This window comes from Oncorhynchus mykiss, chromosome 9, assembly GCF_013265735.2.
Source record: "Oncorhynchus mykiss isolate Arlee chromosome 9, USDA_OmykA_1.1, whole genome shotgun sequence".
NCBI classification, from domain to species: Eukaryota; Metazoa; Chordata; class Actinopteri; order Salmoniformes; family Salmonidae; genus Oncorhynchus; species Oncorhynchus mykiss.
The window spans coordinates 15063890-15352247 of NC_048573.1; the positions used below are offsets into that span (position 1 = coordinate 15063890).

The following is a 288358-nucleotide window of genomic DNA, read 5'->3' on the forward strand; positions in this document are numbered from 1 at the left end:
GGAGTAGAGAACAGAGAAGACTCGGCCTCTGACTCCGACTCGCTGCTTAATGGGGAAAACCGGTTGAAAGTTTCTGTCGGCTGAATGAGCGACACCGTTGAGTCTTCCAACAGCATTTCCTTCCAGAAACCGTGAGAAAGTTGTCCGGCTGCGGAGACTGTGCCAGGGGATTTATACTACTATCTGTACTTACTGGTGGCACAGACGCTGTTTCATCCTTTCCTACACTGAAATTACCCTTGCCTAACGATTGCGTCTGAAGCTGGGCTTGTAGCACAGCTATCCACGCCGAAAGGCGAGTACAGCGACTGCAATTAGAAGGCATCATGTTAATGTTAGTACTTAGCTTCGGCTGTTGGAGGTCCTGACGAATCGTGTCCAGATAAAGCGTCCGGAGTGAAAAAGTTGAGGAGAAAAAAAAAAATATATATATATATATATATATATAAACAGTAATTAAAAAATGAGGAGATCAAAAGCCCTGGGGTATATCTCAATTGTAGTTCCTTGATTCCTCACATCCTCCCTCCTCAAAGCACATGGTGCGGAAGATCTGAAGTTCCTCCCCTCTCTCTTCTCCCATGCGTTTTGTGAAGGAGGCAGGGAGAGAGGACACAAGGAGTCAAGATCAGTTTGTTTCCTCAGATAGTGAATTTTAAACCCTATACATTTTCAAAGATTTCATTTAAAAAAAAGTTACTTTGTCATTGAACATCTAGTCAAGAGAATAGCAATGCTGTTTGTTGTTTGGTAAACAGCGCCATCAGATGGACAGGTTAATGATGGTTGAAAGATTAAATCATTGTGAACAATAAATGTATAGAGTAAAAGTGTAGAGAAAATCATCACGTACAGTACCAGTCAAAAGTTTGGACACCTACTCATTCCAGGGTCTTTCTTCATTTTTACTCTTTTCTACATTGTAGAATAATCATCATGTCCAATCAATTGAATTTACCACAGGTGGACTCCAATCAAGATGTAGAAACATCTCAAGGATGATCAATGGAAACAACAGGCTAATTTCGAGTCTCATAGCGAAGGGTCTGAATACTAATGTAAATAAGGAATTTCTGGTTTTTAAATGTTTAATACATTTGCAAATATTTCAAAAAATCATTCTGGGGTATTGTGAAAGATGTACGGAGCAAAAGACAGAGATATCCTTGATGAAATCCTTCTCCAGAGCACTTAGAACCTCAGACAGGGGAGAAGGTTCATCTTCCAAAAGCACAACGACCCTTAGCACACAGCCAAGACAACTCAAGAGAAGCTTCGAGACAAGTCTCTGAATGTCCTTAAGTGCGCCAACCAGAGCCCGGACTTGAATCTGATTGAACATCTCTGGAGAGATGCTTCAACAAAGTACTAAGTAAAGCGTTTGAATACTTATGTAAATGTTATATATACGTATATGTACAGTACTAGTGAAAAGTTTGGACACATCTACACATTCCAGGGTTTTTCCTCATTTTTACTCTTTTCTACATTGTAGAATAATAGTGAAGACATCAAAAGTATGACATAAATATCATGTACATCATGAATCATGTAGAAAGCAAAAAAGTGTTAAACAAATCTATCTTTATTTTATATTTGAGATTCTTCAATGTAACCACTATTTGCCTTGATGACAGCTTTGCACACTCTTTGCACACTCTAGAAAAAGCTCAAACCAAGTTTATTCACTCACTGGGTTATAAAACTGCAAAGACAACAAAAGAATGTAACAAGCACATACAGTATATTTATACCCTCCTACTCGGAGGAGTCAACTACTTGCACATCTAGACAGCCAATACGTCTCTGTTGCTAAGTCAGGAAAATAATTGGTTCCTCTCATTGGTGTAGTCATGGCCCTGTCTGATGCTAGAACCTTTGTGCGCGTGGAAGTATATGTGTGTGAAATAGGCCTGCAACTTGTCACTTAATCTGACCTGACCTCGGGCCGAATTCCTCACTCCTCTCTATCCACAGCTGTCCTACCTTCTCAGTGACTGAACCCAGACTGTTGCCCTTTGCCTCCCTCCTTAGGAGGGATAGTATTTAACGAAAAAATGGTTGACAAAATGTAAACTTTCTGCTCTCTCTTGTCTCAGTCAGTAACTGTCCATACACCTAGTTCTTAACCACTCTTCATTGACCTCAACATATACATTTTTTTTGTACATGTACAGTAATCACTAAGTTATAGTCTGGTAACATGAATAAGTATATTTCAAGCTAGAATCCAAAACTATGTACTTTCAATATTATTAAATGTTTTGCAGCGTATATCAACATTTTGCTATTAAAATGTTGTTATAAGGAAACATATTGTAATTACAATGTTTCTACACAGTAACTTGTGTAGAAGGGAACTTAATATGAAGGGAAACACATTGTTACTTACTCAAGTAATTAATATGCAGTTACTATGTTACAGCGTGTTTTTGACTGTAGTAGGTGACATTTGGTAATACACTTTCTTGAGGGTTGGTGTATGGCCTGTTGATCGGATAGTGATAAGTTTGGATGCAATGGACTCCAGAGTCAATCTAGGACAACATTGTTACATCACTTTATAAAGAAAAGCATTGTAATTACAATGTTTCTACACAGGAACAAGCAACTTAATATAAAATAATGCATTATATTTACTTACGTAATTAATATGTAGTTAATATGTTACAACTTGTTTTTGACTGTAGTAGGTGAAGTTTGGTAAAACACTTTCTTGAGGGTTGGTGTATAACCTGTTGTTCGGACAGTGATATGTTTGGATGCAATGGAATCCAGAGTCTCCTGTTTCATGTGATATCAATTTTTTTTACGTGGAGTGACCCAAAAAACACTGATAGCAGCAAAACATGTTTATAACCCTGTTAAAAGAATGAAACAAATTAATTTGCTGTAAGATCATAGTGCCAAAGATATCGTATTGGTTAAAGGGACGACAACATCCGGTGAAATTGGAGGGCGCGGAATTCAAATAAAAAATTGTGTCTTACATCAATTGTGTCTTACATCATTCAAAAGCTTAGAATCTTGTTAATCGAACTGCGTTGTCCAATTTACAATAGGCTTTACAGCGAAAGCATAGCATGCGATTGTCTGAGGACAGCCACGCCACATCAACATGTTTTTCAACCAGCATAGGTGTCACAAAATCACAAATCGCGAAAAATAAATAACTTACTTTTAAAGATCTTCATCTGTTTCAGATCCCAATGGACCCAGCTACAAGATGAAGGGTTGTTTTGTTCGATAAAGTCCTTCTTTATATCCCAAAAAGTCTGTTTAGTTGACGCCAGTGATTTCAGTAATCCACTCGTTCAACATGCAGCCAAAGGAATCCAAAAAGCTACTGGTAAACTTCATCCAAACAAGGATAAATCCTTGGGTTTTCTAATATCTAAATAAACGATCATATTTAATATGGAAAGTAGTATGTTCAATAGGAAAGGAAAATAACGAAGAGAGCGCCCTCATTCACGCTCACCAAAACACTACTTTTCTTATGGAGCTCTCTTCAGAAAAAATACAATTACTTGTTCGTTTTTCAAAAAACAAGCCTGAAACCTTGTATAAAGACTGTTGACATCTAGTGTCAACTAGATTTAGCAATAGTTTTGCATTTGAAGTGCCTGGGAGCTCAAAAAAACTAAATTAGGTTGGATTTTCTTTGGATTTCCACCATGCTATATCAATTTTGTTATACTCACAAACATTATGTTAACAGTTTTAGAAACGTCAAAGTGTTTTATATCCAATGCTACCAATTATATGCATATCCTAGCTTCTGGGCCTGAGTAACAGGCAGTTTACTTTGGGCACGTCAGACAGGCAGAAATTCTGAAAAAGGGACCCTATCCCAGACATGTTTTAATATAAATGAAAAGTTGAGATTCTGTTGTTTTCGGCAAATTAGAGCTTGCAGTGGTAGCATGCATTTAAAGGGACGATATTGACCGCTATTTAAATTGAGGTGGCAAAGTACCCGGTACCGGGTGCTCCCGGCACCATTTCCTCTACGGGGTGCATGCTAAGAGTGAAAATATTACAGCTGATATATTAATCGGATGTCTTTGAAAAGTTGAGAGAGTACTTCATTCTTATTTTATTTACCCAACCAGTACATCCACTCAATAAAATGGAGGTACTTCTTTAAACTTTTTTCGGGTCCGATTGCCCCTTAGCCTCCAGACCTGCTCCTTTATTGTCTGCCACCCTTTTTCAATGTGTTGTGTGTGACATCCTGTGTGAGGAGTTGTTTGTGTGGTTGACTGTCTGGTGATTGTAGCCCAACCTATTCAGAGACCGCTCTTCATGAGTCACTCAGAATGGTGGAACCTGTTCACCCATGTCATCTGATGATAGGGATTAAGGTTACCTGTGAACTGTTTTCATTTTAAGAACTGCTCGCCATCTGTTGTGTTTGACTTCCATCATCCCAAACACCAAACCCTGTCTTCTCCACGTTGACCTCATCCTTCCACAATTGTACTGAAAGATAGGAACAAGTGCATATCGTTATTTTGTGATAGGGAGTTGGCCAGTGGTTAGTCAAGCCTTGAAATGGCAGGGCGATCAGGAAATCCATTGCTAATATTGATTTGCACCCCCTTTTGCCTTCAGAACTGCCTCTACAAAGTGATTAATGTATTCCACAGGGATGCTGTTATGGGATTTTTTATGAATAATGACTAAATGAGGTATATGGCACTATAACTGTCAAGAAGTCTACCCTGTCTTTCTTGTAGTGTTAAATAATGTTTGTTATATGGCATGTAGCTAGGAAGTGGGGGTAGAATGTGGGGGTAGAAATAGAACGGAGAGGAGCATTAACCTATGTTGGAACCGACCTGGATGTACATCTGTGGAGATAAGAGAGAGCCCCTCCAGAGCTCTAGTATCTGGGGGAGCCTGGAACAGTCAGCTGAGTGGTTATAAACTGTAGTGAGACTCATGAGAAAATCACTATGTTGGTGTGTATGTATGCGCGTATGTTAAGATGGTATAAAAGGAATGTATTTGTGTAAACTGCAGAGCTCTCACAAATAAATCAGGATCTGATCAATTGTGAGCTGGGAATTCTGTCTGTTTTATTTAAGACCAGAACTTTACAACCTCTGGGTATCAGACAGATAAAGATAATTGGAATTTATGAACATTGATTACACAATTACTTAACAATTTGGTCCTTCGAGCGGATTTCCAAAATCTGTCCCTGTCGTCCGAAGATAGCACGCCGAAAACCGTGCACGGGCGGGAAGTAGACCCGTAAATGAAAGACCTGGCTGCTGAAAATGGGGTTCAAAGAACAGACCGGTATAGATCTAAGGGCGACAGAGACGGTGACGGAATCTCACAAACATTGCTTTTCCCAGCCTACAAACAAGGTCAGTAAAACTTTATTTGCGGATTTGGGGAATTGACGTTCGGGCAACTCTTGGAGAAAAATGGTTAATGACTCTTGTGGGGTTTAGACGTTGGTTTTTAAAATCCATTGGGCATTCTGATCTGGTGACCTGTCTTTAGAATTTTGTGTAGAGAACCATGATATAGGTACTATTCTATGCAATTGGAAGACAGGAATTGGATTTAGGAATGGAAAAGTCCTCAGCGACTTAGGTCCGAAACGACTTAGGGTATCTGCACTACCAATGTAAACTAATTAATATTGAGATCTAAGGTGGAACCTGATCAAGACTATATTAGTGGGTCTGTAATAGGGGGCTATTACAAATGAATGTAAACTATTTGTGAACCTAGGGAAACTAACAGGAAGGAGGTATATACATAGATTGTGAGAATATACCGTACAAAACTCTAGTCATTGGATAACGGTGAAAAGCACACACATAAATAATAGAAGCACATACACCTAGATAGGGAGAATAAGCGTAGTGACTACAAAGTTAACTAGCAATGGGCATTAAATCCTCAAAGGAGATTCCGGAATTAACGGGAGATGAGTGCTAAATGAAGGGGAAGAAAGAGGAATGTCTATTTTTGTCTAAAGTGGAGAAAGAAGTATGAATTTGATGGAAGGTTGGACGTAGAGAAGTTGGGACTAATGATAAGACAAATACAAAAGGCGTGTAAGGACAAAGTAGATAAGCAGCAAGCAGAGGGGTTAGACATGGCAAGGGTGTGGTTAGCCGAATCGAGGAAGAGATCAGAGGGAGAAAAGAGGGGTAGAGAACAGCCTTTATCCCTCAGAAGGCTGAAGTCACATAATCAAAGCCCAAGGAGAAGGGGGGTCGAGTCAGAGTGGGTAGAGGCTGAGAAAGGAGAGAAGGTCAGTCAATATCCCCGAATTGCCTTACTGAACCCACAGGCGGGGGAAGAAGGACAGGAACCCATGTTAGAAGTATATAGGGTCAGTCAAAAGAAAGGGAGAGATAGATGCTTTAACTGTAACGATCCGGGTCATTTTTGCTAGAGATCGTGAGACTCTGGGTAAACACCGCAATAAAGGTGGCCATGATCACTGAGACTGTAAACAGAGAGAAGAGGTTGAGTCAGAGCATATGTCCGTAACTACTGGAGTAATTGTAGACAAACATAAAGGAGTTAAGGAGAAGGGACCTAAGAGAGAAGGGAAAATATGGACATGATCAGACAATATAAAACATTTAAATTGCAATGAAACAGGCCCGGGAGTGTAAGGCTCCCTGTAAACATTGTGACAGAGCAGGAGACAACCACCGAAATTACTGAGTACGGAAAGAGTGAGAGTAAGTTTAAAGAAGGATATCAGCAAGGGATAAATGATGTGTGTGTGAGATAGGTTCATTAACAAGTCAAGAGTCATAAGAAACGATAATTCGCTCATGTGTGAGACCTAATAACTTTTCAAGAGTCACAATAGTAACTATTCCTAAATTCTGATAGAAGAGAGAGAGAGTAAGGAGACTCATCGGCAGAGAGATGCCTTGACATTTAAGTTAGGGCTATTTTTTGGGAATTGTCTCGGTGCCGGAGTTTGCGACTACAGACAATTATAATAATAGGGTTGTTGGCGGGGAGGTTCCGTCATTCCGATAGTTATAGTGGTTCAGTGTTTAAATAGCTGCCTTCCAAGCTGGACACCTGAGTTCGGTTCCCTGTAAATGATCTGACTAAAATCTGAGTTTTTGATTGGAAACTATTAAACTATTTGTATGTTTTGCCTAGAAAGATACGGTGGCTAGTGTTTGTATAAGATATAAATTGAACGTTTTTAATAGATTGTTGAGGTTAAATTGAGAGACTATTCATTCAAAATAATTGCGAAGTGAATTTCGATGCAAGACGGTGTCTGTTGTCTAAATGATCTGCTTGAATAACGTATTGGGAATGGAGTCGTATTTAAAATGCTGAATCATAGAAGAGACAGTTACCTAAATCTAATGAATTCTAAATAATAACGAAGAGACAATTACGATAGAGTTGTGCCCATCGAAATGTTCTTATAAATTTAGCGAAGTACATGGTACGTTTAAATTTTGGAGTAGGGAAAGTTTGATTTTATTTTTACGATAGAATTAAAGCCAAACTCAATCCAAATAGGGGATATATCTTTGCCTAGAGGTAGGTTGAATTGTTTCGTGATTACGTAAAACAGCGTCATTACGTTGAATACACAATAACGTTACTCAAATGGATATGACCATTGTTCAGGTATACTCTTTTCTATACTTCTGGCAGTACAATTTTGATTGAGAGATGTTAATTGATGTTGTAAGTTCTATTCAAGATCCAAGATTTGTGATAAATTGGGTTTGGTTTATCGAACCCGTACTACTGCTGCTGCAGTTAGCCAAAAATGATTTGCAATTCGTTGAAAGTGGCTGCGGCCTGGGCGCCTGTTGTTGACATCCCTCAAAATGCACTTTTGTAGCCAGGCAATGAGGTTGTGACTGGGGGTGACAGAGAAAATTGTTTGTGTCATTTAGAGGGAAAATGCGTGCATTATAGCTTTGAGTCACTTTTCAAAAGTTGCTAAAAGTTCCTAATACATTTTTAAAAGGTAGCTGAATATCGTCAGGGTAGTCTGGAAAGATGCTAAAACTAGCAACAAAATTGCTAGGTGGCCATCACGGATTGGAGGCGTTCACTGGGCTATATTTAGCTATAAGAGAGGGAGGTCTGAATAGTTGTATCGTAAAAGTTTTGTAATAGTTCCCAGTTATGGATTTTGGTTTGATTGTTCAGGTAACACCAGTGAAATTTAACAGGAAGTTAAGGTATACTAACATTATAATCTGTTTTCATTACGAGGAACAAGGAAAGGTCCACAAAGTGGATTGCAGGTTAGTTCATTTTAAAAGGGACAGTGCACGCTAATCACAGTTGTGGGTATCTAATGGCAGGGTATTCCTATCAAGCATTTTGGGGATACTATTTGGAGAAAGACTGAATGAGTTACATGAAACATTGAGGAAATTTAAAACAAATTATTTGAGGGATTACAATAGTATTAACATAATTATTAGGTTTTGTTTGTAGTAAAAGTTTGGGTTTCAGGGGATTTCCACGTTTCCCAGAGACAAGATATCTTAAAGGGGTACACTCACATATGGAATATTATGAGTTTTAATTGAACACGTGAATTCTTTTGATAAGGGAATGTTCCGGGAATATATAAATTGCATAAAACGACTGTAAAAGGGTGGTATAACCTTTGACCTCTATCATGGCTTTCCCTTGTGGTCTGATCAGCCTCAGGGGAGGGCCATTTGGATAATTTGTGGTCATTTGTGATACTGATTTCAAGGTAAATTAATCATGATGGAGTTTATAGCTCTTGGACATAATTATAGTTTGAACCACAGAGGAGAAAGTGGAATTTAGGCAGGACAAGATATGGGGAGCGGGGGAAGAAACTCTAGTGAGGAAGAGGAAGAGGTTCAGGATTCTGTTTTTAAACATTGGCTATGAAGGTTTCGAATTGGCTATTATTGATTTGGTATTACAACCGAGAAAAAAAAATCCTATTCATCATCGATAATAAATAGGGGTATGGTACATTGAGGTTTGGACAGGAAATATTTTAAGCCAATAGGGCAGGAAAATATATGATAGAAAAAGTGATTTTATAAGCATTAAAATGATTAATGAAAATAAATATGTTGCAGTTCTTAAGGATGGTAAATTACTGTAGATAAGTTATCCCACACTATGCAACATATATTAAATTACTTTGGCCACACCAATGGCCAAAGTGAAATGGAGACAGTAGATACAGCTGGTTTGTTGTAATATAATAAAGACAGTAGGTCTAGCTGGTCTGTCATAATATAATAGAGACAGTAGATATAGCTGAAATGTCATAATATAAAATAGACATTAGATCTAGCTGGTCTGTCATAATATAAATGAGACAGTAGACCTAGCAGGTCTATAATAATATATTTAACCTTATGTTCCCTCTATATCTGTTTATTATACCTGTTGATGCAGGGCTCATATGTGAAACTATTCTAACTGAACATTTTCTTTCACAGTGACACTGACTCCGAATGGGAGCCCCCAGTGCCACGGTGTCCATCCCACACTGCAGCTGGTTCATCCAGCCGGACACCTGTTGTCTCAGCACTACTGGGGTATGGACCGCAAAAAAATGTCCCCATTCCAACTGCAATAAAGGACTACAACAAGAGCATGGGAGGTGTGGACCTGTCAGATGCACTGATAGGCTATTACAATGTTCTCCATAAGACAATGAAATGGTACAAGACTTTCTTCTATCATTTCATCGACATTGCTGTGGTGAATGCATTTATCCTACACAAGGAAATGGCTAAGAGTTGTGGAAAGCCCCCCATCTCACAGCTAGCCTTCAGAGAGCTGCTCATCAAGGAGCTTGCTGGCTACAGCACCACAGCACCACGTTCTGGCCCCTCTACCTCTGTCCCTTCTGCTCCTGCCACAAGTGATGTTCATCTGCCCAAATTTATTTCTGCAGGCATGGATGTGCCTCAGGGCCAAAAGGGCACAGCATGGAGGCGTCGCTGTGTTCTTTGCAAAATGAAGTCCCCCATCCCACCCCACATGCTTGGTGACCCTCTGCTTTACAGCAGAAAGAGACTGCTATGGCACCTGGCATCAGCAGCACAATATTGTGTTGAGGACTGAGGGTCTTCCAAATATTGAAAGTGTTATTTTGTAAATGTTTATAATTTTTTTTAATGTTTTTTTCTCCATTTTTTGGGGGATGGTGTGTTAGAATACCATTTTGGTATTTTGTATATAGTTCCATTCAAAATGTATAACTTCACCAATTTGGCCACTTGGGTACATTTGGGCTACTTGTGTGCGACACCTGGGTGACTTCATGATAAATGTCATGTAGCCCACTCATTTTGGAAGTTATCATTCTGAAAGTTTGCACAAGTACTGTTGCCCTCTTATGTTTTTCACTGAAATTGTCCCCATCATCTTATCTGAATGTTTGTTTTGTCTTGTTCATTTTAAAGATGATACAACAATAAAAATGAAAAAACGTATGTTTTTTTCATCGTATTATCTAAACCAGATATATTGTGTTATATTCTCCTACATTCAATTCACATTTACACAAACTTCAGAATGTTTTCTTTCAAATGAAACTAAGAATATGCATATCCTTGGTTCTGGGCCTGAGCTACAGGCAGTTATATTTGGGTATGTCTTCAGGTGGAAATTGAAAAAAGTAGGGGGGTAGCTGTAAGAGGTTGGAAGTGATTGAGGTGGAAACGGGTTATGGGGATTCTAACCTATGGTTAGAATGGATTCAGTATAAAGCCAGATCAGTAGCGAAAGAAGAATGTTAGGCCTGCACCACAGCAAAACCTCAGTTGATAACCATTCCCCTTCCATTTGATGGAATTGATTTACCCAGGGGAATGGCCTGTATGGTAAAGCTGTTCATGAAGGCAGGGAAACCAGACAATGACAGTTGCATTATCTGTATCCCCATGTGCTCATCACATTCAGATTTCCTCCTTTCACAGTTACAGGAGGACATTATTATTGCATGGCTCGCTACACCACACACGGATGGGACATAGGGGAAGTAAGAACATAGAACTTGCCATAGGAAAGAGAATGTTACAACCGACAAGACAATGAGGGACTCGACCTGGAGTGGATGGAGTGGATGTCTGGTGATTTGTGGGGGTGTGAGACTGTGCCCTAAACCGCCTACCAATTGGACCGATAGTTGTGCACTAGTGCAGCTAGGCATGCTCTTTAACCTTACCCAGAGCCAGGTAGAAGAGTCAGGATCAGTCAGGATCTTTTGACAATAGAGTTTACATTGACAGCATTGGTGTTCCAGGGGGGGTGCCAGACGAATTCAAAGCAAGAAATCAGATCATAGCAGGATTAGAGTCTAGTATTTTCTGGTGGTCCACTCTCAATAAGAATGTGGACTGGATCAATTATATTTATTATAATCAACAGCGCTTCATCAATTATACCAGAGATGCAATAAAAGGATTGGCAGAGCAGACTGAAGCGACCAGCCTGATGGCTTGGCATAATAGAATAGCCTTGGATATGTTACTGGCTGAAAAGGGTGGGGGGTGTACGAGGTTCAGAGCAGAATGTTGTAATTTCATCCCCGATGACACAGCTCCAGACGGATCAGTGACCAAGGCCCTGGCAGAGAACTGGAGTAGATAATGCTCTAACAAATTGGTTTGATAGTGTGTTTGGGAAAGGAAAAAATGTGGGCAACTTTCACCTGTGTGACTGTGTTAGTTTTGTGCAGATGTGGTTTGATTCCGTGTGTGAAAGTTTTCATTTCCAGGACTCTGTAGAAATTGATGACTCAACAGATGGTGAGATACGGAACAATTCAAAGCTCTGACCAGTGGGATGAAGAATACAGACTTCCAGGCCTAGGAGAGGGCTCTGTGTCTTTAAATTACGAGGAGCCTATGTTTGATGAGACAATTTTTGATGTTTAGGTTTCCTTGTTTTGATGTTTAGACTTTCTTTGATGAAGATTATAACGAAAACCCTGATAAGAAGAGTTATGATTCTGATGTAGGCCTAGAACAGTCAATGTAAATACATATATTGGTATTTGTTAGGTTGATTTTGGAGAACAATAGATGTGTGATCCTTACTATTTAGTCAAAGTGTAGAGTGTTATCTAATAAAAATAGATGTGTGCTCGTGAGTATAATATTTAGTCAAAGGGTGGATTGTTATGGGATTTTTTATGAATAATGACTAAATGAGGTATACGGCACTATAACTGGCAAAGATTCTACCCTGTCTTTCTTGTAGTGTTAAATCAGTTTGTTCATTAGGAAGGTGTTATATGGCAGGTACCTAGGAAGAAAGGAATGTATGTGGGGGTAGAAAGAGAATGGAGAGGAGCATTAACCTATGTTGAAACCGACCTGGATGTAAATCTGTGGATATAAGAGGACAGGGAGAGCCCCTCCAGAGCTCTAGTATCTGGGAGAGCCTGGAACTGTCAGCTGAGTGGTTATAGACTGTGGTGAGACTCATGAGAAAATCCCTATGTTGGTGTGTATGTATGTGCGTAGGTTAGGATGGTATAAAAGGAATGTATTTGTGTAAACTGCAGAGCTCTCACAAATAAATCAGGATCTGATCAATTGTGAGCTGGGAATTCTGTCTGTTTTATTTAAGACCAGAACTTTACAACCTCTGGGTATCAGACAGATAAAGATAATTGGAATTTATGAACATTGATTACATAATTACTTAACAGATGCCTTCCCATGTTGACTCCAAAACTTTGAACAGTTGTGTCAAGTTGGCTGAATGTCCTTTGGGTGGTGGAACATTATTGATACACAAGGGAAACTTTTGAGGGTGAAAAACACAGCAGTGATACAGTTCTTGACACAAAAAGGTGTGCCTGGCACCTACTACCATACCCTGTTCAAAAGCACTTAAATATTTTGTTTTGTCCATTCACCCTCTGAATGGCACACATACAAAATCCATGTCTCAATTCTCTCAAGGTTTAAAATACTTATTTAACCTGTCTCCTCTCCTTCATCTACACTGATTGAAGTGGATTTTACATACATTTATTTAACTAGGCAAGTCAGTTAAGAACAAATTCTAATTTACAATGAAAGCCTAGGAACCGTGGGTTAACTGCCTTGTTCCGGGGCGTAATGACAGATGTTTACCTTGTCAGCACGGGGATTTAATCCAGCAGCCTTTCAGTTACTGGCCCAACACTCTAACCGTTATGGTATGGGCAGGCATAAGCTATGGACAACTAACACAATTGCATTTTTTTATTAGCAATTTGAGATCCTGAGACCCATTGTAATGCCATTAATCCGCCCCCTTCACCTCATGTTTCAGCATGATAATGCATGGCCCTATGTCTCAAGGATCTCTACACATTTCCTGGAAGCTGAACATGTCCCAGTTCTTCCATGGCCTGCATACTCACCAGACATGTCAGCCATTGAGCTTTCTTTGGGATATTCTGGAACGACATCTACAACAGTGTGTTCCAGTTCCCGGCAACATCCAGCAACTTCGCACAGCCATTGAAGAGGAGTGGGACAACATTCCACAGGCCACAATCAACAGCCTGATCAACACTGCCGCGGTGTATGAGGCAAATTGTGGTCCCACCCGATACTGACTGCTTTTCTGATCCATGTCCCTACATTTTTAAAACTTATCTGTGACCAACAGATGCATATCTGCATTCCCAGTCATAGGAAATCCAGAGATTAGGGACTAATTAATTAATTTAATTTGACTAATATCTAATATAATAATAATAATACTTTGACTAATTAACATGAACTGTAACTCAGTAAATTCAGTGTATTAGTATATACATTTCACAGAATATTAGAGTTAAGACTACTTTTACAATATATTTGCTTTTGTATTTCACTTTTTTATCAATCATCCACAAGAGGGCATGAATGCACAAGTAAACGGTTATAGTCAACTCATCCATACAACCTTCTTTCAGCCTTCCTTTCAGCCTAAAATAGTTTTTGAGCTCCCCAATGTGTGAGTTCGAGGGACAATCTGTGATTAGTACATACATTTTGGGAATCTTAAAGAATATAACTTGCAAATGCCTCGTGAGCTTAGTTGCCAATTGAGATTTTCATCAATCATTTTTAAATAAAGGTGTTGAAATGGACATTTCCTCTCTGTTTTATGAAGTATTTCTGAAAACACCTAGACAAAATAGAATGTTTCAGTGCTCAGTGTCCACTTTCACAGTGTGTGAGAAACACCTCAAAACAAAGAGATCATGAAAGGGATCAATAGGGTACATTCACTACAGTATATTAATTGTCATGAATTAACCCCAAAAAAGATAAAATCATTTTACAGTACAATTTCCAGTTTTACTCTTCCCATCCAGTAATAAATATGTTTGTCATACATTCGAACACAATGAAATGTCAGTGACAAAAACATATTTGATCATGACTAAATGCATGGGATGTAAGGCTATGTGGTATTTACAGGCCCAGCTCTGAGGGGGTTGCTAAAAGACCAGGAACAATTCAGCTTCATGGCTTATCCTCGAAAACCAGTTACTGGTTATAGTTTTTGATTGAATACTGTCTTCCTCATTGGGTCTCTGGTCTGTGGGAGTGACCTCACAACAGCTCTGCCTCTGATGTATACTGTAGGTAGGATTCTAGCTCGCTGTAGTTACAGTGTGTATTAATTTCATAACAGCACCTGTCAATTTGACTCGATTTGTGGGTGATACTGACAGTTGTGGAAATCTGTTTTCATTGAATCTATTTATATAACTGGTAACAGTGACTCTATTCTCATATTTACATACTGTCTCTGCAGTCTGTTGTCCAAGGCAGGTAAATGATGTGGTGAGGTGTAGTAATATAAGGAATTAGTCTTTTGATCCTCTTTCATGGTTTTAAAATGACAAAATATCAACCAGTGTGTATGAACAATGCAACTACTAATACCTCTACAACTACTACTACTACTACTGTATCACCATGTCCTACAATACATTTTACAAATATTACTGTTTCTCACCGTTATTCTAGCATGACTCAACAAAAAGAGAGATGTGTGTCAGTGCATCAATGTCATGGTGTTGTTGTCAGATAGTGTAACAGATCTCAGTAATGTGTTGCATGGAGAAGACATGTTGAGCTCTAGAACCTTCTTACTGAATAGTGTTTATTCCTCCTACTTCCATCAGTACACTCGTAACAACCTCATCATTACGAAACTTCTATTTGATCAAACAAGCAGCAAGTAAGCCGTTCAATTATTCTTTTTCTTTTTTCTTATTGCCCTCCATACAAAAACAGTGAAAACACCACATGATGGAGAAGACAGATTTTTGGGACATGTATCTGTCTCGTTTCAACTCTTCCTCTCTGGTTTCTCTCAGTCTTGCCCTCTTCATGTAGAGAGGATAGGTTAAGCCTGATACAGAGGCTATTCCTTTTGGGCTGTTGCCTGTGTATATTTTGTAAATCTAGGCTACTAACTTGATATTTTGTACTTTATGGTGTCTTCACCTACTCTCTCACAGAGAGAGAGCTCCTAAACCTACTCTCTCACAGAGAGAGAACTCCTAAACCTACTCTCTCACAGAGAGAGAGCTCCTAAACCTAGCTCCTAAACCTACTCTCTCACAGAGAGAGAGCTCCTAAACCTAGCTCCTAAACCTACTCTCTCACAGACAGTATGTCCCTATTCCACACACGTTTGTCACCTTTTTGACCATACAAAACAAAGGTTGGACCAGGTCAGTTGTTTGTGTGTGTGGGGCTTTTTGTGTTTTACAGAGAGATGAATGGCAATGCTCTTTTAGCATACTGTATACTGTAGTTCACGTGTCATGTTAATTTCTCCTTTACATTTAATCTATCTCTCTGATCACTACTTTCCTGGGTTATTTCTTTGAACAGTTGACAGACCTACCTTGTTTGTGCTGTAACGCAAGAACATTCACACACAGTTGACCTCCAAATAGCTCCTAAACCAAATGATAAATGTCACATGTGCCATGATGTCAAACCTTTGACACCTTTCCACCTTTCCTAGTGAAACTACAGATTCTACTGAAAATGTAAACATGACCGGGTATTGTAAATGCAATATTGACTTTTATCCAAAAACTCCTTCCTCAGATCTTGTCCACCCACAGAAAGACCACAGTGTTGCTGTGTCCACTCCTTTTACAGAAAGAGGAAGTTGACTTGAGATAAACAGGACATGCTAATTTATTCTGTAAATCTTTAAAGCATCTGTAGCTTTCTTATTCTGACTAAAAAACATTTGTGTCACAGCCACAGGAACTGTAGGGAACACAGGACACTAACTTTGGAACGTACTGTTCCAACTGCAACTCTCAACTTAATATAGAGTGTTATGTAGTAGGTAGTTTAGTGTTAACACACGGTTAGGCAATACACTCAGGCACAGGCTGAGGGCATGAGACGTGAAAAAACTACCTCAGCTCGCAGTCGGCTCAGTAGGAAAATAGTCTAGAGACGCTGCTGACACTGTTTGTGAGATGCTGGACAAAAGGCATTTTTTTTAACCGTCCATCGACTCCTGCCGTGTCACCCAAACAAACAAAAACAGTCCCTCAGAGAATGATCGAGTGCACAACTGATAAATAGTCGCTTATAGATATGTCAGTTATGTGGCTAGCTGCCGGCTGAGACTGAGCTTCAACTGTCTAATGAACAAGTCAACCACCAAACCCCTGGGAGGAGTTAGTTACTTAGCATGCTGACTGTGGTTTTGACATATTCTCCTAAGCAGCAGTGTGACAGTGAGAGGTGAGAAGAGCTGCGTGTGTATGAAGGGAGGGGGTGGCTGAAGATGTCCATTTCCTTTGTGGGCAGTGGCACAAATTAGGTTAGCTAGCTAGGCCTGCACATATATATATCTCAGTATACAGAGAAAGCGTTTTGACCATTTTTTGACCATTTGACCATTCAGCATGAAAAACCCAGCAGCGTTAGAGTTCTTGAAACAAACTGGTGTGTCTGGCACATACTACCAGACCCCGTTCAAAGGTACTTAAATATTTAGTCTTGCCAGTTCACCTTCTGCGTGGCACACATACACAACCCACGTCTCAATTGTCTCAAGGCTTAAAAATCCTTCTTTAACCTGTCTTCTCCCCTTCATCTACACTGATTGAAGTGGATTTCACCTGATTTAACCCGTTCAGTCTATGTCACGGAAAGAGCAGGTGTCCTTAATGTTTTGTACACTCAGTGTATGTCTTCCTGTCTGTCTGTCTGTCTTTCCGTATCCATCTATCTGTTCATAGTGCAACATGAAACAAACATCTGCACATTCTGATGTCAAACCACAAGATCTGATCTCAGATCTCTATTCTGGTTCCATTCCATCCTCCAATAAAGAGGTTGTAACTAATGTTACGGGAAACGTTCCCGCTGTTCTTAATGCCGGTCTGCACGTTGAAACTAAAACAATGTAACTAATAATGGCATCTTTATGTTTTCATTAATAAAATAATGATACAAATACTCTTTCAAAATGCCATTGTTTATTTGGTTATGGATCGATGATGAATTTGTCACGTTCTTTCAAAATCGAACCCAGAAGCAGAGCAGGACAAGGAGAGTAGGAAGAAGGTGAGTATTTATTTACAAGTGAATGTGAATGTGAATGGGTAGATATATCCAGGTGGCGTAGCGGGCAGCGGTGGTGAGTTGATGGGAGTAAATAGGTGGATCCAATGGGGTAGCGGAATCCTCCGACGACCAGGCGGGAATGGGGTAATTGATCCGGGTGAGTTACTGAAGACAGAACAAACGGAGGTAAGTTTAAGGCAAGCAATACGTAAAAAACAACAAAACAAATTCTATCCAACTTGAGGCTGATACTATGGCACAACATACTGTTCATGGCTAACGATCCGGCAGAGAATGGATGTCAGGTCAGAGCTCTTGAAGGGGAGAGGTGATGATCAGGACAGGTGTGCAGATTACTGATGGGATACAGGTGCGGGTGAACATCGATCTCCCAACAAGCTAATTCGCCCGGCAACCAGACAGGGTGCGTTCCAGGACACCGGAAACACACTCCAGGACAGAAACACAGGCAAACACAGACTCAGGAAGCGGGATTCGTGACAGCATTACTATGGGAATAAATATCACTGAATTACAGAAATATTTAAACAGAGTTAATGAAGGTAAACAAATTGTTGCTTACTGGAGAATACTCTTTCAAACACACGGTCACGTTGCACAGCGTCATTATGGCTATTAGCAGGTAGCTGGACAATAAACTTTCCTAGACGGAGGGTAGGGGGAGAATTCTATCGTCAAATGTATTTCTTAGTTCGGTTGGCTGTATAACAACCGGCTGTGATTGCTGCCTCCCATCCAGGACCTCTACACCAGGCGGTGTCAGAGGAAGGCCCTAAAAATTGTCAAAGACCCCAGCCACCCCAGTCATAGACTGTTCTCTCTACTACCGCATGGCAAGCGGTACCGGAGTGCCAAGTCTAGGACAACAAAAAAAACAGTCATTTTACTGTTGTTTTCATTTCCTTACTTACCTATTGTTCACCTAATACCTTTTTTTGTACTATTGGTTAGAGCCTGTAAGTAAGCATTTCACTGTGACAAATAAACATTGATTTGATTTGATTTGTTGCAATTTCACTTTAATCCACCAGAAAAGACAAAACAAATACAACAAAAAGTATTATTGTTATTATTACGTATCACATCCGACCGTGATTGGGAGTCCTATAGGGTGGCGCACAATTGGCCCAGCGTTTCTCTCCCTCTAAAAACAGCAATTCATGGTTTGGCCTTTACAAATACTATTTTGGCATTTATTCAGATTACAATCGCTCATTTTTGTTTTTTTGAAAATGAAATAACCTCCAAAATATTGTTATATATTATCAAGTTGATGGCACAGTCATATACTGTAGCGGCACCTACATAAAGCTGAGAGACTCACTCATTCATGGCTTCGGATGAAAATAAATAAGCACCTGCATTCTTTCTGATAGTCTTTAATAAAGAAATGTTTTGGTTATCCTGACCTGGACACCATGTACAGTATTATAATAGCCCATTATGGCTGTTTGCAGGACAATATACCTTTACCAACACCTCTCTGTATTTTGATACTTTGTGGATGGGGCCTCCCCAGTGGCGCAGCTGTCTAATCAAATGTTATTCGTCACAAACACATGGTTAGCAGATGTGAATGTAGCGAAATGCTTGTGCTTCTAGTTCCGACAATGCAGTAATAACCAACGAGTAATCTAACCTAACAATTCCAAAACTTCTACCTTATACACACAAGTGTAAAGGGATAAAGAATATGTTCATAAAGATATATGAATGAGTGATGGTACAGAACGGCACAGGCAAGATGCAGTAGATGGTATCGAGTACAGTATATACATATGAGATGAGTAATGTAGGTTATGTAAACAAAGTGGCATAGTTTAAAGTGGCTAGTGATACATGTATTACATAAAGATGCAGTAGATTATATAGAGTACAGTATATACATATGAGTACTGTAAACATATTAAGTAGCATTGTTTGAAGTGGTTAGTGATATATTTTTACATCAATTTCTATCAATTTCCATTATTAAAGTGGCTGGAGTTGAGTCAGTGTGTTGGCAGCAGCCACTCAATGTTAGTGGTGGCTGTTTAACAGTCTGATGGCCTTGAGATAGAAGCTGTTTTTCAGTCTCTCGGTCCCAGCTTTGATGCACCTGTACTGACCTCGCCTTCTGGACGATAGCGGGGTGAACAGGCAGTGGCTCGGGTGGTGTAGGTGTCCTGGAGGGCAGGTAGTTTGCCCCCAGTGATGCGCTGTGCAGACCTCACTACCCTCTGGAGAGCCATACGGTTGTGGGAGGAGCAGTTGCCGTACCAGGCTGTGATATAGCCTGGCAGGATGCTCTCGATTGTGCATCTGAGTGCCATTATAGGCCGAATTTCTTCAGCCTACTCCTTACTACCCTCTCCACCGCATCGCAATGCAAAATGCGTTGCTACAGATACCCGTGCCGGTCTCCACCGGGAGACCCATGAGGCAGGTTTTGGTTTTAATTTAGAATCCTCCAATCCTCTATATGTAATTATTGGCGGAGAGTCACGTAGTATTTTTCGATATACTGTAGGCCTTCCGTAGGCAACATGAGTCTACTAGTGTTGAGTAATGTGCTGTTAGAAGTGTGTATTATTTATTTAAATTGATTCCCAATAGGATTTCAAGCAATAGCAATAACTATTTTAGCATCGTTTCGCCATTCTCTGATAGAGGCATGGGGACTGTTCTTGATAAAGCAATGAGATTTTTATGTTGACTGAAAGGACCAGACATACACATGAAAAAGACATTATCCTGATACATCGTCCCACTTCTCACGAACCGGCTCAAAGCCCGTAACAAAGGGAGACAACGTGGAGATAAGGAGTAACAAAATATATATTTATTAACTAAAGCAACTAAGGAAAATATACAATGGTGTGTGTAATCAGTAATCAGTAGTGTAAGTGAGTGTTTTGCATGCATGAATGTGATAATGCAGGGTGTAAAGGTGCCAAAGCAAACAAACAAACGGCCACCAAGAAGCACAACACAATCTACAAAGGTGTCTGCATGGAGAGAGTCTCCTCCATGAATGTGGAAGAGGTCTATTTATCCTGTGAGACACCGGGCCCAGGTGTTTCCCATGAAGCTGACGACCCTCTCAACTCCGCCCACCGGCATCCTAATAAGGAAACAAGAACAAAGACAGAATACGGCAGACAGAGTGGGAGGGTCGTCACATTCCCCCCCATAAAACCGGGGACCGACAAGGACCCCGGAACAACATATCACCCTCTGCGTCCCAAATTGACACAGCCTCTGCGTCCCAAATTGATGAGGGGTTATGTGTTCACACCTCCACCTGCACCAACCAACCTCCACCTCCACCTCAGACCTCAGCAACCTTTGCGCATAGGAAGCAATATTTAAGAGGTGTGACGACCCTCCCACTCCCGCCGTATTCTGTCTTTTTTCTTGTTTCCTTATTAGGATGCCGGTGGGCGGAGTTGGGAGGGTCGTCAGCTACATGGGAAACACCTGGGTCAGGTGTCTCCCAGGATAAATAGACCTCTTCCACATTCATGGAGGAGACTCTCTCCATGCAGACACCTTTGTAGATTGTGTTGTGCTTCTTGGTGGCCTTTTGTTTGTTTACTTTGGCACCTTTCAACACCCTGCATTATCACATTCATGCATGCAAAACACTCACTTACACTACTGATTACACACACCATTGTATATTTTCCTTAGTTGCTTTAGTTAATAAATATATATTTTGTTAATCCTTATCTCCACGTTGTCTCCCTTTGTTACGGGCTTTGAGCCGGTTTGTGACACATCTCATAAACAACACACTAACAAATACATATCGGACAGTTTTTTTTAACTAAATGTGTCCCTCAAAACCATCTGAGTAATGAATGAGTTAGCTAGCTGACTGTGGTTTTGACACAGGCTATTACTGAGCAGTAGTGTGTGTGAAGACAGGGAGTGAGGAAGGAGGTGGGGGTGAAGATGTCTATTTGGGCTAAGTGGAACAACTGAGGTTAGCACCCTAGGCTTGAAGGGAGGCCTATAGTCAGTATCTATCTAGCTATCTATCTGCACATTCTGATATCAAATTACAAGCTCTGATCTCATCTCAAGTATCTATTCTCATTTCACCCTCCTTTTATCCAATAAAGAGGAAGAAACCAGTGTGAGTCAATGTAGCGAATCACAAGATGTTGGTCAGAAAATAAACTCGCAAGCAACCGTTACTCTTTTTTTCTCTCAGTCTTTGTACATTTCTGTAGAAAGCTTCTCTCTCTATTTCTCTGTGTGACGGTAAAGAGACGTGAACTAATCCGTCTGTCATCATATAGGAAGTAGAGGGATTCGTCAGAAGAACTGTAGTTCAGAGTTCCAGCAGGACAGAATGGAGTCCACCTTGATCTGTGTGTTACTCTGTAAGTACTGAGTGAATGTGTTTGTGTATGAACACTAATTACCTGATTTACTAAACCTTTGATGGAAAAAAGGAATAAGACAATCATGTAAATTAAGACAGTTTCATGTTTTAGCTTTTTAGTGTATTTTGTACCTATTGATAAAACAGTGCAAATACTTATTAGTAAATTAGACTAAAGTTGGATAGCAGCAAATATGGTATAGCTCCACAGATGAAGGATCTTAATTTGGTCGGTCTTTTGTTGCTAAGAATTGTCATTCACCACAGGAAATGCAGATGAGCTTTTTGATTTACATACATTAACTGAAAACCAACACATTATTAACAGTATTGCACTTTTCAAGTAGCCTACTTTTGGCCAGCTAATAGCCAAACCACCAATCAAGGAACATTATGGACTAAACATTCAAATCCGGTTGCTGCAGGATTATTTTGCTGTGACAATATAGTTTAAATTAATATCATATATCTGTATATGAGGTGGGGTGAATGACCATCCTATATTGAAGTAGCATCTCTGTGAGAACCTGAGCTTGTATAGCAGATGGTGTGGTGGTGTGGTGAGCATTTAACCAAGTCACCACTCAGGAACTAAAGAGTAGCTCTAACTCAGTGGTTGCTAAATGTGCTGTCAATGACAATGAATGCAAAATGCTATATTTGTTGGATGTGTTCTAGTATCAAGTTGTGATTGTTGTAAATGGTTGAGAGTTTCGTCACTACAGTTATAGTAAAGTGTACTAAGAGATTAAATGGTGTTTTGGCGTTTTTGGTCTCCATACTTTCTCTGTACCCAGAACGGCAGGTTGACGTTTATTGGGATTAATCTTTTGCTGGAGGCAGAGTTGAGCGATATCCACTAGACGGGCAAGCTGCAAAGTCTAAATTGTCTAAACATTAAAAAAAAGACATGAAAAAAACAAAAAATATTTATCCTAATTTAAGGTGTGGCATAAAGTTAGCATTGTGGTGAAAGTTAGGGTTACGGTCAGGGTTAGGTTTAAAATCAGATTTGATGACTTTGTGGCTGTGCCTGATAGTGACGACACTGCAGAGCTGCCTCCAGTGCATGAGTCATCCTAATACATGCAATGCTGCTGCAGAACATGTCAATGGCCATTTCAAGCTGCAGTCTGTAATTCACCGTGCCACTTGTTGTGGTATACGGCTGAGGAATGGTGCTAGAGTAATTCATTCATGTACTTTGTTTGTTTACACTGACATTGTTAACAAACATTGTCATAAAATAGCAGTTTATTTTGCGTTATCATGGGATAAGACAGTGGCACTATCCGTATGGAAAAAACACATGAATTTCACATGTGATCTCATGTTATCACGTGATCTTATGAGAAGTTACTGTGACAACAAAATTAAAAGTTGATTGGATTTATATAGAGCTTTTCTACCAACTGAGGTACTCAAAAAGCTTTACATAGTAGGGGGAAACTCACCACATCCACAAGCAATGTGTTGCATCCACCTGGGTGATGCAAGACAACCATTTCTGTGTCAGAACGCTCGCATATTAGTCTGTTTTAATGTTACTCCTGAATCACTATGATAAATATAATCATTTTTAATGTTACTCCTGAATTACTATGATTCATATAATAGGTTTTAATGTTACTCCTGAATTACTATGATTAATATAACAGATTTTAATGTTACTCCTGAATTACTATGATTAATATAATAGATTTTAATGTTACTCCTGAATTACTATGATTAATATAATAGATTTTAATGTTACTCCTGAATTACTATGATTAATATAATAGGTTTTAATGTTACTCCTGAATTACTATGATTAATATAATAGATTTTAATGTTACTCCTGAATTACTATGATTAATATAATAGATTTTAATGTTACTCCTGAATTACTATGATTAATATAATAGATTTTAATGTTACTCCTTTTTTATTTATTTATTTTTATTTATCCGTTATTATATCAGGTAAGTTGACTGAGAACACGTTCTCATTTGCAGCAACGACCTGGGGAATAGTTACAGGGGAGAGGAGGTGGATGAATGAGCCAATTGTAAACTGAATAACTATGATACATACAGTATAATAGGCTTTATTGAGTGTATTTTAAACAACGCTGAGATTTACTTTGAAGTCCTAAGTGTAGGAACACAGGTGAAATCAATCATTATTTGTGGCATCGCAGGATGATCAGAATGCTGTGAACCAAAAGGTTGGTTCAAAATCCCAGGTGAGGACATGTTAAATGAATGCAGCCCAACAGTATGCTCTTGATGGTGCTCCTGTATAATACTGTGAGGGCCCTCGGGGAAAGGCCACATTTCGTCAGCCTCCTGAGGGTAAAGAGTCACTGTTGTGCAGAGATATGTACCCAGAGGAGCTTTAAGTTTTTTACCGTCTCCATGTCATCCCCATTGATGAGGATGGGGGCGTGCCCAGCCTCGGTCCTCCTGAGGTTAGCAATCGTACACTTTGTTTTGCTGAAGGTGAGGGAGAGGTTGTTTACCTGGCACCACACCGTCAGAGTGCCTACCTCCTCCCTGTAGGCCATCTCGTCATTGTTGGTAATCAATCATACTATTGTCAAGTTGTCAGTTGATGATGATGATGGAGTTAGAACTGTGTGAGGCCATGCAGCCGGGGGAATACAGAGAGTACAGGAGGGGACTGAGGACGTACCCTTGTGGGGCCCCCATGTTGAAAATCCGTGATGAGGAGGTAATGTTGCCTACCTTCACCACCTGGGGGCAGCAGGTCAGGAAGTCCAGGACCCAGTTGCATAGGGAGGAGTTCAGTCCCAGGGCTGTGAGTTTTCTGGTGAGCTTAGAGAGCACTATGGTATTGAAGGCTGAGCTGTAGTCGATAAACAGCATCCTCACATATGCATTCCTCTTGTCCAGGTGGGTGTGGGCAGTGTGCAATGAAATGGCGATTACGTCATCCGTGGATCTGTAGGGGCGGTAGGCGAATTGAAGACGGTCTAGTGTGTCGGAGAGGGAGGAGGTGATATAGTCTTTGACAAGCCTCTCTAAGCACTTCATAATGATGGAAGTGAGTGCTATAGGTCGGTAGTCATTCAGATCAGTTACTTTCCCTTTCTTGGTCAAGGGGATAATAATAGACATCTTGAATAATAAATTCAGTAAAAATAAACAAACATATTGTAATCATGTTTGTCAAATTGTTCCAAATATGAAAGTTGGAAACATTGCAACTGCGTGAGGTTCCGGGGACATCCTAATGACTCATTTCTGTTTGCAGGGCATCACCTGTGAAATGTCATCTGAAATAAATCCACATGAGAAACTTCATATGAAGGGTGCGTTCGTAAATTCACTCTGGCTATCTACTCTGATTTCAGAGCACTCAACGTCTGAGTGTGCCAGAGCGCAGAATAACTGATGAATTTACGAATGCTCAATATCCGTTGAATATGGCAAAACATGAAAACACTCTGCTAGGGCAAGTAAAATGGTCAGTGTGAGGTGTTCTCTCATTTATATCTGGAAGTAGATAGCAAGCTAGCTATCTTTAGCCAGTTAGCTTGGGTGCTTGACTGCCATTGTGAAGTCAGAACTCTTGGATCAACCCTACTCCTCGGCCAGAGCTTCCAGTGTGCGCTCTAAACGCTCCGAGAAATAAACACTCTGAATTTATGAATGGACAATCTGACACTGCACTGAATTTAAGGCCACCAGAGCGCACTCTGAGCACTCTCTGGCACTCCAGAGTGAATTTACAAACGCACCCGAAATATCATCACATGTGAAGTGTTCCAAAACGACATGTTTTTACATGATTTCACACGTGAAAGGTTATATGATCACATGTGAAAGGTTATATGATCACACGTGAAAGGTTATGTGGTCACATGTGAAAGGTTATATGATCACATGTGAAAGGTTATATGATCACATGTGAAAGGTTATATGATCACACGTGAAAGGTTATGTGGTCACATGTGAAAGGTTATATGATCACATGTGAAAGGTTATATGATCACATGTGAAAGGTTATGTGGTCACATGTGAAAATCCATATGTGAAATATCATCACATGTGAAGTGTTCCAAAACATTTAATTTCCCACTTGTGGAATCATTCGTTTTTTCCATAATGGGGCGATTAAAAGTTATACACTTCAATGGATATGATTAATTGAAATGTGCAAACATTTAATTAGAAATCTCAGATTGCACCTTTAAAAGCACAAGACAGATGTGGTAACCAGTACCATGAATATGGCAAGTTGTTATTTATTTCAAGCTAATATTGGTGCAATGTGACTTCCTTTGTTGTAGTGCTGAATACACTCATCAACTCTGGACACTCTGAAGATGATGATGGTAGATATTTGTTCACTTCATCAAGCCTCCATGTCTTAATGCTTCATTCTATTTCTTTATTTGTGATTTTTAAAGTTGATTTTGGCTGGACATATTTTGAGTTTTTGTGTCTCGAAATAACATATATAAGGCAATTGTACCATGCTGGTTTGATTTTGTGCAGGAGTGTCGAAGGCTGTTCTGACCATACACCCCAACAGCTCCCAGATATTCAGTGGAGAGTCTGTCACTCTCAGATGTGTCATACAGGGGGGAGGAGTCACTGACTGGGAGTACAGATGGTTAACACCCAGTCCAGATCAATGTCCACAGAAAGAACATGTATGTATTATCAGTGCAGCTGAGTTTTCCCACAGTGGTGACTACAGATGTCTGGGTTCACATCAGCAGCAGGATTCTAAATGGAGTGATGCAGTCAGACTGACAGTGACACGTACGTCATCTTATCTCTCATTCACATCTGTGCTTCTGTTCTTATAACCACTTGAATATGGGCCCCATTTTAAGGATGCTGTTTAGTTGTTTTAAAAATGTCTGTTGTGTGTTTCCGCAGCTCTGCCCAAAGCTACACTGACTGTAGAGCCAAATCCTGTGTTTCCTGGAGAGACAGTTACTCTGACGTGTTCAGTAAGGTCTGACAGTATCTGGAGCTATCAGTGGTACAAAGAGAGGAATGATAATGTAGTATCCCAGTCTGTCGGACACACTAGAACAGGAGACACCCTCACCATCAGTAATGTTGCTGAGTCTGACCATGGTCTCTACTGGTGTCAGGGAGAGATCCAGTCCAGATCCATATCATCAATCATCAGTGATCTTGTCACTATCACCCTGAATGGTGAGTTACTTTGTTGTGTGTTTTGTTGTCATAAAGACGGACACTATTCATTTTGAGTCAATCATTGTCTTTTTGTCAGTATTCTTAGTTATAATAGCAACAATACAGGTAAGTGCCAAAATAAAAGGAAGCAACTATATAAAGTGTCTTAATAGGGTTTTGGACCTCTAGCCAGAACAGCTTCAATGGCATAGATTCTAAGTGTCTGTCGTGTTTTGTTGATGGTGGTGGAAAACGCTGTCTCAGGCGTCACTCCAGAATGTCCCCTAAGTGGTCAATTGGGTTGTGTTCTGGTGACTGAGATGGCCATGGCATATCGTTTACGTAATTTTCATGCTCACCAAACCATTCAGGCAGTACTCGTTCCCTGTGGATGGGGGTATTGTCATTCCATGGGGGCATAGACATGAAAGCCAAAACAATGGGCAAGTGGACCTGCCCGGTACTGTTATACATGATCCTAAGCATGTTAGGTTGTTAATTGCTTAATTAACTCAGGAACCACTCTTGTTTGGAAGCACCTGCTTCAATACACTTTGTATCCCTCATTGACTCATGAGGTTCATATATTTTGCCAGTTACCTATAAATTCATTTTTTTCTCATTTTATATAATTAAATACATGTGGTTATTGTTGCACTAACTGCATTTCATCATGATAGGACAGATTCTATGTATGAATCAACTAACTACATTTAATCATGATAGATCAGATTCTATGTATGAAACAACTACATTTAATCATGATAGATCAGATTCTATGTATGAATCAACTAACTACATTTAATCATGATAGATCAGATTCTATGTATGAATCAACTAACTACATTTAATCATGATAGAGCAGATTCTATGTATGACTCAACTAACTACATTTAATCATGATAGAGCAGATTCTATGTATGAATCAACTAACTACATTTAATCATGATAGATCAGATTCTATGTATGAATCAACTACATTTAATCATGATAGATCAGATTCTATGTATGAATCAACTAACTACATTTAATCATGATAGATCAGATTCTATGTATGAATCAACTAACTACATTTAATCATGATAGAGCAGATTCTATGTATGACTCAACTAACTACATTTAATCATGATAGAGCAGATTCTATATGAATCAACTAACTTCATGTGTCTTTCTACAGCTCTGCCTGTGGCCTCAGTGAGTGTCTCTCCTCAGGGTCTCCTCTACTCTGGAGAGACAGTCAGTCTGCAGTGTGTTATACCAGGCTACACAGACTGGAGGTACCTCTGGTTCAGAGACAACCAACAGCTTCCCAGTCAGACCAGTAAAGCCATAGATATCACCATCCCCATCACCCAGACTGGTCAGGCTGGTCAGTACAGATGTGAGGGGCTGAGGACAGATCAGCCCCAGAGGTCACAACCTAGTGATGACATCATTATCAGTGTCACTGGTGAGTTCACTTTTGATGCTCCGTCACTAACTGGACGTTCCTAATTCTGAGTAAAACTTTTCTTTGCCTTTGAAGATATATTCTTAATAGCTACTCATGTACCCAGTTTAGGAAATGTGTTCACTTCATCTGTTCCACCACTAAATGGGCTCTTCTAATTCTGAATGTGATCTTTTTTCACGTCTTTAGGATAGGTAATATCTAATTTGTGATGTGTTTTCACAGCTCTGCCCAAAGCTACACTGACTGTAGAGCCAAACCCTGTGTTTCCTGGAGAGACAGTTACTCTGACATGTTCAGTAGAGTCTGACAGTATCTGGAGCTATCAGTGGTACAAAGACAGGAATTATAGTGTAGTTACCCAGTCTGTCAGACACACTATAACAGGAGACACCCTCACCATCAGTAGAGCTGCTGAGTCTGACCAGGGTCTCTACTGGTGTCAGGGAGAGATCCAGTCCAGATCCATATCATCAATCATCAGTGATCCTGTCACTATCACCCTGAATGGTGATTAACTTTATTGTGTGTTTTGTTGTCATAAAGATGGACACTATTCATTTTGAGTCAATCATTGTCTTTTTGTCAGTATTCTTAGTTATAATAGCAACAATACAGGTAAGTGCCAAAATAAAAGGAAGCAACTATATAAAGTGTCTTAATAGGGTTTTGGACCTCTAGCCAGAACAGCTTCAATGGCATAGATTCTAAGTGTCTGTCGTGTTTTGTTGATGGTGGTGGAAAACGCTGTCTCAGGCGTCACTCCAGAATGTCCCCTAAGTGGTCAATTGGGTTGTGTTCTGGTGACTGAGATGGCCATGGCATATCGTTTACGTAATTTTCATGCTCACCAAACCATTCAGGCAGTACTCGTTCCCTGTGGATGGGGGTATTGTCATTCCATGGGGGCATAGACATGAAAGCCAAAACAATGGGCAAGTGGACCTGCCCGGTACTGTTATACATGATCCTAAGCATGTTAGGTTGTTAATTGCTTAATTAACTCAGGAACCACTCTTGTTTGGAAGCACCTGCTTCAATACACTTTGTATCCCTCATTGACTCATGAGGTTCATATATTTTGCCAGTTACCTATAAATTCCTTTTTTTCTCATTTTATATAATTAAATACATGTGGTGATTGTTGCACTAACTGCATTTCATCATGATAGGACAGATTCTATGTATGAATCAACTAACTACATTTAATCATGATAGAGCAGATTCTATGTATGAATCAACTAACTACATTTAATCATGATAGATCAGATTCTATGTATGAAACAACTACATTTAATCATGATAGATCAGATTCTATGTATGAATCAACTAACTACATTTAATCATGATGGAGCAGATTCTATGTATGAATCAACTAACTACATTTAATCATGATAGAGCAGATTCTATGTATGACTCAACTAACTACATTTAATCATGATAGAGCAGATTCTATATGAATCAACTAACTTCATGTGTCTTTCTACAGCTCTGCCTGTGGCCTCAGTGAGTGTCTCTCCTCGGGGTCTCCTCTACTCTGGAGAGACAGTCAGTCTGCAGTGTGTCATACCAGGATACACAGACTGGACATATCGCTGGTTCAGATACAACCATCACCTTCCCAGTCAGACCAGTAAAGCCATAGATATCACCATCCCCATCACTCTTACTGTTCAGCTTGGTCAGTACAGATGTGAGGGGCTGAGGACAGATCGGCCCCAGAGGTCACAACCCAGTAATGTCGTCACCATCAGTGTCACTGGTAAGTTCACTATAGTCAGTATCACTATAACAGTGTAATTTGAAACAGCTACTCGTGTATCCAGTTTAGGTAATATGTCTAATCTGTGATTGTTTATCAGCTCTGCCCAAAGCTACACTGACTGTGAAGCTGAACCCTGTATTCCCTGGAGAGACAGTTACTCTGACATGTTCAGTAGAGTCTGACAGTAGCTGGATCTATAAGTGGTACAAAGACAGGAATGATAATGTAGTATCCCAGTCTGGTTACAGTAACATTGGAGTCTCTCACATCAGTAGAGCTGCTGAGTCTGACCAGGGTCAGTACTGGTGTGAAGGGAACAGAGTGTCTAGACCCACATCTTCACAACCAAGTAATGCTATTACTCTCACTGTAAAATATTATTTACTTTGTGTTTTTGTCATACAGATGGACACTATTTATATTGTGTCAGAATTCTTAGTTAAAGTATTGGGACAGTATTGTTCTGTGAAGTCTCCAAACTCCAAAGCAATAACAAACACGTTGTTAAATTGGTTTAGTAAAAAGTATTTGTTGATACACAGACTGTATTTCTATTGAGAGGAGTCTGTCCCAAACACTGACTCCTAAACTTCATGTTTGAACATAAAGGAAAGCATTTGTATAGAGGTTTCATCTTTGTAGCTGTGCATTTATGATGTCTGTTACAACACGGGCAGCACCATTGAGGATATCTATGTGTTAATGTTGCATGTGTCATGCTCTACCAACTGAGTTACAGAGGACCACCATGTGGGGAGCGGACAAGTACAGACTTCAGGAAAAAGTGTAGAGTATTGAGATGTATAGCCTACGGGGGGGCTCCAGCCATCCAGGACCCCAAACATTGACATATATTTGAGCAAAACACTACTACTACCATATAGTACTGTGCCCTACTGTACCTTACTCTATTGTACTCTACTGAACTGTACCCTACTCTACTGTACTATACTGTACTCTACTGTACTGTACCCTACTGAACTGTACCCTACTCTATTGTACCTGTGCTCTACTGAACTGTACCCTACTCTACTGTACTCTACCCTACTGAACTTTACCCCTCTATTGTACTGTGCTCTACCGAACTGTACCCTACTACATTGTACTGTGCTCTACTGAACTGTACCCTACTCTGTTGTACTGTGCTCTACTGAAACGTTGCCCTACCCTATTGTACTGTAATTTACTGAACTGTACCCTACTCTGCTGTACTGTGCTCTACTGAACTGTACCCTACTCTATTGTACTGTGCTGTAAACTAATCTACTGTGCTGTGTTCTACTGAACGGTACCCTGCTCTATTGTATTGGTTATATTATGCTTGTGTGCGGCTTCTCGGCCATGGAAACCCATATCATGAAGCTCCCGACTAACATTTATTGTGCCGAGTTTGCTTCTAGAGGCAGTTTGGAACGCAGTAGTTAGTGTTTCAACCGAGGACAGACAATTTTTACACGCTCTGCACTTCAGCACTCGGCGGTCCCTTTCTGTGCGCTTGTGTGGCCTACCATATTAAAGCTGAGCCATTGTTGCTCCTAGACATTTCCACGTCACAATAACAACATTTACAGTTGACCAGGTTATCTCTAGCGTGGCAGATATTTGACAAACTGACTTTTTAGACAGGTGGCATCCTATGACGGTGTCACTTTGAAAGTCACTTAACTCTTCAGTAAGGCCATTCTACTGCCAATGTTTGTCTATGGAGATTGCATGGCTGTGTGCTTGATTTTATACATGTCAGCAACGGGTGTTGCTGAAAAAGCCGAATCCACTCATTTGAAAGCGTGTCCACATACTTTTGCATATATAGTTTATATGTCTAAAATAATAGTTACTGTACTACTTACTGAAGTCAGATCATTCTTTGGAAAGATTGTTGCTCTGACTGCATTTGTCTTCATATAACTGTTTCCACAGCTCTGCCCACGGCCTCAGTGAAGATAGTCACTCCACAGGGTCTCCTCTACCCTGGAGAGACAGTCACTCTGCAGTGTGACATATCAGACTACACAGACTGGACATATCGCTGGTTCAGATACAATAAAAAGCTTCTCATTCACTCCAGAAAAACCATCACCATCTCTCTCCCTGACCAGGCTGGTCAGTACCAGTGTGTTGGGATGAGGAAAGGTCGGCCCCAGAAGTCATATCACAGCTCAGCTCTCCCCATCATCATCACTGGTGAGGTCACTGTTTGTCTTCAATCTGGGCTTTCTAAATGTAGAGCCAATGAGGGTTCATCTAAATACAGATAAATACACTGTAAATTCTAACTGAATGGAGTCAACATATGTCAAATATACTTTTATCACAATGTTACAGCATCTGCTGAATTACCAGGCAGGTATCCAGATGTTTTGTGCATTATTTTCACAGCTCTTCCCAAAACTACTCTGACTGTAAAGCTAAACCCTGTGTTCCCTGGTGAGACAGTTACTCTGACGTGTTCAGTAGGGTCTGACAGTAGCTGGATCTATCAGTGGTACAAAGGCAGGAATGATAATGTAGTATCTCAGTCTGGTTACAATTACATTGGAGTCTCTCACATCAGTAGATCTGGTGTGTCTGACCAGGGTCAGTACTGGTGTGAGGGAACAGAGTGTCTAGACCCACATCTTCACAACCAAGTGATCATGTCACTCTCACTGTAAAAGGTGAGTTACTTTGTGTTTTTGTCATAAAGATGGACACTTTTTCTATTGTGTCAGAATTCTTAGTTAAAGTATTGGGACAGTGATGGGACAGTGTTGTTCTGTGAAGTGTCCAAACTCCAAAGCAATAACAAACACATTGTCAAATTATTTTAGGACAAAGTATTTGTTGATACACAGACTGTATTTCTATTGAGAGGAGTCTGTCCTGTACACTGACTCCTAAACTTCATATTTTAACATAAAGGAAAGCATTTGTATAGAGGTTTCATCTTTGTAGCTGTGCATTTATGATGTTTGTTACAACACGGGCAGCACCATTGAGGATATCAAATCAAATCAAATGTATTGATATAGCCCTTCGTACATCAGCTGAAATCTCAAAGTGCTGTACAGAAACCCAGCCTAAAACCCTAAACAGCAAGCAATGCAGGTGTTGAAGCACGTTCGCTAGGAAAAACTCCCTAGAAAGGCCAAAATATATGATGAAACCTAGAGAGGAACCAGGCTATGAGGGGTGGCCAGTCCTCTTCTGGCTGTGCCGGGTGGAGATCATAACAGAACATGGCCAAGATGTTCAAATGTTCATAAATTTCCAGCATGGTCAAATAATAGGTCTGGGACAGGTAGCACGTCCGGTGAACAGGTCAGGATTCCATAGCCGCAGGCAGAACAGTTGAAGCTGGAGCAGCAGCACGGCCAGGTGGACTGGGGACAGCAAGGAGTCATCATGCCAGGTAGTCCTGAGGCATGGTCCTAGGGCTCAGGTCCTCCGAGAGAGAGAAAGAAAGAGAGTTTGAGTTTTTATAAAACCTTTATTTTTTACTCAAGTGTTAACATAAATAATGACACACTGCCTTTTCAGAAATGAAACAACAAATGTAATTCCTAAACAAAAATAAATACAGAACATATACATTCAACTTATTTCATCAGCAAAAAATAATTTCCCCTCCTCTACAAAACAAAGCGCTCCTTTGTAGGCCCACTTCTCCTCAAATAATAGGAGATATTTTACAGCTGAAAAGAACTCAAAATCTACTTTTATTCTTGCTTTCACTAATCCTTTAAAAACACATCTTACATCCTGCCCATATCCCGTTTCTATCTTGTGTTTCCTACTCAGAAAAATTGACATCTTACCTTGTCCCAAAATAAAATTTAACATTTGACATTTTCTTTTCTGTTGTTTACTATATTGAAACCCCAAAATAAACACAGTGTTATTGAAAAACTCCCCTACAGCTTTAAACAAAGATTCCAGCATTTCCAATAGAGGTTTTATCCTCTCACACTCCATAAAACAGTGAAAAATGGTTTCTCTTATATTACAAAAAGGACATCCATCTCTAACATCTGAGTTAATAACAGATACAAAAGCATTAACTGCAATGATGCCATGTAAAAACCCTCCATTGCATATCACCAGTACCCTTTTGTAACGGTGGCTTGTACAGTGCTCTCCATGCTGGCTTTACCTTGTCATCAATGCCCAATTTTACCCTCCATGGAGTGTCTTTTCTATTTTTCAATTTATCTTTATTCAACACCTTGACACACATACAATTCCTTCCCATTCACGTCATCCAAACCCACCTCCTCCAACCCTCTCAAATCCAGCAATAACGCCTTTCTTTCTGACTCTGGGATATTTGGTGTAATCCCTAGTATTGGAAATGAGACGTCTTCATCTTGCACCTTCTTCTTGTGGCTACTAAGCATACCCCATTCTTCCGCTGACAGAGCCTTCCTACAGCTCCCCAGCATTTGTCCGACAATCCTTTCCGACCTCATCCCCAAATGTTCTGCCACCCGTCTTCCATCCATTAAGGCGGGCACAGCCATGGCCATTAACTGTCTTAAAGTGATGATTTTCCTCTTCACCAGAATCTTGGAGAAATGTGGAACAGCTGCAGTTGTACAATCCAGTCTTGCCCCATACACCAGAGGTTCCTCCAACAGCCAATCCACTGACTCCGCTGAAGTTCGTCTGGACACCTTCATTATGCTCCACACTCTGAGAAGGCCTCTGTAAAACGGAGGTACTCCCTCCCTAGAAATCTGACTACTATCAACCAGAAATAAAGCCTTCTTTAAACCTAATCCTCCAACCCGCTGTAATATAAGACCTGCCACCCCTCTCCACACCACATTTTCCGGTCCATAAAGCAACCTTTGAATAAACTGAAACCGGAAAGCAGCAGCCCTACTAGCAAGATGTACAAGACCTTGTCCCCCCTCCTCTTTTGACAAATACAAAACACTTTGTGGAACCCAGTGATATTTATCCCAAAAGAAATCCACAATAATTGCCTGTATCTTAGCCAGAAGGCCAGATGGTGGTTCTAAAACTGACAACAGATGCCACAGTGCAGAGGCAATCACATTGTTAACTATAATAGTGCGCCCCCTATATGACATACAAGATAATAACCAACGCCATCTCCTCATCCTCCCTTCCACCATTTCAACCACCCCACTCCAATTGTTTTCCATAGTCCCCTCATTTCCTAGGTACACTCCAAGATACTTAAAACCTCCCTTACACCATCTAGCCCCCCTGGCAAAGGCATGATCCCTCCAGACCATTCTCCAATCTGTAAAGCACAACTTTTTTCCCAATTTACCTTTGCAGAGGATATTCCCCTAAAACGATCAACCATTAGACTCAAGCTATCCACCTCCGCTTGATTTTTCACTAGCACAACTACATCATCAGCATAGGCTGAAAGACGAATAGGAGGAATATCCTCTGAAAGGCACACCCCTGCAATGCGACTTCTAATGCTATTTAGTAGTGGTTCTATAGCAATGGCATATAACATCCCTGACATAGAACATCCCTGCCTAATACCTCTACACACTTTAAAAGGAGCACTCAAACCACTGTTAACTTTCAATACACTTTCAATGTCACCATATATCACCTTTATCATGGCAATAAAACCAGAGCTGAACCCAAACGCCTCAAACGTGTGCCATAAATATTGATGTTCAACTCGGTCAAATGCCTTTTCCTGATCAATTGAAATTAGACCAGCATCCAACCCAATAGCCCTAGGGACGTCCAAAAAATCACGAATCAGAGAAATGTTATCCCCTATCTGCCTGCCAGGAACACAGTAGGACTGATCCGTATGTATGATTTGCCCCATCACCTCCCTCAGCCTGTTGGACAAAGCCTTTGACAATATCTTATAATCAGTGCACAATAAAGCCACCGGCCTCCAGTTCTTCACCTCCCTCGGGTCACCCTTTTTGGGCAGTAGGGTGAGGACAGCCCTTCTGCAGCTCATTGGTAGTAACCCTCCGGTTAAACTATCATTAGCTACTTCTAACCAATCCTCTCCCAGCATAGCCCAAAAAGACTTAAAAAGTCAACGGGAAGCCCATCAATGCCTGGTGCCCTTCCATTTTCCATGCCTTTTAATGCAGTGTATAAATCCTGCAAAGACAATGGTTGCTCAAGCTCAACCTGAGCTTCTGCAGCCACCTTTGGGAGCCCATCAAAGAACAGCTGTGTCACTGTTTTGTCCTCTTTGTACTCACATTTGTAGAGCTCAGCATAGAACTCTACTGCCCTCTTTCTAATTTCACTAGGGCTAGTGAGCTCTTGTCCAACAGCTGATTTGAGACAATGAATAATTTGTCTTTGTCCATTCTTTTTCTCTAAACCAAAGAAAAATTTGGATGAGGCATCCATTTCAGATATTCCCTGAAACTTAGTGCCTTGCGAAAGTATTCGGCCCCCTTGAACTTTGCGACCTTTTGCCACATTTCAGGCTTCAAACATGAAGATATAAAACTGTATTTTTTTGTGAAGAATCAACAACAAGTGGGACACAATCATGAAGTGGAACGACATTTATTGGATATTTCAAACTTTTTTAACAAATCAAAAACTGAAAAATTGGGCGTGCAAAATTATTCAGCCCCTTTACTTTCAGTGCAGCAAACTCTCTCCAGAAGTTCAGTGAGGATCTCTGAATGATCCAATGTTGACCTAAATGACTAATGATGATAAATACAATCCACCTGTGTGTAATCAAGTCTCCGTATAAATGCACCTGCACTGTGATAGTCTCAGAGGTCCGTTAAAAGCGCAGAGAGCATCATGAAGAACAAGGAACACACCAGGCAGGTCCGAGATACTGTTGTGAAGAAGTTTAAAGCCGGATTTGGATACAAAAAGATTTCCCAAGCTTTAAACATCCCAAGGAGCACTGTGCAAGCGATAATATTGAAATGGAAGGAGTATCAGACCGCTGCAAATCTACCAAGACCTGGCCGTCCCTCTAAACTTTCAGTTCATACAAGGAGAAGACTGATCAGAGATGCAGCCAAGAGGCCCATGATCACTCTGGATGAACTGCAGAGATCTACAGCTGAGGTGGGAGACTCTGTCCATAGGACAACAATCAGTCGTATATTGCACAAATCTGGCCTTTATGGAAGAGTGGCAAGAAGAAAGCCATTTCTTAAAGATATCCATAAAAAGTGTTGGTTAAAGTTTGCCACAAGCCACCTGGGAGACACACCAAACATGTGGAAGAAGGTGCTCTGGTCAGATGAAACCAAAATTGAACTTTTTGGCAACAATGCAAAACGTTATGTTTGGCGTAAAAGCAACACAGCTGAACACACCATCCCCACTGTCAAACATGGTGGTGGCAGCATCATGGTTTGGGCCTGCTTTTCTTCAGCAGGGACAGGGAAGATGGTTAAAATTGATGGGAAGATGGATGGAGCCAAATACAGGACCATTCTGGAAGAACCTGATGGAGTCTGCAAAAGACCTGGGACTGGGACGGAGACTTGTCTTCCAACAAGACAATGATCCAAAACATAAAGCAAAATCTACAATGAAATGGTTCAAAAATAAACATATCCAGGTGTTAGAATGGCCAAGTCAAAGTCCAGACCTGAATCCAATCGAGAATCTGTGGAAAGAACTGAAAACTGCTGTTCACAAATGCTCTCCATCCAACCCCACTGAGCTCGAGCTGTTTTGCAAGGAGGAATGGGAAAAATGTTCAGTCTCTCGATGTGCAAAACTGATAGAGACATACCCCAAGCGACTTACAGCTGTAATCGCAGCAAAAGGTGGCGCTACAAAGTATTAACTTAAGGGGGCTGAATCATTTTGCACGCCCAATTTTGCAGTTTTTGATTTGTTAAAAAAGTTTGAAATATCCAATAAATGTCGTTCCACTTCATGATTGTGTCCCACTTGTTGTTGATTCTTCACAAAAAAAATACAGTTTTATATCTTTATGTTTGAAGCCTGAAATGTGGCAAAAGGTCGCAATGTTCAAGGGGGCCGAATACTTTCGCAAGGCACTGTACTTCTCACCAGTGCCCCCTGTGCTCTGATACCCAGCAGGTCTGCCAATGCAGCTTTTCTCCTCTTGAGGGCCTGAGTATGGCCTCGATCTCCTGTGGTCTCAACCAACGTCATGAGTTCCACTATTTCAATCTCTAGGGCTTTCATTGATCTGGTGATATCCTTCGTGACATTCCTCGTGTATTGATTACAAAATTGTTGAATCTGGATTTTCCCTATATCCCACCATTGTTGAAGGGATACAAAACTGGCCTTTTGAGACCTCCACCTCTCACAAAAAAAACTGAAACAGTTCCTGAAGTGAGCATCACTCAATAAAGTTATATTAAAATGCCAGTATGCGCTTTTAGGTTTTACATCGTTAATGAACACCACCTCTGTTATTAAACAATGATCTGGGGTTATCACACTTGATTTACAGACCTGAGATTGACGCTCAAAAACATAAAACCTATCTAACCTGGCCATAGAGATGATGTTCTCTCTCACATGCGCCCAGGTGTACTGCCTTGTTCCTCCATGTTGACTCCGCCAAATATCACACAGTTCATTTGTTACAATAAGGCGTTTTAAAAACGTCCTTGAGGCTATATGAGGTTCTTGGTGATTTCTATCTAAATCGCTAATTGTGCAGTTAAAATCCCCAGCAATAAACAAATAATCTTCTTTGTTACATTTCTCAATGGTATTTGATAATGTCTCTAAAAAACATACCCTCTCAACTGTCACCACTGGGGCATATACATTTATCAGACACATATTGATGTTTTCATACCTTGCTCTAACTTTTAATAACCTCCCCTCAACTACCTCTTCAACCTCATATGACAAAGGCAAAAACCCTTTTGAGAACAAGATAACCACACCCCCACTTTTTGAGTTTTTATGACTACACACCACTGTCCCCCCCCCACTCCTGTTGCCACATAACTTCATTTTCCAAATTACTATGCGTTTCTTGTAGAAAAATTATGTCACTTCCCTTTCCCCTCATTAACTCATACACCATGGCTCTTTTTTTAACATCTCTTGCCCCATTTACGTTTATAGAAGAGATCTTAAAACTGCTCATGGATTTTAAAAAAATACAGAGGAAGATACAGCCACCACATCTCTTTACAGAGTTAAAACTGCAACTGAACTCTTTCATTTACATCACTTATCACTCTCGTGACCACTTTCTTGAGTCTAGAAATTTCAGGGCTTTTCAAACCTCCCCCTGTAATTTTTGACATCAGAAACTTTGCTGATTCAATAAACAATTCACGTTCAGGGAAAATTCAGTTACATTGTAATCCTGCATATATTTCTTCCCTTTTGTCAACATCAGAAATTGACGTATCTTCTCGATCCCATACCTCCCTTCCACCCCATCTATCTCACTATATTGTTGTGACGCGTCAGATGACTCACTCTCGCTATCCTCCCCAGAAGAAAACCCCATCTCTACAACCTGTTCATCTTCAACTGATTTATCCATCTCTACCTTTCTCTTAGAATTAGACCCTTCACCACCCCTTAAATTCTTCCTTTTACTCCTCGGTATTTTGAAAACATCCGCTTCCTTTTCCGTTATTTCAATCTCCTCTTGACCTCCAATTTCATTTTCCAGCACCACCTGAGCGACGGCAGTCGCAATCTCACCTACAGTTTCCTCTCCCTCTTTGTTCTGATCTACCACAATTGCCCTCGTATCCACAATGCCTTCCTCTTGTTGATAATGGGATATGTAGGAGGGTGAGCCGGTCAAGGATCGATTCAGACAAGGTGGTCTATTGTATGACAAGTGACAGTTTAATTATGAGTAAAGATATCTGGTACAACGTATACGGGCCCATTTCATTCGGTTCTTAAGGAACCAGCAGAAAAGAAGCCCCGCTAACAGTTTGCACATGTCTCATATACAGAACAGAAAGTAGGTTGATTCTAGAAGATCGGGTCTTCGGGTTGGTTCAGGCTGAGGTGTAGTCTTCTTGGATTGGCCCTGTTGGGCCGTCCGTCATCCCTCTGAGTCTAGTCGTCCCGTTCCTTGTCACACAATGTTCAGCTAAGAAGGAGATTAGGTGTGTGCGCTGTCCTCAGTCACACAATGTTCGGCTAGAAAGGAGATTAGGTGTGTGCGCTGGTTTCTGCAAGTCAAGGCTGTCTCTTCCTCCCAATGTGTGGGTGTATGTCTTATCTGTGTGTCCTCGGCAGTTAGTGTGTGTAATGTGTGTGTGCTGTGTGTGTGGGTGTGGGAGCTATCCTGTATGGGACCTAACATGTTTTACTGTGAAAATACGTTGTCTCAGTTATAGCAATGTAATAGCAGTAGGCTGGTCACCTGCATAAGAAATAGCACTTCCTTACAAATCCCTCTCTTCACGTCTCCCCAGAGACGTGACACAACCTAACTAGATCCAGACACAAAAAGAAAACTTTTCCCAGAAGGAAAAGTTTTGTGATTCCCTCTCTTCACATCTCCTAAGAGATGTGACATAAACTAGGCTAACAATTACAAAGTTTAAAATACCTTCATGTTCTCCATTCGATCCCACTATGTACTAGATTGGCTACCAGCCACCTAGGAACTTGCAACCCTCATGTCAAAAGAGAACAACAGCTCATTGAAAAACAGAACAAAAGAAAATGGTGTGAAATTTAAGCCCCCCTTTTTGACACCCACTAGGGTGTCACTCATTATCCCTTATTTCAGCAGTCATAGCATTTCATGAAAAGAAAAACAAAACCTAGTAGGCACTCTCAACCTCATCCTCAAATTCGGGCAGGTCATTAGCAAGCAGAGGAAACATCTGGGAAAGGGGGGAAGGGTCAATAGCTCTAGAGATAACCCTAGTGGTAAGGGAACGGATACATGGAATGCAACAGCATCCACAGAGAACCAAAATGGCCGCGAACACCGAAATGGAGACCAAAATGGAGGAGACCAGGGTTTTATATTTATCAAAGGCACTCATCCAGGAGTCCCACATTGAGGTATCAATCCCAGAATGAGATTTCATTTTACCATTAAGAGTCCTCAAACCTTCTAGGGCTACGGTCAAGCTACCATCGGAGGCTGTGTTATTAGGGATGAAAGTACAACACTGTTCACCAAACATAGTGCAAGCTCCACCTTTCTCTGCCGGTAGCATATCCACTGCAATGCGATTCTGGAATGTATTCTATCCACATTTTTATTAACAGTGCATCACCAACAAATGGAGGACTCAAACCCAGCTGCCACCTGATCCACCAATTTGTACTCGTCAGGAACTCCCCTTGGGGCTCCAATGGCGTCTATGTACGTCGGATCACCACTAGATGGGGTGGTGGCACGCCTGGAACGTCCCCTCCAATATTCAGGGTTCACCCTCTGGACCCTAAGGATGAGGTCTCCAGCCTCTGTAGGGTAGATAGAAACAGGCAAAAGGAGAGTAACAAGTGCACAGCTTCCAGTAGTATTGGAGGGTAATTTATCAAACAGGACAGTGTTGCCACACCACCACCCCACATCTGCTCTGGATATTGGCCTGAAACTCCCAACAATGTTGATTGTATCCAGACACCAATTCCCAGGAACCTGTCCCACATTAGTACCGCCTCCCGTCATTTTGACACAGGTGAAATGTGCCCTGGCAACCTTGTTGGAAAACAATGGTTTCCTAGCAGTAGATTTAGTCATGGGATAGACAGCATCCCAGGCAGAGCAATTACAACTGGGGTTATCCGTAGTCATTAATGGGATTAAACATGTTAGAGTCACATCTGTAACAGACTTCTTAAAACACGTTATGATGCAAGCAGCACAACACATCAATAATAAAAATACAAGAATTAGGGTCAGAAATCCAGTAACCACCATACCAGTGTACTTACCAAACCAGGCTCCCAACCAAAAGAACAGTCCAGACTCCTCCACCCCCGCCATGGTCCTCATCTCAGCAGATAGTGCACCAAGCCCATTAAAGGCCTTAGCTATACCACCATCTGGAGTGGTGTTATTAGGAATATACGTGCAACATTGTTCACCGAACATCTTGCAGACTGTCTGGCAACCCTAGATGTGGCCTCAAGCTGTTCAGACAGACCAGTGAGTGCATCACGGGGGTAATTCACAAAACGCTGTTGATTATAGTAGATATAACTGATCCATGCAGTCTGGCTAGCATCCACTATGGCTGGACCTATAATAGGTAGTAAGTGCCAGAGTCCATCATTCCTACCCAAGGCCTGAAACTCATGAGGAACCCCCACTGGCACTCCCAACAGGTTAGTGTGTATGTCAACTACATCCTCTGTCCATGGAGCACTACATCTATGTCTCCCATGGGATGGAATGTTTTCAGGTCCCCTGGATACAGAACCCAACAGCTGTTCAGAAGTAACATCAACAATGGTCAGTGGAATTATCAAGCTGGTCAGAGCACACGTACCTTGCCAGTCTCCTCTAAGAATGGGTCTCAGTACTCTTTTGGGTCCACATATACACCACACATCAGCCAGACCACTAGTTTGGTTTAGGCCTGTAACTGGACAAGTGGCATAAATGGTTATGTTACTGCTGCAATCAGCTTCAGGCAATCTCCCATAGTCCATGCCACTACCTGTACCCGTGATGCAACTGTAATTGCCCCCATATGCCTTAACACCCCAAGGGGCCCGATGAGGAGGTACTGTAGGAAACACAAGGCTCAAAGAGGAACAGAGGGTTGAATTGGGCTGAACCTGGTAAAAACCTCTCAGAATACACAACCACCCCTCTCCTTCTCCTATAGCAAATGGGTGTGTAGCCAGAACAAGTCTAGCATGACTACAAATAGTGCAGTCCTTTCTTCTCATGGTTTTAGCTGTGTACCTCATATAAGACAGCCACAAATTGTCCCTACCATCAAAACCAGTCTCAGTGCCTAATTGATCAATAGCTGTGTAGTCTCTAACATGAATTACCTGAATGGGATTTTTTAACACAGTGGTGGTAGGTGGCAGGTTCGGTCCAGGGGTGGTAGAGGAGTGTGTCTGGCCCTGGTTCGTCTGGGACCTCTGGTTTTGGCAGCTCCCTAATAGAAAACACACCCATCGTGTCTGTCCCGGTCCTTTGTAGTCCGAGGGTGTAAGTGCCTGCATCAGAGAGCTTAATAGTTTTGATGGTTAGTAGGATTTCATCACCTTTACAAAGTTCAACAGTGCTACCAGGTTTTCCCCATATGATGGAAAACCTATCCACCTTTGTGGGATCCCCTATGCTATAAGAATACCCTCTTCTCCAATCCTAGAATTGTCCCAAGTTGGTTATCATGTAATCCCCATATGGACACCCTCCCCCATTACACAGGTACACTGACACTCCTGTAAAGCCCCACCCTCTCCCAGAGAACACATCACTAGCAAGAGCCAGACACATCTTCACTTCTATGAACAAAAACAGGGGTGACAGGACAGGGAGGGTTACTTCATTCGAGAGATGGCCCCCGGAATCCTGTTAATTCCAGTTCTCCTCTCGAACACTGTTTATTGTTCGACAGTGGCAATGTGTGTGCTACCCTCCCCCGTGCGATATGAATCCGGGTAGCTCTTTCAGCTAGCTGTCACCAGGAGTCCTTGTATGGTCCCCCCAACAAGCCTCTGGGACTGGATTGAGTGACTTCACCTGTAGTTCACCTGTAATGCATAAAATCCTGGACATACAGGCTTGGTTAACAAACAGTTTCTCATATGTTTTATCTGATTATATCTTTAGTTTCTTATCCAATAGGCCCCATCCTATCCTAGACCACAATTTACCCATCCCCCTTTTGATACCTGGCTCTGCCCAGGTAACAACCTTACCTACTCTAAATAATGACTTAGGTAAGATTAGTATATTATCCCTCTGTTCTGACATTATCATGTAGGAGCGCCCCTTTCATTTTCCACATGTCCAATTCTCCCTTTTGTCTCCACTCAGTAACTGTTATCTACACATTCTGTTATCTTTGCTCGTCCTGGCTCCCTTTTAAAACTTCTCCTCTCTGCTCTCCAACCTTCAAGGTCTCTGCAGTGCAGGGGAGGGCTCTTCTGTCTGCCTTTTCCCCTTATTTGTCTGTAGCTCGTTTTCTCATGTTTCCAAATTTGAACTAAATGTCTCACTGTTTGGCTTTATCTAAACTCATGGATTTTTTTTAGAAAAACATGTCTATGGTGGCACTTTCTAAAGTCCTTATATAGGTTAATTAAACACCACTATAATTAATTTACCTTAAAAAATAAAATACAACATTTAAAAAAAAAAAAAAACGTATTACCCATGACCACAAATTAAATATTCAAATGGCACCCCCTATACACAGGTGTTAAAACCAAACACAAATATCTCAATTTCTTCCCTGCCCTGTTGGCTCAAAATATGTCCCAAATACTTAACATGAGTCTACCATAAATAAAACTTATCCTAGCTAAATTTTCACACCACGTTCATCGGAGAAAATATATTGACACTATAATGTAAATTTCACTGCATTTTTGTATTAAATTACCTTAATATCAGTATTACAAATTACCCTAGATTCTCCATCCAAATGGCTTTCCAATGAGGCTGATCAGACCACAAAGGAAAGTTACAATGGAGGTCATAAGTCATACCACCCCTTCAAAGAAGTGTTTCTTACTATATTAAACAACATTCCTCTATCAAAAGATTTCACCTATTTAATTAAGACTCAGAAAATAAAAACGTATAATATTTCATATGTGAGTGTACCCCTTTAAGATATCTTGTCTTTGGGAACATTGAAATCCCCTTAAACCCAAAACGTTTGCTACAAACAAAACCTAATAATTATAATAATACCTTCAAATAATTTGTTTTAAATTTCCTCAATGTTTCATGTAACTCATTCAGTCTTTAAAGGATTGTCTCCCCAAAATGCTTTATACCCTGCCAATAAACTCACACAATTGTGATAAACGTGCACTGTCCCTTTAACATAAAATAATATCAGCCTGCAATCCACTCTGCGGGTCTTTCATTGTTCCCCATAATGAAAACAGATTCTAATGTTAGTATACCTTAACCTCCTGTTTAATTTCAGTGGTGTTATCTGAACAATCAAACCAAAATCAATAACCGGGAAGTACTTGTGTAAATTAATTAAAAGAACAAAATAAATCTACCTTATTTCTCAGCACTTGGTTAGAACATCACTCCCGTTTTACATCGACCACACCCTTCGCCCCGTCCCTAGTGTATATCTTATCTATTATTCAGTGGCTCAATTAATGTTTAACGTAAGTATGTTCAGATGTTGATTATGTAATTCTACAATATTAGTATAGTTCAAACCTCATATAATATATATATTTTTTTTTTTAGAATTTAGGAAATACTTTTTCCACAATAATTTTAAATATTGGTAATGATATCAGGGACTTGTGAAACGCCGTTTACATTTAGTCTATAGTCGACACACAAATATTCTTACATGTACATAGCTTAGACAAAATTGATCAATTACAACATCTTATTCTATGACATCACACATTCGTACATTTATCACATTAATTCAGGCCACAACACAAAGCGGACTTTTCAGTCCAACATACATTAATCTATTGTAGACACCTCACCGGACACAGCCGGCTATTGGATTTTAACCTCACCGGACACAGCCTGACTATTGGTTATCACTACGCCTAATTGGAGTTTCTATATACTACTTTTGCAGACGCACGACCGGTCACTAGCCGGACTATCAGTAGCAACTCTGGTCACGCCCTTTTTCAGACGCCCGACCGGTCACTAGCCGGACAATCGGTAGCAACTCTGGTCACGTCTATGTTCAATTATAGATCACCTTACCGGACTCAAGCCGGACCGGTCACTAGCCGGACTATCGGTAGCACTCTATAATGACTATTTTATCCCTTACCGGTGTCTGCCACCGGACCGTTCGCAAGCCGGACTATCAGAATATTCTACGTTGTAAGTTAATTTAGGTCTACTTCTACATATCCCTTACCGGTGTCTGCCACCGGACCGTTCTCAAGCCGGACTATCGGAATATTCTAACTACTACTCATCCCTTACCGGTGTCTGTCACCGGACCGTTCTCATGCCGGACTATCGGGATATTCTAATTACCACATATGTTTACTTCACTGTCAATTTCAAGTCCATTATTTATGTAAAATTTACACAAAAATTCTTACCCACACTCGGTACTACTGATCGTAATTTGGTATGACTATTCGACAATATGCAAAGTTTGATAAAACAGGTTTTGCTTACCTTATTTTGTGGTCGACCAGAGATCAGTTTCCCGAGTTGAGCAGAATTGTTGTCCACCCCCGAATGGTTTTCACCTGTCCTCCGGGAACCGTCCTTTCACCAACTCGCCCCCTCACACCCACATCAACCACTCTGGACTGGGTCGTTAGTAAACCATCCTCTGCTACCAAGTTTCTGTTGATAATGGGATATGTAGGAGGGTGAGCCGGTCAAGGATCGATTCAGACAAGGTGGTCTATTGTATGACAAGTGACAGTTTAATTATGAGTAAAGATATCTGGTACAACGTATACGGGCCCATTTCATTCGGTTCTTAAGGAACCAGCAGAAAAGAAGCCCCGCTAACAGTTTGCACATGTCTCATATACAGAACAGAAAGTAGGTTGATTCTAGAAGATCGGGTCTTCGGGTTGGTTCAGGCTGAGGTGTAGTCTTCTTGGATTGGCCCTGTTGGGCCGTCCGTCATCCCTCTGAGTCTTGTCGTCCCGTTCCTTGTCACACAATGTTCAGCTAAGAAGGAGATTAGGTGTGTGCGCTGTCCTCAGTCACACAATGTTCGGCTAGAAAGGAGATTAGGTGTGTGCGCTGGTTTCTGCAAGTCAAGGCTGTCTCTTCCTCCCAATGTGTGGGTGTATGTCTTATCTGTGTGTCCTCGGCAGTTAGTGTGTGTAATGTGTGTGTGCTGTGTGTGTGGGTGTGGGAGCTATCCTGTATGGGACCTAACATGTTTTACTGTGAAAATACGTTGTCTCAGTTATAGCAATGTAATAGCAGTAGGCTGGTCACCTGCATAAGAAATAGCACTTCCTTACACTCTCCTACTTTTCCAACCACATCTGCCCACCTTCTCTCTTCCCCTGCACCCTGTAGTATTTTCATCCCTTCGCGGTGGTGCGTTAATTGCACCCGCACTAAAGCTACTACCAGGCTCAGCGCGCTCATTCTCTGGACAACTACGCACCAAATGCCCCTCTCTTCATTGATTCATTAGATGCATAGAAGACATAATCAAATCCATCAATCTTAAAACTAAATGCTAAATTCAGTTCATCTCCTTCCTTTTTTTATCATATCAAATCATATGCACTTGTCTCCTATGAGACACGACATGTTTCAACAACGGAGATTTGCATCCAAAAAGAACCTTCTTTATTGTAGATACGATTTGACCATGGCGAGATAACTCTCGCTCTAACACTTCATCTCTAACAAATGGTGGCACGTTAGAAAGCATAACTTTCTTCACCGGATTCATAAGCGGAAATACCGGCGTCTGTGTCTCCCGCAACACAACACCTCTCTCAACTATCTTATTCACCTTTTCAATTGAATCTAAGAATATCACTACAGCGCTATTCATCCTTGAGGCTGATTTGATGCTATCATACCCAATGATAGCACCCACAGCCAAGCTACATTCTTCCACTGAACACCCGGCCGCAGCAGGAATCTTTACTCCATACCTCCGACTCAGTTTTTCAAACTCTACACTTCGGCGAGTGGCCATTGCAACCAGCCCCACCCGCTGAAAAACCAACCTCAAAGATCCCACCACCCCTATATGTGCTTAATGATAGTTAAACAAGATACCCTTAAAACAACTAAACTAATCAATAGATATATATATATATATATATACCAAAACCCGATAGAGTGAAAGTAAATTCCATTCGCTCTCACAATCACTCCTGCTTAACGACTCACTCCCAGCATGCACTCCGACGAGAGAGAGAGAATTAGAGACAGCATACTTAAATTCACACAGGACACCGGTAAGACAGGAGAAGTACTCCAGATATAACAAACTGACTCTAGCCCCCGACACATAAACTACTGCAGCATAAATACTGGAGGCTGGGACAGGAGGGTCAGGAGACACTGTGGGCCCATCCGATGATACCCCCGGACAGGGCCAAACAGGAAGGATATAACCCCACCCACTTTGCCAAAGCACAGCCCCCACACCACTAGAGAGATATCTTCAACCCCCAACTTACCATCCTGAGACAAGGCCCGAGTATAGCCCACAAAGATCTCCGCCACGGCACAACCCCAGGGGGGGCGCCAACCCAGACAGGAAGATCACATCAGTGACTCAACCCACTCAAGTGACGCTCCCCTCCTAGGGACGGCATGAAAGAGCACCATTAAGCCAGTGACTCAGCCCCTGTAATAGGGTTAGAGGCAGAGAATCCCAGTGGAAAGAGGGGAACCGGCCAGGCAGAGACAGCAAGGGCGGTTCCTTGCTCCAGAGCCTTTCCGTTCACCTTCACACTCCTGGGCCAGACTACACTCAATCATATGACCCACTGAAGAGATGAGTCTTCAGTAAAGACTTAAAGGTTGAGACCGAGGTTGCGTCTCTCACATGGGTAGGCAGACCATTCCATAAAAATGGAACTCTATAGGAGAAAGCCCTGCCTCCAGCTGTTTGCTTAGAAATTCTAGGGACAATTAGGTGGCCTGCGTCTTGTGACCGTAGCGTACTTGTAGGTATGTACGACAGGACCAAATCAGAGAGATAGGTAGGAGCAAGCCCATGTTATGCTTTGTAGGTTAGCAGTAAAACCTTGAAATCAGCCCTTGCCGTGACAGGTAGCCAGTGTAGGGAGGCTAGCACTGGAGTAATATGATCACATTTTTGGGTTCTAGTCAGGATTCTATTTAGTGCTTTATCCGGGTAACCAGAAAGTAGAGCATTGCAGTAGTTTAACCTAGAAGTAACAAAAGCATGGATACATTTTTCTGCATCGTTTTTGGACACAAAGTTTCTGATTTTTGCAATGTTACCTAGATGGAAAAAAAGCTGTCCTTGAAACAGTCTTGAAATGTTCGTCAAAAGAGAGATCATGGTCCAGAGTAACGCCGAGGTCCTTCACAGTTTTATTTGAGACGACTGTACAACCATTAAAATTAATTGTCAGATTCAACAGAAGATCTCTTTGTTTCTTGGGACCTAGAACAAGCATCTCTGTTTTGTTCGAGTTCAAAAGTAGAACGTTTGCAGCCATCCACTTCCTTATGTCTGAAACACAGGCTTCTAGCGAGGGCAATTATTCGATGCCGACACATCTTTCTAGCTGATTTACAAGCTGAAGCTATGTTGCACTTGGTGACCTCTGACTGTTTCATACAAACATCGTTGGTGCCGACGTGGATAACAATATCTCTATACTCTCTACACTCGCCAGTTTTAGCTTTAGCCAGCACCATCTTCAGATTAGCCTTTACGTCGGTAGCCCTGCCCGCTGGTAAACAATGTATGATCGCTGGATGATTCGTTTTAAGTCTAAAATATATTTTATTTTTTCTCTGTTCCTAGGCCGTCATTAAAAATAAGAATTTGTTCTTAACTGACTTGCCTAGTTAAATAAAGAAAAAATAAAATAAATTATGGGCAGCTTCATTGAGGCCATCTCCATTTCGAAATCGTCAATTGTCTTCTTCTACTATTTCTATGAGTTGGTAAACAAACAAACAGCCACCATGTTGTTTGAAATGGTGAAAAGTCAAGGTTGGCAATTTACCTGCAGTTATGGAATGTTTACTCACAATTATAATTAATTGTCTGTCCACTTGATGACCAGAATGGAAGTATGTGATCCTTTCTTAACCCATATTAAGTCCAACCCAGTTGAATACTTAAAAATTGTGAAAGTCCTCAATAGTGCTGCCCATGCAGAAACATGCTTTTGGGCACTAGAGTCCTCTATCTTTCTCTATGAGGCAACCCAATTGGAGGAAGACAATATTCTTTGATCATTGGCTGATCACTCCCAAACCATAGGAATCCCCACCCAGTTGACTACTTTTTAATGGTGGAAGACGTCAATGGCAATGTTTAAAGTAAAATGAGTTTTTTTCCATCTAGCGTTCTCTATTTATCTCTATTTTTAAAAACTTACACGAAAACACCTGCTATTTTGCCAAAATAATGAAAGGAAAAGTGATAACTAAACATTTAACAACATAATGAATTAGATGCATAAGTAATTAAATCAATCAACATGTTCCACATTCATACAATCAACATTGAACATTTTACAGAGAACAATAGAGATTATATTTCTGTAAATTCAATTTAAAGGTTTTGAAAATTGGTTAAACATCATGTTTTTACTATTTAGTTCATTTGTTATGCAAATACATTTTCTCATATGAATCTGTAATAGGTTAATCAGAATGATCACTACTGTGCATGGTGCTCCCTTTACTGCTTATATTTCACTATGTTTCTGTAGTGACCCGTTTAGTGTGGTGGTAAGGAATTCAGGTATACAATAGAAACAAAGTGTGTGAGAAGTATCTTTGTCTATCTGACAGATGCTGGAAGACGTGTGTTGAACGTTGGGAAAAATAGGATACAACTTAGAAAAAAAATATAAACCCCCAAAAGTGCACCACTTCTGTAGAACAACCCATAAATGAATTATAGTTTTAACAATGTTTTGAGGCTTTACATTGTCTGTTTACATTTACATTGTTTACAAACATTGGAGTAAAACCAGATTATTTTCTTCAATAATCAATGGGTATGAATGAGTATACATTATATCATTCATTTATAAGTACAAAATGGATGTAGCAACTAAGTATTCTAGCTTTAAATTCAACATACACCTATAATGAACTTTCCAAAACAGCTACATTTATGGACATTTCTAAGGTTTCTGTATGTTTTGATATTCAGTGCTCTTTTCTCTCAGCTCTGCCTGCAACTACAGTGAAACCCTGTGTTCACTGGAGAAACAGTCACTCTGACGTGTTCAGCTGGGTCTTACAGTGACTGGAGCTATAAATGGTACAAAGACAACAGTGAGATTAGCTTGTCCCAGTATAAATACCTTAATACCAGATCCACCATCAGTAGAGTTACTGAGTCTGACCAGGGTCTCTACTGGTGTCAGGGAGAGAGAAGATTCAGACCCACATCTTCATCCATCAGTAGAGTTACTGAGTCTGACCAGGGTCTCTACTGGTGTCAGGGAGAGAGAAGATCCAGACCCACATCTTCATCCCATCAGTAGAGTTACTGAATCTGACCAGGGTCTCTACTGGTGTCAGGGAGAGAGAAGATCCAGACCCACATCTTCATCCATCAGTAGAGTTACTGAGTCTGACCAGGGTCTCTACTGGTGTCAGGGAGAGAGAAGATCCAGACCCACATCTTCATCCATCAGTAGAGTTACTGAATCTGACCAGGGTCTCTACTGGTGTCAGGGAGAGAGAAGATCCAGACCCACATCTTCATCCATCAGTAGAGTTACTGAGTCTGACCAGGGTCTCTACTGGTGTCAGGGAGAGAGAAGATCCAGACCCACATCTTCATCCATCAGTAGAGTTACTGAGTCTGACCAGGGTCTCTACTGGTGTCAGGGAGAGAGAAGATCCAGACCCACATCTTCATCCATCAGTAGAGTTACTGAGTCTGACCAGGGTCTCTACTGGTGTCAGGGAGAGAGAATATCCAGACCCACATCTTCATCCATCAGTGATGTTGTCTCTATTACTGTGAATAGTGAGTCTTTTAGTTGTTGTTGTTGTTGTTGTTATCTTACCATTCAAACCTATTGAAATACCCACAGACTATCAGCCGTCGACTACACTGACTTCAGACAAAGAAGACGTATTCACAGGAGACAGAGTGACACTGAACTGTACTGTAGAGTCTCCTGGATGGAAGTTTTACTGGTACAGACACACACCAGACTCTACACCAGTAACCACAACCTATGGAAACTCCTACACACTCAGCTGGGTCAGTGTCTCTGATGGAGGACAGTACTGGTGCAGAGCTGGGAGAGGAGACCCAGTCTACTACACCCTGTACAGTGACCCAGTCCAGATAAACATTACTGGTGAGTCTAAAACAGTTTTATGATAAATGGATGGTATTTTATATGGATAGAAAGTCATCTAGGGTATAATATTGTGTCTGTTTACTGTATCACAACAACGACAGCTAACTTGAAGCTATAGTGCAACAGTTTATTCAGTTAGTTGTCTGTGTTGTGTGTGTGCAGAGAGGCCTGTTGCTGTTCTGACCCTCCAACCCAACTGGACCCAGATATTCATTGGAGAGACTGTCACTATGAGATGTGACATACAGGGAGGAGGAGACTCTGACTGGAACTACAGATGGTATAAGAATAGTCCGGTAGTGATCCCCTTTAACATAAAGCCTGAGTACAGAATCAGTCCTGTCTACATGTCTAACAGTGGTTCATATACCTGTGAGGGTGTAAAGGGAAACAAGTTCTGCAAGACCAGTGAGGCTGTAAAACTGACCGTGTCTGGTAAGTCTATCTAATCATGTATAAAATAAATTCACTAGAATACTTTCTAAGACTGAAAGGTTGAAACCTGTCCTCTATCAAATCACAGATCAACCTCAACCTGTCCTGAGAATCTCTCCTCAGTGGCTGAACCCTGGAGACTCAGTGACTCTGAGCTGTGAGGTTGACAAGACGTCTACAGACTGGAGCTTCTCCTGGTACAGGACTGTTCCCTACAGAGCTGGGTTACCCTCCCTATCAGACAAGTCTTACTCTCTACAGCCCCTATCTGGCAATGTGACTACTGAAGACTCCTACACTCTGATCCCTGCTGGTCCTACTCACACAGGAGGATATGTGTGTAGAGCTGGGAGAGGAGACCCAGTCTATGACACACTCTACAGTGAACCTCAGTTTCTCTGGTCAGGAGGTAACTAACTGCATTGAAACTGTATTGAATCATATTTAAGTCACTCTTATGTGTCTATATAACTATAGGTTTGGCTGTCTCTCTTTGTTACAGATCTGCAGCCTTCAGCGTCTCTTACAGTAAATCCCAACAGAACTCAACACTTTACATCAAAGTCTCTCTCACTTATCTGTGAGCTGAAGGGGAACTCTACTGGATGGAGACTGAAGAGACACACAGAGACAGCATGGTCGTCAGAGTGTCCATCTACCTGGAGATCAATAACAGAATCCACCTGCACCATCACATCATTGGACACATGGTACAGTGGAGTGTTCTGGTGTGAGTCTGGATCAGGAGAGAACAGTAATGCTGTCAACATCACAGTAAATGGTACGTCTATTGTACAACAATCACTAGTGTTTTTACATTTCAATGCATGTTATGTTTCATTCTGTAACTGAATGATTGTCCCATAAAATATAATACAAGCTCATAAGATGTTGATGTATTGTGAGTGATGACTCCAGATTTACAGTATTATTGATATATTATGTTACACAGATGGTGATGTGATCCTGGAAAGTCCTGTCCATCCTGTGACTGAAGGAGACTCTGTGACTCTGACCTGTACATTTAGACATCAGGGAACAAATTCTAAACCCAAGACTGATTTCTACAAAGATGGAACACTCATCAAGAATGAGACCACAGGAGAGATGACCATCCCTGCAGTATCCAAGTCAGATGAAGGATTCTATAAGTGTAAATCTGATGAAGGAGAATCACCAGAGAGCTGGGTGACAATGAGAGGTGAGAAGAGCAGTGTGTGTGTGTGTGTGTGTGTGTGTGTGTGTGTGTGTGTGTGTTCAGGTGTCTTGATGGTAAAACAGGTGTTTTTCTAGTCCCTCCAGGTTCCGTTGTCTCCATCTCTCTGACCAGGCTGCTGTGTGGTCTACTGGTGATGTCTCCCTTTCTACTGGTGTCCATTGTGCTGATGGTGAAATGCTGCAGGGCTCGAGGTGAGAACTTTATTTCAGTGTATTTACAATCAGTTTATCCAGCTGGATAATCTCCTTCTATATGTCACGCTCTCTGATGGGTTACATTTTATCTCCTCAAGACCAGATACCATGTGATGATGTCATCGAACAGAACGAATCATCAGTGTGATCATTACAGCATGAACTGTAAGCTGAACAACCACTTTTATGATTGTAAAGTTTTTACCATTGATATAGGATAGTGTTTACTGAGTTTAATATCACTGAATGGAATTTCACAAATGCTGAATGTTATGATTTTGTAAGTTGACGTTTTCAGCTTTTGGTGGATTGTAAGCTTTCCTTTGTTATTGTTGATTGATGTAGATTTTTTTTATATTACACTTATCTGTCTTTATTTCAGTTTGCTAATTAAACAAGAGTGTAGTGCATTTTTTAAAATTAAAAGTCAAATTTGTTGTAGTTTTTTAAATATGTTGTATTTGAAATACCATCATGCTTTTTACATACAGGTGGATATATACAGTACATGAATCTTTTCTGTTTTTTATTCTAATTTTAAATACTAAAGATGCGTTTATACCTGGTTGGTCGACCTACTATAACAGTTAAGATAGAACACGTAGCTATAGTTTGTTATTAAAAATGTATATTTACACAATGCAGCTTTTATACTTATTATTATATAAAAGGTAGACTCAGCGAAATTACGTTGCCAAGAGTATCACTGCAGATATTGAGATGAGCGAGATGCAAGACTTCATTCTCACACAGCCACAGACAGTATCTGCACATATGCACGGGTTCACTTCACGTTCACAGTCTGGAAGTCACAGGACCAAAACAGGGAAGTTGAGTCTCATGCTTCAACGTTCTTAGTTGTTGTGGAAATTGAACCACTATGCAGTTTACTTTCTACATCTATGTCAAATCGCTGAATCTACCTTTAAACTCCACAAACTTTTGACTTATATTCGTTTTCAAATACTGTCTAAGTATTTTGTAAAAAAATAAAATAAACTTTTACAGCAGATATACATTTTCAACATGTATTTTGTAAAATGGTTTCAGTAGTTGTTATAGTAGTCAGATGAGTGTTCCACTATGGAAGTGATGATTCACCTCATCATTGTATTGCTTTGAAATATAACTTGATTTAAGTACATATTCATTTTACTTTCTGTATTTCTGAGTTGAAACAATGCTTGAATGTTTCTACACATTTCTTATTATGTAACACTTTCTAACAAAATCTCCATAGGGCTGACAGTCTTCTGTAAACCACATTCAGATTGACTTCTACTGATATGAACCCATACAGAAGTGTTCCATGTCTGTACTATTATGATGAGATAGAGAGAGGAAGGAATAAGAGGGCAGACCCAGTACACTGTGGGCTTATGCTGTTGCTATGTGACCAACGACCATATTAGTTTCTATATTGTGATCCACTAGAATGTGGAGTAGTTACAAGCCTGTCCCTGAAGGGGGCGATAACCCCAGATGTTTACCAGGCTGTACCCACTAAAGGTGAAGTCTGACTGCTTTTCCCCTTTAACCTTTCTCTCTCTATTTATGTTTGCTCCTTTACATGTTGTACAAGTGTCGCACACTCTACACTCTACAAAAATACACATTCAGATATTTAGAGGTAAATTATTGGAATAAATTGGGAAACGCTAAAATGTTTTGATTCATGTACCCAGTTTCCCAGCTTTGAATCTCCTCCCATCTCTGTTTTTTGGTAATGCATGTGTATGCTTCTGACGTACACACACACATACAAACTAAACAACACACACACATGCACATGCAAAATACATGAACAATTACCCTGATACACATCACATAAACAACACAATAACAAAGACATATATATATGTGGTCAGTCTTTAACTAAAAGTATCCCTCAGATCCATCTGAATAATGAAGGAGTTAGCTAGCGGACTGTGGTTTTGACTCATGCTACTACATATCAGTAATGTGTGTGAAGAGAGGGGGTGAGGAGGAGGAAGAAGGTGGGGGTGAAGATGTCTATTTGTGGGCAGAGGAACAACTGAGGTTCAAATCAAAATCAAATCAAACTTGATGTATTTAGCCCTTTGTACATCAGCTGATATCTCAAAGTGCTGTACAGAAACCCAGCCTAAAACCACAAACAGCAAGCAATGCAGGTGTTGAAGCTCGTTGGCTAGGAAAAACTCCCTAGAAAGGCCAAAACCTAGAGAGGAACCAGGCTATGAGGGGTGGCCAGTCCTCTTCTGGCTGTGCCGGGTGGAGATTATAACAGAACATGGCCAAGATGTTCAAATGTTCAATAATGACCAGCATGGTCAAATAATAGGTGTGGGACCGGTAGCACGTCCGGTGAACAGGTCAGGATTCCATAGTCGCAGGCAATACAGTTGAAACTGGAGCAGCAGCACGGCCAGGTGGACTGGGGACAGCAAGGAGTCATCATGCCAGGTAGTCCTGAGGCATTGTCCTAGGCCTCAGGTCCTCTGAGAGAGAGAAAGAGAGAATTAGAGAGGGCATACTTAAATTCACACAGGACACCGGATAAGACAGGATAAGTACTCCAGATATAACAAACTGACCCTAGCCCCCCGACACATAAACTACTGCAGCATAAATACTGGAGGCTGAGACAGGAGGGGTCAGGAGACACTGTGGCCCCAACCGATGATACCCCCGGACAGGGCCAAACAGGAAGGATATAACCCCACCCACTTTGCCAAAGCACAGCCCCCACACCACTAGGGGGATATCTTCAACCACCAACTTACCATCCTGAGACAAGGCCGAGTATAGCCCACAAAGATCTCCGCCACGGCACAACCCAAGGAGGGGCGCCAACCCAGGTTAGCACCCTAGGCTTGAAGGGAGGCCTACACTCAGTAAGGCATATCTATCTATCTATCTATCTATCTTTCTGTGCATTGTGGGTGCAAAAATTAAACAACCATCTGCACATTCTGATATCCAACTGCAAGCTCTGATGGCATCTCCGGTATCTATTCTCATTTCACCCTCCTTTTCTCCAATACGGAAGTAACCAGTGTGAGTTCATGTAGCTAATCATAAGAAGTCAGTCAGAAAACATACAGGCCAGCAACGGTTACTCTTTTTTTCTCACAGTCTTCATACATTTCTGTAGAATGCTTCTCTCTATTCTATTCTATTCTCTGTGCAGCAGCTGACATTAGTGGCTGTGTTGTGCTCACAACAGAAAATGGAGGACACACACTTTTTTTTCCCCCTGAATGCCCACCTCCCTCAAGCTCTCCCCCCGGCACTTTCTCATGTTTTCAGCCAGGGGTGGATTCAGCATGTCAGCCCTCCCTCCAGTCTCACCAACACACAGAGCAGGAGGGCAATATGTCTTCCACCCTTCACCATGGCCCTTTTTGCCTCTAACTGTTGGCGCAAACAATCACAGTCAAGGGGCTTCTTTGTCATTTGCAGAACTGAACACATTCAACTGAAATGTGGCTTCCGCATTGAACCCAAACCCTCTGAATCAGAGTGGTGAGGGGGGCTGCCTTAATTGACATCCATGTCTTTTGCACCTGGGGAACAGTTGTTGTGGGGGTTTAACTGCCTTGCTCAAGGGCAGAACGGCAGATTTATCCACTTTGACGGCTCAGGGATTCAAACAACCAACCTTTCAGTTACTGCCCCAACACTGGCCACCCTCTGTTTTTGTATCAAAGGGCGCTGCTACTCTATACAACAAGACAGGTGAAACCATATTGGCTTCCCTGTTCTACGGGAGACCAGGTTTCCGGCGCTCACTGTTAAAGCCCCTCAGCCCTTTTAAGGATTCTAAGAGATTATTTTGGCAAATGCGACTTGACGCTGTTATGGATAACACTCTCCTTTGAGCTAGAGATCAGTCAGTATAGTAATTTCTTACTTTACTTCTGGGTCTTAGGGAAGAACGGGGGGGGGGTTTACTTCACCCTCATTGGGCGGCAGAGCCACAGACAGCTATCTGGTACTGCCCTAGAGAAAGAAGCCAGTTCAGATTTGTCAGCATCATGGTGGGACCATTAACGCAGCAAAAGCAGGCTAGCTTCTACCCCAAACAGTTCAAAAGACCCATATTACCAAAATCTCCCAATAGTGAATCGCCGGAACCACATTTTATATTCATATACCATATCGTGAGCCGGTCTAAAACTACTCTCCCGTCATTAACCATTTGTTTACACTTCAGTCACCTGACGTTTTAAAGAGACAGTGTACAATTTTAATTGTAATGCATCTCAATAGGAAAATAGTGCATTTACACAATTTAGAATCCTAATATCCACAAATTACTGTAATTCCAATGACAGGTATTTGTATACACATTTTAGCTTTTATAATAAACAAATGTCTTTACAGTGTTACATATTAGTTTCTGGGGCACAACATGTGCTTCAAAAGTAGCTAGAATTCATATTGGCCCAATATAGGCTGTATCTCAATCAATATAAAAATGTGGTGCTCCTAACTTAAAACATTTGGGAGCACTATTGTTACAAATTTGTATTTTTATTTTAGAGCCCTGCAATAGGTCCTGGCAGCTATCGTCATGCAGGGTTTATAACCTAGCGAACAAAGCAATTCTCTATGGTGCGTGCATGTGTGTGTATGTGCGGGTTCGTGCATAGGTGTGTGTGCACGTGTGTGTTTGTTATTAAAAACATCTTTATTTAACCAGGCAAGTCAGTTAAGAACAAATTCTTATTTACAATGACGGCCTACCCCAGCCAAACCCTAACGACGCTGGGCCAATTGTGTGGCACCCTATGGGACGCCCAATCATGGCCGGTTGTGATACAGCCTGAAATCAAACCAGGGTCTGTAGTGACGCCTCTCGCAGTGCCTTAGACCGCTGTGCCACTCAGGAGCCCTGTTAAGTTAGGGTTTGTCTGAAGTTGTTATATTTCCTGTGTGGGCAGTGGAACAACTGAGGTTAGCTGGCTAGCTGGCTAAAGAGGAAGTAACCAGTGTGACATCATGCAGTATGGGGCCCTACAGAGAAGTTGGTCAGAAAAGAAACACGCCTTTAACCGATACTCTTTTTTCAGTCTTTGTTCATTTCTGTTGAAAGCTTTTCTCTCTAGTCCTCTGTGTGATGGTAAAGAGGCGTGAACTAATCCGTCTGTCATCGTATAGGAAGTAGAGGGGTTTGTCAGAAGAACTGTAGTTCAGAGTTCCAGCAGGACACAATGGAGTCCACCTTGATCTGTGTGTTACTCGGTAAGTACTGAGTGAGTGTGTTTGTGTATGAACACTAATTACCTGATTTACTAAACCTTTGATGGAAAAAAGACTACTCATGTATATTAAGAAAATGTTATACTTTAGCTTTTTTGTGTTTTATTCCTTATTGATAAAACAGTGGAAATGCTTATTAGTAAATTGTACTAAAATGATATTGCAGGACATGGTAAGTCTCTGGCCATTTTAAAGCTGCAGTCCGTACTTGAAACTACCACAAAACGGCCACCCTGCCACTTGTTGTGGTATACAGCTGAGGAATGTTGCTAGGGGAATTCATTCATGTACAGTGTTTGTTTACACTGATATTGTTAGCAAACATTGTCATTAAATAACAGTATATTCTGTGTTATATTTTATATTTATATAGCGCTTTTTAACCAATTGAGGTACTCAAAGTGCTTTACATAGTACTGGGAAACCCACCTCATCCACCAGCAATGTGTTGCACCCACCTGGGTGATCAGTTGTGTGTCAGAGCTCTCACCACACATCAGCTATTAGATGGAGAGGTGACGAGAGAGTGCCTTCAGAAAGTATTCATACCCCTTGACTCATTTCACATTTTGTTGTGTTACAGCCTGAATTCAAAATGTATTAAATGGTTTCTTTTTCTCACCCATCTACACACAATACCCATAATGACAAAGTGAAACATGTTTTTAGAAATGTTTGAAAATCTATTGAAAATGAAATACAGAAATATCTTAACTACATAATTATTCACACCCCTGAGTCATTACTTTATAGAATCATCTTTGACAGTGGTTCCAGCTGTGAGTTTTTCTTGGTTTTCCTTGGCTTTCAACACCTGGACTGTGCAATATTTGCCCATTATTATTTTTTAAATGATTCAAGCTCTGTCAAATTGGCTGTTGATCATTGCTAGACAACCATTTTCAGGTCTTGCCATAGATTTTCAAGTAAAGTCAAAACTGTATCTCAGCCACTCAAGAACATTGACTTTCTTCGTGGTAATCAACTCCATTGTAGATTTGGCATTGTGTTTTAGGTTATTGTCCTGCTGGAAGGTGAATTCATCTCCAGGGTCTGGTGGAAAGCAGACAACCAAATTTTCTCTAGGATTTTGCCTGTGCTTAACTCTGTTTATTTTTTATCCTGAAAAATTCCCCAGTCCTCGATTGCAAGCAAACCCATAACATGATGCAGTCACCACTTGAAAATATGAGGAGTGGAACTCATGATGAATGTATTGTATTGTATTTGCTCCAACCATAACACTCTGTATTCAGCACAAAAAAACAGTATTGCTTTGCCACATTTTTTGCAGAATTACTTTAGTATGTTGTTGCAAACAGGATGCATGTTGTGGAATATTTGTATTCTGTACAAGCTTCCTTCTTTTCACTCTGTCAATTAGGTTAGTATTGTGGAGTAACTACAATGTTGTTGATCGATCCTCAGTTTTCTCCTATCACAGCCATTTAACTCTAAATGTTTTAAAAAGTCACCATTGGCCTCATGGTGAAATCCCTGAGTAGTTTCCTTCCTCTCTGGCAAGTAAGTGAGGAAGGACACCTGTATCGTTGTAGTGACTGGGTGTATTGATACACCATCCAAAGTGTAATTACCAACTTCACCATGTTCAGATGGTTATTCAAGTCTGCTTTTTTACATTTTGTCCATCTACCAATAGGTGCCCATCTTCAAGAGATTTTGGAAAACCTGGTCTTGTGGTTAAATCTGTGTTCGAAATTCACTTCTCAACTGAGGGGCCTTATAACTAATAGTCTGTGTGGGGTACAGAGATGAGGTTGTCATTCAAAAATCATTTTAAACACTATCATTGCACACATAGTGAGTCCATGAAACTTATTATGTGACTTGTTAATAAAATTCACTTCTGAACTTGTCTGCTTGTCTGAAATGTCTGCTTTTAATTTGTAAATATCTATGGGGTATTGTGTGTAGGCCAGTGACAAAGTGACAAAGCATTTCAATCTAATACATTTGAAATTCAGGCTGTAACACAACAACATGTGTAAAAAGTCAAGGGGTGTGAATACTTTCTGAAGACACTATATTATGCCAACTAGTAATGAGGGGGATGATTAGGTGGTTATGATGGAAGGGGGCCAGGTTGGGAATGTTGCCATGACACCAGGATTAACATCCCTAGTCTTACAATAAGTGACATGGGATTTTTTATAACCACAGAGAGTCAGGACAACCATTTAACTTCCTATCAAAAAGACAGCACCCTAAGTAGGGAAATGTCACCTAGACTGCTCTGGTATCTCCTTAGACCAGAGGGAAGAGTGGCCCCTACTGACCCTCCAACACCACTTCCAGCAGTCTCCTATCCAGAGACAGACAAGGCCCGACCCTGCTTAGCTTCAGAAGCAAGCCAGCAGTGGGATGAAGGGTGGTATACTGCTGGTACTGTAGGTGGCAACATGTAAAGTGACATGTGATAACATTACTTACTTACTGACTGTATTGTTCCCATGGGGAAATGTTGTTGCAGTGTCATGTACACATTTAAAGTGGCATTTAAATACAAAACAAAATTGACAATACAACTTTCATAACTGTTACGCACCAATAAAAAACAATAATAGTAAGAAATTAAACATGAAATAAAAAAGAAGAAAAAGACTAGCCTGCTGGACTTACGGAGTCAATGTAAACTACACGTCATTAAACTACAAATATTGTAGCACTGGGAAACATGATCTCGTGAAATAAATGAGACAACATGGGGATACAAATATTCAATGTGATGCCAAGAAACTTAACGTGATAACATTTTCACAACTAAAACAGCAAATATAAAAAAAATTCAAATGTGAAAATGCAATTCTACAGAGTTAGATTTTCTCAGGTGAAAGTTTTTCACACGTGAAATTGTTGCAATTCACATGTGAGGTGGAAACGTATTTTTTCTCTCGTGAAAAGGTGGTGATAATATTAATTTAATACATGTGAACATATGGTTTCAAGATTTACCTCACGTCTCTTGTTTTCACATGTGAAAATGTCAGCTCAACATGTGAAAACATCTATTTCACATGTGAAAATGTCAGCTCAACATGTGAAAACAGCTATTTCATATGTGAAAATGTCAGCTCAACATGTGAAAACATCTATTTCACATGTGAAAATGTCAGCTCAACATGTGAAAACAGCTATTTCACATGTGAAAATGTCAGCTCAACATGTGAAAACATCTATTTCACATGTGAAAATGTCAGCTCAACATGTGAAAACAGCTATTTCACATGTGAAAATGTCAGCTCAACATGTGAAAACAGCTATTTCACATGTGAAAATGTCAGCTCAACATGTGAAAACAGCTATTTCACATGTGAAAATGTCAGCTCAACATGTGAAAACAGCTATTTCACATGTGAAAATGTCAGCTCAACATGTGAAAACAGCTATTTCACATGTGAAAATGTCAGCTCAACATGTGAAAACATCTATTTCACATGTGAAAATGTCAGCTCAACATGTGAAAACATCTATTTCACATGTGAAAATGTCAGCTCAACATGTGAAAACATCTTTTTCACATGTGAAAATGTCTGCTCAACATGTGAAAACAGCTATTTCACATGTGAAAATGTCAGCTCAACATGTGAAAACATCTATTTCACATGTGAAAATGTCAGCTCAACATGTGAAAACAGCTATTTCACATGTGAAAATGTCAGCTCAACATGTGAAAACAGCTATTTCACATGTGAAAATGTCAGCTCAACATGTGAAAACATCTATTTCACATGTGAAAATGTCAGCTCAACATGTGAAAACATCTATTTCACATGTGAAAATGTCATCTCAACATGTGAAAACATCTATTTCACATGTGAAAATGTCAGCTCAACATGTGAAAACACCTATTTCACATGTGAAAATGTCAGCTCAACATGTGAAAATGTAATTTTAATGTGAAAGCGCACATTTCTTTTTTGAGTCTTTTTTGCAAGGGATGTAATTAAATGGTGTAGGAGTTTTAAGGTGAGTGACATGCTGTACATTTGACATGATCGCTTCAATATGACCCCACCTGGGATTTGAAACTCAGAACCTCTAAATTTGGGGTATGCTGATCTTTCTGCTGCGCTAAAGAGTCTGTACTTCTGCATTCTCAGAAGTCCCCTACAGATGAATTACCTATTCCTATATCTATACCTAAATCTATATCACCGCACTTTGCAAAATAATGCCATCTGCACTTCTATTTTAGTTATCAGTTAATCTGACATCATTTATTTTATTTAATTACTTCAGTAACTTGTGTTTTTTCTGTATATTTGTATCATGTTGGTGGGGCATATTATTCTGTTTTAAGGTTACTCCTGAATCACTATGATAAATATAATAGGTTTTATTGAGTGTATTTTAAACAAAGCTGAGATTTACAGTAAAGTTCAACGTTTAGGAATACAGGTGAAATCAGTTATTGACACACAAACGGTGCCGTGGAAGATTGGAATGCCATGAACCAAGAGATTGTGAGTTTCAATCAAATCACATTTTATTGGTCACATCCATATATTTAGCAGATATAATTGCGGGTTTTGCGAAATGCTTGTGAGGACATGTTGCATTTAGATTAGTTGTTTATTTAGTCACATGCATAAGGTCACAGATGTAATAGCAGTGTACAGTGAAATACTTAAACTCTGAGATCCAACAGTTCAGGTTTAAATTAAACAATAATAATAACATAAAAAATAATACATACATATTTACAACTTTGACAATGAAAAATACAAATGTCCATTAGGTTGTGGGCAGGGTAATTGTCGGTATCAGGCTGTGATGCAGTTGACATACTAGGCTGTAATGCAGCCCGACAGTGTGCTCTTGATGGTGCTCCTGTAGAAAACTGTGGTGCCCCTTGGGAAAAGGCTGAATTTCATCAGCCTCCTGAGGTTAAAGAGTTGCTGTCGAGCCCTCCTCACCACGGTGTCTGTGTGGTTTGACCATTTCAGCTCCTCTAACATATGTACACCAAGGAACTTTAAGTTTTTGACCATCTCCACGGCAACCCCATTGATGAGGATGGGGGCGTGTCCAACCTGGTTCCTCCTGAGGTCCGCAATCAGCTTTGTTTTGCTGAAGGTGAGGGAGTGGTTTTTTACCTGGCACGACACCGGCAGAGTGCCTACCTCCTTCATGTATGGTGTCTCGCCGCTCTTGGTAATCAGGCCTACTACTGTTGTGTCGCCAGTGAACTTGATGATGGAGTTGGAACTGGTTGAGGCCATGCAGTCGTGGGTATACAGGGAGTACAGCAGATGACTAAGGATGCACCCTTGTGGGGCCCCTGTGTTGAGAATCCGTGTTGATGAGGTAATGTTGCCTATCTTCATCACCTGAGGGCTGCCCGTCAGGAAGTCTAGGACCCAGTTGCATAAGGAAGAGTTCAGTCCCAGGGCTGTGAGTTTTCTGGTGAGCTTAGAGGGCACAATGGTATTGATGGCCGAGCTGTAGTCAATAAACAGCATCCGCAGATATGCAATCCTCTTGTTCGGGTGTGTGAGGGCTGCTTGCAGTGAAATGGCGATTGTGTTGTCCATGGATCTGTTGGGGCAGTAGGGGAAATGGAGAGGGTTGTGTGTGTCGGGGAGGGAGCATGTTATGTAGTCTTTGACAAGCCCCTCAAAGTATTTCATAATGATGGAATTGAGTGCAATGGGTCGGTAGTCATTTAGTTAAGTTACTATCTCTTTCTTGGTCAAGTGGATATCTTGAATAATAATTACAGTATAAATAAACAATCACAATGTAATCATTTCAAAATGAGTCACATGAAAGTTGAAAACACTGACTGTGTGACGTTCCGGGGACATCCTAACGACAAATTTTAGGGCATCACCTGTGAAATGTAATGTTAAAAATATCCACCTCTGAAACTTCATATGAAATATCATCACATGTGAAGTGTTCCAAAACCAAATGGTTTTCATTGATTCCACATGTGAAAGGTTATGTGATCACATGTGAAGATCCATCCACCTGGAAAAGAGGAATGCATATGTGAGGATTGGCAGGACAGAGAAGCTATGTCTGGTAAGACGAGAGGCGGGTGTGTGTGTCTGTTTGTAAATAACAGCTGGTGCACGATTTCTAATATTAAAGAAGTCTTGAGGTTTTGCTCGCCTGAGGTAGAGTACCTCATGATAATCTGTAGACCACACTATCTACCAAGAGAGTTCTCATCTATATCATTCGTAGCCATCTATTTACCACCACAAACCGATGTTGGCACTAAGACCATACTCAACAAGCTGTATAAGGGAAAATTTGGGAAAATCTGGCAATAATTCTATCCTCCTGACTCCTGCTTACAAGCAAAAACTAAAGCAGGAAGTACCAGTGACTCGCTCAATACGAACGTGGTCAGAAGACCAATGACACTGAGGAGTATACCACCTCAGTCATCATCTTCATCAATAAGTGCATCGATGACGTCGTCCCCACAGTGACCGTACGTACATATCTCAACCTGAAGACATGGATTACAGGGAACATCCACACTGAGCTAAAGGCTAGAGCTGCCGCTTTCATGGAGCGGTACACTAATCCGGACACACACTAAGAAATCTCGCTATGCCCTTATGCAGGAGTGGCTAAGGCTGTTCTGACCATACACCCCAACAGCTCCCAGATATTCAGTGGAGAGTCTGTCACTCTCAGATGTGACATACAGGGGGGAGGAGTCACTGACAGGGAGTACAGATGGTTAACACCCAGTCCAGATCAATGTCCACAGAAAGAACATGAATGTATTATCAGTTCAACTGAGTTTTCCCACTGTGGTGACGACAGATGTCTGGGTTCACATCAGCAGCAGGATTCTAAATTGAGTAATCAGTGACACGTACGTCATCTTATCTCTCATTCACATCTGTGCCTCCGTTCTTATAACCAGATTGCTAGAGAATTTAATGTTTATTTTTCCACCATAAGCCACCTCCAACGTTGTTTCAGAGAACCGTCTACACAACTACGTGTAACCACGTCAGCCCAGGACTTCCACATCCGGCTTCTTCACCTGTGGGATGGTCTGAGACAAGCCACCCGGACACCTGATGAAACTCTGGGTTTCCACCAAAAAATGTGTCAGAAGCTGTCTCAGGGAAACGTATCTGTTTGCTCATCGTCTTCACCAGGGTCTTGAACTGACTGCTACTTGGTGTTGTAACGGACTTCAGAGAGCAATGCTCACCTTCGATGGCACGCTGGAGAAGTTCACAGATTAATAACGGTTAAAACTGTATTGGGTATGGCATCCTGTTTGTGAGCGGTTCGCTTTTGTCAACGTTGTGAACAGAGTGCCCCATGGTGGCAGTGTTTTTAATTGTATATTAATTATTGTTTTTTACATACATTTATTTAACTAGCAAGTCAGTTAAGAACAAATTCTAATTTATAATGAAAGCCTAGGAACCGTGGGTTAACTGCCTTGTTCCAGGGTGTAATGACAGGTTTTTACCTTGTCAGCACGGGGATTTAATCCAGCAGCCTTTCGGTTACTGGCCCAACAATCTAAAAGTTATGGTATGGGCAGGCATAAGCTATGGACAACTAACAAATATTGGCAATTTGAGATCCTGAGACCCATTGTAATGCCATTAATCCGCCCCCTTCACCTCATGTTTCAGCATGATAATGCATGGCCCTATGTCTCAAGGATCTGTACACATTTCCTGGAAGCTGAAAATGTCCCAGTTCTTCCATGGCCTGCATACTCACCAGACATGTCAGCCATTGAGCTTTCTTTGGGATATTCTGGAACGACATCTACAACAGTGTGTTCCAGTTCCCGCCAATATCCAGCAACTTCGCACAGCCATTGAAGAGGAGTGGGACAACATTCCACAGGCCACAATCAACAGCCTGCTCAACACTGCCGCGCTGTATGAGGCAAATTGTGGTCCCACCCGATACTGACTGCTTTTCTGATCCATGCCCCTACATTTTTAAAAAGTATCTGTGACCAACAGATGCATATCCGCATTCCCAGTCATAGGAAATCCATAGATTAGGGCTCAATGAATTTATATAATTTGACTAATATCTAATATACATATACTTTGACTAATTTATATGACCTGTAACTCAGTAAAATCTGAAATTGTTGCATGTTGAGTTTATATTTTAATTCAGTGTATTAGTATATACATTTCACAGAATATTAGAATTATACACTTTTTTTTAAAGACTACTTTTACAATATATTTGCTCTTGTATTTCACTTTTTTTTTACCATCCACAAGAGGGTGTGAATGCACAAGTAAACAGTTATAGTCAACTCATCCATACAACCGTCTTTCAGCCTTTCTTTCAGCCTAAAATAGTTTTGGGGCTCCCAATGTGTGAGTTCGAGGGACAATCTGTGATTAGTACATACATTTTGGGAATCTTAAAGAATATAACTTGCAAATGCCTCGTGAGCTTAGTTGCCAATTGAGATTTTCATAATTCATTTTAAAATAAAGGTGTTGAAATGGACATTTCTTCTCTGTTTTATGAAGTATTTCTGAAAACATCTAGACAAAATAGAATGTTTCAGTGTTCAGTGTCCACTTTCACAGTGTGTGAGAAACACCTCAAAACAAAAAGATCATGAAAGGGATCAATAGAGGACATTCACTACAGTATATTAATTGTCATGAATTAACCCCCAAAAAGATAAAATCATTTTACAGTACAATTTCCAGTTTTACTCTTCCCATCCAGTAATAAATATGTTTGTCATACATTCGAACACAATGAAATGTCAGTGACAAAAACATATTTGATCATGACTAAATGCATGGGAAGTAAGGCTATGTGGTATTTACAGGCCCAGCTCTGAGGGGGTTGCTAAAAGACCAGGAACAATTCAGCTTCATGGCTTATCCTCGAAAACCAGTTACTGGTTATAGTTTTTGATTGAATGCTGTCTTCCTCATTGAGTCTCTGGTCTGTGGGATGATGTGTATACACACACACACACACACACACACACACACACACACACACACACACACACACACACACACAGGAGGATGCTGAGTGAGAACAGTGTGGTGGTGAGGTACATAACACAACTCATATTGGGTTCCTATTTTCCCCTGGGCTTTATTAGAATATTGTAGTAATATCAATGTACTGCAGTCATACTGATACCATCTCTAAAGGCAGTACCAAGACAGTTGGCTTGTCATGTTCATTAGAATGTACAGCAGGCAGGATTCTAGCTCGCTGTAGTTACAGTGTGTATTCATTTCATAATTACAACACTTATTAATTTGACTCTATTTGTGGAAACGACTGACGACGGATTGGATTTTTCTCAGGCTTTCACTTGCAACATCAGTTCTGTTACACTCACAGACAATATCTTTACAGTTTCGGAAACGTTAGAGTGTTTTCTATCGAAAGCTGTCAATTATATGCATATTCTAGCATCTTTTCCTGACAAAATATTCCGTTTAAAACGGGAACGTTTTTTTTTTCCAAAAATGAAAATACTGCCCCTAGAGTTCCAAGAGGGCCATTAAATTATTTATTTGACCAAATTCGCCACTCTCTTATTGACCTCTGTACATAAACTCCTTGCTTGGTAAGCGAAAAATACTGAAAACACCACATGATGGGGAAGACAGATTTTTGGGACATTTGTCTCGTTTCAACTCTTCCTCTCTGGTTTGTCTCAGTCTTGCCCTCTACCTGTAGTTAGGACAGGTTAAGCCTGTGTACATTTTGTAAATCTAGGTTACTTACTTGATATTTTGTACTTCATGGCGTCGTCACCTACTCCTTCCCACAGTTTTGCTGTGTCCACTCCTTTTACAGAAAGAGGAAGTTGACTTGAGATAAACAGGACATGCTAATTTACTCTGTTTCTCTTTAAAGCATCTGTAGCTTTTTAATTCTGACAAAAAGCCCTATTTGTTTCAAAGCCACAGGAACTGTAGGGGACACTGGACACTAACTTTGGAACGCAATGTTCCAACTGCAACTCTCAACTTGATATAGAATGTTATGTAGTAGGTAGTTTAGTGTTAACACACAGTTAGGCAATACACTCATGCAAAGGCTGAGGGCACGAGATGTGAAAAAAAACTACCCCAGCTCCTCGTCAGCTCAGTAGGCAAATAGTCTAGAGACGCTGCTGACACTGTTTGCGAGATGCTGGAAAAAAGGCATTTTTTTAAACCGTCCATCGAGTCCTGCCATGTCTACAGACATCACCCAAACAAACAAGAACAGTCCCTCAGAGAATGATCGAGTGCAGAGCTGGTAAATAGTTGCTTATAGATATGTCAGTTGTGTAGCTAGCTGCCGGCTGACACTGAGCTTCAGCTGTCTAATGAACAAGTCATCCACCAAACCCCTGAGAGGAGTTAGTTACTTAGCTTGCTGACTGTGGTTTTGACATGCTCTCCTAAGCAGCAGTGTGACAGTGAGAGGTGAGAAGAGCTGCGTGTGTATGAAGGGAGGGGGTGGCTGAAGATGTCCATTTCCTTTGTGGGCAGTGGCACAAATTAGGTTAGCTAGCTAGGCATGCATATATATATATATATATATATATATCTCAGTATACAGAGAAAGCGTTTTTGACCATTCTTGATACACAAGGGAAACTGTTCAACGTGAAAAACCCAGCAGCGTTAGAGTTCTTGAAACAAACCAGTGTGTCTGGCACTTGATACCAGACCCCGTTCAAAGGTTCTTAAATCGCTAGTCTTGCCAGTTCACCCTCTGCGTAGCACACATACACAACCCACGTCTCAATTGTCTCAAGGCTTAAAAATCCTTATTTAACCTGTCTTCTCCCCTTCATCTACACTGATTGAAGTGGATTTCACCTCGATTAACCTGTTCAGTAGGGTCTATGTCAATTCCTGACATGTAATCCTTGTAAAAAAAAATCCCTGTTTTAGGTCAGTTAGGATCACCACTTTATTTTAAGAATGTGAAATGTCAGAATAATGGTAGAGAGAATGATTTATTTCAGCTTTTATTTATTTTATCACATTCCCAGCATGTCAGAAGTTTACATTCACTCAATTAGTATTTGGTAGGATTGCTTTTAAATTGTTTAACTTGGGTCAAACGTTTCGGGTAGCCTTCCACAAGCTTCCCCTAATGAGTTGGGTGAATTTTGGCCCATTACTCCTGACAGAGCTGGTTTGTAAGGCCTCCTTGCTCACACACGCTTTTTCAGTTCTGCGCACAAATCTTCGATAGGATTGAGGTCAGGGCTTTGTGATGGCCACTCCAATACCTTGACTTTGTTATCCTTAAGCCATTTTGCCACTACTTTGGAAGTATGCTTTGGAAGACCCATTTGCGACCAAGCTTTAACTTCCTGACTGATGTCTTTAGATGTTGCTTCAATATATCCACATAATTTTCCTCCCTCATGGTGCAATCTATTTTGTGAAGCGCGCCAGTCCCTCCTGCAGCAAAGCACCTTCACAACATTACGCTGCCATCCCCGTCCTTCACAGTTGGGATGGTGTTCTTCGGCTTGCAAGCATTCCCCTTTTCCTCCAAACATAACGATGGTCATTATGGACAAACAGTTCTATTTGTTTCATCAGACCAGAGGACATTTCTTCATGTGCAGTTGCAAACCGTAGTCTGGTTTTTTTATGGCTGTTTTGGGGCAGTGGCTTCTTACTTTCTGAGCGGCCTTTCAGGTTATGTCGATATAGGACTCGTTTTTACTGTGGATATAGATACTTTTGTACCTGTTTTCTTCCAGCATCTTCACAAGGTCCTTTGCTGTTGTTTTGGGATTGATTTGCACTTTTCGCACCAAAGTACGTTCATCTCTAGGAGACAGAACGCGTCTCCTTCCTGAGCAGTATGATGGCTGCATGGTCCCATGGTGTTTATACTTGCGTACTATTATTTGTACAGATGAAGGTGGTACCTTCAAGCATTTGAAAATTACTCAGAAGGATGAACCAGACTTGTGGAGGTCTACAATTTTCTTCTGAGGTCTTGGCTGATTTCCTTTGATTTCCCATGATGTCAAGCAAAGGGGCACTGAGTTCGAAGGTAGGCCTTGAAATACATCCACAGGTACACCTCCAATTGATTCAAATTATGTAATTTAGCCTATCAAAAGCTTCTAAAGCCAAGACATAAGTTTCTGGAATTTTCCAAGCTGTTTAAAGGCACAGTCAAGTTAGTGTATGTAAACTTCTGACCCACTGGAATTGTGATATATGTGAAATAATCTGTCTGTAAACAATTGTTGGAAACATTACTTGTGTCATGCACAAAGTAGAGTGGTTGAAAAACAAGTTTTAATGACTCCAACCTAAGTGTATGTAAACTTTCGACTTCAACTGTATATTGGTCATATTGGTCAATGCTCCCAAGTGGCGCACAATGGGATTGCCTTGCAGTTCTCCAGCTGTATCCACAGAAAGCGCACAAGGTTCAATGCATGAGGGCAAGCGGCATGGGATGGGCCATAGAGCCACGCACAGAAGACGGACATAGCCCATCTGATACCCCGCCACACTGGGTCGCACTGAGCAACATTTTAAGGGGCATTGCACTAATAACGGCACTGACAAAGGAAACGTTCCCGCTGTTCTTAATGCCGGTCTGCACGTTCAAACTAAAACAATGTAACTAATAATGGCATCTTTATGTTTTCGTTAATAAAATAATGATACAAATACTCTTTCAAAATGCTATTGTTTATTTGGTTATGTATCGATAATGAATTACTATGGGAATAAATATCACTGAATTACAGAAATATTTAAACAAAGTTAATTAAGGTAAACAAATGGTTGCTTACTGGAGAATACTCTTTCAAACACACACGGTCACGTTGCACAGCGTCATTATGGCTATTAGCAGGTAGCTGGACAATAAACTTTCCTAGAAGGAGGGTAGGGGGAGAATTCTATTGCCAAATGTATTTCTTAGTTCGGTTGGCTGTATAACAACCGGCCGTGATTGCTGCCTGCCATCCAGGACCTCTACACCAGGCGGTGTCAGAGGAAGGCCCTAAAAATTGTCAAAGACCCCAGCCACCCCAGTCATAGACTGTTCTCTCTACTACCGCATGGCAAGCGGTACCAGAGTCCTAAGTCTAGGACCAGAAGGCTTCTCAACAGTTTTTACCCCCAAGCCATAAGACTCCTGAACAGGTAATCAAATGGCTACCCGGACTATTTGCATTGTGTGCCCCCCAACCCCTCTTTTACGCTGCTGGTACTCTCTGTTTATCATATATGCATAGTCACTTCAACTATATCTACATGTACATACTACCTCAATCAGCCTGACTAACCGTTTTCTGTACATAGCCTCGCTACTGTTATTTTCAACTGTCATTTTACTGTTGTTTTCATTTCCTTACTTACCTATTGTTCACCTAATACCTTTTTTTTGTACTATTGGTTAGAGCCTGTAAGTAAGCATTTCACTGTGACAAATAAACGTTGATTTGATTTGATTTGTTGCAATTTCACTTTAATCCACCAGAAAAGACAAAACAAATAATACAACAAAAAGTATCATTGTTATTATTACGTATCACATCCGACTGTGATTGGGAGTCCTTCAGGGTGGCGCACAATTGGCCCAGCGTTTCTCTCCCTCTAAAAACAGCAATTCATGGTTTGGCCTTTACAAATGCTATTTTGGCATTTATTCAGATTACAATCGCTCATTTTTTTTTTTTTTAAACGAAATAACCTCCAAAATATTGTTATATATTATCAAGTTGATGGCACAGTCATATACTGTAGCGGCACCTACATAAAGCTGAGAGACTCACTCATTCATGGCTTTGGATGAAAATAAATACATTCTTTCTGATAGTCTTTAATAATGAAATGTTTTGGTTATCCTGACCTGGACACCATGTAAAGTATTATAATAGCCCATTGTGGCTGTTTGCAGGACAATATACCTTTACCAACACCTCTCTGTATTTTCATACTTTGTGGATGGGGCCTCCCCAGTGGCGCAGCTGTCTAATCAAATCAAATCAAATGTTATTTGTCACATACACATGGTTAGCAGATGTGAATGTAGCGAAATGCTTGTGCTTCTAGTTCCGACAATGCAGTAATAACCAACGAGTAATCTAACCTAACAATTCCAAAACTACTACCTTATACACACAAGTGTAAAGAATATGTACATAAAAGAATATGTACATAAAGATATATGAATGAGTGATGGTACAGAACGGCATAGGCAAGATGCAGTAGATGGTATCGAGGACAGTATATACATATGAGATGAGTAATGTAGGGTATGTAAACATTATATTAAGTAGCATTGTTTGAAGTGGCTAGTGATACATTTTTAGATCAATTTCTATCAATTTCCATTATTAAATTGGCTGGAGTTGAGTCAGTATGTTGGAAGCAGCCACTCAATGTTAGTGGTGGCTGTTTAACAGTCTGATGGCCTTGAGATAGAAGCTGTTTTTCAGTCTCTCAGTCCCAGCATTGATGCACCTGTACTGACCTCGCCTTCTGGATGATAGCGGGGTGAACAGGCAGTGGCTCGGGTGGTTGTTGTCCTTGATGACCTTTATGGCCTTCCTGTGACATCGGGTGGTGAAGGTGTCCTGGAGGGCAGGTAATTTGCACCCGGTGATGCGTTGTGCAGACCTCACTACCCTCTGGAGAGCCTTACGGTTGTGGGAGGAGCAGTTGACGTACCAGGCGGTGATACAGCACGACAGGATGCTCTCAATTGTGTATCTGAAGAAGTTTGTGAGTGCTTTTGGTGACAAGCCAAATTTCTTCAGCCTCCTGAGGTTGAAGGGGCGCTGCTGCGCCTTCTTCACCACTCTGTCTGTGTGGGTGGACCAATTCAGTTTGTCCGTGATGTGTACGCCGAGGAACTTAAAACTTACCACACTCTCCACCGCATCGCAATGCAAAATGCGTTGCTACAGATACCCGTGCCGGTCTCCACCGGGAGACCCATGAGGCAGCTTTTGGTTTTAATTTAGAATCCTCCAATCCTCTATATGTAATTATTGGCGGAGAGTCACGTCATATTTTTCGATACACTGTAGGCCTTCCGTAGGCTACATGAGTCTCACTAGTGTTGAGTAATGTGCTGTTAAAAGTGGTCTGTATTATTTATTTAAATTGATTCCCAATAGGATTTGAAGCAATAGCAAAAACTATTTTAGCATCGTTTCGCCATTCTCTGATACAAGCAAGGGGACTGTTCTTGATAAATCAATGAGATTTTTATGTTGACTGAAAGGACCAGATACACACACACATGAAAAATACATTGTCCTGATACACATCTCATAAACAACACACTAACAAATACATATCTATGTAGACAGTTTTTAACTAAATGTGTCCCTCAGAACCATCTGAGTAATGAATAAGTTAGCTAGCTGACTGTGGTTTTGACACATGCTATTACTGAGCAGTAGTGTGTGTGTGATGAGAGAGGGTGAGGAGAGGGAAAGAGGTGGGGGTGAAGATGTCTATTTGGGCTAAGTGGAACAACTGAGGTTAGCACCCTAGGCTTGAAGGGAGGCCTATAGTCAGTATCTATCTAGCTATCTATCTGTGCATTGTGGGTGGAGAGATGAAACAACCATCTGCACATTCTGATATCAAACTACAAGCTCTGATCTCATCTCAGGTATCTATTCTCATTTCACCCTCCTTTTATCCAATAAAGAGGAAGGAACCAGTGTGAGTCCATGTAGCGAATCACAAGACGTTTGTCAGAAAATAAACTCGCAAGCAACTGTTACTCTTTTTTTTCACAGTCTTTGTACATTTCTGTAGAATGTTTCTCTCTATTTCTCTGTGTGACGGTAAAGAGGCGTGAACTAATAGATCTGTCATCATATAGGAAGTAGAGGGGTTTGTCAGAAGTACTGTAGTTCAGAGTTCCAGCAGGACAGAATGGAGTCCACCTTGATCTGTGTGTTACTCTGTAAGTACTGAGTGAGTGTGTTTGTGTATGAACAATAATTACCTGATTAATTAACTAAGCCTGTGATGGAAATAAGGATTAAGACAATCATGTAAATTAAGACAGTTTCATGTTTTAGCTTTTTAGTGTGTTTTGTACCTTATTGATAAAACAGTGCAAATACTTATTAGTAAATTACACTAAAGTTGGATAGCAGCAAATATGGTGTAGGTCTACAGATGAAGGATCTTAATTTGGTCACTCTTTGTTGCTAAGAATTGTCATTAACCACAGGAAATGCAGATTTTATCAGTATTGCACTTTTCATGTCGCCTAATTTTGGCCAGCTAATATCCTAACCACCAATCAAGCAACATGTTGGACTAAATGTTTAAATCCGGTTGCTGCAGGATTATTTTGCTGTGAACATATAGTTTAATTTAAGATCATATATCTGTATATGAGGTGGGGGTGGATGACCACCCTACACTGAAGTAGCATCTCTGTGAGAACCTGAGCTTGTATAGCAGATGGTGTGGTGGTGTGGTGAGCATTTAACCAGGTCACCACTCAGGAAATAAAGAGTAGCTCTAACTCAGTGGTTACTAAATGTGCTGTCAATGACGATGAATGCAAAATGCTATATTTGTTGGATGTGTTCTAGTATCAAGTTGTGAATATTGTAAATGGTTGAGAGTTCCGCCTCTACAGATATAGTAAACTGTACTAAGAGATTGATGAGTGTTGACAAGCTATACCTCATGGTGCTATGGACAAAAGAGACTATCAAGACTGAAGACTAACAATGCTATTCATAAGGTTGTCTTCAGCTAACGTGGTACTATCTAGCTAGGCTATTAACCAACTAGGTGAACACTAGCTAGCTAGCACCAAAAGCTCACGGCTAATCATCGAATTGCACACGGTTCAGCAATGCTTTTCCCCCAAAGTTATTATGGGCCCTGTACCCCATGGAAAACAAACATTCTCAGGCAGCTCTCGATCAAGTCCAGTGAGTTTTGTAAGGTTTTACTGAGTAACGGCCTGTGCTGAGTTTAAGCCACACTCCTAGTCCTCACGGCTAATGAAAGCTAGCTAACCGCCGTCTGGGTATAGCCATTTTAGCCGTTGTATTTAGTTCGCCTTGCATTGAGTTGCTTTGTGCCTACTAACTGAACCAGACCCACTTTGTGGGGATTCGGTCCACTTGAGTTATTTTGCTTCAAGTGCTTGTTTGATGTCACCTCTTTGACGCCACTACCTCTGGTGAGCACGAGTCACCTGGCACCTGATGCACACTAATTACTGTCTACTATTACCAGTTGTGATTTAGGCATGTAAATATTGGTGGGGCCCCAAAAAAAGTGGGATGCATGCCAGCAAATCCACTACACAACACAACACTAAACAATACATTAATTTCACTATAACGGTGACAAACGTACCCCACAAACTGTTAGGGCCAAAAATAAAGCTGTCCCAACAGCAGAGTCACAACAGCAGTCACAACACCTTACCACTGCTACACCTGGCTATCAGCGTAGCCTTGTCTGGCAGCGAAATAGTTCATTCAGCCTCATTTACTGCCTTTTAAAAAAACATAGCTGATATGGCTTACTTGCTTAAACAAATGGTGTCTACTGACAATTGAGATTTATGAACTATAGCATAAGGGGACGACAAGTGGATAAGAGGCAATCCGCAATTTCGATTAAGACATTAATGAGTGAGCTAAGATGGACGTAGTCTATATAACTATTTGTTCAGCACTTTTGAAATGTAGTGACAGAATTCAGAACATGAGCCGTACATACAGTGTTCTCCCTGTACACCAAGTCAGAACCGTAGGACAAATAAAGGGGGCATATAAGCAGACAATGAAAGCTCTTACAATATTCGATGATTACATTTCTCAAAAACAGGTTATAGGCTACATGTGCACCACCAAGTCACAACAGTAGATGAAATTAAGAGGTGAAAATGGACCACATTATTAGGGTGATCCACATGTTCTTCAAACAGCTTACTACACAACATACACGTAGTATTACTTTCTTAGCTACAGTATACATATATCCCTGTCATATTACATAATTTATGCAGCAGCATACAATGCATTTTTGGACTCACCTTGTTGTGCTGTGTTCACTTGAACAGGAAGCTGGCGTGGCGGTCCTTCGTGGACAAATTTTGTCATCAATCTTTGTCATCAAAGTCTGGCATTCTCTGGATTTATGGTGCTTTCAAGACAACTGGGAACTCTGGAAAAAAAAGGTTGAATAATGATGACATCAGTGATCTTCGAGTCGTAGCTCTAGAAAGAGGCCAGAGTTGGATGAAAGTTCAAAACGTATAGTCCCAGTCGTAGCTTGATTTTCCAGTGTTCCCAATTGTCTTAAACTCACTATAGTCAGATTTTGCAGTTCTGAGTTAACAGTTGCTTTGATCAAGGCACAAATCATGCTTCATTGACAGCATGGCCACTGTTGATTGTTTATCATTTTAAACTAGGAAAATAGACCCCTAGTCTTAGACTTAGGACCACACAGCCACTCCCCTGAGTAGCAGGCTAATGATTGCTTTGCAATGCTTGCAGATAAATTTGCGATTTTCAACTTGTGTAATGTTTATCTCCAAAGGCCGATGAGCACCGGCACGTTTTATCTATAATTTCTCTTCATTATTTCTCTTCAGATGACAAGGATTAAAAAGGATATGCCAGTAGATTGTCAAGTTGATTCATGATGATGACTGCTACCTAAGATTTTGAAAGGATTAGTCCAATCAAAGCTACTGTACATGATTTGACGTCATTTTATCTGTGTCCAATGACCTTGAGGCTTCTTGGATGGGCAGTTCTAATGTAACTCTATGGCAGCACCCAAGGGCTAGAATTTTAGAGCTCTATCCTTAGACTTGGTGGTGAAGTAGTGTCCCCGTGAGTGACAGAACACTGAGCCAATCACAGTGCAACGCTCCGTATTTTCTGCTTTCTCAACAATGTTGAGAAATGTAGTAAAGTAATGACTTCTCAAATAAGTTACGCTAAACGTTATTTTGGCTGACAATGTGTTGGCTACGCTATGGTTACGAACCACATAGCATATCATAGCACTTCTGTATATTGCGCTGTAACGTACAATTGACCTTATTTTAGTGCCCAAAAAAACGTAATACTTCCAGGTCAAAAGTAATATGAATATCATTGTAAAGTACAATTTCTCCCCTGTCCAGCAAAATCAATGATGAGACCTTCATGCCGCCCGGCTCTGCGTAATTAAAGAAGTCAATGAGCTCTGTCGAGTCTTTTTAAAAATAGCGGCTGGGGAAGTGAAACCTAGTGAAAGGGAAGGGGGAGATAAGCCATGTGGGAAAATAGCTTTTTCACCCGATCTGTCCAACTTATCATCTCTAAAATGTAAATAAAACACTATAAAGAGTTTGTATGTGTCATTGCATACCTATTTGAAGATTTGTGTTGAATTTGAATCTGGCTTTTAGGGCGGCGCTAAAGTTATCTTCAGAAGTAAACAGCTGCTGTCGCGGCTTTTGAGAGTCATGACGGCTTGCAATGATGATGTAAAAATTAATGCATGCAGTTGTACAATTGACTAGATATCCCCCTACCCTGTCCCTTTCTTGTTTTTAATGCACATGTACATTACATAATGACACGTCACAATTTAACAGCGTCTGAGGGCTCAGTCATTTCAACTTTTCTCCAAAACGATCGGGCCATTACCATGTCAATCAACGCTTGGATAGAAACACACCCCAGATGTTGATGCCAACACAGTTGCTACAGTCCCATTAGTTTTCATTGCAGTCTCATTTGAATGTATTCTCGCAAATTTGTTCGGAATGGGGTTAGTCAACAGTAGGTGACAGCATGTTAGCTAGCTAACAAACTTGTCTACATGCTATCTACCTAAATACCCAACATTTATTGACTTGATTATTCACATCATTCTTAGCTAAGTGGTATAGTCTTTGTGCGTTCTCAATGAACATAAATTAGCTCAGGCTATCTACTCTAATTTTAGAGCACTCTGGTCTGAGTGTGCCAGAGTGCAGAATATTTGGTGTATTTGCGAATGCTTAACACCCGTTGAATATGGCCGGTGTCAGAAAACGTTGGCAAAAAAGTCTCATTAAATTGTTGCCAGCAACACAGTTACAGTCACCAATGCTCTGGATAACATGAAAACAGCCTAACCAGCTCTGCTGTGGTGAGTAAAATGGTCAGAGTAAAGTGTTCTCTCATTTGTGCCTGGAAGTAGCTAGCCAGTTAGCTTGTGATGTGGGCTTCACTGCTGTTGTGATGGTCAGAACGCTCAGATCAACCCTAGTCCTCTGCCAGTGTGCGCTCTGAACGCTCTGACTTTCAGCATCAACTTCCTGTAGACAGGCATGGTGCAACGCTAGTATGCTCAACTGAAAGGATACCGTTTGTTTACAGTATACTTACATGGCTAAATAGTCAACTCAGCAAAAACAAGAAACGTCAATTTTTCAGGACCCTGTCTTTCAAAGACAATTCATAAAAATCCAAATACCTTTACAGATCTTCATTGTAAAGGGTTTAAACACTGTTTCTCATGCTTGTTCAATGAACCAAAAACAATTAATGAACATGTACCTGTGGAACGGTCGTTAAGACACTGAGTTTACAGATGGTAGGCAATAAGGAGGCCTTTCTACTGACTCTGAAAAACACCAAAAGAAAGATGCCCAGGGTCCCTGCTCATCTGCGTGAATGTGCCTTAGGCATACTGCAAGAAGGCTTGAGGACTGCAGATATGGCCAGGGCAATAAATTGCAATGTCCGTACTGTGAGACGCTTAAGACAGCGCTACAGGGAGACAGGACGGACAGCTGATCGTCCTCGCAGTGGCAGACCACGTGTAACAACATCTGCACAGGATCTGTACATCCGAACATCATACCTGCGGGACAGGTACATGATGGCAACAACAACTGCCCGAGTTACACCAGGAACGCACAATCCCTCCATCAGTGCTCAAACTGTCCGCAATAGGCTGAGAGAGGCTGGACTGAGGGCTTGTAGGCCTGTTGTAAGGCAGGTCCTCACCAGACATCACCGGCAACAACGTTGCCCATGGGCACAAACCCACCATCGCTGGACCAGACAGGACTGGCAAAAAGTTCTCTTCACTGACAAGTTGCGGTTTTGTCTCACCAGGGGTGATGGTCGGATTCGCGTTTATCGTCGAAGGAATGAGCGTTACACCGAGGCCTGTACTCTGGAGCGGGATCGATTTGGAGGTGGACGGTCAGTCATGGTCTGGTGCGGTGTGTCACAGCATCATCGGACTGAGCTTGTTGTTATTGCAGGCAATCTCAATGCTGTGTATTACAGGGAAGACATCCTCCTCCCTCATGTGGTACCCTTCCTGCAGGCTCATCCTGACATGACCCTCCAGCATGACAATGCCACCAGCCATACTGCTCGTTCTGCGCGTGATTTCCTGCAAGACAGGAATGTCAATGTTCTGCCATGGCCAACTAAGAGCCTGAATCTCAATCCCATTGAGCACGTCTGGGACCTGTTGGATCGGAGTGTGAGGGCTAGGATCATTCCCCCCCTGAAATGTCCGGGAACTTGCAGGTGCCTTGGTGGAAGAGTAGGGTAACATCTCACAGCAAGAACTGGCAAATCTGGTGCAGTCCATGAGGAGATGCACTGCAGTACTTAATGCAGCTATTGGCCACACCAGATACTGACTGTGACTTTGGATTTGGACTCCCCCCCCCCTTTGTTCAGGGACACATTCCATTTCTGTTAGTCACATGTCTGTGGAACTTGTTCAGTTTATGTCTGTTGTTGAATCTTATGTTCATATAAATATTTACACTTTATTAAATAAATGCAGTTGACAGTAAGAGGACGTTTCTTTTTTTTGTTTATATAGCATGTAGTATGTACTCATTAAGTATGTACTATACAGTATGTTAGTATGGGTTTTCGGACACAGCCCACGTTTGTATGCGGCTTTATTAACTGAATTATGTATTTTTTACAATTTTTGCAAACTGATATATGACACATTAATGCCAAAATAACATGCGAAACAAGAAAAAAATGTGAGGCTCATAACAGGTTCTGCCCCACATTGTTAGGCCTGTCCAGTACTTTAAAAATATCCTCTCTTGTTGTCCTGGTTTCCAGTGGTTTGCAGAAGTGGATGTCTTCTTTAATTGACCCCCCATAACCGTAACGGACATAAGACCAGGAGCTGTGCCAGGCCCGCCACATCTGTTGACTCATCCAGCTGTAACGCAACAAATGTAGAATTACTGATGCTAGCATTGGATGTGCTCGTGGAAGCAGAACAATGTGTCGTCGACAGGTGCAGGTGTAGTACTGTTCGTAGATATACTACCAGTATAGCTGCTATGTGTCTCTGGATGTGGGCCTTACTTTAACCATTTATCAATGTCAAACAGAATGAGCAGCAGCTACGTTTGTCTACATACGGACCGTTAGTGGAATGCCCACGAGAGAGTAAATGTTCATGTGGATGTGGATGTTATGTGGACTCGGATGTTAATTATTTGACTAGGCTACCTGTATTTGACATTGTGTTGTTATTTCGCTGAACACTAGATGGTTTCATTTAATTTTTGGCAGTGAAACGAGGCTACACAGGCGAGAAAAACACCTCACCCAAATGTATAGCCCGTTGGACAACATAAATGGACTGTTTGAAAATGTGAGGAAAAATCCCCAAAAAATTGGGCGTACCCCCGACGGCATTGTGCGTATCCCTGTTTGGGAATACCTGGTTAACACTTTGTTCAGTCACCTGATGTTTTAAACAGACAGTGTACAATTTTCAATGTAATGCAACTCAATAGGAAAATAGTGTTTTTACACAATGTAGAATCCTAATATTCCAGAAAGTATTGCAATTTCAATTACAGGTATTCATATACACATTTTAGCTTTTATAATAAACCAATGTCTTTACAGTGTTACATATTAGTTTCCAGGGCACAACATGTGCTTCAAAAGTAGCTGGAATTCATATATGAGCTGTATATCAATCAATATAACACACTATTTTCTGGTGCTCCTAAATTTCATGTGGTGCTCCTAACTTTTTGAGAGCACCAGTGTTACCTGCATGCTATTGTCACGAAGGGTTAATACTGTACCATAGCGAACAAAGAAATTGTCTATCCTCTATCAAGGCACAAGGCGAGACCCAGATGCAGACACAGGAGGCAGATGGTTGGAGTCTTACAATGTTTAATAATACAAGGGGTAGGCAAGAGAATGGTCGTGTACAGGCTAAAGGTCAAAACCAGATCAGAGTCCAGGAGGTACAGAGTGGCAGACAGGCTCGTGGTCAAGGCAGGCAGAATAGTCAGGCAGGCGGGTACAGAGTCCAGAAACAGGCAAGGGTCAAAACCGGGAGGACTAGAAAAAGGAGTGCTGGAAAACCAAGCTGGTTGACTTGACTAAACATACAAGACAAACTGGCACAGAGAGACAGGAAACACAGGGATAAATACACTGGGAAAAATAAGCGACAATCACAGGAACAGGTGAAACAGATCAGGGCGTGACAATCCTCACCTGGATGCTTTATCCCTCGGGGCAGAGCCGGGGAGAAAAGTTGAAGAAAAGAGAAAAGTAAGAAGGGAAAGAGACAAGCTATTGGAGAAGAGTGGCTCTTAAGTACACTCTCTGTTTTATTCTTGTTGACTTTCTCTTGGAGAAGAGTGTCAGCCCCGTATGGACACTCTCTGTTTTACACTTGTTGACTTTCTCTTGGAGAAGAGTGTCAGCCCCGTATGTACACTCTCTGTTTTACACTTGTTGACTTTCTCTTGGAGAAGAGTGTCATCTCCTTAAGTACACTCTCTGTTTTATTCTTGTTGACTCTCTCTTGGAGAAGAGTGTCAGCCCCTTAAGTACACTCTCTGTTTTACACTTGTTGACTTTCTCTTGGAGAAGAGTGTCATCTCCTTATGTACACTCTCTGTTTTAGTGTTGACTTTCTCTTGGAGAAGAGTGTCAGCCCCCTATGTACACTCTCTGTTTTAGTGTTGACTTTCTCTTGGAGAAGAGTGTCATCTCCTTATGTACACTCTCTGTTTTAGTGTTGACTTTCTCTTGGAGAAGAGTGTCATCTCCTTATGTACACTCTCTGTTTTAGTGTTGACTTTCTCTTGGAGAAGTGGTATGACTAAACAGGTTGTTCCTTCCTACTCTCTGTTATCCATGGTCCTATGCTCCTTGCAGAATCTTTTGGACGGAGAGAAAGTTCACTGTTGTTAAGATCCTTTAGTGAAAGACAGTGCAACAGTTTATCCACAGCTGTTGTGTTGTCTCTAAGGACACACGCGTGCAAGCGTACATGCATGTGTGTGTGTGTATGTGCGGGTGGATGCATGTAACTGTGTACACGTGTGTGTTTGTTAAGTGGGGGGAGGCTGAAGTTGTTAAATTTACTTGGTGATCAGTGGAACAACTGAAATTAGTTGGGTAGGCTTGAAACCTGACAACTTAGCAAAGGGCCTATAAGCATCTGTTCTATTCTCGTTCCATCCTCTTTTCCTCCAGTAAAGAGGAAGGAACCAGTGTGACATCATGCAGTGTGGGGCCATACAGAGAAGTTGGTCAGAAAATAAACACGCCTTTAAACACTACTATTTTCTCACAGTCTTTGTTCATTTCTGTAGAATGAGTTAGTGTGTTTGTGTATGAACACTAAAGACCTGATTTACTAAGACTTTGATGGACAAAAGGAATAAAACATGAATGAAAATTAAGACAGTTCTATGCTTTAGCTTTTTGGTTTTATTCCTTGTTGATTTAACAGTGCAAATACTTATCAGTAAATTATACCACAATGGGATTGCTGGACATGGTGAGTCTCTGGCCTTTTAAAGCTGCAGTCCGTAATTGAAACTACCACAAAACGGCCACCCTGCCACTTGTTGTGGTATACAGCTGAGGAATGTTGCTAGGGGAATTCATTCATGTACAATGTTTGTTTACACTGATATTGTGAACAAACAGTCATAAAATAACAGTATATTCTGTGTTATATTTTGAATTTATATATCTCTTTTTAACCAACTGAGGTACTCAAAGCGCTTTACATAGTAGGGGGAAACTCACCTCTTCCACTAGCAATGTGTTGCACCCACCTGGGTGATGCAAGACAACCATTTCTGTGTCAGAACTCTCACCACACATCAGCTATTAGGTGGAGAGGTGACGATAGAGTGCCTTCAGAAAGTATTCATAACCCTTGACTAATTTCACATTTTGTTGTGTTACAGCCTGAATTCAACATGTATTAAATTGTTTCTTTTTCTCACCCATCTACACACAATACCCATAATGACAAAGTGAAACATGTTTTTAGAAATGTTTGCAAGTCTATTGAAAATGAAATACAGAAATATCTTACATAATTATTCACACCCCTGAGTCATTACTTTATAGAATCAACTTTGATAGCGATTACAGCTGTGAGTTTTTCTGGGTAAGTCTCTAAGAGCTTTCCACACCTGGACAGCGCAATATTTGCTGATTACTCTTTTAAAATGATTCAAGCTCTGTCAAATTGGCTGTTGATCATTGCTAGACAACCATTTTTAGATCTTGCCATAGATTTTCAAGTAAAGTCAAAACTGTATCTCAGCCACTCAAGAACATTGACTATATTCGTGGTAAGCAACTTGTAGATTTGGCCGTGTGTTTTAGGTTATTGTCCTGCTGAAAGGTGAATTCATCTCCTAGGTTTGGTCGAAAGCAGACAACTAGGTTCTCTCTAGGATTTTTCCTGTGCTTAACTCAGTTTATTTTTGATTGCAAGCATACCCATAACATAATGCAGTCACCTGTAACGGTTGTCGTCGTCTGATGAGGAAGAATCGGACCAAAGAATAACAAAGTGCAAAACGAAACCGAAACAGTCCTGTCAGGTGCAGAACAGTAAACAGAAAACAACTACCCACAAAACATAGGTGGGGAAAAAGCTACCTAAGTATGGTTCCCAATCAGAGACAACGATAGTCAGCTGTCCCTGACTGAGAACCATACCCGGCCAAAACGAAAAAAGAAATACAAAACATAGAAAAAAGAACAGAATGCCCACCCCAAATCACACCCTGACCAAACCAAAAGAGAGAAATAAAAAGCTCTCTAAGGTCAGGGCGTGACAGTACCCCCCCACCCCCCCACCCCCCCCCCACCCCCCCCCACCCCACCCCAAAGGTGTGGACTCCAGCCGCAAAACCTGAACCTATAGGGGATGGTCTGGGTGGGCATTTCTCCACTGTGGAGGCTCTGGTGCGGAACGTAGACCCACTCAACCTCTGGCTTGGCCCACTTTGGTGGCGCCTCCCGTGCGGGAACCCTCGCTGCCGACCCCGGACCGGGGACCTTCGTAGCGGGCCCCGGACTGGGCACCCTTGTTGAGGGCCCCGGACTGGGCACCCTTGTTGTGGGCCCCGGACTCGGCACCCTTGTTGGGGGCTCCGGACTGGAGGGCGTCGCTGGAGGCTCCGGACTGGAGGGCGACTCTGGAGGCTCCAGACTGGAGGACGTCGCTGGAGGTAGGAGACGCAGAGACAGCCTGGTGCGTGGGGCTGCCACAGGATGAACCGGGCTGTGGGTGAGCACTGGAGCTCTGGTGCGCAGCCTTGGCACCAATCCTCTAGGCTGAATGCCCACTTTAGCCCGGTCCCTCCAGAGTGCAGGCACAGGTTGAACCGGGTGGTGGGGAGCACTGGAGATCTGTTGCTTACCACTCACACCTCTCCACTTGGCTCAATGCCCACTTTAGCCCGTACGGGCGGAGCGTAGGCATAGGACGAACTGAACAGCCCCAGCGCACTGGAGACACAGTGTACAGATCCGGAGCAGGATACCCTGGGCCGAAATGGCGCACCAGAGATCAAGAGTGCTGAGCAGCCATCCTGGCTGGATGCCAACTCTCGCATGGCACTTGCGGAGGGCTGGCATATAGCGCACCGGGCTATGAGCGTGCCCTGGAGACCGTGCGCTTTACCGCATAACACGGTGCCTGACCAGTAACACGCTGCTTCCGGTAAGCATGGGGAGTTGGCTCAGGTCTATAGCCTGACTCCGCCAATCTCCCCGTGTGCCCCCCTCTCGTGCCTGCTTTGCTGACTCACCTCATATTGCTGCCATTCAGCTTAAGCTGCCTCCAGTTCCTTCTTCGGGCGGCGACATTCTGTCTCCAGGGTCCCTTTCCGTCCAGTATCTCCTCCCATGTCCAGGAGTCCTGTACCCTCTGCTCCTCCATACCACGCTGCTTGGTCCGTTTGAGGTGGGTAGTTCTGTAACGGTTGTCGTAGAATCGGACCAAAGCGCAGAGTGGTAAGTGTTCATGACTTCATTTAGCAACTGAACACCAGAACAAAGATAACAAAGTGCAAAACGAAACCGAAACAGTCCTGTCAGGTGCAGAACACTAAACAGAAAACTACCCACAAAACAGGTGGGAAAAACCTACCTAAGTATGGTTCCCAATCAGAGACAACGATAGTCAGCTGTCCCTGATTGAGAACCATACCCGGCCAAAACAAAAGAATTACAAAACGTAGAAAAAAGAACATAGAATGCCCACCCAAATCACACCCTGACCAAACCAAAATAGACATAAAAAGCTCTCTAAGGTCAGGGCGTGACATCACCACTTGAAAATATGAAGAGTGGTACTCATTATTAATGTATTGTATTGTATTTGTTCCAACCATAACACTCTGTTTTCAGCACAAAAAAACAGTATTGCTTTGCCACATTTTTTGCAGAATTACTTTAGTGCGTTGTTGCACACAGGATGCATGTTGTAGAATATTTGTATTCTGTACAGGCTTCCTGCTTTTCACTCTGTCAATTAGGTTAGTATTGTGGAGTAACTACAATGTTGTTGATCAATCCTCAGTTTTCTCTTATCACATCCATTTAACTCGAACTCTTTAAAAAAAAGTCACCATTGACCTCATGGTGAAATCCCTGAGAAGTTTCCTTCCTCTCAATCAAGTTAGTGAGGAAGGACACCTGTATCTTTCTAGTGACAGGGTGTATTGATACACCATCCAAAGTGACGTTCAAATGGATATTCAAGTCTGCTTTTGTTATTTAGCCCATCTACCCATCTGTGAGAAGCGTTGGAATACCTGGTCTTTGTGATTGAATCTGTGTTACAAATTCACTTCTCAACTGAGGGGCCTTAGAGATAATTGTCTGTGTGGGGTACAGAGACGAGGTTGTCATTCAAAAACCATGTTAAACACTATCATTGCACACATAGTGAGTCCATGAAACGTGTTATGCGACTTGTTGTGCACAATTCATTTCTGAACTTATTTAGGCTTGCCATAACAAAGGGGTTGAATACTCATTGACTCAAGAAATGTCTGCTTTTCATTTGTAAACACTTTGAAAACATAATTCCAATTTGATATTATGGGATATTGTGTGTAGGTCAGTGACAAAACATCTCAATGTAATCAAATTGAAATTCAGGCTGTAACCCAACAAAATGTAGAAAAAGTCAAGGGGTGTGAATACTTTCTGAAGACACTGTATTATGCCAATTAGAAATAAGGGGGATGATTAGGTGGCTATGATGGAAGGGGGCCAGGTTGGGAATGTTGCCATGACACCAGGGTTAACATCCCTAGTCTTACAATAAGTGACATGGGATTTTTTATAACCACAGAGAGTCAGGACAACCGTTTAACTTCCTATCAATAAGACAGCACCCTAAGCAGGGAAATGTCACCTAGACTGCTCTGGGATCTCCTTTGACCAGAGAGAAGAGTGGCCCCTACTGACCCTCCAACATCACTTCCAGCAGTTTCCCATCCAGAGACAGAATAAGCCCGTCCCTGCTTAGCTTCAGAGGAAAGCCAGCAGTGGGATGAAGGGTGGTATGCTATTGGTACTGTAGGTGACAACATGTAAAGTGACATGAGATAACATTAAACTACACGTGAAAATATTTTAGCACGTGAAAACATGATCTCGTGAAATAAATGTGACAAATGTACATGCTGTACATGCTGTACATTTGACATGATCGCTTCAATATGACCCCACCTGGGATTTGAAACTCAGAACCACTAAATTTGGGGTACGCTGATCTTTCTGCTGCGCTAAAGAGTCTGTACTTCTGCATTCTCAGAAGTCCCCCACAGATGAATTGTTCGTATACATCTCTGCATATTGCAAAATAATGCCATCTGCACTTCTATTTTAGTTATCAGTTAATCTGACTATTCTGTCATCATTGATTTAATATACTGGATTCAGTAATTTGAGGGTTTTCTGCATAATTGTCTAATGTTGGTGGGGCATATTATTCTGTTTTAATGTTACTCCTGAGTAACTATGATAAATATAATAGGTTTTATTGAGTGTATTTTAAACAAAGCTGAGATTTACAGTGAAGTTCAAAGTTTAGGAATACAGGTGAAATCAGTTATTGACACAGAAACGGTGCCGTGGAAGATTGGAATGCCATGAACCAAGAGATTGTGAGTTTCAATCAAATCGCATTGTATTGGTCACATACACATATTTAGCAGATGTTATTGTGGGTGTGGCGAAATGCTTGTGAGGACATGTTGCATTTAGATTAGTTGTTGATTTAGTCACATGCATAAGGTCAGATGTAATAGCAGTGTACAGTGAAATACTTCAACTCTGAGATCCAACAGTTCAGGTGTAAATGAAACAATAATACAAAATAAAAAAATATATACATATTTACAACTTTGACAATGAAAAGTATAAATGTCCATTAGGTTGTGGGCAGGGTAATTGTCAGTTTCAGGCTGTGATGCAGTTAACATACTAGGCTGTAATGCAGCCCGACAGTGTGCTCTTGATGGTGCTCCTGTAGAATACTGTGAGGCCCCTTGGGAAAAGGCCGAATTTCATCAGCCTCCTGAGGCAAAAGAGTTGCTGTCGAGCCCTCCTCACCTTGGTGTCTGTGTGGTTTGACCATTTCAGCTCCTCTAACATATGTACACCAAGGAACTTTGAGGTTTTGACCATCTCCACGGCAACCCCATTGATGAGGATGGGGGCGTGTCCAATCTGGTTCCTCCTGAGGTCCGCAATCAGCTCCTTTATTTTGCTGAAGGTGAGGGAGTGGGTGTTTACCTGGCACTACACCGGCAGAGTGCCTACCTCCTCCGTGTATGGCGTCTCGCCGCTGTTGGTAATCAGGCCTACTACTGTTGTGTCGCCAGTGAACTTGATGATGGAACTGTGTGAGGCCATGCAGTCGTGGGTATACAAGGAGTACAGCAGATGACTGAGGATGCACCCTTGTGGGGCCCCTGTGTTGAGAATCCGTTTGGATGAGGTAATGTTGCGTATCTTCACCACCTGAGGGCTGCCCGTCAGGAAGTCCTGGACCCAGTTGCATAAGGAAGAGTTCAGTCCCAGGTCTGTGAGTTTTCTGGTGAGCTTAGAGGGCACTATGGTATTGACGGTCGAGCTGTAGTCAATGAACAGCATCCTCAGATATGAAATCCTCTTGTCCGGGTGGGTGAGGGCTGCTTGCAGTGAAATGGCGATTGTGTTGTCCGTGGATCTGTCAGGGGCAGTAGGGGAAATGGAGAGGATCGTGTGTGTCGGGGAGGGAGCATGTGATGTAGTCTTTGACAAGCCCCTCAAAGTATTTCATAATGATGGAATTGAGTGCAATGGGTCGGTAGTCATTTAGTTAAGTTACTTTCTCTTTCTTGGTCAAGTGGATATCTAGAATAATAATTATAGTATAAATAAACAATCACAATGTAATCATGTCAAAGTGAGTCACATGAAAGTTGAAAACACTGTGACTGTGACGTTCCGGGAACATCCTAACAGCAAATTTTAGGGCATCACCTGTGAAATGTAATGTTAAAAATATCCACATCTGAAACGTCATATAAAATATAATCACATGTGAAGTGTTCCAAATGTGAAAGGTTATGTGATCATATGTGAAGATCCATGTGCACAGCTCTCACCCAATTGGAAAAGAGGAATGCATATGTTAGGATTGGCAGGACAGAGAAGCTATGTCTGGTAAGACGAGAGGCGGGGGTGTGTGTCCGTTTGTAAATAACAGCTGGTGCACGATTTCTAATATTAAAGAAGTCTCAAGGTTTTGCTCACCTGAGGTAGAGTACCTCATGATAATCTGCAGACCACATTATCTACCAAGAGAGTTCTCATCTATATCATTCGTAGCCATCTATTTACCACCACAAACCGATGTTGGCACTAAGACCATACTCAACAAGCTGTATAAGGACATAAGCAAACAAGACAATGTGCATCTAGAAGCAGTGCCCCTAGTGGCCTGGGGACTTTAATGCAGGCAAACTTAAATCAGTTTTACCAGATTTCTACCAGCATGTTGAATGTGCAACCAGAGGAAAAAAACTCTAGGCCACCTTTACTCCATACACAGAGATGCATACAAAGCTCTCCCTCGCCCTCCATTTGACAAATCTGACAATAATTCTATCCTCCCGACTCCTGCTTACATGCAAAAACTAAAGCAGGAAGTACCAGTGACTTGCTCCTTACTGAAGTGGTCAGATGACCAATGACATTGAGGAGTATACCACCTCAGTCACCATCTTCATCAATAAGTGCATCGACGACATCGTCCCCACAGTGACCGTACGTACATATCCCAACCTGAAGACATGGATTACAGCGAACATCCACACTGAGCTAAAGGCTAGAGCTGCCGCTTTCATGAAGCGGTACACTAATCCGGACCCTTAAAGAAATCTCACTATGCCCTCAGACGAACCATCAAATAGGCAAAGCGTATAGGGAGGAGGTCAGAGACCTGGCAGTGTGGTGCCTGTTCTTTTAATTTGACTATTTATTACTTTAGTTTATTGACTAAATATTTGTTTAACTCTATCTTGAACTGGATTTTTGGTTAAGGGCTTGTAAGTAAGCATTTCACTGTAAGGTCTACTAAACCTGTTGTATTCGGTGCTCGTGACAAATACAATTTGATTTGGTATGTGTAGTGTTCCAAAACATTTGATTTGATGTGGAATCACATGTTTTTTCCTAATGAGGCAATTAAAAGTTATACTCTTTCAGAATGAATGGCTATTATTCATTTAAAAGGGCTAAAATCTTTGTGGAAATTGCAGATTGCACCTTTAAAATAAAGTACAGTAAGTATAGAGTATGTGGTGATCAGTAACATGAATATGGCATGTTATTTATTTAGAGCTAATATTGGTGCAATGTGACTTTCTTTGTTGTAGTGCTGAATACATACATCAACTCTGGACACTCTGAAGATGATGATGGTAGATATTTGTTCTCTTCATCAAGACTCCATCTCTTAATGCTTCATCCTATTTCTTAATTTGTGATTTTTAAAGTTGATTTTGTCTGGACATATTTTGAGTTTTTAGTGTCTCGAAATAACATGTGTATCATGCTGGTTTGATTTTGTGCAGGAGTGGCAAAGGCTGTTCTGACCATACACCCCAACAGCTCCCAGATATTCAGTGGAGAGTCTGTCACTCTCAGATGTGTCATACAGGGGGGAGGAGTCACTGACCGGGAGTACAGATGGTTAACACCCAGTACAGATCAATGTCCGCAGAAAGAACATGAATGTATTATCAGTGCAGCTGAGTTTTCCCACAGTGGTGACTACAGATGTCTGGGTTCACATCAGCAGCAGGATTCTAAATGGAGTGATGCAGTCAGACTGACAGTGACACGTACATCATCTTATCTCTCATTCACATCTGTGCTTCCATTCTTATAACCACTTGAATTTGGGCACAATTTTAAGGATGCTGTTTAGTTGTTGTAAAAACATCTGTTGTGTGTTTCCTCAGCTCTGCCCAAAGCTGCACTGACTGTGAAGCCAAACCATGTGTTCCCTGGAGAGACAGTTACTCTGATGTGTTCAGTAGGGTCTGACAGTATCTGGAACTATCAGTGGTACAAAGACAGGAATGATAATGTAGTATCACAGTCTGTCAGACACACTATAACAGGAGACACTCTCACCATCAATGGAGCAACAGTGAATGAGGGTCCCTACTGGTGTCAGGGCGAGAGAGAGTCCAGACCCACTTCTTCATCCATCAGTGACCCTGTCACTATCACTGTCAATGGTGAGTAGTGTCATACAGACACTATTTATATTAAGTCAATCATGGTCTGTGTGTCAGTATTCATAGTTATGATAGAAATACAAAGACTTATTTCATTAAAGAAGTATGGTGATCATACTTTGGAAAGATTGGTTCTCAAACTACATTTAATCATGATAGATCAGATTCTATGTATGAATCGACTAACTACATTTAATCATGATAGATCAGATTCTATTTATGAATCAACTAACTACATTTAATCATGATAGAGCAGATTCTATGTATGAATCAACTAACTACATTTAATCATGATAGAGCAGATTCTATGTATGACTCAACTAACTACATTTAATCATGATGGAGCAGATTCTATGTATGAAACAACTAACTTAATGTGTCTTTCTACAGCTCTGCCTGAGGCCTCAGTGAGTGTCTCTCCTCAGGGTCTCCTCTACTCTGGAGAGACAGTCAGTCTGCAGTGTGTCATACCAGACTACACAGACTGGATGTTTCTCTGGTTCAGAGAAAACCAACAGTTTCCCAGTCAGACCAGTAAAAGCATCACATTCCCCATCACTCAGACTGGTCAGTACAGATGTGAAGGGAAGCGGAGAGATCATCCCCGATGGTCACAACCCAGTGAATATGTCACCATAAGTGTCACTGGTAAGTTCCCTACAATTGCTTGTATCACTATATCAGTGTAATATGAAATAGCCAATGTATGTGTCTAATCTCTGTTTCCTCAGCCTTTCCCAAAGCTACACTGACTGTGAAGCCAAACCCGGTGTTCCCTGGAGAGACAGTTACTCTGATGTGTTCAGTTGGGTCTGACAGTATCTGGAGCTATAAGTGGTACAAAGACAGGAATGATAATGTAGTATCCCAGTCTGTCAGACACACTATCACAGGAGACACCCTCACCATCAGTAGAGCTGCTGAGTCTGTCCATGGTCTCTACTGGTGTCAGGGAGAGATCCAGTCCAGATCCATATCATCAATCATCAGTGATCCTGTCACTATCACCCTGAATGGTGAGTAACTACGTTGTGTGTGTTTTTCTTTGTCAAACAGATGGACACTATTTATACTGAGTGCACAAAACATTGAGAACACTGCTCTTTTCATGACATAGACTAAACAGCTGAGACCAATGATCCCTTATTGATGTCACTTGTTAAATCCACTTCAATCTGTGTAGATGAAGGGGAGGAGACCGTTATTAAATAAGGATTTTTAAGCCTTGAGACAATTGAGTCATGGTTTGTGTATGTGTGACATTCAGAAGGTGAATGGGCAAGACAAAAGACTTAAGTGCCTTTGAACGGGGTATGGTAGTAGGTGCCAGGTGCACCGGTTTGTGTCAAGAACTGCAACGTTGCTGGGTTTTTCACACTCAACATTTTCCCATGTATATCTAGAATGTTCCACCACCCAAAAAACATCCAGCCAACTTGACACAACTGTGGGAATTATTGGAGACACCATGGTCCAGTATCCCTGTGGAATGCTTTTGGATCCTTGTAGAGTCCATGCCCCAACAATATGAGGCTGTTCTGGGGGAAAAATGGGTGGGGGGTGCAACTCCATATAAGGAAGGTGTCCTTAATGTTTTGTGCACTCAGGGTATATTGAGTCAATCATGGTCTGTGTGTCAGTATTCTTCGTTATATAACAAAAATATAATCTTTTTTTTTTCTTCTCACAATAAAAGAAATATGGTGATCATATTTTGAAAATATTGGAACATGAACTGCATTTGCCTTAATGTTTGTGTTTTTCTACAGCTCTGCCTGAGGCCTCAGTGAGTGTCTCTCCTCAGGGTCTCCTCTACTCTGGAGAGACAGTCAGTCTGCAGTGTGTCATACCAGGCTACACAGACTGGAGGTACTACTGGTACAAAAACAACCAACACTTTCCTGATGAGACCAGTAAAGTCATAGATATCACCATCCCCATCACCCAGACTGGTCAGGCTGGTCAGTACTGGTGTGAAGGGAACAGAGTGTCTAGACCCACATCTTCACAACCAAGTGATCCTGTCACTCTCACTGTAAAAGGTGAGTTACTTTGTTGTGCTTTATTGATGTTGTTGACTATTTATATTGAGTCAATCATGGTCTGTGTGCCAGAGGTCTGTGTTACAATGAGCTCTAAAATGATTGGGACAGTGAAACATGTTCTGTTGTTCTGTTAAGCAATAACAAACATGTTAATTTAATACAGTACAGAGTCATTGTTAATACACACACTGTATTCTATTGAGAGGAATCTGTCCTGTACACTGACTCATAAACTTCATGTTTGAACATAAAGGAAAACATTTATATAGAGGTTTCATCTTTGTATCTGTGCCATTATGGTGTCTGTTACAACACAAGCAGAACATCTACATGTTAATGTTGCATGTGCCATAATCTACCAACTATGTTACAGAGGACCACCATGTGGGTAGTGGACACTTCAGGAAAAAGAGTAGAGTTTTGAGATGTATAGACAACAGGGAGGTTCCAACCCTCCAAGACCCCAAACATTGACATGTATTTGACCAAAACACTGCTACTACTACTATATACTACTCTACTGTATTGTACCCTGCTCTACTGAACTGTACCCTACTCTATTGTACTGTACCCTACTCTACTGAACTCTACCCTACTCTACTGAACTATACTGAACTGTACCCTACTGAACTGTACCCTACTCTATTGTACCCTACTCTACTGTACTCTACTGTACTCTACTGTACTCTACTGTACTGTACCCTACTCTATTGTACTGTACTCTACTGAACTGTCCCAGAGGACTACCATGTGGGTAGTGGACAAGATCACAATTCAGGAAAAAGTGTAGAGTATTGAGATGTATAGCGAACTGGGAGGTTCCTACCCTCCAAGACCCCAAACATTGCCATCTATTTGATCAAAACATGACTACTATATACTACTGTACTGTACTCTACTCTACTGTACTCTAATGTAATGTACCCTACTCTACTGTACCCTACTCTACTGTACTCTAATGTAATGTACCCTACTCTACTGTACTGTACCCTACTCTACTGTACTCTAATGTAATGTACCCTACTCTACTGTACTCTACTGTACTGTACCCTACTCTACTGTACTCTAATGAAATGTACCCTACTCTACTGTACTCTACTGTACTGTACCCTACTCTACTGTACTGTACTGTACCCTACTCTACTATACTGTACCCTACTCTACTGTCCTCTAATGTAATGTACCCTACTCTATTGTACTGTACCCTACTCTACTGTACTGTACCCTACTCTACTGTACTGTACCCTACTCTACTGTACCCTGCTCTACTGTACTCTACTGTACTCTACCCTACTCTACTCTACTGTACCCTACTCTACTGTACTCTACTGTACTGTACCCTACTCTACTGTACTGTACCCTACTCTACTGTACTCTACTGTACTGTACCCTACTCTACTGTACTGTACCCTACTCTACTGTACTCTAATGTAATATTCCCTACTCTACTGTCCTCTAATGTAATGTACCCTACTCGATTGTACTCTACTGTACTGTACCCTACTCTACTGTACTCTACTATACTGCACCCTACTCTACTGTACTGTACCCTACTCTACTGTACTGTACCCTACTCTATTGTACTGTACTGTACCCTACTCTACTGTACTGTACCCTACTCTACTGTCCTCTAATGTAATGTACCCTACTCTATTGTACTCTACTGTACTGTACCCTACTCTACTGTACTCTACTGTACCCTATTATACTGTACTGTACCCTACTCTACTGTCCTCTAATGTAATGTACCCTACTCTATTGTACTCTACTGTACTGTACCCTACTCTACTGTACTCTTCTGTACTGTACCTGCCTGTAAGATTGGTGCAATAACTACATTTAATCATTATAGATCAGATTCTATGTATGAATCAACTGACTACATTTAATAATGATAGAGCAGATTCTATGTATGCATCAACTAACTACATTTAATCATTATAGAGCAGATTCTATGTATGAATCAACAAACTACATTTAATCATTATAGAGCAGATTCTATGTATGAATCAACTGACTACATACGTCTTTCTACAGCTCTGCCTGAGGCCTCAGTGAGTGTCTCTCCTCAGGGTCTCCTCTACTCTGGAGAGACAGTCAGTCTGCAGTGTGTCATACCAGGCTACACAGACTGGAGGTACAACTGGTACAAAAACAACCAACACCTTCCTGATGAGACCAGCAAAGTCATAGATATCACCATCCCCATCACTCTGACTGGTCAGGCTGGTCAGTACTGGTGTGAAGGGAACAGAGTGTCTAGACCCACATCTTCACAACCAAGTGATCCTGTCACTCTCACTGTAAAAGGTGAGTTACTTTGTTGTGCTTTGTTGATGTTGTTGACTATTTATATTGAGTCAATCATGGTCTGTGTGCCAGAATTCTTAGTTACAATGAGCTCTAAAATGATTGGGACAGTGAAACATGTTCTGTTGTTCTGTTAAGCAATAACAAACATGTTAATTTAATACAGTACAGAGTCATTGTTAATACACACACTGTATTCTATTGAGAGGAATCTGTCCTGTACACTGACTCATACACTTCATGTTTGAACATAAAGGAAAACATTTATATAGAGGTTTCATCTTTGTATCTGTGCCATTATGGTGTCTGTTACAACACAAGCAGAACATCTACATGTTAATGTTGCATGTGCCATAATCTACCAACTATGTTACAGAGGACGACCATGTGGGTAGTGGACACTTCAGGAAAAAGAGTAGAGTATTGAGATGTATGGACAACAGGGAGGTTCCAACCCTCAATGACCCCAAACATTGACATGTATTTGACCAAAACACTAATATACTCTACTGTACTGTACAATACTCTACTGTTCTCTACTGTACTGTACCCTACTCTACTGTAATCTACTGTACTGTACCCTATTCTACTGCAATCTACTGCACTGTACCTTACTGTACTGTACCCTACTCTATTGTACTGTGCTCTCCCGTACTGTACCCTACTCTACTGTACTCTACTGTACTGTACCCTACTCTACTGTACTGTACCCTACTCTACTGTACTGTACCCTACTCTACTGTACTCTACTGTACTGTACCCTACTCTACTGTACTGTACCCTACTCTATTGTACTGTGCTCTCACGTACTCTACCCTACTGTACCCTAAAGTACAGTACGTACCCTACTCTACTGTACTCTACTATACTGTCCCCTGCTCTACTGTACTCGACAGTACTCTACTGTACTGTACCCTACTCTGCTGTACTCTACTTCACTGTCCCCTGCTCTACTGTACTCTAATGTACTCGACTGAACTCTACTGTACTGTACCCTACTCTATTGTACTGTACTCTACTGAACTGTCCCAGAGGACCACCATGTGGGTAGTGCACAAGTGCACAATTCAGGAAAAAGTGTAGAGTATTGAGATGTATAGCGAACTGGGAGGTTCCTACCCTCCAAGACCCCAAACATTGCCATCTATTTGATCAAAACATGACTACTATATACTACTGTACTGTACTCTACTCTACTGTACTCAACTGTACTGTACCCTACTCTACTGTAATCTACTGTACTGTACCCTACTCTACTGTACCCTACTCTACTGTACTCTACCCTACTCTACTGTAATCTACTGTACTGTACCCTACTCTACTGTAGTCAACTGTACTGTACCCTACTCTATTGTACTCTACTGTACTGTACCCTACTCTACTGTACTCTTCTGTACTGTACCTGCCTGTAAGATTGGTGCTCTAACTACATTTAATCATTATAGATCAGATTCTATGTATGAATCAACTAACTACATTTAATCATGATAGAGCAGATTCTATGTATGAATCAACTAACTACATTTAATCATGATAGAGCAGATTCTATGTATGAATCAACTAACTACATGCGTCTTTCTACAGCTCTGCCTGTGGCCTCAGTGAGTGTCTCTCCTCAGGGTCTCCTCTACTCTGGAGAGACAGTCAGTCTGCAGTGTGTCATACCAGGCTACACAGACTGGAGGTACTACTGGTACAAAAACAACCAACACTTTCCTGATGAGACCAGTAAAGTCATAGATATCACCATCCCCATCACCCAGACTGGTCAGGCTGGTCAGTACTGGTGTGAAGGGAACAGAGTGTCTAGACCCACATCTTCACAACCAAGTGATCCTGTCACTCTCACTGTAAAAGGTGAGTTACTTTGTTGTGCTTTATTGATGTTGTTGACTATTTATATTGAGTCAATCATGGTCTGTGTGCCAGAATTCTTAGTTACAATGAGCTCTAAAATGATTGGGACAGTGAAACATGTTCTGTTGTTCTGTTAAGCAATAACAAACATGTTAATTTAATACAGTACAGAGTCATTGTTAATACACACACTGTGTTATATTGAGAGGAGTCTGTCCTGTACACTGACTCATACACTTCATGTTTGAACATAAAGGAAAACATTTATATAGAGGTTTCATCTTTGTATCTGTGCCATTATGGTGTCTGTTACAACACAAGCAGAACATCTACATGTTAATGTTGCATGTGCCATAATCTACCAACTATGTTACAGAGGACCACCATGTGGGTAGTGGACACTTCAGGAAAAAGAGTAGAGTATTGAGATGTATAGACAACAGGGAGGTTCCAACCCTCAAAGACCCCAAACATTGACATGTATTTGACCAAAACACTGCTACTACTACTATATACTACTCTACTGTACTCTACTGTACTGTACCCTACTCTACTGTCCTCTAATGTACTGTATCCTACTCTACTGTACTCTACTGTACTGTACAATACTCTACTGTACTCTACTCTATTGTACTGTGCTCTACTGTATACCCTACTCTGTTGCACTGTGCTCTACTGAACTGTACCCTACTCTATTGTACTGTGCTCTACTGTATACCCTACTCTGTTGCACTTTTCCCTACTGAACTGTACCCTACTCCCCTGCTCTACTGTATAGCGAACTGGGAGGTTCCTACCCTCCAAGACCCCAAACATTGCCATCTATTTGACCAAAACACTACTACTATATACTACTGTACTGTACCCTACTCTACTGTCCTCTAATGTAATGTACCCTACTCTACTGTACTCTACTGTACTCAACTGTACTGTACCCTACTCTAATGTACTCTACTGTACTCAACTGTACTGTACTCTACTCTACTGTACTCTACTGTACTGTACCCTACTCTACTGTACTCTACTCTACTGTACTGTACCCTACTCTACTGTACTCTACTGTACTGTACCCTACTCTTATGTACTCTACTGTACTGTACCCTACTCTACTGTACTCTACTGTACTCAACTGTACTGTACCCTACTCTACTGTACTCAACTGTACTGTACCCTACTCTACTGTACTCAACTGTACTGTACCCTGCTCTACTGTACTCTACTGTACTGTACCCTACTCTATTGTACTCTACAGTACTGTACCCTACTCTACTGTACTCTACTGTACTATACCCTACTCGAATGTACTCTACTGTACTGTACATTACTCTACTGTACTCTACTGTACTGTACCTTACTGTACTGTACTCTACTGTACTATACCCTACTCTAATGTACTTGAATGTACTGTACCCTACTCTACTGTACTCTACTGTACTGTACCCTACTCTATTGTACTGTGCTCTACTGAACTGTACCCTACTCTACTGTACCCTACTCTATTGTACTGTGCTCTACTGATCTGTACACTACTTTGTTGCACTGTACTCTTCTGAAGTGTACCCTACTCTATTGTACTGTGCTCTACTGAATTATACCCTACTCTATTGCACTGTGCTCTACTGTACTGTACCCTACTCTATTGTACTGTGCTCTACTGTATACCCTACTCTGTTGCACTGTGCTCTACTGAACTGTACCCTACTCTATTGTACTGTGCTCTACTGTATACCCTACTCTGTTGCACTTTTCCCTACTGAACTGTACCCTACTCTATTGTACTGTGCTCTACTGTATACCCTACTCTGTTGCACTGTGCTCCACTGAACTATACCCTACTCTATTGTACTGTACTCTGCTGAATTGTACCCTACTCTACTGTACTGTAGTTTATTGAACTATACCCTACTCTATTGTACTGTGCTCTACTGCACTGTAACCTACTCTATTATACTGAACTCTACTGTACTCTACTAAACTGTTCCCTACTCTAACATACTGTGCTCTACTGAACTATACTATTTTGTACTGTACTCTTCTGTGCTCTACTGTACTGTACCCTAGTCTACTGTATTCTACTGTACTGTACCCTACTCTAATGTACTCTACTGTACTGTACCCTACTGTACTCTACTGTACTCTACCTTACTGTACTGTACCCTACTCTATTGTACTGTGCTCTCCCTTACTGTACCCTATTCTACTATTGTACTGTGCTCTACTGAACTGTACCCTACTCTACTGTACTCTACTGTACTGTACTGTACCCTACTCTATTGTACTGTGCTCTCCCTTACTGTACCCTATTCTACTGTACTCAACTGTACTGTACCCTACTCTATTGTACTGTGCTCTACTGAACTGTACCCTACTCTACTGTACTGTGCTCTACTGAACTGTACCCTACTCTATTGTACTGTGCTCTACTGAACTGTACCCTACTCTACTGTACTGTACTCTACTGAACTGTTTTCTGCTGAACTGTACCCTACTCTATTGTACTCTAGTTGACCTTATTGTACTGTTTTCTGCTGAACTCTGCCCTACTCTGTTGTACTGTGTTCTACTGAACTGTACCCTACTCTATTGTACTGTGCTCTACTGTACTGTACCTTAATCTGCTGTGCTCTAATGAACTATACCCTACTCTTTTGTACTGTGCTCTACTGAACTGTACTCTACTCTACTTGAATGTATTGTACTGTGTTCTACTGAACTGTACCCTACTCTGTTGTGCTGTGCTCTACTGAACTCTACCCTACTCTACTGTACTCTACTTGAAGGTATTGTACTGTTCTCTACTGTACTGTACTGTGTTCTACTAAACTGTACCCTACTCAACTGTACTCTACTTGAACGTATTCTACTGTAGTCTACTGTACTGTACCTTACTGTACTGTACCCTACTCTATTGTACTGTGCTCTACTGAACTGTACCCTACTCTGTTGCACTGTACTCTACTGAAGTGTACCCTACTTTATTGTACTGTGCTCTACTGAACTGTACCCTACTCTATTGTACTGTGCTCTACTGAACTGTACCCTACTCTATTGTACTGTGCTCTACTGTATACCCTACTCTGTTGCACTGTGCTCTACTGAACTATACCCTACTCTGTTGCACTGTGCTCTACTGAACTGTACCCTACTCTATTGTACTGTGCTCTACTGTTCACTACTCTATTATACTGTGCTGTACTGAACTGTACCCTACTCTATTGTACTGTGCTCTACTGAACTGTACCTTACTCTGTGCACTGTACTCTACTGAAGTGTACCCTACTCTGTTGCACTGTGCTCTACTGAACTAGACCTTACTCTATTGCACTGTGCTCTACTGAACTGTACCCTACCCTATTGTACTGTGCTCTACTGTACTCTACTGAACTGTATCCTACACTACTGATCTGTACTCTACTGTACTCTAGTTGAATGTATTGCACTGTAGTCTCCTGAACTATACCTTACTCTACTGTTCTGTGCTCTACTAAACTATACCGATCTCTATTGTACTCTGCTCAACTGTACTGTACACTACTCTATTGTACTGTACTCTACTGAACTGTAGTTTATTGAACTGTACCCTACTACATTGTACTGTGCTCTACTGAACTGTACCCTACTCCATTGTACTGTGCTCTACTGTACTGTACCCTACTCTGTTGTACTGTGCTCTACTGAAACGTTACCCACCCTATTGTACTGTAATTTACTGAACTGAACCGTATTCTGCTGTACTGTGCTCTACTGAACTGTACCCTACCCTATTGTACTATAAACTAATCTACTGTGCTGTGTTCTACTGAACTGTACCCTGCTCTATTGTATTGGTTATATTATGCTTGTGTGTGGCTTCTCGGCCATGGAAACCCATATCATGAAGCTCCCGACAAACATTTATTGTGCTGAGTTTGCTTCTAGAGGCAGTTTGGAACGCAGTAGTTAGTGTTTCAACCGAGGACAGAATTTTTTTACACGCTCTGCACCTCAGCACTCGACGGTCCCTTTCTGTGCGCTTGTGTGGCCTACCATATTAAAGCTGAGCCACTGTGGCTCCTAGACATTTCCACGTCACAATAACAACACATACAGTTGACTACAGTTAGCTCTAGCATGGTAGAAATTTGACAAACTGACTTGTTAGACAGGTGGCATCCTATGACGGCGTCACATTGAAAGTCACTTAGCTCTTCAGTAAGGCCATTCTACTGCCAATGTTTGTCTATAGAGAGTGCATGGCTGTGTGCTTGATTTTATACATGTCCGCAACGGGTGTGGCTGAAAAAGCCGAATCCACTAATTTGAAAGCGTGTCCACATACTTTTGCATATATAGTTTATATGTCTAAAATAATAGTTACTGTACTACTTACTGAAGTCAGATCATACTTTGGAAAGATTGGTGCTCTGACTGCATTTGTCTTCATATAACTGTTTCCACAGCTCTGCCCACGGCCTCAGTGAAGATAGTCACTCCACAGGGTCTCCTCTACCCTGGAGAGACAGTCACTCTGCAGTGTGACATGTCAGACTACACAGGCTGGACGTACCGCTGGTTCAGACACAACCATCACCTTCCCAGTCAGACCAGTAAAGCCATAGATATCACCATCCCCATCACCCTGACTGGTCAGGTTGGTCAGTACAGGTGTGTTGGGAGGAGGAGAGATCGGCCCCAGATGTCATATCGCAGCTCAGCTCTCCCCATCATCATCACTGGTGAGGTCACTGTTTGTCTTCAATCTGGGCTTTCTAAATTTAGAGCCAATGAGGGTTCATCTAAATACAGATATATACACTGTAAATTCTAACTGAATGGAGTCAACATATGTAAAATATACTTTTATCACAATGTAACAGCATCAGCTGAATTACCAGGCAGGTATCCAGATGTTTTGTGCATTATTTTCACAGCTCTTCCCAAAACTACTCTGACTCTGAAGCTAAACCCTGTGTTCCCTGGAGAGACAGTTACTCTGACATGTTCAGTAGGGTCTGACAGTAGCTGGATCTATCAGTGGTACAAAGGCAGGAATGATAATGTAGTGTCCCAGTCTGGTTACAGTAACATTGTAGTCTCTCACATCAGTAGATCTGGGGTCAGTACTGGTGTGAAGGCAACAGAGTGTCTAGACCCACATCTTCACAACCAAGTAATGCTATTATTCTCACTGTAAAAGGTGAGTTACTTTGTGTTTTTGTCATAAAGATGGACACTTTTTCTATTGTGTCAGAATTCTTAGTTAAAGTATTGGGACAGTGATGGGACAGTGTTGTTCTGTGAAGTGTCCAAACTCCAAAGCAATAACAAACACATTGTTAAATTATTTTAGGACAAAGTATTTGTTGATACACATACTGTATTTCTATTGAGAGGAGTCTGTCCTGTACACTGACTCCTAAACTTCATATTTTAACATAAAGGAAAGCATTTGTATAGAGGTTTCATCTTTGTAGCTGTGCATTTATGATGTTTGTTACAACACGGGCAGCACCATTGAGGATATCAAATCAAATCAAATGTATTGATATAGCCCTTCGTACATCAGCTGATATCTCAAAGTGCTGTACAGAAACCCAGCCTAAAACCCTAAACAGCAAGCAATGCAGGTGTTGAAGCACGTTCGCTAGGAAAAACTCCCTAGAAAGGCCAAAATATATGATGAAACCTAGAGAGGAACCAGGCTATGAGGGGTGGCCAGTCCTCTTCTGGCTGTGCCGGGTGGAGATTATAACAGAACATGGCCAAGATGTTCAAATGTTCATAAATTACCAGCATGGTCAAATAAGAGGTCTGGGACAGGTAGCACGTCCGGTGAACAGGTCAGGATTCCATAGCCGCAGGCAGAACAGTTGAAGCTGGAGCAGCAGCACGGCCAGGTGGACTGGGGACAGCAAGGAGTCATCATGCCAGGTAGTCCTGAGGCATGGTCCTAGGGCTCAGGTCCTCCGAGAGAGACAAAGAAAGAGAGTTTGAGTTTTTATAAAACCTTTATTTTTTACTCAAGTGTTAACATAAATAATGACACACTGCCTTTTCAGAAATGAAACAACAAATGTAATTCCTAAACAAAAATAAATACATAACATATACATTCAACTTATTTCATCAGCAAAAAATAATTTCCCCTCCTCTACAAAACAAAGCGCTCCTTTGTAGGCCCACTTCTCCTCAAATAATAGGAGATCTTTTACAGCTGAAAAGAACTCAAAATCTACTTTTATTCTTGCTTTCACTAATCCTTTAAAAACACATCTTACATCCTGCCCATATCCCGTTTCTATCTTATGTTTCCTACTCAGAAAAATTGACATCTTAGCTTGTCCCAAAATAAAATTTAACATTTGACATTTTCTTTTCTGTTGTTTACTATATTGAAACCCCAAAATAAACACAGTGTTATTGAAAAACTCCCCTACAGCTTTAAACAAAGATTCCAGCATTTCCAATAGAGGTTTTATCCTCTCACACTCCATAAAACAGTGAAAAATGGTTTCTCTTATATTACAAAAAGGACATCCATCTCTAACATCTGAGTTAATAACAGATACAAAAGCATTAACTGCAATGATGCCATGTAAAACCCTCCATTGCATATCACCAGTACCCTTTTGTAACGGTGGCTTGTACAGTGCTCTCCATGCTGGCTTTACCTTGTCATCAATGCCCAATTTTACCCTCCATGGAGTGTCTTTTCTATTTTTCAATGTATCTTTATTCAACACCTTGACACACCCCCTATACAATTCCTTCCCATTCACCTCATCCAAACCCACCTCCTCCAACCCTCTCAAATCCAGCAATAACGCCTTTCTTTCTGACTCTGGGATATTTGGTGTAATCCCTAGTTTTGGAAATGAGACGTCTTCATCTTGCACCTTCTTCTTGTGGCTACTAAGCATACCCCATTCTTCCGCTGACAGAGCCTTCCTACAGCTCCCCAGCATTTGTCCGACAATCCTTTCCGACCTCATCCCCAAATGTTCTGCCACCCGTCTTCCATCCATTAAGGCGGGCCCAGCCATGGCCATTAACTGTCTTAAGGTGATGATTTTCCCCTTCACCAGAATCTTGGAGAAATGTGGAACAGCTGCAGTTGTACAATCCAGTCTTGCCCCATACACCAGAGGTTCCTCCAACAGCCAATCCACTGACTCCGCTGAAGTTCGTCTGGACACCTTCATTATGCTCCACACTCTGAGAAGGCCTCTGTAAAACGGAGGTACTCCCTCCCTAAAAATCTGACTACTATCAACCAGAAATAAAGCCTTCTTTAAACCTAATCCTCCAACCCTCTGTAATATAAGACCTGCCACCCCTCTCCACACCACATTTTCCGGTCCATAAAGCAACCTTTGAATAAACTGAAACCGGAAAGCAGCAGCCCTACTAGCAAGATGTACAAGACCTTGTCCCCCCTCCTCTTTTGACAAATACAAAACACTTTGTGGAACCCAGTGATATTTATCCCAAAATAAATCCACAATAATTGCCTGTATCTTAGCCAGAAGGCCAGATGGTGGTTCTAGAACTGACAACCGATGCCACAGTGCAGAGGCAATCACATTGTTAACTATAATAGTGTGCCCCCTATATGACATACGAGATAATAACCAACGCCATCTCCTCATCCTCCCTTCCACCATTTCAACCACCCCACTCCAATTTTTTTCCATAGTCCCCTCATTTCCTAGGTACACTCCAAGATACTTAAAACCTCCCTTACACCATTCTAGCCCCCCTGGCAAAGGCATGATCCCTCCAGACCATTCTCCAATCTGTAAAGCACAACTCTTTTCCCAATTTACCTTTGCAGAGGATATTCCCCTAAAACGATCAACCATTAGACTCAAGCTATCCACCTCCGCTTGATTTTTCACTAGCACAACTACATCATCAGCATAGGCTGAAAGACGAATAGGAGGAATATCCTCTGAAAGGCACACCCCTGCAATGCGACTTCTAATGCTATTTAGTAGTGGTTCTATAGCAATGGCATATAACATCCCTGTCATAGAACATCCCTGCCTAATACCTCTACACACTTTAAAAGGAGCACTCAAACCACCGTTAACTTTCAATACACTTTCAATGTCACCATATATCACCTTTATCATGGCAATAAAACCAGAGCTGAACCCAAACGCCTCAAACGTGTGCCATAAATATTGATGTTCAACTCGGTCAAATGCCTTTTCCTGATCAATTGAAATTAGACCAGCATCCAACCCAATAGCCCTAGAGACGTCCAAAAAATCACGAATCAGAGAAATGTTATCCCCTATCTGCCTGCCAGGAACACAGTAGGACTGATCCGTATGTATGATTTGCCCCATCACCTCCCTCAGCCTGTTGGACAAAGCCTTTGACAATATCTTATAATCAGTGCACAATAAAGCCACCGGCCTCCAGTTCTTCACCTCCCTCGGGTCACCCTTTTTGGGCAGTAGGGTGAGGACAGCCCTTCTGCAGCTTATTGGTAATGACCCTCCGGTTAAACTATCATTGGCTACTTCTAACCAATCCTCTCCCAACATAGCCCCAAAAGACTTAAAAAAGTCAACGGGAAGCCCATCAATGCCTGGTGCCCTTCCATTTTCCATGCCTTTTAATGCAGTGTATAAATCCTGCAAAGACAATGGTTGCTCAAGCTCAACCTGAGCTTCTGCAGTCACCTTTGGGAGCCCATCAAAGAACTGCTGTGTCACTGTTTTGTCCTCTTTGTACTCACACTTGTAGAGCTCAGCATAGAACTCTACTGCCCTCTTTCTAATTTCACTAGGGCTAGTGAGCTCTTGTCCAACAGCTGATTTGAGACAATGAATAATTTTTCTTTGTCCATTCTTTTTCTCTAAACCAAAGAAAAATTTGGATGAGGCATCCATTTCAGATATTCCCTGAAACTTACTTCTCACCAGTGCCCCCTGTGCTCTGATACCCTGTGCTCTGATACCCAGCAGGTCTGCCAATGCAGCTTTTCTCCTCTTGAGGGCCTGAGTATCACCTCGATCTCCTGTGGTCTTCCACTATTTCAATCTCTAGGGCTTTCATTGATCTGGTGATATCCTTGGTGACATTCCTCGTGTATTGATTACAAAATTGTTGAATCTAGATTTTCCCTATATCCCACCATTGTTGAAGGGATACAAAACTGGCCTTTTGAGACCTCCACCTCTCCCAAAAAAACCTGAAACAGTTCCTGAAGTGAGCATCACTCAATAAAGTTATATTAAAATGCCAGTATGCGCTTTTAGGTTTTACATCGTTAATGAACACCACCTCTGTTATTAAACAATGATCAGAAAATCCCACTGGGGTTATCACACTTGATTTACAGACCTGAGATTGATGCTCAAAAACATAAAACCTATCTAACCTGGCCATAGAGATGATGTTCTCTCTCACATGCGCCCAGGTATACTGCCTTGTTCCTCCATGTTGACTCCGCCAAATATCACACAGTTCATTTGTTACAATAAGGCGTTTTAAAAACGTCCTTGAGGCTATATGAGGTTCTTGGTGATTTCTATCTAAATCGCTAACTGTGCAGTTAAAATCCCCAGCATTAAACAAATAATCTTCTTTGTTACATTTCCCAATGGTATTTGATAATGTCTCTAAAAAACATACTCTCTCAACTGTCACCACTGGGGCATATACATTTATCAGACACATATTGATGTTTTCATACCTTGCTCTAACTTTTAATAACCTCCCCTCAACTACCTCTTCAACCTCATATGACAAAGGCAAAAACCCTTTTGAGAACAAGATAACCACACCCCCACTTTTTGAGTTTTTATGACTACACACCACTGAACCCCCCCCCCCCCCCACTCCTGTTGCCACATAACTTCATTTTCCAAATTACTATGCGTTTCTTGTAGAAAAATTATGTCACTTCCCTTTCCCCTCATTAACTCATACACCATGGCTCTTTTTTTAACATCTCTTGCCCCATATACGTTTAAAGAAGAGATCTTAAAACTGCTCATGGATAATAAAAAAAATACAGAGGAAGATACAGCCACCACATCTCTTTACAGAGTTAAAACTGCAACTGAACTCTTTAATTTTCTTTGGAATTTACATCACTTATCACTCTCGTGACCACTTTCTTGAGTCTAGCAATTTCAGGGCTTTTCAAACCTCCCCCTGTAATTTTTGACATCAGAAACTTTGCTGATTCAATAAACAATTCACGTTCAGGGAAAAAATCAGTTACATTGTAATCCTGCATATATTTCTTCCCTTTTGTCAACTTCAGAAATTGACGTATCTTCTCGATCCCATACCTCCCTTCCATCCCATCTATCTCACTATATTGTTGTGATGCGTCAGATGACTCACTCTCGCTATCCTCCCCAGAAGAAAACTCCATCTCTACAACCTGTTCATCTTCAACTGATTTATCCATCTCTACCTTTCTCTTAGAATTAGACCCTTCACCACCCCTTAAATTCTTCCTTTTACTCCTCGGTATTTTGAAAACATCCGCTTCCTTTTCCGTTATTTCAATCTCCTCTTGACCTCCAATTTCATTTTCCAGCACCACCTCAGCGACGGCAGTCGCAATCTCACCTACTGTTTCCCCTCCCTCTTTGTTCTGATCTACCACAATTGCCCCCGTATACACAATGCCTTCCTCTCCTACTTTTCCAACCACATCTGCCCACCTTCTCTCTTCCACTGCACCCGTAGTATTTTCATCCCTTCGCGGTGGTGCGTTAATTGCACCCGCACTAAAGCTACTACCAGGCTCAGCGCGCTCATTCTCTGGACAACTATGCACCAAATGCCCCTCTCTTCCACATCCAAAACATTTCATTGATTCAGTAGATGCATAGAAGACATAATCAAATCCATCAATCTTAAAACTAAACGCTAAATTCAGTTCATCTCCTTCCTTTTTTAAAATCATATGCACTTGTCTCCTGAGACACGACATGTTTCAACAACGGAGATTTACATCCAAAAAGAACCTTCTTTATTGTAGATACGATTTGACCATGGCGAGATAACTCTCGCTCTAACACTTCATCTCTAACAAATGGTGGCACGTTAGAAAGCATAACTTTCTTCGCCGGATTCATAAGCGGAAATACCGGCGTCTGTATCTCCCGCAACACAACACCTCTCTCAACTATCTTATTCACCTTTTCAATTGAATCTAAGAATATCACTACAGCGCTATTCATCCTTGAGGCTGATTTGATGCTATCATACCCAATGATAGCACCCTCAGCCAAGCTACAGTCTTCCACTGAACACCCGGCCGCAGCAGGAATCTTTACTCCATGCCTCCGACTCAGTTTTTCAAACTCTACACTTCCGCGAGTGGCCATTGCAACCAGCCCCACCCACTTCACAACCGCTGATTGTGCCCTCACGAAAAACCAACCTCAAAGATCCCACCACCCCTATATGTGCTTAATGATAGTTAAACAAGATACCCTTAAAACAACTAAACTAATCAATATATATATATATATATATATACATACCAAAACCCGATAGAGTGAAAAGAAATTCCATTCGCTCTCACAATCACTCCTGCTTAACGACTCACTCCCAGCATGCACTCCGACGAGAGAGAGAGATAATTAGAGACAGCATACTTAAATTCACACAGGACACCGGTAAGACAGGAGAAGTACTCCAGATATAACAAACTGACTCTAGCCCCCGATACATAAACTACTGCAGCATAAATACTGGAGGCTGAGACAGGAGGGTCAGGAGACACTGTGGCCCCATCCGATGATACCCCCGGACAGGGCCAAACAGGAAGGATATAACCCCACCCACTTTGCCAAAGCACAGCCCCCACACCACTAGAGAGATATCTTCAACCCCCAACTTACCATCCTGAGACAAGGCCGAGTATAGCCCACAAAGATCTCCGCCACGGCACAACCCAAGGGGGGGGGCGCCAACCCAGACAGGAAGATCACATCAGTGACTCAACCCACTCAAGTGACGCTCCCCTCCTAGGGACGGCATGAAAGAGCACCATTAAGCCAGTGACTCAGCCCCTGTAATAGGGTTAGAGGCAGAGAATCCCAATGGAAAGAAGGGAACCGGCCAGACAGAGACAGCAAGGGCGGTTCCTTGCTCCAGAGCCTTTCCGTTCACCTTCACACTCCTGGGCCAGACTACACTCAATCATATGACCCACTGAAGAGATGAGTCTTCAGTAAAGACTTAAAGGTTGAGACCGAGGTTGCGTCTCTCACATGGGTAGGCAGACCATTCCATAAAAATGGAACTCTATAGGAGAAAGCCCTGCCTCCAGCTGTTTGCTTAGAAATTCTAGGGACAATTAGGTGGCCTGCGTCTTGTGACCGTAGCGTACTTGTAGGTATGTACGACAGGACCAAATCAGAGAGATAGGTAGGAGCAAGCCCATGTTATGCTTTGTAGGTTAGCAGTAAAACCTTGAAATCAGCCCTTGCCGTGACAGGTAGCCAGTGTAGGGAGGCTAGCACTGGAGTAATATGATCACATTTTTGGGTTCTAGTCAGGATTCTAGCAGCCGTATTATTTAGTGCTTTATCCGGGTAACCAGAAAGTAGAGCATTGCAGTAGTTTAACCTAGAAGTAACAAAAGCATGGATTAATTTTTCTGCTTCGTTTTTGGACAGAAAGTTTCAGATTTTTGCAATGTTACCTAGATGGAAAAAAGCTGTCCTTGAAACAGTCTTGATATGTTCGTCAAAAGAGAGATCAGGGTCCAGAGTAACGTCGAGGTCCTTCACAGTTTTATTTGAGACGACTGTACAACCATTAAGATTAATTGTCAGATTGAACAGAAGATCTCTTTGTTTCTTGGGACCTAGAACAAGCATCTCTGTTTTGTCCGAGTTCAAAAGTAGAACGTTTGCAGCCATCCACTTCCTTATGTCTGAAACACAGGCTTCTAGCGAGGGCAATTACTCGATGCCGACACATCTTTCTAGCTGATTTACAAGCTGAAGCTATGTTGCACTTGGTGACCTCTGACTGTTTCATCCAAACATCGTTGGTGCCGACATGGATAACAATATCTCTATTCTCTCTACACTCGCCAGTTTTAGCTTTAGCCAGCACCATCTTCAGATTAGCCTTAACGTCGGTAGCCCTGCCCCCCGGTAAACAGTGTATGATCGCTGAATTATTCGTTTTAAGTCTAATACTGCGGGTAATGGAGTCGCCAATGATTAGAGTTTTCAATATGTCAGAGCTAATGGAGCTAATAGCCTACAGGGGGGCTCAAACCATCCAAGACCCATTGATATATATTTGAGCAAAACACTACTACTACCATATACTACTGTACCCTACTCTATTGTACTGTACCCTACTCTATTGTACTCTACTGAACTGTACCCTACTCTACTGTACTCTACTGTACTGTACCCTACTGTACTGTACCCTACTCTATTGTACTGTACTCTACTGTACCCTACTCTATTGTACTGTGCTCTACTGAACTGTACCCTACTCTACTGTACTGTACTCTACTGAACTGTTTTCTGCTGAATTGTACCCTACTCTATTGTACTCTAGTTGACCGTATTGTACTGTTTTCTGCTGAACTGTACTGTGTTCTACTAAACTGTACCCTACTCTACTGTACTCTACTTGAATGTATTCTACTGTTCTCTACTGTGTTCTAATGTACTGTACTCAAGTTTACTTTACTTGAGCTTCTTACAATTGCAGAAACGGCCCATGTGCTCAGGATCTATTGGTCTTGGCCTTGAGACCACACAGGATCTAGTGGTCTTGGTCTTGGGACCACTCAGGATCTAGTGGTCTTGGTCTTGAGACCACTCAAGAACACTTACATTTGGTCTTTATCTTGTTATGGTCTCAATTAACTGGTTCTGGATAGTGGGACCAATGTTCTGGTCTAAAACTTGGTTCACAAACCATAGGTAACACATGGACTTAGATAGACATTGCATTATTGTCTACCTGTATGTCGCATTATGGCATCTGTGAGAAGATGGGCAGCTTCATTGAGGCCATCTCCATTTAGAAATCGTCAATTGTCTTCTTCTACTATTTCTATGAGTTGGTAAACAAACAGAAAGGGTTCACACTGCCACCTAGTGTGTTGTTTGAAGTGGTAAAACATCAAGGTTGGTGATATACTGCAACCTGCAGTTATGGAATGTTTACTCACAATTATAATTAATTGGCTCTCCCCCTTGATGACCTGAATGGAAGTATGTGATCCTTTCTTAACCCATAGGAAGTCCAACCCAGTTGAATACTTAAAAATTGTGAAAGTCCTCAATAGTGCTGCCCATGCAAAAACATGCTTTTAGGTACTAGAGTCCTCTATCTTTCCCTATGAGGCAACCCAATTGGAGGAAGACAATATTCTCTGATCATTGGCTGATCACTCCCAAACCATAGGAATCCCCACCCAGTTGACTAGTTTTTAATGGTGGAAGCCGTCAATGGCAATGTTTGTAGTAAAATTAGTTTTTTTTTCCATCTAGCGTTCTCTATTTATCTCTATTTTTAAAAACTTACACCAAAACACCTGCTATTTTGCCAAAATAATGAAAGGAAAAGTGAACTAAACATTTAACAACATAATGAATTAGATGCTTAAGTAATTAAATCAATCAACATGTTCCACATTCATACAATCAACATTGAACATTTTACAGAGAACAATAGAGATTATATTTCTGTAAATTCAATTTAAAGGTTTTGAAAATTGGTTAAACGTCATGTTTTTACTATTTAGTTAATTTGTTATGCAAATACATTTTCTCATATGAATCTGTAATAGGTTAATCAGAATGATCACTACTGTGCATGGTGCTCCCTTTACTGCTTATATTTCACTATGTTTCTGTAGTGACCCGTTTAGTGTGGTGGTAAGGAATTCAGGTATACAATATAAACAAAGTGTGTGAGAAGTATATATATCTATCTGACAGATGCTGGAAGACGTGTGTTGAAAGTTGGGAAAAATAGGATACAACTTAGAAAAAAAATATAAACCCCCAAAAGTGCACCACTTCTGTAGAACAACCCATAAATGAATTATAGTTTTAACAAAGTTTTGAGGCTTTACATTGTCTGTTTACATTTACATTGTTTACAAACATTGTAGTAAAACCAGATTATATTCTTCAAGAATCAATGGGTATGAATGGGTATACATTATATCATTCATTTATAAGTACAAAAATGGAGCTATAAATGGTACAAAGACAACAGTGAGATTAGCTTGTCCCAGTATAAATACCATAATACCAGATCCACCATCAGTAGAGTTACTGAGTCTGACCAGGGTCTCTACTGGTGTCAGGGAGAGAGAAGATCCAGACCCACATCTTCATCCATCAGTAGAGTTACTGAGTCTGACCAGGGTCTCTACTGGTGTCAGGGAGAGAGAAGATCCAGACCCACATCTTCATCCATCAGTAGAGTTACTGAGTCTGACCAGGGTCTCTACTGGTGTCAGGGAGAGAGAAGATCCAGACCCACATCTTCATCCATCAGTAGAGTTACTGAGTCTGACCAGGGTCTCTACTGGTGTCAGGGAGAGAGAAAATCCAGACCCACATCTTCATCCATCAGTAGAGTTACTGAGTCTGACCAGGGTCTCTACTGGTGTCAGGGAGAGAGAAGATCCAGACCCACATCTTCATCCATCAGTAGAGTTACTGAGTCTGACCAGGGTCTCTACTGGTGTCAGGGAGAGAGAAGATCCAGACCCACATCTTCATCCATCAGTAGAGTTACTGAGTCTGACCAGGGTCTCTACTGGTATCAGGGAGAGAGAAGATCCAGACCCACATCTTCATACATCAGTAGAGTTACTGAGTCTGACCAGGGTCTCTACTGGTGTCAGGGAGAGAGAAGATCCAGACCCACATCTTCATCCATCAGTAGAGTTACTGAGTCTGACCAGGGTCTCTACTGGTGTCAGGGAGAGAGAAGATCCAGACCCACATCTTCATCCATCAGTAGAGTTACTGAGTCTGACCAGGGTCTCTACTGGTGTCAGGGAGAGAGAAGATCCAGACCCACATCTTCATCCATCAGTAGAGTTACTGAGTCTGACCAGGGTCTCTACTGGTGTCAGGGAGAGAGAAGATCCAGACCCACATCTTCAACCATCAGTAGAGTTACTGAGTCTGACCAGGGTCTCTACTGGTGTCAGGGAGAGAGAAGATCCAGACCCACATCTTCATCCATCAGTGATGATGTCACTGTTACTGTGAATAGTGAGTATTTTAGTTGTTGTTGTTGTTATCTTATCACTCAAACCTATTGAAATACCCACAGATTATCAGCCAAAGACCACACTGACTTCAGACAAAGAAGACGTATTCACAGGAGACAGAGTGACACTGAGCTGTACTGTAGAGTCGCCTGGATGGAAGTTTTACTGGTACAGACACAGACCAGACTCTACTCCAGTAACCACAGCCTCTAGATACTCCTACACACTCAGCAGGGTCAGTGTCTCTGATGGAGGACAGTACTGGTGCAGAGCTGGGAGAGGAGACCCAGTCTACTACACCCTGTACAGTGACCCAGTCCAGATAAACATTACTGGTGAGTCTAAAACAGTTTTATGTTAAAATTATGCTATTGTATATGGATAGACAGTAATCTATGGTATAATATTTGTCTGTTTACTGTATCACAACAATGATAGATAACTTGAAGCTATAGTGCAACTGTTTATTCAGTTTTCTGTGTTGTGTCTATGCAGAGAGACCTGTTGCTGTTCTGACCCTCCAACCCAACTGGACCCAGATATTCATTAGAGAGACTGTCACTATGAGATGTGACATACAGGGAGGTGGAGACACTGACTGGAACTACAGATGGTATAAGAATAGTCCGGTAGTGATCTCCTTTAACACAAAGCCTGAGTACAGAATCAGTCCTGTCTACATGTCTAACAGTGGATCATATACCTGTGAGGGTGTAAAGGGAAACAAGTTCTCCAAGACCAGTGATGCTGTAAAACTGACCGTGTCTGGTAAGTCTATCTAATCAAGTATAAATTAAATTGGGTTCAGTAGAATACTTTCTAAGACTGAAAGGTTGAAACCTGTCCTCTATCAAATCACAGATCAACCCCAACCTGTCCTGAGTATCTCTCCTCAGTGGCTGAACCCTGGAGACTCAGTGACTCTGAACTGTAAAGTTGACAAGACGTCTACAGGCTGGAGGTTCTCCTGGTACAGGGCTGTTCCCCACAGAGCTGGGTTACCCTCCCTATCAGACAAGTCTTACTCTCTACAGCCCCTATCTGACAATGGGACTAGTGAAGACTCCTACACTCTGATCCCTGCTGGTCCTACTCACACAGGAGGATATGTGTGTAGAGCTGGGAGAGGAGACCCAGTCTATGACACACTCTACAGTGAACCTCAGTTTCTCTGGTCAGGAGGTAACCAACTGCATTGAAACTGTATTAAATCATCTTTAAGTCACCCTCATGTGTCTATATAACTATAGGTTTGGCTGTCTCTCTTTGTTACAGATCTGCAGCCTTCAGTGTCTCTTACAGTACTTCCCAACAGAACTCAACATTTTACATCAAAGTCTCTCTCACTGAGCTGTGAGCTGAAGGGGAACTCTACTGGATGGAGACTGAAGAGACACACAGAGACAGCATGGCTGCCAGAGTGTGTCTCTACCTGGAGATCAATAACAGAATCCACCTGCACCATCACATCATTGGACACATGGTACAGTGGAGTGTTCTGGTGTGAGTCTGGATCAGGAGAGTACAGCAATGCTGTCAACATCACAGTAAATGGTACGTCTATTGTACAACATTCGCTAATCTTTCATAAATACATGTATAATAATATGTTCAATTCTGTAACTGAATGACTGCATCTCATAAATACACGCTCATAAGATGTTGATGTATTGTGAGTGATGACTCCAGATTTACAGTATTATTTATATATTATGTTACACAGATGGTGATGTGATCCTGGAGAGTCCTGTCCATCCTGTGACTGAAGGAGACTCTGTGCCTCTGACCTGTACATTTAGACATCAGGGAACAAATCCTAACCCCAAGACTGATTTCTACAAAGATGGAACACTCATCAAGAATGAGACCACAGGAGAGATGACCATCCCTACAGTATCCAAGTCAGATGAAGGATTCTATAAGTGTAAATCTGATGAAGGAGAATCACCAGAGAGCTGGGTGACAGTGAGAGGTGAGAAAACATTTATGATCACAAGTTAGTTACCTTTTTATTATCTGTGTGAAAATCATGTGATTTAAGTTTTGATGTTAAAATAGTTTTGGATTTCCACTTCCCTAGAAAATATGATCTGTCAACTAAATTGCCAAAGATGGGCCAGCCTACTTTATTTTCATGCTCTATACCATAAATATATATCCTCTCTGTCTGTCCTGTTCTCTCACCAGATACATACAGGAATTGAACTACTTTATTTATTTTCCACCTCAGAGTCTGATGGTGTTGTTCTGTTCTCTCTCCGGTCGTAGCTCCTGGATCCTCTACATCAGTCCTAGTAGCAGTGGTTGTGGGTCTGGTTGTTGCTGGTGTTCTACTGGTCATTCTCCTGGTCCTGCTGGTGAGATATCAAAACAGAAAAGGTAAGACTTTTGAAATGTATCATTTAATATTATTATGTTTAGAATCAAAATGTCTAAATAAAAATTAAAATAGTTGGAGAAAGTTCAGTACATAACACAATGTGTTTGTCATTACAGGTTCCTGTTTCAACAGAATATTCTGGTGAGTACACCTGTCTCTCAACTATATTGATACATACAGTATAACATCTTCTCTGTGCTTCTTATGCTGAGTGTCTCTCTCCCTGTAGGCCCCCTCAGCCCCAGAGAACCAACCAGGACCCCCAACAGGACCAAGGATCTACCCAGGGTCAGGCTCCTGATACTGTTTATACATGTCTACATGGTCAGTCTCTCAGCCCAGACCTCTACCAGTCTCATCTCTGTAACCTCATACACTGACTCATCTACATGCACTTTGTATAACAACCAGCTTTGGGGACAAAATCATTTAAATTCCGGTCAATTCAGAAAGTTAACCAAATTCATTATACTTCCCAATTGATCCCTAGTCAAGCTTAGGATAACCAACCTAAAAATCTAAACAAAATATCTCTCTTCTCTGACCAACAGGTGACGCTAACATCTACGATACGATCAATTCCTCAGACAACAATGATAACGGTAGTGTAATGTAATGTTTTCAGTATGAATGTGTAGTAGTCTGCTGCTCTTCATTTAATATGACATGTAGAGTTTGACTAAGTGGAGGTGTTTGTGTATTATGTCTCAGATGTTGCTGGTGCTTCTGCTGCTGGACCAAGTCATGTGACTTACGCCCAGATTCAGCTGAAAAAGTTGGCCAAGAAAAAGAAAGGTGATCCTCAACTGTGACAAATGTAGCAGTGTATCCCAGAGGGAAAAATAATCTAATGTAATTGTACTGAAAAGAGTTGTGTGAGAAAATGGCTCTGTGATTTGAGAACTGAAATACTGGTGGTTCTTGTTGCTGCCTATCCTTGTATATTCTGCAATAATTGGCTGTTGAGACTGTTCTGTAATTATAATTTTTTTCATGGCAATTCACTACAAAACTGTAATCGACATTTCATGTAGATGTATATTTACAAATTCTTCCTTCTCCTCAGAAAAGAGAAATTATCCTAAAGACTATCCAGTCTACTCTGAGGTGAAGACAGGGAAAGCCACAGGTAAGACCCATTCTACAGGTTGGCAGTCATTAAAACCTTAATTCGTCATTTCTGAGTTTGGGACGAAGAGGCAGAATATGCAATAATCTAAGTCCTTCATTTGTTGACTGGAAATGTCCATTGTCAGCAGCAGCTGGACCTGTTGATGTGACCTATGCTGAGGTTGACCTCCAAAAGAGGGCCAAAGCCAAGAAGAAGAGAGGTAAGACTGAACATCCCTCCTTCCATATTCCCCTTATCAGAACCTCGTAACTCTTTGACCCCATATTGAATAATTGTATAAATTATTCTGTATATATCTGTATATTATTCAGTTTATTATTCTAGATATTAATCTGTATATAACTTCATATTACTCTGTATGTAACTGTATATTATTCCATATATAACTGTATGTTAGTCCATATATAACTGTATAGAACTGTATATTACTCTGTATATTATTCCATATAGAACTGTATAGAACTGTATATTACTCTGTATATTATTCCATATTAACTGTATAGAACTGTATATTATTCCATATATAACTGTATATTATTCCATATATAACTGTATAGAACTGTATATTACTCTGTATATTATTCCATATATAACTGTATAGAACTGTATATTATTCCATATATAACTGTATATTATTCCATATATAACTGTATAGAACTGTATATTACTCTGTATATTATTCCATATTAACTGTATAGAACTGTATATTATTCCATATATAACTGTATATTATTCCATATATAACTATATTACTCTGTATGTAACTGTATATTATTCCATATATAACTGTATGTTAGTCCATATATAACTGTATAGAACTGTATATTACTCTGTATATTATTCCATATTAACTGTATATAACTGTATATTATTCCATATATAACTGTATATTATTCCATATATAACTGTATGTTAGTCCATATATAACTGTATAGAACTGTATATTACTCTGTATATTATTCCATATATAACTGTATAGAACTGTATATTATTCCATATATAACTGTATATTATTCCATATATAACTATATTACTCTGTATGTAACTGTATATTATTCCATATATAACTGTATATGTATAGTCGGGGGAGCTGCCACTCAAGTCCCTAGCCTTTTACAATCATGGCCCTCTGTCTGGTTTCGGTCACCGTTTTATTTACTGACTTTTTTTCATATATTCCATATATAACTGTATAGAACTGTATATTATTCCATATATAACTGTATAGAACTGTATATTATTCCATATATAACTGTATATTATTCCATATATAACTGTATAGAACTGTATATTATTCCATATATAACTGTATATTATTCCATATATAACTATATTACTCTGTATGTAACTGTATATTATTCCATATATAACTGTATATAACTGTATATTATTCCATATATAACTGTATATTATTCCATATATAACTGTATAGAACTGTATATTATTATGTATATAACTGTATATTATTCCATATATAACTATATTACTCTGTATGTAACTGTATATTATTCCATATATAACTGTATAGAACTGTATATTATTCCATATATAACTGTATATTATTCCATATATAACTATATTACTCTGTATGTAACTGTATATTATTCCATATATAACTGTATATAACTGTATATTATTCCATATATAACTGTATATAACTGTATATTATTCCATATATAACTGTATATTATTCCATATATAACTGTATATTATTCCATATATAACTGTATATAACTGTATATTATTCCATATATAACTGTATATTATTCCATATATAACTGTATATTATTCCATATATAACTGTATATTATTCCATATATAACTATATTACTCTGTATGTAACTGTATATTATTCCATATATAACTGTATATAACTGTATATTATTCCATATATAACTGTATATAACTGTATATTATTCCATATATAACTGTATATTATTCCATATATAACTGTATATAACTGTATATTATTCCATATATAACTGTATATTATTCCATATATAACTGTATATTATTCCATATATAACTGTATATAACTGTATATTATTCCATATATAACTGTATATTATTCCATATATAACTGTATATAACTGTATATTATTCCATATATAACTGTATATTATTCCATATATAACTGTATATTATTCCATATATAACTGTATAGAACTGTATATTATTATGTATATAACTGTATATTATTCCATATATAACTGTATATTATTCCATATATAACTGTATATTATTCCATATATAACTGTATATTATTCCATATATAACTGTATATTATTCCATATATAACTGTATAGAACTGTATATTATTATGTATATAACTGTATATTATTCCATATATAACTGTATATTATTCCATATATAACTGTATATTATTCCATATATAACTGTATATTATTCCATATATAACTGTATATTATTCCATATATAATTGTATAGAACTGTATATTATTCCATATATAACTGTATATTATTCCATATATAACTGTATAGAACTGTATATTATTATGTATATAACTGTATATTATTAGTCTGTATATGACTATATTATTCCGTAAATAACTGTACACTATTCTTTATATTATTCTGTATATAACTGTTATATTATTCTGATGTGTTATCCTCACCCCTACAGAAACAGCAACCCCACCTGAGCCAGAATCTGTCTATTCTCTAGTGAAGCCATACACAGTCCCCGGTAAGATTAAATCAACAATCTATTAAACGGGTATGAAACTATATGTAAGTATGTCCTGACAAACTGGTGAGAAATGTTTCTGATCATGTTACATTTTTATCATCAGTGTGATGAACTATGGATTCTAGCGTTGATGTTAACATACATTTGGATTTGCACTCTCAAACCAAATATTATTTTGCAACTAAATTGTCTGAAGATACAGGCTGGCCAATTGGAAAGCAGAATATGCATTAAGCTAATTTCATCCATTTGTTGACTGGAAATGTCCATTGTCAGCAGCAGCTGGACCTGTTGATGTGACCTATGCTGAGGTTGACCTCCAAAAGAAGGTCAAAACCAAGAAGAAGAGAGGTAAGACTGGACATCCCATCTTCCATATTCCCCCTATCAGAACCTCATATCTCTTTGACCCCATATTGAATAAATGGATGTTATTCTGTATATTAGTCTGGGTATTATTTTGTTAATGATTCTGAATATAACTAATATATTATGCTGATGTTTATCCTCCTACAAAAACAGCAACCCCACCCGAGGCAGATTCAGTCTATTCTCAATTGAAGCCACGGTCATGCCCCGGTAAGACTAATAGCCATTTGTTATTGATACTAAAATGATATAAATATGGAACTAATGTTCTGATATCATATTCCAATGAATCTATTTGAAGTATGTCTCAGTTTTAATTTTAGGGGATTTTTTTACATCATGCAGGTCCTTGAGGGAGATGGAGGGATAAATAACTTTGTGTGGTGATATGTTACAGGTCCTTGAGGGAGATGGAGGGATAAATAACTTTGTGTGGTGATATGTTACAGGTCCTTGAGGGATAAATAACTTTGTGTGGTGATATGTTACAGGTCCTTGAGGGATAAATAACTTTGTGTGGTGATATGTTACAGGTCCTTGAGGGAGATGGAGGGATAAATAACTTTGTGTGGTGATATGTTACAGGTCCTTGAGGGATAAATAACTTTGTGTGGTGATATGTTACAGGTCCTTGAGGGAGATGGAGGGATAAATAACTTTGTGTGGTGATATGTTACAGGTCCTTGAGGGATAAATAACTTTGTGTGGTGATATGTTACAGGTCCTTGAGGGAGATGGAGGGACACATCAGAGGAGGAGCAGGAAATACCTGGGAATATAGATTATTCACACATTCGCACACAGACACACAAGCACACCCACAGATACACACACACATAAAGGATTTATTTATATATATATATATATATATATATATATATATATATATATATATATATATATCTCACCAAAATATTTGATTTAATATTGGTTTAACTGTGTATAACTGCAACAGGTTTTGAAACAATGATATGGTGTTATGATTATTATCTGTAGCTACAGCAAGTGTATTGTGTATTAAATTGTGCATTGAGTTGTTGTGTTGTAAATCTATTGGCATGTATTGTCTTTGGTTTATTACTTCTGTCACTCAGATGATAGAATACTACACTACACAGCCAAAAGTATGTGGACACACATAAGTGGATTCTGCTATTACAGCCACACCCCTTGCTGACGGGTATAAATTCGAGCACAGTAATGCGATCTCCAAAGACAAACATTGGCAGTAGAATGGCTGGTACTGATGAACTGTCACTTTCACCGTAGAACCGTTATTGGATGCCACCTTTTCAACAAGTCCGTTCTTTAAAATGCCTGCCCTGGTCAACTGCAAGTGCTGTTATTGGGAAGTGGAAACGTCTAGGAGCAACAACTGCTCGGCCGCGAAGTGGTAGGCCACACGAGCTCACAAAAGCAAAGTCAGCACAAGAACTGCTAGTCGGGAACTTCATGAAATGGGTTTCTATGGATGAGCAGTCGCACACAAGCCTAAGATCACCATGCGCAATGCCAAGCATCAGCTGCAGTGGCGTAAAGCTCACCACAATTGGACTCTGGAACATTGGAAATGTGTTCTCTGGAGTGATGAATCACGCTTCACCATCTGGGAGTCAGACGGACGAATCTGGGTTTTGCGGATGCAGGAGAACACTACCTGTCCCTATGCATCATAGTGAAACTGTCAAGTTTGGTGGGGAAGGAATAATGGTGTGGGTCTGTTTTTCATGGTTCGGGCTAGGCCCCTCAGTTCCTGTGAAAGGAAATCTTAACGCTACAGGATACAATGACACTCTATACAAATCTGTGCTTCAACTTTGTGGCAATAGTTTGTGGAAGGCCCTTTCCTGTTTCAGCATGACAATGCGCCTGTGCACAAAGCGAGGTCTGTACCGAAGTGGTTTGTCGAGATTGTTGTGGAGGAACTTAACTGGCCTGCACAGAGCCCTGACCTCAACCTCATTGAACACCTTTGGAATGATTTGGAACGCCGACTGCGAGCCAGACCTAATCGCCCAACATCATTGTCCTACCTCACTAATGCTCTTGTGGCTGAATGGAAGCAATTCCCCACAGCAATTTTCCAACATCTAGTGGAAAGATATCCCATTAAAGTGGAGGCTATTATAGTAGCAAAAGGGGGACCAACTCCAAATTAATGCCCTTGATTTTGGAATTAGAAGGTTGACGAGCAAGTGTTCTCATACTTTTGGCCATATAGTGTATATACTGAACAAGAATATAAAACACAACATGTAAAGTGTTGGTCCCACGTTTCATGAGCTGAAATGTTTCATACACACAAAAAGCTTATTTCTCAAAAATGTTTTGGGAAAATGTGTTTACATCCCTGTTAGTGAACATTTCTCCTTTGCCAATATAATCCGTACACCTGACAGCATGATCATTACACAGGTGGTGCTTGTGCTGGGGACAGTAAAATACCACTCTAAACTGTGCTATTTTGTCACACAACACTATTTATTGTAAGGATAAGCGAGAAGGATCGGAGGACCAAAACGCAGCATGTTAAGTGTCCATAATGTTTATTTTAAAACATAAACTGAACACTATGAAATAAAAAACTATAAAGAATAATATACGAAACAGTCCCGTCCCGGAAGAGAAACACCCACCACCAGAGGACCAGACAGCGTGGTAACGGGCAGCAGCAGGAGAGGCAGCGATATTTGGAGAACTGGACTTGGGAGGAGATTCTGGACGGCAAAGGACCCTGGGCACAGTCAGGGGAATATCGCCGCTCCAAAGCAGAGCTGGAGGCGAATAGAGAGGCGGAGAAGTGAGTGTTTCTGTAACGAGTGTCGTCGTAGGTGGAAGGAGGTCAGGACCAAAGCACAGTGCGGTAAGTGTTCATGAGGAAGTTTAATTAAAACTCAGAACACTAAACAATAAATGACAACGTGAATTTACAAAACCGAAACAGTACCGTGTGGCCCAAACACTCACACGGAAACAAACACCCACAAACCAAAAGTGAAACCTAGGCTACCCAAGTATGATTCTCAATCAGAGACAACTTACGACACCTGCCTCTGATTGAGAAGCATACTAGGCCGAACACAAAAACCAACATAGAAAAACAGACTGCCCACCCCAACTCACACCCTGACCATACTAAAACAAATAATAAAATAACAGAACTATGGTCGGAAAGTGACAACAATGCCATAGATGTCTCAAGTTTTGAGGGAGCGTGTAATTGCCATGCTGACTGCAGGAATGTCCACCTGAGCTGTTGCTAGATAATTTAATGTTTATTTTTCCACCATAAGCCACCTCCAACGTTGTTTCAGAGAACAGTCTTCACAACTACGTGTAACCACGTCAGCCCAGGACTTCCACATCCGGCTTCTTCACCTGTGGGATGGTCTGAGACTTCCGGACACCTGATGAAACTCTGGGTTTCCACCAAAAAATGTGTCAGAAGCTGTCTCAGGGAAACTTATCTGCTTGCTCGTCGTCCTCACCAGGGTCTTGAACTGATTGCAATTTGGTGTTGTAACCGACTTCAGAGGGCAATGCTCACCTTCGATGGCACGCTGGAGAAGTTTGCTCTTCACAGATTAATAACGGTTAACTGTATTGGGTATGGCATCCTGTTTGTGAGTGGTTTGCTTTTGTCAACGTTGTGAACAGAGTGCCCCATGGTGGCAGTGTTTTTAATTGTATATTAATTATTGTTTTTTACGTACATTTATTTAACTAGCAAGTCAGTTAAGAACAAATTCTAATTTATAATGAAAGCCTAGGAACCGTGGGTTAACTGCCTTGTTCCAGGGTGTAATGACAGGTTTTTACCTTGTCAGCACGGGGATTTAATCCAGCAGCCTTTCGGTTACTGGCCCCACACTCTAACTGTTATGGTATGGGCAGGCATAAGCTATGGACAACTAACAAATATTGGCAATTTGAGATCCTGAGACCCATTGTAATGCCATTAATCCGCCCGGTCTTCACCTCATGTTTCAGCATGATAATGCATGGCCCTATGTCTCAAGGATCTGTACACATTTCCTGGAAGCTGAAAGTGTCCCAGTTCTTCCATGGCCTGCATACTCACCAGACATGTCAGCAATTGAGCTTTCTTTGGGATATTCTGGAACAACATCTACAACAGTGCGTTCCAGTTCCCGCCAATATCCAGCAACTTCGCACAGCCATTGAAGAGGAGTGGGACAACATTCCACAGGCCACAATCAACAGCCTGATCAACACTGCCGTGCTGTATGAGGCAAATTGTGGTCCCACCCGATACTGACTGCTTTTCTGATCCATGCCCCTACATTTTTAAAAAGAATCTGTGACCAACAGATGCATATCCGCATTCCCAGTCATAGGAAATCCATAGATTAGGGCTCAATGAATTCATATAATTTGACTAATATCTAATATACATATACTTTGACTAATTTATATGACCTGTAACTCAGTAAAATCTGAAATTGTTGCATGTTGAGTTTATATTTTAATTCAGTGTATTAGTATATACATTTCACAGAATATTAGAATTAAACACTTTTTTTTAAAGACTACTTTTACAATATATTTGCTTTTCTATTTCACTTTTTTTCAATCATCCACAAGAGGGCGTGAATGCACAAGTAAACAGTTATAGTCAGCTCATCCATACAACTGTCTTTCAGCCTTTCTTTCAGCCTAAAATAGTTTTTGGGCTCCCCAATGTGTGAGTTCAAGGGACAATCTGTGATTAGTACATACATTTTGGGAATCTTAAAGAAAATATCTTGTAAATGCCTCGTGAGCTTAGTTGCCAATAGAGATTTTCATAATTAATTTTTAAATAAAGGTGTTGAAATGGACATTTCCTCTCTGTTTTATGAAGTATTTCTGAAAACATCTAGACAAAATAGAATGTTTCAGTGCTCAGTGTCCACTTTCACAGTATGTGAGAAACACCTCAAAACAAAGAGATCATGAAAGGGATCAATAGAGGACATTCACTACAGTATATTAATTGTCATGAATTAACCCCCCAAAAAGATAAAATCATTTTACAGTACAATTTCCAGTTTTACTCTTCCCATCCAGGAATAAATATGTTTGTCATACATTCGAACACAATGAAATGTCAGTGACAAAAACATATTTGATCATGACTAAATGCATGGGATGTAAGGCTATGTGGTATTTACAGGCCCAGCTCTGAGGGGGTTGCTAAAAGACCAGGAACAATTCAGCTTCATGGCTTATCCCCGAAAACCAGTTACTAGTTATAGTTTTTGATTGAATGCTGTCTTCCTCATTGAGTCGCTGGTCTGTGGGATGATGTGTATACACACACACACACACACACACACACACACACACACACACACACACACACACACACACACACACACACACACACACACACACACACACACACACAGGAGGATGCTGAGTGAGAACAGTGTGGTGGTGAGGTACATAACATAACTCATATTGGGTTCCTATTTTCCCTTATGCTTTATTAGAATATTGTGGTAATATCACTGTACTGCAGTCATACTGATACCATCTCTAAAGGCAGTACCAAGACAGTTGGCTTGTCATGTTCATTAGAATGTACTGCAGGCAGGATTCTAGCTCGCTGTAGTTACAGTGTGTATTCATTTCATAATTACAACACTTATTAATTTGACTCTATTTGTGGAAACGACTGTTGTTTTCTGTGAATCTATTTATATAACCGGTGACAGTGACACTGTTCTCATATTTACATACTGTCTCTGCTTTCTGTTGTCCAAGCCAGGTAAATGATGTGGTGAGGTGTAGTAATATAAGGTATTATGTAATTTGATCCTCTTTCATGGTTTTAAAATGACAAAATATCAACCAGTGTGTATGAACAATGCAACTACTAATACCTCTACCACTACCACTACTACTACTGTATCACCATGTCCTACAATACATTTTACAAATATCCTTATATCCCACTGTGTTATTCTAGCATGACTCAACAAAAAGAGAGATGTGTGTCAGTGCATCAATGTCATGGTATTGTTGTCAGATACTGTGACAGATCTCTGTAATGTGTTGCATGGAGAAGACATGTTGAGCTCTAGAATCTTCTTACTGAATAGTGTTTATTCCTCCTACTTCCATCAGTACACTCGTAACAACCTCATCATTACGAAACTTCTATTTGATCAAACAAGCAGCAAGTAAGCCGTTCAATTATTATTTTTCTTTTTTCTTATTGCCCTCCATACAAAACAGTGAAAACACCACATGATGGAGAAGACAGATTTTTGGGACATGTATCTGTCTCGTTTCAACTCTTCCTCTCTGGTTTCTCTCAGTCTTGCCCTCTTCATGTAGAGAGGATAGGTTAAGCCTGATACAGAGGCTATTCCTTTTGGGCTGTTGCCTGTGTATATTTTGTAAATCTAGGCTACTAACTTGATATTTTGTACTTTATGGTGTCTTCACCTACTCTCTCACAGAGAGAGAGCTCCTAAACCTACTCTCTCACAGAGAGAGAGCTCCTAAACCTACTCTCTCACAGAGAGAGATCTCCTAAACCTACTCTCTCACAGAGAGAGCTCCTAAACCTAGCTCCTAAACCTACTCTCTCACAGAGAGAGAGCTCCTAAACCTAGCTCCTAAACCTACTCTCTCACAGAGAGAGATCTCCTAAACCTACTCTCTCACAGAGAGAGAGCTCCTAAACCTACTCTCTCACAGAGAGAGATCTCCTAAACCTACTCTCTCACAGAGAGAGATCTCCTAAACCTACTCTCTCACAGAGAGAGAGCTCCTAAACCTAGCTCCTAAACCTACTCTCTCACAGAGAGAGAGCTCCTAAACCTACTCTCTCAGAGAGAGAGCTCCTAAACCTACTCTCTCACAGAGAGAGCTCCTAAACCTACTCTCTCACAGAGAGAGATCTCCTAAACCTACTCTCTCACAGAGAGAGATCTCCTAAACCTACTCTCTCACAGAGAGAGAGCTCCTAAACCTAGCTCCTAAACCTACTCTCTCACAGAGAGAGATCTCCTAAACCTACTCTCTCACAGAGAGAGAGCTCCTAAACCTACTCTCTCACAGAGAGAGAGCTCCTAAACCTACTCTCTCACAGAGAGCATGTCCCTATTCCACATACGTTTGTCACCTTTTTGACCGTACAAAACAAAGGTTGGACCAGGTCAGTTGTTTGTGTGTGTGGGGCTTTTTGTGTTTAACAGAGAGATGAATGGCAATGTTATTTTTGTATACCGTATACTGTAGTTCACTTGTCATATTAATATCTCCTTTACATTTAATCTATCTCTCTGATCACTACTTTCCTGGGTTATTTCTTTGAACAGTTGGCAGTTTGTGCTGTAACGCAAGAACATTCACACAGTTGACCTCCAAATAGCTCCTAAACCAAATGATAAATGTCACATGTGCCATGAAGTCAAACCTTTCCACCTTTCCTAGTAAAACTACAGATTCTACTGAAAATGTAAACATGACCGGGTATTGTAAATGCAAAATTGACTTTTATCCAAAAACTCCTTCCTCAGATCTTGTCCACCCACAGAAAGACCACAGTGTTGCTGTGTCCACTCCTTTTACAGAAAGAGGAAGTTGACTTGAGATAAACAGGACATGCTAATTTATTCTGTAAATCTTTAAAGCATCTGTAGCTTTCTTATTCTGACTAAAAAACATTTGTGTCACAGCCACAGGAACTGTAGGGAACACTGAACACTAACTTTGGAACGCAATGTTCCAATTGCAACTCTCAACTTAATAGAGTGTTATGTAGTAGGTAGTTTAGTGTTAACACACGGTTAGGCAATACACTCAGGCACAGGCTGAGGGCATGAGACGTGAAAACTACCTCAGATCGCAGTCGGCTCAGTAGGAAAATAGTCTAGAGACGCTGCTGACACTGTTTGTGAGATGCCGGACAAAAGGCATTTTTTTTAACCGTCCATCGACTCCTGCCGTGTCACCCAAACAAACAAAAACAGTCCCTCAGAGAATGATCGAGTGCACAACTGATAAATAGTCGCTTATAGATTTGTCAGTTATGTGGCTAGCTGCCGGCTGACACTGAGCTTCAACTGTCTAATGAACAAGTCAACCACCAAACCCCTGGGAGCAGTTAGTTACTTAGCATGCTGACTGTGGTTTTGACATATTCTCCTAAGCAGCAGTGTGACAGTGAGAGGTGAGAAGAGCTGTGTATATGAAGGGAGGGGGTGGCTGAAGATGTCCATTTCCTTTGTGGGCAGTGGCACAAATTAGGTTAGCTAGCTAGGCCTGCACATATATCTCAGTATACAGAGAAAGCGTTTGACCATTTGACCATTCAGCATGAAAAACCCAGCAGCGTTAGAGTTCTTGAAACAAACTGGTGTGTCTGGCACATACTACCAGACCCCGTTCAAAGGTACTTAAATATTTAGTCTTGCCAGTTCACCTTCTGCGTGGCACACATACAACCCACGTCTCAATTGTCTCAAGGCTTAAAAATCCTTCTTTAACCTGTCTTCTCCCCTTCATCTACACTGATTGAAGTGGATTTCACCTGGTTTAACCCGTTCAGTCTGTCACGGAAAGAGCAGGTGTCCTTAATGTTTTGTACACTCAGTGGATATCTTCCTGTCTGTCTGTCTTTCCGTATCCATCTGTTCATAGTGCAACATGAAACAAACATCTGCACATTCTGATGTCAAACCACAAGATCTGATCTCAGATCTCTATTCTGGTTCCATCCTCTTTCCTCCAATAAAGAGGTTGTAACTAATGTTACGGGAAACGTTCCCGCTGTTCTTAATGCCGGTCTGCACGTTCAAACTAAAACAATGTAACTAATAATGGCATCTTTATGTTTTCATTAATAAAATGATACAAATACTCTTTCAAAATGCCATTGTTTATTTGGTTATGGATCGATGATGAATTTGTCACGTTCTTTCAAAATCGAACCCAGAAGCAGAGCAGGACAAGGAGAGTAGGAAGAAGGTGAGTATTTATTTACATGTGAATGGGTAGATATATCCAGGTGGCGTAGCGGGCAGCGGTGGTGAGTTGATGGGAGTAAATAGGTGGATCCAATGGGGTAGCGGAATCCTCCGACGACCAGGCGGGAATGGGGTAATTGATCCGGGTGAGTAACTGAAGACAGAACAAACGGAGGTAAGTTTAAGGCAAGCAATACGTATAAAACAAAACAAATTCTATCAAACTTGAGGCTGATACTATGGCACAACAGCCGCTTGTAGTGACTCCTCATTCCAACCACTCTCCACAGACAATGTCTGGAACTCGATCATAAAGTCTGCCACACTGCGAGCTCCTTGGCGAAGAGTGAACAAACGTTTAGCTGCTTCCTTACCTCGGACTGGATGGTCAAAAAGCTTTCTCATCTCTCCCGTGAACTCCTGGTATGAAGCCATGCAGGTCTTCTGTCGTTCCCAAACGGCTGAAGCCCATTCCAGAGCTCTTCCACGCAGCAGTTCAATATCAAAGGCTATCCTAGCCTTGACAGTGGCGTAAGAATTGGGCTGCAGATCAAACACTAACCCACACTGCATAAGAAAAGAACGGCATCTTCCCAAATCCCCTTCATATTTATCAGGCGTCGGTACCTTGGGTTCACGGAAGGAAAACGCACCAGACACGGCAGGTGAGATGGGTGAAACAGGTGGTGAATGAATCGCCGGCAAACTGAGCTGATCCTGGATTTGTGTCAAGCTAGCAGATAAGTTCTGGATTGAACCCGCTATCTCCTGTAGCACCGTCTTGTGTTGTCCCAATGTCTTCCCCTGCTGGGTAATGGCATTGCAAACGGAGTTCAGGTCCGCTGGGTCCATCCTTGGCCGGATCGTTCTGTCACGTTCTTTCAAAATCGAACACAGAAGCAGACCAGGACAAGGAGAGTAGGAAGAAGGTGAGTATTTATTTACAAGTGAATGTGAATGGGTAGATATATCCAGGTGGCGTAGCGGGCAGCGGTGGTGAGTTGATGGGAGTAAATAGGTGGATCCAATGGGGTAGCGGAATCCTCCGACGACCAGGCGGGAATGGGGTAAATGATCCGGGTGAGTTACTGAAGACAGAACAAACGGAGGTAAGTTTAAGGCAAGCAATACGTAAAAAACAACAAAACAAATTCTATCCAACTTGAGGCTGATACTATGGCACAACATACTGTTCATGGCTAACGATCCGGCAGGGAATGGATGTCAGGTCAGAGCTCTTGAAGGGGAGAGGTGATGATCAGGACAGGTGTGCAGATTACTGATGGGATACAGGTGCGGGTGAACATCGATCTCCCAACAAGCTAATTCGCCCGGCAACCAGACAGGGTGCGTTCCAGGACACCGGAAACACACTCCAGGACAGAAACACAGGCAAACACAGACTCAGGAAGCGGGATTAGTGACAGAATTATTATGGGAATAAATATCACTGAATTACAGAAATATTTAAACAGAGTTAATGAAGGTAAACAAATTGTTGCTTACTGGAGAATACTCTTTCAAACACACACGGTCACGTTGCACAGCGTCATTATGGCTATTAGCAGGTAGCTGGACAATAAACTTTCCTAGACGGAGGGTAGGGGGAGAATTCTATCGTCAAATGTATTTCTTAGTTCGGTTGGCTGTATAACAACCGGCCGTGATTGCTGCCTCCCATCCAGGACCTCTACACCAGGCGATGTCAGAGGAAGGCCCAAAAAATAGTCAAAGACCCCAGCCACCCCAGTCATAGACTGTTCTCTCTACTACCGCATGGCAAGCGGTACCGGAGTGCCAAGTCTAGGACAAAAAAAACCTGTCATTTTACTGTTTTTTCATTTCCTTACTTACCTATTGTTCACCTAATACCTTTTTTTGTACTATTGGTTAGAGCCTGTAAGCATTTCACTGTGACAAATAAACTTAGATTTGATTTGATTTGTTACAATTTCACTTTAATCCACCAGAAAAGACAAAACAAATAATACAACAAAAAGTATTATTGTTATTATTCCGTATCACATCCGACCGTGATTGGGAGTCCTTCAGGGTGGCGCACAATTGGCCCAGCGTTTCTCTCCCTCTAAAAACAGCAATTTATGTTTTGGCCTTTACAAATATTATTTTGGCATTTATTCAGATTACAATCGCTAATTTTTGTTTTTTTGAAAATGAAATAACCTCCAAAATATTGTTATATATTATCAAGTTGATGGTACAGTCATATACTGTAGCGGCACCTATATAAAGCTGAGTGACTCACTCATTCATGGCTTCGGATGAAAATAAATAAGCACCTGCATTCTTTCTGATAGTCTTTAATAAAGAAATGTTTTGGTTATCCTGACCTGGACATCATGTACAGTATTATAGTAGCCCATTATAGGCTGTGTGCAGGACAATATACCTTTACCAACACCTCTCTGTATTTTCATACATTGTGGATGGGGCCTCCCCAGTGGCGCAGCTGTCTAATCAAATCAAATCAAATGTTATTTGTCACATACACATGGTTAGCAGATGTGAATGTAGCGAAATGCTTGTGCTTCTAGTTCCGACAATGCAGTAATAACCAACGAGTAATCTAACCTAACAATTCCAAAACTTCTACCTTATACACGCAAGTGTAAAGGGATAAAGAATATGTACATAAAGATATATGAATGGGTGATGGTACAGAACGGCATAGGCAAGATGCAGTAGATGGTATCGAGTACAGTATGTACATATGAGATGAGTAATGTAGGTTATGTAAACAAAGTGGCATAGTTTAAAGTGGCTAGTGATACATGTATTACATAAAGATGCAGTAGATGATATAGAGTACAGTATATGCATATACATATACATATGAGTAATGTAGGGTATGTAAAAATTATATTAATTAGCATTGTTTGAAGTGGCTAGTGATATATTTTTACATCAATTTCTATCAATTTCCATTATTAAAGTGGCTGGAGTTGAGTCAGTATGTTGGCAGCAGCCACTCAATGTTAGTTGTTGCTGTTTAACAGTCTGGTGGCCTTGAGATAGAAGCTGTTTTTCAGTCTCTCGGTCCCTGCTTTGATGCACCTGTACTGACCTCGCCTTCTGGATGATAGCGGGGTGAACAGGCAGTGGCTCGGGTGGTTGTTGTCCTTGATGATCTTTATGGCCTTCCAGTGACATCGGGTGGTGTAGGTGTCCTGGAGGGCAGGTAGTTTGCCCCCAGTGATGCGTTGTGCAGACCTCACTACCTTCTGGAGAGCCTTACGGTTGTGGGAGGAGCAGTTGCCGTACCAGGCGGTGATACAGCCCGCCAGGATGCTCTCGATTGTGCATCTGCAGAAGTTTTTGAGTGCTATTGGTGACAAGCCGAATTTCTTCAGCCTTCTTCAGCCTCCTCCTTACTACCCTCTCCACCGCATCGCAATGCAAAATGCGTTGCTACAGATACCCGTGCCGGTCTCCACCGGGAGACCCATGAGGCAGGTTTTGGTTTTAATTTAGAATCCTCCAATCCTCTATATGTAATTATTGGCGGAGAGTCACGTAGTATTTTTCGATATACTGTAGGCCTTCCGTAGGCTACATGAGTCTCACTAGTGTTGAGTAATGTGCTGTTAGAAGTGGTGTGTATTATTTATTTAAATTGATTCCCAATAGGATTTGAAGCAATAGCAATAACTACTTTAGCATCGTTTCGCCATTCACTGATACAAGCATGGGGACTGTTCTTGATAAATCAATGAGATTTTTATGTTGACTGAAACGACCAGACATACACACACATGAAAAATCCATTATCCTGATACACATCTCATAAACAACACACTAACAAATGCATATCTATGTAGACAGTTTTTAACTAAATGTGTCCCTCAAAACCATCTGAGTAATGAATGAGTTAGCTAGCTGACTGTGGTTTTGACACAGGCTATTACTGAGCAGTAGTGTGTGTGAAGACAGGGAGTGAGGAGGGGGAAGGAGGTGGGGGTGAAGATGTATATTTGGGCTAAGTGGAACAACTGAGGTTAGCACCTTAGGCTTGAAGGGAGGCCTATAGTCAGTATCTATCTAGCCATCTAGCTATCTATCTATCTGCACATTCTGATATCAAACTACTAGCTCTGATCTCATCTCAGGTATCTATTCTCATTTCACCCTCCTTTTATCCAATAAAGAGGAAGGAACCAGTGTGAGTCCATGTAGCGAATCACAAGATGTTGGTCAGAAAATAAACTCGCCAGCAACTGTTACTCTTTTTTTTCACAGTCTTTGTACATTTCTGTAGAAAGCTTCTCTCTATTTGTCTGTGTGACGGTAAAGAGGCGTGAACTAATCGATCTGTCATCATATAGGAAGTAGAGGGGTTTGTCAGAAGAACTGTAGTTCAGAGTTCCAGCAGGACAGAATGGAGTCCACCTTGATCTGTGTGTTACTCTGTAAGTACTGAGTGAGTGTGTTTGTGTATGAACACTAATTACCTGATTTACTAAACCTTTGATGGATAAAAGGAATAAGACAATCATGTAAATTAAGACAGTTTCATGTTTTAGCTTTTTAGTGTGTTTTGTACCTTATTGATAAAACAGTGCAAATACTTATTAGTAAATTACACTAAAGTTGGATAGCAGCAAATATGGTGTAGGTCTACAGATGAAGGATCTTAATTTGGTCACTCTTTTGTTGCTAAGAATTGTCGTTAACCACAGCAAATGCAGATTTGAACAGTATTGCACTTTTCATGTGGCCTAATTTTGGCCAGCTAATAGCCTAACCACCAATCAAGCAACATGTTGGACTAAATGTTTAAATCCGGTTGCTGCAGGATTATTTTGCTGTGAACATATAGTTTAATTTAAGATCATATATCTGTATATGAGGTGGGGGTGAATGACCACCCTACACTGAAGTAGCATCTCTGTGAGAACCTGAGATTGTATAGCAGATGGTGTGGTGGTGTGGTGAGCATTAACCAGGTCACCACTCAGGAACTAAAGAGTTGCTCTAACTCAGTGATTGCTAAATGTGCTGTCAATGACGATGAATGCAAAATGCTATATTTGTTGGATGTGTTCTAGTATCAAGTTGTGAATATTGTAAATGGTTGAGAGTTCCGCCTCTACAGATATAGTAAACTGTACTAAGAGATTGATGAGTGTTGACAAGCTATACCTCATGGTGCTATGGACAAAAGAGACTATCAAGACTGAAGACTAACAATGCTATTCATAAGGTTGTCTTCAGCTAACGTGGTACTATCTAACTAGGCTATTAGCCAACTAGGTGAAAACTAGCTAGCTAACACCAAAAGCTCACGGCTAATCATCGAATTGCACACGCAAAACCCGGTTCAGCAACGCTTTTCCCCCAAAGTTATTATGGGCCCTGTACCCCATGGAAAACAAACATTCTCAGGCAGCTCTCGATCAAGTCCAGTGAATTTTGTAAGGTTTTAATGAATACCGGCCTGTGCTGAGCTTAAGCCACACTCCTAGTCCTCACAGCTAATGAAAGCTAGCTAACCGCCGTCTGGGTATAGCCATTTTAGCTCTTGTATTTAGTTCGCCTTGCATTAAGTTGCTTTGTGCCTACTAACTGAACCAGCCCCACTTTGTGGGGATTCGGTCCACGTGAGTTATTTTGCTTCAAGTGCTTGTTTGATGTTACCTCTTTGACGCCAGTACCTCTGGTGAGCACGAGTCACCTGGCACCTGATACACACTATTTACTGTCTACTATTACCAGTTGTGATTTAGGCATGTAAATGTTGGTGGGGCCCCCAAAAAAGTGGGATGCATGCCAGCAAAGCCACTACACAACACAACACTAAACAATACATTAATTGCACTATAACGGTGACAAACGTACCCCACAAACTGTTAGGGCCTAAATAAAGCTGTCCCAACAGCAAAGTCACAACAGCAGTCACAACACCTTACCACTGCTACACATGGCTATCAGCGTAGCCTTGTCTGGCAGCGAAATAGTTCATTCAGCCTCATTTACTGCCTTTTAAAAAAACATAGCTGATATGGCTTACTTGCTTAAACAAATGGTGTCTACTGACAATTGAGATTTATGAACTATAGCATAAGGGGACGACAAGTGGATAAGAGGCAATCCGCAATTTCGATTAAGACATTAATGAGTGAGCTAAGATGGACGTAGTCTATATAACTATTTGTTCAGCACTTTTGAAATGTAGTGACAGAATTCAGAACATGAGCCGTACATACAGTGTTCTCCCTGTACACCAAGTCAGAACCGTAGGACAAATAAAGGGGGCATATAAGCAGACAATGAAAGCTCTTACAATATTCGATGATTACATTTCTCAAAAACAGGTTATAGGCTACATGTGCACCACCAAGTCACAACAGTAGATGAAATTAAGAGGTGAAAATGGACCACATTATTAGGGTGATCCACATGTTCTTCAAACAGCTTACTACACAACATACACTTAGTATTACTTTCTTAGATACAGTATACATATATCCCTGTCATATTACATAATTTATGCAGCAGCATACAATGCATTTTTGGACTCACCTTGTTGTGCTGTGTTCACTTGAACAGGAAGCTGGCGTGGCGGTCCTTCGTGGACAAATTTTGTCATCAATCTTTGTCATCAAAGTCTGGCATTCTCTGGATTTATGGTGCTTTCAAGACAACTGGGAACTCTGGAAAAAAAAGGTTGAATAATGATGACATCAGTGATCTTCGAGTCGTAGCTCTAGAAAGAGGCCAGAGTTGGATGAAAGTTCAAAACGTATAGTCCCAGTCGTAGCTTGATTTTCCAGTGTTCCCAATTGTCTTAAACTCACTATAGTCAGATTTTGCAGTTCTGAGTTAACAGTTGCTTTGATCAAGGCACAAATCATGCTTCATTGACAGCATGGCCACTGTTGATTGTTTATCATTTTAAACTAGGAAAATAGACCCCTAGTCTTAGACTTGGGACCACACAGCCACTCCCCTGAGTAGCAGGCTAATGATTGCTTTGCAATGCTTGCAGATAAATTTGCGATTTTCAACTTGTGTAATGTTTATCTCCAAAGGCCGATGAGCACCGGCACGTTTTATCTATAATTTCTCTTCATTATTTCTCTTCAGATGACAAGGATTAAAAAGGATATGCCAGTAGATTGTCAAGTTGATTCATGATGATGACTGCTGCCTAAGATTTTGAAAGGATTAGTCCAATCAAAGCTACTGTACATGATTTGACGTCATTTTATCTGTGTCCAATGACCTTGAAGCTTCTTGGATGGGCAGTTCTAATGTAACTCTATGGCAGCACCCAAGGGGCTAGAATTTTAGAGCTCTATCCTTAGACTTGGTGGTGAAGTAGTGTCCCCGTGAGTGACAGAACACTGAGCCAATCACAGTGCAACGCTCCGTATTTTCTGCTGGCTTGCCCCACCACCACAGAAAGCACTGAGCTAGGCTGAAACCCCTTCATTTTGGAGCTGCCTTACTCAAGAAAACAAAAAAGAGACCATGGTTGTGGTTGAATACTCAAACTAACCACACTAACCTACTATATGTGATGTAAATTGAGTATGTAGTATGCTTGTTGGTCATAGTATGGATCAAGTTAGTATGCCAAAAGTTCCCGGATGTCATACTACATTTGCCGAATTACAAAGTATACACGCAGTGGACACTATTTCCGTACTTTTAGGGCCCATAATGCAATTCTTTAGAAAATGGGTGTGGCTTCACAACATTTTCAAATTTGAGGAAAAAGGTGGAAAATATGCAGCCAACAAGTCCAACAAGAGTGGATACAAATTCATAGCTTTAACTAAATATGACAACGCTAAGACAATGTTGAGCAATGTGGTAAAGTAATGACTTCTCAAATAAGTTACGCTAAACGTTATTTTGGCTGACAATGTGTTGGCTACGCTATGGTTACGAACCACATAGCATATCATAGCACGTCTGTATATTGCGCTGTAACGTACAATTGACCTTATTTTATTGCCCAAAAAAACGTAATACTTCCAGGTCAAAAGTAATATGAATATCATTGTAAAGTACAATTTCTCCCCTGTCCAGCAAAATCAATGATGAGACCTTCATGCCGCCCGGCTCTGCGTAATTAAAGAAGTCAATGAGCTCTGTCGAGTCTTTTTAAAAATAGCGGCTGGGGAAGTGAAACCTAGTGAAAGGGAAGGGGGAGATAAGCCATGTGGGAAAATAGCTTTTTCACCCGATCTGTCCAACTTATCATCTCTAAAATGTAAATAAAACACTATAAAGAGTTTGTATGTGTCATTGCATACCTATTTGAAGATTTGTGTTGAATTTGAATCTGGCTTTTAGGGCGGCGCTAAAGTTATCTTCAGAAGTAAACAGCTGAGTCATGACGGCTTGCAATGATGATGTAAAAATTAATGCATGCAGTTGTACAATTGACTAGGTATCCCCCTACCCTGTCCCTTTCTTGTTTTTAATGCGTGCTGTACATTACATAATGACACGTCACAATTTAACAGCGTCTGAGGGCTCAGTAATTTCAACTTTTCTCCAAAACGATCGGGCCATTACCATGTCAATCAACGCTTGGATAGAAACACACCCCAGATGTTGATGCCAACACAGTTGCTACAGTCCCATTAGTTTTCATTGCAGTCTCATTTGAATGTAGCCTCGCAAATTTGTTCGGAATGGGGTTAGTCAACAGTAGGTGACAGCATGTTAGCTAGCTAACAAACTTGTCTACATGCTATCTACCTAAATACCCAACATTTATTGACTTGATTATTCACATCATTCTTAGCTAAGTGGTATAGTCTTTGTGCGTTCTCAATGAACATAAATTAGCTCAGGCTATCTACTCTAATTTTAGAGCACTCTGGTCTGAGTGTGCCAGAGTGCAGAATATTTGGTGAATTTGCGAATGCTTAACACCCGTTGAATATGGCCGGTGTCAGAAAACGTTGGCAAAAAAGTCTCATTAAATTGTTGCCAGCAACACAGTTACAGTCACCAATGCTCTGGATAACATGAAAACAGCCTAACCAGCTCTGCTGTGGTGAGTAAAATGGTCAAAGTAAAGTGTTCTCTCATTTGTGCCTGGAAGTAGCTAGCCAGTTAGCTTGTGATGTGGGCTTCACTGCTGTTGTGATGGTCAGAACGCTCAGATCAACCCTAGTCCTCTGCCAGTGTGCGCTCTGAACGCTCTGACTTTCAGCATCAACTTCCTGTAGACAGGCATGGTGCTACGCTAGTATGCTCAATTGAAAGGATGCCGTTCGTTTACAGTATACTTACATGGCTAAATAGTCAACTCAGCAAAAAAAAGGAAACGTCAATTTTTCAGGACCCTGTCTTTCAAAGACAATTCATAAAAATCCAAATACCTTTACAGATCTTAATTGTAAAGGGTTTAAACACTGTTTCTCATGCTTGTTCAATGAACCATAAACAATTAATGAACATGTACCTGTGAAACGGTCGTTAAGACACTGAGTTTACAGATGGTAGGCAATAAGGAGGCCTTTCTACTGACTCTGAAAAAAACCAAAAGAAAGATGCCCAGGGTCCCTGCTCATCTGCGTGAATGTGCCTTAGGCATGCTGCAAGAAGGCATGAGGACTGCAGATGTGGCCAGGGCAATAAATTGCAATGTTCGTACTGTGAGATGCCTAAGACAGCGCTACAGGGAGACAGGACGGACAGCTGATCGTCCTCGCAGTGCCAGACCACGTGTAACAACATCTGCACAGGATCTGTACATCCGAACATCATACCTGCGGGACAGGTACATGATGGCAACAACAACTGCCCGAGTTACACCAGGAACGCACAATCCCTCCATCAGTGCTCAAACTGTCCGCAATAGGCTGAGAGAGGCTGGACTGAGGGCTTGTAGGCCTGTTGTAAGGCAGGTCCTCACCAGACATCACCGGCAACAACGTTGCCCATGGGCACAAACCCACCATCGCTGGACCAGACAGGACTGGCAAAAAGTTCTCTTCACTGACAAGTTGCGGTTTTGTCTCACCAGGGGTGATGGTCGGATTCGCGTTTATCTTCGAAGGAATGAGCGTTACACCGAGTGGAGCGGGATCGATTTGGAGGTTGACGGTCAGTCATGGTCTGGTGCGGTGTGTCACAGCATCATCGGACTGAGCTTGTTGTTATTGCAGGCAATCTCAATGCTGTGTATTACAGGGAAGACATCCTCCTCCCTCATGTGGTACCCTTCCTGCAGGCTCATCCTGACATGTCCCTCCAGCATGACAATGCCACCAGCCATACTGCTCGTTCTGCGCGTGATTTCCTGCAAGACAGGAATGTCAATGTTCTGCCATGGCCAACTAAGAGCCCGAATCTCAATCCCATTGAGCACGTCTGGGACCTGTTGGATCGGAGTGTGAGGGCTAGGGTCATTCCCCCCCAGAAATGTCCGGGAACTTGCAGGTGCCTTGGTGGAAGAGTAGGGTAACATCTCACTGCAAGAACTGGCAAATCTGGTGCAGTCCATGAGGAGATGCACTGCAGTACTTAATGCAGCTATTGGCCACACCAGATACTGACTTTGACTTTGGATTTGGACTCCCCCCCCCCCTTTGTTCAGGGACACATTCCATTTCTGTTAGTCACATGTCTGTGGAACTTGTTCAGTTTATGTCTGTTGTTGAATCTTATGTTCATATAAATATTTACACGTTATTACGTTTTCTGAAAATAAATGCAGTTGACAGTGAGAGGATGTTTCTTTTTTGGCTGAGTTTATATAGTATGTAGTATATACTCATTAAGTTTGTACTATACAGTATGTTAGTATGGGTTTTCGGACACAGCCCATGTTTGTATGCGGCTTTATTAACTGAATTATGTATTTTTTTACAATTTTTGCAAACTGATATATGACACATTAATGCCAAAATAACATGCGAAACAAGCAAAAAATGTGAGGCTCATAACAGGTTCTGCCCCACATTGTTAGGCCTGTCCAGTACTTTAAAAATATCCTCTCCTGTTGTCCTGGTTTCCAGTGGTTTGCAGAAGTGGATGTCTTCTTTAATTGACCCCCCATAACCGTAACGGACATAAGACCAGGAGCTGTGCCAGGCCCGCCACATCTGTTGACTCATCCAGCTGTAACGCAACAAATGTAGAATTACTGATGCTAGCATTGGATGTGCTCGTGGAAGCAGAACAATGTGTCGTCGACAGGTGCAGGTGTAGTACTGTTCGTAGATATACTACCAGTATAGCTACTATGTGTCTCTGGATGTGGGCCTTACTTTAACCATTTATCAATGTCAAACAGAATGAGCAGCAGCTACGTTTGTCTACATATGCCCACGAGAGAGTAAATGTTCATGTGGACGTGGATGTTATGTGGACTCGGATGTTAATTATTTGACTAGGCTACCTGTATTTGACATTGTGTTGTTATTTCGCTGAACACTAGATGGTTTCATTTAATTTTTGGCAGTGAAACGAGGCTACACAGGCGAGAAAAACACCTCACCCAAATGTATAGCCCGTTGGACAACATAAATGGACTGTTTGAAAATGTGAGGAAAAATCCCCCAAAAATTGGGCGTACCCCCGACGACATTGTGCGTATCCCTGTTTGGGAATACCTGGTTAACACTTTGTTCAGTCACCTGACGGTTTAAAGAGACAGTGTACAATTTTCAATGTAATGCAACTCAATAGGAAAATAGTGTTTTTACACAATGTAGAATCCTAATATTCCAGAAAGTATTGCAATTTCAATGACAGGTATTCATATACACATTTCAGCTTTTATAATAAACCAATGTCTTTACAGTGTTACATATTAGTTTCCAGGGCACAACATGTGCTTCAAAAGTAGCTGGAATTCATATAGGCCCAATATGAGCTGTATATCAATCAATATAACACACTATTTTCTGGTGCTCCTAAATTTCATGTGGTGCTCCTAACTTTTTGAGAGCACCAGTGTTACCTGCATGCTATTGTCACGAAGGGTTAATACTGTACCATAGCGAACAAAGAAATTGTCTATCCTCTATCAAGGCACAAGGCGAGACCCAGATGCAGACACAGGAGGCAGATGGTTGGAGTCTTACAATGTTTAATAATACAAAGGGTAGGCAAGAGAATGGTCGTGTACAGGCTAAAGGTCAAAACCAGATCAGAGTCCAGGAGGTACAGAGTGGCAGACAGGCTCGTGGTCAAGGCAGGCAGAATAGTCAGGCAGGCGGGTACAGAGTCCAGAAACAGGCAAGGGTCAAAACCGGGAGGACTAGAAAAAGGAGTGCTGGAAAACCAAGCTGGTTGACTTGACTAAACATACAAGACAAACTGGCACAGAGAGACAGGAAACACAGGGATAAATACACTGGGGAAAATAAGCGACACCTGGAGGGGGTGGAGACAATCACAGGAACAGGTGAAACAGATCAGGGCGTGACAATCCTCACCTGGATGCTTTATCTCTCGGGGCAGAGCCGGGGAGAAAAGTTGAAGAAAAGAGAAAAGTAAGAAGGGAAAGAGACAAGCTATTGGAGAAGAGTGGCTCTTAAGTACACTCTCTGTTTTATTATTGTTGACTTTCTCTTGGAGAAGAGTGTCAGCCCTGTATGGACACTCTCTGTTTTATTCTTGTTGACTCTCTCTTGGAGAAGAGTGTCAGCCCCGTATGGACACTCTCTGTTTTACACTTGTTGACTTTCTCTTGGAGTAGAGTGTCAGCCCCGTATGTACACTCTCTGTTTTACACTTGTTGACTTTCTCTTGGAGAAGAGTGTCATCTCCTTAAGTACACTCTCTGTTTTATTCTTGTTGACTCTCTCTTGGAGAAGAGTGTCAGCCCCTTAAGTACACTCTCTGTTTTACACTTGTTGACTTTCTCTTGGAGAAGAGTGTCATCTCCTTATGTACACTCTCTGTTTTAGTGTTGACTTTCTCTTGGAGAAGAGTGTCAGCCCCCTATGTACACTCTCTGTTTTAGTGTTGACTTTCTCTTGGAGAAGAGTGTCATCTCCTTATGTACACTCTCTGTTTTAGTGTTGACTTTCTTTTGGAGAAGAGTGTCATCTCCTTATGTACACTCTCTGTTTTAGTGTTGACTTTCTCTTGGAGAAGTGGTATGACTAAACAGGTTGTTCCTTCCTACTCTCTGTTATCCATGGTCCTATGCTCCTTGCAGAATCTTTTGGACGGAGAGAAAGTTCACTGTTGTTAAGATCCTTTAGTGAAAGACAGTGCAACAGTTTATCCACAGCTGTTGTGTTGTCTCTAAGGACACACGCGTGCAAGCGTACATGCATGTGTGTGTGTGTATGTGCGGGTGGATGCATGTAAGTGTGTACACGTGTGAGTTTGTTAATAAGTGGGGGGAGGCTGAAGTTGTTAAATTTACTTGGTGATCAGTGGAACAACTGAAATTAGTTGGGTAGGCTTGAAACCTGACAACTTAGCAAAGGGCCTATAAGCATCTGTTCTATTCTCGTTCCATCCTCCTTTCCTCCAGTAAAGAGGAAGGAACCAGTGTGACATCATGCAGTGTGGGGCCATACAGAGAAGTTGGTCAGAAAATAAACACGCCTTTAAACACTACAATTTTCTCACAGTCTTTGTTCATTTCTGTAGAATGAGTTAGTGTTTGTGTATGAACACTAATGACCTGATTTACTAAGACTTTGATGGACAAAAGGAATAAAACATGAATGAAAATTAAGACAGTTCTATGCTTTAGCTTTTTGGTTTTATTCCTTGTTGATTTAACAGTGCAAATAATTATTAGTAAATTATACTAAAATGGGATTGCTGGACATGGTGAGTCTCTGGCCTTTTAAAGCTGCAGTCCGTAATTGAAACTACCACAAAACGGCCACCCTGCCACTTGTTGTGGTATACAGCTGAGGAATGTTGCTAGGGGAATTCATTCATGTACAATGTTTGTTTACACTGATATTGTGAACAAACAGTCATAAAATAACAGTATATTCTGTGTTATATTTTGAATTTATATATCGCTTTTTAACCAACTGAGGTACTCAAAGCGCTTTACATAGTAGGGGGAAACTCACCTCTTCCACTAGCAATGTGTTGCACCCACCTGGGTGATGCAAGACAACCATTTCTGTGTCAGAACTCTCACCACACATCAGCTATTAGGTGGAGAGGTGACGATAGAGTGCCTTCAGAAAGTATTCATAACCCTTGACTAATTTCACATTTTGTTGTGTTACAGCCTGAATTCAACATGTATTAAATTGTTTCTTTTTCTCACCTATCTACACACAATACCCAAAATGACAAAGTGAAACATGTTTTTAGAAATGCTTGCAAGTCTATTGAAAATGAAATACAGAAATATCTTACATAATTATTCACACCCCTGAGTCATTACTTTATAGAATCAACTTTGATAGCGATTACAGCTGTGAGTTTTTCTGGGTAAGTCTCTTAGAGCTTTCCACACCTGGACAGCGCAATATTTGCTGATTACTCTTTTAAAATGATTCAAGCTCTGTCAAATTGGCTGTTGATCATTGCTAGACAACCATTTTCAGATCTTGCCATAGATTTTCAAGTAAAGTCAAAACTGTATCTCAGCCACTCAAGAACATTGACTATATTCGTGGTAAGCAACTTGTAGATTTGGCCGTGTGTTTTAGGTTATTGTCCTGCTGAAAGGTGAATTCATCTCCTAGGTTTGGTCGAAAGCAGACAACTAGGTTCTCTCTAGGATTTTTCCTGTGCTTAACTCAGTTTATTTTTGATTGCAAGCATACCCATAACATAATGCAGTCACCTGTAACGGTTGTCGTCGTCTGATGAGGAAGAATCGGACCAAAGAATAACAAAGTGCAAAACGAAACCGAAACAGTCCTGTCAGGTGCAGAACAGTAAACAGAAAACAACTACCCACAAAACATAGGTGGGGAAAAAGCTACCTAAGTACGGTTCCCAATCAGAGACAACGATAGTCAGCTGTCCCTGACTGAGAACCATACCCGGCAAAAACAAAAAAAGAAATACAAAACATAGAAAAAAGAACAGAATGCCCACCCCAAATCACACCCTGACCAAACCAAAAGAGAGAAATAAAAAGCTCTCTAAGGTCAGGGCGTGACAGTACCCCCCCCCCCCCCCCCCCCCCCACCCCACCCCAAAGGTGTGGACTCCGGCCGCAAAACCTGAACCTATAGGGGATGGTCTGGGTGGGCATTTCTCCACTGTGGAGGCTCTGGTGCGGAACGTAGACCCCACTCAACCTCTGGCTTGGCCCACTTTGGTGGCGCCTCCCGTGCGGGAACCCTCGCTGCCGACCCCGGACCGGGGACCTTCGTAGCGGGCCCCGGACTGGGCACCCTTGTTGAGAGCCCCGGACTGGGCACCCTTGTTGTGGGCCCCGGACTCGGCACCCTTGTTGGGGGCTCCGGACTGGAGGGCGTCGCTGGAGGCTCCGGACTGGAGGACGTCGCTGGAGGTAGGAGACGCAGAGACAGCCTGGTGCGTGGGGCTGCCACAGGATGAACCGGGCTGTGGGTGAGCACTGGAGCTCTGATGCGCAGCCTTGGCACCAATCCTCTAGGCTGAATGCCCACTTTAGCCCGGTCCCTCCAGAGTGCAGGCACAGGTCGAACCGGGTGGTGGGGAGCACTGGAGATCTGTTGCTTACCACTCACACCTCTCCACTTGGCTCAATGCCCACTTTAGCCCGTACGGGCGGAGCGTAGGCATAGGACGAACTGAACAGCCCCAGCGCACCGGAGACACAGTGTACAGATCCGGAGCAGGATACCCTGGGCCGAAATGGCGCACCAGAGATCAAGAGTGCTGAGCAGCCATCCTGGCTGGATGCAAACTCTCGCATGGCACTTGCGGAGGGCTGGCATATAGCGCACCGGGCTATGAGCGTGCCCTGGAGACCGTGCGCTTTACCGCATAACACGGTGCCTGACCAGTAACACGCTGCTTCCGGTAAGCATGGGGAGTTGGCTCAGGTCTATAGCCTGACTCCGCCAATCTCCCCGTGTGCCCCCCTCTCGTGCCTGCTTTGCTGACTCACCTCATATTGCTGCCATTCAGCTTAAGCTGCCTCCAGTTCCTTCTTCGGGCGGCGACATTCTGTCTCCAGGGTCCCTTTCCGTCCAGTATCTCCTCCCATGTCCAGGAGTCCTGAACCCTCTGCTCCTCCATACCACGCTTCTTGGTCCGTTTGAGGTGGGTAGTTCTGTAACGGTTGTCGTAGAATCGGACCAAAGCGCAGAGTGGTAAGTGTTCATGACTTCATTTAGCAACTGAACACCAGAACAAAGATAACAAAGTGCAAAACGAAACCGAAACAGTCCTGTCAGGTGCAGAACACTAAACAGAAAACTACCCACAAAACAGGTGGGAAAAACCTACCTAAGTATGGTTCCCAATCAGAGACAACGATAGTCAGCTGTCCCTGATTGAGAACCATACCCGGCCAAAACAAAAGAATTACAAAACGTAGAAAAAAAGAACATAGAATGCCCACCCAAATCACACCCTGACCAAACCAAAATAGACATAAAAAGCTCTCTAAGGTCAGGGCGTGACATCACCACTTGAAAATATGAAGAGTGGTACTCATTATTAATGTATTGTATTGTATTTGTTCCAACCATAACACTCTGTTTTCAGCACAAAAAAACAGTATTGCTTTGCCACATTTTTTGCAGAATTACTTTAGTGCGTTGTTGCACACAGGATGCATGTTGTGGAATATTTGTATTCTGTACAGGCTTCCTGCTTTTCACTCTGTCAATTAGGTTAGTATTGTGGAGTAACTACAATGTTGTTGATCAATCCTCAGTTTTCTCTTATCACATCCATTTAACTCGAACTCTTTAAAAAAAAGTCACCATTGACCTCATGGTGAAATCCCTGAGAAGTTTCCTTCCTCTCAATCAAGTTAGTGAGGAAGGACACCTGTATCTTTCTAGTGACAGGGTGTATTGATACACCATCCAAAGTGACGTTCAAATGGATATTCAAGTCTGCTTTTGTTATTTAGCCCATCTACCCATCTTTGAGAAGCGTTGGAATACCTGGTCTTTGTGATTGAATCTGTGTTACAAATTCACTTCTCAACTGAGGGGCCTTAGAGATAATTGTCTGTGTGGGGTACAGAGATGAGGTTGTCATTCAAAAACCATGTTAAACACTATCATTGCACACATAGTGAGTCCATGAAACGTGTTATGCGACTTGTTGTGCACAATTCATTTCTGAACTTATTTAGGCTTGCCATAACAAAGGGATTGAATACTCATTGACTCAAGAAATGTCTGCTTTTCATTTGTAAACACTTTGAAAACATAATTCCAATTTGATATTATGGGATATTGTGTGTAGGTCAGTGACAAAACATCTCAATGTAATCAAATTGAAATTCAGGCTGTAACACAACAAAATGTAGAAAAAGTCAAGGGGTGTGAATACTTTCTGAAGACACTGTATTATGCCAATTAGAAATAAGGGGGATGATTAGGTGGCTATGATGGAAGGGGGCCAGGTTGGTAATGTTGCCATGACACCAGGGTTAACATCCCTAGTCTTACAATAAGTGACATGGGATTTTTTATAACCACAGAGAGTCAGGACAACCGTTTAACTTCCTATCAATAAGACAGCACCCTAAGCAGGGAAATGTCACCTAGACTGCTCTGGGATCTCCTTTGACCAGAGGGAAGAGTGGCCCCTACTGACCCTCCAACATCACTTCCAGCAGTTTTCCATCCAGAGACAGAATAAGCCCGTCCCTGCTTAGCTTCAGAGGAAAGCCAGCAGTGGGATGAAGGGTGGTATGCTATTGGTACTGTAGGTGACAACATGTAAAGTGACATGAGATAACATTAAACTACACGTGAAAATATTTTAGCACGTGAAAACATGATCTCGTGAAATAAATGTGACAACATGGGGAATCAACATTTCATTGTGATACCATGAAACTAAACGTGATAACATTTTCACAACCAAAACAGCAAATCTCGATTTTCAAATTACCAATTTTTTCACATGTGAAAATTTAATTCTACAGAGAGTTAGGTTTTCCCATGTGAATGTTTTTCACACGTGAAATTGTTGCAATTCACATGTGAGGTGGAAATGTCATTTTTCTCTCGTGATAAGGTAGTGTTAATATTAATTTAATACATTTGAACATATGGTTTCAAGATTTACCTCATGTCTCTTGTTTTCACATGTGAAAATGTCAGCTCAACATGTGAAAACAGTTGTTTCACATGTGAAAATGTCAGCTCAACATGTGAAAACAGTTGTTTCACATGTGAAAATGTCAGCTCAACATGTGAAAACAGTTGTTTCACATGTGAAAATGTCAGCGTGAAAATGTCAGCTCAACATGTGAAAACAGTTGTTTCACATGTGAAAATGTCAGCTCAACATGTGAAAACAGTTGTTTCACATGTGAAAATGTCAGCTCAACATCTGAAAACAGTTGTTTCACGTGAAAATGTCAGCTCAACATCTGAAAACAGTTGTTTCACATGTGAAAATGTCAGCTCAACATGTGAAAACAGTTGTTTCACATGTGAAAATGTCAGCTCAACATCTGAAAACAGTTGTTTCACATGTGAAAATGTCAGCTCAACATCTGAAAACAGTTGTTTCACATGTGAAAATGTCAGCTCAACATGTGAAAACAGTTGTTTCACATGTGAAAATGTCAGCTCAACATGTGAAAATGTCAGCTCAACATGTGAAAACAGTTGTTTCACATGTGAAAATGTCAGCTCAACATCTGAAAACAGTTGTTTCACATGTGAAAATGTCAGCTCAACATCTGAAAACAGTTGTTTCACATGTGAAAATGTCAGCTCAACATGTGAAAACAGTTGTTTCACATGTGAAAATGTCAGCTCAACATGTGAAAACAGTTGTTTCACATGTGAAAATGTCAGCTCAACATCTGAAAACAGTTGTTTCACATGTGAAAATGTCAGCTCAACATCTGAAAACAGTTGTTTCACATGTGAAAATGTCAGCTCAACATCTGAAAACAGTTGTTTCACATGTGAAAATGTCAGCTCAACATCTGAAAACAGTTGTTTCACATGTGAAAATGTCAGCTCAACATCTGAAAACAGTTGTTTCACATGTGAAAATGTCAGCTCAACATCTGAAAACAGTTGTTTCACATGTGAAAATGTCAGCTCAACATGTGAAAACAGTTGTTTCACATGTGAAAATGTCAGCTCAACATGTGAAAACAGTTGTTTCACATGTGAAAATGTCAGCTCAACATCTGAAAACAGTTGTTTCACATGTGAAAATGTCAGCTCAACATCTGAAAACAGTTGTTTCACATGTGAAAATGTCAGCTCAACATCTGAAAACAGTTGTTTCACATGTGAAAATGTCAGCTCAACATCTGAAAACAGTTGTTTCACATGTGAAAATGTCAGCTCAACATCTGAAAACAGTTGTTTCACATGTGAAAATGTCAGCTCAACATCTGAAAACATCTATTTCACATTAGAAAATGCAATTTTCATGTGAAAGCGCAAGGGATGTAATTAAATGGTGTAGGAGTTAAGGTGAGTGACATGCTGTACATTTGACATGATCACTTCAATATGACCCCACCTGGGATTTGAAACTCAGAACCACTAAATTTGGGGTACGCTGATCTTTCTGCTGCGCTAAAGAGTCTGTACTTCTGCATTCTCAGAAGTCCCCCACAGATGAATTGTTCGTATACATCTCTGCATATTGCAAAATAATGCCATCTGCACTTCTATTTTAGTTATCAGTTAATCTGACTATTCTGTCATCATTGATTTAATATACTGGATTCAGTAATTTGAGGGTTTTCTGTATAATTGTCTAATGTTGGTGGGGCATATTATTCTGTTTTAATGTTACTCCTGAGTAACTATGATAAATATAATAGGTTTTATTGAGTGTATTTTAAACAAAGCTGAGATTTACAGTAAAGTTCAACATTTAGGAATACAGGTGAAATCAGTGCCATGAACCAAGAGATTGTGAGTTTCAATCAAATCACATTTTATTGGTCACATACACATATTTAGCAGATGTTATTGTGGGTGTGGCGAAATGCTTGTGAGGACATGTTGCATTTAGATTAGTTGTTGATTTAGTCACATGCATAAGGTCAAATGTAATTGCAGTGTACAGTGAAATACTTAAACTCTGAGATCCAACAGTTCAGGTGTAAATGAAACAATAATACAAAATAAAAAAATATATACATATTTACAACTTTGACAATGAAAAGTATAAATGTCCATTAAGGTGTGGGCAGGGTAATTGTCAGTTTCAGGCTGTGATGCAGTTAACATACTAGGCTGTAATGCAGCCCGACAGTATGCTCTTGATGGTGCTCCTGTAGAATACTGTGAGGCCCCTTGGGAAAAGGCCGAATTTCATCAGCCTCCTGAGGCAAAAGAGTTGCTGTCGAGCCCTCCTCACCTTGGTGTCTGTGTGGTTTGACCATTTCAGCTCCTCTAACATATGTACACCAAGGAACTTTGAGGTTTTGACCATCTCCACGGCAACCCCATTGATGAGGATGGGGGCGTGTCCAATCTGGTTCCTCCTGAGGTCCGCAATCAGCTCCTTTATTTTGCTGAAGGTGAGGGAGTGGGTGTTTACCTGGCACTACACCGGCAGAGTGCCTACCTCCTCCGTGTATGGCGTCTCGCCGCTGTTGGTAATCAGGCCTACTACTGTTGTGTCGCCAGTGAACTTGATGATGGAGTTGGAACTGTGTGAGGCCATGCAGTCGTGGGTATACAAGGAGTACAGCAGATGACTGAGGATGCACCCTTGTGGGGCCCCTGTGTTGAGAATCCGTTTGGATGAGGTAATGTTGCGTATCTTCACCACCTGAGGGCTGCCCGTCAGGAAGTCCTGGACCCAGTTGCATAAGGAAGAGTTCAGTCCCAGGTCTGTGAGTTTTCTGGTGAGCTTAGAGGGCACTATGGTATTGACGGTCGAGCTGTAGTCAATGAACAGCATCCTCAGATATGCAATCCTCTTGTCCGGGTGGGTGAGGGCTGCTTGCAGTGAAATGGCGATTGTGTTGTCCGTGGATCTGTCAGGGGCAGTAGAGGAAATGGAGAGGATCGTGTGTGTCGGGGAGGGAGCATGTGATGTAGTCTTTGACAAGCCCCTCAAAGTATTTCATAATGATGGAATTGAGTGCAATGGGTCGGTAGTCATTTAGTTAAGTTACTTTCTCTTTCTTGGTCAAGTGGATATCTAGAATAATAATTATAGTATAAATAAACAATCACAATGTAATCATGTCAAAGTGAGTCACATGAAAGTTGAAAACACTGTGACTGTGACGTTCCGGGAACATCCTAACAGCAAATTTTAGGGCATCACCTGTGAAATGTAATGTTAAAAATATCCACATCTGAAACGTCATATAAAATATCATCACATGTGAAGTGTTCCAAATGTGAAAGGTTATGTGATCATATGTGAAGATCCATGTGCACAGCTCTCACCCAATTGGAAAAGAGGAATGCATATGTTAGGATTGGCAGGACAGAGAAGCTATGTCTGGTTAGACGAGAGGCGGGGGTGTGTGTCCGTTTGTAAATAACAGCTGGTGCACGATTTCTAATATTAAAGAAGTCTCAAGGTTTTGCTCACCTGAGGTAGAGTACCTCATGATAATCTGTAGACCACACTATCTACCAAGAGAGTTCTCATCTATATCATTCGTAGCCATCTATTTACCACCACAAACCGATGTTGGCACTAAGACCATACTCAACAAGCTGTATAAGGACATAAGCAAACAAGACAATGTGCATCTAGAAGCAGTGCCCCTAGTGGCCGGGGACTTTAATGCAGGCAAACTTAAATCAGTTCTACCAGATTTCTACCAGCATGTTGAATGTGCAACCAGAGGAAAAAAACTCTAGGCCACCTTTACTCCATACACAGAGATGCATACAAAGCTCTCCCTCGCCCTCCATTTGACAAATCTGACAATAATTATATCCTCCCGACTCCTGCTTACATGCAAAAACTAAAGCAGGAAGTACCAGTGACTTGCTCCTTACGGAAGTGGTCAGATGACCAATGACATTGAGGAGTATACCACCTCAGTCACCATCTTCATCAATAAGTGCATTGACGACATCGTCCCCACAGTGACCGTACGTACATATCCCAACCTGAAGACATGGATTACAGCGAACATCCACACTGAGCTAAAGGCTAGAGCTGCCGCTTTCATGAAGCGGTACACTAATCCGGACCCTTAAAGAAATCTCACTATGCCCTCAGACGAACCATCAAATAGGCAAAGCGTATAGGGAGGAGGTCAGAGACCTGGCAGTGTGGTGCCTGTTCTTTTAATTTGACTATTTATTACTTTAGTTCATTGAGTAAATATTTGTTTAACTCTATCTTGAACTGGATTTTTGGTTAAGGGCTTCTAAGTAAGCATTTCACTGTAAGGTCTACTAAACCTGTTGTATTCGGTGCTCGTGACAAATACAATTTGATTTGGTATGTGTAGTGTTCCAAAACATTTGATTTGATGTGGAATCACATGTTTTTTCCTAATGAGGCAATTAGAAGTTATACTCTTTCAGAACGAATGGCTATTATTCATTTAAAAGGGCTAAAATCTTTGTGGAAATTGCAGATTGCACCTTTAAAATAAAGTACAGGAAGTATAAAGTATGTGGTGATCAGTAACATGAATATGGCATGTTGTTATTTATTTAGAGCTAATATTTGTGCAATGTGACTTTCTTTGTTGTAGTGCTGAATACAACCATCAACTCTGGACACTGTGAAGATGATGATGGTAGATATTTGTTCACTTCATCAAGCCTCCATCTCTTAATGATTCATCCTATTTCTTTATTTGTGATTTTTAAAGTTGATTTTGTCTGGATTATGTCACCATAAGTGTCACTGGTAAGTTGCCTACAATTGCTTGTATCACTATATCAGTGTAATATGAAATAGCCAATGTATGTGTCTAATCTCTGTTTCCTCAGCCTTTCCCAAAGCTTCACTGACTGTGAAGCCAAACCCGGTGTTCCCTGGAGAGACAGTTACTCTGATGTGTTCAGTTGGGTCTGACAGTATCTGGAGCTATAAGTGGTACAAAGACATGAATGATAATGTAGTGTCCCAGTCTGTCAGACACACTAGAACAGGAGACACCCTCACCATCAGTAGAGCTGCTGAGTCTGACCAGGGTCTCTACTGGTGTCAGGGAGAGATCCAGTCCAGATCCATATCAATCATCAGTGATCCTGTCACTATCACCCTGAATGGTGAGTAACTTTGTAGTGTGTGTTTTTCTTTGTCAAACAGATGGACACTATTTATACTGAGTGCACAAAACATTAAGAACACTGCTCTTTTCATGACATAGACTAAACAGCTGAGACCAATGATCCCTTATTGATGTCACTTGTTAAATCCACTTCAATCTGTGTAGATGAAGGGGAGGAGACCGTTATTAAAGAAGGATTTTTAAGCCTTGAGACAATTGAGTCATGGTTTGTGTATGTGTGACATTTAGAAGGTGAATGGGCAAGACAAAAGACTTAAGTGCCTTTGAACGGGGTATGGTAGTAGGTGCCAGGTGCACCGGTTTGTGTCAAGAACTGCAACGTTGCCGGGTTTTTCACACTCAACATTTTCCCATGTATATCTAGAATGTTCCACCACCCAAAAAACATCCAGCCAACTTGACACAACTGTGGGAATTATTGGAGACACCATGGTCCAGTATCCCTGTGGAATGCTTTCGGATCCTTGTAGAGTCCATGCCCCAACAATATGAGGCTGTTCTGGGGGAAAAATGGGTGGGGGGTGCAACTCCATATAAGGAAGGTGTCCTTAATGTTTTGTGCACTCAGGGTATATTGAGTCAATCATGGTCTGTGTGTCAGTATTCTTCGTTATATAACAAAAATATAATCTTTTTTTTTTCTTCTCACAATAAAAGAAATATGGTGATCATATTTTGAAAATATTGGAACATGAACTGCATTTGCCTTAATGTTTGTGTTTTTCTGCAGCTCTGCCTGAGGCCTCAGTGAGTGTCTCTCCTCAGGGTCTCCTCTACTCTGGAGAGACAGTCAGTCTGCAGTGTGTCATACCAGGCTACACAGACTGGAGGTACTACTGGTACAAAAACAACCAACACCTTCCTGATGAGACCAGTAAAGTTATAGATATCACCATCCCCATCACTCTGACTGGTCAGGCTGGTCAGTACAGGTGTGAAGGGAACAGAGTGTCTAGACCCACATCTTCACAACCAAGTGATCCTGTCACTCTCACTGTAAAAGGTGAGTTACTTTGTTGTGCTTTGTTGATGTTGTTGACTATTTATATTGAGTCAATCATGGTCTGTGTGCCAGAATTCTTAGTTACAATGAGCTCTAAAATGATCGGGACAGTGAAACATGTTCTGTTGTTCTGTTAAGCAATAACAAACATGTTAATTTAATACAGTACAGAGTCATTGTTAATACACACACTGTATTCTATTGAGAGGAGTCTGTCCTGTACACTGACTCATAAACTTCATGTTTGAACATAAAGGAAAACATTTATATAGAGGTTTCATCTTTGTATCTGTGCCATTATGGTGTCTGTTACAACACGGGCAGCACATCTACATGTTAATGTTGCATGTGCCATAATCTACCAACTATGTTACAGAGGACGACCATGTGGGTAGTGGACACTTCAGGAAAAAGAGTAGAGTTTTGAGATGTATAGACAACAGGGAGGTTCCAACCCTCCAAGACCCCAAACATTGACATACATTTGACCAAAACACTACTACTACTACACACTTCTCTTCTGTACTGTACCCTACTCCACTGTACTCTACTGTACTGTACACTACTCTATTGTACTGTACCCTACTCTACTGTACCCTACTCTATTGTACTGTACCCTACTCTACTGAACTGTACCCTACTCTATTGTACTGTACCCTACTCTATTGTACCCTACTCTACTGAACTGTACCCTACTCTACTGAACTCTACTGAACTGTACCCTACTCTACTGTACTCTATTGAACTGTACCCTACTGAACTGTACCCTACTCTACTGTACTCTACTGTACTGTACCCTACTCTACTGTACTCTACTGTACTGTCCCCTGCTCTACTGTACTCGACAGTACTCTACTGTACTGTACCCTACTCTGCTGTACTCTACTTTACTGTCCCCTGCTCTACTGTACTCGACTGTACTCTACTGTACTGTACCCTACTCTATTGTACTGTACTCTACTGAACTGTCCCAGAGGACTACCATGTGGGTAGTGGACAAGTGCACAATTCAGGAAAAAGTGTAGAGTATTGAGATGTATAGCGAACTGGGAGGTTTCAACCCTCCAAGACCCCAAACATTGCCATCTATTTGATCAAAACATGACTACTGTACTCAACTGTACTGTACTCTACTCTACTGTACTCAACTGTACTGTAACCTACTCTACTGTCCTCTAATGTAATGTACCCTACTCTACTGTACTCTACTGTACTGTACCCTACTCTACTGTAATCTACTGTACTGTACCATACTCTACTGTCCTCTAATGTAATGTACCCTACTCTACTGTACTCGACTGTACTGTACCCTACTCTATTGTACTCTACTGTACTGTACAATACTCTACTGTACTCAACTGTACTGTACCCTGCTCTACTGTAATCTACTGTACTGTACCATACTCTACTGTCCTCTAATGTAATGTACCCTACTCTACTGTACTCTACTGTACTGTACACTACTCTTATGTACTCTACTGTACTGTACCCTACTCTACTGTACTCTACTGTACTGTACCTGCCTGTAAGATTGGTGCTCTAACTACATTTAATCATTATAGATCAGATTCTATGTATGAAACAACTAACTACATTTAATCGTGATAGAGCAGATTCTATGTATGAATCAACTAACTACATTTAATCATTATAGAGCAGATTCTATGTATGAATCAACTAACTACATTTAATCATGATAGAGCAGATTCTATGTATGAATCAACTAACTTCATGTGTCTTTCTACAGCTCTGCCTGTGGCCTCAGTGAGTGTCTCTCCTCAGGGTCTCCTCTACTCTGGAGAGAGAGTCAGTCTGCAGTGTGTCATACCAGGCTACACAGACTGGAGGTACTACTGGTACAAAAACAACCAACACCTTCCTGATGAGACCAGTAAAGTCATAGATATCACCATCCCCATCACTCTGACTGGTCAGGCTGGTCAGTACAGGTGTGAAGGGAACAGAGTGTCTAGACCCACATCTTCACCACCAAGTGATCCTGTCACTCTCACTGTAAAAGGTGAGTTACTTTGTTGTGCTTTGTTGATGTTGTTGACTATTTATATTGAGTCAATCATGGTCTGTGTGCCAGAATTCTTAGTTACAATGAGCTCTAAAATGATTGGGACAGTGAAACATGTTCTGTTGTTCTGTTAAGCAATAACAAACATGTTAATTTAGTACAGTACAGAGTCATTGTTTATACACCTATTTCTATTGAGAGGAGTCTGTCCCAAACACTGACTCCTGAACTTCATGTTTGAACATAAAGGAAAACATTTATATAGAGGTTTCATCTTTGTATCTGTGCCATTATGGTGTCTGTTACAACACGGGCAGCACATCTACATGTTAATGTTGCATGTGCCATAATCTACCAACTGAGTTACAGAGGACCACCATGTGGGTAGTGGACAATTCAGGAAAAAGAGTAGAGTATTGAGATGTATAGACAACAGGGAGGTTCCAACCCTCCAAGACCCCTAACATTGACATACATTTGACCAAAATACTACTACTACTACACACTTCTCTTCTGTACTGTACCCTACTCCACTGTACTCTACTGTACTGTACACTACTCTATTGTACTGTACCCTACTCTACTGAACTGTACCCTACTCTATTGTACTGTACCCTACTCTATTGTACCCTACTCTACTGAACTGTACCCTACTCTACTGAACTGTACCCTACTCTACTGAACTCTACTGAACTGTACCCTACTCTACTGTACTCTACTGAACTGTACCCTACTGAACTGTACCCTACTCTACTGTACTCGACAGTACTCTACTGTACTGTACCCTACTCTGCTGTACTCAACTTTACTGTCCCATGCTCTACTGTACTCTACGGTACTCGACTGTACTCTACTGTACTGTACCCTACTCTATTGTGCTGTACTCTACTGAACTGTACCCTACTGAACTGTACCCTACTCTACTGTACCCTACTCTACTGTACCCTACTCTACTGAACTGTACCCTACTCTACTGTACTCTACTGAACTGTACCCTGCTCTACTGTACTCTACTGTACTGTACCCTACTCTACTGTACTCTACTGTACTGTCCCCTGCTCTACTGTACTCGACAGTACTCTACTGTACTGTACCCTACTCTGCTGTACTCTACTTTACTGTCCCCTGCTCTACTGTACTCTACTGTACTCGACTGTACTCTACTGTACTGTACCCTACTCTATTGTACTGTACTCTACTGAACTGTCCCAGAGGACTACCATGTGGGTAGTGGACAAGTGCACAATTCAGGAAAAAGTGTAGAGTATTGAGATGTATAGCGAACAGGGGGGTTCCAACCCTCCAAGACCCCAAACACTGCCATCTATTTGATCAAAACATGACTACTATACTCTACTGTACTGTACAATACTCTACTGTACTCAACTGTACTGCACCCTACTCTACTGTATTCTACTGTACAATACTCTACTGTACTCAACTGTACTGTACTCTACTCCACTGTACTCAACTGTACTGTAACCTACTCTACTGTCCTCTAATGTAATGTACCCTACTCTACTGTCCTCTAATGTACTGTACCCTACTCTACTGTACTCTTCTGTACTGTACCTGCCTGTAAGATTGGTGCTCTAACTACATTTAATCATGATAGATCAGATTCTATGTATGAATCAACTAACTACATTTAATCATGATAGATCAGATTCTATGTATGAATCAACTAACTACATTTAATCATGATTGATCAGATTCTATGTATGAATCAACTAACTACATTTAATCATGATAGATCAGATTCTATGTATGAATCAACTAACTTCATGTGTCTTTCTACAGCTCTGCCTGTGTCCTCAGTGAGTGTCTCTCCTCAGGGTCTCCTCTACTCTGGAGAGAGAGTCAGTCTGCAGTGTGTCATACCAGGCTACACAGACTGGAGGTACTACTGGTACAAAAACAACCAACACCTTCCTGATGAGACCAGTAAAGTTATAGATATCACCATCCCCATCACTCTGACTGGTCAGGCTGGTCAGTACAGGTGTGAAGGGAACAGAGTGTCTAGACCCACATCTTCACCACCAAGTGATCCTGTCACTCTCACTGTAAAAGGTGAGTTACTTTGTTGTGCTTTGTTGATGTTGTTGACTATTTATATTGAGTCAATCATGGTCTGTGTGCCAGAATTCTTAGTTACAATGAGCTCTAAAATGATCGGGACAGTGAAACATGTTCTGTTGTTCTGTTAAGCAATAACAAACATGTTAATTTAATACAGTACAGAGTCATTGTTAATACACACACTGTATTCTATTGAGAGGAGTCTGTCCTGTACACTGACTCATAAACTTCATGTTTGAACATAAAGGAAAACATTTATATAGAGGTTTCATCTTTGTATCTGTGCCATTATGGTGTCTGTTACAACACGGGCAGCACATCTACATGTTAATGTTGCATGTGCCATATTCTACCAACTGTGTTACAGAGGACGACCATGTGGGTAGTAGACACTTCAGGAAAAAGAGTAGAGTTTTGAGATGTATAGACAACAGGGGGGTTCCAACCCTCCAAGACCCCAAACATTGACATGCATTTGACCAAAACACTACTACTATATTCTACTGTACTGTACAATACTCTACTGTACTCTACTGTACTGTACCCTACTCTATTGTACTCTACTGTACTGTATCCTACTCTACTGTAATCTACTGTACCTTGCTGTACTGTACCCTACTCTATTGTACTCTACTGTACTGTACCCTACTCTACTGTAATCTACTGTACCTTACTGTACTGTACCCTACTCTATTGTACTGTGCTCTCCCGTGTTGTACCCTACTCTACTGTACTCTACTGTACTGTACCCTACTCTACTGTACTCTACTATACTGTCCCCTGCTCTACTGTACTCGACTGTTCTCTACTGTACTGTACCCTTCTCTGCTGTACTCTACTTCACTGTCCCCTGCTCTACTGTACTCTACTGTACTCGACTGAACTCTACTGTACTGTACTCTACTGAACTGTCCCAGAGGACTACCATGTGGGTAGTGGACAAGTGCACAATTCAGGAAAAAGTGTAGAGTATTGAGATGTATAGCGAACTGGGAGGTTCCAACCCTCCAAGACCCCAAACATTGCCATCTATTTGATCAAAACACTACGACTATACTCTACTGTACTGTACAATACTCTACTGTACTCAACTGTACTGTACCCTACTCTACTGTCCTCTAATGTAATGTACCCTACTCTACTGTACTCTACTCTACTGTACTGTACCCTACTCTATTGTACTCTACTGTACTGTACAATACTCTACTGTACTCAACTGTACTGTACCCTACTCTACTGTCCTATAATGTAATGTACCATACTCTACTGTACTCCACTGTACTCTACCCTACTCTATTATACTCTACTGTACTGTACAATACTCTACTGTACTCAACTGTACTGTACCCTACTCTACTGTAATCTACTGTACTGTACCATACTCTACTGTCCTCTAATGTAATGTACCCTACTCTACTGTACCCTACTCTATTGTACTCTACTGTACTGTACAATACTCTACTGTACTCAACTGTACTGTACCCTACTCTACTGTAATCTACTGTACTGTACCATACTCTACTGTCCTCTAATGTAATGTACCCTACTCTACTGTACTCTACTGTACTGTACACTACTCTTATGTACTCTACTGTACTGTACCCTACTCTACTGTACTCTTCTGTACTGTACCTGCCTGTAAGATTGGTGCTCTAACTACATTTAATCATTATAGATCAGATTCTATGTATGAAACAACTAACTACATTTAATCATGATAGAGCAGATTCTATGTATGAATCAACTAACTACATTTAATCATTATAGAGCAGATTCTATGTATGAATCAACTAACTACATTTAATCATGATAGAGCAGATTCTATGTATGAATCAACTAACTACATTTAATCATGATGGAGCAGATTCTATGTATGAATCAACTAACTACATTTAATCATGATAGAGCAGATTCTATGTATGAATCAACTAACTTCATGTGTCTTTCTACAGCTCTGCCTGTGGCCTCAGTGAGTGTCTCTCCTCAGGGTCTCCTCTACTCTGGAGAGAGAGTCAGGCTGCAGTGTGTCATACCAGGCTACACAGACTGGAGGTACTACTGGTACAAAAACAACCAACACCTTCCTGATGAGACCAGTAAAGTTATAGATATCACCATCCCCATCACTCTGACTGGTCAGGCTGGTCAGTACAGGTGTGAAGGGAACAGAGTGTCTAGACCCACATCTTCACCACCAAGTGATCCTGTCACTCTCACTGTAAAAGGTGAGTTACTTTGTTGTGCTTTGTTGATGTTGTTGACTATTTATATTGAGTCAATCATGGTCTGTGTGCCAGAATTCTTAGTTACAATGAGCTCTAAAATGATCGGGACAGTGAAACATGTTCTGTTGTTCTGTTAAGCAATAACAAACATGTTAATTTAATACAGTACAGAGTCATTGTTAATACACACACTGTATTCTATTGAGAGGAGTCTGTCCTGTACACTGACTCATAAACTTCATGTTTGAACATAAAGGAAAACATTTATATAGAGGTTTCATCTTTGTATCTGTGCCATTATGGTGTCTGTTACAACACGGGCAGCACATCTACATGTTAATGTTGCATGTGCCATATTCTACCAACTGTGTTACAGAGGACGACCATGTGGGTAGTAGACACTTCAGGAAAAAGAGTAGAGTTTTGAGATGTATAGACAACAGGAGGGTTCCAACCCTCCAAGACCCCAAACATTGACATGCATTTGACCAAAACACTACTACTATACTCTACTGTACTGTACAATACTCTACTGTACTCTACTGTACTGTACCCTACTCTACTGTAATCTACTGTACTGTACCCTACTCTATTGTACTCTACTGTACTGTACCCTACTCTACTGTAATCTACTGTACCTTGCTGTACTGTACCCTACTCTATTGTACTCTACTGTACTGTACCCTACTCTACTGTAATCTACTGTACCTTACTGTACTGTACCCTACTCTATTGTACTGTGCTCTCCCGTGTTGTACCCTACTCTACTGTACTCTACTGTACTGTACCCTACTCTACTGTACTCTACTATACTGTCCCCTGCTCTACTGTACTCGACTGTACTCTACTGTACTGTACCCTTCTCTGCTGTACTCTACTTCACTGTCCCCTGCTCTACTGTACTCTACTGTACTCGACTGAACTCTACTGTACTGTACCCTACTCTATTGTACTGTACTCTACTGAACTGTCCCAGAGGACTACCATGTGGGTAGTGGACAAGTGCACAATTCAGGAAAAAGTGTAGAGTATTGAGATGTATAGCGAACTGGGAGGTTCCAACCCTCCAAGACCCCAAACATTGCCATCTATTTGATCAAAACACTATGACTATACTCTACTGTACTGTACAATACTCTACTGTACTCAACTGTACTGTACCCTACTCTACTGTCCTCTAATGTAATGTACCCTACTCTACTGTACTCTACTCTACTGTACTGTACCCTACTCTATTGTACTCTACTGTACTGTACAATACTCGACTGTACTCAACTGTACTGTACCCTACTCTACTGTCCTCTAATGTAATGTACCCTACTCTACTGTACTCTACTCTACTGTACTGTACCCTACTCTATTGTACTCTACTGTACTGTACAATACTCTACTGTACTCAACTGTACTGTACCCTACTCTACTGTCCTCTAATGTAATGTACCCTACTCTACTGTACTCCACTGTACTCTACCCTACTCTATTATACTTTACTGTACTGTACAATACTCTACTTTACTCAACTGTACTGTACCCTACTCTACTGTAATCTACTGTACTGTACCATACTCTACTGTCCTCTAATGTAATGTACCCTACTCTACTGTACTCTACTGTACTGTACCCTACTCTATTGTACTCTACTGTACTGTATAATACTCTACTGTACTCAACTGTACTGTACCCTACTCTACTGTAATCTACTGTACTGTACCATACTCTACTGTCCTCTAATGTAATGTACCCTACTCTACTGTACTCTACTGTACTGTACACTACTCTTATGTACTCTACTGTACTGTACCCTACTCTACTGTACTCTTCTGTACTGTACCTGCCTGTAAGATTGGTGCTCTAACTACATTTAATCATTATAGATCAGATTCTATGTATGAAACAACTAACTACATTTAATCATGATAGAGCAGATTCTATGTATGAATCAACTAACTACATTTAATCATTATAGAGCAGATTCTATGTATGAATCAACTAACTACATTTAATCATGATAGAGCAGATTCTATGTATGAATCAACTAACTACATTTAATCATGATGGAGCAGATTCTATGTATGAATCAACTAACTACATTTAATCATGATAGAGCAGATTCTATGTATGAATCAACTAACTACATTTAATCATGATAGATCAGATTCTATGTATGAATCAACTAACTACATTTAATCATGATAGAGCAGATTCTATGTATGAATCAACTAACTTCATGTGTCTTTCTACAGCTCTGCCTGTGGCCTCAGTGAGTGTCTCTCCTCAGGGTCTCCTCTACTCTGGAGAGAGAGTCAGGCTGCAGTGTGTCATACCAGGCTACACAGACTGGAGGTACTACTGGTACAAAAACAACCAACACCTTCCTGATGAGACCAGTAAAGTTATAGATATCACCATCCCCATCACTCTGACTGGTCAGGCTGGTCAGTACAGGTGTGAAGGGAACAGAGTGTCTAGACCCACATCTTCACCACCAAGTGATCCTGTCACTCTCACTGTAAAAGGTGAGTTACTTTGTTGTGCTTTGTTGATGTTGTTGACTATTTATATTGAGTCAATCATGGTCTGTGTGCCAGAATTCTTAGTTACAATGAGCTCTAAAATGATCGGGACAGTGAAACATGTTCTGTTGTTCTGTTAAGCAATAACAAACATGTTAATTTAATACAGTACAGAGTCATTGTTAATACACACACTGTATTCTATTGAGAGGAGTCTGTCCTGTACACTGACTCATAAACTTCATGTTTGAACATAAAGGAAAACATTTATATAGAGGTTTCATCTTTGTATCTGTGCCATTATGGTGTCTGTTACAACACGGGCAGCACATCTACATGTTAATGTTGCATGTGCCATATTCTACCAACTGTGTTACAGAGGACGACCATGTGGGTAGTAGACACTTCAGGAAAAAGAGTAGAGTTTTGAGATGTATAGACAACAGGAGGGTTCCAACCCTCCAAGACCCCAAACATTGACATGCATTTGACCAAAACACTACTACTATACTCTACTGTACTGTACAATACTCTACTGTACTCTACTGTACTGTACCCTACTCTACTGTAATCTACTGTACTGTACCCTACTCTATTGTACTCTACTGTACTGTACCCTACTCTACTGTAATCTACTGTACCTTGCTGTACTGTACCCTACTCTATTGTACTCTACTGTACTGTACCCTACTCTACTGTAATCTACTGTACCTTACTGTACTGTACCCTACTCTATTGTACTGTGCTCTCCCGTGTTGTACCCTACTCTACTGTACTCTACTGTACTGTACCCTACTCTACTGTACTCTACTATACTGTCCCCTGCTCTACTGTACTCGACTGTACTCTACTGTACTGTACCCTTCTCTGCTGTACTCTACTTCACTGTCCCCTGCTCTACTGTACTCTACTGTACTCGACTGAACTCTACTGTACTGTACCCTACTCTATTGTACTGTACTCTACTGAACTGTCCCAGAGGACTACCATGTGGGTAGTGGACAAGTGCACAATTCAGGAAAAAGTGTAGAGTATTGAGATGTATAGCGAACTGGGAGGTTCCAACCCTCCAAGACCCCAAACATTGCCATCTATTTGATCAAAACACTATGACTATACTCTACTGTACTGTACAATACTCTACTGTACTCAACTGTACTGTACCCTACTCTACTGTCATCTAATGTAATGTACCCTACTCTACTGTACTCTACTCTACTGTACTGTACCCTACTCTATTGTACTCTACTGTACTGTACAATACTCTACTGTACTCAACTGTACTGTACCCTACTCTACTGTCCTCTAATGTAATGTACCCTACTCTACTGTACTACACTGTACTCTACCCTACTCTATTATACTCTACTGTACTGTACAATACTCTACTGTACTCAACTGTACTGTACCCTACTCTACTGTAATCTACTGTACTGTACCATACTCTACTGTCCTCTAATGTAATGTACCCTACTCTACTGTACTCTACTGTACTGTACCCTACTATATTGTAATCTACTGTACTGTACAATACTCTACTGTACTCAACTGTACTGTACCCTACTCTACTGTAATCTACTGTACTGTACCATACTCTACTGTCCTCTAATGTAATGTACCCTACTCTACTGTACTCTACTGTACTGTACACTACTCTTATGTACTCTACTGTACTGTACCCTACTCTACTGTACTCTACTGTACTGTACCTGCCTGTAAGATTGGTGCTCTAACTACATTTAATCATTATAGATCAGATTCTATGTATGAAACAACTAACTACATTTAATCATGATAGAGCAGATTCTATGTATGAATCAACTAACTACATTTAATCATTATAGAGCAGATTCTATGTATGAATCAACTAACTACATTTAATCATGATAGAGCAGATTCTATGTATGAATCAACTAACTACATTTAATCATGATGGAGCAGATTCTATGTATGAATTAACTAACTACATTTAATCATGATAGAGCAGATTCTATGTATGAATCAACTAACTTCATGTGTCTTTCTACAGCTCTGCCTGTGGCCTCAGTGAGTGTCTCTCCTCAGGGTCTCCTCTACTCTGGAGAGAGAGTCAGGCTGCAGTGTGTCATACCAGGCTACACAGACTGGAGGTACTACTGGTACAAAAACAACCAACACCTTCCTGATGAGACCAGTAAAGTCATAGATATCACCATCCCCATCACTCTGACTGGTCAGGCTGGTCAGTACAGGTGTGAAGGGAACAGAGTGTCTAGACCCACATCTTCACCACCAAGTGATCCTGTCACTCTCACTGTAAAAGGTGAGTTACTTTGTTGTGCTTTGTTGATGTTGTTGACTATTTATATTGAGTCAATCATGGTCTGTGTGCCAGAATTCTTAGTTACAATGAGCTCTAAAATGATCGGGACAGTGAAACATGTTCTGTTGTTCTGTTAAGCAATAACAAACATGTTAATTTAATACAGTACAGAGTCATTGTTAATACACACACTGTATTCTATTGAGAGGAGTCTGTCCTGTACACTGACTCATAAACTTCATGTTTGAACATAAAGGAAAACATTTATATAGAGGTTTCATCTTTGTATCTGTGCCATTATGGTGTCTGTTACAACACGGGCAGCACATCTACATGTTAATGTTGCATGTGCCATAATCTACCAACTATGTTACAGAGGACGACCATGTGGGTAGTGCACACTACAGGAAAAAGAGTAGAGTAATGAGATGAATAGACAACAGGGGGGTTCCAACCCTCCAAGACCCCAAACATTGACAAACATTTGACCAAAACACTACTACTATATACTACTCTACTGAACTGTACCCTACTCTATTGTACTGTACTGAACTGTACCCTACTCTACTGTACTCTACTGAACTATACCCTACTCTACTGGACTCTACTGAACTGTACCCTACTCTACTGTACTCTACTGAACTGTACCCTACTCTACTGTACCCTACTCTACTGTACTCTACTGAACTGTACCATACTCTACTGTACTCTACTGTACTGTACCCTACTCTACTGTACTCTACTGTACTGTCCCCTGCTCTACTGTACTCGACAGTACTCTACTGTACTGTACCCTACTCTGCTGTACTCTACTGTACTGTACCCTACTCTACTGTACTCTACTGTACTGTCCCCTGCTCTACTGTACTCGACAGTACTCTACTGTACTGTACCCTACTCTGCTGTACTCTACTGAACTGTACCCTACTCTACTGTACTCTACTGTACTGTCCCCTGCTCTACTGTACTCTACTGTACTCGACTGTACTCTACTGTACTGTACCCTACTCTATTGTACTGTACCCTACTTAACTGTCCCAGAGGACCACCATGTGGGTAGTGGACATGTGCACAAATAAGGAAAAAGTGTAGAGTATTGAGATGTATAGCGAACAGGGGGGTTCCAACCCTCCAAGACCCCAAACTTTGACAAACATTTGACCAAAACATTTCTACTATATACTACTGTACTGTATTCTACTCTACTGTACTCAACTGTACTGTACCCTACTCTACTGTACTGTACTGTACTGTACCCTACTCTACTGTACTCAACTGTACTGTACCCTACTCTACTCTACTGTACTGTACTGTACTGTACCCTACTCTACTGTACTCTTCTGTACTGTACCCTACTCTACTGTACTCTTCTGTACTGTACCCTACTCTACTGTACTGTACTGTACCCTACTCTAATGTACTCTTCTGTACTGTACCCTACTCTACTGTACTCTTCTGTACTGTACCCTACTCTACTGTACTCAACTGTACTGTACCCTACTCTACTGTACTCTTCTGTACTGTACCCTACTCTACTGTACTCAACTGTACTGTACCCTACTCTACTGTACTCAACTGTACTGTACCCTACTCTACTGTACTCTTCTGTACTGTACCCGCCTGTAAGATTGGTGCTCTAACTACATTTAATCATGATAGAGCAGATTCTATGTATCAAACAACTAACTACATTTAATCATGATAGATCAGATTCTATGTATGAATCAACTAACTACATGCGTCTTTCTACAGCTCTGCCTGTGGCCTCAGTGAGTGTCACTCCTCAGGGTCTCCTCTACTCTGGAGAGACAGTCAGTCTGCAGTGTGTCATACCAGGCTACACAGACTGGAGGTACTACTGGTACAAAAACAACCAACACCTTCCTGATGAGACCAGTAAAGTCATAGATATCACCATCCCCATCACCCAGACTGGTCAGGCTGGTCAGTACTGGTGTGAAGGGAACAGAGTGTCTAGACCCACATCTTCACAACCAAGTGATCCTGTCACTCTCACTGTAAAAGGTGAGTTACTTTGTTGTGCTTTATTGATGTTGTTGACTATTTATATTGAGTCAATCAGGGTCTGCGTGTCAGAATTCTTTACAAGGAGCTCTAAAATGATTGGGACAGTGAAACATTTTCTGTTGTTCTGTTAAACAATAGCAAACATATTGTTATTTTAGTATAGAACAGAGTCATTGTTTATACACCTATTTCTATTGAGAGGAGTCTGTCCCAAACACTGACTCCTGAACTTCATGTTTGAACATAAAGGAAAACATTTATATAGAGGTTTCATCTTTGTATCTGTGCCATTATGGTGTCTGTTACAACACGGGCAGCAAATCTACATGTTAATGTTGCATGTGCCATAATCTACCAACTATGTTACAGAGGACGACCATGTGGGTAGTGGACACTTCAGGAAAAAGAGTAGAGTATTGAGATGTATAGCGAACAGGGGGGTTCCAACCCGCCAAGACCCCAAACATTGACAAACATTTGACCAAAACACTACTACTATATACTACTGTACTGTACAATACTCTACTGTACTGTACTCTACTGTACCTTACTCTACTGTAATCTACTGTACTGTACAATACTCTACTGTACCCTACTCTACTGTACTGTACCCTACTCTACTGTACTGTACCCTACTCTACTGTCCTCTAATGTAATGTACCCTACTCTACTGTACTGTACCCTAATCTACTGTACTGTACCCTACTCTAATGTACTCTACTGTACTGTACCCTACTCTACTGTACTCTACTGTACTGTACCCTACTCTACTGTACTGTACCCTACTCTACTGTACTATACCCTACTCTATTGTACTCTACTGTACTGTACCCTACTCTAATGTACTCTACTGTACTGTACCCTACTCTACTGTACTCTACTGTACTGTACCTTACTGTACTGTACCCTACTCTATTGTACTGTGCTCTCCCGGACTGTACCCTACTCTGCTGTACTCTACTTCCCTATCCCCTGCTCTACTGTACTCGACTGTACTCTACTGTACTGTACCCTACTATATTGTACTGTACTCTACTGAACTGTCCCAGAGCACCACCATGTGGGTAGTGGACAAGTGCACAATTCAGGAAAAAGTGTAGAGTATTGAGATGTATAGCGAACAGGGGGGTTCCAACCCTCCAAGACGCCAAACATTGACAAACATTTGACCAAAACACTACTACTATATACTACTGTACTGTACAATACTCTACTGTACTGTACTCTACTGTACCCTGCTCTAAAGTAATCTACTGTACTGTACAATACTCTACTGTACTCTACTCTACTGTACCCTACCCTACTCTACTGTACTGTACCCTACTCTACTGTACTGTACCCTACTCTACTGTCCTCTAATGTAATGTACCCTACTCTACTGTACTGTACCCTACTCTACTGTACTGTACTGTACTGTACCCTACTCTACTGTCCTCTAATGTACTGTACCCTACTCTACTGTACTGTACCCTACTCTACTGTACTGTACTGTACTGTACCCTACTCTACTCTACTCTACTGTACTGTACCCTACTCTACTGTCCTCTAATCTACTGTACCCTACTCTACTGTCCTCTAATGTAATGTACCCTACTCTATTGTACTCTAATGTAATGTACCCTACTCTACTGTACTGTACCCTACTCTACTGTCCTCTAATGTAATGTACCCTACTCTACTGTACTCTACTGTACTGTACCCTACTGTACTGTACTGTACTGTACCCTACTATACTGTACTGTACCCTACTCTACTGTACTGTACTGTACTCTACTGTACTGTACCCTACTCTACTGTCCTCTAATCTACTGTACCCTACTCTACTGTACTCTGCTGTACTGTACCCTACTATACTGTACTCTACTGTACTGTACCCTACTCTACTGTACTCTACTGTACTGTACCCTACTCTATTGTACTCAACTGTACTGTACCCTACTCTACTGTACTGTACCCTACTATAATGTACTATACTGTACTGTACCCTACTCTACTGTACTCTACTGTACTGTACAATACTCTTTTGTACTGTGCTCTCCCGTACTGTACCCTATTCTACTGTAATCTACTGATCTGTACCCTACTATACTGTACTCTACTGTACCCTACTCTATGGTACTGTGCTCTACTGATCTGTACACTACTTTGTTGCATTGTACTCTTCTGAAGTGTACCCTACTCTATTGCACTGTGCTCTACTGTATACCCTACTATGTTGCACTGTGCTCTACTGAACTATACCCTACTCTATTGCACTGTGCTCTACTGAACTGTACCCTACTCTATTGTACTGTGCTCTACTGTATACCCTACTATGTTGCACTGTGCTCTACTGAACTGTACCCTACTCTTTTGCACTGTGCTCTATTGAACTGTACTCTATTCTGTTGTACCGTGCTCTACTGTACTCTCCTGAACTGTAACATACTCTACTGATCTGTACTCTAGTTGAATGTATTGCACTGTGCTCTACTGAACTATACCCTGCTCTATTTGGCTGTACTCAACTGTAGTCTACTGAACTATACCTTACTCTACTGTTCTGTGCTTTACTAAACTATACCGATCTCTATTGTACTCTGCTCTACTGTACTGTACCCTACTCTATAGTACTGTAGTTTATTGAACTGTACCCTACTCTATTGTACTGTGCTCTACTGAACTATACAATACTCCATTACACTGTGCTCTACTGCACTGTACCCTACTCTATTATACTGAACTCTACTGTAATCTACTAAACTGTTCCCTACTCTAACGTACTGTGCTCTACTGAACTATACTCTTTTGTACTGTACTATACTGTGCTCTACTGTACTGTACCCTAGTCTACTGTATTCTACTGTACTGGACCCTACTCTAATGTACTCTACTGTACTGTACCCTACTCTATTGTACTGTGCTCTACTGAACTGTACCCTACTCTACTGTACTCTACTGTACTGTGCTGTACTGAACTGTACCCTACTCTATTGTACTGTGCTCTACTGAACTGTACCCTACTCTATTGTACTGTACTCTACTGAACTGTACCCTGCTTTACTGTACTGTACTCTACTGAACTGTTTTCTGCTGAACTGTACCCTACTCTATTGTACTCTAGTTGACCGTATTGTACTATTTTCTGCTGAACTGTACACTACTCTGTTGTACTGTTTTCTGCTGAACTCTGCCCTACTCTGTTGTACTGTGCTCTACTGAACTCTACCCTACTCTATTGTACTGTGCTCTACTGTACTGTACCTTAATCTACTGTGCTCTACTGAACTATACCTTACTTTATTTCCCTGTGTTCTACTGAACTGTACCCTACTATTTTGTACTGTGCTCTATTGAACTGTACTCTACTCTACTTGAATGTATTGTACTGTGTTCTACTGTACTGTACCCTACTCGATTGTACTGTGCTTTTCTGAACTGTACCCTATTCTGTTGTGCTGTGCTCTACTGAACTGTACCCTACTCTACTGTACTCTACTTGAATGTGTTGTACTGTTCTCTACTGTACTGTATTGTGTTCTACTAAACTGTACCCTACTCTGTTGTGCTGTGCTCTACTGAACTGTACCCTACTCTACTGTACTCTACTTGAATGTGTTGTACTGTTCTCTACTGTACTGTATTGTGTTCTACTAAACTGTACCCTACTCTATTGTACTGTGCTCTTCTGAACTGTACCCTACTCTGTTGTGCTGTGCTCTACTGAACTGTAGCCTGCTCTACTGTACTCTACTTGAATGTATTCAACTGTTCTCTACTGTACTGTACTGTGTTCTAATGTACTGTACTCAAGTTTACTTTACTTGAGCTTCTTACAATTGCAGAAAGGGCCCATGTGCTCAGGATCTAGTGGTCTTGGCCTTGAGACCACACAGGATCTAGTGGTCTTGGCCTTGAGACCACACAGGATCTAGTGGTCTTGGTCTTGAGACCACACAGGATCTAGTGGTCTTGGTCTTGAGACCACTCAGGATCTAGTGGTCTTGGTCTTGAGACCACTCAGGATCTAGTGGTCTTGGTCTTGAGACCACTCAGGATCTAGTGGTCTTGGTCTTGAGACCACTCAAGAACACACACATTTGGTCTTTGTCTTGTTATGGTCTCAATTCACTGGTTCTGGATAGTGGGACCAATGTTCTGGTCTAAAACTTGGTTTACAAACCATAGGTAACACATGGACTTAGATAGACATTGCATTATTGTCTACCTGTATGTCGCATTATGGCATCTGTGAGAAGATGGGCAGCTTCATTGAGGCCATCTCCATTTAGAAATCGTCAATTGTCTTCTTCTACTATTTCTATGAGTTGGTAAACAAACAGAAAGGGTTCACACTGCCACCTAGTGTGTTGTTTGAAGTGGTAAAACATCAAGGTTGGTGATATACTGCCACCTGCAGTTATGGAATGTTTACTCACAATTGTAATTAATTGGCTCTCCCCCTTGATGACCTGAATGGAAGTATGTGATCCTTTCTTAACCCATAGGAAGTCCAACCCAGTTGAATACTTAAAAATGGTGAAAGTCCTCAATAGTGCTGCCCATGCAAAAACATGCTTTTAGGCACTAGAGTCCTCTATCTTTCTCTATGAGGCAACCCAATTGGAGGAAGACAATATTCTCTGATCATTGGCTGATCACTCCCAAACCATAGGAATCCCAACCCAGTTGACTAGTTTTTAATGGTGGAAGCCGTCAATGGCAATGTTTATAGTAAAATTAGTTTTTTTCCATCTAGCGTTGTCTATTTATCTCTATTTTTAAAAACTTACACCAAAACACCTGCTATTTTGCCAAAATAATAAAAGGAAAAGTGATAATTAAACATTTAACATAATGAATTAGATGCATAAGTAATTAAATCAATCAACATGTTCCAGATTCATACAATCAACATTGAACATTTTACAGAGAACAATAGAGATTATATTTCTGTAAATTCAATTTAAAGGTTTTGAAAATTGGTTAAACATCATGTTTTTACTATTTAGTTAATTTGTTATGCAAATACATTTTCTCATATGAATCTGTAATAGGTTAATCAGAATGATCACTACTGTGCATGGTGCTCCCTTTACTGCTTATATTTCACTATGTTTCTGTAGTGACCAGTTTAGTGTGATGGTAAGGAATTCAGGTATACAATAGAAACAAAGTGGGTGAGAAGTATATATATCTATCTGACAGATGCTGGAAGACGTGTGTTGAAAGTTGGGAAAAATAGGATACAACTTAGAAAACAAATATAAACCCGTAAAGTGCACCACTTCTGTAGAACAACCCATAAACAAATGATAGTTTTAACAATGTTTTGAGGCTTTACATTGTCTGTTTACATTTACATTGTTTACAAACATTGTAGTAAAACCAGATTATATTATTCAACAATCAATGGGTATGAATGAGTATACATTATATCATTCATTTATAAGTACAAAATGGATGTAGCAACTAAGTATTCTAGCTTTAAATTCAACATACACCTATAATGAACTTTCCATACAGCTAAAGCTATAGAAATGTCTAAGGTTTCCGTATGTTTTGATATTCAGTGCTCTTTTCTCTCAGCTCTGCCTGAAACTACAGTGAAACCCTGTGTTCACCGGAGAAACAGTCACTCTGACGTGTTCAGCTGGGTCTTACAGTGACTGGAGCTATAAATGGTACAAAGACAACAGTGAGATTAGCTTGTCCCAGTATAAATACCATAATACCAGATCCACCATCAGTAGAGTTACTGAGTCTGACCAGGGTCTCTACTGGTGTCAGGGAGAGAGAAGATCCAGACCCACATCTTCATCCATCAGTAGAGTTACTGAGTCTGACCAGGGTCTCTACTGGTGTCAGGGAGAGAGAAGATCCAGACCCACATCTTCATCCATCAGTGATGATGTCACTGTTACTGTGAATAGTGAGTCTTTAAGTTGTTGTTGTTGTTGTTGTTGTTGTTATCTTACCATTCAAACCTATTGAAATACCCACAGATTATCAGCCAAAGACCACACTGACTTCAGACAAAGAAGACGTATTCACAGGAGACAGAGTGACACTGAACTGTACTGTTGAGTCTCCTGGATGGAAATTTTACTGGTACAGACACAGACCAGACTCTACACCAGTAACCACAACCTCTGGATACTCCTACACACTCAGCAGGGTCAGTGTCTCTGATGGAGGACAGTACTGGTGCAGAGCTGGGAGAGGAGACCCAGTCTACTACACCCTGTACAGTGACCCAGTCCAGATAAACATTACTGGTGAGTCTAAAACAGTTTTATGATAAATGGATGGTATTTTATATGGATAGAAAGTCATCTAGGGTATAATATTGTGTCTGTTTACTGTATCACAACAACGACAGCTAACTTGAAGCTATAGTGCAACAGTTTATTCAGTTAGTTGTCTGTGTTGTGTGTGTGCAGAGAGGCCTGTTGCTGTTCTGACCCTCCAACCCAACTGGACCCAGATATTCATTGGAGAGACTGTCACTATGAGATGTGACATACAGGGAGGAGGAGACTCTGACTGGAACTACAGATGGTATAAGAATAGTCCGGTAGTGATCCCCTTTAACATAAAGCCTGAGTACAGAATCAGTCCTGTCTACATGTCTAACAGTGGATCATATACCTGTGAGGGTGTAAAGGGAAACAAGTTCTCCAAGACCAGTGAGGCTGTAAAACTGACCGTGTCTGGTAAGTCTATCTAATCATGTATAAAATAAATTCACTAGAATACTTTCTAAGACTGAAAGGTTGAAACCTGTCCTCTATCAAATCACAGATCAACCTCAACCTGTCCTGAGAATCTCTCCTCAGTGGCTGAACCCTGGAGACTCAGTGACTCTGAGCTGTGAGGTTGACAAGACGTCTACAGACTGGAGCTTCTCCTGGTACAGGACTGTTCCCTACAGAGCTGGGTTACCCTCCCTATTACACGAGTCTTACTCTCTACAGCCCCTATCTGGCAATGTGACTACTGAAGACTCCTACACTCTGATCCCTGCTGGTCCTACTCCCACAGGAGGATATGTGTGTAGAGCTGGGAGAGGAGACCCAGTCTATGACACACTCTACAGTGAACCTCAGTTTCTCTGGTCAGGAGGTAACCAACTGCATTGAAACTGTATTGAATCATATTTAAGTCACTCTTATGTGTCTATATAACTATAGGTTTGTCTCTGTCTCTCTTTGTTTCAGATCTGCAGCCTTCGGTGTCTCTTACAGTAAATCCCAACACAACTCAACACTTTACATCAAAGTCTCTCTCACTGATCTGTGAGCTGAAGGGGAACTCTACTGGATGGAGACTGAAGAGACACACAGAGACAGCATGGCCGTCAGAGTGTCCATCTACCTGGAGATCAATAACAGAATCCACCTGCACCATCACATCATTGGACACATGGTACAGTGGAGTGTTCTGGTGTGAGTCTGGATCAGGAGAGTACAGTAATGCTGTCAACATCACAGTAAATGGTACGTCTATTGTACAACATTCACTAGCGTTTTTACATTTCAATGCATGTTTTGTTTCATTCTGTAACTGAATCATCGTGTCTCATATCATACAAGCTCATAAGATGTTGATGTATTGTGAGTGATGACTCCAGATTTACAGTATTGTTGATATATTATGTTACACAGGTGGTGTTGTGATCCTGGAGAGCCCTGTCCATCCTGTGACTGAAGGAGACTCTGTGACTCTGACCTGTACATTTAGACATCAGGGAACAAATTCTAAACCCAAGACTGATTTCTACAAAGATGGAACACTCATCAAGAATGAGACCACAGGAGAGATGACCATCCCTGCAGTATCCAAGTCAGATGAAGGATTCTATAAGTGTAAATCTGATGAAGGAGAATCACCAGAGAGCTGGGTGACAGTGAGAGGTGAGAAAATGTGTATGATCACAACTAAGTTACCTTTCAATTATCTGTGTTAAAAACGTGATTTAAGTGTTGATGTTAATATAGTTTGTGATTTCCATTCCTCTAGAAAATATGATGACTCAACTAAATTGTCAAAAGACGGGCCAGCCTGCTTTCTTTTCATGCTCTATACTGTAAACCCATATACCCTCTCTGTCTGTCCTGTTCTCTCTCCAGACTCAAATACATACAGGAATTGAAATACTATTTATTTTCCACCTCAGAGTCTGATGGTGTTGTACTGTTCTCTCTCCGGTCGTAGCTCCTGCTTCCTCTACATCAGTCCTAGTAGGAGTGGTTGTGGGTCTGCTTGTTGCTGGTGTCCTACTGGTCATTCTCCTGGTCCTGCTGGTGAGATATCAAAACAGCAAAGGTGAGACTTTTATCATTTCTCATTTAATGGAAAATGTATTATTACGTTTGGAACAAAAATGTCTAAATAGAAATAGGTGGAGGAAGTTCAGTACATAACACAATGTGTTTGTCATTACAGGTTCCTGTTCCAACAGAATATTCTGGTTAGTACACCGGTCTCTCAATTATATTGATACATACAGTATATCATCTTCTCTGTGCGTCTTACGCTGAGTATCTCTCTCCCTGTAGGCCCCCTCAGCCCCAGAGAACCAACCAGGACCCCCAACAGGACCAAGGATCTACCCAGGGTCAGGCTCCTGATACTGGGTATACACATCAGCAGCATGGTCAGTATCTCATCCCAAACCTCTACCACTCCTCTCTATGTAACCTCATACACTGACTCATCTACATGCACCTTGTATAACAACCAGCTTTGGGGTCAAAATCATATAAATTCCGGTTAATTCAGAAAGTAAACCAAATTCATAATACTTCCTGAATTGACTGGAATTTAAATGGAATTGATCCCAATTGATCCCTAGTCAATCTTAGGATAACCAACCTAAAAAACAAAACAAAATATCTCTCTTCTCCGACCAACAGGTGGCACTAACATCTACGATACGATCAATTCCTCAGACAACAATGATGATGGTAGTGTAATGTAATGTTTTCAGTATGAATGTGAAGTAGTCTGCTGCTCTTCATTTAATATGACATGTAGAGTTTGACTAAGTGGAGGTGTTTGTGTATTATGTCTCAGATGTTGCTGGTGCTTCTGCTGCTGGACCAAGTCATGTGACTTACGCCCAGATTCAGCTGAAAAAGTTGGACAAGAAAAAGAAAGGTGATCCTCAACTGTGACAAATGTAGCAGTGTATCCCAGAGGGAAAAATAATCTAATGTAATTGTACTGAAAAGAGGCTCTGTGATTTGAGAACTGAAATAATGATGGTTGTTGTTGCTGCCTATCCTTGTATATTCTGCAATAATTGGCTGTTGAGACTGTTCTGTAATTATGATTTTTTTCATGGCAATTCACTACAAAACTGTAATCTACATTTCATGTAGATGTATATTTACAAATTCTTCCTTCTCCTCAGAAAAGAGAAATTATCCTAAAGACTATCCAGTCTACTCTGAGGTGAAGACAGGGAAAGCCACAGGTAAGACCCATTCTACAGGTTGGCAGTCATTAAAACCTTAATTCGTCATTTCTGAGTTTGGGACGAAGAGGCAGAATATGCAATAATCTAAGTCCTTCATTTGTTGACTGGAAATGTCCATTGTCAGGAGCAGCAAGACCTGTTGATGTGACCTATGCTGAGGTTGACCTCCAAAAGAGGGCCAAAGCCAAGAAGAAGAGAGGTAAGACTGAACATCCCTCCTTCCATATTCCCCTTATCAGAACCTCACACCTCTTTGACCCCATATTGAATAATTGTATAAATTATTCTGTATATATCTGTATATTATTCAGTTTATTATTCTAGATATTAATCTGTATATAACTTCATATTACTCTGTATGTAACTGTATATTATTCCATATATAACTGTATGTTAGTCCAAATATAACTGTATAGAACTGTATATTACTCTGTATATTATTCCATATAGAACTGTATAGAACTGTATATTACTCTGTATATTATTCCATATTAACTGTATAGAACTGTATATTATTCCATATATAACTGTATATTATTCCATATATAACTGTATAGAACTGTATATTATTATGTATATAACTGTATATTATTCCATATATAACTGTATATTATTCCATATATAACTATATTACTCTGTATGTAACTGTATATTATTCTGTATATTATTCCATATATAACTGTATATTATTCCATATATAACTATATTACTCTGTATGTAACTGTATATTATTCCATATATAACTGTATAGAACTGTATATTATTCCATATATAACTGTATATTATTCCATATATAACTGTATATTATTCCATATATAACTGTATATTATTCCATATATAACTGTATATTATTCCATATATAACTATATTACTCTGTATGTAACTGTATATTATTCCATATATAACTGTATAGAACTGTATATTATTCCATATATAACTGTATATTATTCCATATATAACTGTATATTATTCCATATATAACTGTATATTATTCCATATATAACTGTATATTATTCCATATATAACTATATTACTCTGTATGTAACTGTATATTATTCCATATATAACTGTATAGAACTGTATATTATTCCATATATAACTGTATATTATTCCATATATAACTGTATATTATTCCATATATAACTGTATATTATTCCATATATAACTGTATAGAACTGTATATTATTCCATATATAACTGTATATTATTCCATATATAACTGTATATTATTCCATATATAACTGTATATTATTCCATATATAACTATATTACTCTGTATGTAACTGTATATTATTCCATATATAACTGTATATTATTCCATATATAACTGTATAGAACTGTATATTACTCTGTATATTATTCCATATATAACTGTATATTATTCCATATATAACTGTATAGAACTGTATATTATTATGTATATAACTGTATATTATTAGTCTGTATATGACTATATTATTCCGTAAATAACTGTACACTATTCTTTATATTATTCTGTATATAACTGTTATATTATTCTGATGTGTTATCCTCACCCCTACAGAAACAGCAACCCCACCTGAGCCAGAATCTGTCTATTCTCTAGTGAAGCCATACACAGTCCCCGGTAAGATTAAATCAACAATCTATTAAACGGGTATGAAACTATATGTAAGTATGTCCTAACAAACTGGTGAGAAATGTTTCTGATCATGTTACCTTTTTATCATCAGTGTGATGAACTATGGATTCTAGTGTTGATGTTAACATACATTTGGATTTGCACTCTCAAAGCAAATATTATTTTGCAACTAAATTGTCTGAAGATACTGGCCGGCCAATTGGAAAGCAGAATATGCATTAAGCTAATTTCATCCATTTGTTGACTGGAAATGTCCATTGTCAGCAGCAGCTGGACCTGTTGATGTGACCTATGCTGAGGTTGACCTCCAAAAGAGGGCCAAAGCCAAGAAGAAGAGAGGTAAGACTGGACATCCCATCTTCCATATTCCCCCTATCAGAACCTCGTAACTCTTTGACCCCATATTGAAAAGCTGGATATTATTCTGTATATTATTCTGTATATAACTGTTACATTATTCTGTATATTATTATGTTTATAACTGTTCTATTATTCTGTATATAACTGTTACATTATTCTGTATATTATTCTGTATATAACTGTTAAATTATTCTGTATATTATTTTGTATCTAACGGTTCTATTATTCTGTATATAACCCTGTCCTCTATAGAAAGAGCAACCCCACCAGAGGCAGATTCAGTCTATTCTCGATTGAAGCCACGCTAATGCCCCGGTAAGACTAATAGCCATATGGTATTGATACTAAAATGATATAAATCTGGAACTAATGTTCTAATATCAAATTCTAATGTATCTATTTAAAGTACAGTGGGGCAAAAAAGTATTTAGTCAGCCACCAATTGTGCAAGTTCTCCCACTTAAAAAAGTGAGAGAGGCCTGTCATTTTCATCATAGGTACACTTCAACTATGACAGACAAAATGAGAAAAAAAACCCAGAAAATCACAATGTAGGATTTTTAATTTATTTATTTGCAAATTATGGAGGAAAATAAGTATTTGGTCAATAACAAAAGTTTATCTCAATACTTTGTTATATACCCTTTGTTGGCAATGACAGAGGTCAAACGTTTTCTGTAAGTCTTCACAAGGTTTTCACACACTGTTGCTGGTATTTTGGCCCATTCCTCCATGCAGATCTCCTCTAGGGCAGTGATGTTTTGGGGCTGTTGCTGGGCAACACAGACTTTAAACTCCCTCCAAAGATTTTCTATGGGGTTGAGATCTTACGAAGCCACAGAGTTATATTTTGGTTTCCTCTGACCATATGACAATCTCCCAATCTTCTTCTGGATCATCCAAATGCTCTCTAGCAAACTTCAGACGGGCCTGGACATGTACTGGCTTCAGCAGGGGGACACGTCTGGCACTGCAGGATTTGAGTCCCTGGTGGCGTAGTGTGTTGCTGATGGTAGGCTTTGTTACTTTGGTCCCAGCTCGCTGCAGGTCATTCACTAGGTCCCCCTGTGTGGTTCTGGGATTTTTGCTCACCGTTCTTGTGATCATTTTGACCCCACGGGGTGAGATCTTGCGTGGAGCCCCAGATCGAGGGAGATTATCAGTGGTCTTGTATGTCTTCCATTTCCTAATAATTGCTCCCACAGTTGATTTCTTCAAACCAAGCTGCTTACCTATTGCAGATTCAGTCTTCCCAGCCTGGTTCAGGTCTACAATTTTGTTTCTGGTGTCCTTTGACAGCTCTTTGGTCTTGGCCATAGTGGAGTTTGGAGTGTGACTGTTTGAGGTTGTGGACAGGTGTCTTTTATACTGATAACAAGTTCAAACAGGTGCCATTAATACAGGTAACGAGTGGAGGACAGAGGAGCCTCTTAAAGAAGAAGTTACAGGTCTGTGAGAGCCAGAAATCTTGCTTGTTTGTAGGTGACCAAATACTTATTTTCCACCATAATTTGCAAATAAATTCATTAAAAATCCTACAATGTGATTTTCTGGATTTTTTTTTCTTCTCATTTTGTCTGTCATAGTTGAAGTGTACCTATGATGAAAATACAGGCCTCTCTCATCATTTTAAGTGGGAGAACTTGCACAATTGGTGGCTGACTAAATACTTTTTTTGCCCCACTGTATGTCTCTATGTTTTATTCTTAGGGAATTGTTTTACTTCATGCAGGTCCTTGAGGGAGATGGAGGGATAAATAACTTTGTGTGGTGATATGTTACAGGTCCTTGAGGGAGATGGAGGGATAAATAACTTTGTGTGATGATATGTTACAGGCCCTTGAGGGAGATGGAGGGATAAATAACTTTGTGTGGTGATATGTTACAGGTCCTTGAGGGAGATGGAGGGATAAATAACTTTGTGTGGTGATATGTTACAGGTCCTTGAGGGAGATGGAGGGATAAATAACTTTGTGTGGTGATATGTTACAGGTCCTTGAGGGATAAATAACTTTGTGTTGTGAAATGTTACAGGCCCTTGAGGGAGATGGAGGGATAAATAACTTTGTGTGGTGATATGTTACAGGTCCTTGAGGGAGATGGAGGGATAAATAACTTTGTGTGGTGATATGTTACAGGTCCTTGAGGGAGATGGAGGGATAAATAACTTTGTGTGGTGATGTGTTAGAGGTCCTTGAGGGAGATGGAGGGATAAATAACTTTGTGTGGTGATATGTTACAGGTCCTTGAGGGAGATGGAGGGATAAATAACTTTGTGTGGTGATATGTTACAGGTCCTTGAGGGAGATGGAGGGATAAATAACTTTGTGTGGTGATATGTTACAGGTCCTTGAGGGAGATGGAGGGATAAATAACTTTGTGTGGTGATATGTTACAGGTCCTTGAGGGAGATGGAGGGATAAATAACTTTGTGTGGTGATATGTTACAGGTCCTTGAAGGAGATGGAGGGATAAATAACTTTGTGTGGTGATGTGTTAGAGGTCCTTGAGGGAGATGGAGGGATAAATAACTTTGTGTGGTGATATGTTACAGGTCCTTGAGGGAGATGGAGGGATAAATAACTTTGTGTGGTGATATGTTACAGGTCCTTGAGGGAGATGGAGGGATAAATAACTTTGTGTGGTGATATGTTACAGGTCCTTGAGAGATGGAGGGATAAATAACTTTGTGTGGTGATATGTTACAGGTCCTTGAGGGATAAATAACTTTGTGTGGTGATATGTTACAGGTCCTTGAGGGATAAATAACTTTGTGTGGTGATATGTTACAGGTCCTTGAGGGAGATGGAGGGATAAATAACTTTGTGTGGTGATATGTTACAGGTCCTTGAGGGAGATGGAGGGATAAATAACTTTGTGTGGTGATATGTTAGAGGTCCTTGAGGGAGATGGCGGGATAAATAACTTTGTGTGGTGATATGTTAGAGGTCCTTGAGGGAGATGGAGGGATAAATAACTTTGTGTTGTGAAATGTTACAGGTCCTTGAGGGAGATGGAGGGATAAATAACTTTGTGTGGTGATATGTTACAGGTCCTTGAGGGAGATGGAGGGATAAATAACTTTGTGTGGTAATATGTTACAGGTCCTTGAGGGAGATGGAGGGATAAATAACTTTGTGTGGTGATGTGTTACAGGTCCTTGAGGGAGATGGAGGGATAAATAACTTTGTGTGGTGATATGTTACAGGTCCTTGACGGAGATGGAAGGATAAATAACTTTGTGTGGTGATATGTTACAGGTCCTTGAGGGAGATGGAGGGATAAATAACTTTGTGTGGTGATATGTTAGAGGTCCTTGAGGGAGATGGAGGGATAAATAACTTTGTGTGGTGATATGTTACAGGTCCTTGAGGGAGATGGAGGGATAAATAACTTTGTGTGGTGATATGTTACAGGTCCTTGAGGGAGATGGAGGGATAAATAACTTTGTGTGGTGATATGTTACAGGTCCTTGAGGGAGAAGGAGGGATAAATAACTTTGTGTGGTGATATGTTACAGGTCCTTGAGGGAGATGGAGGGATAAATAACTTTGTGTGGTGATATGTTACAGGTCCTTGAGGGAGATGGAGGGATAAATAACTTTGTGTGGTGATGTGTTACAGGTCCTTAAAGGAGATGGAGGGATAAATAACTTTGTGTGGTGATATGTTACAGGTCCTTGAGGGAGATGGAGGGATAAATAACTTTGTGTGGTGATATGTTACAGGTCCTTGAGGGAGATGGAGGGATAAATAACTTTGTGTGGTGATATGTTAGAGGTCCTTGAGGGAGATGGAGGGATAAATAACTTTGTGTGGTGATATGTTACAGGTCCTTGAGGGAGATGGAGGGATAAATAACTTTGTGTGGTGATATGTTACAGGTCCTTGAGGGAGAAGGAGGGATAAATAACTTTGTGTGGTGATATGTTACAGGTCCTTGAGGGAGATGGGGGGATAAATAACTTTGTGTGGTGATGTGTTACAGGTCCTTGAGGGAGATGGAGGGATAAATAACTTTGTGTGGTGATATGTTAGAGGTCCTTGAGGGAGATGGAGGGATAAATAACTTTGTGTGGTGATATGTTACAGGTCCTTGAGGGAGATGGAGGGATAAATAACTTTGTGTGGTGATATGTTACAGGTCCTTGAGGGAGATGGAGGGATAAATAACTTTGTGTGGTGATATGTTACAGGTCCTTGAGGGAGATGGAGGGATAAATAACTTTGTGTGGTGATATGTTACAGGTCCTTGAGGGAGATGGAGGGATAAATAACTTTGTGTGGTGATATGTTACAGGTCCTTGAGGGAGATGGAGGGATAAATAACTTTGTGTGGTGATATGTTACAGGTCCTTGAGGGAGAAGGAGGGATAAATAACTTTGTGTGGTGATATGTTACAGGTCCTTGAGGGAGATGGAGGGATAAATAACTTTGTGTGGTGATGTGTTACAGGTCCTTGAGGGAGATGGAGGGATAAATAACTTTGTGTGGTGATGTGTTAGAGGTCCTTGAGGGATAAATAACTTTGTGTGGTGATATGTTACAGGTCCTTGAGGGAGATGGAGGGATAAATAACTTTGTGTGGTGATATGTTACAGGTCCTTGAGGGAGATGGGGGGATAAATAACTTTGTGTGGTGATATGTTACAGGTCCTTGAGAGATGGAGGGATAAATAACTTTGTGTGGTGATGTGTTACAGGTCCTTGAGGGAGATGGAGGGATAAATAACTTTGTGTGGTGATATGTTACAGGTCCTTGAGGGAGATGGAGGGATAAATAACTTTGTGTGGTGATATGTTAGAGGTCCTTGAGGGAGATGGAGGGATAAATAACTTTGTGTGGTGATATGTTAGAGGTCCTTGAGGGAGATGGAGGGATAAATAACTTTGTGTGGTGATATGTTACAGGTCCTTGAGGGAGATGGAGGGATAAATAACTTTGTGTGGTGATATGTTACAGGTCCTTGAGGGAGATGGAGGGATAAATAACTTTGTGTGGTGATATGTTACAGGTCCTTGAGGGAGATGGAGGGATAAATAACTTTGTGTGGTGATATGTTACAGGTCCTTGAGGGAGATGGAGGGATAAATAACTTTGTGTGGTGATATGTTACAGGTCCTTGAGGGAGAAGGAGGGATAAATAACTTTGTGTGGTGATATGTTACAGGTCCTTGAGGGAGATGGAGGGATAAATAACTTTGTGTGGTGATATGTTACAGGTCCTTGAGGGAGATGGAGGGATAAATAACTTTGTGTGGTGATATGTTACAGGTCCTTGAGGGAGATGGAGGGACAAATAACTTTGTGTGGTGATATGTTACAGGTCCTTGAGGGAGATGGAGGGATAAATAACTTTGTGTGGTGATATGTTACAGGTCCTTGAGGGAGATGGAGGGATAAATAACTTTGTGTGGTGATATGTTAGAGTTCCTTGAGGGAGATGGAGGGACACTTCATCAGAGGAGGAGCAGGATAAACCTGGGAATATGGATTATGCACACACACACACACACACGCAAGCGCACCCACACGCAAGCGCACCCACGCAAGCGCCCTCACACATACACATAAGGATTTATATGTATATATAACAACATATATATTTGATTTAATATTGTTTTTTGTGTATAACTGCAACACCTTTTTAAACAATGATATGGTGTTATGGATCTTATCTGCAGCTACAGTAATTGTATAAAAATAAAAAAAAGTATACATTTTGACAGTAATGAAACTGGAAGGGATGATAGATGATCAGGGAAGCAGATCTGATGACACCGAGGTCTGAGGAAGCATTGATGGTCTGATGATCCTATGAACAGAGGGAGCCGCTCAGAGTAGAAAGACAGTCAGGGTCCGTAGCCTCACCAGCGCACCATGCTGGTGATGCTTAGCTTAGCTGGCTAGCCACTCCTCTCCACTAACTCTATGTAGCACCCACTTGGGTGATGCTATTATGCTGCCACAAAGATGCTGGAAGAATAACATTCGCAGTTAGAGTATCTTATCCACTAGTCCCAGCCATCTCCTCATGCAGTCCTCTCACTTCTTCTGCTTCTCTCCAGTGTTGTGACATTCTAGTCCATTCACATACACACAGTCTCCAAGCTAGCTTGTTAGATAGCAATTGAGCCAAAACTGGCAAATTCGAACTTTAAAATCATTATTGATGACCAATTAATTATGGATTCTAAATTACCAATCAAAAAACAAAAAGCTGATAGAAAAATGGCCATACAAAAAAACTTAAATTCCCAGTGCAGTCAAAAAATGTGATTTCCTGTGTTGTGTGTATATACACTGAGTATGCCAGACATTAGGAACTACTGCCTAATATTCAGTTTTCCCCTCCCCACTCAGACCACTCCCACACATTCATAGCATCATTCTTGTTTGACATATTGCTCTTTGCTTAGAAACTATTTTTGTTTATTTGTTTACCACAATCACAGTAAGATTCTTACTTGTTACCCAGAAATGATTTGATATTGAGATAAACGTGGCTGCATTGGACCTTCAAAGACCACTAAATATGATTAAATGTACAAAACATTTATGAGAACGATCATCCATGGCTGCCGTAGCGGTGCCATCATGGCTATTTTTTATTTATTGTTTATGTTGTCAATGTCTGAAATGTATTATCTTTGATTCATTTTTCTGTCATTACATGATATAATAACATATTTCTTTATGATTTTTACAGAATACTTTCAGTATTATACATGTTTTTTTTCTATTCAACTGTACTTTTTGAATATCTTTGCGTTGCGCTTTTTTAATAAACTTACGTTTTTCATCCACAAGATAGAATGAGTGGATGTTGTCATCATTGTCAACTCTTCCATACAACCTGCTTTGTCCAGCCCTCCCTTCAGCCTAATCAAATTATTGGGCTGGTCGGCGTGTGAGTGAAAGGGTCAATCTGTGATTGGTACATCCATTTTGTGACTTTTAAATTAAAGACATGCTCTGGAAATTTGGAGACTACAAAGTACACTACATGACCAACAGCATGTGGACACCTGAACATTGTTGAACATCTCATTCCATAATCATAGGCATTAATATGGACTTGGTCCCCCATTTGCTCCTCCACTCTTCTGGGAAGGCTTTCCACTAGATGTTGGAACATTGCTGCCGGGACTTTCCATTCAGCCACAAGAGCATTAGTGATGTCGAGCACTGATGTTGGCCGATTAGGCCTGGCTCACAGTTGGCGTTCTAATTCATCCCAAAGGTGTTTGATGGGGTTGAGGTCAGGGCTCTGTGCAGGCCAGTCAAGTTCTTACACACCGATCTTGACAAAACATTTCTGTATGGACCTCGCTTTGTGCACGGGGGCATTGTCATGCTGAAACAGGAGAGGGCCTTCCCCAAACTGTTGCCACAAAGTTGGAAGCACAGAATTGTCTAGAATGTTATTGTATGCTGTAGCGTTAAGATTTCCCTTCCCTGGAACTAAAGGGCCTAGCCCGAACCATGAAAAACAGCCCCAACCATTATTCCTCCTCCACCCAACTTTACAGTTGGCACTATGAATTTGGGCAGGAAGCGTTTTTCTTGCATCCGCCAAACCAGAGGGTGAAGACTGATTCATCACTCCAGAGAATATGTTTCCACTGATCCAGCATCCAATGGCAGTAAACTTTACACGATTCCAGACAATGCTTGGCAATGCGCGTGGGGATCTTAGGCTTGTGTGCGGATGCTCTGCCATGGCAACCCATTTCATGAAGCTCCAGATGAAAAGTTATTGTGCTGATGTTGCTTCCAGAGGTAGTTTGGAACTCGGTAGTGAGTGTTGCAACCGATGACACGCGATTTTCATGCGCTACGTGCTTCAGCACTCGGCGGTCCCGTTCTGTGAGGTTATGTGGCCTACCACTTCACGACTGAACCGTTGTTGCTCCTAGACGTTTCCACTTCACAGTAACAGCACTTACAGTTGACCGGGGCAGTTTTAGCAGGGCAGAAATCTTTCTAAATGACTTGGAAAGGTGGCATCCTATGACGGTGCCACATTGAAAGTCACTGAGCTCTTCAGTAAGGCAATTCTACTGTTTGGGTATGGCGATTGCATGGTTGTGTGCTTGATTTTATAGACCTGTCAGCAACGGGTGTGGCTGAAACAGTCAAATCCACTCATTTGAAGGGGTGTCCACATATTTTTGTAAATATACTGTAGTGTATTACGTAGTATGAGCAGAGGTACTGTCTTACCCTAATTAGTAAGGAAGTCTGGGGGTTTTCTGGAAGCTGTGCTGCACCATTTTCCCTTAATTTTCCCCACCTGGGCAAGCCCCCTAGCAATTTGAGTTCAACCAATGAGCTTCAGCCCCTTGCCATATGAGTGACATCTAGCAAGAGGTACATCATGCACCCACAGCAGTGTGAGAGAGAGAGCAATCTGCACATATGTGACGTAATACGCAATTTCAAGGACTACTTTTGGCTCATGAGCGATACTTTCACAACTACTTGCTAAAAAGTATACAAGTGTTGGAGAATCTCTTTAACGATATATACCCATTGAATCTTGAAGAATATAACTTAACTTTAACCTCATGAGCTTAGTTCAACTGCTATACCCCATCAGCTGAAGACCCATTGAGATTTTCATAATGACTTTTTAGGGAAGGGTGTGCCTGAAAAGGACAGTTTTCTAATGTCATATCCTCTCTGCAGCAGTTCTGATGAGCTGGTCAGTACTGGTACTGTGTATCACTTCCTCTTTACCAAACCAGGAAAAGTGCTGGGGTGGCAACATTTCAGTTTCAACCACATTGCTGACAGCAAAACTCTATAATTGAATGTCTGGCATTACATTGGAATACCCCTGGTAATAAAACATAATATAATATTACATACTATTATAGATGGACTAGAAGAGAAATGTCAAAAATGTATTTAATTCATTTTAGAATAAGGCTGTAATGTAACTAAATGTCGAAAAGGTCAATGGGTCTGAATATTTTCTACAGTGTGTCTGTGTGTGTGTGTGTGTCACGGAGACCACCAGACAGGAAGTGACACAAGATGTTACCTGAAACGTAGAAGGGGACCTTTGTCGGTAAGCTAGGACCCACTTCCTCCCAAAAACACACAAGTTGCTGTGTTTTTCATGTACCTCAGCCACACTGAACAATGAGCATGCAGGAGAACTCATGCAAACCTGCAGGCATACGACACCTACATGAAAATCACACAGACACTGTTCTGATACCATCAGCCTGATCCGTACAGTAAAAGACCCCAAACACACCCACTCCTCATGGTCTAACTCTCAAGCTGAGTAAAGGGGTATTTTCAGAGAACGACTATAGAGTGTGACTTCCTTTTTAACTAACATACCGGGAGTATTCTAGAACAGCAGCGCTCATCAAAGGAAATCTCTTCTTTCTCTTCTCTACTCTTCTCAGTGTGTGTTTGTGGGTCTAGCTAGCTACCAGTCAATCCCTTAGAGATAGGTAGGACGTACAGCCAGAGGAAACAGACATACAACTTCTAACAGAGATGTCTGGTGGTCCCCTCTCCTCCTTCTCCAAACAGGGAATACTCCTACTCTCTATCCTCCACTATGGTTAGTATTGTATGGAATCTTTACTTTCTGTTTCTCATGTTTTGTATCAGTAACATTTGCTTGCATGATAAAGTTAGGATTAAACGGTTAACTTCCTTGTTGCTTTTAACTAACTTTAACCCTTATCCTAACCTTAACCTTTACGCTAAACATTATTTTAAACCTAACCTTAACCTAACCTTAGCAAGCATATGCTTATCAAATGATAGTTTGTTGATAGTTTGACCATCTGTAGATCATCTACAGTGCATTCAGAATGTATTCGGTCTCCTTCCCCTTTTCCACATTTTCTTAAGTTACAGCCTTGTTCTATAATGGAATAAATAAATACAAATGCTCATCAATCTACACACAATACGTCATAATGACAATGCGAAAACAGGGTTTTAGAATTTTTAAAAATTATATTAAATAGTGATGAAACGAATTCCTTACTTATATAAGTATTCAGACCATTTACCATCAGATTCGAAATTGAGCTCGGGTGCATCCTGTTTCCATTGATCATCCTTGAGATGTTTTTACAACTTGATTGGAGTCCACCTGTGGTAAATTAAATTGATTGGACATAATTTGGAAAGGCACAAACCTGTCTACATAAGGTCCCACAGTTGTTAGAGCAAAAACCAAACCATGAGGTCGAAGGAATTGTCCGTAGAGCTCCAAGACAGGATTGTGTCGAGGCACAGATCTGGGGAAGGGTACCAAAAGTCTGCAGCATTGAAGGTCGCCAAGAACACAGTGGCCTCGATCATTCTTAAATGGAGGAAATTGGAACCACCAAAACTCTTCCTAGAGCTGGCCTTGGTCATGGAGGTGACAAAGAACCACATGGTCATTCTGACAGAGCTCCAGAGTTCCTCTGTGGAGATGGTTGTCCTTCTGGAAGTTACTCCCATCTTTGCAGCATCTCACCAATTAGGCCTTTATGGTAGAGTGGCCAGACAGAAGCCACTCCCCAGTAAAAGGCACATGACAGCCCTCTTGGAGTTTGCCAAAATGTTTTTCAGCGGCAAATACTGGGACGCTAGTCAAGATCGAGGGAAAGACGAACAGAGCAAAGTATAAAGAGATCCTTCATGAATACCTGCTCCAGAGTACTCGGGACCTCAGACTGGGGCGAAGGTTCGCCTTCTAATAGGACAATGACCCTAAGCACACAGCCAAGACAATGCAGGAGTGGCTTTGGGACAAGTCTCTGAATGTCCTTGAGTAGCCCAGCCAGAGCCCTGACTTCAACCTGATCGAACATCTCTGGAGAGAACTGGAAATAGCTGTGCAGTGACGCTCCCCATCCAACTGAACAGAACTTAAGAGGATCTGCAGAGAAGACTGGGAGGAAAGCACAAGTACAGGTGTGCCAAGATTGTAGAGTCAAAACCAAGAAGAATCGAGGCTGTAATCGCTGCCAACGGTCCTTCAACAAAGTACTGAGTAAAGGATCTGAATACTTCTGTAAATGTGATATTTCAGGGGGGGTTTTATATATAAATTTGCACACATTTATTAAAACCTGTTTATGTTTTGTCATTATGGGGTATTGTGTAGATTTGATGAGGGGGAAAACATGTTTTTATCCATTTTAGAATAACGCTGTAACGTAACAAGTGTGGAAAAAGTAAAGTGGTCTGAATACTTTTCTGAATGCTCTGCATATGGGACTATCCAAATAAAGTGTGTCCAAATGACTCTTAAATTACACTGCAGGACCAGAACAACTGCTGTTATGTCCTACATACTAAAGTTTGCTTCCTTGTAACTGTTTTCTTTAATTCTTTCTTAATGAAAGAAAACGTTGTTTAAAGGTTAATAATACATGATTGATTGTAGACTGCCATGTATTTATTTATATGTTGTTTATATGTTGTTACATGTTGTTTATATGTATGTATATGTTGTTTATATGTTGTTACATGTTGTTTATATGTATGTATATGTTGTTTATATGTTGTTTATATGTTGTTACATGTTGTTTATACGTATGTATATGTTGTTTATATGTTGTTACATGTTGTTTATACATATGTATATGTTGTTTATATGTTGTTACATGTTGTTTATATGTTGTTACATGTTGTTTATACGTATGTATATGTTGTTTATATGTTGTTACATGTTGTTTATATGTATGTATATGTTGTTACATGTTGTTTATATGTATGTATATGTTGTTTATATGTTGTTACATGTTGTTTATATGTTGTTACATGTTGTTTATATGTATGTATATGTTGTTACATGTTGTTTATATGTATGTATATGTTGTTTATATGTTGTTACATGTTGTTTATATGTTGTTACATGTTGTTTATACGTATGTATATGTTGTTTATATGTTGTTACATGTTGTTTATATGTTGTTACATGTTGTTTATATGTATGTATATGTTGTTTATATGTTGTTTATATGTATGTATATGTTGTTTATATGTTGTTACATGTTGTTTATATGTTGTTACATGTTGTTTATATGTATGTATATGTTGTTACATGTTGTTTATATGTATGTATATGTTGTTTATATGTTGTTACATGTTGTTTATATGTTGTTACATGTTGTTTATACGTATGTATATGTTGTTTATATGTTGTTTATATGTTGTTACATGTTGTTTATACATATGTATATGTTGTTTATATGTTGTTACATGTTGTTTATATGTTGTTACATGTTGTTTATATGTATGTATATGTTGTTTATATGTTGTTACATGTTGTTTATATGTTGTTACATGTTGTTTATATGTATGTATATGTTGTTACATGTTGTTTATATGTATGTATATGTTGTTTATATGTTGTTACATGTTGTTTATATGTTGTTACATGTTGTTTATACGTATGTATATGTTGTTTATATGTTGTTTATATGTTGTTACATGTTGTTTATACATATGTATATGTTGTTTATATGTTGTTACATGTTGTTTATATGTTGTTACATGTTGTTTATATGTATGTATATGTTGTTTATATGTTGTTACATGTTGTTTATATGTATATATATGTTGTTACATATTGTTTATATGTATGTATATGTATGTATATGTATGTATATGTTGCCCATGCAGTGTATGATGCATTTCTGGTGCATAATTACACTGTAAACACATGATGTAATAATATTAATAGTTCAAATAATAATAACAATTATAATAATAATAATAATAATACATGGTATTTATATAGCGCTTTTCAAGGATCCAAAGTCTCTTACATGTGATGGTTGCATATCCACATAAACTCAGAAAAAATGAAACGTCCTCTCACTGTCAACTGTGTTTATTTTCAGCAAACTTAACGTGTAAATATTTGTATGAACATAGCAAGATTCAACAACTGAGACATAAACTGAACAAGTTCCACAGACATGTGACTAACAGAAATGGAATAATGTGTCCCTGAACAAAGGGGGGTGGGGGGGGGGGTCAAAATCAATAGTAACAGTCAGTATCTGGTGTGGCCAATAGCTGCATTAAATACTGCAATGCATCTCCTCCTCATGGAGATTGTGCATCCGATTTGCCCGTTCTTGCTGTGAGATGTTACCCCACTCTTCCACAATGGCACCTGCAAGTTCCCAGACGTGCTCAATGGGATTGGCTCTTCGCTGGCCATGGCAGAACACTGAAATTCCTGTCTTGCAGGAAATCACGCACAGAACGAGCAGTATGGCTGGTGGCATTGTCATGCTGGAGGGTCATGTCAGGATGAGCCTGCAGGAAGGGTACCACATGAGGGAGGAGGATGTATTCCTTGTAATGCAGAGCGTTGAGAATGCCTGCAATGACAACAAGCTCAGTCTGATGATGCTGTGTCACACTGCCCCAGACCATGACGGACCCTCCACCTCCAAATCGATCCCGCTCCAGAGTACAGGCCTCGGTGTAGCGCTCATTCCTTCAACGATATAAGCAAATCCGCACATTCACGCAGATGAGCAGGGACCCTGGGCATCTTTCTTTTGGTGTTTTTCAGAGTGAATTGAAAGGCCTCTTTAGTGCCCTATGTTTTCATAACTGTGACCTTAATTGCCTACCGTCTGTAAGTGTCTTAACAACCGTTCCACAGGTGCATATTCATTAATTGTTTATGGTTCATTGAACAAGCATGGGACACAGTGTTTAAAGATCTGTAAAGTTATTTGGATTTTTACTAATTATTTTTGAAAGACAGGGTCCTGAAAAAGGGAAGTTTATTTTTATGCTGAGTTCAGTTTGTACGTGAGCAAAGGAGCATATATTGATAAAGATCCATTCCCCACTTCTCTTTTCCTGTAATCTCATCGTGTTCTGCTGAATGTGGGGGAGGAGTGGACTTGAATAAAGTAAAGTATGAAACCCATTAAATAATGAAATCCATTATTATCTATTTGGGGATGGGGTAAGACTTTACATTGCAGTCTATTATTGTGTTATTATTTGTGTAGGCACACTGTAGGTACACTGTGTACAGTATAACATGAGTAATTACAATACTTTCTACACTCTACTTTCATTAACAATAATTACACAGTAATAAGAGCCCTGTAGTGTAAAGTGTGTAACCATTGATCAATGTCAGAATGTCATGTTGTCTATTTGTGTGTTTCAGGTGTGGGTATTTCTCTGTTCAACAAAGCAGTGGGGGACTCAGTGGAGCTGCCCTCAGGCTTAGAAAGGGAAGGTATCAAGTCAATGGAGTGGAAGTATAAAAAAATGGTCATTGTAGAATTTGATAGGAACATTTCCTTACCAAGATCACAGTTTAAGGGGAGACTAGAGATGAACGATAGTAACTTCAGTTTAATAATAAGAGAACTGACACTGCAAGACTCAGGGGAATTTCTAGTTTCTGCCGCATCAAACAAAGAACAGATTCCAACCAAGACCATCCATCTTCAAGTCCATGGTAGAATGCTTTGTGCTTTTTCAAGGTTTTATCTTGTATAGTCTTTCTCCTGAAGGTATGGTCCATTTAGAATGATTATCTCTCTCTCTCTCTTTGTTTCTCTCTCTGTTTCTCTGTTTCTATCTCTCTCTCAGAGCCTATATCCAAGGTGGAGATCCAGAAGGAGATCAAGCTATTGGCCAACCAGTCCTGTTCAGTGTGGCTGCTGTGCAACGTGTCAGTCGGCTCCAACCTCTCCTACACCTGGGAGAGAGGGAATGAGACGTACAGGGACGACCAGCAGATACACTTCTCTCTGTCACCAGCAGACGGAGACATCAGTGTAACCTGCACTGCCTCCAACTCAGTCAGTGAGAAATCTGCCTCGGCAACAGTAAAGTGTAGTAATGACACAACCACCCCAGGTAACTAAATATCATAATAATGACATTGGGTAGATGTAATATACAGTATTATGTAGAACTTGTGATGACATTGAGTAGATATAATATTCAATATTGTGTAGAACTTGTGATGACATTGGGTAGATACAATATACAGTATTATGTAATACATGTGATAACATTGGATAGACATAATATACAGTATTATGTAATACATGTGATAACATTGGATAGACATAATATACAGTATTATGTAATACATGTGATGACATTGGGTAGATAATATATACAGTATTATGTAATACATGTGATGACATTGGGTAGATATAATATACAGTATTATGTAATACATGTGAGGACATTGGGTAGATGTAATTTGGAACTCTGTAGGCTTTAGCATATTGCATAGTCTAATCCAGTAGTTCCCAGCTCCAGTCCTCCAGTACCCCCAACAGTACACATTTTTATTGAAGCTCCGGTGACAAGCTCACATGATTCTACTTGTCATTAATCATCAGGCCCTCAATTAGTTAATTAAGGAATCATTTGTCTGGTGCTACAACATAAAATGTGTGCTGTTGGGTGTACTAGAGGACTGGAGTTAGGAATCACAGGTTCAGTGTTAATCCTGGTCCTGGGGACCCAAATTGGTGCACATTTAGGTTAATGCCATAACACTACAGGAGTGATTCCACTAAGGTATGATGATGAGTTGATTAGTGGAATCATGTCTAGGGCAAGAAATGAAACGTGGACCCCTTTGGGTCTCCATGAGCAGGTTTCAGAAACACCAGTCTAATCACATCTGTGTTATAGAGTATGATACATGGATGGAGTGGTATAGGATCTACATCGTGGTACCAGTAGGCGTCACTGTGTTGCTGATCCTCACTGTAGCTGTGGCAGTGTATTACTGCAGGGGGCGCTGTAACACGGGTATGTACAGCATAGGGGTCTCATCCTTACTTAAAGTGACATTTAAGGCTCTAGAATTATTCTTAGTATCCCTTAACCCAAAATGTTGGCCTTAGGAATATTATGGATATCAGAAAAAGAGTGTGGAACCTCATAAGTGTGTAATTTATTCATTCTTGGGTATGTTTGTAGATATCCGGTTTGGTATCTATCTGATTGTTTGATATATTGTTCTTGTCATACACAGCTGATCTAACTGACGACACAAGAATGAAAGATGTGAGTATGCATTGCCATTATTATGTATCTGAATGTGTCTAAGCCCATGTGGGTCGTTCCACCCACGGTTGCAAAGGGAGGGAATATTGCTGGAAACTTTCGAAGTTTACCAGTAAACTACCAGAATTTTGGTAACTTTCAAGGTTTTTATGTAATTGATGTAACTAGTGCCCCTTTTGGGTATTTTAGATTTTCACAGGTGTCTACAATTATCTCTGGCCCCCTGTGTGGCCTTATTACATGTAAAATATATTAAATGATTAAATAAGATGATTTTAAAATACAAAAATCGAATCACAAAGCTGTAAAAATTTATCTGAAATATAACATTGATGTTAAATATGAGGGTTTCAGCATGAAATATCCTTTATAAGTGAGGAGTGAATATTTAATTAATAACAGAACGACGTAAATGCAGACACAGGAAGAAACTGAGGAAGTGACAGACATAGGGGAGGCAATCAATAAGTAATCAAGTCCAGTGGAGTCCCATGAAACACTGACACGAGTAACGATGGTGACAGGTGTGCGTAATGATGGGCCGCCTGGCACCCTCGAGCACCAGAGAGGGGGAGCTGGAGCAGGCGTGACATTATACAGTATATATAAAAAAGAAAACTATATGTAATATATATTTTTTAAAGTTATTCAAATATAAATTACCAAATGTACCATAGATTGCCATATATTTTCTGTTGACTACCAAAATTACTGAAGATTCAGAAAACTTTGGTAAATTACCGGTAGTTTTGTAACCCTAGTTCTACCAATTCAGTGCCTTTTGAGAAAGTGTATCTTGGTCAAAAGAAAGTTGTAGATTTCACAAAATTTGTACATTCTGTCATAAAAAAGCAGGTTCAACTCCCTGAAAACACGTTTTCCAATCTCAAGAGATATTTTTTAAAATAAATACCATAGTAAGTGCATATTAAGTGTGTTTCCTCCAACACATTGTTGCGGCTGGCTTCCGGGTTAAGCGAGCAGTGTGTCAAGAAGCAGTGAAGCTTGGCAGGGTCGTGTTTGGAGGACGCATGGCTCTCGACCTTCGTTTCTCTAGAGTCCGTATGGGGGTTGCAGCAATGAAACAAGACGGTAGCTAACAATTGGATATCACGAAAAAGGGGGTAAAAGTAAAAAAAATAAAACATCTTCCTAGAAGGCACAGGTGCACGAAGGGACATGTCAAAATGTTGCATTTTGCCACTTTAGCAAATTTGTATTCATATGAAAATGCAGATTTATGGAATTCTCCACGTAGTCTAAAGGGTACTTCATGTAATATCACAGCCTTTTAAAATTACAATTTACAATTTCTACATAAAATATTATTGGGATGTTCCTCTGGATTATACAGTTGAAGTCGGAAGTCGGAGTCATTAAAACTGGTTTTTCAACCACTCCACAAATTTCTTGTTAACAAATTATAGTTTTGGCAAGACGGTTAGGACATCTACTTTGTGCATGACACAAGTAATTCTTCCAACAATTGTTTACAGACAGATTATTTCACTTATAATTCACTGTATCACAATTCCAGTGGGTCAGAAGTTTACATACACTAAGTTGACTAAGGTGTATGCAAACTTCCGACTTCAACTGTATGTATCAACTGGTAACTCTGGAGACTGTCTCTGATGTGCAGGCACTCTTTCGTGGAACGACCCATGTTTGTGTACTGTATTACACTATACTGTGTACTGTAATTGCTGATTGCTTTTTAGCAGTATTTTTGTGTTTTTGTGTTTTTGTGCGATGTTCATCCATTTTGTTTATTGGTTTAAGTACCTTTTTCTGTTTTTATTCCAGACAAGAACAAACAGTCAGGTAATGTCCATCTATGAGACCGTAGAAGATCTGGCTGTCCCAATTCTGAACATGGTGAGAGCAAGACATGAATGGTCATACCTGATATCTTTGAACATAAATCAAATAAAACAGTCTCTGTGTGAAAGGGAGACTATGTAGTCTACTTGGAAATTGCCTACATTTCATAATGCTGAAACAGTTTGTTCTTGGTTGCTTTTAACATTTAGCCGCAGACTCTATATGACAAGATCACATTTGGACGCCAGCCAGAAGACCCCTCTTCTTCCTACCAGGAAGTACTGTGAGCTGAACAGGATGTGGTCATAAGCTGGGCTTCTATAGATATAGAACCCTCTGCATCTTCTGCATCCTACATGTGTACCTTCTGTAATAGATGTTACAGTTTCATTTCATCACAACCTGCACATTTCTGTTTTTATTTTCTTACTTGTTCAGAACTGCAACCTTCGTCTGTTCATGGTCATTGTGTGGTACAACTTATTATTTTTATATTATTTTCAAGATAGTCAGTGTTACATAACTTTTTGTTAGGTTCTATTGCATTCTATTGTTGCATGAACTGTTTATATTTGTGTATTAACGACTAATGGCAATTCAAAACTATATTCTTAAAGATTACTTGTGTTTCTGTTTGGAAACAAGTTATTTATGTTTGTATGTATTGTAGTTTAGATGTGTCTATTGTACAGTAAAAGATTTTACATTCCACAGACATGCTTTGTAGAAATCACATAGGCCACATTCACATCAATTCATCATATACTCACAAACTATTGTTGTTGTTGTGTGAAATCAGACAATGAATAGACCTTATTAATACAATAATACCGTCTTTACATATTGAGAAAAGGGAGAGAACATCCTAATAAATACAACGATTTGTAGAAATCATAACGCATAGATCATATACTGATTCACAGTAAAGAAAAAATTGCAGTATTTGAGAAAGGCTACCTTCAAGTGATAGAACAACATTAATTACAACAGAAATCAAAATATATTTTCAGGTGTGTGAATAATAATAATAATAATAATAATAATAATATATGTATTATATACAGCACTTCCATTTAAGAACCTCAAAGTCACTGTAAAAAACTGATTGGCTTCAACAGCTTCAGATGATAAGGCATTGAGGTAGTATGGGTAGGCAGTAGCTTAAGTGGGGGAGCATACAGTGGCTTGCGAAAGGATTCACCCCCTTTGCATTTTTTCTATTTTGTTGCCTTACAGCCTGGAATTAAAATAGATTTTTTGGGGGGTTTGTATCATTTGATTTACACAACATGCCTACCACTTTGAATATGCAAAATATTTTTTATTGAGAAACAAAAAAATAGAAAACTTGAGCGTGCATAACTATTCACCCCCCCCCCCCCCCCCCCCTCAATACTTTGTAGAGCCACCTTTTGCAGCAAGTCTCTTGGGGTATGTCTCTATAAGCTTGGCACATCTAGCCACTGGGATTTTTGCCCATTCTTCAAGGAAAAACTGCACCAGCTCCTTCAAGTTGGATGGGTTCCGCTGGTGTACAACAATCTTTAAGTCATACCACAGATTCTCAATTGGATTGAGGTCTGGGCTTTGACTAGGCCATTCCAAGACATTAAAATGCTTCCCCTTACACCACTCAAGTGTGGCTTTAGCATTGTGCTTAGGGTCATTGTCCTGCTGGAAGGTGAACCTCCGTCCCAGTCTCAAATCTCTGGAACACTGAAACAGGTTTCCCTCAAGAATTTCCCTGTACTTTGCACCATCCATCATTCCTTCAATTCTGACCAGTTTCCAGTCCCTGCCGATGAAAAACATCCCCACAGCATGATTCTGCCACCACCATGCTTCACACACCAAAAATCTCAATTTTAGTCCCATCTGACCAGAGTACCTTCTTCCATATGTTTGGGGAGTCTCCCCTTTTTGGAGTTTGTGCTACAGGATGCAAATTTCTGTTTGAAAAAGCTAGCCTTTGCTTTCCTGATTAATGTCATCCTTGCCTGGTCTGTGAGTTTTGGTGGGTGGTACTCTCTGGCAAGGTTATTGTGATGGCATATTCTTTCCATTTTTTAATAATGGATTTAATGGTGCTCCGCGGGATGTTCAAATTTTCTGATATTTTTTTATAACCCAACCCTGATCTGTACTTCTCCACAACTTGTCTCTGACCTGTTTGGAGAGCTCCTTGGTCTTCATGGTGTCGCTTGCTTGGTCGTGCCCCTTGCTTAGTGGTGTTGCAGACTCTGGGGCCTTTCAGAACAGGTGTATATTTATTTTTATAAATGTTTTATTTATTTCACCTTTATTTAACCAGGTAGGCCAGTTGAGAACAAGTTCTCATTTACAACTGAGACCTGGCCATGATAAAGCAAAAAGTGCAATGATCTGTAAGCTGCTCTGACAGCTGATGCTTAAAGTTAGTGAGGGAGATATGAGTCTCCAACTTCAGGGATTTTTGCAATTTGTTCCAGTCATTGGCAGCAGAGAACTGGAAGGAAAGGCGGCCAAAGCAGGAGTTGGCTTTGAGGGTGACCAGTGAAATATACCTGCTGGAGCGTGTGCTACAGGTGGGTGCTGCTATTGTGACCAGTGAGCTGAGATAAGGCGGGGATTTACCTAGCAAAGACGTATAGATAACCTGGAGCCAGCCGTAGAAAAATGCTTCTTGAAATTCTCGATTATCGTAGATTTATCGGTGGTGACAGTGTTTGTTAGCCTCAGTGCAGTGGGCAGCAGGGAGGAGGTGCTCTTATTCTCCATGGACTTTACAGTGTCCCAGAACTTTTTGGAGTTTATGCTACAGGATGCAAAAAAAAGTCTGAAAAAGCTAGCCTTTGCTTTCCTAACTGCCTGTGCATATTGGTTCCTAACTTTCCTGAAAAGTTGCATATACTGAGATCATGTGACAGTTCAACTCCTCTCTATAGGTAGGCTGGAGTTTTGGTTTGACGGCTCCGATGTTTACCTCCTCTCTATAGGTAGGCTGGAGTTTTGGTTTGACGGCTCCGATGTTCAACTCCTCTCTATAGGTAGGCTGGAGTTTTGGTTTGACAGCTCCGATGTTCAACTCCTCTCTATAGGTAGGCTGGAGTTTTTTTCATTTCCCGAAAGTGTAGGACACAACTTGTTGATGCTTCGACTCCTGTAAAAATGCCCAAAAATATACACGTGATGTACATACCCACTGGTCAAACACTGGTTGAATCAACATTGTTTCCATGTCAATTCAACCAAAACAATATGTTTGAGGAGATTGAATCAACGTGGAAAAGTGATTGTATTTGCAAAAAATCATCAATGTAAGGGCATTTCAGCTTTTTTTTCACCTAATTTTTCACCTAAATCCAATAGCATGCAGATTTTTGGGGGTTGATTTCATTTTGAATTCACAATAGTTGACAACTGATTGGTGTCTGTGCCCAGTGTGAAGTAGATTCTAAAGAAAAGCGACTTACTTGTTGAACCTGATTGATAAGCATGTGAGGGACTCTATGATAGACATAAAACAAGGCAGTCAGTGATATCTTCTATTATGCACCTAGTACACAAAAGATTGGGTCTGCATTTCAGCTTGAATTTAAATTAAGGGAGCATATATTTATACACAAGGCACTGTGAAATTTGATAGAAATTCAAATGTGTTGTCATTCAATTCCCACTCACCTCTGAAAATATATGTTAAAAGACATCCGAACAGAAATCCTAAGAGCAATTTTATGATCCCGGGGACGCGGTTCTCCCCCTCCACCACCACGTCAGGCTTTGGCTGTTCATCTGAAAACGTAGGGAAAGAAAAAAATAGTATGGTAGCAAGGTAAGAACACAAATAAGGACTCAGATTCCTCGCCCAAAGATTGATGAATACACCAGTTTTTCCTGGTCAGGTCATGTGTTACTGAAATATATACTGGCCCTAGAAATGACTGTACCTTGGCATATCTCCCTCACAACCTTAGAGGCGTTAGTGAGCCCGTTGCTGGCAGTACAGATGAAGATGACATTTCTGTTGGGGCTGTAAGACGCCCAGACAACAGAGGCGTTGGCGTTGGGACTCCCCCTCCAGAAGGAGCCGTCAAACGAAGCTTCTGGCTCCCAAGAAAATCTGGTGTCCTTCACCGAAGAGGAGCACTGAAGAGCCATCACACAGTGTCCGTCCTTCAGAACGCTGAAGACCTTTTGAACACTAGGCTCAACGAGACGCTCTGGACATCAGAAGAGAAACAAAGGAAGGTCTTGTAAATAGATAACACATTTTACATTAGAAAAAAATGCAATGAAATTTGAATGAAGTAGAGATAAAAATGAACACTGAAAATATTTTAAAGAATAGTTTTGCCTATAATAGGCTAGCAAACTAGTGAAATGTACAAAACGTGAAATTCCCAAACTCTGGCGGGTGATTTATGCCCAACGAGTTACATTTTTGGGGACTCTTGACATTTTTGGCTCACTTTGCGCCCCTTGAGGCAAATCTTGTATAGATCTTACAGAGTGCTCCTTTAAAACAGGGCACAGTTGTGACTGAGACTCTTACCTGTCACAGTGAGTGGTACCTTACTGATCTGCTGCTCCCCCTGACTGTGTGTGAGGAGAACAGAGTAAACCAGTTCATCCCCTCTCTGAACATCTCTGATCTCCAAGTCGCCAGACGAGGTGTTGAGACTCAGTCGACTCTTAAACTTCCCGAGCCATTCTGTGTTGCTATTTCTGCTCCTGAATGTTGCGATCCAGGTGTCGTTGTTGTATATGGACCACGTTATCTTGGTGATGTGCCAGGATGGATTGGCTCCAGAGGATAAGGTGACAGACTCTCCCAGGTAGCCAATGGTATCTCCCATCACCACTGAAACATAACAATGAATCTGTTACTGTAATAAAATGTCTGTTCTGATGGTGATGTTTACAGGAATAACTAGATGAAACACATCATTTATATAATAGTAATATAACAGTATATGTTTCTCTTTGGATATAAAATAATCATCATCATCAATATTCTGATGGTATCAACATAAATTACTATATACATTATTAGCTAAATTAATTATTATTCAGCAGAAAAAACTGCAAAGCAGGTTGTATGATAACTGTAAATGAATTGAAACAGGAATAGTATAGATTTAGGACACATAGGACATCATTCACATGACCATGTTTTTTAAATCTGGAACTTTCTCTGAGTTTCCTTTTTCTGTTTCGATCATGTGGTGAGACTTTCGCAATATATATCAAATGGAGGATTTGGTATCTCAACCTTAAACACATTGTATCAGAGCTAGAACAATGTTGTCAAGACACAGAACTCTGTGGCCTTTTGAAAGAAACAGGAAACACATTTTTCCAAATGTATTTGCCTTCTCAAAACCTAAATGCATTCACCCACACTATATTATACTTCAAAATTGCAAATACATTTATCAAAAGAACACGACTTCCTGCAACAGGATGAACGCAACCATACTTATCTCTCGAGTCCAAGCAGACAAAACAGTAGGTTTTAAAAATCCCATTAGATCAATATATATTTTTCTGCAGTCACTAAATCATGATGTTCAAAATTGGAAGTATAACTATTCAAAGGTGCAACATTATGGGAAATGTCTCTCCATTTTATGCACAGATCACCAAACAATGTCATACACATCAAATCAAATGTTATTACTGATTTTTTTTAAAGTATTAAAATAAGAACATTGTGTGCAGGATTCATTCATCGGTATCATCACAATTCAATTCCATGTTTTCAAAACAAAGGCTGGTTTTCTCATAGTTTTGTAGACTTTCCATTGGCATATGGAAACACAATAGAAATAGAATTAGAAAGGTGAATAGAATGGAGCAACACAACTGAATCTTTAGGCCTCAATCCAGACCAAAGCAAAGCTCTATAATAGAAGGTCACAATGTTGGAGATGATGACTTAGGTGAAACCCACAGTTACATATAGGAAACCCAACTCTCTTTTGTTACCTCTTTTGTTAACTAGGCAAGTCAGTTAAGAACAAATTCTTATTTTCAATGACAGTGGGTTAACTGCCTGTTCAGGGGCAGAATGACAGCTTTGTACCTTGTCACCTCGGTGATTTGAACTTGAAACCTTTCGGTTACTAGTCCACCGCTCTAACCACTAGGCTACCCTGCTGCCCCATCTCTTGTCTAGATCTTTCCATATATTGTACATGGTTTGACACTGATGGAATGATTTACAATTCCATGCAGTAATATTTATTTACTGATTGTCGGGAACAGTGAATAAAATTGCACACATTTCTCTTCTGATGAACGCAATGTGTTTATGTTCTGTGATCCAAACACTTAGCAGTGAATTGTGTTTTCAGTTATGACATTCGTATTTAATATTTTGGAAAAGGTGGTATGCAAGTCAGGGACAAAGTCAAGAAACTGATCAGAAGTTCTATACATGTATTTGATCAGTTGATCATTGCTGTTCTGCTATAGATACAGTACGTTAAACGCGATTGAGAAAAACTATAATACTAGATGTGATATGGACAGAGGAAAGTTGACTGTATACCTTGCTGTTTGCTACACACCATCAGTGATGGAAAAAGTACCCAATTGTCACACTTCACCAAAAGTGAATATACCTTCATAGAAAATGACTCAAGTAAAAGTGAATGTCACCCAGTTAAATTCTACTTGAGTAAAAGTCTAAAAGTATTTGGTTTTAAATATTCTCTTAATAAGTGTGTGAATTGGAATAATGTTCTGTCCTGCTAAGCATTTGAAATGTAATAGTACCTTTGGGTGTCAGTGAAAATGTATGGAGTAAAAATGATTTCATTTTCATTAGGAATGTAGTGGAGTAAAAGTTGAAGTTGTCAAAAATATAAATAGTAAAGTACAATACAGATACCCCCCAAAACTACTTAAGTAGTACTTTAAAGTATTTGTACTTAATGAAGTACTTTACACCACTGCACACCATTAGATTTCTTAAAGTGAAAAGGTGACATCATGGTAAGTGCCCTCGTCAGGGTTTGAGGTCAATCCCATTTAAATGTAGGAGATCATTTGAAAGTCCAATTCAAAGATTTTCTTTAAATTCCAGTAATATAATTTCAATTGACATCCTAGATTGAAATGGAATTCACCGCAATCCTGCCTCTTGTAGCTAATTTCTGAAAGATGACAGACAATATCAACAACAACAGACATTTATCAACACTACCAAGCCAAATGGAAAAGTACAGTAAGCAGCCTACCTGATAAGACTGTTAGGAGAGAGAGAACTAAAAGTTCTACACGTATCATCTTCAACAGCACTTTTAAAATGGACCCTGTTCGTCTCTGACATAGCGTCTTACTTATAGCGTCAACTTCCTCTTTCTGCTATTTACAGTGCCTCCAGAAAGTGTTCACACCTCTTTACTTTTTCCACATTTTGTTGTGTTACAGCCTGAATTTAAAATGGATTCAATTGACATTTTGTGTCACTGATCAACACACAATAGCCCATCATGTTAAAGTGACTTTTTTTTTTGGAGTTGCTTTAAAAGATGATATTGAATGGTCTAGTACATTTCTTGTTGTTGCCTAAATCGGCTTTGAAAATCTATGTCAAGACTTAAAAATGTCTAGCAATAATCAAAAAATCAACTTGAAATAGCTTGACGAATTTAAAAAAGAATAATGGGAAAATATTGTACATTTCAACTGTGCAAAGCTTTAGAGACTAATCCCAAAACACTCACAGCTGTAATCGCCGGCAAAGGTGCTTCTACAAAGTATTGACTCAGGGATGTGAATACTTACGGTATGTAAATTAGATACTTATGTATTTAATGTTTTATATATTTGCCAAAACATCTAAAAACATGACTTTGTCATTATGGGGAATTGTGTGCAAGCCAAAAAAAGTAGCGCACACAGTTCTTTGTGAATAAATTATTCCTTAGCATGAACTCGAACTATGAAAATAATTATCAATATCATCCCAATACGAGGCTAGCAGAAACAAAAAGAGGCTCATTTGAGAACTATTCTAGGGCACGTGTTATAAACCTATCAGGCGTATAACAGAAACGTCCCTCTCCCACCCCCCCCCCCCCCCCCCCCCCTTTCACAGTAGTTAACCACAGTCATTTTCTGTTAAAACTTGCACCTGCAAAATGTTCAGTGGAGGAAAAAGTACACAATTGTCCTACTTGAGTAACAGTAAAGATACCTTGATTGAAAATGGCTCAAGTAAAAGTCACCCAGTAAAATACTACTTGAATAAAAGTCTAAAAGTATTTTGGTTGAGTATCAAGGAAGGAAAAAATACAGATACCCCCAAAAACGACTTACTGTAAGGGGTATTTAAAAATACTTTTACTGAAGTACTTTACACCACTGAAAATGTTCACAGAGAGGTGATGACGGCCCAGTGGAGCAGTTGATACACTATTTAAGACCATTTATGTATTAATATTAGCAGAATTGAGAAGTGTTTGAGAAGAGGAAGTAAGTATCTTCTGCGTGACCGGCGTAACACTTCTCGTTTCCACCCCTTTTTCCACAGAACTGACTGACATTTAAACAGCAAATGAATCATGCCCCCACACACCCCCACGCAGAGCTTCCATGACAATGTGGTCTGTAGGGTCTCTCTGCTGACGTGAAACTTCCCTCCTGTTCCAAACAATGTTGAGGTCAACTCTGCTCTCACTAAGAACATACAATACATTGTGAAAGAGCGCGAGAGAGCAAGAAAGAGCGAGAGGGAGAGAGAAAGACAGTCAGACAGAGAGAAACAGGCAGAGAAAGAGACAGAGAGAGGGGGGGAGGGGTTAGGGGACTTTAACAACACCACATAGCATCATATCAAGAGATCATTTATTAAAAAGGCTGTAACAATTTTGTCCTAAAATGATCCAATATTAAAACATTTTTTTCAACTTCAAATGTCTTTACATCACATTGGTCTTAAAAAACAAGGTTAGGGACTTCACTTCGACATGAAATGAAACAAAAAAAAATGCAGCAAAAAATGTAACTTTACAAAACTACATGCATCAGGGTTCATAATGAAATGAAGGTCTAATAAACATACCGTACACATGTAAAAAAAAAAAGGGATCAAACCATTTATTCACAACAGACTACTGTAGCTGTTAGCCGCCAAAAAGGACAAGAACCATTGTGTGTGCAGGACCTATTAGGACTGTTACGGATATTCATCTCAGCCTGTGAATCGAAACAAATCATCAAGCACAATGTTTCCATATTACTCACACCTTAGTCACACCACGCACTCAATACAAGAGGCTGCTGAGGGGAGGACGGCTCATAATAACTGTAATGGAGAGAATGGAAAGGTATCAAATACGGAAACCATGTGTTTGAGGAGTTCGATACTACTCCATTCCAGTCATTACTATGAGCCCGTCCTCCCAAATAAGGAGCCACCAACCTCCTGTGACAACGGTGTTTTTATTATTTTGTACTTCTGTGTTTTGGTCACATGTTCAGAACAGTAGTCATGTGGTACACTATGGCTGGGTCCCAAGTATCGCTCCTTCCTCAAAGATGTCACTTGACTTGTTCACGTCCCTTCCCCGATGTGATGGTATATGAAACTCCCTCTAGCCCATGCCTTTACCAATCCAATGCTTTTAGACTTGTGGGAAGAAGTACAAAATTGCACACTTCAGGAGAAAATAGATGTTATTGGGACGCGCCCCTGTATCTGGAGTTGAGTGGGATTTGGCACAAAGAAACTAATTAATGTCTCATGACAAGTGGTTCTGTTTTCTTGTATCTGTTCCTCCTCCTTCATTATAAAACCAACACTGGAATACAGATAAAAAGTCCAACATAATATTATCCATTAACGTCACAAAAACATTGTATTTCTTATTAAAAAATGTTTTAAAGCCGGTTAGTGTTTCACCTAAACATTCGTCAGCTGTCTCTTGAAGAACCCACAGTAAGCAGATTTAGTCCAATGAAAATAACAGTCCGTTTATTGGTCTATTCAGTGATATTTCAATCACCTGATTGGTTGATGTAGTAGCTGATTTGCAACTACAGTTTTTACTTGAAACTTGACTTTTCTAGTTATTTTTCATACATGTAAGTGTTCCTATTCACATGTATCTGTTCGTTGAGCCTATACTGCTTAACAGCCCATCAGCTTATTGGTTAGTAACATCAGGGGCGCAAATTAGGTATTAGAAGTGGGGGGGACCTAATTATTATTATTATGTTAATTTTTGGTCTGATAAACACTCCAAACAGCCTATTCAACCACTCGGAGGTGTCCGCATGGTCCTAAAGCACACCGTTTCCTCGTTTTGTATCACATTCCTATGATAAAACTGGGGAGCACAAAATGCAATTTCAGAATGTGTGTGTGTATGGGGGGGCATGTTCCCCCGTCCTCAGTGAAAGTTGCGCCCCTGAGTAACATAGTAATGTCAACTTCAATAGGCTGATTGTGAATTTAGTGCAGTTATTGCCAAGGAATGACAAACATACTGGTCCCAATGACTGTAACAAAGTAACACACACACACAGTTAATTAAACAGGACGACCACAGTGGTCTCCCCTCCAGCCCTTGGTGGCAGACGCCACATACATTTCCACTGCTTTGTGTGAAAAGAGATAGCTGTCTAGACAGTGCTACATCTAGGATGCGTCTGAAATAACCCTCCATTCCCTATATAGTGCACTACTTTTGACCAGGGCCCATAGAAAATAGGGTACAAATGTAGTGCACTATATAGGGAATAGGGTGCGTATATATGCTGTGGAATGTAGAACCAAGAAAGTCTACTATGAGTTTTTCTAACCAAAATCCGGGGATTTTGAGAAAACACAGCAATTGAGTTGCGTTGAACAGTCATCATCATCATCATCGTAAAGGGTTTGGGGTGGCTTTAAATCACATAAGGTGGTTATTACATCGTTATAAACAGAGCTATGAGCTGTATTAAGGTCTGTGTAAGTGTAATAACTCCCTAGGACTCTGCACAGTCTTGGTAGCAGTATCAAGCTTACATGGTGTCAACACACTCAGGTCTAGGTGAAGTGTCTGATTGGATGACCCCGGAGTGTCTGATTGGTCAGTTAAAAACAGTAAGAGAGGACCCAGAGAGTTGGGCTCTGAGTAAAATTGAAAATGTGTCACTCTCTCTGTTCCTTTCCCCATCTCATATTCTCTCTACCTCTCTTCATTCTCTCTTTCTTCACCTTTGTGTCTTCTCTCCCTCTCTCGCAGAGGTCAGAGTTGGGCTTTGAGCAAATTTGAAACATAGTCTCTTTTCCCTCACTCGTATCATCTCCTCTCCCACCTCTACCCTTTCATTTCTTGTCTTCTCTCCATTTCTACACAGAGGTCTCCGACTGCAGCCTCATGACGAACTTGTGGCTCTTGGGGTCGATAAACTCCTCCCCCAGGTGGAGGAATGGGAGGGGCGCCACAGTGACGACCAGGGAGAAGTCGAGTCGGCGCAGGGAGAAAACCAGACCCGGGCGCAGGGCGGACGTCACCGGCTCCTCGCTCACCAGGGTCCACTGGCGACCCCTACCATTCTCCCGTTGGTACTGCATGGTAGGGCCTGGGGAGAGGTAGCGCTCTAGAAAGGCCTGAAAGAAACACACAGAGAGAATGAGATAAGACAGTCTGACAGGGTGCCACATCTTGTCATATCGAAAGTGGGGCAACAGCCATGGGTTCACTTTCTCTCAGGGGAATGTTAAGTAGGCTAGATATGATTCATCGAGTGATTCATGCTTATTCTAATCCCGTTATGGTCATGAATACCTCAAGTTGAATATTAGGTCATGTATGGCTGTTATTTTTAGTGGTCATGTCAAGGGTATAGAGATCACATCAAGAGTGTATGAATCTAAGGGGCTGTGTTGTAAGGGGCCATGATGTAAGTGTGTAGGGGTTATATGAAGGGTGTAGGGGCTATATGAAGGGTGTAGGGGCTATATTAAGGGTTTAGGGGCTCACCTTGGGGGTCATGTTAAGGGAGTAGTGGTCAGGTTAAGGGTGTAGTGGCTCACCATGGGGGTCATGTTGTGCGTGATACAGAACTGCAGGTGGTTGATAATGCTCTCCATGCTGTGATAGGGCTGCTGGCGCGTGGTCCTCAGGTACTTCTGCATGGCCCGGGCCATGGGGGCGAAGATGGCCTGAGCCGCCTCCCGGGGGTCCATCACCTCACGGGGGTGTTTGGGGGACGAGGCGGCCGGCTCGTCGTCCTGGAGACGCTTGATGTGCGTGAAAGCCTCCTCTACCGCCACCACCAGCCTGGGAGGAGGTAGGGCATGTGTTATGGATGTGACGTTTTAGACTGGCATACACTTCCTGTATGCCTTGTCTTGGGGGAACCAATGGCAGCCTTTTTAAGCATAAATGGCAAGTTTTAAGTAGTGCCAGCCCTGTCTGACAAGCTCAGTGTCTCTCCTCTCCTCACCTGGCCTTGCGCTTGCGGACTCTGCGCTCCATCTCTGCCTCCTCGTAGTAATACTCGTTGTGGGAGTTGTCTCTCCTTCGGGCCGCCGCAGCGATCATCGCTCTGGACTGACCTGTCGAGTTATTGGTGCTGTTCTCTGGAGGATAAATCACGATCAAGAAAAAAGCAATCAACATTTTAAAAAATGTGCTATTCATTGAGCAAAGAAATGGCGTCACTATTGGAAGACAATAAAGACAGGGGTGAAAAGTGACTGAGGGAGAAAAGGGATGAGAGGAGGAGACGAGGAGAGAAGGAAGGATAGTGTCGAGTCTTACCTTCTCCCAGAGTGTAGACTTTGAAGCCAGAAGTCTTCTTAGAGAGGATGGACTTGGGCAGGTTGAGGAGAGCAGGGTTGTAGACTGGGAAATCACTGTAGTACTGGTCCAGCACCCACACTGCTGCTCTCTGGATACTGGAGAGAGAGACACACGGGAACCTTTAATGACCTGCCATTACTATTTCAAAATGTGTTTTATTCATTTAACTAGGTAAGTCAGTTAATAACACATTATTATTCATTTGACCTACACCGGCCAAACTGGGACAACTGTGCGCCACCCTACGGGACTCCCAATCAATAACTAGTGGAGCAAACACAACCTCTCCCATTGCACCATACTCATGAGTGCTTTCCAAATAGCTTGATGCAACCTAAACACTCACCATACAAATGACACACATATGCAAATAGCCCCAACAAACAGGCTGATGAGGTAATGCAGGTTTCAGTTCAGCTGACTGAATGATGCTAACGGTCTCTGAAACTAACACCAAAGCTGAGATTATGGTATGAAACATGCAAATTAACACCCCAAAAAATAGCACCTGCAGATACAGGAAACCCACACTAACACACTAAAACACACACATCAACAAACTCACATTCCATGCTTTATGAAAAACTACACATGCACAAACAACATTTATGAAACGTCACAAACACACCCACCTGAGGTGTCCCACATTGTAGAAGTGACTAGCCCCGTCTGTGGTGCGCACCATCTTGAGGCAGAAGGCAGGCTGCAGGTGTCTGACCTCCAGCAGCACTAAGGCCAGGTACTGGATGAAGAGCAGGGCGTCCACCAGCGACGCCGCGTACCCCACGATACCCCTGTAGTCCCTCTCCCGGGGCTCCAGCACGCGCACGCCGTAGAACAGCCAGTAGGACGCTACAAAGAGGAACACGAGCGCCAGCAGCAGGCAGCGGAAGACGTAGAGGCGGGGCAGGGTGGCGCCCGGCGGGCGCAGGAACAGAGCCCAGGTGGAGATGAGGAGGACCAGGAGTTTGAAGGCCAGTGAGACGTAGAGGCCCTCGCAGGGCGTGCCGCAGGGCTCCAGGGACTCACGCCACAGCAGCTGGGGCAGAGCCAGGAAGGCCAGGGGAGTGACCAGGGCGAAGAGGCCCAGGACGGCGCCCAACGCAGGGCCCAGGAAACGACGGCATTCCAACGGGGAGGACTCCTCGAGCTCCTTGGAGACGCGGGTCAAGTCCTCGTTAGAGACGCTGTGTTCTGACGTGCCAGTCTGCACAGTGGTGGTCTCACCCCAGTTATCGTCCTGGAGTAGAGAGAGGTAGAGAGAGAGAGAAAGAGCGAGAGAGATTATTTGAGCATATGTTTGGAGGTCATAGGGAGAGGAAATATTACCTGAACAAATGAAACAAGAGGATAATGAGAAGGAGACAGATTAGAGAAAGACAGAGAGAAAGTCAAGTAAAGGTGGAGGATGACAGAATACAGACAGATAGATTGGTCAGGGTAGTGATGGGAAATGTATTGTAGGAAAGGACTGAACTCTGACCCTGTCATCTCCACGGGTGGACTCTGTGTCCAGTAGAGGCTCTCCGGGGGCCTGGATGGTGACTGACTTGTCTCCACGACTACTGCCGTCTCTGCTTTTGGAGCGGTGCCTGTCCCGCCTATCCCTGAAGATCACACACAGAGACAAAGGGTTAACCCTAAAACAGGTCCTACTTCCTAGAGGTTAACCAAACCCCATCGTCTAAAATATCACACACACTCAAAGCTTCTATAACGTAGGATATGTGGTCACACGCAAGTTAAAGTGCATTTACAAGAGACTGAGTGTGTGTGTGTGTTCTGAGTGTACAAAACATTCCTAATATTGAGTTGCACCCCCCCTTTTCCCCCAGAACAGCCTCAATTCGTCAGGGCATGGACTCTACAAGGTGTTGAAAGCGTTCCACAGGGATGCTGGCCCATGTTGACTCCAATGCTTCCCACAGTTGTGTCAAGTTGGGTGGATGTCCTTTGGGTGGTGAACCATTTTCACCACGGGACACTGTTGAGCTGTAAAAAACCCAGCAGCGTTGCAGTTTTGACACAAACCTGGCACCTACCCGTTCAAAAGCACGTCAATCTTTTGTCTCACCCTCTGAAGGGCACACATACACAATCCATGTCTCAATTATCTCAAGGCTTAAAACTCCTTATTTAACCCGCCTCCTCCCCTTCAATAAGTGTAGATGAAGTGGATTTAACCAGGGACATCAATAAGGGATCATTGATTTCACCTGGGAAGTCTATATCATGGAAAGTGCAGGTGTTCTTAATGTTTGCTACACTCAGTGTATATATCATGTATGTGTTACCCACCTGTGCTTCCTGGAGCTGCGGGAGTGCGAGGACTTATAAGAGTAGCCTGAATACTGCGACTCGTTGTCCATGTCGGAGGCCGGTGGGCGGGGTTTGCCCCTGTGGGTCCCTCCTCCCCCCGTGCCGCGCTCCCCGGCTCCGCCCAGCTGACTCTTGCGGTGGCTGATGGACTTGGAGGAGAGGGCAAGAGGCAGGCGGAGGAGCTCAACCTTACTCCTGAGGGAATCTATCTTGGAGGCCGGAGGAGAGGGGGAGGACAGACCTGACGGCAGGAGGGAGAGGAAGAGCAAAGGGAGAGAGAAGGAGGGGAGAGAGGGGGGAGGAAGAGATATAAAACTGTTTATTCATCAAATCACACTTTATTTGTCACATGGGACGAATAAAACAAGTGTAGACCTCACCGGGAAATGATTACTTACACGCCCTTTACCAACAGCGCAGTTCTAGAAGAGTTAAGAAAATATTTGCCAAATAAAGTAGAAGTAAATTTTTTTTTAAAGTAACACAATAACGAGGCTGTATACAGGGGGTACCGGTACTGAGTCAGTGTGCGGGTGTACAGGTTAGAGGTAATTTGTTCATGTAGGTAGGGGTGGAGTGACTATGCATAGATAATAAACAGTGAGTAGCAGCAGTGTACAAAACAAATTGGGGGTCAATGTAATCATGATTAATTGTTCAGCAGTCTTTTGGCTTGGGGGTAGAAGCTGTTAAGGAGCCTTTTGGTCCTAGACTTGGCGTTCCGGTACCGCTTGCTGTGCGGTAGCAGAGAAACAGTCTATGACTTGGGTGACATAATTTGAACATTTTATTACCATGTAATGTATTTTATTACCATGTTAGTAGTCCTATCAGATAGGCAGGCTGTCACAACAGGACTGAAGGGAAGGTCGTGGAAAACACCAGACGCCAAAGGGATGTAACGTTGATATAGCGCTCTTTAAATAGGATTCCACACAACAATGTCTGTCTGGGAGAGTGTCATGAAACAACTCAGTGAGTTGTCAGCTTGCTTTCGTCCGATAAATTAGGATTATTTCACAGCCTGTGTCACAAGACACACATGGAAGGAAGGATGTTCCATCATTGGGAGCTGGGTTAGAATAAGAGTTGGGTTAAAATGAAGTCCTTTCTCGAAGCAGCTGAAGAAGCCTCACGATGAAGTTGTGGAAGGACTTCAGAGGTTTTACCTCTATGGTATCCCCCTGTGGTACAAGCCCAATATTACCCCTCATACGTTAGTTCAGATGGAAAATACACACCATTTAACAGCAACAAATTAGTTTCACCAAGCTGACAGGAGCTTGTTACTGCCTTTCATATTCCTGTTTGTGCATGCACTACACACACACACACACACACACACTAGAAACACACACAGACACTGCATTCCCCTACCATCCCCTGTGGTCTCCGGGGCAACAGAGCTTGGCTATTACTATGGGGATGAATGAGAGACAATGGGTGAGGGGATGGGGGCTTGTTGCCATGGTGACCTGACTATCAACTACCCACCCTCTCTCTCCCTTGCCTCTTCGTCTAAAAGAACTCGATCAGAAACACTTTTTTCCCCATTTCGATTCCGCTAGAATGTGTTGCAAAGACCAATGTCCAATGCCATTTTAGCTGGACCAGTATGTCTCTCTCTTGTCAGAGAGGCACTGATTCCTAATGTGATAATGTGTAGTGAATAACCACCTCTGCACTCTATTTCTGTCATTCTCACTCCAATTCACTCAGCTGTTTATGGGACCACATAATAGGTTTCATGTGAGAGTAAGACATGAGCTCCCTGGTTAAAAACACACACACACACACTATTCATACAAATGCCAATGACATTAGCTAGAATTCGACACAGGGTTTGTAGAGGCCTAAGAGGCATGATGTGAGTTACGACCAAACCATTTGAAGAGCAACAAGAACAATGTGAGGCCTTTTGCAGAACCACCTACCCAGAAAAATAAACTGTGTGCCCAGGCATTTTAACCATTGAATGAAATCGCTGAAGAAGAATGAAACGCTTATAAGCGACAGCAACCCACATCTAAAAACAGACGTGGCCATGTATCACTCCCAGGGGAATAGGGTTGTTTTAAGAAGAACTGACCTACACGAACCTAGCAGGAACCATAGGTCTAATCAAACTAATCACAACAGACAGCTTCAGAAACAGAAGGATGCTAGGAAGTTATACATTGGGATATTAACATTGCTAACAGAGGGTGTAAGTTAATAGTAATGTCAGCCGTAAAGGTTATTATAACTTGAGGATGCCTGGAGCACCATTACTGAGTTCAATCAGAGTTCACCCTCTGAACTGTTTAGAGCAGCTGGCATTGCTTCCCAAGCAGCAAGGTATTATTGTGATGGGTGTGTGGTCATGGGTGTGTGTTGTAGCCTATTGAGGACATTACATGCACTATTATTCTCCATTTCCTCTGACCCATTTAACACCAAACACCTTCATTTGACCTTTATTTAACTAGGGAAGTCAGTTAAGAACAAATTCTTATTTTCAATGAGGGCCTAGGAACAGTGGGTTAACTGCCTTGTTCAGGGGCAGAACGACAGATTTTTACCTTGTCAGCTCGGGGATTCGATCTTGCAACCTTTCGGTTACTAGTCCAACGCTCTAACCACTAATAGCTGCCGTATTAATGCAACAACACAAGTCTAGAACCCAACCACCAGTTTGTGGGACTAGTGAGCGTGGAATATTGTGTGTTGTAGGTTGTGTGTGTGTGTGTGTGTTCCAGCTCTCTGCAACCATTTGACTGTAGGTTCCTGATTTAGACAACACACAAATGCTCTGAGTGTTCCATCTGAAAGCTTAACAGCCTGTGACTTCAAAACACTTCAAGATTGTTTTATGGGCTAAAAACAACCAAATGTAGGTTATTTGGTAACCCAGCACTGGTTAAATAGTAGACAGAACATGTTATTTTGACCCAGCCAGCTGGGTTGCATTGGGATTACCCAAACATGGGTTCATTTGACCTTCAGTTGGGTATTTTTACTCTCACGCTGGGTTGACCTAGCAGCTGGGTCTTTTTTAATATAACCCTTAGGTTCTGTTCAGGAGGCGTGACTTATTAAGGCTGCGTCTTTCAGCTAGCTCTTATCGGTCATCCGTAGAGGTAATTGTCATTCCCGTTCATCATGTTAAGTTTACATAGTGCAAATGCAGACTTTATTATTATTTTACACATTATGGTACACCACCTTATTGCATCCCAACAATAGGCTTTTAGGGAATTCATACACTTCTGTAAGGATCATTAAAAACGTAAATGTTCAACCTTAGCATATGAAAACTATACAACAGAACAGATGAACAGGAATGACATTTAGTCTCATGGGTGGCTAAAAATAATTATCTGAAAGCCACGCCCCTACTAAATTAGGCCTCCAATCTTCTGATCTTACCTGCTGGGTCATATCTCAATAACCTAGCAGTTTTTTTTTTTTTAAAGAAAACAACCTAACTAAGTGACCCAACACCTGCAACCCAGCAGTTAGGTCAACCAAACAAACCAGCTTTTTTTGTGTGTGTAATAGGCTTTAAAAGTTCTACAGTCCCAGGTGGCACTGCTGTGTCTGAATGCCTGCGGCTCCCATCCCTTCCACAGGCCTAGATGAAAGCCTCGGTGAGGTAGTCGGGATCTGGGGGGTGGCGCCGCCTCGGCACAGAATAACTAAATTAATCGACCCACAGGCTTCATGGGGCCTATCCATTACGCACCGGCTCATTCCTCTGGTTGACACAATGAGCCGCATGAAACTCAGACACGCAGGAATTACGAAAGGGTGAGGATAACCTATTTTACTGTAAACCTATTATTGGTGTTTACCCAAAATATTACGTTTCTCAGTAAAGGTTAATACGAGGCGACATGTCAAACCTCGTCTTGAAATAATGTATCAAGTCTCACGCCCATGCAGCAGCACGGAGATGTGGGTTGTCGATACAGATTTTAGGGGACTAGGCTACATTGAGTCTGGTTGGAAAACCACAGCATGCTGCATTCATCAACAAACTACTCTAAACCAGTTTTATACATGTGCGCATATTTGGCACACGTACGTAAAAGTGCAATTTGGGTGGAGCACTTAATGTTGTTGCCTGGAGACATGCAATTCAAACTCATGAGATTCAAATCTGACATTACTTTCTGACAGAACCGCAAATCAAGCCAGATTGGCGCATTACCTGTAAAACAATGTCGACGGATGAAGTTATAATTAAATATGCAAATAAATTGGCCAATTGTCCTTTCCATCAATGCCACTTCATTAATCATAAACAACCAGCCAGCAATTCAAGGACTTGAATTGAAATATTAACGGTCTCAGTGCTTTAGAGGCAGTGAATGACAAACCTGGCAGGAGAAAGAGAATGTTTTAATGAATTTTAACAAAAAAATCTAAACACTCCGAGCAGTTCAGAAAGCTTACCTTTATTTTCAAATGTGCTACCCAAATTGGTAAAAAGGGAATTGTAGCCAAAAAATCTCGACACAAAGAAAATCCCAAACAGTGATTCAAATCAGGCGGCTGGGATGTACACATATCCACATTCAGTTTCCTTCCCAACAGCACCTTCCAGGGACGAAGGGTTTGTAACTTAATCGCTCTTCAAATACGATATCATTTTCTCAACTGAAAATCATCCAGGCTATACAAAAGACATGAGACGCATCCCATTCTCGGTTTCTGCATCTGTTCTTCGCTGGGAGCCCCGCTGCGTGTGTGAATACGGACATTCATCACCGAGAGGGGTGCGCAAGACAGTTAAACGCTCCACATGATACGCAAAGCTTTTGTGTTACATTAATAATCACATAATAAAATTCATAGAGAAAATCCAAGTGTATGTTATATCAGGTAAATTATATCAATTCCACTTCGCAGTTATGCGAAGTCAAAATATATTGCGCTTTTGTTCTGTGGTTCCATTTAATGGCAAAACAATGCCGCCGGGTATGGGACAAACGCTCGCTCCCCTATCCAAAGGGCGAAAATCCGCTACAAGGTCCCTTCAGCCACAGTTTTTATTTTGGTTTCTGTGTCCTAGTATGGAAACGGTTACCCTCTGTCTTTCTGGATAACTAGGATTCGATTAGTTTTTCATTCATTCAAACCCCTCTTGCTCTTTGCTTAAAATCAATGGCCGGCCTCCCTCCACTCACTGGAGTCCTCAACAACGACGCTCCGCCTCCTTACTCCTCCACCGCCCCCTCTCTATCTCTCTCTCTCCTCCTCCTGGTTCTGATAATTCTCACCTTCACTTTCGCTGGTAGACGAGGCGAGTGCACGGCATAATCCTTGCTCCCATTTCACCTCTATGAAGACAATCACAGGACTGCAGTTTGTCCAATGAGTTTTACTACAGACGCTTAGACCTAATCCCCCCCAAACTGTCCGTTTCATTTAAAGCTGCCTCTGACCCGTGGATGCTCCTCAATTTAGCAAACCTAACAGATGTAGGCCTATTCCACGTATTCTGTGCTCCAGAATTAGGCCTATGACCCAAAACCCTACACTTATTTATTAATTACATGTCCGAGCTCTTGAATGTAACCGAATATGAATTTGGAAAGACATATAGATAGGGCTCAACGCATGTGCAGCAGTGCATTGAATGCGATTTCTCATGCGTCAGTTGTAGTGCAACAACACCTGTGCCGCATTATAAAACATGTTTAAACACACTTTACTCTGACATGCATTGTCTGCTCGACTGGAAAGTGCCTTAGGCCTACTCAGAAACCTACCACCCATGCATGCACAAGTCCCCATAAAGATATAATATATCCAAATATATCCTCTTCCAACTCCATCGTGTGAATCTCAATTGTTTTTCGCTCTCCTCGCCTCCTTTTCAAAACGCATGTGACCTTAGACCACTGCTCCCGACCACTGCATCTCAGTGCGAGAGGCGTCACTACAGTCCCTGGTTTGAATCCAGGCTGAGTCACATCCGGCTGTGATTGGGAGTCCCCTAGGACAATTGGCCCAGCGTCGTCAGGGTTTGGCTGGGGTAGGCCATCATCATAAATAAGAATGTATTCTTAATTGACTTGCCTTGTTAAATAAAAGGTTAAAAAAATATATAAAAACATTTCAATTGGAAAAAGTCTGTGGTTCCTCCCCTCATACACCACATGACCAAAAGTATGTGGACACCTGCTCATCGAACATCTCATTCCAAAATCATGGGCATTAATATGGAGTCCCCCCTTGCTGCTATAATAACCTCCACTCTTCTGGGAAGGATTTCCACTAGATGCTGGAACATTGCTGTGGGTTCTTGCTTCCATTCAGCCACAAGAGCATTAGTGAGGTTGGGCACTGATGATGTTGGGTGATTAGGCCTGGATCGCAGTCTGCTTTCCAATTTATTCCAAAGGTGTTCGATGGTGTTGAGGTCAGGCCTTTGTGCTGGCCAGTCAAGTTCTTCTACACCGGTCTCGACAAACCATTTCTTTATGGACCTCGCTTTGTGCACAGGGACATTGTCATGCTGAAACAGGAAAAAGCATTCCCCAAACTGTTGCCCCAAAGTCTAGAATGTCATTCTATGCTATAGTGTTAAGATTTCCCTTCGCTGGAAATAAGAGGCCTACCCCGAACCATTATTCTTCCTCCACCAAACTTTACAGTTGGCACTAAGCATTTGGGCAGGTAGCGTTCTCCTGGCATCCGCCAAACCCAGATTTGTCCGTCAGACTGCCAGATGGTGAAGTGTGATTCATCACTCCAGAGAACGCTTTTCCACTGTTCCGGAGTCCAATGACAGTGAGAGTTACACCCCTCCAGCCAATGCTTTGCATTGTGCATGTTGATCTTAGGCTTGTGTGCGGTGCGGCTGCTCGGCCAAGGAAACACATTTCATGAAGCTCCCAACAAACAGTTACTGTGCTGACGTTGCTTCCAGAGGCAGTTTGGAACTCGGTAGTGAGTGTTGCAAATGAGGACAGATTATTTTTACTCACTATTCGCTTCAGCGGTCCCGTTCTGTGAGCTTGTTGCAGCCCCAGTATACCACTTTGCTGTTTGCTCCTAGAGGTTGCTACTTCACAGTAACAGCACTTACAGTTGACCAGGGCAGCTCTAGCAGGTCAGAAATGTGATGAACTGACTTGTTAGAAAGGTGGCATCCTATGACGGTGTTGCGTTGAAAGTCACTGAGCTCTTCAGTAAGGCCATTCTACTGCCAATGTTTGTCTATGGAGATTGCATTGCCGTGTGCTCGATTTTATACACCTGTCAGCAATGGGAGTGGCTGTAATAGCCAAATCCACTCATTTGAAGGAGTGTCCACATGATTTTGTATATATTAGGTACCTTCTCCTCCAATGCATTTTGAGAAGGAAGCAGGAGAGAGGACGTGAGCAGTCAAGGAAATACAATTGATATTCACCCATCATGTTAGTGGACAAAGGTCCGTTTGGATTTCCCCTACTGAATATAATATTTCCTGGCCCTCAACATCAATACTTGGCTTACTTGACTTAAGCCCTTGGCTCCTTTCCTATAAGGCGAATACAGTAGGCCATTCGGGGTAAGTTTTCCCAGGTCAAACCAATTGAGGCTGCTCACTGTCACCTCCACAGCTCTCCTCAAAGTGGTCAACTTCAATGATACGGAGGCCCTAAAAGACAATACATTTGTCGGGCCCTTGAGAGAGAAATTGGCCTGATATTTCTGTACTCAATAGTGGATGTATAATGTGTGAATAAATATGCTTACTGGTGGCTTCATTTGATTCAGGATCTGTAAATGTTCATGGTAGAGTTAGTTTCTTTCTCATATCAACGAAGGTGGGCGAGTTAGGACTCAATCCTTTTTTCAAAGTTCTTTTTAATGTCACAATACACATGAACCTGCAACAAGACTTAATTTTCCTTCTTCGCAGCTAACAACCTCACCATTTATTCAAATGTGAGAGAAAATAATGTACACTTTTTGTCGTCGTCGTATCTACAAACATAAAATCAAAAGAAAGGACAAAGGCTTTCCAGGAAAAATACAAGATTGTGATTTCTATATTACATAAGTGAACAAGATTAAAAGAGAAAATGATCATTAAAGACATGTGTATGCATGCCCTAGTTTGTTGTGCAGCGGTTTGACAAAGGGAGGAACCATCAGTTCTAACCTCTATGTGAGAGAGATGGTTAGAGAACTCTAGACAGAAATGTAGGAAAAACACAGACAAAAGACCAGAAGAAAAATAACCTACTCAAAAGAGTGGGTAAACGAATGTCGAGCTAAGAGACAGAATGAAAGTAAGAGTCTGGAATCGTCCACTATGCCAAGGTAAACGAAAAATCCCCTCTGGAGCCCCAACACACACTGTAGTGTCACACAGACATATCGTACGCTGACCACACACACACACACTGTAGTGTCACACAGACATATCGTACGCTGACCACACACACACACTGTAGTGTCACAGACATATCGTACGCTGACCACACACACACACTGTAGTGTCACACAGACATATCGTACGCTGACCACACACACACACACACACACACACTGTAGTGTCACACAGACATATCGTACGCTGACCACACACACACACTGTAGTGTCACACAGACATATCGTACGCTGACCACACACACACGCACTGTAGTGTCACACAGACATATCGTACGCTGACCACACACACACTGTCGTGTCACACAGATATATCGTACGCTGACCACACACACACACTGTAGTGTCACAGACATATCGTACGCTGACCACACACTGTAGTGTCACAGACATATCATACGCTGACAACACACACTGTAGTGTCACACAGACATATCGTACACTGACCACACACACAATGTAGTGTCACACAGACATATCGTACGCTGACCCCACACACACTGTAGTGTCACACAGACATATCGTACGCTGACCACACACACACTGTAGTGTCACACAGACATATCGTACGCTGACCACACACACACTGTAGTGTCACACAGACATCGTACGCTGACCACACACACACTGTAGTGTCACACAGACATATCGTACGCTGACCACACACTTAGAGGGTTAACAGACTTCCTCTCCCAATGAATACAAGTCGTCTGTGCAAAAGGTGTCTTTCAGTTCAGACCTATGCCACTCTGTATGAAGGAACATCCCTTCACACACACACTGTAGTGTCACACAGACATATCGTACGCTGACCACACACACACACTGTAGTGTCACAGACATATCGTACGCTGACCACACACACACACTGTAGTGTCACACAGACATATCGTACGCTGACAACACACACACACACACACACACACACACACACACACACACACTGTAGTGTCACACAGACATATCGTACGCTGACCACACACACACTGTCGTGTCACACAGATATATCGTACGCTGACCACACACACACACTGTAGTGTCACAGACATATCATACGCTGACAACACACACTGTAGTGTCACACAGACATATCGTACGCTGACAACACACACTGTAGTGTCACACAGACATATCGTACGCTGACAACACACACTGTAGTGTCACACAGACATATCGTACGCTGACCACACACACACTGTAGTGTCACACAGACATATCGTACGCTGACCACACACACACACTGTAGTGTCACACAGACATATCGTACGCTGACCACACACACACTGTAGTGTCACACAGACATATCGTACGCTGACCACACACACACTGTAGTGTCACACAGACATATCGTACGCTGACCACACACACACTGTAGTGTCACACAGACATATCGTACGCTGACAACACACACTGTAGTGTCACACAGACATATCGTACGCTGACCACACACACACTGTAGTGTCACACAGACATATCGTACGCTGACAACACACACTGTAGTGTCACACAGACATATCGTACGCTGACCACACACACACTGTAGTGTCACACAGACATATCGTACGCTGACCACACACACACACTGTAGTGTCACACAGACATATCGTACGCTGACCACACACACACTGTAGTGTCACACAGACATATCGTACGCTGACCACACACACACTGTAGTGTCACACAGACATATCGTACGCTGACCACACACACAATGTAGTGTCACACAGACATATCGTACGCTGACCCCACACACACTGTAGTGTCACACAGACATATCGTACGCTGACCACACACACACTGTAGTGTCACACAGACATATCGTACGCTGACCACACACACACTGTAGTGTCACACAGACATCGTACGCTGACCACACACACACTGTAGTGTCACACAGACATATCGTACGCTGACCACACACTTAGAGGGTTAACAGACTTCCTCTCCCAATGAATACAAGTCGCCTGTGCAAAAGGTGTCTTTCAGTTCAGACCTATGCCACTCTGTATGAAGGAACATCCCTTCATGTTTTTTTGTGGCAGTACAGCAAACACTAGTCATGGTATAGTAGTATAGAGGGGATTCACAGTATTACACACACAATACAGTAGAGCGTTCTTTAGGAAATGATGACGACATGATAGACATCTGTGCATTCATTGAACATGTATCCTTTTTCGTAGTGGTCATGTATGTCTAGGAGTAGCGCTGTAGACGAGACAACAGCCATTCAGTAGAGAACAGTGCGGTAGTAGTGTTACCACGACGCGTTACTGAGGTCACCGGGAAGATGTTGTCGCTACAGACAACCCATCCTGTAGCTTAGCAGCTGTACATACATGCAGGACTTGCTGCATACGTCAGAATGACTGACCGACCGCCATCTTGGTTATCCCTTAACAACAACACCCCTCTTCCTTCATGGCGTTTCTCTCCTGTGTGATTATCAAACATATGTATCACATAACATGAATGATTTTATGGATGAATGAGGACTGTGCATGTTGTGATCTCTTTACTCCCTCCTTCCTTCCTCTTGGCCCAGTGCAATAAACCTGAATATATAGCTATATAGACACAGTCCTTCGATCAGCCTCCATGGCAAGCATACTGTAAAGCAACCAGCGGTAAAGAACTACCATCTTGGCTCAAACTAGGTGCAGCTTTGACTCCCAATGGAGCCGGTGATCTGTCCAGTGTCCTATCCCTCACCAGTCCAATCAGCTTTGGCGTATGGATACATGACAGAGGATGCATTGTGGGTAAAGTGCCGGGTTCCTTCAGTTGTCCAGTCGTTATTTTGTCAAAACATCAGTCACTTCTCAACTCTCTCCCTTAAACCCAGTGTTCTTTTCAAAGTATATTAACTTCTCCTTCCAATGTAGCCAACCTTATTCATTCCATTCAACATTTTATCCTTGACATTACGCAATTTAGATTCCTCTCACTTCTTGTACTCTCTTTGCTTCTTCACACAACTGTTTCATCACTGCTTCTCTCCATTTCCCCCCTTCATCTGTCCATCCTCTCATCCCAGGACTCTTTCCTGCTCCGCCGAGGTCAGAGTTCACCCTAACTCCATGCTGGGGGCAGCCCCTTGGGTGTCAGGGGGCAGGGGCATCAGTCCTGCATCAATTCCTGGTCTCCCAGGGCAACGCCAACGACATCCCGATACTTCCTGGATTCTGCTCCCATGAGCAGTGCGTGCTGGGATTGGGCTGATGGTGAGGGGTGTGAGAGGGGGTTAGGGGGTAAAAGTTGGGGTCCCAGTCCATCAGTGTGTGTGTGCGTATATCTACGGCAGGGTGGGGGTAAGTCTTAAGTCCTCGCTGAAATGACAACGTTAGAATCCAGTGGAGAGGATCTTCAGCTTGGCTGGCTCTGCTGGGCTCGCCTCCTTTCCTGGAGGGAGAGAGAGAGAGAGATATGTCAATAACAGAGCTGATGTAAACACAGACAAACACAAACCAACAATCAGAAAGGTCCATATTGAATTTGAAGGTTTAAGAAATGCCTTTATGAAATGCCTTTTATCCAGACCAAATCTTTCCACAAAACCTCTTCTGTATGACCCTGACCTCTTCTATCTAACCCCTGAACTCACCGTCCCCTGGGTCCCGGTCCAGAAACGGTGTCCTGACGATGGTTGCCTGGATACGAAAGAGGTCACCAGACTCTGGATTGACAGGCGGCTCTCTCAGTGTTTTCCGGAGCTGGTGATGAGCTGTCTCTATGTCCTGAGGGGGTTATGAGGGGAGAAAACGACAAGGAAAGATTAGCATGGAAACAACGTCCAAGTGTGTGTGTGTGTGTTTAAAACGCCTTACCCTCAGCTGGTGCAGCTTTCTCATCAACTCCTCGATGGTGTGGAAAATGTCATCCACGTTTTTGATTATATGGCTCTGGAGGCTCTTTTGTGATTGACTCTGCCCTTCCTGCCGACTCAGATTTCCCCTCTCCGATTGATTGTCCGCAGACATGATGGAAGCGACCTGCCCTTCTTTCTCATGAGTCTGTACGGGCGATGAAATCACTTCCTGTTCCAGATCAGGAAGTTCAGTGGTGGTCGGGGTGGGGGGGTCGTTGACCTCATCTGTGTGACTCTCATCCAGCAGTCCCTCTCCCTGCTCTGTAGGCATCACCAGGTAGAACACGTTTCCTGCAGCACAGTGGGTTTACAGAGTTGCAATGAGCACCCGCGGGAACAAAAGTCAATCTCCATGTTAAATTGACACTACACCTGTGAAATCTTATAGTATGCAGCTAGAGGGTTGTGTTCAGTAGGTATGAATTGGAAAATGGAAAAACGAAAGTGAGTGTTCTTATTGGACAAATTCAGGAAGAACCATACGATCTGCGTTTCAAAATAGTTCTCTGGACACGACTCTGGTGTAGTAGTCACAAACCTCAGACAGAGAGACTTGGACCTAATGGAAGATATTCATGAAGGTTTGAAGAGCACAACTAGACTGACGACTGGAGCATTACCCCGTACACTGGCCTCGCCTCTCGGCTCAGGTGATTGGTCAGAGTGGAGGGTGACATCTTCAGTGATGTCATCAGGGATAGAAGGGGAGCCCGCAACCACAGCTGAGGACAGATGGAGTGAAAGAGTGAGTGTAAGTGGAAAGAGGTGATATTGTATGAGAGTTTGACAGACAGAATGAGATCCGAAAACCAGATCAACTGAATCTAACAGAGGAGTGTGACCATGCAGAGGGTAAAGGAGGAGTGTGACCATGCAGAAAGTAAAGGAGGAGTGTGACCACGCAGAAGGTAAAGGAGGAGTGTGACCATGCAGAAGGTAAAGGAGGAGTGTGACCATGCAGAGGGTAAAGGAGGAGTGTGACCATGCAGAAAGTAAAGGAGGAGTGTGACCACGCAGAAGGTAAAGGAGGAGTGTGACCATGCAGAAGGTAAAGGAGGAGTGTGACCATGCAGAAGGTAAAGGAGGAGTGTGACCACGCAGAAGGTAAAGGAGGAGTGTGACCACGCAGAAGGTAAAGGAGGAGTGTGACCACGCAGAAGGTAAAGGAGGAGTGTGACCATGCAGAAGGTAAAGGAGGAGTGTGACCATGCAGAAGGTAAAGGAGGAGTGTGACCAGGCAGAAGGTAAAGGAGGAGTGTGACCATGCAGAAAGTAAAGGAGGAGTGTGACCACGCAGAAGGTAAAGGAGGAGTGTGACCAGGCAGAAGGTAAAGGAGGAGTGTGACCATGCAGAAAGTAAAGGAGGAGTGTGACCACGCAGAAGGTAAAGGAGGAGTGTGACCAGGCAGAAGGTAAAGGAGGAGTGTGACCACGCAGAAGGTAAAAGGAGGAGTGTGACCACGCAGAAGGTAAAGGAGGAGTGTGACCACGCAGAAGGTAAAGGAGGAGTGTGACCATGCAGAAGGTAAAGGAGGAGTGTGACCATGCAGAAGGTAAAGGAGGAGTGTGACCATGCAGAAGGTAAAGGAGGAGTGTGACCATGCAGAAGGTAAAGGAGGAGTGTGACCATGCAGAAGGTAAAGGAGGAGTGTGACCATGCAGAAGGTAAAGGAGGAGTGTGACCACGCAGAAGGTAAAGGAGGAGTGTGACCACGCAGAAGGTAAAGGAGGAGTGTGACCAGGCAGAAGGTAAAGGAGGAGTGTGACCATGCAGAAGGTAAAGGAGGAGTGTGACCATGCAGAAGGTATGGGTGGAGTGTGTATTATCAAACATTCAGATGTCATTCTGTAGAGTCTGACTTCATTTGATCATATTAGACACCAACATGGCTCCACAAAGAAACAAGCAGTAATTTAATGAAAATGGACAACAATATTAGGTTACTGTCTAAATCTTCTGTCCTCGTTACCTTTCCTCACAACATGCACACTTGGGCACTCCACTTCCGAGGGCGGTGCTTCTGCGTGCTCAGCCTCCCATTGGCTGGGACTGACGCTAAGGAGAGTCTCAGAGGACGGCGTCCTCTGGTGGTCATTGAACGGGCTCCTCTCATTGGCTGCCTCGTTTGTGGGCGTGCCATCTGAGCCGTGACTCCACCCATCTTCCAGGTCGCGGAAAATCAGCTGCCTTAGCGTCTCCACTGAAAAGGAAGAAAAGTGGTATTGAATAAGTGGAAAGTTGATTCTCAACCAAACACATTCTAGTGACGCTAGTACATACGTATACAAAATCATATTTTAATATGTTCAAGTCAAGTCTCTTGCTTCCTCACCGTCTTCAAGAGCTGCCTCTGCTACTCCAATTCGTCGCTTGACGTAGTCCTGCCCCTCCCCGCAGAAGAAAGCTCCTGATTGGTCCGTTGGTGTGGTGCGTGTGAGCTCGTTATCCTCATCGTTAGGGGAGTCCGTCTCCATGAAAACCACCTGCTCCGTCATCGAGTCGTCTAGGGAGATTAAAGATCATCAATGTGATGAACGACAGAGCAGAGTTGGGGAATGATAGAGAATATTACTGTACAGAAATAACTATTTATATCTGTAGTCACTATAATCCACTCCAAAAACATACACTTCCTTACTAACACAATTTGTCTCACCTGATTGATAGACATGGCTGCCAGTTGAGACAGGGGAAGCGTTGCCAAGACTTGGGGAGCTGAGAGAGAGATAAAGAAGAGAGAGATAAAGGAGAGAGAGATAAAGGAGAGAGAGGGCGAGAGGAGAGAGAGGTAAAGGAGAGAGAGGGCGAGGAATGAGTGAGAAGACAGAAGAGAGATCAATGAGATGGAATCAGTACTGCTTAAGACAACTATAGCGAATGGTCTGCAATGCTATCAGAGTCTACAGATCTTCAATGTTAATTGTTAGAAACGGGCCAGTGTAAGGATTACTCACAAAATAGGTGTGGATCTGTTATTGGTCGAAGGTGAGGAGCCAGCAACCAATGAGATGGTCTTTTCAAGTTGGTCCTTCCAGCTGTGAAAAATAAAAATAAAATGGCACTCAAAATGTCCACCAAAGCTTTTCCATGTGATGAGTAAAATGCTGCAGGTTAAAATCCTGATGAACCTCTATCATGTATATTATCTGTAAACTAATCTCTATTCCTGGTATAGATATGGATGATGTAGATGTGCTCACATGTTTTTCTCTGAGGACGTCCCCGCTACCAGTTCATAGATCTTTCTCTCTGTGGTGCTGATGACGTACAGGGCCTTGTTGTCTGAGGGAATCAGACACAATCAAACCATCATCACCACCACAGGGATAATAAAGCCATTATCTTATTATCTTGCAAAATGATTGAGATCCCATTTTCTGTTATTACATTGTTGTTACAGCATTAAACTGTTATCTAAATCTAACCCAGATCACTGATTAATCTATACACAACCATTGGCCACTCCACACTTTGTCCCATAACCCCTGACCTCTAACCTCTTACCTGTGGCCACAGAGCGCACCAGGAGGGAGTCTAGCTGGACCACGGGGCTGAAGGAGGCCTTGGTGTCCCCGCTACCACCTCCTCCTCCCCCCAGCCAGCGGGACGGGCAGCGCAGTAGCAGCCGGTCGTCTGGACCTCTCTGGAGCAGAACCAGCAGGTCTGATAGCAGCAGGGCCTGGATCTCTGAGAGATGAAGGAGAACCAGAACCATACGGTTAGAACCCTTACAGAACACTGAACACTAGAACTTAGAACCTGCAGGTCTGACAGCAGTTGGGCCTGGATCTCTGGGAGGGAAAATCAATCAAGTCAAAGATAGTCACCCAAAAAGTTAACAAGGCACAAATGATTCAACTCCCAGTGTATTATCTGGTGACTGAAGCAACAATACAGCAGAATCAGAACAGTGACTCCAATATGGAATACATGTCTGGGACAGTGTCTCCCGGGGTCTCTCGCAGCTGATTCCTTTTAGCTCTGGACAGAGGAGCCAACAGAATCTAAAGCACAACAGTTATATCTGTGGAGTGTTGTGGGTCTTACCTAAGGTTTTGTCTTTACTGACTTTCCAGGTGAGAGGACCCTCATGGATCATTGTCTTACTGGTCAGGTCCAGACTCTGACAGGACAGAGGACATCATCAGAATAAAGCTGTTATGCTATGTGTTGGAGGAAGAGACTAACTTTGAAGAGGAGGAAAATACTAACGTTGAAGAGGTGGTCAATACTAACTTTGAAGAGGTGGTCAATACTAACTTTGAAGAGGTGGTCAATACTAACTTTGAAGAGGTGGTCAATACTAACTTTGAAGAGGTGGTCAATACTAACTTTGAAGAGGTGGTCCATACTAACTTTGAAGAGGTGGTCCATACTAACTTTGAAGAGGTGGTCCATACTAACTTTGAAGAGGTGGTCCATACTAACTTTGAAGAGGTGGTCAATACTAACTTTGAAGAGGTGGTCAATACTAACTTTGAAGAGGAGGAAAATACTAACTTTGAAGAGGTGGTCAATACTAACTTTGAAGAGGTGGTCAATACTAACTTTGAAGAGGTGGTCAATACTAACTTTGAAGAGGAGGAAAATACTAACTTTGAAGAGGAGGAAAATACTAACTTTGAAGAGGTGGTCAATACTAACTTTGAAGAGGTGGTCAATACTAACTTTGAAGAGGTGGTCAATACTAACTTTGAAGAGGTGGTCAATACTAACTTTGAAGAGGTGGTCAATACTAACTTTGAAGAGGTGGTCAATACTAACTTTGAAGAGGTGGTCAATACTAACTTTGAAGAGGTGGTCAATACTAACTTTGAAGAGGTGGTAAATACTAACTTTGAAGAGGAGGAAAATACTAACTTTGAAGAGGTGGTCAATACTAACTTTGAAGAGGTGGTCAATACTAACTTTGAAGAGGTGGTAAATACTAACTTTGAAGAGGTGGTAAATACTAACTTTGAAGAGGTGGTAAATACTAACTTTGAAGAGGTGGTAAATACTAACTTTGAAGAGGTGGTCAATACTAACTTTGAAGAGGTGGTCAATACTAACTTTGAAGATGAGGAAAATACTAACTTTGAAGAGGTGGTCAATACTAACTTTGCAGAGGTGGTCAATACTAACTTTGCAGAGGTGGTCAATACTAACTTTGAAGAGGTGGTCCATACTAACTTTGAAGAGGTGGTCAATACTAACTTTGAAGAGGTGGTCCATACTAACTTTGAAGAGGTGGTCAATACTAACTTTGAAGATGAGGAAAATACTAAAAACTCTGAAGAGGAAAAGGAGGTACCTTGAACTGTGGCGTGGGGTCCAGCTTGCGCTGGTATTGGTTGAGTCGTTGCCGGTGTTCAGTCTCCCTGACGACTTCATTGACGGCCTGCAGAATCCCACGGCAGCAGGCCTGTGCACGTTGGAGAGGCGGGAGGTCTGTGGAGCCAGCTGTATAGAAAGATGTTACACCCAGTGATATCACAACATCAAATAGGACCAGTTAGTTCAAAGCAGTAGCTATTCTTAAAACACTAGTAAGACTAACCTACTCGCCTATCTACTAAGACTAACCTACTCGCATAACTACTAAGACTAACCTACTCGCATAACTACTAAGACTAACCTACTCGCCTAACTACTAAGACTAACCTACTCGCCTAACTACTAAGACTAACCTACTTGCATAACTACTAAGACTAACCTACTCGCATAACTACTAAGACTAACCTACTCGCATAACTACTAAGACTAACCTACTCGCATAACTACTAAGACTAACCTACTCGCATAACTACTAAGACTAACCTACTCGCATAACTACTAAGACTAACCTACTCGCATAACTACTAAGACTAACCTACTCGCATAACTACTAAGACGAACCTACTCGCCTAACAACTAAGACGAACCTACTCGCATAACTACTAAGACTAACCTACTCGCATAACTACTAAGACTAACCTACTCGCATAACTACTAAGACTAACATATCACCAACTACTAAGACTAACATATCACCTAACTACTAAGACTAACATATCACCTAACTACTAAGACTAACATATCACCAACCACTAAGACTAACATATCACCAACTACTAAGACTAACATATCACCTACTACTAAGACTAACATATCACCTAACTACTAAGACTAACATATCACCTAACTACTAAGACTAACATATCACCAACCACTAAGACTAACATATCACCAACTACTAAGACTAACATATCACCTAACTACTAAGACTAACATATCACCTAACTACTAAGACTAACATATCACCAACCACTAAGACTAACATATCACCTAACTACTAAGACTAACATATCACCAACTACTAAGACTAACATATCACCAACCACTAAGACTAACATATCACCAACTACTAAGACTAACATATCACCAACTACTAAGACTAACATATCACCTAACTACTAAGACTAACATATCACCTAACTACTAAGACTAACATATCACCTAACTACTAAGACTAACATATCACCAACCACTAAGACTAACATATCACCAACTACTAAGACTAACATATCACCAACCACTAAGACTAACATATCACCTAACTACTAAGACTAACATATCACCTAACTACTAAGACTAACATATCACCAACCACTAAGACTAACATATCACCAACTACTAAGACTAACATATCACCTAACTACTAAGACTAACATATAATCTAACAGTAACTTAATGAAGACCACTGGTGCTAAACTGTCAGACTATCAGTGTGTGTGATGTTGTCCAGTAACAGAGGGTACTTGGTGAGTATGAGAGATGGAGGTGGATGATGGATCCTACGTACCCTCTGTGTGTTTGATGATGTTGTCCAGTAACAGAGGGTACTTGGTGAGTCTCTGTGTCTCAGACACCAGCAGGTCCTTCAGCTGCAGCCTCCTACAGTGAGGACTGGCCTCACACTCCTGACAATACATCCATCAAACAATCAAATCAATTAATGGAAAAGCCATTGTGACTGCATGTATGTGTGTTACCTGGGTGATGCGTGTGTGTTACCCGGGTGATGCGTGTGTGTTACCCGGGTGATGCGTGTGTGTTACCCGGGTGATGCGTGTGTGTTACCCGGGTAATGCGTGTGTGTTACCCGGGTAATGCGTGTGTTACCTGGATGATGTGTGTGAAGCGGGGGTCTTTGCGCTGCTTGTTCTTAATGAGTTCCAGAGCCTGAGACTGCTGGCTGCACAGGTGGGACGCCTGCTCCTGAAACTCCTCCCCCGCCACGCCCTCAAACTAACACACAGGTACACACAGATATCCCAGTCAAAACACAACACTACACAATATACACTGAGTGTACAAAACATTAAGGACACCTGCTCTGTCCATGACAGACTGACCAGGTGAAATCTATGATCCCTTATTGAAGTCACTTGTTAAATTCACTTCAATCAGTGTAAATGAAGGGGAGGAAACAGGTTAAAGAAGGATTTTTACACCTTTTTGACAATTGAGACATGGATTTTAGTTTAGTTTATTAATTTGACCATTTTAAAAACAAGCACACATAAAACTTGAAAAAGCCATACGTGCACATGAATAAAATCATTGAGGATAACACAATACAGTCTGGGACTTATTTCCATTGTGGTCCTCTTGAGACAAGATGGCTACTAGACAAGATCCAACACAGTATGGCAGTGAAATAATAAAACAACAACAGAGAAGAAGAACCTCTATCTCATCATTCCAGTTACATCATAGGGGTTATTCATATGGGCACAGAAGACATCAAACATATGTTTAAAGCTGCCCAGAGAGGATGTTGTTTTTATGGGCAGAGGCAACTCATTCCATTCTGAGGCTCCAGTATACAAGTATACATGGATTGTGTATGAGTGCCATTCAGAGGGTGAATGGGCAAGATAAACTATTTAAGTGCCTTTGAACGGGGTATGGTAGTAGGTGCCAGGCGCACCGGTTTGTGTCAAGAACTGCAACGCTGCTGGGTTTTTCACACTCAACAGTTCCCCGTGTGTATCAAGAATGGTCCACCGCACAAAGAACATGCAGCCACCTTGATAACTGTGGGAAGCATTGGAGTCAACATGGTCCAGCATCCCTGTGGAACTCTTTTAACACCTTGTAGACTCCCTGCCCTGACGAATTGAGGCTGTTGAGGGCAAAGGGGGGGTACAACTCAATATTAGGAAGGTGTTCCTAATGTTCGGTTCACTCAATAAGCATATGATAGAAAACTATTGGACAGGTGTTATCTGATCCCTCAAACTGACCACTAACAGCGTAACACTGATGAACATGCTAACACTGGAAATATGTGACCAATAACATTTGATTTGAAGGGATAGTAAAACAAAGACTGAGGGAGGGAGAGATTATTTTTTTTAACATTTGAGTCATTTAGCAGACACTCTTATCCAGAGCGACTTACAGTAGTGGGTTCATACATTTTCATACTGGTCCCCCTGGGAATAGAACCCACAACCCTGGCGTTGCAAGCACCATGCTCTACCAACTGAGCCACGGGACTGGGATGACGTGATTAGCTAGTTCAACTCACCCTGGCCAGCATGATGTCACCGATGCCCTGAACGATGGGAGATTCCCTTTTCTTCTTCATGGCTTCACACAGGCTTACTGCAACGCAATAACAACGGTGGAACAACGTTGATTAAACAGTAAAATCATTGAAGCAACATTGATCAAACACAATAACATTGAGCTTAACGTCAATGAGACACTACCAAATCAAAGACAACGCTAAAACAGTGCTTCTCTATCATGCAGCACCTAAATCTATCAAAACATATTATATTTACACAGCGATGCCACAACGCAACACAATCTTATCAGATCTTTAAATCCACATGGCCTGAATACCTATTGACAGAACTGAGAAACACACACACACACACACACACTGACCATGTAGTTGGTAGACCTGAGGCAGGTTGGGAAAGATGCAGGCCAGCTCGTCAGAGCTCAGAACACACCTCATCTTCTGGAAAAACACCTGATCCAAGACCCTGAGAGTACGCAGGTGAGACGCCTCTGTCGTCAACAACTCTGAGGAGAGGGGGGGGGGGGAGACGACGGAGGGAGGAATGGCGGGAGAGGTGAGAGGAAGGGGGAGACACAGAGAAGAATGTAAATATAACAATCTAATAATATTTCCTTCTGAAAATAACAGAATAGAAGTTGTTAGTTCCAGTCAGATATACAGTGGCTATGTTTAGACAGGATATAGGAACAGTTGTAGATGCATAAGGTTTTCACATGTTCCTCTCGGCCTGAATGTATCCTTGCACATTCCTCTGCTGCTACCCAAAGGTCAAGCAGTGGATGTTTACCGTAAATGACGGCCTGTCGGTCCACCTCTCGGGGACAGAGTGTAGCCAGGACCTGAGGGGCCACTGTCTCCTGCCAGTTGTGACTGTCCACCACGTCGTCCTCTAGGGCTGGGGCATCAGGGAGCAGGGCCACCGGGGACTCCTCAAACCTACACACACACGCGCGCACGCGCAGAAGCACACAGAGAGAGATGTCTTAATATACTTCCAGGTCTATCAAAGTTGAAGACCTCAGTAGGTTGTAGTGATGTTGTAGTGATGACTTACTGTCGTCTAGACGATCGAGGGGTGTATGGAGGCGTGGGGTTCTCCAAGGATCTGAGGAGGAAAAACCAATCAGATCTGGTTCTATTCTGTTGTCTTTATTCTGTGCTACAATGCTGCTGCTCAACCCCGTCAGGAGCATGTGGATCCTACAGTGTGTTCCGAAACAGTGTCTGTGTGTGAGTTTGTGCGACGTGTGTGGTTTCAGATATGTGTGTATGAGCAAGACGTGTGTGTGTGTGTGTGTGTGTGTGTGTAGTCTCACCGTGCTGAGCTACTGGTGGCTGAGGAGGAGGCGCTGTGGTGTAGGGGTCTCAGGCCCGGCCCCTCTATCTCCTCCCCACAGTCCTCCATGTCCACGTCGCTACGGGAACGAGGGACTGTCTCCACTCCTGAAGCCCCGCCCCGCCGACGCCCCTCCCCCTGCGCCTTCAGAGACTCACTACGAGCCAGACGCACCGACACCATAGGGCTGAGAAAGAGACAGTGAGAGAGAGAAAGAGAAACACATAAGTAAACATGTACAATCTTGACACACAAACAATTGTGCACAATAGACCTGACACTCTCTTTCTCTCTCTCTCTGATACCTGTCCATACTGTCCTCTCCCAGGCTGCTGGAGGACAGTCTCTGGAGGTCTCCCTCGTCCCCCTCCTCCCCGGGGATCTCTGGGTGGTTCTCAAACTGCTGGATGATGTTCCTCACACTGCCAGGACGCACTGAGAGGAGACGAGACAGGACACACACACACACAGAACATCAAATCAATCTAATGTATTTTATAAAGCCCATTTTAGAAATCAGCAGTTGTTACAGTGTGCTTTACTGATACCCAGCCTAAAACCCCAAAGTGAAAGCAATAACAGTACATCAAGTCTCTTTGGATAAAAAAAGTGTTTGCTAAATGGCATTTATTATTATATATTATCATGTTTTAAAATAAGCTGAGAAAACACTGGAAAAAAATAAAAGATAAAATAAGATATTCAAAATAATAAATGACACACCTTCAGTGGGAGACAACGGGACATGGAACGCTGGGAAATCAAAGTGAAGCAAAAGAAAACATGAGACAAAAAAATGATCAACGAGGGTCAAAACAAAGGATGAGATAATGGGAATTAAACCATGTCTCGGTGTGTGTGTGTAGTTACTGGACTGGGAGGTGCTCCTGGGCTTGCCGATATACTTTAGGATGGGGTTTCTCTTCCTGTCCTCTCCATCCTTCTCTTTCTTTGCACTGCTCAGCTGTAGAAGTAAACAACAGTAAAGCTCTGTGATGTAAAACAATCATTTCAAGCACATCTTGGACATTGAGAACGTTTTTTTTTTTTTGCATAGTAAAAACTCAAGCAAACGTTTCTTATTGGACAAGTGCCTACTGAATATGACCCAGAACACAGTATTCGACCTTTGACTCCAGCTCCTACCTTCTTGGTCTTGGGGAAAAAGGCGAGCCACTTCTCCTTCTCAGTGCTGAGTCCTGGAAACACCCTGGAGTCCCTCAGCTTAATGCCCGAGTGACGGAGGTACAACAGCACCGCAGAGGCTAGAGGAGAACTGAGGAGGGAGAGGGAAGGAAAGAGAGAGGCAGTGTGAGGGCGAGAGAGGGGGGGAGGGCGAGAGAGAGAGGCAGTGTGAGGGCGAGAGAGAGAGGCAGTGTGAGGGCGAGAGAGAGGGGCAGTGTGAGGGCGAGAGAGAGAGGCAGTGTGAGGGCGAGAGAGAGAGGCAGTGTGAGGGCGAGAGAGAGAGAGGCAGTGTGAGGGCGAGAGAGAGGGGGGGAGGGAGAGAGAGGCAGTGTGAGGGCGAGAGAGAGGGGGAGGGCGAGAGAGAGAGGCAGTGTGAGGGCGAGAGAGAGAGGCAGTGTGAGGGCGAGAGAGGGGGAGGGCGAGAGAGAGAGGGCGAGAGAGAGGCAGTGTGAGGGCGAGAGAGGGGGAGGGAGAGAGAGAGAGGCAGTGTGAGGGTGAGAGAGGGGGAGGGAAAAAGGTAACGGGGAAGAGAAAGAAAGAGAAACAGACAAAGAAAGGAAGAGAAATAACAGAATGGAGAAGGGTACGTTTACACAAACAAACAAGAATTACTATTCAATCACGTTCCAGCAACAGACATGAGACGCTCCGACTTTTATTACCTTCTGTCGTCTTCGTGCTTCGAGCTGCAACACACAGAAAAACAACTGTTAGCTTCTTCACTCTTCTGCTCAAAAACAACAACCTCTCTTTTAATAAGGTCTCTGGCTTAGTTCCAAAGTGGCTCGGTCCTGTTGAACAAGGTGCAAAATAAATAAATCCTTGCTGATAAAAAACAAGGTGACCTGTTTTGTATCTACCTAGCAGTGAGTCATGTGATAGGAGTGAGTAGGTGTGTAGCAAACATCATGTGGGTAGGGCAGCCGCGGCTAGAGGTTACCTGCAAAGCCTCCCGAGTGATCAGTGATCACACTCTGACCTTTGGTACGGTGAGATGTTGAGGCTAGTTGAGCTCCCTCTACTGCCAGCTGGCTCGGTCACTGTCCTACCGTAGTTACTGTTTTGCTATGCTAACACTGAACCATCGCAGCAAAGCACAAAAGTAACAATGTGTGTTATTTGTTGCAATCTTAGCAGTCCTATTTACTGTGTCTCCCTTAGAATGCATTGCATATATAGGGGCCCCAGACTTTTTCCTGATAAGGTCACATGGGATAAACATGTTGTATCATAGCTAGACGGTCCAACTCACAGTATCTCCCAGAGAGCAGTGACCTGTCTGTCCACCACCTGTTTCTCCTTGGCTGGGTCTCCATCCAGCTGCTGCAGGTCTCCCTCTCCAAACAGAGAGCCCAGACCCATCATCTGCTTGTTCCTACACAAACACATGCGCCAGAGCACACAAGGTCAAAGGTCACACAACATTCAGTACACACAAACTACAGCTGGTACGAAAAACTGAAAATGATCCGACCGATCCCCTCGTCGCAGGCATTATGCTGATATCGTTCCCGAGCTGACAAGGTAAAACTACGTTGTTCTGCCAGTTAACCCACTGTTCCCCGGGCAGCGATGACGTGGATGTCGATTAAGGCAGCCCCCCCGCACCACTCTGATTCAGAGAGGTTGGGTTAAATGTGGAAGATACATTTCAGGTGACTAGGTATCCCCACCTTCCCTTTCATTACGACAAGTAGCCTATAACAGAGACATTGAATTGAAGATTGAATTGAAATAAGTTTGATAATATGGTTGTTAATGGGACAGTCGATCTGGATTTTTGTCCATATCGCCCAACTCTAACAAACAAAATAACATACACACGGCCATTATCTGCATTTAGCACAAGCCTCAATGCACACACCAATGGGTTTCATATACACACACACTGTCAAACACAAGACACCCCTCTAGATGATTCAGCTTGTTCCATACACTGTACTGTACCTGTAGTCCTGTATTTGGTCCTGAATGTCAGGTAGCACCTGCTGTTGGAGCTCAGACAGAGGTCCCCTGATGTCCTCCTGGGCATGGAGACGACTCTCTGAGACAGGACACAACACCTCACAGTAAGACTTACTACAGACTGAACTAGAATCACAACCCTGTACTGACAGAGTTAAGACTGACCACTTTACACAACTACCATTACTGGTCATGCGCTGGAGGGGTTTGTAAACTACCAGGCAAATCGAACCCAGTGTGTTAAGGCAGACGGTTGTAAGTCTGACACCATAGAGCTGCAATCAGGTGTTCCTCAAGGATCCATTTTAGGTCCCCTGTGGTTTATTATCTAGATCAACAACATTGGGAGACAGAGACATTTTTATGCAGGTGACACTGTTTACTTATTAAGTGGCAGAAATTTCCCTTTAGCTTTTGGCAAAGCTCAAACGGCTTTAAAACATCATTCAAAAGAATCTGGAAGATTTGAAGCTTGTTCTGAATTCCTGTAAAACAAAATGCATGGTATTTTCCAAGAGTAAACACTCTGAAAACCATGTAATTAGTACCTTGGAAGGCCATTCTATAGAGCACGTCAAAACGTACAAATAACTTGGATGAGAAGTTGAGCTTGTTTTTCCTTTGCAGTCAGAAAATAGTTGATTAGTTGTGCTTTTCTCTCTGTGATTGGTGATACTGTTCATGTCCTCAAGCTCTATACTGAAGGCTCTTGACTGTGTGTCATGCAGCCTTATTTTTGTCACCAATCGCTACAGTGCTGTCGAGTGGACATCACTAGCAACACGCAGGCTCAAACACCGCTCATTTTATCTATCCTCTCTTCTAACTCGAAATTAAAACAAGCTCTGATCTTAATCTGTTTTATGCTAACAGTCCCAAAAATGTTTACAGAGAATGGAAAAAGGTAATTTCATTACTCAGCCCCCCCTGGTCGTGGAATTCCCTCCCAGCCAACCTAAAACCCCAGGACCTGGTGTCCCTGGAGGAGGTCAAAGGGCAAATAGATGAACAGGTTGTTGAGACATGTAGCTGTTTATTGTTGTCACCCCGTGTCACTAGATTGCGTTGCCTTCTGTGAGGAAACATGTTTTACTGCACACACACACAGTTTGTTTGCGGTTGTATTTGTGCTGTTGCCAGTCTTCTGTCTGTTGTCTGTTTTGTCTTACATTGTTGTTTTTTATTGTAACCCCTCGTCCCCACAGGAGGCCTTTGGCTTCTTGCCAGGCCATCATTGCAAATAACAATTTGTTCTTAATTGACTTGGCTGGTTAAAGGTTAACTCAAAATAAAACCATCACAGTAACGTTAGTGTGTTGTGTTGGATCTTACCTATATCAGCCAGGTACTCTTCTCGTACTCTGATTTTTAACGCCTGAAAATTAAATGTAAAAAGTAAGGAACCGGAACTACAACCGTTACTACAAGAGTACTTTAAAATCTTGCAAGATTATTAAATGGTCCGGTCTAATTGATTAAGACTAATTTACCAAACTAATTAACTGAATAAACCAATGAGAGACGCACAGCGTCAGGGTCCAGGAAGTGGGAGCAGATCTGAGGCGCGAGGGCACGGGCGTCTTTAGGGCTGGAGCCCAGGTAGGCCTCCACTGACAGGTAGAACAGCTGTTGTAGAGAGACGACACACACACCAGATTAGTTCCCATGTAAGAGGTGGAACAACCGTCAATAGCAGTCCTTAGGGTCAGAGTACTGACCAGTGGGTTGGGATCCAGTAGCTGGCTGAAGACATATCTCATGAACACCGTCATATGGGCCGGTCTCGACTTGAGAAGCTCTATGTCCTGAAATGGACCGTCCATCTAAAGTAGGGAAAGACAGAGGAAGGGGAAAGAGAGGGAGAGAGACGTAGAGAGAGAAAGGGAGATTCATATAGTTCCACAGATGAGTGAGATGCAGGATACGTAGATGAGGTAAGTGATGTTTGCTGATAAAGACGGTCTCACCTCATTGACAGCATAGCTGTCGTCCTCTTCCTCCTCTTCCTCGGGGCCAATGATCTGAGTCTTCCCAGCCTGCCAAAAGACAGGTCACAAAGGTCAGGATTAGGAAAATAAAACCTTTGGCATGTGTGTGTGTGTGTGTGTGTGTGTGTGTGTGTGTGTGTAGTTGTGTAGGAGACATTGTTCACATCACTGACTCAGACTAGACAGTATATATGCAGTGCATGTGTGCAAATCTTCTCACTGAATCAGAATGTGTGTGTGTGTGTGTGTGTGTTTGTGAGTGGAAGAGTGTGTGTGTGTTGGTATCACCGAGTCAGAGAAGGTGTGTGTGTCGGAGCCCTGTCTCCAGCGTAGGGGGGTCCTGAAGAAGGAGGGGGAGGAGTGGGGGCTCTCACAGGTCTGGGGGAGAAGGGGGTGGAGGGGTGAGAAGGACAGTCATTCATAAAGGTCTGGTGCATCTGGTGCTGACATTACTTACCTCAAAGTCTCCTTCACTTGAGTCCACCGACAGCCGAGCTGCCGATAAATGGAGAAATTATATACATTTGTACAGTGGTGGGAAAAGTACCCAATTGTCATACTTGAGTAAAAGTAAATACACCTTGGACACTGATCCTGATAGAAAATGACTCAAGTAAAAGTCACCCAGTAAAATACTACTTGAGTAAAATGATTTGGTTTAAAATATACTTAAATATAAAAAATAAATGTAATTGCAAAAATATGCTTCAGTATCAAAAGTTAAAGTATAAATTGTTTAACATTCCTTATATTACGCAAACCAGAGGGCACAATTTTCTTGTCATTTTTTTTTTGTTTTACTGATAGCAGGGGCTCCAACACTTAGACATAATTTACAAACAAAGCATTTGTGTTTAGTGAGTCCGCAAGATCAGAGGAAGTAGGGATGACCCGGGATGTTCTCTTGATAAGTGCGTGAATTACACGATTTTCCTGTCCTGCTAAGCATTCAAAATGTAACAAGTTCTTATGGGTGTCAGGGAAAATGTATGGAGTAAAAAGTACATTATTTTCTATAGAAATGTAGTGAAGTAAAAGTTGTCAAAAATATAAATAGTAAAGTACAGATACCCAAAAAATCTACTTAAGTAGTACTTGATTTATTTAAGTACTTTACACCAGTGCATTGGTATCATAAAAACGCACACAACTCAGAGAATCATAGACAAACAAATCCAATACAAACCATCTCCTGCTATTACATAGTTGGACACAGCTTCGGGGCGAGTTCCATCCTTGAGAGACAAAGAAATAACAAATAGAAAACGTTATAAACTAAGGTAATGACAATCTAATATATAGTATCTAGTGGGGACATGAGAGATCTAGTTAAGCGTTGTTAGGGGTCTGTTGTCATGCACACAGGCATCTCACCAGATCTTGCTTGATTTTAACCCGCACTTGTTGGGTGCGCCTCTTGGCACTATCGATTCGCTCCTCCAGTGATGGGGAGGGGTTCCGTGACAGCTCCTCCATCAAGTCCTGCGGGATTGGTCAGAGTGACATTATCAGAGGCACTGATAATGGTCAATGATGATTGGTCAAACTAAATAGATACTCTCATAAACAGTGTCCTTACTAGAGGTCGACCGATTAATCGGAATGGCAGGTTAATTAGGGCCGTTTTCAAGTTTTCATAACAACCTGAAATCAGTCATTTTTTTACACCTTTATTTAATCTTTATTTAACTAGGCAAGTCAGTTAAGAACACATTATTATTTTCAATGACGGCCTAGGAACGGTGGGTTAACTGCCTTGTTCAGGGGCAGAACGACAGATTTTTACCTTGTCAGCTCAGGGATTCAATCTTGCAACCTTACGGTAAACTAGTCCAACGCTCTAACCACCTACCTCACGCCGCCTCTCCTTCCAGTTCTCTGCTGCCAATGACTGGAACGAACTACAAAAATCTCTGAAATTGGAAACACTTATCTCCCTCACTAGCTTTAAGCACCAACTGTCAGCAGATGAGCAGCTCACGGATTACTGCACCTGTACATAGCCCACCTATAATTTAGCCCAAACAACTACCTCTTTCCCTACTGTATTTATTTTATTTATTTTGCTCCTTTGCACCCCATTATTTTTATTTCTACTTTGCACATTCTTCCACTGCAAATCTACCATTCCAGTGTTTTACTTGCTATATTGTATTTACTTTTCCACCATGGCCTTTTTTTGCCTTTACCTCCCTTATCTCACCTCATTTGCTCACATCGTATATAGACTTGTTTATACTGTATTATTGACTGTATGTTTTTTACTCCATGTGTAACTCTGTGTCGAACTGCTTTGCTTTATCTTGGCCAGGTCGCAATTGTAAATGAGAACTTGTTCTCAACTTGCCTACCTGGTTAACTAAAGGTGAAATAAATGAGAAGCCCACCTGTTACGCGAATGCAGTAAGAAGCCAAGGTAAGTTGCTAGCTAGCATTAAACTTAATCAATCATAATCACTAGTTATAACTACACATGGTTGATGAAATTACTAGTTTATCTAGCGTGTCCTGTGTTGCATATAAATCGATGCGTTGCGGATTCGTGAAAAAGGACTGTCGTTGCTCCAACGTGTACCTAACCATCAATGCCTTTCTTAAAATCAATACACAGAAGTATATATTTTTAAACCTGCATATTTAGCTAAAAGAAATCCAGGTTAGCAGGCAATATTAACCAGGTGAAATTGTGTCACTTCTCTTGCATTCATTGCACGCAGAGTCACTGTATATGCAACAGTTTGGGCAGCCTGGCTCATTGCGAACTAATTTGTCAGAATTTTACGTAATTATGACATAACATTGAAGGTTGTGCAATGTAACAGTAAAATTTAGACTGATGGATGCCACCCGTTAGATAACATACGGAACGGTTCCGTATTTCACTGAAAGAATAAACGTCTTGTTTTTGAGATTATAGTTTCCGGATTCGACCATATTAATGACCTAAGGCTCGCATTTCTGTGTGTTATTATGTTATAATTAAGTCTATGATTTGATAGAGCAGTCTGACTGAGCGGTGGTAGGCAGCAGCAGGCTCGTAAGCATTCATTCAAACAGCACTTTTCTGCGTTTTGCCAGCAGCTCTTCGTTGTGCGTCAAGCATTGCGCTGTTTATGACTTCAAGCCTATCAACTCCCGAGATGAGGCTGGTGTAACCGATGTGAAATGGCTAGCTAGTTATCGGGGTGCGCGCTAATAGCGTTTCAACCGTCACTCGCTCTGAGACTTGGGGTGGTTGTTCCCCTTGCTCTGCATGGGTAACGCTGCTTCGAGGGTGGCTGTTGTCGTTGTGTTCCTGGTTCGAGCCCAGGGAGGAGTGACGAGAGATACAGAAGCTATACTGTTACACTGGCAATACTAAAGTGCCTATAAGAACATCCAATAGTCAAAGGTATATGAAATACAAATGGTATAGTGAGAAATAGTCCTATAATTCCTATAATAACTACAACCTAAAACTTCTTACCTGGGAATATTGAAGACTCATGATAAAAGGAACCACCAGCTTTCATATGTTCTCATGTTCTGAGCAAGGAACTTAAATGTTAGCTTTCTTACATGGCACATATTGCACTTTTACTTTCTTCTCCAACACTTTGTTTTTGCATTATTTAAACCAAATTTAACATGTTTCATTATTTATTTGAGGTTAAATTGATTTTATTGTTGTAATTGTCTTTTTTATTTATTAATTTTTTAAATATATATTTTTTTTTAAATCGGACGATTAAATCGGTATCGGCTTTTTTTGTACCCCAATAATCGGTTTCGGCGTTGAAAAATCATACTCGGTCGACCGCTAGTCCTTACCATTGCATATTCAGTGGGCCACAACATTACAGCTAGAAATGCAACAGAACAGGTATGTCTATATTCCAGATCAGTGTCCATTCTAAGTGGGTTTGATTGTATGGGTTTGCAACATTTCTCCATATTCCCAGGTTTTCCAAAAATCTTGGATGGAGAATTACAGATTTCCTAACAATCCTCTTCTGATTCTGGGAATCGTTTAACAGAGACTTGAAACCCTGCGACTTAAATTTGATTTTACATTTTTTTTATTTTCACTTCCTTGTTTATATTGTCACGATCAGCAAGGCCCCGCCCCAAAATAATTTTCCAAGGGCGGGAAAAACCAGACCCCACCCGAGCGCACCCCTGAAAACGAGCGCACCCTATGACTGTTACCTGGAGCTCAGCCTCTCCCTGTTCCAACATGTTCCTGAGGATCTGAGTGGCGTGTTTCTGTACATCTAGGTTCTAACACAATGACAGAAGAGGAGAGGGAAAAGAAATGTTAGGCTCCTCCTTGTTGACCCATGTTATACCACATTGGTTTGAACATCTGGTCAGTATTATGGTCAAGCTGGTATACCAGTCAGTATTTGTAAGGCAATGGTCCAGGAACAGTATTTATAAAGTGTCTGACAATAGGAGTCCATATAATCTTATTCCTTATGATCCAAAATGTATAACTGATCCTAGATCAGTACTCGTTGTCTGAGACGCTTTGTGAATACAGACCCAGGTGTGGTGCTCACCTGTAGTGGTTTGTTGATTCTTTGGGAGGGGGTGCTGGTAAGTCCGGGGGGCAGGGGTGGAGGTGGTGGTGGCGGGGCTTCACCTCCCAGTGACGTCCTCTGATTGGGTAAGAGGTCAGCGGGGAGGGGTTGGAGGACGAGGGCGGCTGCTGAAGGGGGCGGTCCTTGAAGTGTCAGGGCAACATACGGCCCAGCTGGAAAGAAAGAAAAATAAAAAGAGAGAAAGAAAGAAGGAGAAAGAAAGAAAACGAAAGAAAGAACGAAAGAAAGTGAGAAAGAGAGAAAGAAAAATAAAGAAAGAGAAAGGAAAAAAAGAGAAAGAAAGATAATTTAATAAACAGCTGTTGGCAACGACATTTTACTGACAGCATAGACCTAAAGCCATCATAACCTTAACCATCATCGTTACAGAAACCAGTGACACTCACACTTGATGAGCTTCACCACCTCCTGGTGAGACATGGACGACACCAGCGAGCCGTTCACCTGAGAAAGAAAGAGAGAAGGCAGACTAAGTCTGCTGATTGTATTGAGTCTCTGATGACCGAGACAGAGATGGTTTTTAGTTTACGTTTGAAATGAGGCGTAACCTTTATGATTCTGTCTCCCTCGTGGACCCCTGCCTTGACTGCTGCACCACCTGCATGAAGAGACAGGTGAGAAACATTCCAGAACCATCATATAAGACGTGTAGAAATGAAGTCAGTTACTGTGTGGATGTGTGTCTGACCTGGTCGGACATTCTGCACCAGCTTGATCCTCTCGCCACACACGGTGAAGCCAAACCCCAGCTGGTCTTTCTGTACCACCACACATCTCTGAACCAGACCTGGACCTGAGAGAGGGAGGGGGAGAGAGAGGGAAAGAGGGGGAGGTGAGAGATGCGAGAGGGAGATGGAGAGAGACAAAGAAAAGGGAGTTGAAGAGAGCGATAAAGAGGGAAAGAAGTAGAGAGATGAGGGAGTGAGAGATTAAGAGAAGACCATTCAAGTCAGTTGGGCATACCATGAACCAGTACTAAACTGCTATATGAAATCACATTTTCAAATCAAATTTTATTTGTCACATGCGCCGAATACAACAGGTGTTACCGTGAAATGTTTACTTACAAGCCCTTAACCAACAAAGCAGTTCAAGAAATAGAGTTAAGAAAATATTTACGAAATAAACTAAAGTAAAAAATATAAAGTAACAAGTACATAAAAAGTCTATATACAGGAGGTACCGGTACCGAGTCAAAGTGCAGGGTAGAGGTTAGTCGAGGTAGTTTGTGCATATAGGTTTGGGTATGCCACATCTGTGCTACAAACCTAGCCTCATAATTACCAGACAGATGCATGAAACATTCATGTAAGCTTGTGAGATCAGGTGGCTTGTGAGGCTACGACAAACCCCATGTACCTGTGTTCTCAGGGGGGATGTCAGCTGGAGGCTCCCTCTGCTGGCCGCTGGAGGTGTTGCGCTCCGAGTCTCCTATCGTCAGGCTGCTTAGCCTGGAGGGAAAAGCAGGACATGAGGAACATGAGACAGAGTAGGGTGAAGTCGCCCCTAGAGGCTTGATCTTGGGTCCGTACAGCATTTCCCCCACCAATGGTTAAGGTTAATACTGGGGGAGGGAAAGCTGATCCTAGATGAGTACATAGGGGAAACGTCACCCCAGAACATGTGAGACACACATAGGCTACACTGTTGAAGGAGGTCGTGAGGACAGAAGGAGAGGGATGTCTGGCAGGAGGATGGAGGGCGTGAGGAAAGAAGGAGAGGGATGTCTGGCAGAAAGGAGGGCGTGAGGAAAGAAGGAGAGGGATGTCAGGCAGGAGGACGGAGGGCGTGAGGAGAGGAGAGGACACCAGGGGGTAGATAGATGGACAGAGTGCCAGGGCTATAGGTGGGTGGAAGGAGAGGAGAGGACACCAGGGGGTAGATAGATGGACAGAGTGCCAGGGCTATAGGTGGGTGGAAGGAGAGGACACCAGGGGGTAGATAGATGGACAGAGTGCCAGGACTATAGGTGGGTGGAAGGAGAAGGAGAGGACACCAGGGGGTAGATAGATGGACAGAGTGCCAGGACTATAGGTGGGTGGAAGGAGAAGGAGAGGACACCAGGGGGTAGATAGATGGACAGAGTGCCAGGGCTTGGAGGAGAGATTGTGTGAGGAGAGACTGCTGGAAGTGCAGTACTGTAATCTGTGCTTAGTTTCTACGAAGCTCAACAAACTGAGCAGAAAACTCACCAAGCAGCAAAAGGGCTGAAAGCGAAGCGTGAGAAAGAGAGGGAACAACAGAGAATACAGAAAGGGACCAAGAGAGAAAAGGAAAGAAAATGAGTTTAGGATAAAGTAGAAGACTTAAAAGTGGAGAAACACTGACAGACAGGAGATAAGGCTGGGAGATGTGGCCTAGCAATCATATCTCCATTATTTCAAACTTATGGGCAATTCACTATTTATAAATATATGTTTTTTAATGTTCTCTCTAAATAAGTGTTGTTGTACAATTAAAGGTCAAATACACGGCATTTCATACAGTCAGCAATAATCTAATGAATTCAGGGTTTGTGAAGTTATACCCAGGCTATATGAGCTTTCCACAAAAAAAGACCCACTAATAACTTAATGACTTCTCCAACTGTTTGAAAAGCATGTTAGCCTGTCCACCTTGTTCAGATGTTGAAATCAAGTGGCCTACCTTATTCCTCAGAATGAGAACGAGTTGCCAATTCCTTATATAATTGTTCTTTATGCTTATTGCACATTTATAAAACACAGACTAGACAGCCAGTATAACAGTATTTGGCTAAAATGCTGCTAGCGGTACGTGGTAACCCAATGCAGATGATTCGTTATCCAGAATCAATGTTAATTGATACTCTCGTTTTATTAGTGTCTGTTCTGTGGGCAATTTGAGGAGTTGAGACTTAAAATGGAAGAGTTCATTTATCCTCTACTACAGCAAAAATAATGTCTCAATGTGTTTTGGGGTCCATATGACCTACTCTGTTGGACCAAAGCTCAAATGCAAATAGCGGAAGATGTGATCTCTCAACATTGAAGAATTCACTCTCGCTAAAATATGTCCAAAATAAGCTGCGTTTCTAAAGGCTTATTTTGGACATTGTCGCCTGACTTCCCGACTTTGAGACAACGATTCACAGACAGACAGACAGACAGGCAGACAGACACACAGAATAATGGGCAGTGAGCCATAAAGGACGTCACATCAAAGGTGATAAAGCTGCCTCCCAGCTGAGAATAGCCCTGTACAGAAGGCTAAGCTGAGGGGATCCCAATTTAACACAACATCCAACAGAGATGCTTAAGCGTACAACTAGGCCTTCAAGTTGTAATGGTAGAAGCAATAGGCTAATTAAGCAATAAGCCACGAGGGGCTGTGTGTGGTATATTGCCAAAGGCTAAGTGCTGTTCTTAAGCAAGACAACGCAGAATGCCTGGATACAGTCCTTAGCCGTGGTATATTGGTCATATATCGCATACCCCTGAAGTGGCTCTTTGCTATTGTAAACTGGTTACCAATCTAATTTGAACAATAAAAAGTGATTTATCATACCCAATCAGCATTCAGTGTTCAAACAACTTTATAATGTATTATGTTCAAATATCAGGGTTCTCTCCAGGATTTTTTAACAAGGTGGTACTTATATATTTTCATTACAAAGTGGCACAGGTAGTCCACAAGGTAGCGCAGTGTCACTCTTGCACAATTTAGGGAGAACCTTGATAATAGTCACTGGCTGCCTATCTGTAGTCACTGCCTCTCCCCTTCTCAAAGCACATTGCATTTCCCTCCCCTCTGATATACTCCTCCAAGGCATTTTGGGAAGGATACTAGGAGAGGACATGAGGAATCAAGGAAATACATTTGTCCCATCTGTCATTAGTACCACCATCACCAGCAGTCAGTCCTACCTGTCCAGTGTTGAGGTGGGGGTGCGGAGACTCATGACTGCAGACGGCTCGAGCGCGTCCGTGTCCTCTCCGGCGGTCCAATTATGTCACAGCAGGGTGACCATCTCCTTTGTTCTTCAAATTTCTTCCGCAGAGTTCCACAGTGCTGCCGCCTGCTACGTTTCAACTCCTCACGTCAGCTAGTGGGGAGCTTATTCCGTTCAGAGACTGCTCTGAGCACCTTCCTCATGTTTTCACAGGCAATCTCCAAGTACCTTACAGTAGACAGTTGTAATGGGGAACCCGACAAATTGATACAGTGTTAGAACTATCTAGTGCCACAGGAAAATATTAGAAATAGCTGGTGGGTGGGGGACACCTTTAAGGTGGGTGCCACCTTCAAGCAAGATGCATGAAATTCAGACACCACTGACTGTGCAATGTCTACTTTGTTCATTCAGTCTTAAGACAGTGTCATTACATAGCAATCAACACTAGCAACATGAACAAAACAATTTTTAACAAGGTAAAAGGCTTGTTGTTGTGTTTCCCCGTCTATTTTTTTTTACTGATGTTTTTTTCTCTTTACTTATCTATTGTTCACCTAATAATTGTTTTTACTTAAAAATTGCACTCTTGGTTAGAGCCTGTAAGTAAGCATTTCACTGTAAGGTCTACCTACACCTGTTGTAGTCAGCGCACGTGACAAATAAACTTTGATTTGACGTGATAACTGTCACAATAACTTCATCAATTATGACCTGGTGACAGTGATGCTTGGTTCGCTGTCTGATATCTATGTAAACAGCTCCTATTCTACTTTCTGGAGGTACATCAGCTAGTAAGCATCCAAAACGAATGACACAAATGCAATTCAAACTAGTATCCCAACATTAATATCATTCAAATCTAAATAACGTTTGAAATTGTATTCTTCTAGTTTATTATGTTGACACTGCCAAGCCAATTAACGTCAGCTAACGTTAGACAACTCTACTCGCATTATCCTCAGTAAATTTGTTTCCATCCCCTGCGAGCTAAATTTAGTTACAGAGTCCTTAATGCTAGTTTACTGGTGTGGCTCTTCCAGAAGACCAATAGTACATGTTTGTCTGTTTTAAGAACTTGGCTAACGCTCAATGTGGTCCAGTGAACTGTTCTAAGAAGCTGGCTAACTGCAACATTGATATTGCACAATTCAAACCGTCTCGTTCAATACATGCACTGGTGCAGATTACCTAGCGAAGTGTCCAGTTTGTTATCTAGCTTGTTTGAGAGAAGACTATCCGCTGTAAACAGAATGGCATCTGACCTGACGTTGCACTGCAACACGACACCACTAGCTTGCCATTGTGGCTAGAAGCTGGAGCCTGTGTATTGCGAGTTAGCAATGCAAAGTTAGTTTGCTACTTTGCCAGGGCTAGCTGTTGGCATGTCAGTGAACGATGCAAGGAAATGTTTCTGATTAACTATCCCAAGCAGACAAGCGACTAGCTAGCTGATGTTATTCACATCCAGGATAAAATGCAGTGACGTTTGCTAGCTGACTAGCTGACTAACGTTAGTTAGCGCCTTACATCAAGTTAGCCATAACCATAAGGCTGGCTTACCATCATGTCAAGCTCTATAGACAAATATTGTTTTGATATAAATGAAACACTTGCTGTTGCCAACAAAATGACGGTTATAACTGCAGCACTCACTTGTGTAGAGAATACTTGTTTTTTGATAAGCAAATAATGGCTGGTTACCTAGTTAATTCTGATAGAGGCCGAATGCCATCCGCGACATCACCTACGCTCTGTGACTGGGCACAAGCGTCGTCTATGACGCCGACGCGACAGGGGTCTAGCTGAAGCTAAAGAATTAGCCTGCCACTCAAATACATTCGCAAGGTAGAATCTGAAACGCTGCGACTGAGGCCAGTTATCCTTCTTGAATGTAATAGTATGTCCAGTGCCCCATTCGTAACAATGTGTTCATTAAACCTGCATTCATTTCTTTATGGAAAGACAGTCCATTCGATTCGTCGTGGCTTTCCAAACAACTCGCTTCATTTGATCAAACTGGTTCATTCCATTAGGTGAGATCCCGTTGTCCTATATTTCCTCGCATTCCCTGATTAATCCACATTTCTGATTGCATTCATATGCTCATGTATTTAATTGCAGCCTTCAAACCGATGTTCCATATTATGTTGTTATTAGCTAGCTAGTCCTCTCCCAGACAGTATTTGGTAGTTGTGTATGGATATCAAACCATGTCCGAAGAGCAAGACAAACACAAGACGTCACCAACTGGTCATACTCCAGTATTGCAACACTCCATACAGAATGACCGGTCACCAGAATGACCGGTATTGTATCAATACAGCCTATTAACAGCTAAAACGTTTTGTATAATTTGCTGGACCCCAGGTGGTGTAAGATCTGACCTACGTCAGCAACGCCTAGCCTAGGCACAGGAATGCGACCTATGTCTGCAACTGGGGGCTGAACCAGGACACAACGTTTTGGAACGTTTAGATATGCAGTATGTGTTAACATGCCTCACTGACATGTAGAACAAGGAATCATTGTTGGTTCTATTTGTATTTGTATTTAAACTGAGCAATCATGGGAGAAGGGCCTTGGTCAGGGAGGAGACCAAGAACCCGATGGTCACTCTGACAGAGCTCCAGAGTTACTCTGTGGAGATGGGAGAACCTTCCAGAAGGACAACCATCTCTGCAGTAATTCACTAATCAGGCCTTTTTGGTAGAGTGGCCAGACAGAAGCCACTCCTCGGTACATGACAGCCCGCTTGGAGTTTGCCAAAAGGCACCTGAAGGACTCGCAGGCCATGAGAAATACGATTCTCTGGTCTGATGAAACCAAGAAGTATCGGGGTGGCAGCATCATGCTGTGGGGATGTTTTTCAGCGGCAGGGACTGGGAGACTAGTCAGGATCAAGTGAAAGATGATTGGAGCAAAGTACAGAGAGATCCTTAATGAAAACCTGCTCCAGATTGCTGAGGACCTCAGACTAGGACAACGACCCTAAGCACACAGCCAGAGCCCAGACTTGAACCCGATCGAACATCTCATAAGTTTCACATATAGAATATTGGAGGGTATTATATGAATTCTGGTGGATATTATAGGAATTCTGGTATAACTCATTTTCTGAGAATACACACCAATACAGGACTACGTATGTGTACATTCAAAGAGTAGCTGGTTTCTGTATTGCAGATCTACCAAGTATTCATACCACTTATGTACGTACATACTTTAATGAGCTGCTTTGACAGCAACTATGCATACATCTAAGGTCATTTAGAATTTGTATACAGTAATACCTGTTATACAATTAGGTATTATCATAGGTGAGTGCATAAGGGACTCCATCTCTGCAGGTGATCTGTCTCTCAGGTCAACATTACTGCTACCGGTCCCGGTTCACCCTCTGGGGGTATCGGTAACTTGTTATATCTCCAGAGAAAACTAGATAAAAGATCCTATTTATCAAAATACTATAGGTGGAGACAGGTGTTTTTTGGGGGGATCAAAATAAGTCCATATTTATACTGACATTGAACAACCATTTAGATGTATTAAGAACAAGTGGATTTATTAATGTAAAATTGAATACAACACCTTTGCGATGTGATCAAAAATATGCCTTTGAATTCAAAATGACCCCAGCTTAAGGGTTAATTGCAAGACCAATCTATGATTGGTGCATCCATTTTGGGACTTTTAAATGAATTACATAAACCAATTGATTCTCAAAGACCTTAACTTATAAATGCCTCATGAGCTCAGTTCAACCGTCATATCCCATCAGAATCCAACATTCACACTTCTTTTACGCCATATGAAACAGAGTTTATTCTCTATATAGAAGAAATACAGTATCGGTGGACATTAGCAGAGCACCTCAACCAGACACTCAGACTTTGACCGGCTGATCAGACCACAGATACGGTGGTGTACAAATTACTTTTCAAAATGCCTGTGACGTAGCGACGGTACATCATTAATGTGACAAACTCTCTCACAAAGTGACGGTAAGCAGCAAGTTCGTTTACAAATCATCTAGCACTTAATGTTGTGAAATACATGAATACATAAACACATACATAGGTGACATATTCAGAACTGCATTGTTGGTGAAGGGCTTGTAAGTAAGCATTTCACGGTAAGGTCTACCTGATGTAGACGCATGTGAAAAATAACATTTGATATGATTTGACCTATTGCACTTCACCCTCAAAACTGACACACATCATCATTCATGACACTTATAACCAAAGTTGTACCCCTGGCTACTCCACCTACTTACACCAATGATACCCCTAGTACCAGACTCCACAGCTCACAACAGTGACACACGGTCAGTGCAGGAGAAGGCTAACATTGTAATCTTGTGTGACTCCTCCAACAGCAAGTTCTTCAGTGAAAGATGACTATTTGAAGGGTAAAAGGTTAATAAGATCTAGTGCCCAACAACACATTCTGCCCTGGGACTCTGCCCTGTCAGAACGCACCCTGGGAGAAACCTTTCACATCATCATCCACACAGGGACAAGTGACATCAGCACAGGAAGGATTGATGTAGCCAAGGTTTTCACCCAAGTGGCAATAAGAGGCAACCCACGAATACCTCACTGCCAAAATCATCCTCTACATTCTTCTGCTGAGAATGGACTTCTGTGCCCTTGTACAAAATCTACCTACAGTATAGGACAAAGGTGCCCTTCCCCCAACGGGTCTGACAAGTTTTCATACATTCATAACATATTTTGAATAACGGCTTTATAAAGGGAGAGTAACTTCCTTGAAGGAGACACAGGGACAATTGCTCAGTTGATCAGATCAGTTGTTCAGAAAAACTGCCTACTGAGCCGTAACACCACTGAGACGCAAACATAGTTTATTATATAGCATAAACACTCATTTAGGAAATATAATATGAAACACACAGTTTAGAAAGTAGAAAGTAGAAATACAGTATTAGTGAACATTACTATAGAACCTCAACCAGACACTCGTCATGCATAAACTGTTCATTTGGAAAGTATTCAGACCCCTTGACCTTTTACACATTTTATTACGTTACAGCCTTATTCTAAAATTCATTAAAAAAAAAAATCCCTCATCAATCTACACACAATACCCAATATAATGATAAAGTGAAAAACAGATTGTTAGAAATGTTTGCAAATGTTAAAAATAAAAAAAAACATAACTATTTAGACCCTTTGCTATGAGACTCGAAATTGAGCTCAGCTGCATGCTCTTCCCATTGATCATCCTTGAAATATTTCTACAACTTCATTGGAGTCCACCTGTGGTAAATTCAAATTATTGTAAATGATTTGGAAAGGCACAGACCTGTCTATATAAGGTCCCACAGTTGACAGTGCACGTCAGAGTAAAAATCAAGCCATGAAGTCAAAGGAATTGTCCCTAGAGCTCCGAGACCGTGTTGTGTCAAGGCAAAGATCTGGGGAAGGGTACCAAAAATGTCTGCAACATTGAAGGACCCAAGAACACAGTGGCTTCCATTTTGAAATGGAAGAAGTTTGGAACCACCAAGACTCTTCTTAGAGCTGGCCGCCTGGCCAAACAGAGCAATCAGGGGGGAAGGGCCTTGATCAGGGAGGTGACCAAGAACCCAATGATCACTCTGACAGAGCTCCAGAGTTCCTCTGTGGAGATGGGAGACCTTCCAGAAGGAAAACCATCTCTGCAGTACTCCACCAATAAGGCTTTTATTGTAGAGTGGCCAGACGTGAAGCCACTACTCAGTTAACGGCACATGACAGCCCGCCTGGAGTTTGCACCAAAAGGACTCTCAGACCATGAAACAAGATTCTATGGTCTGATGAATCCAAGATTGAACTCTTTGGCCTGAATACCAAGCGTCACATCTGAAAGAAATCTGGCACCATCCCTATGGTGGCAGCATTATGCTTTCAGCGGCAGGGACTGGGAGGCTAGTCAGGATCGAGGGAAAGATGAACGGAGCAAAGTACAGAGAGAACCTTGATGACTTGCTCCAGAGTGCTCCAGAGCGCTCAGGACCTCAGACTGGGGCAATGGTTCACCTTCCAACAGGACAGTGACCCTAACCACACAGCCAAGACAACACAGGAGTGGCTTCGGGACAAGTCTCTGAATGTCCTTGAGTGGGTTAGCCAGAACCCGGACTTGAACCCAATCTAATATCTCTGGAGAGCCCTGAAAATAGGCGTGCAGTGACACTCCCCATCCAACCTGACAGAGCTTCAAAGGATCTGCAGAGAAGAATGTGAGAAACTCCCCAAATACAGATGTGCCAAGCTTGTAGCGTCATACCCAAGAAGACTCAAGGCTGTAATCAATGCCAAAGGAGCTTCAACAAAATACTGAGTAAAGGGTTTATATACTCATGTAAATGTGATATTTCAATAAATAAAAAAAATCACACTGTTTTTCCTTTGTCATTATGGGGTACTATGTATAGATTGATGAGTAAAAAAAACTATTTAATACCTTTTATAATAATCCTGTAATGTAACAACATGTGGAAAAAGTCAAGGGGTCTGAATACTTTGTGCATGCAGAATAAACACAGTATCAGTGGACACCAGCAGAACACCTCAACCAGACACTCAGACTCCCTGACAGGCCGATCAGATCATACGTTGGTGGAAAACCTACTTTTCAAAATGGCTGTGGTACAACGTTAATGTGACAAACTCTCTCGCAAAGTGACACCAAGCAGCAAGTTCGTTTGCAATCACAATTCCTGACATTTAATCCTAGTAAAAATTCCCTGTTTTAGGTTAGTTAGGATCACCACATTATTTTAAGAATGTGAAATATCAGAATAATAGTAGAGAGAATGATTTATTTCAGCTTTTATTTCTTTCATCACAATCCCAGTGGGTCAGAAGTTTACATACACTCATAGTTAGTAGTTGGTAGTATTTGGTAGCATTGCGTTTAAATGGTTTAACTTGGGTCAAATGTTTTGGGTAGCCTTCCACAAGCTTCCCACAATAAGTTGGGTGAATTTTGGCCCATTCCTCCTGAGAGCTGGTGTAACTGAGTCAGGTTTGTAGGCCTCCTTGCTCGCACACACTTTTTCAGTTCTGCACAGACATTTTCTATAGGTTTGAGGTCAGGGCTTTGTGATGGCCACTCCAATATCTTGACTTTGTTGTCCTTAAGCTATTTTGCCAAAACTTTGGAAGTATGCTTGGGGTCATTGTCTATTTGGAAAACCCATTTGCGACCAAGCTTTAACTTCCTGACTGATGTCTTGAGATGTTGCTTCAATATATCCACATAATTTCCCTCCCTCGTGACGCCATCTATTTTGTGAAGTGCACCAGTCCCTCCTGCAGCAAAGAACCCCCATAACATGATGCTGCTAACCCCGTGCTTCACGGTTGGGATTGTGTTCTTTGGCTTGCAAGCCTCCCCCTTTTTCCTCCAAACATAACGATGGTCATTATGGCCAAACAGTTCTATTTTTGTTTCATCAGACCAGAGGACATTTCTCCAAAAAGTATGATCTTTGTCCCCATGAGCAGTTGCAAACCGTAGCCTGGCTTTTTTATGGCAGTGGCTTCTTCTTTGCCAAGCGGTATGTCGATATTTGACAAATTTTACTGTGGATATAGATAGTTTTCTACCTGTTTCCTCCAGCATCTTCACAAGGTCCTTTGCTGTTGTTGTGGGATTGATTTGCACTTTTCGCACCAAAGTACATTAATCTCTAGGAGATAGAACGCGTCTCCTTTCTGAGCGGTATGACGGCTGCATGGTCCCATGGTGTTTATACTTGCGTACTATTGTTTGTACAGATGAACGTGGTACCTTCAGGCATTTGGAAATTGCTCCCAAGGATGAACCAGACTTGTGGGGGTCTACAATTTTTTTCTGAGGTCTTGGCTGATTTCTTTTGATTTTCCCATGATGCCAAGCAAAGTGCCACTGAGTTTGAAGATAGGCCTTGAAATACATCCACAGGTATACCTCCATTTGACTCAAATGATGTCAATTAGCCTATCAGAAGCTTCTAAAGCCATGACATCATTATCTGGAATTTTCCAAGCTGTTTAAAGGCACAGACAACTTAGTGTATGTACATTTCTGACCCACTGGAATTGTGATACAGTGAATTATAAGTCTGTAAACAATTGTTGGAAAAATGTGCAGCAAATACAGTAAAGGGGGCAGCAGTGAACACCACTAAAGCAGTACTCTTTAATCCAGGTGTGCTGGATATGGTGGAATATGTAGTGGAGTGATATCTAAATGTACAGCAGTCAAGCAATCTGTTAGAGGAAAAATCCACCCTAAACCCGAATCCAAAATCCTCCCTAATAAACCCCTAATTCTAATCATTTGTGAGAACAATATGTTTTATGAACAAATGTTTATTTTTGTCATTATAATAAGGTTGGTAGCAATACAAGACAATGGTTGTGGAAATCTGTTGCAGCTCAAGTCAAAATCTAATTTTATTTTGTCACATACACATGGTTAGCAGGTGTTAAGTCGACTACACAACCCACAATGCAATGCTCTCTCTATGTGCTGGGTGGCAAGCTAGTAAACGTAGCTACACACAATAATGCAAAAGTCAATATCAGCATGTGAAGTAGCTAGTTAGCTGTAAAATCACCTAAACAAAGTGCATTATCAATTTAGGAGTCTACAAACTCACCATGTTCAACCTGCAGATCGATGTTCCTTGCAGAGTGTCCCTTCGCAACGGCAATGCACTCTGGACTGAAGAGGCAGACAAAAAAGAGAAATGTGGTGGACCCTCTGTTAAATTACACATTTCTTGAGGTAGGAATATCGCTAAAATATTATAAATGTTTCATCCGAGACATGACGATCTCCCACGTTATGACATCGGCCAGTATTGAAACCTGACATGTATGATAGACGTTTTTGCGATCTAAAAGTTGTATTCCTATTAACTTCCAGTGTAGCGAAAGTGGCTTTATCACAATTCTACATCATACCGGCCCAACTCCTTTAACTCACAAGTCATTATAGGGAGGAGAAGAGAAAGTTGACATCTGGGCGTAGGAAGTTAACTTTTTAATGGGATTTTCCCATCATGGTTATAATCTTCAGATTATAACAAAGTATTGCACATGCAGATAAAAAAATATATATATGTCATTGCCTTCATTTTTATCATTTAAATGTGACCAGTCACATCATGTTTTTTTTTTACTGATATTCAAGGTGTTCAAGATACATACAAGGAAAATCAAAGAAAAGGGAGACAAATTATGATGGTCTATGTTTTAACAGAATGAGAAACATTTTATAATAGTACAATACAAGTTTGATATTATGCTCTTGGAAACTGTTTTAAATCCAAACTGCTGATTTAAAATAAAAATATTATTCTGTTCGTTTGTGTCATGTAATGGGTGAAATGTAAAAAGATGGTTCGACAATAACTGTATTATATCTTTCGTTTCAAGTTTATTTGTATTTACCATTATAAATTATTAGGACTTTGTGATTGTGGTTTGGCATACTGTGTTGATTAAATTGCTTGCAAAAGCAATATATGCCACATACCACCCTGCATACCACTTCTGGCTTTATTCTGAAGCTAAGCAGAGTTGGTCCTGGTCAGTCCCTGGATGGGAGACCAGATGCTGCTGGAAGTGGTGTTGGAGGGCCAGTAGGAGGCACTCTTTCCTCTGGTCTAAATTTTTTTATTGTGGACACTGCCCTGTGTAGGGTGCCGTCTTTCGGATGGGACGTTAAACGGGTGTCCTGACTCTCTGAGGTCATTAAAGATCCCATGGCACTTATCGTAAGAGTAGGGGTGTTAACCCTGGTGTCCTGGCTAAATTCCCAATCTGGCCCTCAAACCATCACGATCACCTAAAAATCCCCAGTTTACAATTGGCTCATTCATCCCCCTCCTCTCCCCTGTAACTATTCCCCAGGTCGTTGCTGTAAATGAGAACGTGTTCTCAGTCAACTTACCTGGTAAAATAACAGATAAATAAAATTGAGGATTTTGTGAAAACTAATGAGAAACTGAGTGAGCTTGTGGAGAAATGTGGTGGCCGTTGTCATGTCATCGATAATGAATTATGGAACAACATTCAGCAGGATCAGTACAGGAACAACCAGTACCAAGTAGCAAAACTAGTCAACACCTTAGAGAACATGTTGAGAGAGAACGGAGGAGGGTGCTACACCAACGAGTTTCTCCAAGCAGTAGAGGAAGAAATACAAGCAGAGATAAAGATTATTGGGCAGTTAAATGGCCAAATGTCAATGGAAAAGATAGAGTGTGGAAGAAACTCCTGAACAAAATGACAGGGGTAACAACAGGTCAAGTACTTAGATCTTTCCTTGGGGTTGCAGTGCCATTTTCATTAGTAGTTATTGGGAGAAGTGCGCTAGAAAGACTAGGAGCATTAGCAATAGCTGCAGGATGGTTTGCTTGGGCAGCAATAGGTTGGGGAATAAAAGGTACCTATGCAGCAGAGGATGCAGAGACACCAGGAAGATACAGAACAAAGCAGCTAAGGCTATCTGGGAGGAAGCTAATGGTATTTTGGGTACAGTCAAACGTTTGTCAGAGCCAGAGGGGTACAGCAAACTGAGTTTGAGTGAAGAAAATAAGTAGCAGGACTGCTAGCTATTCAGAAAAAACCCACACAGGTTTTTAAATTTGAGTGAAATGAGTGAATGAGTGATAACAATAGTTTGCTATAGGACTACTATACCACAGTAGAAGATGTTAAAACCTGTTGCCTTGTGAAAATCAAGTGACTGTTCAAACCATTCAAAAATATTCAGACAAATCAAATGTTAGAACAGGTCAATGTTTTAACCTAATTAGAGTAAGACATTTTCTTTATCAATGTTTGAACATAATTGCATTAGCAAATGTTTGATTTGAATGTTTAAACAGAATTACGGTTACAAATGTTTTATGACATTTTTTTAACACAATGATAGAGTAGAACATGTTTGATTTTAATGTTTTAATTTGAATTTGAAAGTTGTACCTTTATTTAACTAGGCAAGACAGTTAAGAACATACTCTTATTTACAATGACTGCCGACACATCCATTAGAGTTTAAACTGCATTTTAGTCAGCAGATGCTCTTATCCAGAGTGACTAACAGAAGTGAGTGCATTTACTTTTTTCTCCGTACTGTATGTTTGGCTAAAATTATTATAATTTGAAATGATTCAACAGTTTGTATTGTACTTTCATAGTAAATAATGAAAGGAATAATACAAATCCATATTTGAATGACTATAACGCTGTATGAGTTAGAACTGGAGAAACAGAGAAGTGGTACGTCAATTCTTATTGAGCACAACATAAATGTTATATCAGGGTGTCACAGCTTAATAGCTTTTAGCTTATGTAAGTAAGGTCCGTGACATCACCTTAGTAGCAATTACCAGCATTGTGAAATTACTTTATTTACTCAATCGTCCTGTTTTGTTATGGTCACTATGAAATCTTTTATATTCACTTGTATTTTGTTCACAATTTGTTGTATTTTTCTTTGTACATTACAACAAGCAATTATCAAATCCATAAGAGGTATTTAGAGCAGATTAGAGTTGTCCTTATTCAGTCTTGTTCGAAGGGCAGTTCTACCTTGAGGGCAGAAACGTGATTGATTAAGTTTAGGAAAGAAATGTCATTCGGTAAGTTTAAGCAAGCAATTCGAAATTTTAAAAATGCAGCTCTTCCTAAAGAACATAAATACATGTGATTGGTTAGATGTATATACAGTGCCTTCAGAAAGCATTCATACCCCTTGACTTATTCCATATGTTACAGCCTGAATTCAAAATGGATTAAATAATGTTTTTAAATCTCACCCATCTACACACAACACCCCAATATGACAAAATTAAAATATGTTTTTAGAAATGTTTGTGAATGCATTTTAATTTAAATACAGATAGATTGCATTTACATAGGTATTCACACCCCTGAGTCAATGTTAGAATCACCTTTGGCAGTGAATACAGCTGTGAGGCTTTCTGGGTAAGTTTCAGCGCTTTGCACACCTGGATTTTACAATATTTGTACATTATTAGTATTTAAAAAATAATGCTCTGTGAAGTTGGTTGATCATTGCTAGACAGACATTTTCAAGTCTTGCCATATATTTTAAATCCGATATAAATCAAACTGTAAATACGCTACTCAGGAACATTCAATGTCGTCTTGGTAAGAAACTCCAGTGTATATTTGACCTTGTGTTTTAGGTTACTGTCCTGCTGAAAGATGCATATATTTATTTATTTGTACCTTTAATTAACCAGGAAAATACCTATTTTTCAAGGGAGAGCTGGCTAAGAAGGCAGCAGCAATTAATACATTACAGAATTAAGACATACAACAATACTATACAACACAACAACATGATCCAGCCTAAAAAAGTATTTACACTCCTCTGTAACAGTCTCCCATCAACATTTTAAATTCATTCAGCAGCACTAACATATCTAGATGAAGCATGGATTGTAGACTATTCCATGACTCTGGTGCATAAGACGAGAAGGTAGTCTTGCCTAGTATTGTAAATGTCCTGCGGACTTTAAGTTGCAACCACCTAGCAGACCGGGTATAGAGATGATTGTGGACTACAGGAAAAAGAGGACCGATTACGCCCCCATTGTCATCGACGGGGCTGCAGGGGAGCAGGTTGAGAGCTTTAAGTTCCTTGGTGTCCACATCACCAACAAACTAACATGGTCCAAGCACACCATGGCAGTCATGAAAAGGGCACGACAAAACCTATTCCCCCTCAGGAGACTGAAAAGATTGATACATAAGAACCTGACACTGATATGATTAGCTTCCAGAACTTGGTAGGGTTATTTACGTTCTCTGTGACTGCATTTAGATATACATTTGTCTCCCAGTGTGATTCTACTGATACACTTTTGTGATGCAACAAATAATTTGTTTTAACAAAATGTTTTACACAACCATTGTGTTGTGTCTCCACAACACTTGTGTAATTTTAGTTTTTTCAGACAAACTCTGTTGTATCACAACCGTTGTGTCAAAAGTGTGGTATGTGAGTTGTACAACTTGAGTGTATACAGGGCCTTGTGTTTACACATTCAATGTGGTCCTGTTAATTAAGGAAGACTTAGTCTGGGTATCTGGCTGAGGTGCCTCTGTTAATGTGAACTGTGAGTGTATTTCCACTGTACACCTAATAAACTCTTTTTTTATTTTTTTATTGGAGTGTTTATTCTAAGAACGGTGTATTTTAGTTGTATTACAGTCTCGTCAGAGTGTTTATATTTAAACAAACCTCAAATAGTTATTTATTGTATTTCCTAATTATAACTAGGAACTAAGTACATTTTTTTATTTTTATACTTCTGAACATTTGCAACTGATCTTAATTCATCAGCACTGCCACTTCCTTTCTGGTGATGGGAAATAAAAACAAAACACAAAACTTCATATAGTAATCCAGTTTTACTATATAGTGGTGAATAGAAATATAGGTTCTCTTTTCCAAACGTGCTAGCAATTTATGTTAGCAATTTAACTGCTCGCTGGACATGTGGGTAGTGGGTGTGGTCCCGTTGGGCGTTGGGTGTTGTCCTGTACGTCAGCTTGAAAGGAACAGCTATACATTTTTGTAAACAACAGCTGGTGCACAATATCTAAGGAAGTCTCGAGCTATTGCTCGCCTGAGGTAGAGTTTCTCATGATAAGCTGCAGACCACACTACCTATCGAGAGAGTTTTTATCTGTATTCTTTGTAGCTGTTTACATACCACCACAGTCAGAGGCTGGCACTAAGATAGAATTGAATGAGCTGTATTCTGCCATATGCAAACAAGAAAACGCTCACCCAGAGGTGGCGCTCCTAGTAGCCGGGGACTTTAAAGCAGGGAAATTTAAATCAGTTTTACCTAATTCCTATCAGCATGTTAAATGTGCAACCAGAGGGAAAATAACTCTGGACCACCTTTACTCCACACACAGAGATGCATACAAAGCGCTCCCTCACCCCCCATTTGGCTAATCTGACCATAATTTGATCCTACTATTCCTGCTTACAAGCAAAAATTAAAGCAGGAAGCACCAGTGACTCGGTCTATAAAAAAGTGGTCAGATGAAGCAGATTCTAAGCTACAGGACCGTTTTGCAAGCACAGACTGGAATATGTACCGGGATTCCTCCAATGGCATTGAGGACTACACCACATCTGTCATTGGCTTCATCAATAAGTGCATCGATGACGTCGTCCACGAAGTGACCGTAGGTACATACCCCAACCAGAAGCCATGATTTACATGCAGCATCAGCACTGAGCTAAAGGCTAGTGCTGCCTCTTTCAGGGAGCGGGACTCTAACCCGGAAGCTAATAAGAAATCCCGCTATGCCCTCCGACGAACCATCAACCAGGCAAGCGTCAATACAGGACTAAGATCGAGTCGTACTATACCAGCTCTGACGCTCGTCGGCGGTGGCAGGGCCTGCAAACCATTACAGACTACAAAGGGATGCATAGCCGAGAGCTGCTCAGTGACATGAGCCTACCGGACGAGCTAAACTACTTCTATGCTCGATCGAGGCATATAACATTGAAACATGCATGACACCACCAGCTGTCAACATTCACAAGGCCTCAGGGCCAGATGGATTACCAGGATGTGTACCGCGAGCATGCGCTGACCAACTAGCAAGTGTCTTCACTGACATTTTCAACCTTTCCCTGTCCGAGTCTGTAATACCAACATGTTTTAAGCAGACCACCATAGTGCCTGTGCCCAAGAACACTAAGGTAACCTTGCTAAATGACTACCGACCCGTAGCACTCACGTCTGTAGCCATGAAGTGTTTTGAAAGGCTGGTCATGGCTCACATCATCACTGTCATCCCAGAAACCTTAGACCCACTCCAATTTGCATACCGCCCCAACAGATCCACAGATGATACAGTCTCTATTGCACTCCACACTTCCCTTTCCCACCTGGACAAAAGGAACACCTATGTGAGAATGCTAATCATTGACTAGAGCGTAGCGTTCAACACCATAGTGCCCTCAAAGCTCATCAATAAGCTAAGAACCCTGGGACTAAACACCTCCCTCTTCAACTGGATCCTGGACTTCCTGACGGGCCTCCCCCATTTGGTGAGGGTAGGTAACAACACATCCGCCACGCTGATCCTCAACACAGGGGCCCCTCAGGAGTACGTGCTCAGCCCCCTCCTGTTCTCCCTGTTCACTCATGACTTCATGGCCAGGCATGACTCCAACACCACTATTAAATTTGGTGATGACACAGCAGTGGTAGACCTGATCACCAACAACAACGTAGGGAGGAGGTCAGGGACCTGGCCGAATGGTGCAAGACAAAGGAGAGGATTGTGGACTACAGGAAAAAGAGGACCGAGCATGCCCCAATTCTCATCGACAGGGCTGCAGGGGAGCAGGTTGAGAGCTTCAAGTACCTTGGTGTCCACATCACCTACAAACTAACATGGTCCAAGCACACCATGACAGTCATGAAGCGGGCACGACAAAAACTATTCACCCTCAGGAGACTGAAAAGATTTGGCATGGGTCCTCAGATCCTCAAAAGGTTCTATAGCTGCACCATCGACAGCATGGTTGCATCACTGCCTGGAATGGCAACTGCTCGGCCTCCGACCGCGAGACACTATAGAGGGTAATGCAAATGGCCCAGTACATCACTGGGGCCAAGCTTCCTGCCATCCAGGACCTCTATACCAGGACCTCTATACCAGGCGATGTCAGAGGAAGGCCCTATAAATTGTCAAAGGCTCCAGCCAACCTAGTCATAGACTGTTCCCTCTGCTACCACACAGCAAGCGGTACCGGAGCATCAAGTCTAGGTCCAAGAGGCTTCTAAACAGCTTCTACCCCCAAGCCATAAGACTCCTGAACATCCAGTCAAATGGCTACCCAGACTATTTGCATTGCCACCCCCTCCCCTCTCCACACCACTGCCACTCTCTGTTGTCATTTATGCACAGTCACTTTAATTAACTCTATCTACATGTACATTCTACCTCAACTAACCAGTGCCCCTGCACATTGACTCTGTACCGGCAACCCCCTGTATATTTGTAGTTTTTTACTGCTGCTCTTTAATTACTTGTTTATTTTCTCTTGTTCTTATCTGTATTTTTTTTAAACTGTTGGTTAGGGGCTCATCAGGAAGTATTTCACTGTAAGGTCTACCTACACCTGTTGTATTCGGCGCATGCAACTAATAAAATGTGATTTGATTTGATGCATACACACACACACACACACACACACACACACATGATAACATACGCACTATATACACACATACACATTTATTTAGTGCTGTAGATGTGGAGTAGGGGCCTGAGGGCACACAGTGTTTTGTGAAATGTTTCAATTGTATATACTGCCTTAATTTTGCTGGATCCCCTAATGGGGAACCATAATAAATACAAATACAAACTCAGTAACTCAGCTTTTTTTCAATGAAATCTTTGGAAATCTGTGGTGTTTCAAATCCACTATCAGAGGAAACAAATCTGATCTTAGTCTCTGTGTCATCTGTCTGGTGTAATTTCAGAAGAAGCCAGCTACTCAAAGTCCTAGGAGGATCTTAGCTTTGGCCCAATGAAAAGGGATGAAGCTGGGACAAACGAGTGGTGAGTTGTGAGACTGACAGCAAACACCAATGCCAATAGAGGGAGTTGGCATCAAGGAGGACATGGCTTATCCTTTCAGCTTGACTTCAAGGAGTGCATCTGAATAAATTGTATTTCCTTGATTCCTCTCGTCCTCTCTCCTTGCCTCCTTCTCAAAACGCAATGGAGAAGAAGACATAGGGGAGGAACCTCCGATCTTCTGCACCAATGTGCTTTAAGGAGGAGACTAGGAGGGAGGATGGGAGGAATCAAGGAACTAAAATTGACATTCACCCCAGGGCTTTCTATCTCTGTGTATACTGACTAGCCTAGTACAAGTCACAGCTAGAAGAGTTTTCTCTCTCTGACTGTCATATCATCATTAGTGTGAGAATAAATGTACTGGAGTAGAACATGTGACTAGGAGGGCGATGTGGTAATCAATTAACAGGCTTAACAACCAAAATAAGCCGGGTTGCATTTATTAGTGCTTAACGTAGCAAACATGTATTGCACCATAGCAAAAGGTTTTACACTGTAGCAAAAGGTTTTACACCGTAGCAAAAGGTTATACACCGTAGCAAAAGGTTATACACCGTAGCAAAATGTTTTACACCTTGCAATGGAAAACAAGTTTCTGTTTGAACCAATTAAGGTAGACCCTCTCAGTTTCAACCCTTTTGCTTTAGTTTCGTCCTAGTGAATATGACAACACTGCTCTCAGGCATATAACAATTTACCGAGAGTCATGTTGATGGAATGTGTGTACCAAACTAGGAGAGTATGTCCTCAGGTGCAGACAGAAAAGAACTGGCTGGGAACCATTTCCAAGAACTGCTCTCATGTATAGAAATGTAAAACCGAAAGTCATGTTAATAGTTTCTGTTTCACAGTTCTGGATGCTCTGTGAATCACCTGGCCATTTGTTTCTTATGTTCTTGCAGAACACTGTATAAGGACAGGATAACACTGATCCCCTCCTTAGACACAACTAAAGATTCTGAGCAAGTGAACTTCTACTGTATTCCTACTGTATTAATATTGTATTACAGTATATATTCCGCACTCCCCTGTAAAACACCTCCCACCATGCCGTTGATAGTGTTGCTCATCTCCCAGCTGCTGTGGGTGCGTGTGGCTGCCCTGTTGATCTCCTGCGTCATCTTCAGTGTGTCGGCCCACGGGGCCTCCCTCTCCGGGGTGGGAGACTGGTGTGTGTTCTGCTGGGCTTTCAGCTTCACTAGAACCCTGCTGGTGCTGCTGATGGAGCACTTTGGCTTCCAGGCCCAAGGCCCCGTCTCCTGGAATAACTTCCCTATCACCATGGCCTGCTACGCCACCCTGCTCTGGCTCTCTGCCTCCATCATTTTCCCCATCTACTTCCTCAAGGGCCAGCAGAACCACAGGGAGGCCTGAACAAATGCATCTTCTCCAAAGTCTTCTCCTGCCTGGCCACGTGGCCTACCTGTGGGAGGTGACCCTGACACGGGCGCTGCAGGGTGACAAAATTATTTTGCACGCCCAAATTTTCAGTTTTTGATTTGTTAAAAAAGTTTGAAATATCCAATAAATGTCGTTCCACTTCATGATTGTGTCCCACTTGTTGTTGATTCTTCACAAAAAAATACAGTTTTATATCTTTATATTTGAAGCCTGAAATGTGGCAAAAGGTCGCAAAGTTCAAGGGGGCCGAATACTTTCGCAAGGCACTGTATATATATATATATTGATTTTATTTGATTGTTGATCATGCTATTTTATTGAACAAGTTGTCCTCAAATCGGCCTGGGCCCTGACGTCTGCTCTTGGTTTCATCAGTAGCGGTCTGTGGGTAAAATCACTGGGGAAGTCAAACCTGAAGAAAAGCCATATTACAACCTATGTGTTGTGATTGTTGCGTTGCTTTCTCTACAACCTGTTAGTTCGTATGTCTTGCCACTGTGATACATAGTGCATACGGAAAGTATTCAGACCCCTTGATTTTTCCACATTTTGATACATTACAGCCTTATTCTAAAATGTATTAAATTGTCCCCCCCTCCATCAATCTACACACACAATACCCCCAAAAAACTGTTTTTTAGAAATTTGTGCTTCCCACAATAAGTTGGGTGAACTTTGGCCCATTACTCCTGACAGAGCTGGTGTAACTGAGTCAAGTTTGTAGGCCTCCAGGCTCGCACACGCTTTTTCAGTTCTGCCAACACATTTTCTATAGGATTGAGGTCAGGGCTTTGTGATGGTCACTCCAATACCTTGACTTTGCTGTCCTTAAGCCATATTGGAACAACTTTGGAAGTAAGCTTGGGGTTATTGTCCATTTGGAAGACCCATTTGCGACCAAGTTTTAACTGATGTCTTGAGATGTTGCTTCAATATATCCACATAATGTTCCTCTCTCATGATGCCATCTATTTTGTGAAGTGCACCAGTCCTTCCTGCAGCAAAGCACCCCCACAACATGATGCTACCACCCACCTTGCTTCACGTTTGGGATGGTGTTCTTCGGGTTGCAAGCCTCCCCCTTTTTCCTCCAAACATAACGATGGTCATTATGGCCAAACAGCTCTACTTTTGTTTCATCAGACCAGAGGATATTTCTCCAAAAACATACGATCTTTGTCCCCATGTGCAGTTGCAAACCGTGTCTGGCTTTTTTATGGCGGTTTTGGAGCAGTGGCTTCTTCCTTGCTGAGCGGCCTATCAGGTTATGTCAATATAGGACTCGTTTTACTGTTGATATAGATACTTTTGTACCTGTTTCCTCCAGCATCTTCACAAGGTCCTTTGCTGTTGTTCTGGGATTGATTTGCACTTTTCGCACCAAAGTACATTAATCCCTAGGAGACAGAAGTGTCTCCTTCCTGAGCGGTATGACGGCTGCGTGGTCCCATGGTGTTTATACTTGCGTTTTTTTGTACAGATCAACATGGTACCTTCAGCCATTTGGAAATGGTTCCCAAGGATAAACCAGACTTGTGGAGGTCTACAATTTTTTTCTGAAGTGTTGGCTGATTTCTTTTGATTTTCCCATGATGTCAAGCAAAGAGGCAGTGACTTTGAAGGTAGGTCTTGAAATACATCCACAGGTACACCTCCAATTGACTCAAATTATGTCAATTAGCTTTTAAAGCCATAATTTTCTGGATTTTCCAAGCTGTTTAACGGCACAGTCAATTTAGTGTATGTAAACTTCTGACCCACTGGAATTGTGATACATTATAAGTTATAAGTGAAATAATCTGTCTGTAAACAATTGTTGGAAATATTACTTGTGTCATGCACAAAGTAGATGTCCTAACCGACTTTCCAAAACTATAGTTTGTTAACAAGAAGTTTGTGGAGTGGTTGAAAAACTAGTTTTAATGACTCCAACCTAAGTGTATGTAAACTTCCGACTTCAACTGTAAGTATTCAGACCCTTTACTGAATACTTTGTTGAAGAACCTTTGGCAGTGATTACAACCTCGAGCTTCTTTGGTATGATGCTACAAGCTTGGCACACCTGTATTTGGGGAGTTTCTCCCATTCTTCTCTGCAGATCCTCTCAAGCTCTGTCAGGTTGGACGTGGAGCGTTGCTGCACAGCTATTTTCAGATCTCTCCAGAGATGTTAGATCGGGGTCAAGCCCGGGCTCTGGCTAGGCCATCAAGGACATTCAGAGAGTTGTCCCGACGCCACTCCTGCGTTGTCTTGGCTGTGTGTTTACGGCGTGACGACCCTCCCTCTAACTCTGTCTGCCGTGGTTCTCTCTTTGTTCTTGTTTCCTTATTAGGATGCCGGTGGGCGGAGTTGGGAGGGTCGTCAGCTACATGGGAAACACCTGGGCCCGGTGTGTCCCAGGATAAAATCCCCATTCATAGGGGAGTCTCTCTCCATGCAGACACTTTGATCGTTTTTGTTGTGTTTCTTGGTGGTTTTTGGTTGTTTGCTTTAGCACCTTTCAACACCCTGCATTATCACATTCATGCATGCAAAACACTCACTTACACTACTGATTACTGATTACACACACCATTGTATATTTTCCTTAGTTGCTTTATTTAATAAATATATATTTTGTTACTCCTTACCTCCACATTGTCTCCCTTTTGTTACGGGCTTTGAGCTGGTTCGTGACAACGGTCATTGTCCTGTTGGAAGGTGAACATTTGCCCCAGGTACAGAGTGCTCTGGAGCATGTTTTCATCAAGAATCTCTCTGTACTTTGTTCCTTTTATCTTTCCCTCGATCGTGACTAGACTCCCAGTCTCTGCCACTGAAAAACATCCCCACAGCATGATGCTGCCATCACCATGCTTCACCTTAGGGATGGAGCTAGGTTTCCTCCAAACGTGACACTTAGCATTCAGGCCAAAGAGTTCAATCTTGGTTTCATCAGACCAGAGAGTCTTGTTTCTCATGGTCTGAGCGTCCTTTAGGTGCCTCTTGGTAAACTCCAAGCAGGCTGTCACATGCCTTTTACTGATGAGTGGCTTCTGTCTGGCCACTCTACAATAAAGGCCGGATTGGTGGAGTGCTGCAGAGATGGTTGTCCTTCTGGAAGGTTCTCCCAACTACACAGAGGAACTTTGGAGCTCTGTCAGTGACAATTTGGTTCTTGGTCACCTCCCTGACCAAGGCCCTTCTTGCTCAGGTTTGCGTATTGATGTGCTTGTTTTTGTATTGTGCAGGGCTCATTTGTAAAAGAGACTTTATTCTCAATATGACTTCCCTGTCGAAATAAAGGTCAATTACGACGCAACCCACTTCTCCCATGTCATCGTCTGGTTCCAGCACGTTGCGTCTCACCCCCCCGAGGGAGTACGATGGAGCAGCGGCTGGGTGCCAGGGATTTTTGCTCCAGCTCGAGCTCTACCTGGCTACCGTGGGTCCGACTCCCTCGGGTGAGGAGAGTGTGAGCCTCCTTCGTCTCCTTTTTGCAGGTTAGGGCACTGGACTGGGCCAACGCTGTCTGGAACGGCCCAGACTCGGCTCGGGACCACCACCCGGAGTTCACCCGCCATTTTCGAGCTGTGTTCGACCACCCACCGGAGGGCCGAGCGGCGGGTGAACGACTGTTCCACCTCAGACAGGAGACGAGGAAAGCGCAGGACTTCGCGTTAGAGTTCTGGACCTTGGCTGCTGTTGCGGGGTGGAATGACAGGGCCCTGATGGACCATTACCGATGCAGCCTCCGGGAGGACGTCCGCCGGGAGCTAGCTTGCAGGGACACAACTCTCTCCCTGGATGAACTAATAGACATGTCGATTTGATTGGACAACCTGCTAGCTGCCCGCGGGCGTTCAGAAGGGGTCCTGTTAATTCCACCTCCCAGTCCTCCCGCTCCAACTCCGATGGAGTTGGGAGGAGCTGCATCTAGGGGGACCGGAGGAGGAGGCTCCTCCTGCACCTACTGTTGCCGGAGAGGACACACTTCGGACCGGTGCTGGAGGAGTCCATCTGGGAGTCGAGATGGTAGGCGGAACACTTCTCGGCCACCCCAGGTGAGTAGGCACCAAACTCACCCAGAGCTCCCTGTTGGTCACATGTTTTTGTTAATTTTTTTCCCTGCGTTTTTTCCCTCTCTCCAGCATAAGGCGCTAGTAAATTCAGGCGCAGCTGGGAGATTTACGGATCGCGGACTCGCCCGTAAATTGGGTATTCCGTTGGTGCAGATAGACCCACCTTTCCCCGTGCACTCCTTAGATAGCCGACCGTTAGGGTCAGGGCTGGTCAGGGAGGCCACGATTCAGCTGGACATGGTAACGCAGGGGGATCATAGGGAGCAGATCAGTTTCTACCTTATTGATTCACCTGGGTTTCCAGTGGTATTGGGGGTTCCCTGGCTAGCTATTCACAATCCCCACATTTCCTGGAGACAGGGGGCTCTTCAGGGGTGGTCAGAGGAGTGTTCAGGTAGGTGTATAGGAGTTTCCATCAGTGCCACGTCAGTGGAGAGTCCAGACCAGGTTTCCACTGTGCGCATTCCCCCAGAATATGCCGATTTGGCTATCGCTTTTAGTAAAAAGAAGGCGACCAAATTACCACCCCATCAACGGTGGGATTGCGTGATAAACCTCGAGGAAAACGCTGCACTTCCCAGGAGTCACGTGTACCCATTGTCACAGGAGGAGACGTTGGTTATGGAGACATATGTCACAGAATCTCTGAGACAACCCATCTCCTCAAGTTTCTTTTTTGTGAGGAAAAAGGAGGGAGGTGCATTGATTATCGAGGTCTAAATTCGATCACAGTGGGATTTAGTTATCCGCTACCTCTCATCGCTACGGTGGTGGAATCATTCCACGGAGCGCGTTTTTTCTCTCACAAAACTGGACCTCAACAGTGGAGGAATGGCTGCCTGGAATGGCAACACTGCCTGGAATGGCAACTGCTCGGCCTCCGACCGCGAGACACTATAGAGGGTAATGCAAATGGCCCAGTACATCACTGGGGCCAAGCTTCCTGCCATCCAGGACCTCTATACCAGGACCTCTATACCAGGCGATGTCAGAGGAAGGCCCTATAAATTGTCAAAGGCTCCAGCCAACCTAGTCATAGACTGTTCCCTCTGCTACCACACAGCAAGCGGTACCGGAGCATCAAGTCTAGGTCCAAGAGGCTTCTAAACAGCTTCTACCCCCAAGCCATAAGACTCCTGAACATCCAGTCAAATGGCTACCCAGACTATTTGCATTGCCACCCCCTCCCATCTCCACACCACTGCCACTCTGTTGTCATTTATGCACAGTCACTTTAATTAACTCTATCTACATGTACATACTACCTCAACTAACCAGTGCCCCTGCACATTGACTCTGTACCGGCACCTCCCTGTATATTTGTAGTTTTTTACTGCTGCTCTTTAATTACTTGTTTATTTTCTCTTGTTCTTATCTGTATTTTTTTTAAACTGTTGGTTAGGGGCTCATCAGGAAGTATTTCACTGTAAGGTCTACCTACACCTGTTGTATTCGGCGCATGCAACTAATAAAATGTGATTTGATGCATACACACACACACACACACACACACACACACATGATAACATACGCACTATATACACACATACACATTTATTTAGTGCTGTAGATGTGGAGTAGTGGTGGAGTAGGGGCCTGAGGGCACACAGTGTTTTGTGAAATGTTTCAATTGTATATACTGCCTTAATTTTGCTGGATCCCCTAATGGGGAACCATAATAAATACAAATACAAACTCAGTAACTCAGCTTTTTTTCAATGAAATCTGTGGTGTTTCAAATCCACTATCAGAGGAAACAAATCTGATCTTAGTCTCTGTGTCATCTGTCTGGTGTAATTTCAGAAGAAGCCAGCTACTCAAAGTCCTAGGAGGATCTTAGCTTTGGCCCAATGAAAAGGGATGAAGCTGGGACAAACGAGTGGTGAGTTGTGAGACTGACAGCAAACACCAATGCCAATAGAGGGAGTTGGCATCAAGGAGGACATGGCTTATCCTTTCAGCTTGACTTCAAGGAGTGCATCTGAATAAATTGTATTTCCTTGATTCCTCTCGTCCTCTCTCCTTGCCTCCTTCTCAAAACGCAATGGAGAAGAAGAGATAGGGGAGGAACCTCCGATCTTCTGCACCAATGTGCTTTAAGGAGGAGACTAGGAGGGAGGATGGGAGGAATCAAGGAACTAAAATTGACATTCACCCCAGGGCTTTCTATCTCTGTGTATACTGACTAGCCTAGTACAAGTCACAGCTAGAAGAGTTTTCTCTCTCTGACTGTCATATCATCATTAGTGTGAGAATAAATGTACTGGAGTAGAACATGTGACTAGGAGGGCGATGTGGTAATCAATTAACAGGCTTAACAACCAAAATAAGCCGGGTTGCATTTATTAGTGCTTAACGTAGCAAACATGTATTGCACCATAGCAAAAGGTTTTACACTGTAGCAAAATGTTTTACACCGTAGCAAAAGGTTATACACCGTAGCAAAAGGTTATACACCGTAGCAAAATGTTTTACACCTTGCAATGGAAAACAAGTTTCTGTTTGAACCAATTAAGGTAGACCCTCTCAGTTTCAACCCTTTTGCTTTAGTTTCGTCCTAGTGAATATGACAACACTGCTCTCAGGCATATAACAATTTACCGAGAGTCATGTTGATGGAATGTGTGTACCAAACTAGGAGAGTATGTCCTCAGGTGCAGACAGAAAAGAACTGGCTGGGAACCATTTCCAAGAACTGCTCTCATGTATAGAAATGTAAAACCGAAAGTCATGTTAATAGTTTCTGTTTCACAGTTCTGGATGCTCTGTGAATCACCTGGCCCTTTGTTTCTTATGTTCTTGCAGAACACTGTATAAGGACAGGATAACACTGATCCCCTCCTTAGACACAACTAAAGATTCTGAGCAAGTGAACTTCTACTGTATTCCTACTGTATTAATATTGTATTACAGTATATATTCCACACTCCCCTGTAAAACACCTCCCACCATGCCGTTGATAGTGTTGCTCATCTCCCAGCTGCTGTGGGTGCGTGTGGCTGCCCTGTTGATCTCCTGCGTCATCTTCAGTGTGTCGGCCCACGGGGCCTCCCTCTCCGGGGTGGGAGACTGGTGTGTGTTCTGCTGGGCTTTCAGCTTCACTAGAACCCTGCTGGTGCTGCTGATGGAGCACTTTGGCTTCCAGGCCCAAGGCCCCGTCTCCTGGAATAACTTCCCTATCACCATGGCCTGCTACGCCACCCTGCTCTGGCTCTCTGCCTCCATCATTTTCCCCATCTACTTCCTCAAGGGCCAGCAGAACCACAGGGAGGCCTGAACAAATGCATCTTCTCCAAAGTCTTCTCCTGCCTGGCCACGTGGCCTACCTGTGGGAGGTGACCCTGACACGGGCGCTGCAGGGTGACAAAATCATTTTGCACGCCCAAATTTTCAGTTTTTGATTTGTTAAAAAAGTTTGAAATATCCAATAAATGTCGTTCCACTTCATGATTGTGTCCCACTTGTTGTTGATTCTTCACAAAAAAATACAGTTTTATATCTTTATATTTGAAGCCTGAAATGTGGCAAAAGGTCGCAAAGTTCAAGGGGGCCGAATACTTTCGCAAGGCACTGTGTATATATATATATATATATATATATATATATTGATTTTATTTGATTGTTGATCATGCTATTTTATTGAACAAGTTGTCCTCAAATCGGCCTGGGCCCTGACGTCTGCTCTTGGTTTCATCAGTAGCGGTCTGTGGGTAAAATCACTGGGGAAGTCAAACCTGAAGAAAAGCCATATTACAACCTATGTGTTGTGATTGTTGCGTTGCTTTCTCTACAACCTGTTAGTTCGTATCTCTTGCCACTGTGATATATAGTGCATACGGAAAGTATTCAGACCCCTTGATTTTTCCACATTTTGATACATTACAGCCTTATTCTAAAATGTATTAAATTGCCCCCCCCTCCATCAATCTACACACAATACCCCCAAAAAACTGTTTTTTAGAAATTTGTGCTTTCCACAATAAGTTGGGTGAACTTTGGCCCATTACTCCTGACAGAGCTGGTGCAACTGAGTCAAGTTTGTAGGCCTCCAGGCTCGCACACGCTTTTTCAGTTCTGCCAACACATTTTCTATAGGATTGAGGTCAGGGCTTTGTGATGGTCACTCCAATACCTTGACTTTGCTGTCCTTAAGCCATATTGGAACAACTTTGGAAGTAAGCTTGGGGTTATTGTCCATTTGGAAGACCCATTTGCGACCAAGTTTTAACTGATGTCTTGAGATGTTGCTTCAATATATCCACATAATTTTCCTCTCTCATGATGCCATCTATTTTGTGAAGTGCACCAGTCCTTCCTGCAGCAAAGCACCCCCACAACATGATGCTACCACCCACCTTGCTTCACGTTTGGGATGGTGTTCTTCGGGTTGCAAGCCTCCCCCTTTTTCCTCCAAACATAACGATGGTCATTATGGCCAAACAGCTCTACTTTTGTTTCATCAGACCAGAGGATATTTCTCCAAAAACATACGATCTTTGTCCCCATGTGCAGTTGCAAACCGTGTCTGGCTTTTTTATGGCAGTTTTGGAGCAGTGGCTTCTTCCTTGCTGAGCGGCCTATCAGGTTATGTCAATATAGGACTTGTTTTACTGTTGATATAGATACTTTTGTACCTGTTTCCTCCAGCATCTTCACAAGGTCCTTTGCTGTTGTTCTGGGATTGATTTGCACTTTTCGCACCAAAGTACATTAATCCCTAGGAGACAGAAGTGTCTCCTTCCTGAGCGGTATGACGGCTGCGTGGTCCCATGGTGTTTATACTTGCGTACTATTGATTGTACAGATCAACATGGTACCTTCAGCCATTTGGAAATTGTTCCCAAGGATGAACCAGACTTGTGGAGGTCTACAATTTTTTTCTGAAGTGTTGGCTGATTTCTTTTGATTTTCCCATGATGTCAAGCAAAGAGGCAGTGACTTTGAAGGTAGGTCTTGAAATACATCCACAGGTACACCTCCAATTGACTCAAAGGATGTCAATTAGCTTTTAAAGCCATAATTTTCTGGATTTTCCAAGCTGTTTAACGGCACAGTCAATTTAGTGTATGTAAACTTCTGACCCACTGGAATTGTGATACATTATAAGTTATAAGTGAAATAATCTGTCTGTAAACAATTGTTGGAAATATTACTTGTGTCATGCACAAAGTAGATGTCCTAACCGACTTTCCAAAACTATAGTTTGTTAACAAGAAGTTTGTGGAGTTGTTGAAAAACTAGTTTTAATGACTCCAACCTAAGTGTATGTAAACTTCCCACTTCAACTGTAAGTATTCAGACCCTTTACTGAATGCTTTGTTGAAGCTCCTTTGGCATTGATTACAACCTCGAGCTTCTTTGGTATGATGCTACAAGCTTGGCACACCTGTATTTGGGGAGTTTCTCCCATTCTTCTCTGCAGATCCTCTCAAGCTCTGTCAGGTTGGATGTGGAGCGTTGCTGCACAGATATTTTCAGATCTCTCCAGAGATGTTAGATCGGGTGTCAAGCCCGGGCTCTGGCTAGGCCACTCAAGGACATTCAGAGAGTTGTCCCGACGCCACTCCTGCGTTGTCTTGGCTGTGTGTTTACGGTGTGACGACCCTCCCTCTAACTCTGTCTGCCGTGGTTCTCTCTTTGTTCTTGTTTCCTTGTTATGATGCCGGTGGGCGGAGTTGGGAGGGTCGTCAGCTACATGGGAAACACCTGGGCCCGGTGTGTCCCAGGATAAAATCCCCATTCATAGGGGAGTCTCTCTCCATGCAGACACTTTGATCGTTTTTGTCGTGTTTCTTGGTGGTTTTTGGTTGTTTGCTTTAGCACCTTTCAACACCCTGCATTATCACATTCATGCATGCAAAACACTCACTTACACTACTGATTACTGATTACACACACCATTGTATATTTTCCTTAGTTGCTTTATTTAATAAATATATATATTTTGTTACTCCTTACCTTCACATCGTCTCCCTTTTGTTATGGGCTTTGAGCCGGTTCGTGACAACGGTCATTGTCCTGTTGGAAGGTGAACATTTGCCCCAGGTACAGAGTGCTCTGGAGCATGTTTTCATCAAGAATCTCTCTGTACTTTGTTCCTTCTATCTTTCCCTCGATCGTGACTAGACTCCCAGTCTCTGCCACTGAAAAACATCCCCACAGCATGATGCTGCCATCACCATGCTTCACCTCAGGGATGGAGCTAGGTTTCCTCCAGACGTGACACTTTGAACTCTTTGGCCTGAATGCTATCTTGGTTTCATCAGACCAGAGAGTCTTGTTTCTCATGGTCTGAGCGTCCTTTAGGTGCCTCTTGGTAAACTCTAAGCAGGCTGTCACATGCCTTTTACTGATGAGTGGCTTCTGTCTGGCCACTCTACAATAAAGGCCGGATTGGTGGAGTGCTGCAGAGATGGTTGTCCTTCTGGAAGGTTCTCCCAACTACACAGAGGAACTTTGGAGCTCTGTCAGTGACAATTTGGTTCTTGGTCACCTCCCTGACCAAGGCCCTTCTTGCTCAGGTTTGCGTATTGATGTGCTTGTTTTTGTATTGTGCAGGGCTCATTTGTAAAAGAGACTTTATTCTCAATATGACTTCCCTGTCGAAATAAAGGTAAATAAATATACCACTGGTGTTGGAAAGTATCAGTGTCAAAAGGGCAAAAATTTGAAAAGTGTAAATTCAACATATTTGTCACGAATCCCACCGAAGATGGTGCCTCTTCCTGTTCGGGCGGTGCTTTTTTGTTTCTGTTAGTTTGGTCTGATTGGTTAGACCTGTTTTGAGTTTAGTTTTGTTTGTGGGCTATTTAAGGGCACTAGGCCCGCCGGCTATTGTGCGGGCTTGTTTTCTGTTCATGGTGTTGGATTATTTGTAGATTCTATTTTTCCGGACAGTTTAGTCCTGTTTGTTTTGGACTGGGTCTTTTATGCGCCATTGTGTTTGGCATGTCCGTTTTCACTGTCTGTGGAATAAAGATCCACGTTCTGAACTAACCTGCTCTCTGCGCCTGACTCCTCTACCCACTACTCCTAGAAGCCGCTACAACTTTCTGGTGGTTCTCATATAAACACTTCAAAAGTGTAAAATTAAACACCCACAGAGTTCAATTTACTTATCGGATTTTGATATGTAAAAACCAAGACCCTTTCCAATCTTGAAATCATGAGGGGTAGGGAGGTGTCACGGCAGTCGAAAGAAGTAGACCAAGGCGCAGCGTGGTGAGCGTACATTTTCCTTTTTATTTAAAATGTTGCCAACAAAACAACCATGAAGCTTACAGGGCAATAATGCCACTAACAAAGATAACTACCCACACTGAAAGGAGAGAAAAAGGGCTACCTAAGTATGATTCCCAATCAGAGACAACGATAGACAGCTGTCCCTGATAGAGAACCATACCCGGCCAAAACATGGAAATAAAGAAACAAAGAAAACAAAACATAGAATGCCCACCCCACATCACACCCTGGCCTAACCAAATAGAGAAATAAAACGTCTCTAAGGTCAGGGTGTAAAAGGAGGAAGGCATTATAGGTTCGATTTAGTTCAGGATCAGAGTTAGGCTGCACTGATTGAGGAACCTTGTAAAGTCTGTCTGTCTGTCTGTCTGTCTGTCTGTCTGTCTGTCTGTCTGTCTGTCTGTCTGTCTGTCTGTCTGTCTGTCTGTCTGTCTGTCTGTCTGTCTGTCTGTCTGTCTGTCTGTCTGTCTGTCTGTCTGTCTGTCTGTCTGTCTGTCTGTCTGTCTGTCTGTCTGTCTGTCTGTCTGTCTGTCTGTCTGTCTGTCTGTCTGTCTGTCTGTCTGTCTGTCTGTCTGTCTGTCTGTCTGTCTGTCTGTCTGTCTGTCTGTCTGTCTGTCTGTCTGTCTGTCTGTCTGTCTGTCTGTCTGTCTGTCTGTCTGTCTGTCTGTCTGTCTGTCTGTCTGTCTGTCTGTCTGTCTGTCTGTCTGTCTGTCTGTCTGTCTGTCTGTCTGTCTGTCTGTCTGTCTGTCTGTCTGTCTGTCTGTCTGTCTGTCTGTCTGTCTGTCTGTCTGTCTGTCTGTCTGTCTGTCTGTCTGTCTGTCTGTCTGTCTGTCTGTCTGTCTGTCTGTCTGTCTGTCTGTCTGTCTGTCTGTCTGTCTGTCTGTCTGTCTGTCTGTCTGTCTGTCTGTCTGTCTGTCTGTCTGTCTGTCTGTCTGTCTGTCTGTCTGTCTGTCTGTCTGTCTGTCTGTCTGTCTGTCTGTCTGTCTGTCTGTCTGTCTGTCTGTCTGTCAGTCAGTCAGTCAGTCAGTCAGTCAGTCAGTCAGTCAGTCAGTCAGTCAGTCAGTCAGTCAGTCAGTCAGTCAGTCAGTCAGTCAGTCAGTCAGTCAGTCAGTCAGTCAGTCAGTCAGTCAGTCAGTCAGTCAGTCAGTCAGTCAGTCAGTCAGTGAGAGAGTAAAGAGAGAGAGAGTAAAGCAGGATGTGATGATAGATTGTGAAACAGCCAGCCATGGGCTGGGCAAGTGTCTGACTCACCTGTGTGCATGGGTGGGTGTGTCACACTTATCTTTATGACAAGGAGGGATCATTACACATGAACACTGCATTATACAAAGATGCATTATTTCAGGAATGCTGTGCTCCTACATTCATATGTGCAAGCCAAGAGTTACTACTTTGAGAGATTTTTATTTAGCCACATTCATCATAACACATGCAGGTTACAACACGCCATCCCTTCACACAGCTAAATAGACTGTTTTAAGTTCACATTCTGTCATTTGAGCAGAGGATACTTGTCTATATGAGAAGATGTCTTCATTGTCTGGTGAGTGTCTGTTAAATAGAACATATTTTATAATTCAATAACATTATGGGGTGGTTTCCTGGTCAGAGCTTTAATTAAACCAGGACTAGGCTCTTTCTGCACTATTGCTTATCTTCACATTACTGACTTCTAGACTATGGAGTCCTTGACTAGAGGAACTAGGTGCAGGTGATGTGAGGTTGTTTCAGAAGCCTGGGACGGACTACAAATATTTAAGAGTCAAACGGCGGAAAAGTGGCACATTTATATGGTTTAGTGGATTATATGGGATAGTTTATGATTTTGGCAGTGAGGCCCTTTATCTACTTCCCCAGAGTCAGATGAACTTGTTTTGCTAAGTAGCGTTAGTGCAATGACTGGAATTGCTAACATGCTAGCTGTTCCTGTAGACTTCCAGTCATAGCGTTAACACTAGTTAGTATTGGCTCGCGAAACGACCTATTAACTTCCTTCATATTTGACGCAGATACATAAAAAAATATATCCAAGAGTTCATATGAATCTGGGGAAGTAGATACAATTATTTGACGATGCCGAAAAGTCCCATTAAAGTTTGACCCTGCAATTCAAAATGTTGTATTTAGCCTGCTACAAATGAGAAGTGTACAGGAGGAGTCTCACCATAGAGATACTTTATAGAGAATCTAGGAAGATCCATTTAGTTAAAAAAGTGGGACATTTTCTCTTTACTTAAACTAGATACAATATAACAGAAAGACAGAAGTTGCTCAGAAAGTTCCTATGTTCCTTCACTCTTTTGGATCAAACCAATAGTCAAGTTTGCTTAAACAGAAAAATATTGCACTTGTTCGACAAGGATGGACAGTGAGTATCTTCTTATTCATTGTTTATAGTTTATGGGGGAATTGTGACATGTAGTTTTGTTGATTCATGTAGTTATTGTTCATGAACTCATTTTCATTAAAGGGGCAACCAGCAGTTACTTTTGGAGATTTAATTAAATTAATGATATGTACAGTGCCTTGCGAAAGTATTCGGCCCCCTTGAACTTTGCGACCTTTTGCCACATTTCAGGCTTCAAACATGAAGATATAAAACTGTATTTTTTTGTGAAGAATCAACAACAAGTGGGACACAATCATGAAGTGGAACAACATTTATTGGATATTTCAAACTTTTTTAACAAATCAAAAACTGAAAAATTGGGCGTGCAAAATTATTCAGCCCCCTTAAGTTAATACTTTGTAGCGCCACCTTTTGCTGCGATTACAGCTGTAAGTCGCTTGGGGTATGTCTCTATCAGTTTTGCACATCGAGAGACTGAAATCTTTTCCCATTCCTCCTTGCAAAACAGCTCGAGCTCAGTGAGGTTGGATGGAGAGCATTTGTGAACAGCAGTTTTCAGTTCTTTCCACAGATTCTCGATTGGATTCAGGTCTGGACTTTGACTTGGCCATTCTAACACCTGGATATGTTTATTTTTGAACCATTCCATTGTAGATTTTGCTTTATGTTTTGGATCATTGTCTTGTTGGAAGACAAATCTCCGTCCCAGTCTCAGGTCTTTTGCAGACTCCATCAGGTTTTCTTCCAGAATGGTCCTGTATTTGGCTCCATCCATCTTCCCATCAATTTTAATCATCTTCCCTGTCCCTGCTGAAGAAAAGCAGGCCCAAACCATGATGCTGCCACCACTATGTTTGACAGTGGGGATGGTGTGTTCAGCTGTGTTGCTTTTACGCCAAACATAACGTTTTGCATTGTTGCCAAAAAGTTCAATTTTGGTTTCATCTGACCAGAGCACCTTCTTCCACATGTTTGGTGTGTCTCCCAGGTGGCTTGTGGCAAACTTTAAACGACACTTTTTATGGATATCTTTAAGAAATGGCTTTCTTCTTGCCACTCTTCCATAAAGGCCAGATTTGTGCAATATATGACTGATTGTTGTCCTATGGACAGAGTCTCCCACCTCAGCTGTGGATCTCTGCAGTTCATCCAGAGTGATCATGGGCCTCTTGGCTGCATCTCTGATCAGTCTTCTCCTTGTATGAGCTGAAAGTTTAGAGGGACGGCCAGGTCTTGGTAGATTTGCAGTGGTCTGATACTCCTTCCATTTCAATATTATCGCTTGCACAGTGCTCCTTGGGATGTTTAAAGCTTGGGAAATCTTTTTGTATCCAAATCCGGCTTTAAACTTCTTCACAACAGTATCTCGGACCTGCCTGGTGTGTTCCTTGTTCTTCATGATGCTCTCTGCGCTTTTAACGGACCTCTGAGACTATCACAGTGCAGGTGCATTTATACGGAGACTTGATTACACACAGGTGGATTGTATTTATCATCATTAGTCATTTAGGTCAACATTGGATCATTCAGAAATCCTCACTGAACTTCTGGAGAGAGTTTGCTGCACTGAAAGTAAAGGGGCTGAATAATTTTGCACGCCCAATTTTTCAGTTTTTGATTTGTTAAAAAAGTTTGAAATATCCAATAAATGTTGTTCCACTTCATGATTGTGTCCCACTTGTTGTTGATTCTTCACAAAAAAATAAAGTTTTATATCTTTATGTTTGAAGCCTGAAATGTGGCAAAAGGTCGCAAAGTTCAAGGGGGCCGAATACTTTCGCAAGGCACTGTATCTATTGATTATTGACGAATATAACATATATATGCCTCATGAGCTTAGTTCAACTGTCGCACCCCATCAAAACCCCAAATGCACAGCTTGTTTCACTCCAAAGTTTGTCAACAATGTAAATGTAATCAAATATTGTTTATCCTCATAACATGGTTAAAACTATGGGCCCACCCCTCAGCTGTTTACCAATGCAGAGGTTTGGTGAGACTATTTTTCCATTAAGGACTCTAGCTTTAAAGTATTATTTAAGGTACAATTCTTTACAAAAAATTAGTTAACAATTAATGGGATCCTTTAGAGATCTTTGTGATTATACATGCATATTACTATAAACAATATGTCCAGTGTGTTAATGAAAATACATTTAAGTCATAATGACAACCCCTCCTCCCTGTAGAGTCAAACCAAAGGAGGATTGTGCTGCTGGGGAAAACAGGATGGGGCAAAAGCAGTGCAGGAAACACCATCTTTGGAGGAGGAGATGAAGAGTTCAAGATAGACAGTTCAGCCAACTCTGAAACACACAAGTGTGAAACAAAGACCAAGATCATCAATGGAAGAAAGCTCACTGTAGTAGACACACCTGGACTCTTTGACACAAACATCCCTGAAGAGGAGCTGAAACCTGAACTAGTGAGATGTATTGTAGAGTGTGCTCCGGGGCCACATGCCTTTCTCATTGTGCTTAAAGTGGGAAAGTACACAGTCCACGAGGAACAAGTCATTGCAGAAATTGAGGAATGTTTTTCACCAGAGGCCTTCAAATATGCCATAGTTCTCTTCACTCATGGTTACCAGCTCAAAGGTAGAGCCATTGATGATTTTGTGAAAACTAACAAGAAATTGAATGAGCTTGTGAAGAAATGTGGTGGCCGCTGTCATGTCATTGATAATGAATTCTGGAACAACAGTCAGCAGGGTCAGTACAGCAACCAGTACCAAGTAGCAAAGTTACTCAACACCATAGAGGAGATGATGAGAGAGAACAGAGGAGGATGTTACACCAACGAGATGCTCAAAGCAGTGATGCGGGAAATAAAAGTAGAGATAGAAAGTATTACAGAGGAGTCAAAAGGCCAGAAGTCACCGGAAGAGATCAAAGAACAGGCCACTGAAAATGTGTGGAAGAGACTCCTGATCAAATTGACAGGGATAGCAACAGGTACAATAGTGGCAGCTCTCCTTGGGGTTGCAGGGGCAGTAGCATTAGTTCGCTCAGTACTTGGTAAGATTCCCACGGTAACTGAACTTGCAGCAGGAGGACTAGGAACAGCAATAACAGTAAGCATAGCTGGAGGAGTTGTTGCTGGGGGAGCAATAGGAGGGGGGATGATAGGAGCTGCTGCAGCAGAGGATGCAGAGACACCAGGAGAGGCAGCAAAGAAAGCAGCTGAGGCAGTCTGGGAAGTGGGTAAGTATATCTTGGAGGAGGGTAAAGGTATTTTGGACAGTGTAAGAAGTGTGTCAGAGGGGTACAGCAAACTGAGTTTGAGTGAAGAAAAGAAGTAGCAGGAGCACTCTAGGTATTCAGAAAACACAGGTGAAATTAGTCAATGAGTGTTAACAACCTCTGTTTCAATAGTTTACTAAACACAACAGTCAGTACCATACCACAGAAGAAGAAAAACTGTTCAAACAAATAACCATTTCAGACAAATCAAACCTGTCATGTCATTGTTTTAACATAATTACAGTAGCACATTTTTTATTTCAATGTTTTACCGAATTACACTAGCACATTTTTGATTGCTAATTTCAAATGATTAAAAGACAAATAATTTCCTTTCAATGTAAATCATGTAATGAGTGACATGAAAAAAAGCACACACAAAAAGAACACGATATATAACATGAATGATTATAACATGTCATTATAACAGTGTATGAGTTGAAAGAACTGGAGACAGAGAAGTGGCTCATAAAATTGTATTTCCCAAGGCATAGATTTGTCACGCCCTTACCTTAGTTATCTTTGTAGTCTTTATTATTTTGATTAGGTCAGGGTGTGACGAGGGTGGTTTGTTTCGTTTTTGTATTGTCTAGGGGTTTTTGTAAGTCTAGGGGTTTTTGTAAGTCTAGGTGTTTATATGTCTGTGGTTGCCTGGATTGGTTCTCAAGCAGAGGCAGCTGTTTATCGTTGTCTCTGATTGGGGACCATATTTAGGTAGCCATATTCCTTGGGTAGTTTGTGGGTTCTTAGTCTATGTTAAGTTGTCTGTCTGCATTAGCCGTAATAGCTTTACGTTATGTATAGTTTTGTTCAGTGTTCGATCTTCCATTAAAATAAGTATGTACGCTTACCACGCTGCGCCTTGGTCTCCTCTATACGACGACCGTGACAAGATTTGATATCAGGGTTTCCCTTTTTACAGCCTAATAGCTTATAGTTCATGGAAATGTAGTCAGTGACATCACCTCAATTGTAAAAATATTGACTTTATTTACAAAAAAATCTTGCTGACTTATTTGATTACTATGATTCATTTTGTATTTACTCTTTTAAATGATTACAGAAGGATTGTGTTAAGGCTTGTATTCCATACTCTGTTGATTAGAATTGCTTGCCAAAACAATAAAAGAGCTCAAATCTAATTGTATTGGTCACATACACGTGTTTAGCAGATGTTATTGCGGGTGTAGTGAAATGCTTGAGCTTCTAGTTCCGACAGTGCAATAATATCTAACAGGAAATATATAACAATTTAACAACATATACCCAATACACACAAATCTAAGTAAGGAATGGAATTAAGAACATAAATATATGGACGAGCAATGTCAGAGCGGCATAGACTAAGATACATTAGAATAGTATAGAATATAGTATATACATATGAGATGAGTAATGCAAGATATGTAAACATTATTAAAGTGACGTAATTAAAGTGACTAGTGTTCCATTTATTAAAGTGGCCAATGATTTCAAGTCTGTGTATATAGGCAGCAGCCTCTCTGTGCTAGTGGTGGCTATTTAACAGTCTGGTGGCCTTGAGATAGAAGCTGTTTTTCAGTCTCTCGGTCCCAGCTTTGATGCACCTGTACTGTCCTCACCTTCTGGATGATAGCGGGGTGAACAGGCAGTGGCTCGAGTGGTTGTTGTCCTTGATGATCTTTTTGGCCTTCCTGTGACATCGGGTGCTGTAGATGTCCTGGACGGCAGGTAGTTTGCACCCGGTGATGGGTTGTGCAGACCGCACCACCTTCTGGAGAGCACCGCGGTTGTGGGCGGTACAGTTGCCATACCAAGTGGTGTAAAGCCTAACAGGATGCTCTCCATTGTGCATCTGTAAAAGTTTGTGAGGGTTTTAAGTGACAAGCCACATTTCTTCAGCCTCCTGAGGTTGAAGAGGCGCTATTGCGCCTTCTTCACCACAATGTCTGTGTTGCAGCTTGTCAGTGATGTGTACGTTGAGGGACTTAACTTTCTACCTTCTCCGGGGCGGCAGGGTAGCCTAGTGGTTAGAGTGTTGGACTAGTAACCAGAAGGTTCCAAGTTCAAACCCCGCCGTTCTGCCACTGAACAGGCAGTTAACCCACTGTTCCTAAGCCGTCATTGAAAATAAGAATTTGTTCTTAACTGACTTGCCTAGTTAAATACATTTTTAAAATGCTGTCATGTGGATGCTGGGGGATGCTCCCTCTGCTGTTTCTGATCATCTCCTTTGTTTTGTTGAGCGAGAGGTTATTTTCCTGGCATCATACTCCCAGAGCCCTCACCTCCTCCCGTTGTTGGTAATCAAGCCTAGTTAGTCGTCTGCAAACTTGATGATTGAGTTGGAGGCATGCTTGGCCACACAGTCATGGGTGAACAGGGAGTACAGGAGGGGGCTGAGTACGCACCCTTGTGTGAACCCAGTGTTGATGATCAGCGAAGTGGTGGTGTTGTTTCCCACCTTCACCACCTAGGGGCGGCACGCCAGGAAGTCCAGGACTCAATTACACAGGGCGGGGTTCAGACCCAGGGCCTGAGCTTAATGATGAGCTTGGAGGATACCATGGTACTATGGTAAAAGCTTAACGGTTGGACAACATGGCTACTGGACTAGAATACTGGTGTGTTTCAGCAAAAGGTAAATCAATTAAACTACTGATGAACTGCTAAAGAAACACAGCGACCTATGTTTTTTTAATGGACAAAAGTCTTTAAAGTAAAAAAATATATACGATTATTATGTATTATTTTCTCTTCTAAATGATTTCTCAATTTTAGGACTGTGGAATAAGTATTCCATATTCTGTTGATTTATCTATTTATAAAACAGGAGTGTATCACATTTGTCAGCAATTATTATGAATCTACACCACACAACAGCAGTACCGTGGCTCTCTCTTTCTGTCTATCTGGCAGAACACCTCCCACTCTCTTCTGAGAAATCAAAACTGATCGGAATCTCGTCTCTCTCTGATGCTACTGTTTACTGGGTTAATAAAATATTTTAAAAGGTTTAGATTGGGTTTTGTGTCTCTCACTCATACTCTATCAACTGATAGTTCTGAAGGTGCGTACGTACATCTTACTATGATTGGCTATAACATTCATTTATTTACTTCTACAAAACTGACAAACATTGTAAAGTTCACATTTCCCCTTTTTGTCACACCTATTAATTTCCCTCTTTCTTTCCCTAAACCCCCCATAATCTCTCTATCTGTCTCTCTCTCCCTCTCAGTCTCTCTCTCCCTCTCAGTCTCTCTCTCCCTCTCAGTCTCAGTCTCTCTCTCCCTCTCAGTCTCTCTCTCCCTCTCAGTCTCTCTCTCCCTCTCAGTCTCTCTCTCCCTCTCAGTCTCTCTCTCCCTCTCAGTCTCTCTCTCCCTCTCAGTCTCTCTCTCCCTCTCAGTCTCTCTCTCCCTCTCAGTCTCTCTCTCTCTCTCTCCCTCTGTCTCTCTCTCTCCCTCTCAGTCTCTCTCTCTCCCTCTCAGTCTCTCTCTCTCTCCCTCTCAGTCTCTCTCTCTCTCCCTCTCAGTCTCTCTCTCTCTCCCTCTCAGTCTCTCTCCCTCTCCCTCTCAGTCTCTCTCCGTCTCCCTCTCCGTCTCTCTCTCCGTCTCTCCCTCTCCGTCTCTCCCTCTCCGTCTCTCTCTCTCCCTCTCAGTCTCTCTCTCCCTCTCAGTCTCTCTCTCCCTCTCAGTCTCTCTCTCCCTCTCAGTCTCTCTCTCCCTCAGTCTCTCTCTCCCTCTCAGTCTCTCTCTCCCTCTCAGTCTCTCTCTCAGTCTCTCTCAGTCTCTCTCAGTCTCTCTCTCAGTCTCTCTCAGTCTCTCTCTCAGTCTCTCTCTCTCTCCCTCTCAGTCTCTCTCTCTCCCTCTCAGTCTCTCTCTCTCCCTCTCAGTCTCTCTCTCTCCCTCTCAGTCTCTCTCTCTCCCTCTCAGTCTCTCTCTCTCCCTCTCAGTCTCTCTCTCTCTCTCTCAGTCTCTCTCAGTCTCTCTCTCTCCCTCTCAGTCTCTCTCTCTCCCTCTCAGTCTCTCTCTCTCCCTCTCAGTCTCTCTCTCTCCCTCTCAGTCTCTCTCTCCCTCTCAGTCTCTCTCTCCCTCTCAGTCTCTCTCTCTCCCTCTCAGTCTCTCTCTCTCCCTCTCAGTCTCTCTCTCTCCCTCTCAGTCTCTCTCTCCCTCTCAGTCTCTCTCTCCCTCTCAGTCTCTCTCTCTCTCCCTCTCAGTCTCTCTCTCTCTCCCTCTCAGTCTCTCTCTCTCCCTCTCAGTCTCTCTCTCCCTCCCTCTCAGTCTCTCTCTCCCTCCCTCTCAGTCTCTCTCTCCCTCCCTCTCAGTCTCTCTCTCCCTCCCTCTCAGTCTCTCTCTCCCTCCCTCTCAGTCTCTCCCTCTCCGTCTCTCCGTCTCTCCCTCTCCGTCTCTCCCTCTCTGATAGATTGTGAAACAGCCAGACATGGGCTGGGCATGTGTCTGACTCTACCTGTTTTTACTGTGTGTGTGTGTGTGTGTGTGTGTGTGTGTGTGTGTGTGTGTGTGTGTGTGTGTGTGTGTGTGTGTGTGTGTGTGCGCATGGGTGGGTGCGTCACACTTATCTTTACGGCAAGGAGGGGTCATTTCCTGTTGAAAGAGAAAGTAAAATAGAGTTTCCTAGTGTTTATTCTTTATAAACATTCAACTCAATAGGATACTCTTCAGTACTTCATGAATGTAGATATTTTTGTATTTTTCAAACAAAATCTTGCAGCATTTAATCTCAAGGGTCTCAACACCTACAAACAAAATTCATCACACAACTCTAACCTTTGTTTGGTTTTTTGACTGTCATATAATCAAGATCAGTGTTACTGTATGACATGTCATGTAGTTATGGTGAACTACAGAGAGACCAAGAGACAATGGCTGTGTCATTCCAGGAAGATGTTCAATCCCCTCTGCTCTCATTTACTCCCCTTCACAGATCTGATAGGACTGGATATGGGAAAGCAATATGGTGGAAACTAGATGGAGCTATTGCTTACACCTTACCAGTTGTCTCAGATCTGTGAAGCGGAGTGAACGAAGG

The 288358-nt window shown here is 41.6% G+C and overlaps 7 protein-coding genes, 1 long non-coding RNA gene and 1 other non-coding gene across 29 annotated transcripts; 4 read left to right on the plus strand and 5 right to left on the minus strand.

Annotated features, from left to right (window-relative positions):
- The first annotated feature begins 21791 nt into the window (after positions 1-21791).
- On the plus strand, positions 21792-122057 carry LOC118936439 (basement membrane-specific heparan sulfate proteoglycan core protein-like). 9 transcript variants are annotated; one of them, XM_036987398.1, is made up of 25 exons: positions 21792-21982; positions 26279-26323; positions 26487-26756; positions 26877-27161; positions 28321-28593; positions 28819-29103; positions 30083-30355; positions 32279-32542; positions 103305-103580; positions 115162-115434; positions 115595-115867; positions 115961-116281; positions 116375-116653; positions 116823-117071; positions 117368-117478; positions 117596-117620; positions 117709-117803; positions 118031-118081; positions 118191-118274; positions 118546-118608; positions 118739-118810; positions 121256-121318; positions 121598-121672; positions 121844-121900; positions 122036-122057. In XM_036987398.1, exons 1-25 carry the CDS (start codon positions 21952-21954, stop codon positions 122041-122043), a joined length of 4101 nt encoding a protein of 1366 aa, XP_036843293.1. In that variant the 5' UTR covers positions 21792-21951; the 3' UTR covers positions 122044-122057. The 9 variants fall into 9 exon arrangements, with proteins under 9 accessions (XP_036843293.1, XP_036843294.1, XP_036843298.1 ...); XM_036987399.1 differs by lacking the exon at positions 103305-103580; XM_036987400.1 differs by lacking the exons at positions 21792-21982; positions 26279-26323; positions 26487-26756; ... (3 more) ...; positions 30083-30355; positions 32279-32542 and adding exons at positions 75275-75493; positions 91784-91828; positions 91982-92251; ... (2 more) ...; positions 93385-93669; positions 98593-98865.
- A 31650-nt stretch (positions 122058-153707) lies between these two features.
- On the plus strand, positions 153708-184216 carry LOC118965999 (basement membrane-specific heparan sulfate proteoglycan core protein-like). Its single transcript, XM_036987397.1, has 25 exons — positions 153708-153965; positions 154719-154991; positions 156739-157011; positions 158815-159087; positions 161049-161321; positions 163565-163837; positions 165864-166136; positions 167889-168161; positions 174149-174421; positions 174587-174859; positions 174948-175268; positions 175364-175642; positions 175811-176059; positions 176361-176471; positions 176592-176616; positions 176705-176802; positions 177062-177112; positions 177222-177305; positions 177562-177624; positions 177752-177826; positions 179171-179233; positions 179513-179587; positions 179861-179923; positions 181341-181392; positions 184159-184216. Exons 1-23 carry the CDS (start codon positions 153749-153751, stop codon positions 179914-179916), a joined length of 4224 nt encoding a protein of 1407 aa, XP_036843292.1. The 5' UTR covers positions 153708-153748; the 3' UTR covers positions 179917-179923; positions 181341-181392; positions 184159-184216.
- A 4359-nt stretch (positions 184217-188575) lies between these two features.
- LOC110531573 (SLAM family member 5) lies at positions 188576-198754 on the plus strand. Of its 3 annotated transcripts, none has more exons than XM_021614815.2 (7): positions 188589-189196; positions 193790-194086; positions 194221-194490; positions 195286-195405; positions 195632-195663; positions 197470-197541; positions 197697-198752. In XM_021614815.2, the coding sequence occupies exons 1-7, from the start codon at positions 189130-189132 to the stop codon at positions 197772-197774; spliced, it is 936 nt and encodes a 311-aa protein (XP_021470490.2). In that variant the 5' UTR covers positions 188589-189129; the 3' UTR covers positions 197775-198752. The 3 variants fall into 3 exon arrangements, with proteins under 3 accessions (XP_021470491.2, XP_021470490.2, XP_021470492.2); XM_021614817.2 differs by lacking the exon at positions 188589-189196 and adding an exon at positions 193315-193528 and having other exon boundaries at positions 197697-198753; XM_021614816.2 differs by lacking the exon at positions 195286-195405 and having other exon boundaries at positions 188576-189196; positions 197697-198754.
- Positions 198755-200276: 1522 nt separating this feature from the next.
- Positions 200277-204833, minus strand: LOC110531572. Of its 3 annotated transcripts, XR_005053187.1 has the most exons (7): positions 204711-204833; positions 202019-202327; positions 201414-201686; positions 201148-201258; positions 200940-200973; positions 200450-200626; positions 200337-200398 (listed from the first exon to the last, which is right to left on the minus strand). XR_005053187.1 is itself a non-coding variant. In XM_021614811.2 (6 exons), exons 1-6 carry the CDS (start codon positions 204757-204759, stop codon positions 200548-200550), a joined length of 855 nt encoding a protein of 284 aa, XP_021470486.2. In that variant the 5' UTR covers positions 204760-204833; the 3' UTR covers positions 200278-200547. The 3 variants fall into 3 exon arrangements, 2 of the variants coding, with proteins under 2 accessions (XP_021470488.2, XP_021470486.2); XM_021614811.2 differs by having other exon boundaries at positions 200278-200626; XM_021614813.2 differs by lacking the exon at positions 200940-200973 and having other exon boundaries at positions 200277-200626.
- Positions 204834-206300: 1467 nt separating this feature from the next.
- LOC110531571 (vang-like protein 2) lies at positions 206301-217982 on the minus strand. Of its 3 annotated transcripts, none has more exons than XM_036987407.1 (8): positions 217859-217982; positions 212574-212835; positions 211759-211882; positions 210908-211515; positions 210234-210370; positions 209917-210052; positions 209504-209750; positions 206301-209077 (listed from the first exon to the last, which is right to left on the minus strand). In XM_036987407.1, exons 2-8 carry the CDS (start codon positions 212642-212644, stop codon positions 208817-208819), a joined length of 1584 nt encoding a protein of 527 aa, XP_036843302.1. In that variant the 5' UTR covers positions 212645-212835; positions 217859-217982; the 3' UTR covers positions 206301-208816. The 3 variants fall into 3 exon arrangements, with proteins under 3 accessions (XP_036843302.1, XP_021470484.1, XP_021470485.1); XM_021614809.2 differs by lacking the exon at positions 217859-217982 and adding an exon at positions 217032-217777; XM_021614810.2 differs by lacking the exon at positions 217859-217982 and adding an exon at positions 213409-215027.
- A 2439-nt stretch (positions 217983-220421) lies between these two features.
- Positions 220422-221735, minus strand: LOC118966001. Its single transcript, XR_005053189.1, has 2 exons — positions 221295-221735; positions 220422-221261 (listed from the first exon to the last, which is right to left on the minus strand). It is a non-coding gene; the product is annotated as an uncharacterized LOC118966001 (long non-coding RNA).
- A 258-nt stretch (positions 221736-221993) lies between these two features.
- On the minus strand, positions 221994-257141 carry LOC110531570 (rho guanine nucleotide exchange factor 11). 7 transcript variants are annotated; one of them, XR_005053188.1, is made up of 43 exons: positions 250069-250606; positions 248339-248592; positions 245814-245905; positions 245143-245247; positions 245003-245052; positions 244841-244898; positions 244413-244606; positions 244060-244131; positions 241246-241353; positions 241058-241106; positions 240329-240366; positions 240160-240249; positions 239851-239919; positions 239602-239706; positions 239411-239509; positions 239216-239258; positions 237866-237962; positions 237171-237293; positions 236581-236604; positions 235880-236009; positions 235604-235697; positions 235457-235486; positions 235039-235168; positions 234714-234920; positions 234452-234502; positions 234185-234333; positions 233760-233900; positions 233395-233471; positions 231981-232106; positions 231661-231778; positions 230131-230279; positions 228885-228960; positions 228342-228524; positions 228038-228119; positions 227792-227872; positions 227494-227552; positions 227170-227340; positions 226807-227037; positions 225457-225558; positions 224796-225127; positions 224573-224705; positions 222584-224370; positions 221994-222550 (listed from the first exon to the last, which is right to left on the minus strand). XR_005053188.1 is itself a non-coding variant. In XM_036987411.1 (42 exons), exons 2-42 carry the CDS (start codon positions 248371-248373, stop codon positions 224312-224314), a joined length of 4362 nt encoding a protein of 1453 aa, XP_036843306.1. In that variant the 5' UTR covers positions 248374-248592; positions 257024-257141; the 3' UTR covers positions 221994-224311. The 7 variants fall into 7 exon arrangements, 6 of the variants coding, with proteins under 6 accessions (XP_036843306.1, XP_036843303.1, XP_036843304.1 ...); XM_036987411.1 differs by lacking the exon at positions 250069-250606 and adding an exon at positions 257024-257141 and having other exon boundaries at positions 221994-224370; XM_036987408.1 differs by having other exon boundaries at positions 221994-224370.
- trnaa-ugc lies at positions 233292-233364 on the minus strand. The gene has a single exon. It is a non-coding gene; the product is annotated as a tRNA-Ala (tRNA).
- A 21893-nt stretch (positions 257142-279034) lies between the features above and the next one.
- LOC118966002 (GTPase IMAP family member 7-like) lies at positions 279035-284637 on the plus strand. The gene is made up of 2 exons (XM_036987415.1): positions 279035-279278; positions 282275-284637. The coding sequence occupies exons 1-2, from the start codon at positions 279263-279265 to the stop codon at positions 283384-283386; spliced, it is 1128 nt and encodes a 375-aa protein (XP_036843310.1). The 5' UTR covers positions 279035-279262; the 3' UTR covers positions 283387-284637.
- Positions 284638-288358: the final 3721 nt, after the last annotated feature.

What these genes read in the sequence shown, in the direction of transcription:
- LOC118936439 (XM_036987398.1), top strand. Translation starts at nt 21,952, where the DNA reads ATGGAGTCCACCTTGATCTGTGTGTTACTCT. An exon ending in AGTCAGACTGACAGTGACAC is followed by an intron (nt 26,757 to 26,876) that starts GTACGTCATCTT and finishes GTGTTTCCGCAG; the next exon opens with CTCTGCCCAAAGCTACACTG. An exon ending in TCTCCCCATCATCATCACTG is followed by an intron (nt 32,543 to 103,304) that starts GTGAGGTCACTG and finishes CTGTTTCCACAG; the next exon opens with CTCTGCCCACGGCCTCAGTG.
- LOC110531571 (XM_036987407.1), bottom strand. Translation starts at nt 212,644, where the DNA reads ATGGACAACGAGTCGCAGTATTCAGGCTACTCTTATAAGTCCTCGCAC. An exon ending in AGTCTACACTCTGGGAGAAG is followed by an intron (nt 210,053 to 210,233) that starts GTAAGACTCGAC and finishes TTTATCCTCCAG; the next exon opens with AGAACAGCACCAATAACTCG. An exon ending in CGCACAACATGACCCCCATG is followed by an intron (nt 209,078 to 209,503) that starts GTGAGCCACTAC and finishes TGTTTCTTTCAG; the next exon opens with GCCTTTCTAGAGCGCTACCT.
- LOC110531572 (XM_021614811.2), bottom strand. Translation starts at nt 204,759, where the DNA reads ATGATACGTGTAGAACTTTTAGTTCTCTCTCTCCTAACAGTCTTATCA. An exon ending in TCTCCTAACAGTCTTATCAG is followed by an intron (nt 202,328 to 204,710) that starts GTAGGCTGCTTA and finishes GTTATGTTTCAG; the next exon opens with TGGTGATGGGAGATACCATT. An exon ending in GGTACCACTCACTGTGACAG is followed by an intron (nt 201,687 to 202,018) that starts GTAAGAGTCTCA and finishes TCTGATGTCCAG; the next exon opens with AGCGTCTCGTTGAGCCTAGT.
- LOC110531570 (XM_036987411.1), bottom strand. Translation starts at nt 248,373, where the DNA reads ATGAGTCTCCGCACCCCCACCTCAACACTGGACAG. An exon ending in GGTGGTGAAGCTCATCAAGT is followed by an intron (nt 244,607 to 244,840) that starts GTGAGTGTCACT and finishes CTTTCTTTCCAG; the next exon opens with CTGGGCCGTATGTTGCCCTG. An exon ending in ACGTCCTCAGAGAAAAACAT is followed by an intron (nt 227,873 to 228,037) that starts GTGAGCACATCT and finishes TATTTTTCACAG; the next exon opens with CTGGAAGGACCAACTTGAAA.
- LOC118965999 (XM_036987397.1), top strand. Translation starts at nt 153,749, where the DNA reads ATGTGTTCAGTTGGGTCTGACAGTATCTGGAGCTATAAGTGGTACAAA. An exon ending in TGTCACTCTCACTGTAAAAG is followed by an intron (nt 163,838 to 165,863) that starts GTGAGTTACTTT and finishes GTCTTTCTACAG; the next exon opens with CTCTGCCTGTGGCCTCAGTG. An exon ending in GAGCTGGGTGACAGTGAGAG is followed by an intron (nt 176,060 to 176,360) that starts GTGAGAAAATGT and finishes CTCCGGTCGTAG; the next exon opens with CTCCTGCTTCCTCTACATCA.
- LOC110531573 (XM_021614815.2), top strand. Translation starts at nt 189,130, where the DNA reads ATGTCTGGTGGTCCCCTCTCCTCCTTCTCCAAACAGGGAATACTCCTA. An exon ending in CAGGGGGCGCTGTAACACGG is followed by an intron (nt 195,406 to 195,631) that starts GTATGTACAGCA and finishes TGTCATACACAG; the next exon opens with CTGATCTAACTGACGACACA. An exon ending in ACGACACAAGAATGAAAGAT is followed by an intron (nt 195,664 to 197,469) that starts GTGAGTATGCAT and finishes TTTTTATTCCAG; the next exon opens with ACAAGAACAAACAGTCAGGT.